Below are 287054 nucleotides of genomic sequence, written 5' to 3' on the forward strand. Positions count from 1 at the left end.
TATCTCCTAAACGGTTAGAGATACAGGCTTCGGACAGGTACCAAATTAAAGCCCTTTCAAAACCCTACATTTTGGACTACATGGACGACCCTCTACTCCCAGTAGAAGCGGAGATATCGACGGATGAAGGATGGATATCGACGGAGAAAGGTTGGAAAATTTAACCTTCGATATCTCCTAAACGGTTAGAGATACAGGCTTCGGACAGGTACCAAATTAAAGCCCTTTCAAAACCCTACATTTTGCACTACATGGACGACTCTCTACTCCCAGTAGAAGCGGAGATATCGACGGAGAAAGGTTGGAAAACTTTAACCTTCGATATCTCCTAAACGGTTAGAGATACAGGCTTCGGACAGGTGCCAAATTGAAGCCCTTTCAAACCCTACATTTTGCACTACATGGACGACTCTCTACTCCCAGTAGAAGCGGAGATATCGACGGAGAAAGGTTGGAAAACTTTAACCTTCGATATCTCCTAAACGGTTAGAGATACAGGCTTCGGACAGGTACCAAATTAAAGCCCTTTCAAAACCCTACATTTTGCACTACATGGACGACTCTCTACTCCCAGTAGAAGCGGAGATATCGACGGATGAAGACTGGATATCGACGGAGAAAGGTTGGAAAACTTTAACCTTCGATATCTCCTAAACGGTTAGAGATACAGGCTTCGGACAGGTGCCAAATTAAAGCCCTTTCAAACCCCTACATTTTGCACTACATGGACGACTCTCTACTCCCAGTAGAAGCGGAGATATCGACGGAGAAAGGTTGGAAAACTTTAACCTTCGATATCTCCTAAACGGTTAGAGATACAGGCTTCGGACAGGTACCAAATTAAAGCCCTTTCAAAACCCTACATTTTGCACTACATGACGACTCTCTACTCCCAGTAGAAGCGGAGATATCGACGGATGAAGCTGGATATCGACGGAGAAAGGTTGGAAAATTTAACCTTCGATATCTCCTAAACGGTTAGAGATACAGGCTTCGGACAGGTACCAAATTAAAGCCCTTTCAAAACCCTACATTTTGGACTACATGGACGACTCTCTACTCCCAGTAGAAGCGGAGATATCGACGGAGAAAGGTTGGGAAAAACTTTAACCTTCTATATCTCCTAAACGGTTAGAGATACAGGCTTCGGACAGGTACCAAATTAAAGCCCTTTCAAAACCCTACATTTTGGACTACATGGACGACCTCTACTCCCAGTAGAAGCGGAGATATCGACGGATGAAGGAAGGATATCGACGGAGAAAGGTTGGAAAACTTTAACCTTCGATATCTCCTAAACGGTTAGAGATACAGGCTTCGGACAGGTACCAAATTAAAGCCCTTTCAAAACCCTACATTTTGCACTACATGGACGACTCTCTACTCCCAGTAGAAGCGGAGATATCGACGGAGAAAGGTTGGAAAACTTTAACCTTCGATATCTCCTAAACGGTTAGAGATACAGGCTTCGGACAGGTACCAAATTAAAGCCCTTTCAAAACCCTACATTTTGGACTACATGGACGACTCTCTACTCCCAGTAGAAGCGGAGATATCGACGGATGAAGACTGGATATCGACGGAGAAAGGTTGGAAAACTTTAACCTTCGATATCTCCTAAACGGTTAGAGATACAGGCTTCGGACAGGTACCAAATTAAAGCCCTTTCAAAACCCTACATTTGGACTACATGGACGACCCTCTACTCCCAGTAGAAGCGGAGATATCGACGGATGAAGAATGGATATCGACGGAGAAAGGTTGGAAAACTTTAACCTTCGATATCTCCTAAACGGTTAGAGATACAGGCTTCGGACAGGTACCAAATTAAAGCCCTTTCAAAACCCTACATTTTGCACTACATGGACGACTCTCTACTCCCAGTAGAAGCGGAGATATCGACGGAGAAAGGTTGGAAAACCTTAACCTTCGATATCTCCTAAACGGTTAGAGATACAGGCTTCGGACAGGTACCAAATTAAAGCCCTTTCAAAACCCTACATTTTGGACTACATGGACGACTCTCTACTCCTAGTAGAAGCGGAGATATCGACGGATGAAGACTGGATATCGACGGAGAAAGGTTGGAAAACTTTAACCTTCGATATCTCCTAAACGGTTAGAGATACAGGCTTCGGACAGGTACCAAATTAAAGCCCTTTCAAAACCCTACATTTTGGACTACATGGACGACTCTCTACTCCCAGTAGAAGCGGAGATATCGACGGAGAAAGGTTGGAAAACTTTAACCTTCGATATCTCCTAAACGGTTAGAGATACAGGCTTCGGACAGGTACCAAATTAAAGCCCTTTCAAAACCCTACATTTTGGACTACATGGACGACCCTCTACTCCCAGTAGAAGCGGAGATATCGACGGATGAAGGATGGATATCGACGGAGAAAGGTTGGAAAATTTTAACCTTCGATATCTCCTAAACGGTTAGAGATACAGGCTTCGGACAGGTACCAAATTAAAGCCCTTTCAAAACCCTACATTTTGCACTACATGGACGACTCTCTACTCCCAGTAGAAGCGGAGATATCGACGGAGAAAGGTTGGAAAACTTTAACCTTCGATATCTCCTAAACGGTTAGAGATACAGGCTTCGGACAGGTGCCAAATTGAAGCCCTTTCAAAGCCCTACATTTTGCACTACATGGACGACTCTCTACTCCCAGTAGAAGCGGAGATATCGACGGAGAAAGGTTGGAAAACTTTAACCTTCGATATCTCCTAAACGGTTAGAGATACAGGCTTCGGACAGGTACCAAATTAAAGCCCTTTCAAAACCCTACATTTTGCACTACATGGACGACTCTCTACTCCCAGTAGAAGCGGAGATATCGACGGATAAAGACTGGATATCGACGAAGAAAGGTTGGAAAACTTTAACCTTCGATATCTGCTAAACGGTTAGAGATACAGGCTTCGGACAGGTACCAAATTAAAGCCCTTTCAAAACCCTACATTTTGGACTACATGGACGACTCTCTACTCCCAGTAGAAGCGGAGATATCGACGGAGAAAGGTTGGAAAACTTTAACCTTCTATATCTCCTAAACAGTTAGAGATACAGGCTTCGGACAGGTACCAAATTAAAGCCCTTTCAAAACCCTACATTTTTGACTACATGGACGACCCTCTACTCCCAGTAGAAGCGGAGATATCGACGGATGAAGGATGGATATCGACGGAGAAAGGTTGGAAAACTTTAACCTTCGATATCTCCAAAACGGTTAGAGATACAGGCTTCGGATAGGTACCAAATTAAAGCCCTTTCAAAACCCTACATTTTGCACTACATGGACGACTCTCTACTCCCAGTAGAAGCGGAGATATCGACGGATGAAGACTGGATATCGACGGAGAAAGGTTGGAAAACTGTAACCTTCGATATCTCCTAAACGGTTAAAGATACAGGCTTCGGACAGGTACCAAATCAAAGCCCTTTCAAAACCCTACATTTTGCACTACATGGACGACTCTCTACTCCCAGTAGAAGCGGAGATATCGACGGAGAAAGTTTGGAAAATTTTAACCTTCGATATCTCCTAAACGGTTAGAGATACAGGCTTCGGACAGGTACCAAATTAAAGCCCTTTCAAAACCCTACATTTTGGACTACATGGACGACTTTTTACTCCCAGTAGAAGCGGAGATATCGACGGATGAAGACTGGATATCGACGGAGAAAGGTTGGAAAACTTTAACCTTCGATATCTCCTAAACGGTTTGAGATACAGGCTTCGGACAGGTACCAAATGAAAGCCCTTTCAAAACCCTACATTTTGGACTACATGGACGACTCTCTACTCCCAGTAGAAGCGGAGATATCGACGGATGAAGACTGGATATCGACGGAGAAAGGTTGGAAAACTTTAACCTTCGATATCTCCTAAACGGTTAGAGATACAGGCTTCTGCCAGGTACCAAATTAAAGCTCTTTCAAAACCCTACATTTTGCACTACATAGACGACTCTCTACTCCCAGTAGAAGCGGAGATATCGACGGAGAAAGGTTGGAAAACTTTAACCTTCGATATCTCCTAAACGGTTAGAGATACAGGCTTCGGACAGGTACCAAATTAAAGCCCTTTCAAAACCCTACATTTTGGACTACATGGACGACTCTCTACTCCCAGTAGAAGCGGAGATATCGACGGATGAAGACTGGATATCGACGGAGAAAGGTTGGAAAACTTTAACCTTCGATATCTCCTAAACGGTTAGAGATACAGGCTTCGGACAGGTACCAAATTAAAGCCCTTTGAAAACCCTACATTTTGCACTACATGGACGACTCTCTACTCCCAGTAGAAGCGGAGATATCGACGGAGAAAGGTTGGAAAACTTTAACCTTCGGTATCTCCTAAACGGTTAGAGATACAGGCTTCGGACAGGTACCAAATTAAAGCCCTTTCAAAACCCTACATTTTGGACTATATGGACGACTCTCTACTCCCAGTAGAAGCGGAGATATCGACGAATGAAGACTGGATATCGACGGAGAAAGGTTGGAAAACTTTAACCTTCGATATCTCCTAAACGGTTAGAGATACAGGCTTCGGACAGGTACCAAATTAAAGCCCTTTCAAAACCCTACATTTTGCACTACATGGACGACTCTCTACTCCCAGTAGAAGCGGAGATATCGACGGAGGAAGGCTGGATATCGACGGAGAATGGCTGGAAAACTTTAACCTTCGATATCTCCTAAACGGTTAGAGATACAGGCCTGGCTCTGGTACCAAAATAAAGTCCTCTCAAAGCCCTACATTTTCCACTACATGGACGACTCTCTACTCCCAGTAGAAGCGGAGATATCGGCGGAGGAATGCTGGATATCGACGGAGAAAGGTTGGAAAACTTTAATCTTCGATATCTCATAAACGGTTAGAGATGCAGGCCTCGGTCTAGTACCAAAATAAAGTCCTCTCAAAGCCCTACATTTTCTACATTTACACAATAGATGTTCCCTGGGAGGCATGCCCCCCGGGGTAAATACAGTATATTTTCAGGCATAGGCCTGACGCCAATTTTATATAATTTATTGTCGGGGGACAATCTCCCCCCCCCCGACAGTGGGCAATAGATATAATATATAAGATATGTTATACAGTCAGGGGACATTCTGCCCCCCCTGACAATGTGCAGCAAAAAACGCATATTACATATATGTATTCTTTAAATAATAGAAGAATTGCCCAGGTTAGTAGGCCTGGGCAATGTGCTTCATCATCCATGTGCCATATTTACACAATTACTAAAATATAGTTCCCCCTCTGTGGCGTCGACCTACCAACCAATCTGTTCATAACGCGACATCCACACTCGAATTTCCACGCGACACGCACACCGACGGCTCACCAAGCCGGAGGAGGGACCTGGAGACGCATCAGCACTGGTAAGAGCGTGTGTATAGTGCACGGCTTCCATTTACATAATAAAAAATACTAAAAATTATAAAACAAAAAAAAATTAACTCATATTCACTAATTCTCTCTGAGCCTGCGCCGTGTCATTTGCCTTAAAATATTTCAGCCGCGGGGACGGGGACGGAGGACATCCGTCCCCCCCCCCCGCGGCAGTCCACATTCCTGACAGCACGACAACAAAATAAATAATTAAAATAAAATAAGATATAGAATAAAAATGTAGTCCGTCATCTAAAAATATATCAGCCGCGGGCGCGACGGCGGAGCATATCCGCCGCCGCCCCCGCGGCAGTCAACATTCCAGAGGACGGACAAATAAATAAATACATGGATACAAATAAATAAATAAATAAATAAATAAATATAAATAAATAGATAGATAAATAGATAAAAATTAATAACTTATTTTTTGTTACAGGAACACCTCTCCGGCCGGTGGCCCTACGCGACATTCATACTCACGAACAATTATATCTCCGCCGCCTCGTCGGCTCGCGGGCCGGCCACACGGCGGCTAATCGCGCGCGGCGGCGAGACATCGGGTATGCCGCCATCAGCTCGGCGTGGAGGAGCCCTATACTGGCGGACGCCAGAGACGTGCTCCACGTCTAGATGTCCCTAGACCAGCGTATGGTGTCCGACACGATGAGCCTGCGCATCATGGACGCATACGTACTGCCGATACGCAGCAGTCTCAGCACTGGCTCATTGCGCGGATCTCAGGAGCCGAGCGCACCGACGACGAAGGCCGTCACGACGACACGGTACCCGAGTCGACCGAGCGCCTCCGCCAAGGGAGCGTACTTGGCGAGTTTACGCTCCCTAGCTTCCTCGAGCGCTATTGGCCGATTCTCGAATGGCACCGTGACATCGCATATGACGACACTCTTCGACGGCTCGTGCCTGATCACGAGATCAGGTCGTAGCTCGCCGAGTTCCCCATTGATGCCTTCGACCCGCCGGTTCACGGTCACGTTCCCTGGCAGACGGCAAGCCCTGCTGAGTCGGAGCAGGATCGAATCGTGACGCCACTGGATCGCAGCGGAGTGGGGTCCGCAATGACAGACCACATGAGGAAGGGTCTCGGACTCCGCCCCGCATCGCCGGCAACGTCTATCACCCTCTCCCCACCGACGTGCGCCGTTCAACGGCAACACGTCGAGACGAGCACGGTGGATAAAACGCCAATCAGCGAAGCGGGTGAAGCTGCCGCCCCGCATAAAGTGATTGCTCACCCGATGACGAGACGACACCTCGAACACCTTCCCCTGGTCTGGTTTCCGCGACAAGGTGGTATCATACCACTCCGCCACCGCAGCACGCAGGCGTCCGATCACCTGGGCACGAGCCCCAGGTGGGATCTTGGTGATCCTGCCCCGCAGACCGCGACATTGAAGGACGAGCTCGCGGCGCTCCTCGCTCCACAGCCACCGGATGGCGCAGCGATCCGACTGATGACGCGCGGCGTTCCGCGCTCTCGACCACAGGGAGCGCTCCCCTCCCCCCCTCAGTCCCCCCTCGAGTGACCCCGAGAGAAAGGCGGCGATCTGGTCGCAACCAGGGGGGTGGCCGATGCGGCGTGCAACCACTCCCCGCAGAGACGCCCAAGCCAGGTCCCTGACCGCGCGGACGTCCGCCGTCAGAAGACGAAAGACGTGCGCGACCGAGAGGACGTCGGCGAGGTCAGCTAGAGGAAGTAGCCCACATCCCCCCTTGCGAGGGGGCATGTAGACCACTTCGGCGCTCGCTCTCTGCGGGAGGTTGAGCCACATCTTACAGGACCTGCGGATCTGCAGGTCGAGCTCCTTGAGGGGGCCCTTCTCCACTGCGGCTCCCCGCAGCAAAATGTCGAGCCGCGGCAACAAAAAAGTCGCCACGGTCTCAGTCTTCTGCCACGGGGCGAGGAGGGAACGGTCGACCGACGCCAAGTCATCACGTAGCACCCTAATGGCAGCATGCGGAGTCTGGTTGACCCCGAAGCCCGTCGGTATGCCGAGCGGAGGGCGGGACTTCAGACGGATAGACGGCAGTTTCTCTGTGTGTGTGTGCCGACTACATTCTTACATAGAAACGTACGGCAATTGAAAATGTTTAAGCATATACCCTGAGATTCTATCTGTTGCGTATGACATGTGTGTGTGTGTGTGTGAGTGCGTATATGCACACGTACGTCACGCACACTTTCAATGCAACACATGCACACAGACACAACTACGCAAAAAAACGCCTGCCGGAGTATAAATAAATACTAACGTAACGCTGAAATATTTTGGAAAAATAATTTTGGGTACACACAAAATATTATCTTATTATCATATATTTATATATCGATATAAATCGTATATAATCTTCATGATATTAATCATATACAATCTCAATTCTTATTTTTTTGTGCATGTTAACATGTTAATTCATGTTACAAATGCATAACAATGCGCGAGACCGTGCTTGTCAAGTACGCTATTATGGTTGTAGCACGGACATAAACCGCCTGAAAGTGGATGTAGCACGGACAGCCACCAGATGCAGGTTTTACCGTCGAGATCTAAAAGTGGATGTAGCATCGTAGTTCCCCTCTCAAAATGGATGCAGATAGCGCCCATTCCCAGTGCGAAAAATCGGTGTCGCCGAAAACGCCGTGTTGGCCGCTGGCTCTCAGTTTCCTCTCTACTATTCGACACATGCCCATTTCTACCAACCTTGATTAACTTAACCGGTTAGTTATTCCAACGGAATTGACCAATCGCATTTGTCGTTAATTAGAATGATTAAATGCGATTGGTTCATTCCGATGGAATAACCAGTCGGTTAAATCAACCAAGGTTGGTAGAAATGGGCAACAGCACGATTGGACACAAAGGCTGCGTTCCGATATTCACTGCCAGCACTGAAATTCTATAGTATACGTGACACAAACTATGTATTTTCAGTACTCGTAGTAAATATTGGAACGCAGCCATAGTAAATGATTCGTTAGATCTAGTAATTCACCAGATAATACTTTTTGCGTCGGTTGATTGTGTGCAATCGTGCTGTGTCGAATTGGGTGCTTCCTGTAACTTTGCACAATTTCAACTGAAATAACTGGTTTGTTCTTCATGTTCTATTTCTTCTCACAGCGACTTCAGTTGGGATCCTACAAGGTTATTACAATAGTTAGTTGACCTGCAGCTTGGTAAAAGTGGCCCTTAGGATGTTTTTCAACAAGAGGAGCGAATGAGATCCGTTATTTTTTAAAGAAGTTGCTAAACTGATGCACATAAAGCCCGTTCACACAAGGACATAAAGCACATAAAAAACGCAAGTCGTAGAAATCCATCAATCATAGTCGAATGTTAAGAGAATATTCGACTGTGATTGGTGAATTCCTACAACTTGTGATTTTCCGTTCTGTGTCTTGCGACTAATGTAGACGATTATTTTTATCTGAAAATTTACGAAAGGCACAGATGATTATTCAGCACTAGCACAGTACCAAATCGCTAACTTGGTCGCTTTCAATTATGACACTTTATAACAAAATGGCTACTTCCACTAAAACTGCACATCACTTAGTGGTGTCTTCTCCTAAGATCTGTGACTACGAAGTGAGCACTGCAGATTAAATCGTATTATTCTATATTTTTAATATATCCGGACGATAAACAATTATATCGAATATCATATATACACGACACACGCATTTTGTCGACGTCGCCATTTTGTTGTAACATGTTATGGCTAGAAAGCCGACCGGACACGGTTCTTTTAACAAAATTAGAAAAAATAACACTTCTCCCGGAATTCTCCGCTCACTGAAAGTGCTTGAAAATTAATGTAATGATCCTGGAAATAAAAAAGCCAGATTTTATGCGGTTCACAAATTTAGTAAAATCTAAACTTGTTAGAATTGAATTTGATAGTATTCGTCGAAATACGTAAGGTGGCACCACCGTCGATTTTCCTTCCACCGGAAATGTAAAAAAAATTGCTTTATTTTCAAAATTACTCTACTTTTCAGTGGACGGAGAATTTCGAGAGTGGCATCATTTTCTTTGTCTCGACGAGTATTACCGAATGCAATGGTAAAAGTTCACAAATAGCATCTAGTTTAGATTTCACCAAATTTTATGGGATTTACAAATTTAACAAATTTAGTACTATGGATTACAGTAGAGGTAAAAGGTTGATTGAAGACCAATCATTATTAACGACGAGCTTATGCTTTTTTTCTTTAATATAGCACATAAGATAGATGAAATATAAAGTGAAACAATCTGCGGTAATATCGTTTTAGCGGGCGATGCGCGAGGCTCAGTTATTGAACATAAACAGTTTATTTCAGACAAATTTTTGATAATTTATTTTTAATAAGAAACGAAGGGAATATTTTTCTCGTGGAACACATAAACGCTCACGTCAAATCATGAATTGCATTTTTATATATGCGTGGAATGATTCTTTATGTATGCTTTTACACTTTTTAAATCTTCAACATAGGTTGCATCGACAGATACGATTCTAATTGTCACTACACTAACATTAGAAATATAGTATAAGGGATTTGTGTATATTGACGAAAAACGTAAGAAGTATATGTTTATTACAGTCGCACGTATAATCGACGAGATATTAGGTCATATTAGTTTCCTCTATGACAGTCTCGGTTGGTTTTCAGAATACGCGATTTATATCTGTAAAAAATGACTCGCGAATATCTATAAATCACGACAAGTATACACAAGTGAAAGCAACGTATTATGGTGTTGCCAAAAGATACTGTAATTGTATACTCGTAATATTTGAATGTGCAGTTTGATGTTGTAAATAAACCACAATGGTGGAATGGACTAAGAAATTAATTTATCGAAGGATCTATTGGCGTGCACAGCAATTATCACAATTATCTCTTCTGGAACTTTCGGATTGCGTGACTTAATTAAATCTTACGAATATGCGATAAATAATTAAAAAACTAGTATAAAAAATAAGTACCTGTAGGACAGAATAGGAATAAAAAAGATACGCACAATGTTGCTCCCGAGAAAATCATCAGTTTACATCTAAAGCTTGTGAAAAATAGCAGCTTAATAATATTAAAATAAAAAAGAAAGTAAAAGACAAATGCTACCTCTCACATACACACATACACACACAGCCTCGTGAGTTCTTGATTTTTACGACAAAAAGACACATTGTAGACTTCACCATTGGTAGTTACCTGAACACTGGATCTTTATATTACGTGTATAATTGGACCTGTGGCAACTAAAGCCGAGTGAACCAATGGAATAATGTAATTTTCTCATTTCGTGAGATATAAATCATAGGATATGTGAGCGGTAGACTGAAAAAAGTGATTTCGTATAACTAATAAGGAAACCCGCGACTGTGTCTCACTACGATTCTGATGCGCTTCGTTCACGTCGCATTCTAGCTCGAAAGCGACGCGTAACTTTTATAAGTCGTGCGCGTTTAGAAGAAGAAACGTCTTCGGTAAAAGTTTCAAAAGTACTTTTTGAAACCTTTTCATCAAAGTAAATTAAAATAAACCAAAGTAAATCAAGACGAAGATTATTCTACGCTGAATTCAACTTGCGCTTTCATGAAACAAGCACTTGTCTTCCATTTGGACTTAGATCACAATCTAGACGCATGAAAATCGGAAAGTGACACTCTCTGCTGAGCGGGTTTCCTGGTAAGGATAAAATACTAAAATTACTAAGTCTACATTCAAGCCACAAACACGTTGGACGAGTACAATCGCGTTCGTAATCACATAAGTGCGAAATTTCGATTAAAAAGAAAAAACAAAAGAAAAAGAAAAAGAAAGGAACAACCGATCCTTCCCTTCAGTTCGATGCGAACGCAAGAACATAACAAATCACCGATAAAAATATTTCAAATTAATCGACGCCGGTGGCGTACACTCGCTTGCGAAATGGCTCGAACTTGACTTTTCTTTCCGATGAAGTTGGGAGTATCGGATGTGTGTTATTCATGAGCTTGCGTGGCATTTCTTCACAATAGGAGCCAAGGCGATATATGATACATCCGATGTTGAAAAGCGAAAGATTCAGGAGAAACAACTTCGTTATATTCTTATCCATCGGATACGAATACGACGAAGGGCTAATTTTGGCACTGCGTATACCGACTCTCAAAAGTTTGAAAATTGTTTTCTTTTAGGAATTCCGTCTTCGGTCGTTCAACTCCGCCGGAAAAGAGAAATGCGTTCGAAGCGTTTCGCAAACGAGCGTACGCAATCTCGGAGAAACGATAGCTACACATACGTATACGTGTTACCGTACTTATTAGCATGTCACTGATTCAAATCGAGATTAGGTTGCGCACTTTCTTCTTTCGTGTTTATTACAGATATATTATGACAAGCGCATTAAAGGTAGCATATCCATTTATAATGCATGTAATACAAACTATCAATCCCAAATACGTCACGATGTCTATCTAAATGACTAATGGCTCGTGCACATACAATATATTATATATAATTGCTGTTAATGTCTACTGAAGTATCAAAGCGTGACGCCGTTATTCTCTGCATTCTCGTACTTCCGCCGGTATCGTTATCATATATCCGGGGTACGGAGCATGTCTCTCGGAGCGCTACGCCTACTTAGTAGAATGTATTCGAACTTCTTTTTCTCTTTTTTTTTTTTTCAAATTTTTCTTTACGCAATGTCGTTTGCTCGTGCCGTTTCCTCGCGATGATCCGATCGCGCAGAGAGAATTATACAAAAATGAGAGGAAATACGAATCGCCAGGGTTATCTTCACCGAATATAAAATCACAATCGCGCACGCGCGCGCGCGCCATCAACTTCTGTATTTTCGTACTGGCAAACGCACTTGTGCTCTTCTAACGAGTCTGTGTCCTTGTCGAAGCATAATATTCATAGAACTTGCGTTTTCGTGAATAAAGTGTAAGATGCGAAAGCATGTGTTCTCTCTTTGTATGGGTGGAAGACGCGAATCGAAGATAAGCGTTTTCAACGACAGGACTCTGTCCCGAGCGGATCCGGAGAGTAACGTGTGAACGTATATGAAAAATCCCAAGATCAACGTCGCGAAGCTTTTCTTCGTTTGCGTCACTACTGCCTCGTGTAATTTGTAATCCCATGCTTGTTACTTTTTTTTTTGGTTTTTTCTTTCTTTAGCCCCAAGTACGTTTATAAGGAAATGCAATAACGATGAAGGTAAAAGACACTAAAGGCGCAAAAGCCTTATCTTCTCTTCGACACTGGAGATGCAGAAGCATTATACGATAATCGTTCATTCCTCCTTCTCAGCTTTCTCAACGTCTTGCTTCTCTTCGCCTTCCGTGGGGATGCCGCCCTCGAATTTCGGGCCCGGTGTTTCGTCGCCCTCCAGGACGATCTCCTCTGGGTCAGGCGCGCGCGGCAAAAAGTCCTCGTCCGGATACATTGCCTTAAAGATACTCTTGGCCTGGAATAGGCAAAAGGACATACATAATAGGATTGTACAAAAGTTACCAAAGCAGTGATGTTTCATCCTAATCATGCAAGTTACGTCTGTTTATATAGATCACAAAAGGAAAAAAATTAGGAAATTATTTAATAATAATTAAATAAAATATTGAAATACACCTGAAATAAATTTTTCTACATGAGATTTTCGAAAATAATTAGCTGATTTTTTAAATAAAATTTTAGGGAACGATTAACTAATTTTTTTTATAACTAAATTATTTAAATAAAAATTTAATTCAAAATAAAATTTTATAGGAGTAATCATTTACAGTTAATTCCTCAAAGTAAAATTTCCAGAAATTGGTTAAATGTTTCAGTAAGATTTTAGGAAATAATTTGTTAATTCTGTTTAACAAATGATCATCACGTTGGCACACCTGGTTCACCGCAAAGTCGAAATCAAGTTCCAGATCCGGTCCAGAGCATAGGTGTATGTTATTGGGCGCCGAGTCGCTTAACTTAATGTCGCTCGCGGGTAAATTCAAGTACAGAGACCACAGCACTTGCGGTATCGGGTACTCCGTTTCTTCCTTCTCCTGATTATCACCATCCTGGTGCAATTAGTCGAGAGAATTCGATTTAGAGATACGCGCTTTCGGTCATAATTCAATCTGGAGGAGGTTTCGTTACCTGAAGATGCCGTTTATCGGGAGATACCGTTTGAGTATGGGAGTCAGAAGAACTACGTGCGGCATTGGGATCAAGCGGCTCAGCTCTCAGGAACTTGTCCACAACATACGCTAGATCTTCCTTCGCGTTCTTGGTACGTTTGCATGTCATGTGAACCATAACTGAAGAACAGGACAGTGGGGGACATTCGAATCAACCGACTTTTACGCGTACAGGATATTTCTTAATTAACGCCCACAAGTCACACAGTGTTACGTAACAATTTTTTCTGCGATGCTCAATGAAACAATGATTATTAGATAAAATCTAGTCAATTAGTGCAGTCTCTTAAATGAGTGTACGTGTGTACGCGTGAACATGCATTTTTGTTCTAAGAATTATTGCTTCATGAAGTATCGCAGAAAGGAGATGTGTCGAGATTTCTCGACTTGATCCTTTCCGCCTTTAACCTTCATCTGATTTGACCTTTTCGATCTTTGATAAAAGAAATGCAATGTTATATAGTCCATTGTGTAAGAAAAAAACATCCCGTACATTTTCACGAGTGTTATACGTACACAATCCTTGGGGACAAGCATTGGTGGATGGTCCCAATTCAATAATAGTAACTGGTTCTTGGCCTGCTTCTTCCGGCGGATAATACAAAAGTGTTAGACTCTCCTTCTCGCCTTGCATAATCGATCTGTGAGAACGAGAGAGTCCTTATGATAACGCTGTGCACGATACAGACATCAAGACCATGTCACGTGAGCCGTGCGAAACGCAAGCAATACCTGTCAGTGATGAAAATCCCGCGTGAGATTTGGTTCTCCCCTTCGGAGGCTACGATTTCCGGCGGCAAGTGCCCTTGCCCTACGACTAAATGCTCCAAGGCCAATCTCTGCTTGCCAGTGATGATAGCTTTGCACTTCTCCCCGTTGACTACCACGCCGTCCAGCTGTCTTTTCAGGCAATAAACCCCGCCGAAAACCGCACATAATCTAGCAAGGGAGAAAGAGAGAAGAAAGCGAGAGGTGAAGACCGATTATTTCGAGGAAACTGCAGGATTTCCATGCGTTCCCGTATTCGGGGCGTACCGGCAAAAGCATTGAGGCAGTTCACCGCTTCCGTACATAGGCCATAAGAAGGGCGTATTACCGTAGCGTCCAAGGCTATTCAGAAAGTGCTTCGTGCGATTAACACCGTCCCTGCACGTCGTTTTGTCTGTTGCCATCGCGATGGCTTGCACAACGTAATGTTGCACTATAGGCGTCAGATTTTTCGTGTTGAGATACTCTATGAACGTTTTATCACGGAAACCTGAAACCGGTCGGGTCGTCTTTAACTCCTACTGTAAAATCGAGCTGAGAGAAGGTCGAAAATGCCACGATATGGCGTCACGTACCATCGAACTCTGGACTGTCAGCACCTTGCTCCATGCAAGATGTCAGAAGCTGCATCAGCATTCTCTTCTCGACCACGCTGACGGTCTTGTTAGCGAATACATCGGCTCGAGAACAAGGGACCTGCGTGAGTTTACCGTCCATGAACGTAGCGACCCTGGAGACCGCGCGGAATTCGGCGTAACGCGCAATATTGCTAGAGATCAATAGTTCCACTAATTCGCCACGAGCGAACAATAGCTGCAACAGAAACCATACGTCAAGGATGCACACGTAGCGAGTGCAATAAGTGACGGTGAGGTGTTTACAAGGACAGCGATAGCTCACTTTAGGTGCCAGATCGATATTAAATCTTCTATATTCCTTTTTTATACGGTCTATGCTCCATTGTTTCACATTCTCTTTCTTATCAGCCTTGTCCTGATCAGTCTTTTCCGCACCGTCGATGGCACCGCTATCCCCAGAACTTTCGGTCTGGGTATCTTTCGAGGAAACCACAGGTAAATCCGCATCGCTGTATACAGGGGGGAAAACAATGAGAATATACAGGGTAATTTTTCAGATTGTCAGACAGTCAACACACATCTCAATCCTTACTTGGAAATGTACCAAGTTTCTCCGATGTTCTCGACAGTGGAATATTGATCACTAGCTTTCAAGAATTTTTCACCGTCCTCTAAATCAACATTCGTATTTCTAGTGTTGTTCTTAGCCGTTTTCAGGTCTTCTATCCATTTTTGCAATCCATCAAAATTAAATGTAGCCCAAAGACCTCCGTAATATTCATTGCTAAATGCAAATAAGCAGAGATTATATGAAGCAACCCATGAATCTCTAATCTTCTTACAAAATATCTAACAATTTTAATTGTAATCACACTGAAATATATCATATGTGCAAGGAGATTTGTGATTAATGGCATATTGATTAGTATATATTGATGCAGTATTATATCATATAATTCTGACATCTTTTATTATTTAACAAAATACCATATGGACCCATAGACTGTACCTGCACGATGACCTAAAGTCAGTTTACTACATACATCATCTAAGTTTGCACAACCAGTATAAAACTGATTTGACAAGTTCTGCCGTCGTAATCACTGTTGTTACATATTGTATATACAGTTATACAGTTCACAAATGAATGGTGATACAAATGATAATAATTATACAACATGTAACACCGAAAGTCATTGGGAACGGACCGAGAGCGATCAAGTCAGTTTTAGCATGCCCAAATCACAGGAGCAACTAAACCGACTTTTCAGACTACCGTGTAGGAAATGGTCTACAATAATGTCAGTTACATATGGGATTGCAGCTGATTAATGGCATGTCAGTGCAGGAAGTAGGAGAAAGTCGCGCCGGCCGGGCACCTGGGTATTACCTGTCCAGGTGCAGAACTTTCTTGCCGATCCTGCTTGCCGCCGCGGCGACGATGGACTCGGTCATACCTGTCGGGAATCATCATAGCAAGCAATGTCGGGTTACTGGCGAGAATTCGCCGCGGCCGAACACAACGCGCGGCATCGTTTTGATAAAAATCAATACCTGTGCCTACGACGACCACATCGTACTCGGTCGGCAGATCGTCCTCCATGGTTGTCTCCTCCCCCAGCTGTCTCCTCCTTGGTCTCGGCGAAACGATTTCACAACGAAGTAGCGCGCTCGTGTTAGACTTACAATTACACACCAGTCGTGCGACGTCGCGGTCAATTCCGGCCCATCAATTCATCTTCCTCGGCGGTCGGATATCAGTGTCGAAATTCGCGTAAAAGTCGGGCCCCACCCCGAGCACAAGCTTTCACTCCGACTCTCGTGCGCACGGGCCTTCACCCCTTTTTGTTCCAAGTTTGACAGAACAGAGTAATACACCATGCAGAGCCCGATCGCTCGCTCGGGCGGCCTGCGTGGCGCCATCTAGCGGTGTCGCTAGAAGGGAAAATCTGCGTCGCTTTTACCCGTTATAACGTTAAACTCGTCACTTTTATTAGTTCCGAGGTCTCCACTACGAGTTGTCATCTGTTCTATTTTTCTTATCAGCCTTTATCTTTGTTTATGGGCTGTTGCGAGTCTCGTTTATTGAGACAGGCTGATGAACGGATGTGTGATGTTGAGCAGCGTAGTTTTAACGGCAGATGGAGATTGTAATTGTCTTACAACAAATGAGGAGGCGGAAAAATTAAATGGGATAATGGAGCAAGATAATACATGAAGAGAGGAAAGATAAAAACATAGATAAGAGATAAAAACAAGAAATCAACAAATTTGAATTTGATGTTTGCAAGTAAAGATATAATAAGAGAAGCAATAGGATCCGTAACTGAAGAATTAATTGAAAGATTCACAAGGATAGATCAAATTCAATCGAAGATGAAAGAATGAATGCAGAGGAATTTCAACGACTAACAGGAATACAGAAATATAAAGAAATATATACTAACCTAAGAGAAACAATCAGAGAAGTGATAGAAAAAATGAAGATGAAGTGTAGAGACCAAGTAGAACAGGGAAGGAGAAAACAGAGAAATATAGAAAAAAAAAACAGAAATAGAAAGAATAGAATTTATAAAAACTTATATGAATATTTATATAAATATACAATGGCAGCCAGAGAAATATATTCTAAAATCAAGAAGAAAAAGAATAAGATAATAATATTCTTACGGGTACCAATACGTAAAGGTATAAGAAGTAATAAGATAGAAGACCAATTAGTAAAAATAAAAACAAAAGAAGAAGCAGTTAGTAAACTTAAAATATCATATGTAAATCGGAGAGAAAAAATCCAGAGAAAGAATATAGAAAAAGATCAATGGAACAGGATGTAAAGAAAAAGAAGAAATACTTTGAAAATTTCTTTGATAAAGAGACAAAACAATCATAGCAAGGGGAAAATAACAATATAGTACAATAATAAACAAGAGAGGTAAGAGCTGAACATTATGACCTTAATAAATTATTGGAACAAAAGAGATTTATAAATACAATGAAGTGTGATTGTAGAACTGAAAAAGAAAACATTAATCATCTGATATATAATCATAGGAAATACAAAGAAGAGAGAATTTATTTTTAGAAAAATTGAAAAAGATAGGACAGAAAGAATTGACAGAAAGAGTTTGACATTGATGGAGTGATTCAGATCAGCAATTGGGATACTTTACATATAATGTTTCAGTTCTTAAAAAGACATTCAATAGAAAGAGGAAAAAGAAATACTAATTTTATAGAAAACCAGAAGAAGGAACAAGTGTGTCAAATAGTTGCAAATATCAATAGGCTAAAAACACTGACTAACCAAAAAGTATGTATTTTATATATATAGATATAGATTAGCCATTGATAAACAGTCATATTATCTAGAAACATTAAATATTATATTGCATCAATTTTACTGTTATCTAGATAGATAATATTTTTTTATAAGCAATTTGCAGCGATGACTACTGCAGATAACAACAATCAAGAGATTGAAACTCATATAACGAGAATTAAAAATTTTTATTCCATTTCTCAGTAGAAAAACTATTAGCAAATTACCTGAATGCTATGATAGAAATAACAGAAATTCTTAACTTTGTATGTAAGGTTCATTCTCAATTCCTAGATCAACCGAAAATATTACAAATGATTCTTAGAAAAGGAAAGGACTGAAATGAAAATATCTTTATGCTTAATTAATCAACTTTCTAAAATGCATTTAAAGAAATTAAATAGTAATTACATAATAAAAATAAATAGGTAAAGTAATTAAATAGTAAAGAATATTTTCAACAAGTAGATAGACATAAAGAAACAATATATAAAAAAGATAAGATAAATTTAAGCAGAAATAAACTTTGTTTACAGTTTTAGTAAGTTTGGAAAAGTTCAAAGTCATAAATTTTTAATTATGGGAGATAGAAGTATGATTTTAACATTATTTTTGTGACAAAGAGAAGTAATATAGACTTTGTCTATGATTCTGCAATGTATATAAAATAGATAAGTAGAAGAGATAAGATAGGATATAACAATCATATTAAAGAAAGCCAGTACTGATTGTCAAAGCTATTCTGCAAATAGTGTACAAAGTGAAGACATTGGCAAAGGAACATTTATCATGGATACGACAAAAGCTTGCTATCTTCAGAGTTCCACAATTCGGGAAAAAAGCAAGAATACGAATAAAGAAAAATCTTTTGTAGAATTGTACAGAGCTCATGATTCAGAAAAGTCCAGAAAAGAAGCTCAAGAAGAAATTATACGAATAATGAGAGATTATGGATATAATGTTGTAAAACCTGAAAAATTTGCACAAAAATATAATCTCTCGGCGCCTTACCACTTATTCTTCACTACAGTCGAAGAATCAAAGGAGACTCACAATCAACCATTCTCTGTAACATTTCCTGAGATTCTCGATAAAAGTCTTGGGGAGATAGTCAATAGCCTTCACCTGACTTTCATAGTAGACGTCGAATGGCTGTGTTTACAATATGCGTTGGCTGGTCAACGTACTGACATGACCATTCTATACCACAATAGGAGAGATGACACAGATTTAAGCGACAACATTAGCATTATGCCGGTGTATGAAGCGGAGCTGGTGTTTAATTCCGAAACCCACCATACTAAGATCATGATTTTGCAGTACAAAGACGACGGGATCAGGGTGGTCGTCTCCACCGCTAATTTATATTCTAACGACTGGGAGAATAGGACACAAGGGTCTGTACAAAATCAAGCATTATTCAATTGAATTTCTTACAAGTTTCCTTTGTTAGTTTTAATCTTTATTGCTAATTGCCCAGTTTTGCTGTTGAATATCGGAAGATACTTTTTGTCGTTTATGGCTAATTTAATTCTATCCTCCAATAATAGATTGTGGATTTCGCCTCATTTACCTCGACTGCCGGAATTGGCGAGTTCCAGTGACGGTGAGTCACCAACGAATTTCAAACAGGACTTCAAGCGATATCTGAGCAGATACTGGAATCCTGCTTTAAAGCAATGGATGGATGTAGTGAGTAAGGCGGACTTCTCTGCCGTAAACGTGTGTTTCGTTGCATCCGTTCCTGGGAATTATACACATTTCAATGCAGATTATTGGGGACACCGAAAATTAGCACGGGTCCTGTTTCAACATACGACACTACCGCCAGATGCGCCACAGTGGTCTATAATCGCTCAGAGTTCCAGCATTGGCAACCTCGGTCCGAACTACGAGAGCTGGTTATCGAAGGAGATAGTTTTGTCTATGTCACAGGAAACCATGCAGATGACAAATAGATATCCGAAATTTCAGTATATTTATCCGTCGGTGGAGAATTATGAGCGGAGCTTTGATTTTCGAAATTCAATCTCGTGCTTTTATTATACCGCGGAAAGACATTCCAAACAGCAATGGATAGAACCGTTCTTACAGTGAGCTTTGTTTGGTTCTTATACAAATAATGAAAAAGTTGCTTTTTTAATAGTAACATTATTTTTCTTTTTTATGACTGGATAGTTGCTTGCTACTTGTTGACAAAAAGTAACCATTACCGTGACATATTTCGAAAAATAACTTGGTACCGTAATTGTTACTCAGGAAGTGTCAGGTCGTTACAATTCCTGTCATTCTATTTTCCGTTCATTCTATTTCATGTCCAAGTTTTAAAAACTCATTTTTTGAGGGCCGCCACTCTATATAGATTTTATATATGTAAAATGTGTGAAAATAAAATATGTGATTATATTCATTACCGTTATTCAGAAAATAGATATAATTGCATTAGAATGAAAAATAATGCTGGTACCAGGTCATTGATGAAGAAATATAACTTCTAATGGTTTTACAAGTAACTTGTTACTTTCCAACCTTGTGCTTTTGGGAACGGCATGTTGTTTCTATAGAATTTTATGATTATATGTAGTCAATGGAAGGCGACCAGAACAGGACGAGACCGAGCGATGCCTCATATTAAGTCCTACATGAGGATTTCGCCAGACTTGAAAAGAATATCTTGGTTCATGCTGACCAGCGCGAATCTCAGCAAAAGCGCATGGGGAGTCAAGCGAAGCACCTATTCTATAACAAATTATGAGGCCGGTGTTGTGTTTCTACCAAAGTTCATTGTAAGTACCATTATCGACACGCTTGGCAATAATGGATAATTTATTAATGGAGATTCTACGATAGATGTCATAAATCATATTCGATTATTCTCGTAATAATCATCTGTGATTGGTCATTTCTTACGGCTTACGATTAATATCGTATAATAATCGTCTAAAATGGTTATTTATTGAAACCTAATGAGCATATTACTGTCAAGTTTGTTATCATTAATATTATTATTCTTAATGTTATTCCAACCACGATTGTATTTGTATATTCAGACTGGGGCAACAACATTTCCAATCACATACGAGGAAGATTCAGTTGAGCCAATATTTCCGATTCCATATGATCTTCCATTGTGCCCATATGACTCGAGCGATAGTCCTCTATTTATACGACCTCGTTTTCGCGAGTAAGAAGTGATTTTTCAGCTGACGCTACCAGTGTCTTTTCTTACAAACGATGAAGTATTTTTGTATGATGAATAAGAATTAGTGGATTCATAAAAAATTAGTAAATAAATTTACATTATATATGTATTGTATATATTTCAAAATATATTGTATTATGTATTAAATTAATTGTATTAAATTATGTATTAAATTAATTATTGTATTATATATTATACTACACGTATTATACATTTTGCTGTTTTTTACAGCATTTAAACACATATAACAATAAACGTCCCTAACAGCATTGATGTCCAGAGGACGTCCATAGTACGTCTTGAGGACATCCTGGAAATGTTTCTTCATCCTCAAGACGTCCTTAAGACGTCCCCAGGGGAACGTGTGCTGCCTGGGGTTAATATTTGCATTCCATATTGCAATCTTTTGCTTGAGAAAATTATAGCTCACAGAAATAAGAGTAATCCCAGCAAACACAATATTATATGTACACATGTGTTATATAACAGTTATATTGTTGAGTAGGAAATTACAACTAACATGCACGTTACATGTAATATTGTGTTTGCTGGGAATATATACAACAACATTGCAAGTTGCTTATATATCTTGGATATTTTTTTTATATTCTCTATCTCAAGGCCTGTTAGGTTTCTTTGACATTACAAAACTTTGTTTAGAGCTAAAAAGTATTATCTATTACAATTACTTATTGAGTATTAATTATTTATTAAATGTTATTAAATGTTAGTATCATCTTGTCCGTGTCCGAGTACAATCGGACACGGTAATACTAACACTTAATAAATTGATTAAAGATTGCGACATTTTATGTTTTCGTCGAGGAAAAATATGACAATTTTGAATTAACAAGCTCTATACGGCGAAATATTTTATTTCCTTTACTTAAAATAATAAATTGTGCTTTAGAAAGTTCTATATAACATGTGATGTTTCTTGTTCATTTCAATATCGTGTTGAATTTGTTCCGAATTTCATAAGATCATATAATTCGCTACGCGAAAACGAAACGACCGCCAGTACGCCAGTTCGACGGCTTATCTAGCGCCATCTTACAACACCCTGGAAAACTTGTCTTTGTTTTGATTTGTACGAGATTCGTTTATTATTTCGTTCCAAAGTCTACGCTACGAGTCATCCGTTCTATTGTTTACATCAGTCTTTACTTTTATTTATTGGCTGTTATATTGAACACTGTACTATCGTATAAAATAATTAAAGACAAAATTGCATATTGTATCATTCATTGTGTTATTATCAGCTAACAAAAATGTTTTGCTTGTAAACAATTCACACAACTGCTGCAACAAGTATTTTATTTTTATCAATGAGCACTTTAGGTAGCAATTTTATATCATGAATATTATATGTTGAACTTTTGCGTTTTATAATACTTCTGAAAGATAAATATAAAGATTATTATTTGATATTACAGCAGACAAATGTCCCTCTATGAAAAAAAATTACAGGAAAAATCTGATTCACTTTACTAAAATGTCATCTTATTATTGTAAGTATCTGCTTGTTAACTTCCATTATAGCATCTGATTAATACAATCTGGATTTATGGTCTTTATTGTTTTTTTAGTGATGGAAGTGTTGGCAAATCAACTGGATAACATGATAGAAATATCAGAAGTTTTTAATTTTACATGTAATAATCATTCTCCATTGTTAGATCAATTGAAAGCATTGAAAATGATTCTTAAAAAAGAGAGGGACAAAAAAGATATAATCATATATAGATAACAAATAATCAACTTTCTAAAGCACAACCTTTATTTTAATTAAAGAAAATTATAATAAAGAACATTAAGCAAAAAACATTGGTAAGAAGAAATAGATGGATATAAAAAATCTACAGTACAAAAAAGACAAGATAAGCTTAAGCAAAATGATGCAAGAACTTTATTTAGAGTTTTAAATAATGAAGGAATATAAGAATTTTAAAATTATTGAAGTTAGTAAAGAGAATTGGAACTTTTAAGTTATGAAAGATAAGTGTAATGAATATAACATTTTTACGGATAACAAAGAAAAGATAGATTTTGCCTGCAGGTAGTCTTATAATGAAAACAATGAAATATGATATATATATATATAAAAGAGATAAGTGCAAGAGATAAGATAGGATATAATAATCACACTAAAGAAAGCCTGTAGATCAGTTGTGGACAGTTGTGTCAAAGCGGTAGACAAAGTGAAAGTTTCAAGGATTCAAAGGAACATCCATCATAGACATGGCAGAAGCTTGCTCTTCTCAGAACAATTCCAGAAACAGGAAGCAAAGCAAAAGTACCAGCAGAAAGAACTTCTACATGAAAACATATCGAACGTATAATTCCAAACCTAGAAACTTCAGAAAAAAACCTAGAGAGAAAATTATCCAGGAAATGAGAGATTTTGGGTATAATATTGTGGAACCAGGAAAATTTGCAGAAAAATACGCTCTGTCGTTACCTTATCATATATTTTTCACAAGAATTGATGAATCGCGTAAAACTTACAATCAACAATTCTCCATAACATTTCCTGAGATTCTGGACATTAGTTTTGGGGAGATAGTCAACAGTCTTCATTTGACTTATAAATTAGATGTTGAATGGCTGTGTTTGCAATATCTGTTGGCTGGCCAAAGTACTAACATGACGATTCTGTATGGCGAAAGAAGAGATGAAGAAGAATTAGATGACAATATCACTGCGATACATATGAAGATGCCATTTGAATTCGGATGCCATCATTCCAAGATTATGATTTTGCAGTACAAGGACAATGGGATCAGAGTGGTTGTCTCTACAGCTAATTTGTTCTTTGAGGACTGGCAGAATAGTACACAAGGGTCTGTTTCAAGTCGGCTATTATTCGGGCGAATTTTTCTCAAGTTTACTTCGTTAATCTTAAATAGAATTACTAATTATATCCAGTTTCGTAAATCTCTTGAATATCAGAAGATTCTTTGTCGTTTACAACCAATTTATGCTTATTTTTCCTCAATCATAGAATATGGATTTCGCCTCATTTACCTCGACTATCGAAGGCTGCGAAACACAACGGAGAGTCACTGACAAATTTTAAAAAAGACCTGCAACGATATCTAAGCAGCTATCGGAATCCTGCTTTAAAGCGATGGAGGAAGCTAGTGAAGAAGACGGACTTTTCCGCCATAAATGTGTGTCTCATTGCGTCCATACCGGGGCATTTCGAACATACCGTAGATTTATGGGGATACAAAAAATTGGCAAATGTTCTGTCTCAACATGTCACGCTGCCGCCGGATGCGCTGAAGTGGTCTATAATTGCACAAAGTTCTGCTGTAGGCAGTTTCGGTCCGAAATACGGGAGTTGGTTATCAAAAGAGATAGTTTGGTCCATGACGCGGGAAACCGAGCGGGATTTAAACAACTATCCGAAATTCCAGTTTATTTATCCATCGGTGAAGAATTATGAGCAGAGCTTCGATTATCAAAATGGCACCTCTTGCTTTTCCTATAGCAGAGAAGTACATTCCAAACAGCAGTGGATCAAATCATACTTATAGTAAGCTTAATTTGTTTCTTTCAACAAGTATTAAAAAAGATAGTCTTAAAAAGTAACTCGTTACTCCGAACACACAGTGCACAATATAATTTTACATATCTTGAAAAACTTATCATTTTTGTTTTCCAAGATGTAACAATTTATTACAATTTTCGTTATCAGGTCCTGAGAACTTTTATTTTTTTATGATTCTCAGTTTACATATGTAAATTTCATATGTGTAAAATAATTCTAAACACACACAATTGTATTTGTTATTGTTATCCAAAAAATTTACCAGTAACATAAATCATAATGAAGAAACGTAATATTAACAAACAAAATATTACTGAGAAAGTACTTCATAGAGGTAACTATGTTATGAATAACTTGTTACTTATCAACTATGTTTCTTAATTTTGCATTTTGAAAGCGACACATGATTTCTATAGATAAAATTTTATGATTATATCCAGCCAGTGGAAGGCGGCAAGAACGGAACGCGACCAAGCGATGCCTCATATTAAATCCTACACTAGGATTTCATCTGACTTGAAAAGAATTGCATGGTTTGTACTGACCAGTGCGAATCTCAGCAAAGGTGCGTGGGGAGTCCAACGGGAAGATGATTATTACATCACGAATTACGAGGTCGGCATTGCGTTTCTACCAAAGTTTATCGTAAGTGTCATCATTGTTACTTGATTGTAAATTTGACAATAGATGAATAACTTATTAAATATGCTTCGTATCTTTATACTCATTAAAATGTAGAAGATATAACATGCATATTAATGTCAATCTTACTATCAATAATATTTATAATATTATATCAAACATGTTTCTATTCAGACTAGGATAACAACATTTCCAATCACGGATGAGGATCTGACCAACTCGATATTTCCGATTCCATATGATCTTCCACTGTGCCCATACGACTCGAGTGATAGTCCTCTTATCACACGAGAGTTTCTTAACGAGTAAGACTGTGATGCCTTTCCTCTAAAGCCACCAGTGCTTTCCTTCATATAAATGGTAGAGTATTTTTATGTGAAAAAAGAGCTCACCGCAAAGAAATTGCGAATGAATTCATACTTATTTTTGTGCAATATATTTTGTACTTATATATATATTTGTATTATGTATATTATTTTATTTTTTATATTGTTTTATACATTGGGGAACAATAAACGTTTATACTTATATTGCAAATGTGAATCTCGTCCTTGAGAGAATTGTGCCCAGCAGAAATGAGTAATATGTTGAACAACATAAATGTTGAAAAAAGAAAGAAACGTATATATACATGTAGTACGCACACGCATACAAACGGGAAAGGGCAAAGAAGCGAGTAAAGTAAATTTGCGCGAAAATTTTTGAATAACACAATTTTCTTTTGTTTACCACGATATCACGTTGAATTCATTTCGAATTATTCCGAATTTGACAGCTTGTATCGCGTAGAAACGTCAACTTGGGTGGCTTATCTGGCGTCATTTGGCGGTGTTGTAGAAAGATCAGTTTCGGTTAGACACGTTATATGTTTAAGCTCGTTATTTTTATTAGTTTCGACTTCTCGGCTACAAATTATCATGTGCTCTACATTTCCATCAAAATCTTTTATCACTAAATTAGAATTCTAACATATTGTTTTGTTTTGTTCTGAAAGCGTGAGTATGCGGAGCGTGGACATAAAATTGATAATCGTATCAGCTGCTGCGAGGGGAAGCACAACTATATAAAAATATCAAAAATAAAATTATATTATTTGTAACAGAAAAGAAGGAACATCTCCCCCGACACTACCATATCGGCGATGACCATCAATCGCCGCTAGGGTTGCCAGATGGCCAGGAATGTCCCGGAAATTTTAAGCTTCTTCCGTGTCTAGGAATTTAAGTTTTCTGTCCTGGAAAATCAGAATTTCAACAAAATAATCAAAACATTCATGTTTCTAATTGGTACCAGAGAGAAACCTGAGAACGGTCACCGCGATTTAAAGGGTCGAAGTTTTCCATCTAAGAAAATTGATGTCAACTAAACTATTCACGTGATAAAAAATACAATCGCACTGTTCATGTCCAAACTTCTGTCTGCTGATATCTAATTCACGCATTTATTTGTTGCGGTTCACAGCGGCATCTCTTAGCCGTCTTACCCCTCTATCCCTTCAATTGAACTAAAATTCTCTAACAAGCTATTTTTCAACCGTCGCCTAAAAAATGTCCCGTAGTCATTTCGCATCTGGCAACCCTAGTCGCCGCACGGTCGAAGGCCGCCGCAAACCCCTTCACACTGAACCCCTTCACCAGAAATTTGTACCGCGGCATCCAGGTCGTAGCGGCCGAATCTTGGCGCCGTCTCACCGACGGAGAGACGGAGTTCCCCCTGCCGTTTATTAAAGGGTTAAGATAACGAATCACATGCTTTTGATTTCGCGGAAATCAGGGGAATCCCGATTGTACTCCGATTATCACTGAACAGTAGCAATCCACAGATATATAGCTCGTTCGCTCGTCGAGCAGAGCGGAGCAGAGTTTTCTCGGGGCAGATCTCCAGAACAGCAGCAGCGAGAGTAGCAGCAGCACAAGTACCGAGCAATCCGAGGAAGAGCACCAGGAGACCGCCAGCAGGGGACTTAACACCGGGAAGCTGTCGTGAGTATCGAACTACGCTGAACGTGGCCAGCCAGTGAATTTTTCCAACACCGATCGTACCATATACCGGGAAAAATCTACGGGTCCTGGCGGTACACGCACAAGCGGCAAGCCATCTCACGACAGAATTCTCCGTGGCACTTAATCTCTGCGACCATTCACGCGCCGAAATCTTAGAAATCGCGCCTCTTGATCAATTCTGCCTCGTCTATTCGGCATTCGGTGAGTCGGTAGCAGTCAGCCACCGTTTCGGCGAAATTTCTAAGTGTTCGTCCATTTGTCTGACAAGAGAAACCTCCAGACTGTTACTTCACCGGTCAGATTAGATTATATATTAAATCGTTCTACTGATCATCCTTAATAACGTGACACTACTCGCTACTTCCGGAAAAAGCTAGTATAGGCTATAGAGTGCTTCAAAGGAGGTTGGAGATGATTTCGTAAAATTACGGACAACTATGGGGTTGAATGTTGCTTTAATTCTTTCTTCTTTGTTTCTTCTTTCATTTTGATAATATACTAATCAATGCGTGTCGAATGATATCCCATTCAACCCCAAAGTTGTCCGTAATTACGAAATCACCCCCAAACTGTGAAGCGCTCTGTAGCCTATACTAGCTTTTTCCGAAAGTAGAGAATAGTACCACATTATTAAGGATAATCAGTAGAACAATTTAATATATAATCTAACCTGATCGGTAAAGTAACAGTTGGGGGGTTACCTTTGTGAGTCAGTAGCAGTTAGTCACCGTCTCGGCGTTGTCCGTGAAGAACGTATGAGGTGCAAATTAATTGTACCTGGTATTTTTTTGTCATTTATCTTATTTATCTTATCACCGATATTATTTATCGTTACGTTCATATTATATACTGTTATTATTATCAATTATCTATCGCGACCGATTAATAGTGATCGTATTATATACCTTCCTTCTAGCGCTTAGCACAGCCGAATATCATTATTAATATTATCTACCGTTATAAACACCGATATTTGGTGGTGTTCTTACCTATCGCGATTGATTAATAGCGTTCATATTGTATACCGTCGTGTTCCTTCGGTTGGCACAGCTGATTATTGTTATTGATATTATCTACCTATATTGATATTATTAGCGCCGATATTGTTTATCGTAGGTTTCTTTTCTATCACGACCAATTATTAGCGTTTGTACATATTATATACTGTTGTGCCCCTTTTGCCGTCTGGCATAGCCGAATATTATTATTGATATTATTTATCGTGTTAACGCCGATATTATTTTCCTTGTGTTCTATTCTATCGCGTAGCGCGAACGATTACTAGCGTCGATTTTATTTATCATCGTTCTCGCGTAATTAGACATTTGTGATTCTATAATATTTACCATCATCACATATGTATATATAGCATTATATTTCTGGCGCGCGTCCTTTTCTTTTCTTTTATTATTCAGTCGTACCTGTTACTTGTTTTAACAAATAAACCGAGCCGAGAACCCCGAGACTCACCAGCTTAGAAACAATTCGAAAAGTTCGCACTATCCTCCCTCCCACTACCCCGTTTCAAAATCGCGTTCTACGCACCAAAATACGCAATTATACAAAGTTTCAGCGAAATCAGTGAGGTGGCCTGTATTCTTCATAATTACCAAAAGTAGAAATACACTAGAAAGCTATGACGCAGGAGAGACAAGATAAGCTTAAGCAAATGGATATAGAAGCTGAAGCTCTATCTAGAGCTCTGAGTAACAAAGAGCATGAGAGTTCAGAAAATATCAAGGTTAGTAAAGAGAAGATTAGAATTTTGAATTATGGCAAGTAAATATAATGAGTGTAACATTATTTTCATAGACAAGAAACAAAAGTCAGAGTCCGGCTGGTTCTGTAATAAACAAAATAAAAGAGATCAATATAGAAAGTAACAAACACTCCAAGGAAAGTCAACAGATCAGTGATGATTCTCAAAGTAGTTCCACAAACAAGAAACAAAGTCAGAGTACTGATAAAGGAATATCTCTCACGGATACGTATGAGGCACGTGATTCTGAAAAGTCCAGAAAAGAAGTCAGAGAGAAAGCTATTCGAATGATGAGACAGTCTGGATATGATGTATCTGTCCTGGAACCAGGAGAATTTGCATTAAAATATGCACTTTCAGCACCTTATCATCTATTCTATACAAGAGTAGAGAAAGCAAAGGAAACTTACAATCAAAAGTTTTCCATAACTTTCCCTGAGATTCTGGACATTAGTTTTGGGGAGATAGTCAACAGTCTTCATTTGACTTATATATTAGATGTTGAATGGCTGTGTTTGCAATATCTATTGGCTGGCCAAAGTACTAATATGACGATTCTGTATGGCGAAAGAACAGATGAAGAAGAATTAGATGACAATATTACTGCGGTACAAGTACAGATGCCGTTTGAATTTGGAAGTCATCATACTAAGATCATGATCTTGCAGTACAAAGACGATGGAATCAGGGTGGTCGTCTCCACTGCCAATTTGTATTTTGAGGACTGGCAGAATAGGATGCAAGGGTCAGTTTCAAGTTAGACGAATTTTTCTCAAGTTTTCTTCGTTAATTTTAATTCTAATTACTAATTATATCCCGTTTCGTAAAACTCTTGAATATCGGAAGATATTTTTTGTCATTTACAACCAACTTATGCATATTTTTTCTCAATCATAGGATGTGGATTTCGCCTCATTTACCTCGACTGTCGAAGGCTGCGAAACGCTGCGGAGAGTCACCGACAAATTTTAAAAAGGACCTGCAACGATACCTAAACAGCTATCAGAATCCTGCTTTAAAACGATGGAGGGATCTAGTGAGGAAGGCGGACTTTTCCGCCGTAAATGTGTGTCTCATTGCATCTACACCGGGATATTTCAGACGCACCGACGTAGATTTATGGGGATACAAAAAATTAGCGAATGTTCTGTCTCAACATGTCATGCTGCCATCGAATGCACGGAAGTGGTCTATAATTGCACAAAGTTCCGCTGTAGGCAGTTTCGGTCCAAAATATGAGGGTTGGTTGTCAAAGGAGATAATTCGGTCTATGACGCGGGAAACCAAGCGAGATTTAAAAAACTATCCGAAATTCCAGTTTATTTATCCGTCGGTGAAAAATTACGAGCAGAGCTTCGATTATCAAGATGACATTTCGTGCTTTTTATATAGCAGGGAGTTGCATTCCAAGCAGCAGTGGATCAAATCGTACTTATAGTAAGCTTCATTCGTTTCTTTTAACAATATTCAGGAAGATAGTCTTAAATACTAACTCGTTACTCCAAACACACAGTGCACAATATAATTTCATATATTTTGAAAAACAACTGATTATTTTTGTTATTCAAGATGTTACAATTTCCGTTACCAGGTTCCAAGGACTTTTATTTTTTTATGATTCTCAGTTTACATATGTAAATTTTATATGTAAAATAACTATAAACACACACGATTGTATTTGTTATTGTTATCCAAAAAACTTACCAGTAGCATAAATCATAATGAAGAAAAATAATATTAGCACAAAATATTACTGAGAAGAAAGTACCTCATAGAGGTAACTGTTATGAATAACTTGTACTTGTTACTTGGTATCAACCATGTTTCTTAATTTTGCATTTTGGAAGCGACACATGATTTCTACAGGTAGAATTTTATGATTATATTCAGCCAGTGGAAAGCGAAATCGGGATGCGACCAAGCGATGCCTCATATTAAATCCTATACTAGGATTTCACCTGACTTGAAAAGAATTGCATGGTTTGTACTAACCAGTGCGAATCTCAGCAAAAGTGCGTGGGGAGTCCAACGAGGTGACTATTACATCACGAATTACGAGGTCGGCGTTGCGTTTCTACCAAAGTTTATCGTAAGTGTCATCACTGTTACTTGATTGTAAATTTGACAACAGATGAATAACTTATTAAACATGCTTCATATCTTTATACCCATTAAAATGCAGAAGACGTAACATGCATATTAATTTCAATTTTACTATCAGTAATATTTACCATATTATATCAAACACGTTTTTATTCAGACTGGGACAAGAACATTTCCAATCACGGACGAGGATCTAACCGGCCCGATATTTCCGATTCCATACGACCTTCCACTGTGCCCATACGATTCGAGTGATAGTCCTCTTTTTACACGAGTATAATACGTCTGAATTCTGCTTTCTGATCCGAAAAAAGAGATTGAAATATATTAGTTCCTATTAAACTTCACCGCGCTAAATGCGAGACGGCAGAGGTGAATGTTTTGCATTAAAAAGGATTCGATTCATTTCAAATATGCCTCGCATTCAATTGCAATAGATAATTTTCAAATGCGAACTTTCGCATTGAAAAGTATTCACTTTTTCTCTTAATTGTTTTCGGATTCAGAGGCATAAAAGATTTTCATGTTCTATTCCCCGTCGCATTGAAAAATATTGGCCCGCGATCCAATCAGAGATTTCCGTAAAATAGAATTCACGACGAAATCTCGTGAATGCGAAACAATACTTTTAAATACGACATTTTATACAGGGGAGTAAGGTTGTGAAGTTTCCTCCGATGCCACCAGTTTTTTCTTTCATATAAATGATAAAGTATTCTTGCGCGATGAAAGATATCACAAATAAATTACAAATGGATTCATACTTATTATAGTATAAATATTTTGTACTTATATTTGTATATATTATTTTATTTTTTTATATTGTTGGGGAAAACAATAAACGTTTATATTTGTGTTGCAAATGTGAATCCTGTCCTTGTGAGAATTGTGCCTGGCAGAAATGAGAATATGTTGAACAACGTAAATGTTGAAAAAAGAAGAAAACGAGTATATATAGTACGCACACGCACACACATATATATATATATATAAAGAGGAAAAGTAAAGAAGCGAGTAAAGTAAATTTGTGCGAAAATTTTTAAGTAACACAATTTTTTTTTGTTTGTCCCGGATTGATCACGTCGAATTGATTTCGAATTGTTCCAAATTTGACAGCTTGCGTTGCGCAGAAACTTGGACAGCTTGTCTGGCGTCATCTGGCAGTGTTGTCGAGAGACAAGTTTCGGTTAGACATATTATATGTTTAGGCCCATTATGTTTATTTCGACTTCTCGGGTACGAATTATCATATGTTCTATTCCATCAAAATCTTTTATTACTGAATTAGAGTTCTAACGTGCTTGAATTTCTAAATGGGTTGTGTTTCGCAATGCCTCTTTCTCTCAATTCATGTGGGACCCAATTTCCTAGCTTTTGGATCAATCTCATTACTTTTAAACGTTTGCTAACGGTTGACTCACCGATATTTAGTGTTTCCGACAACTCTTTGGGCATCTGACATGAATCTTCTCCCAGTAATTGGTCTGTTCTTTTTAGCTGCACTACTGAACTGGTGCAATAAGTTAAAGTGAGAAAAAAATATAGTCGTCTCATTCTAACTTATTGCACTAGTTCTGCAGTGCAGTTGAAACGAACAGACCAAATGCCTCCAGTTCTCCATTTTCAAACTTTTTCGGCTGACCAGGGCGCTCTTTGTCATTCATGCCAAAATCGTTCTTTGAATCGTCTAAACCAACCTCTGCAAGTTGTTTCAAATAGAATATGCTCCCTATAAGCCTTCACTAGCAAATGATGATTTCAGCAGCAGATTTTTTTAGATGAAAGCGGAAGAATAATGCTTCCCACAAATACTTTTTTCTTAACACGTTCGCGACATTGTAATCCACTGGTGGGTCACACTGGTTAATATTAATAGACGTGCGTGTCCACCGGTGGGTCACATATTATATGAAGCATTGCACAAAATGTAACAACTTTTGATGCCTTGGCCCTAGCTTCTTTGCTACCTCTTTCTTTCTGAATTCTTCTATAACACTCAATGCATCTCTTTCATGAAAAATTCATTGAATAAGATGAAAGCAAAACCTTTTGTTATAAAACAAACGCAAAGAAGCAATATATTAAAAAATAAATTGTGCGTCCTTTAGAGTGAACCAATGGATTTATTGATTGTCGCGAACGTGTTAATGCGAAACCCGATATCTTCAATATAATAAAAAATTCTTTTCTCTGCACTTTGATCTAATGTCACACACTGATCACTAAAGCCTATTGACAGTAGTTTCATATACACCAACGGTCACTTTCGGCCATGTTGAAATAGCACGACTACTGACATCTATTAATCAACAGCGAGAATTAATTCAAGCCCTCATTCGTTCCGTAAGTGTGAATAAGCGGAACGTAGACGTAAAGTGATAGTCGCATCAACTGCTTCGAGAGGAAGCACAACTATATAAAAATATTAAAAATAAAATTATATTCATCGTGCTATTATTCAGATATATATGAAAATATTTTCTTCATAAACACTATTTTGTACAATCTGCAGCATATAATTTATTTTCTATGATAAGTGCTACAGGTACGAGGGCAGTCTGAAAAGTTCTCAACCTAACAATGAAAGAAAATTTTTTTTGCCGTGAAATATGTTTTATTTTTTAATATAATCTCCTGAAACTTCAATACATTTATTCCAACGTTTTTCCAATAATTCAATACCATCATTAAGTGTGATTTCGGAAGATTCTTTTCGCTCTGGTGTATAGTGGTAGATCCAAATTTCATCAACAGTTATGAGACGACGCTTGAAATCCATTTTACTTTGCTTAAAATGATCCAAACACGCTTGAGAAATACGCATTCGAATGCGTTTTTGGTCAACTGTTAGCAAATGCAGCACCCATCTTGCATAAAGCTTTTTCAACTGGTGCTACTACTCGAATGACTTGACAGATCAAATAAAATTTTACATGGGTTTATATCAGGGATACCATTTTCCAATACAATTATAATTTGACAGTTTCTAATGCCATGTATGCGTCAGGTCGAGAACTTTTCAGACTGCCTACGTATCAATACTCGAAAATGTTAGATTATGAGAATTAGATATTGTCAGATTTTTGGATTTTGAAATACAAAAATTATATTTAATATTGCAGTGAAGAAATGTTGCCCCTTTATGGAGAAATGTTACAGAAAAAATCCAATTCACTTTAGTAAAATCTCACATTCCCACTGTAAATCTTTCTTTGATCATTTGATCTTTTTTCGATCACAGAACTTGTTCCACATAATAAGAATGATTTCTATTTCACTTTTAGTGGAGGAATTATTGGTAAATCAATTGGATGGCATGATAGAAATACCAGAGATTCTTAGCTTTACATATAATGATCATTTTCAATTGCTGGGTCAATTAAAAGTACTGCAAATGGTTCTTAGAAAAGAAAAGGACAAAAATAGAGATAATTCTATGCTAGTAACAAGTAACCAACTATCCAAAGCATGATCCTCATTAAATAGTAAAGAAGATTCGTAAAAAAAAGTGGAGAGACATAAGAAAGCTATAACATAGAAAAGGCAAGACAAGTTTATGCAAATGGATATAGCTCAAGCTCTATTTAGAGCTCTTAGTGATGAAAAGTATGAGAGTTCAACAAATACCAAGGTTAGTAAAGACAAGAATTTGGATTTTTAGAAGAAATAAAATTTTAAATTATGACAAATAAATATAATGAATGTAACACTGTTTTCGTAGACAAGAAAGAGAAGTCAGAGTCCAGCTGGCCCTGTAATAAAAAAAATGAAAGAAGACAATATAGAGAGTAACAAACATCCCAAGGAAAATCAACAGATCAGTGATGATTCTCAAAGCAATTCCACAAGCAAGAAACAAAGTCAGAATACTGGTAAAGGAATATCCCTCATGGATATGTACGAGGCATGCGATTCTGAAAAGTCCAGAAAAGAAGTCAGACAGAAAGCTATTCAAATGATGAGACAGTCTGGATATGATGTATCTGTCGTGGAGCCAGGAGAATTTGCATTAAAATATGCACTTTCAGCACCTTATCATCTATTCTATACAAGAGTAGAGAAAGTAAAGGAAACTTACAATCAAAAGTTTTCCATAACTTTCCCTGAGATTCTTGATAGAAGTCTTGGAGAGATAGTCAATAGTCTTCATCTGACTTTTATGGTAGATGCCAGATGGTTATGCTTGCAATATCTGTTGGCTGGCCAGTGTACTGACATGATGATCCTATATGGCGAAAGAGTAGATAAAGAAAAATTAGGCGACAATATCACCACGGTACATGTGGAGATGCCATTTGAATTCGGATGCCATCATACCAAGATTATGATTTTGCAGTACAGAGATAATGGAATCAGGGTGGTTGTTTCCACTGCCAATTTGTACTCTGATGACTGGGAGAATAGGACGCAAGGGTCTGTTTCAAGCCGGCCATTAATCGGACGAATTTTTCTCAAGATTTCTTCGTTAATTTTAATACTAATTATTAATTATATCCAGTTTCGTAAACCTCTTGAATATCGGAAGATATTTTTTGTCATTTACAACCAACTTATGCATATTTTTTCTCAATCATAGGATGTGGATTTCGCCTCATTTACCTCGACTGTCGAAGGCTGCGAAACGCTGCGGAGAGTCACCAACAAATTTTAAAAAGGACCTGCAACGATACCTAGGCACATATCATAATCCTGCTTTGAAGCGATGGAGGAAGCTAGTGAGAAAGGCGGACTTTTCTGCCATAAATGTATGTCTCATTGCGTCCACACCGGGGCGTTTCAGACATACCGTAAATTTATGGGGATACAAAAAATTGGCGGATGTTCTATTCCGACATGTCACGCAGCTGCCGAATGCGCTGGAATGGTCTATAATTGCACAAAGTTCCAGCGTAGGCAATTTCGGTCCGAGATATGAGGGTTGGTTGTCAAAGGAGATAGTTCGGTCTATGGCGTGGAAAACCGTGCGGGACTTAAAGGATTATCCGAAATTCCAACTTATTTATCCATCAGTGGAGAATTATGAGCAGAGTTTCGATTATCAAAATGGGACCTCATGTTTTTTCTATAGCAGGGAGGTGCATTCCAAGCTGCAGTGGATTAAATCGTATTTATAGTAAGCTTCATTTGCTTCTTTTAATAATATTGAGGAAGATAGTCTTTAAAAGTAACTCGTTACTCATGTTACTGAAATAAACAATTCATTACCGTGACGACTATTATATTATTTCAATATGCACAGTGTAATTTTACATATCTTGAAAAATAACTCATTTTTGTTATTCGAGATGTAACAATTTGTTACAATTTCTGTTACCAAGTTTTAAAGTCTTTTATTTTATGATTCTCAGTTTACATGTGTAAATTTTATATGTGTAAGATAATTACAAGTACATAAATTCACCAGTAACAGATATCATAATGAAGAAAAGTAATACTGGCATAAAGTATAACTGGGGAAAAAAGTACCTCATAGAGGTAACTACTTATGTTATGAATAACTTATTGCTTACCAATCATGTTTCTTAATTTTGCGTTTTGGAAGCAATACATGATTTCTACAGGCAGAATTTTATGATTATATCCAGCCAGTGGAAGGCGACGAAAACGGGACGCAACCAAGCGATGCCTTATATTAAATCCTATACTAGGATTTCACCTGACTTGAAAAGAATTGCATGGTTTGTATTGACCAGTGCGAATCTCAACAAAGGTGCGTGGGGAGTCCAACGAAGTAACTATTACATCGCGAATTACGAGGTCGGCGTTGCGTTTCTACCAAAGTTTATCGTAAGTGTCATCACTGTTACTTGATTGTAAATTTGACAACAGGTAAATAACTTATTAAACATGCTCCATATCATTACTCATTAAAATGCAGATGTAACAAGCATATTAATGTCTGTAATCTTACTATTAATAATATTTATACAATGTCAAATACGTTTCTATTTATATCCAGACTGGGAGAACAACGTTTCCAATCACAGACGAGGATCTGACTGGCCCAACATTTCCGATTCCATATGATCTTCCATTGTGCCCATACGAGTGATAGTCTTCTTATCACATAAGAGTTTCTCAACGAGTAGCCTGTGATATTTCCTATGATGCCACCAGTGCTTTCCTTCATATGAATGACAAAGTATTTTTGTGCGATGAAAGAACTCAAAGAAATTGCGAATTAATTCATACTTATTTTTTTTTACTTATTTTTTTTACTTATTTTTTATTTTTTTTTCATACTTATTTTTCTTTTTCATAACTTTTAATCTGTTGAATAGCGACACTTTTTTCTCTCAATGATGCGTTCTATGCATCAAAATATACAATTGTACAGAGTTTCAGCGGAATTGGTGTGGAGGCCCGTATTCTGGATAATTACCTAACTTTCTTTCGTTTGTCCCGATATCACGTCGAATTCATTCTGAATTGTCCCTAATTTGACAGCTTGTGTCGCGCAGAAACCAACTTGGGCGACTTGTCTAGCGTCATCCGGCGGTTTAGAGATCAGTTTTGGTTAGATATGTTATATGTTTAAGCTTGCTACTTTTATTGGTTCCGCCTTCTCGACTACGAATTGTCATGTGTGCTTTATAGTTTTCGCAAAAATTTTTTATTACTGAATTAGAATTCTAATGTATTTTTGTTTGTTCTGTAAGCGTGAGTAAGCAGAACGTAGACGTAAAATTGATAATCGCATCAGCTACTATGAGAAAAAGCACAACTATATAAAAATATTAGAAATAAAATTATATCATTTATTGTGCTATTATTCAGATACATAAAAAAGTTTTCTTCGTAAATAAACATTATTTTATATTATCTGCTGCATATAATTTATTTTCTACGATAAGTACTACAGGTCAATCAGTGCTACAGATCAATACTGTTAGAATGTTAGATTATAAGAATTAGATATTGTTAAATTTCTGGATTTTGAAATACTAAAAATTATATTTAATTTCAATGCAATGAAGAAATGTTGCCCCCTTATGAAGAAATGTTACAGAAAAAATCCAATTTACTTTAGTAAAATTTCATATCCTTACTATAAATCATTCTTTGATTATTTGATTATTTTTTCGATTACAAAACCTGTTTCACATAATGAGAACTCATGATTTCTATTTCACGTTTAGTGGAAGAATTATTGGTAAATCAGTTGGATGGTATGATGGAAGTACTAGAAATTCTTAGCTTTAGATGTAACTATTGTTCTCAATTGCTGGATCAATTGAACGTACTATGAATGATTTAAAAAAAAAAAAATTTTAATCTTTTTAACAATGCCCAACAATATACAGGATATTCCATTTTAATGTCCCACCCCAAATAACTTTTCAATATTGAAGTTTCAAGGAAAATGATCTGAATAAAAGTTGTAGGGATTTAAGTGAGGTTCCTTATAATGACCTTGACTTTGACCTTGACCTCTATTTTCAAGGTCATTTGAAGGTCAACTTGCGTTTTTTAAATGGGAATCCCTTTTTTATTACACTGTTTTTTCTACTAGTTAATTTGAACAACTTTTGTCTAAAATATTTTTTTAATTGTTTAATATTTTTTGAGATATTTGAGTAAAACTTGATAACTTTTTCAATATTTAACTTACGATATCTCGCTAACTATTTGTCGGAAAAAAAGTGGTACTAGACTTTCTTGCTTTATTTAGTCTCAAGAATATATTGTTACAATAGCGCCTTGACTTTTGTTAACTTACTAATTTTTAGAAATTTCATTAAATATTGAAAAAGTTATCAAGTTTTCCTCAAATATTAAAAAATATTAGATAAATAAAAAAATGTTTTAGACAAAAGTTGTTCAAATTAACTAGTAGAAAAAAATAGTATAATAAAAAATAAGGATTCCCATTTAAAAAACACAAGTTGATTTTCAAATGACCTTGAAAATAGAGGTCAAAGTCAAGGTCATTATAAGATAGCTCACTTAAATCCCTACAACTTTTATTCAGATCATTTTCCTTGAAACTTCAATACTGAGGAATTATTTGAGGTGGGACATTAAAATGGGACACCCTATATAAAGAGAGAATAAGTTGGGTTAGGTTAGGATTTCTTTGAGAAGTGGGTGTGGAAGAGGGGCGGAGCCCCTTCATTGCTTATATATATTATTTTACACATTGACGCATTGCGCATTCTACGCAGTTAATATATATCATCAACATGACAGGTTTTCTGACACCGTGTATGTCATTTGCCAAATTTTTATAACTTTTCATCCGTTTGAGAACGACACATCTTTCTTTCAAAATCGCGTTCTACGCACCAAAATACATAATTGTACAGTGTCAATGAAATTGGTAAAGGCATTCGTATTCTTCATAATTACCAAAAGTAGAGATACATAAAAAAGCTATGACACAGGAGAGACAAGATGAACTTAAGCAAATGGATATAGAAGCTGAAGCTCTATCTAGAGCTCTGAGTAATACAGAGCATGAGAGTTCAGAAAATATCAAGGTTGGTAAAGAGAAGATTGGAATTTTGAATTATGGCAAGTAAATATAATGAGTGTAACATTATTTTCATAGACAAGAAACAGAAGTCAGAGTCCGGCTGGTTCTGTAATAAACAAAATAAAAGAGATCAATATAGAAAGTAACAAACACTCCAAGGAAAGTCAACAGATCAGTGATGATTCTCAAAGTAGTTCCACAAGCAAGAAACAAAGTCAGAGTACTGATAAAGGAATGTCTCCCACGGATACGTATGAGGCACGTGACCCTGAAAAATTCAGAAAAGAAGTCAGAGAGAAAATTATTGAACTGATGAGACAGTCTGGATATGATGTATCTGTCGTGGAGCCAGGAGAATTTGCATTAAAATATGCACTTTCAGCACCTTATCATCTATTTTTTACAAGAGTAGAGAAAGCAAAAGAAACTTACAAACAAAAGTTTTCCATAACTTTCCCTGAGATTCTTGACAGAAGTCTTGGGCAAATAGTCAGTAGTCTTCATCTGAATTGTATGGTAGACGTTGGATGGCTGTGTTTGCAATATCTGTTGGCTGGCCAGCGTCCTAACATGGTGATTTTGTGTAGCCAAAGATTAGGTGAAGAAGAATTAGGCGACAATATCACTGTGGTACATGTGGAGATGCCATTTGAATTCGGATGCCATCATACTAAGGTCATGATCTTGCAGTACAAGGACGTTGGAATCAGGGTGGTTGTTTCCACTGCCAATTTGTATGCTAGTGACTGGAAGAATAGGACACAAGGGTCTGTTTCAAGTCGACCATTATTCGAACGAACTTTTCTTCAGTTTTCTTCGTTAATCTTAAATCTAATTACTAATTATATCCAGTTTTGTAAATCTCTATCAGAAAATATTTTTTGTCGTTTATAACCAACTTATGCTTATTTTTTTTCAATCTTAGGATATGGATTTCGCCTCATTTACCTCGACTGTCGGAGGCTGCGAAGTGGAGCAGCGGAGAGTCACCGACAAATTTTAAAAAGGACCTGCAACGATACCTAAACAGCTATCAGAATCCTGCTTTAAAACGATGGAGGGATCTAGTGAGGAAGGCGGACTTTTCCGCCGTAAATGTGTGTTTCATTGCGTCCACCCCGGGGCATTTTAGACGTATCGACGTAAATTTATGGGGATACAAAAAATTGGCGAATGTTCTGTCCCAACATGTTATGCTGCCACCGGATGCGCCGAAGTGGTCTATAATTGCACAAAGTTCCGCTGTAGGCAGTTTCGGTCCAAAATATGAGGGTTGGTTGTCAAAGGAGATAGTTCGGTCTATGACGCGGGAAACCGAGCGGGATTTAAAGGATTATCCGGAATTCCAGTTTATTTATCCGTCGGTGAAAAATTACGAGCAGAGCTTCGATTATCAAGATGGCAGCTCGTGCTTTCTCTATATGAAGGAGGTGCATTCCAAGCAGCAGTGGATCAAATCGTATTTATAGTAAGCTTCATTTGTTTTTTTTTTTTAACAATATTGAGGAAGATAGTCTTCAAAAAAATAACTCGTTACTCCAACACACCGTGCACAATATAATTTTACATACCTTGAAAAACAACTTATCATTTTTGTTATTCAAGATGTGACAATTTGTCACAATTTCTGTTACCGGTTCCGTAGGTTCTGAAGACTTTTATTTCTTTATGATTCTCAGTTTACATGTGTAAATTTCATATGTGTAAAGTAATTATAAACACACGATTGTATTTGTTATTATTATCCAAAAATTTATCAGTAACATAAATCATAATGAAGAAAGATAATATTAGCACAAAATATTACTGAGAAGAAAGTACCTCATAGAGATAACTATGTTATGAATAATTTGTTACTTATCAACTATGTTTCTTAATTTTGTGTTTTGGAAGCGACACATGATTTCTATAGATAAAATTTTATGATTATATCTAGCCAATGGAAGGCGGCAAAAACGGGACGCGACCAAGCGATGCCTCATATTAAATCCTACACTAGGATTTCACCTGACTTGAAGAGAATTGCATGGTTTGTACTAACCAGTGCGAATCTCAGCAAAGGTGCGTGGGGAGTCCAACGTGGTGACTATTACATCACGAATTACGAGGTCGGTGTTGCGTTTCTACCAAAGTTTATCGTAAGTGTCATCACTGTTACTTGATTGTAAATTTGACAACAGATGAATAACTTATTAAACATGCTTCATATCTTTATACCCATTAAAATGCAGAAGACGTAACATGCATATTAATGTCAATCTTACTATCAATAATATTTATAATATTATATCATACACGTTTCTATTCAGACTGGGACAACAACATTTCCAATCACGGACGAGGATCTGACCGCTCCGATATTTCCGATTCCATACGATTTTCCACTATGCCCATACGATTCGAATGATAGCCCTTTTACCACACACGAGTAAGGCTGTGATGCTTTTCTTTCGATGCCACCAGTGCTTTCTTTTATATGAATGACACTATTTTTGTGCGATGAATGAGCTCATAAGAAAATTGTGAATAAATTTATACTTATTTTTGTACAATATATTTTGTACTTATGTATATTCGTATTATATATATTATTTTCTTGTATTGTTAGAGAACAATAAACGTTTATATTAGTGTTATAAATGTAAATCTCGTCCTTGAGTGCCTGGCAGAAATGAGTAATATGTTGAACAATGTAAATGTTGAAAAAAAAAAACAAATATATATAATACGCGCTCTCACTCATACATAAAGAGGAAGGGTAATGAAATGAATAAGGGTAAATTTGCGTGGAAATTCTTAAATAACAATTTTCTTTTGTTTGTGCCGATATCACATTCAATTCATTTCAAATTATTCCAAATTTGACAGTATTGGTTTGTTCTTTTTAGCTGCACTACTGAACTGGTGCAATAAGTTAAAGTGAGAAAAAATATAGTTGTCTCATTCTAACTTATTGCACCAGTTCAGTAGTGCAGCTAAAAAGAACAGACCACTTGTGTCGCGCAAAAACGTCAACTTGGGCGACTTGTCTAGCGTCATCTGGCGGTGTTGTAGAAAGACCAGTTTCGATTAGACACGTTATACATTTATACCTGTATTCATAGTCAGGCCTTATATTTGAGGTTACTTTATATCCATCTTTAGATGCTACACGGATTATTTTATTGGCTACAGACCATCTGAAGATAAAGTTAAGGACGTCTTAAATATAAGGCCTGACTATGAATACGGGTGTTAGACTCGTTATTTTTATTGATTCCGATTTCTCCGCTATGCGAATTATCATGTGCTCTATCGTTTCCATCAAAATCTTTTATCACTAAATTAGAGTTCTAACATTTTCGTTTGTTCAGTAAGCGTGAGTAAGCGGAGGCATAAAATTGATAATTGCATCAGTTGCTATGAAGGAAAGCACAACTTATAAAAATATTAAAAACAAAATTATATTATTGTGCTATATTATTTAGATACATAAAAGACTTTATAAATTTTATAAACTCTTTATAAACAGACAGTATTTTGTACAATCTGCATATAATTTATTGTCTACGATGAGTGCTATAGGTAATAATACTCAAGAATGTTAGATTATGAGAATTAGATATTGTCAGATTTTTGGATTTTGAAATACTAAAAGTTATATTTAATGTTACAGAGAAGAAATGCTGCCCTTTTTTGGAGAAATGTTACAGAAAAAATCCAATTCACTTTAGTGAAATGTCACATCCTCACTGTAAATCTTTCTTTGATCATTTGATATTTTTTTTGATCACAGAACTTGTTTTACATAATGAGAACTCATGATTTCTATTTCACTTGCAGTGGAAAAATTATTGGTAAATCAACTGGATGGCATGATAGAAATACCAGAGATTCTTAGCTTTACATGTAATGATCGTTCTCAATTGCTGGATCAATTGAAAGTACTGCAAATGGTTCTTAGAAAAGAAAGGAACAAAAATGAAGGTAATTCTATATCAGTAACAAATAATCAACTGACCAAAGCACAATCTTCATTAAATAGTAAAGATGTACAAGAAAAAGTAGAGAGACATAAGAAAGCTACGACACAGAAGAGGCAAGATAAGCTTAAGCAAATGGATATAGAAGCTGAAGCTCTATCTAGAGCTCTTAGTAATGCAGAGTATGAGAGTTCAGAAAATATCAAGGTTAGTAAAGAGAAAGTTGGAATTTTAGATTATGGCAAGTAAATATAATAAGTATAACATTATCTTCATAGACAAGAAAGAGAACTCAAAGTTCAGCTGGTTCTGCAACGAAGAAAATGAAGGAGGTCAATATAGAAAGTAACAAACACTCCAAGGAAAGTCAGCAGATCAGTGATGATTCTCAAAGCAGTTCAACAAGCAAGAAACAAAGTCAAAGTACTGGTAAAGGGACATCCCTCATGGACATGTATGAGCAGTGTGATTCTGAAAAGTCCAGAAAAGAAGTCAGAGAGAAAGCTATTCGAATGATGAGACAGTCTGGATATGATGTATCTGTCGTGGAACCAGGAGAATTTGCATTAAAATATGCACTTTCAGCACCTTATCATCTATTTTTTACAAGAGTAGAGAAAGCAAAAGAAACTTACAATCAAAAGTTTTCCATAACTTTCCCTGAGATTCTTGACAGAAGTCTTGGGGAGATAGTCAATAGTCTTCATCTGAATTTTATGGTAGATGTTGGATGGCTGTGCTTGCAATACCTGTTGGCTGGCCAGCGTACTGATATGATGATTTTGTACGGCGATAGAGTAGATCAGGAAAGTTTAGGTTGCAATATCACTATGATACACGTAGATATGCCGAGTGCGTTTGGATGCCATCATACTAAGATCATGATCTTACAGTACAAAGACGACGGAATCAGGATAGTCGTCTCCACTGCCAATTTGTACTCTGATGACTGGGAGAATAGGACACAAGGGTTTGTTCTAATCAGTCATTAAAATGGATATCTCTTAACACTTTGATGACTGCTATCATGTATGGGTGATTCTATCAGTTATTACTTAAACATTTGTTGATAACAACGATTTATAATTGCAATATAGATGGCATATAAAGATAAATTTATATAGTTATGTACAAAGGGGATGTTCGCCTCTTTAAATATAATCTAAGCGAATTCTAAGAATTTACAAGATTGTCGTGAGACAAATATTTTCCCGCAATATGTATAGTCGTCAAAATGTTAATTTCTATATACTATTTTTCTATATACTATTTCTATATATTATTTTTAATTGCAACTTCTCTAAGGATCCGTTGAATACTCATAGAAATTTCTTGTAATACAATTATAGTGAAACGTATTTTTATCGTATTTCAATCAGATTGTGGATTTCGCCGCATTTGCCTCTACTACCAGAATCCGCAAATTCCAACGATGGAGAGTCACCGACGAATTTCAAGAAGGACTTTGAGCGATATCTGAGCAAATATAGGCATCCAGCTTTAACGCAGTGGATATGGATAGTGAGGAAGGCCGACTTTTCTGCTGTGAACGTGTACTTTGTCGCATCTGTACCTGGAACTCATAAAAATGTTGATGTTGATTTCTGGGGACACCGAAAATTAGCACAGATCCTGTCTCAACACGCGACACTGCCGCCGGACGCGCCGCAGTGGTCTATAATTGCGCAGAGTTCCAGCATTGGCAGTCTCGGCCCAAACTACGAAAGCTGGTTATCGAGGGAAATAGTTTCGTCTATGTCACGGGAAACCACGCAGGGTTTAAAGAGCCACCCGAAGTTCCAGTTTGTTTATCCGTCGATAGAGAATTACAAGCGGAGCTTTGATTTTCAGACTTTGAGCTCCTGCTTGCCCTATAGCTTGAAGGTGCATTCCAAACAACAGTGGATAGAATCGTATTTATAGTAAGTTTCGTTTACTTCTTATAACGTGGTTGGGAAAATTACTTTCTAAAAATAACTCGTTACCTGCTTTATCAGTCAAAAAAGAATGATATAATTTTCATTACATTTATTATATAGTTTTGATGAGTTATATGTAAATTATATTAAATTATACGTATATTATATAAAAATACTAAATTATATAATTTTGATATTATATAATTTCGATAATCATATAAATTTGGAAATAATTCGTTATTGTTACACATTTTGAGAAAAAATTTGATGTCACTTTTGCTACTTAAGAAGTAACGAGTCGTTAAAATTTCCATAATTTTGTTCAAGTGTGAGAAACTTTCCTTTTTACGATTTCCATTTTATGTAGATTTTACACACGACGAATAACGGCAAAGATATGCGATTATATTCGTTACTGTTATCTCTTAACTACCGTTATCTTTTTTTTTCACCGTCTCGGTATAAGAAATACGAGCATTGTGTTAATGTTATTTCGTTGTAAAGAAAAATAACGTCGTTACTGGACAAAAAGTAAACTGCGTAACGTGTTACTTCCCAACCCCGATTGTCAATTTTGTTTTTCCTCTCTATTGAAGGTTGACATGTTATTTCTACAAGTAGAATTTCATTTTATCTATCTTCAGCCAGTGGAAGGCGACGCGAACAGGACGGAACCGGGCGATACCTCATATTAAGTCCTACACGAGGATCTCGCCCGACTTGAAGAGTATACCTTGGTTCGTGCTGACCAGCGCGAATCTCAGCAAAGCCGCGTGGGGAGCCCAGCGAAGCAACTATTATATAATGAATTACGAGGCCGGCGTTGTGTTCCTACCAAAGTTCATTGTGAGTGTCGTTACCGCCGGCACGCTTGGCAGCCGACGAATAGCTTTATTGACCGTTTAAATATCGCTGCTCATGCAAACGTAGCGAGCGTATGAGTGTCAGCCTTGCTATCATTGTTGTTGTTATCCTTATTGTTATTGTGATTTCAAACACGTTTGTACTTTGTATTCAGACCGGGACAACGACGTTTACAATCGAGGACGAGGAGGATCCGGCCGTTCCGATATTTCGGATTCCATACGATCTGCCATTGTGTCGATACGACTCGGCCGACAGTCCTTTCGTCAACGAGTTCTTCAGCACTCACAGCTAGGCTCGCTATACTTTCAACCGATGCAACTGGCGCTTTTTGAGTTTCCTCTGTATGGCGGAGTGTTTGTGCATGACAAAAGATCTCGTGGAAAATTGGCGAATAAATCCATATTCATTTTATATTTGTCTATGCGTGTCGCTTTGTCCTTTCATAATATTAGCGAGCAAACGCGTCGGTATTTGCATTGCAAATCGCATCGTTATCTTTGAGAGAGATTTATGTTCGACAGAAATGAATGTTGCGTTCAACAACAACGCGAATTACCCGGCTCTTGGATATTCCTATCTTATTCATGTCAGTCGTAAAAAAGGGAAAGAGAGAAAAAAGCGTGAGAAGAGAACAGACGAAGGGAAGAACACACGAAGAAGCGGAAATTCTCAGCGGGAATTCTCACATGGCACGTGACTTTTTTTTTCACCGTCTCGATATCGCGGCGAATTCGTGCCGCCCACTGCTTCGGACGCGTTTTCCATAAAACATCAGCAGGAAAGCGCTTCCTCGACGCGGGGGCCGAAATGAAATGTCGTCTCGCCTTGTAGCGCGTGTGTGTCAGTGCCGGCTGCTCCGTGCATGCTCAGACTTTAAACGGATGTTAATCGAATCGTCGTGCTTTCGTATGTACCAGCGCGACAATTAAGCGTGCTGCGCACTTTTGATCGTCAAGACGCGCGCGATCGTGATCGTCGATCGCCGGATCTTTCGCGTCAGATTCGCTCGCGTATCCGGTCGCAACCCGGAAAAATCTGCACCAAGCACTCGGGACCTGCAGAACCTCAATGAGCGCATCGCGACTCTGAGCGACTCTTGTGAGAATGAAAGTATAATAAGGAACAAACATTTCACGTATCCGGCCACGTGCGCATATAATATGTAACCTTCGCTTATCTTCGCATCTAATTTCAGCGTGCGCATTTTTATCTCTCGCCGCGTTAACCTGTTTACCTTGAGGCAATCAGCGCAAACACTACTTCCGTCGGCAAACATATCTCGAGCGGTTCCGAAAAGTCGCGCTTTTCCATCGACGATAACATCACCTGGAGACAATCTCCTCGCGATCTGCTTATTCCGCTGATAAAACTTTCACTGGCTAATTTCGGTTAATTTAATCTGACGATTTCTACGCGACCAGACATTCCCCCCTCTCTCTCTCTCTCTCTCTCTCTCTCTTAGATTTCTAATTTTTCAATTCATTTCTATTTGGATTTTCTTCTAAAATTCTACCTTAAATCGTTTCGGTTTTTATTCGAATCTTTCTCTCAGTTTTTATTTGTATCTGTTTCAGATTCTACTTGTGAATTTATATTTTAATTTTTATTTAAATATTTTTGATTCTATCTAGGTCCATACGTTAATTTTTATTTAAGTTCCACGAAATTCTATTACCTTGTTTTACAAATGACATACAAGCGACTCTTGTTTGTTACCGTTAATATCTTCTATTATATATATATCATTACTTCACCGGCAATAAAAGACGTGCGTGTGTCAGCTTGTGATTACAATTTATATTTTCCTTTTTCATTTCAATCTTTCCTGCTATTCCGTACGCAGCAACTCCGCGTCTCCTCGGCCCGATCCTTTCTGCTTGAAATTTGCTAAACACGTGCGAGTGAGTCAAAGTCGTTCTGAATCTCCCACCAAAAGTCCAATTTGCTAGCCGAGTCGGATGTTCTCGGCGCAGATGCGGCTTTTTGGGAGGGATTTCCCGGCATCGGGGACGGTGGCCGGCGAGAACGTCGATCATCAGTACGCGAGATGTCACCGAGAGGGTAGGATATCCCGCCACCAGTATTCTGGTGTCCTTTACTGCCCGTCGTACAGCCGCGTTTCTCTGTTTTTCTTCTCTTTCGAAAAATCTCACCGGAAGATCCGTCGACTCGCCGCGCGAAATTTCCACAACGCGAAAGTTGTCGGAAGCTTCGCATCCCTTTCGTCCTTTCACCCCCTTTTTCGAAGTGTCGATCGGCGAAAAATCATCGGAAGTGACTATGCGTGTGTATATGTGCCTGTGCTAGAAAAAGAAAGAAAGAGAGAGAAAGAGAGAAAGAGGAGGAGGAGGAGAGACTAGTTCTTCGTGCGTGATCACATTCGTTGCGTAGCAAATTTTCGGGTGGAATAATACGCGCTGAGCTAAAAACGTGTTTCGCCTGATAATGCGGCATGCATAAACGCGAAAAAAGCAGGTTCTCGTCGTGGCCTGTCGTCTGTCGCGTTGCCCGGATTTTTGTCGGATTCCGCTCGTCACGGGGAGGAGAAGAGCAGAACTGCTTTTCTCCTTGCTTCTCCCACCTTATGAGGGATGAAACGAGGCTTTTGTGCCCGCGCGCTCCACTCTTTGTAATTTTTTTCTTTGATTGTTGTTTTTTTTCAACTAATTCGCTACGGGAAATCCACGTAAGATGACGTCAGGATTTGTAAAACGACCAGTCGAGTCAATACGCGAACGCTACGATAAGCTGTGATATGTTGCTTGGCTTTTTTATTTTCTCTCGAGATTACTAACGGATAATGAGCGATCAGACACTTTGATTAGTCCTTAATATTGATTTCATTTTGCTACAACACTGTGGTAGTCGCTGATTGTCGGCCGTCAGCAGTAAAATTAACATTGACGCGCAAAAAGTTTTTCGTATGTGTTCATATAAATAGTTACAAACTTGAAATACGTATAAATGGTTGCAAGCACGACTGTGTCGATTTATGCCGATAATTGCAGAAGCTCGCGAAAAAAACAGTTTAATATGTGGCATTATATTTGTCCTTTATGTGGAGCAAATTAAAGTTAAATAAGAACCAAATATTAAATAAAGAAGTAATTTAATTCAAATAAATTCTCAAAACGCATCGAAATTAAATTTAAATGTAACTCCGATATTAACTTTGCCCAGGCGCATGTATAAATTATATTAATATTTAATATGCATCTAACCAAAACCGAGTCTAGATTTGATTCGCAACAAATAAGATTTTAATCGACACTTAACTTGGTTTTTATTTGAGTTTAGCTCGGTCCGTATAAAGTACAAGTATGACGCCATATTCAGGACATATTTAACCATTCTTCTAAATTATCATTAATATTGATGAGACAAGCTCTCTTCATTAAATTCCACGAGTCACATTCAAACGTAAGAATATTGATATGTCGAATATAAATGGCATATTAATAAAATTACTCATATCCAAAGGAAAATATTAACATACATATTGCACATTAAATTTAATTAAATAATTTAAATAATTAAATATTAATAATTTAATTAAATAATTTAAATAATTAAAAATTACGTAAATATTTAAAGGCCGCGATAAATTATATTTTCCCAAGGTCCCATCTTTCGCCATCATCTTTTCCCAAATGGGAATTCCAATTTTACGCACATTCCTTATAAATATAGCAATAATATTCCCTAATAGTTAATTCGCAAAAGTAGCAAAAATAGCCGGGAGTATCGCGAGAAATGTTTCCGGCGGACGCGTCATTAGCATTGAATGCTAAGAGAACGCAAACTCCGTACCCGCCCGAAAACGCATTTCCGAGCTTAAAGTCCCTTTCCCCACAAGTGCCCGCGATCGAATTGACAGAGTTGGGACGTGCATTTTTGCCATCAAGGACCGTCTCGAGGGATGAGCGCTTAAACGTCGATGTCGCCGCGGCCCGTCCATGGTCCCCCGGAATGCCACGAGCAGCACAGGGTGGTCTGCGTTTTTATTGACGGGAAGAGAGAAACGCCAACGAACGCCATCACCCCCTTCTGCCCCTTGTCAGGCGAATCGATAAACCGCTGCTGCGAGATCTCGCGGTGGCGGAGGCGCCGGCGCCGGTGTCGGCGGCGAAGACGACTTTTCGAAGTTTCGAGCTCCGAGACGGGGAAGCCGGCCGGTGCTCGCGGAGCGACGGCCGATCGGCGATCAGGATGGTAGTGACGTGCTGGGTCGTCGTCGGGGTGCTCGTGGCCGTTGTGCTGCTCTACGGCCTCGTCGAGCTGCACTATTTCCTGCGCATGTTCCTCACCGTCTTCCTGGCGCGCTATTGCAAGAAGAGGGTGCACATCCTCGACGAGACTGTGGTTTACGGTGCGTGAGTTCCACAGAAACGCATGTTCCGGCGCCGAGGCCGGTATCGACGTGCGGCAGGGCTTTGTCACAGTATCCGGGGAAACATGCGAAGAATGCCGCGCTCGGTCGGACGTTCACATCATCCGCGGACGTTCACTTTATACCCGCGTTATTCGAGAAATCAATTCGAAGCAATTCGCTCGCGTCCACGCGACTTTGCGCGACTCGATTCTTGTGTTCTGCGCGAACGGCGAGAAGAAGTGACCAAGTAGAACAGAAAATTATAATGACATCAAAATGACGAGAAAATGATCGAGTCATCGAGTGAAAAAATGAGTTTTCTTCATCATTTTCACGTCGTTTTGGCGTCCATGATTTTCTCTTCTGTCCAGGGAAGTCTCGAAATTCGAAAACTGGGACAATCGACCGGAAAAATATTCCGAAATATATTTTCCTCAAGTTTTCCGGTCGTTCCGCGACGAATTCGGAATATTAATGTTTAGCTACTCGAGTATCTTTTTGCTGTGCTCAAATGAGTATATTAATAAATCTAATTGTGCGATGTAATATTTGAAGTTGAGAGAAGATTATTCCTCGAGAGAATATCCAAGCGGTATCCGAATTTGCGACTTTTCGACGAAATCGTCCCACTGTTTAAATTTCTTTTTTATGCTTGCTCGCTAGATACTCTTTCTTCATGGGCGCTCAGTAACTCTCGTTTGCACAATGATTCAATAAAAATTACGAAGCCATACAACAAGGGGAGAAAAACTGTCTCTCCGCTCGGGGTCGATAATTTTTATCATGATTGTATAACTAATCGAGGAGTCTCGGTTACACCGCGCGAATCATTACGCATGGGTTTTGTCGTGGCGATCTAATCCAGGAATCCTTACAATTCGTTTGCGTATTGTGCGAACCTTGACCTGCTCATGTGTGGAATCAGCTGGCCGGCGGGATGCTCGTCTCGCAAATCCGAGCGAGTATCGATTGCACGCTGTGATGAATGCGTAGACGCCGCGAAGTTGCACAGAAAGTGTTCGCTTCGCGATTTACGTGGATTTCCTGGCTGATACTCTCGTTAATTGACACACTGCTGACCGCACACTTATATTTGCAATATTTAACTCGGAATTGAAACATATGTAACTAATGAATATCATCAAAGATCAGATTATCCTGTTAACGGTTAAATATGTTTTAAATATATTTTATATTTGCCCTTTATATGGACCAGATTAAACTCAAATAAAAACTAAATATTAAATTAAAAAGTAATTTAATTTAAATATGTTCTTAATGTGCATCCAAATTGAATTTAAATATGATTCTGATATTATTTTTGTCCAGGCGCAAAATATAAATCATATTAATATTTAATATACATCTAACCAAAATTGAGTCCAGAATTGATTTTGTGTTTAGAAGAAAAAAGATTTAATTAATACTTAATTTGTTTTTTTATTTGAATTTAATCTGGTCCATATAAAGAATAAATATGATGCTATATTTAAAACATATTCAACTATTTTTCGTTATATATAACTATATAAAATTATATGTCATTATATATAATTTGTTTATCGGGCTGTAATGTTTCTAGTGTGATATTTATTAATAATTATTATTATCCTTTGTCACACAAAAAATGCTATACAAAATTTCGATAACTAAGAAACGATATCCTGCAAGCACAAAAAATACAGACTGCATCTCTTATGTAAATATAACTTGTAAATATTAATTATTTGTAAAATATCGTTGGTTCTAAATATATAAGTTTATATGTTTGCAAATTTAGATCATAAAATAAATTTAATATAAGCATTACATTAAATTCAAAATATATTCAAAATATATAATCTGAATCTTAAAATTAATATTTCAATATTATTAAATATTACATTAAAAGAAAAGTATTAAATTATAAAATGAGAAAATTAGATTTGCTTCTTCTATAAAGTATAAGCTTTATAATATTTTTAATATGTTTATATAAAATATAATATAAATTGAATATATTTATATAAAAATTTAATATATTTACGTAAAAGAAAATAAAAGAAAATTCTTCTTTTGAATATATATAATAATGAATTTTTATAAAATTTGTAATAAGTATATTTTAAGACTATTTTTAATAGAATATTTCTTGATTGACCGAAGATAACAATTGCGTAAGAGAAGGAAAATAAATTCATTAATCGTTTCTTTTTTATATATAAAATATTTTACATTTTGTAAAATATTTTTGTAAAATATTTTAAATTTAATAATTTTTATAAAATATTTAAAATTTTTCATATATTTTTAAGCTTCTAAATTTAGTAGGCTCAACAATGATTTTTGAAATTTTCCTGAACGGAGTAAACACGTTTGGTATAAACAAGCCGTAGAACCTTTATATTAGATAAATTTTAACAATTGACAGCTCGAAGTGTCAGTTTTGAAATTTGTTGTTATTTCCGTCACACATTGAGAAATATTCTAATTAATTTTTCATTGTGTAAAAATATTTGCAATTCTGTACAACCAATACAACGTAAACTTTGGCATCCCTTTGACAAGTCGAGTAGAAAGAAATAATAAATTCGGTAAACTAAGAATCCGAAAATAATCATTTTTAGAAAGTGTCATTTTTTTCCTGCCATCGATTCATGCGTTAGGACTTTTTGATTTCCTGTCGTCAATTTTTCGCGTTTGTTGATTTTATTTTACATTAATCGGAACAGGAATTGCACATAACTCGCTAGTGAGTGTAGCATTATAGACCGATTAATTGTTCGTGATTATACGGAAGCATAATTATTAGATTGTGATTTCGAGTTATCTGCTTCGGGTCACGCATCCTTAATTCTTTTAACTCTACTCAAACATACTTAACATTGTCAACGTGATACGTGTCGTAATATATCATCGTTTATAGTGTCTAACACAAGAAAAGATCAATCGAATTAAGTTGAACGAATTCATTTCAAGGCTGTGAAAGCGAATTAACTGTTGCGATACCTTCAGCAAAATTTTTGCATTCTTTTGATTTCTTGTATGTGTGTTTTTACAAAACCAGTTCAGAAGTTAGATTAACACAAGAATGACTTAACGCATTACTTGTCATATATTTATTGCCTATTTTATTTAACTCTTCATCAGAAAGAGAATTACTCTTGTTATATAATTAGATGGTAGTTTTAATAAGAACTATGGTAGTCAAAGCGTCATAGCTGATCTGAAACATTATTCTTGTTTTAATGATTAATTAATAATCATGAGACACGAATGTGGTTGTTAAAAGACGATTTACTAATTCTTGATTTGGTTGGGTCCGGATTGATGTTACCTTCACGTCGTGAAGGTGTTGCTTTTGTGAACATTCCCGCTCACTTCTTCAAGGAACGGAACAATCTGAACCTTGAAATTTTAAGTGATTCTCGAGTGCGGTATTCATATAACCTAATCTTATATTTAAGATATCTATTTTAAAACGCTGTGAGACTCGATTCATCGACTTATATAGAATCATAGGATAAAATTAAGACGTTCTTATATCTAAGATTTGACTTAAATATAAGAGATCTAATCTTAAATATAAAATCTATTCTATAAATATTATGCGATATATATACAAAATGTCATATTATGTATCTGCTGCAAACTATATCTATATATAGTAGATATCTATATATCTACTATAGTAGATACTATCTATATATAATAATATATCTATATATATTATATATATACTATAAAAATATCATATTTTATACCGGGTGAGTCAGTTAAAGAGTTACATATTTATATTTTAGTAACGAAGCATTTTAGAGAAAAATGTGTCAGACAAAAGTTGTATGGTTTCAAGGGGGACATAAAACAACTATATCAGTTTGTTTACAGATGGTGCCACTTTCGAAATATTTACTGATCATTACTTTTCTTAAATCGAAACCCCAATATTTTATTATATCATTTTTTTTCTACCAATTAATTTGGACGACTTTTGTCTGAAACATTTTTTTATTTACTCAATATTTTCTGAGATATTTAAGGAAAACTTAGTAACTTTTCCAATATTTAGCTTACAATATGTCGCTAACTGTTTGTCGGAAGAAAAAGTGGTACTAGACCGTTTTACTCTACTTGGTCTCAAGAATATATTAATAAGAAGAAAATATTAATCTAGCATGAATAAAAATGTGAATATATTTTTGATGTGCATGAATGCAAGACATATGCGTATTCATCATGATTTGATAAAACGGATAGTTTCGCGTTTTGCTATGTCTTACACTCTGATACTCTGATATTTTACACCTTATTATCTCTTTTGTGTTTTTATCTATATAAGAGCTGATTTTTTGTTAGTTCTCTAGAAGTCATCTGTAGGTCAAGACATAACACATAAGAGAATAAAAAGACATAACACATAAGAGAATAAACCAATTAGTTTTCTTCATTTCCCTCCTTAGGACAGAAATGAAGAACTCTGATTGGTTGATTCTCTTATGCGTTGTGTATTATGCATTATGCAGAAGTCTGTATTCTGGCCCATAAACTTTTTATTGCAGAAACGAAAAAGCTTGTTATAGGAAATTTCTATTCATTCGATTTTTCTCAGCTGTTTCAATTTAATCTTGAAGCAATCAATGTTCAGATGAATGTTTCCGGTCGTGGTAATAAAGTTACAGTTTCTCGTTATTGAGTTTTTGTCTGATCTCATTATTTAGTTGCACGAATTGTGATTTTATATTTTTTCTTGTACACGTATATGTATATACACACATGCACTGTATACACACACACACACAAATATACGAAAAAATATCCTACTACTAAGAAGAGCAACTATATTCAGTTTACTTTCCTACTTTTAAATAATGGTTATCGTCAACACAGAATATTCCTGGTAATATTTCTTGGTAACTGTCTTGAAACATATTCATTGCAAATGCTAGGAAAGTTCATTATTTAAAAGAGAAGAGATTTATTCTCTTTCTTCCCGAGAATATTATAAAATTTATACTCTATGTACAGAAGCAAACTGAATTTTTGTTTTAATTTAATATTTTCTTTTTAATTTAATATCTCAGATTGATGCGCTAAGTTTACAAAATTCAGGATGCATTTTGGATAAATTTGTTTATGGTGAACATATGCGACAGATTTGCGGATATATAAATTGAGATACTTGAAATAGGTAACATTTACTTGAATGCAGTATGTATTTTTTGTGTGTAAATTAAAATTGCGCTAATGAAAGATTTTGTATCTTGTATCTTTTTGTAACATAAGGCACTTCGTGTTTACAATGTTTTTCCTATTACTTTTTCCACAGCACTCTGTACCACTACTGACGTGGACGCTCTTCTTTATCACATGAACAACGCGAGATATTTGCGCGAGCTCGATTTTGCGAGAGCAGACTTCTACGAGAGAACAGACCTGTACCGAGAGGTTTGTTCTCAAGGATCAGGTGTAGTGCAAGGAGCTGCTACTATACGCTACAGACGATTTATCAAGCCATTAACGATCTTCAAAATAACGTCCAAGGTAAACACTAAAAGGCCAACTGGACTGTCGTCTAGTTGACCTTTTCGTTATTTTTCGCGCCGGGGGCGAGTCCTTAGAGACAAATTTACGTTCATACATGACCTTCTAAGAAGTTTGATATCCGACAGTTTGATATCTTGGGAATGAATCAGAATCGAAGATTGTGAACAAAAATATAAGATGTAAAGTTAAATATGTTGCAGACTGTTATCTCCAAAACTGAGTAAAATATAAAATTTTTGTTTTCTATCAACCGATAAATATCAAATATGATGATATCGATGATAAGAAAAAATGATAAGAGAAAAAAATTCTAATACAAAATCATCGATGTTACGCGATAATTCTTGAGATCGTAATTTGTTGATGTTACTTGTCGTGTGGATTTCGCGCGCTTATTCTCGATCATTTTCAAATGTAACTTGTCTGATCGATTCACCTGATGCTTGAGTTTCACTGCTTATTCCTTTTCTTATATACCACGGTATTAACTATACGTATGTATATTTCGACTTGTTATCTGCTATTGACTTTTCCCGATCAGTTAATGTCGATTTTCTCAGTACAGTTAGCCTGTGAAAATTAGCATCAATTAGAATTGACTAGTGATTAGCGATCAGCTGATGATCAACTGAAATTGAGTTTTGTTGACACAATGAATTTAGTAAAGCACAATTATATAAATCAAAGTTCTCAGATATTTAAGCACTAGCAATTAATAGACAAATAAGAACCTCTCAAGAATATTGATAGAATATAAAATAATAAGAATGCATAATAATAAAAATTCTTTATATCGAAGTATTAATAGAGCATGAATAAAAATGTGAATATATTTTTTAAGTACATAAATGCAGGATATATCATGCATGTTCATCATGACTTGATAAAACAGATAATTTGTGTTTCGCTATACGTCTTAGAGATACAGATCATATATTTTACGCTTTGTTATCTTTTTCTCTATGTTCTTTCTATCTTTTTTTTTACATAACTATATAGAACTGATCTTTTGTCATCGAGACACAAGATCGGTTAGACGTTCCTGAAGAAAAAAATTATTCATTACTAACATCCTCAAGCCGTTGTTATTAACATAAATTTATTCTTAGTGATTTATACAAAGCGTATTCAACTTTTGCTTCAATGAGAATCTTGATAATCGAGTTACCTCAATCTTAAAATTACTCGAGGGGATTAATTTATTACCCACTCTTCACACTTTTTACATCCTGTACAATAGAATCATGCGATTTTGTTATTAAGTCGAGAAAGTTGGAAATGTATTCGTCGCATATAGCTCAAAAATATTTTATAGGTATCAGGAACTTCCGACCCTAATTGAGAATCTTGATTAAATTACTTAATTGAGTTACTTCAAACTTGGAGTTATTTATGAGAATAAATTTTTTATTTTTCCTTCAAACTTTTAAATCCTCTGAGGAAAATGATATTATGCGACTTTATTATTAAATCGAGACAGTTAAAAATACACTCGTGTCGGATAGAGCTTGGAGATATTTTCTTATTAGGAATTTTTGACTCTTACAAAATCTCAGAGAATAATATAAAGTTTTGTTACATATAGTTTTGGAACGTTCTGTATATAAGAGGAACGTACATACATTGACAGTACATACATTTAAGGCAGTATTGCAATCTTGAGATATAATATTTTTTTTATCCATTCCAGATTATTTATTGGGACGAGAGAAGTTTTTTCATGGAGCATCGATTTATTACGCCCAGCGACGGCTTCGTACGTGCTATCGCGATTTGTAGACAAAGACTCCTTGACTGCAGCGCTGATACAGTTATCGGTGCCCTATTGAACCGCAGAGTGAAGCAGAATGGAAATGTCGAGACGGGTGCAACGCAGGTAGGAATAAAAATGCTAATGTCTTCTAGAATGTGGCCGTTTCCATCCTTATATATGCGTCTACGTCGCGATCCGGTCACGTAAGATACATTGTGTACTTGGTTGAACACACATTTTTTATTTATTTTTACGACGGGATTATTGCTACGACTTGGTCGCTACTCGGGACATTCATCTTACAAATAGTAGACATTTTTTTTCTTAGTGGTCTCGTTTTTCAGGTATCTTCCGTGCGACCGGAGATGCCGCCGGAAGTGAGCAGGTGGATGGAAAGTAATGAGATATCCTCGGCGATGTTGAGGCAAACACCTATCACGATGACGTCAGCGACGACGGTGATGATGACAACGACGACGACGACGACGGCGGCGGCGGCGGCGGCGACGACGGCAACGACGACGGCGACGACGACGACGACGACGACGACGACGACGACGACGATGACGACAGTGCCGATGACCTCGTATTGCTGACAAAAGGATATCGCGACGTTCAGCAATGGCGTTGTAATGCCGATATACGCGACTACGACTGTGTAATCCGCGAAAAATAGTTAAATATGTTTTATAAATATAGCATCATATTTATCCTTTATATGGACCAAGTTAAACTCAAATGAAAACCAAGTTAAGTGTTAGTTGAAATCTTATTTGCTCCAAATATAAAATCAAATTTGGACTCAGTTTTGGTTAGATGCATATTAGATATTAACATGGACAAAGTTCAATCTAATAGCATGATCATATTTGAATTTAATTTGGATGTATATTAAGAATATTTTTGAATCAAATTACTTTTTAATTTAATTTAATTTAATTTAGTTTAGTTTAATATTTGGTTTTTATTCGAGTTTAGCTTGGCCCATATAAAGGATATATGAACTGTATTAGAACATATTTGTTTTTTTGCGGCAATATGCGTTGAGATATGATATTCATGGCTTACGTCTGTAACTTCTGAGCGATGAGCAATGTTCAAATTCTGATGTAAGATCGATTGATCTCATCCAGTTGTCTTTGCGGGGAGATTCGGATAACTTTGGCGATAAAGGAATGACAAACATTTCCGAATTTTAAATACTAAAAATATTAGAAAACAAAAGTCAAATTTAAGAAATAATCTTTTTGAAGATTTAAAAAAAATTTGTTTCAAGAAATAATTTAAAGAGATAATCATGGTAATTTAAATATCAAAAACTTTTTAAATAGTAATTACGTTTACGTATAAAATTAAGTTAAAAATGCTGTTTAATTTTTTTGTTTTATTTATAAAAAAAATGTTACTTAAGAGAGAAAAAACAGCGATAGAGATACGTATGTTTATTTGTAACTTTCATATTTTCTATTGTACATTTAGTAACTCATATCTCGAAAATTAAAAGTTATTACACTTTTAGGTGCTTTTGTATTGAGCATTACTGTAAAAAATCAACAAAGGAATTCCTTTTGTGTTTAAAGGAGAAAATCGCCAAAGTTTTCGAAATCACACAGTCTTTGCAGTTAGGGCTGCTTGTTACGCGCATAGGTATGAAAATTTATATGCGTACGCAGAAATCTCCCGCCGAAATTAAATCAAAATCAAACATTAAATTCAGCTAGAACGGCCTGAAGTCTTTGAGAAACGCAGGAGAAGAACTGATATAATTGCGAAGCAATTGTGTGTTTCTTATTTTTTTAATTAAAAAGGATAAATTATTCTACGGTTAAGCTATATTTGCAAGAAAGGAACTGTTTTTCTTACAGGAATATTATCTTAAAATTGTTTTTATCATAATATAAAATATGTCTCTGTTTTTTTTGATTATGTAACATTTCATTTACATCGTACGATGTAAATTGGTAATGGAATATTCGGAAAAAAATGTTGTAATTTCGATTATAAATGTTGGCGAGTTGCAGAGACCGAGGATTGAAATTAACTGAGTACGTAACTGAGTATATGTAACACAAATATTTTTGCATTAAATAACGACGAAAAGGCTACCGCCAAGTTAGGAGAGCGGAATAGATTTATCTATGTGCCATTATTCGCACATTAGTTGGTTATTCAACTGAATATATTTATATGTTATTATATATATGTGTATATATATACACAAGAAGTAATTTACAAAGTAAATAATATATCCTTGTAGTTTTTCTATTGTTAATTCTAGATAAAAGTTAGGTTTTACGGCATTCCTCGCGACCGAAGAAATTAATTTGTCTGAGTCATACCGGGGGGCGCGTGTAGGAAATATACGAAGAGAGCTATTTACTTTGTGAACATCGCATAACAAAGATATACGAAAGATACATTTAATGCGCTATTAGTTATAGATAACTTGTTAGGTGTGCCCCACACATGCGCGCGTTTTCAAATTTTTGTACATATAGTGTCGCGTCGATAAGCAATTCTCTCTCACGACGGAGAAATAAGGAGCATTAATTTATTTATCAAGCAACAGAGAAGATGCGTGCCTGCACTTATATAGTGTATAATAGGTGCCTTCTCACTGAAAGAAACACAGATACATGTATATAGGATGATTCAGAACAACTTGCTGCCTTTGAAGTGACATGTTCTTGGACGAATCCTAAGACGATTTTTCCTCTTGCGAAATGTTATGTGAAACTTAGTTTTTGGATTATAAAAATAAGTAGTTTACTTATTACACGAGTGAGATACAGGAGGCAGGTAGGGCCGGCACGACTTATCGTCAGACGCAGGCGCTTACGTTGAACGCCTAATGCGATGAATTTATCGATGCAAGTAATAACATTAAATTAACTATACAAATTTATATAAAATTTTATAGCATTAAATTAATTATAATTAAATTAAAGCGAAGTATTTTAACATTTAAGAATAAAATACGCGAGCGTTCCAAAACTGGAAAATAAATTTTGAAAATACAAACGAGGAAAACGGAAAATAAAAACGAGGAAGAGTGTTAGTCACAGTTTGAAAAGCACAAGATATTTTTGCTTTTAAAAAAACCGACGAATTTGTATTCCTTTGTAAAGATGATTTATCTTGAGAATGACAGCTTTTACCATTTGTTAGCGCGAGTTCGTTTTTATAATATTAAAAAGTTTTATTTTTAATTTTACGTTTGGTTCGATCGTGAGTCGTGGACTTTCCTTCTTCCTCGTGGTAAGCAAAATTAACAAGAATAAAGTTTAACACTTCGTCACAGTCTAATGGAAGTAATACAAATATGTGCAATATCATTATGCGCATCGAGAAGTTCATCGCATTAAGTGTTTAATGTAAGCGCCTGCGTCTGACGGTGATTATGCCGTTCCTACTTACTTCTTGTATCCCGTAATAAGTAAACTACTTACTTTTATAACTCAAAAACTGAACTTTGGATAACATTTGCGAAATCGTCTTTGAATTCGTTCAAGAAGATGTAATTTCAAAGGCAGCAAGCTGTTTTGAATCACCTTGTGTATACTATATGTATGTATATATGTATGTATTAGACTCTAAACACACGTGTTGAAAAAAAATTGAACAATCAAATTAAATTGTGTCAATCAATTGTAAATCAATTTTCATTTCCGCCTACCTGATTTTTTTCTGATAAATATTTGGAGCAATTGACCTACCTCCAATGATCTTCATCTTGTTGTTGTATCGCCCAGGCTATGTTTTTGAGTAACATACGAAAGGTTTTAGCTGTCGTTTATTGTTTATTGAAAAGTTATTGGCAAGAGACTTAAATCAAGTGCACGTAATTCTCGACAAAATTAAAAAAATAGATATATCAAAACTATATTCACTAACAAGCTATAGGATTAATAAAAATGACGAAATAGATTATTATTTAATCATTTATTGACATAATCTATTGATATAATCAGTTATTAAACACATTTATGTGTACTTGAGGCTCCTTTCTCGCGCATACTCACGTGTATCATTCATAAACTCGCTCAAAGAATCTATATAGTGTCAAAGATATATACGTACAATTTATGAAATTCCTTTTGTCGATAACTTTTTAAGAAACGATGAGCCACAACTGAGACTTTTCGCATGATATTCAAGGACATAATCTTAACAACATGTATCAAGGTGAAGAAGCTCATTGGAGGTGAGTTAATTAATACAAAAAAATTTATCCTTTTTCGTTTTAAAGAGTCATTGTATTCTAATGTCTTCGTTTACGTTTCCGCTTACGTACAACGATCGTGCGCCATGAGTGTCAGAGATGTGTACACACATGTGTGTAACATCAAAACGGAGTTAATGACCTTCCTCAGCAAATTTGCAGGATCGTATACGCCTACAGATTTATATAAAACGCTTCGTATCTGTAAACTTTCGGTTTCAACATTTGAACGACAACAAATTGAATCTGTAACATATAGTAACTGAAATATTCTGATGACTCAAGAGAACGTTCACAGAACCGGTTCTCGTCATATCAGTGACCGTGATATAGCTGTGCATCGCGGAGTACCGTAGACGTTCAGTCTTCTGCTGACCGTAGCAAGACGTGCGTCGAGTCGTGCTGCTCCGCGAATATCGAGAGACAGCAAAAGGCCAGCGAAAAGAGAGGAAGAGAAAGAACCGCACAGACGACGACGATGGTGTGTTTCTTTTGCGTGGCGGCGATCGCCATTCTCTACGTCTTATTTGACGTGAATTATTTCTTGAGAATCTTCTCCACTATTATATGGGGTAGACTCTTTGACAAGAGGAAGAAACTTTTCGACACGACCACGATTTATGGTAAATTTCTCTTATCACAGAATATATATATATATATATATATATATACGTATATATATTTAGTTTCGAACAAATTTGTCTTTCGATTAATTGAAATATAATATTTGTTAAATATACGTATATGTTAAACATTACGTAAATTATAATTGATAGAATTAAAGTAACGAAATAGTGACATAAAAAATTGATTATTATCAATAACGATATGATAGATATGACCTTACCTTTGAGTGCTTTCGACTCTCAGAATTCTTTTAGTTAATCTCTATTAGTTTTTTATTCAATTTATTCAATTTAATTCAATTTTATTCAAGTTTATTCTTAATTTAAATATAATACATGTTAAATATATATCAAATTAAATAACATTATTTAGATTGTTGTTAATTTATTTATACGTAGATTCTAAATATGCCAAATTAATACAAATATATACGTTATATATAAAAAAAATATATATGTAAATCTTGACATTATTTTTAGTTTATTGCCATGGACACAAACGATAATTGATTCATAATAGTAATGACGCTACAGCAGCGCCATTTGAAATTTTTTGTAACACTCCGGGAACACCTTTTGGACTTTAAACGGCCGTGTTCAGCGGAAAAATTTGCTTACTAAGTTTATGGAAAAAGTGCTTAATAAGCGCATTTCAACAGGAAATGCAAAAGTGCATTTCCTGTTGAATGGCTAATGTTGAGTTATAAAATTAGCGATTATTAATTTAGAGATTGAGATTTAGATCTTGCTGAAAAATTGTGGATAATATTGCTATGGCCATTCGCCAGCGCGAAATGCCAAAATCTATCACGTGCTATTTTGTTCGTGCGCTGCAAACCGTGCTGAAATACTCGCCGTGATTCCATACTCAATGGGTCGGTAGATAACTGTATAGTGACGCGATCAGCGCATCATGGTTTTTAACATGATATATATTAGACATCAGGATGGCACAATCCTGAAACAATTCGTGAAAACATGTAATGCAACTCATCGTCATCGTAAGTAAACCGGTACGCTCGTTATTAACTGTATGACTGTTTAAACGTATACAAGTTTATTTTTATCTAAAGTGTTCAATTTTGCAAACAAATTTTGCTACTAATGTCATATATGTGTACACTTAACAGCGACAATTTTTTTATTGGACAGTGTAAAAAATAAATAATTGCAGATTTTTCAGGCAAAATAAAACCATTATATTTTTAAGTCGTTTGTGTAATTTTATGGAGTAATACATTTATGGATGGATTACATTTTATGGAGTAATGTGAAGAGAAGCAGAAGATTATAGATCAAAATGATATGTATTATATCATAAAATTATATAGCAATATAAAAATATAATATTGCTTCATTTTATTTGAAAAATTCGAAATTATTTACTACTACGAAAAATACGAAATTGCCCACGAAAAGTAGTTAAATATGTTTTAAATAGAGTTCATATATTTGTCCTTTATATGAATGAAGTTAAACTCAAATAAAAATCAAATATTGAATCAAAAAGTAATTTAATTCAAATATGATCCTATTATTGGATTAACTTTGTCTAGACGTATATATAAGGTGCACGATTTATCTGAAGACATTGAAATATCTCGAGAACTATGCATTGGATAAAAAAAGTGGTTAATGAAAGTTGTTAGTCTCGAAGGGGGACATCCAATGATACCAAACTCGACCTCCCACCCCATCCCCTGGGGGTGGGGGTTGGGAGCAACTTTGAAATCTTAAATGGAAACCCCCATTTTTTATTGCAGATACGGATTCTACGCCACAAAATACGTAAATTTTGTCCGAAACTTTTTTTTGATTCGTAATAGATGGCGCTGTAATCGCAAAAAATTATATTTTCCGCTATTCTCCAGAAATGATCATTGGATTGAGAAATAAAAAATACCTGTTCAATATTTTTAAAGAACATAATAAAAGTTATTCCCCCCCATCCTCTCGGGGTAGGGTGGGTGGTAACGTTCAAATCTCAAATGGGAACCCGAATCGAAGAGGAAACTGCTCGACGCGCCACTGTGGGTGTATGGCGAACTACGGCTTATTATAAAAGGCAGTGCAATGCGGTCCCAATGCGGTCCCCAAATGTGGGTCCCCACAAGGGGGGGGGTCCTCACAAGTAATACTACCTAACTGTCACTCACCGATTCCAATGAAATTTGGCATGCACGTAGAACATTGAAAAATACTGAACCTGTGTTTTTTTATATCGGCTGACAACGTATTTTAAGGATGGAAATCATCCCTTGATCCCTGAACATGAAAGCACTATTTCAACCCTTTGTACATACTACATGTGATTTCCGTCAAATTTGTCTTCCATTGAACTAGTCAGTAAGGAGTTTTTAAGGTCGCTGCTTACGAATCTGGAGATTACAAAATTCAAGATGACGGACCCAATATGGCGGACCGAAATTATGAAAAGATGGCTGATTCAAACCAACTTTGGTATCTGGAGGTTTTTGGGGCCTCTAATTACGAATTTGAAGTTGGAAGTTAAAATATAATTCATTTGTCGCACTTTATTATTATTATTATTATTATTATTGTAATGTGTTTTACTTGTAAGATTTTTAAGAAGGTTTATTGTAAACTTTCAAGGATATTAATTATATAAATTTTCTGGACGTTAAGATTAATGTTTTGAACATTAATAGATATTTTGCTGTTCAAGTCTAGAATTTAAATAAATAATATGAATGAATATAAATAAATACATAAATAAGTAGAATATAAATAAATGAATAAATAGAAGGCATAAGAGGTCAAGATATCTATATCGATATCTTATCAAAATATGTCAGAATATCATTACATATTCCGCTCGGATACTGACGGATAATAATCTTTTGGAAGACCAACTTCCTAATATGAAAAAAACTGACGCGACAGGTCAATTTTGAATACGATTCATTGTTAAATTCAGCAAATGTAATTGTCTGAGGCAATATCCTCCTTCACTGATACAATTTCGATCTGTCATATTGCGTCATATTCCGCCATCTTGAATTTTATAATTTTATCTCCAGAATCGTAATTGGAGGCCCGAAAAACCTCCAGATACCAAAGTTGGTTTGAATCAGCCATCTTTTTATAATTTCGGTCCGCCATATTGGGTCTGCCATCTTGAATTTTGTAATTTTATCTCCAGATTCGTAATCAGCGACCTTAAAAACTCCTTACTGACTAGTTCAATGGAAGACAAATTTGACGGAAATCACATGTAATATGTACAAAGGGTTGAAATAGTGCTTTCATGTTCAGGGATCAAGGGATGATTTCCATCCTTAAAATACGTTGTCAGCCGATACAAAAAAACACAGGTTCAATATTTTTCAATGTTCTACGTGCATGCTAAATTTCATTGGAATCGGTGAGTGACAGTTGGGTAATGTTACTTGTCAGTCGCACATTAGAACATTTATTTTATCCTCAGTTTCTACAAATTACTCGTAATTAGCACGATAGTTTTATGTGATGTGTTAACATTGAAGATAATATTTTAAAATTAAACTCGAATTTCGTGAATTTCCATTCCATTGTCATTGCTCGACACCTCGTGAATTTTTGTCTGAATGAAGTAAAAGCATTAAATAAAAGCGAAGTGAGAAAAAGAAATATGACAATTATATTTGGGTTATTAACAATTGAGGTAATTGTTATAAAATAAATAACATAACAATAAATTGATAACGAGCTTGTAAATAAAACAATAAGCTGATTACACGAAATAAAATACGAAACAAACGTGCGAGATAAGAAAAAGAAATACGAAGTGCGATACAATTACGATTCGATTTCCAACAGTTGAAATAATTATGACAAAATAAATAACCCAATAATAAATTTATAATAATCCTAACAAGCCGGTAAATAAAAGAAGCAGTAATCTGGCCACATGAAGCAAAATGTGAGATAAAAGCGGCGGAAAAACGGCGGGATTCGAGCTTGGCTGACAATTTGGAAGAAATCAATATCCGGATTCTTTTTGTTTCAGGCATTTGTTTCACTCAGGACGTCGACCTGGTTCTGAGGCACATGAACAATGCGAGGTACTTGCGCGAGTTGGATTTCGCGCGCTTTTACTTTTACGATAGGTCAGGAATCTATAACAGCATCGTGAAGAAAGGAGGTAGTGCTGTACAGGGTGCATCTACCATAAGATACCGCCGAGCGATTCCTATCTTCACGCCGTACAAGATCACCACGAAGGTGTGCGATCGATACTTTTATGTTGCCTTGGCTCGCTCGATTTGCAACTGAATTTCGCGTTATCATCGTATGAGAGAGTTCAACTGACCTAACGAGGAAACCAACGACTAAAGGCCGTCTTGAATTTAAATGAACTTCAAATATCCTGGGTCGGAAAAAAGTCATATTCTTTTGAAGTTTATTAAAAACGCGGACGAAATATCTTCTTGAAAAAGAAATCGCCTTCATTTTCTCGTCAGCGATGGGCAGGACGAAGTATTTTAACATGTTAAATGCCGATACTCATAGGTTACTAACATTATGGTATCACCGAGTTTCATTAAACTATATGTAAAGTATAATATATAAAGAAAATAACATTTGTAAAATCAGTTTTGCGGACCAACGGAGAGCCGATAGACTTGGATAAAAGACATGTGTACTTTGAAAGCTGAAAACACGTCGAGAAAAATCAAAGAGATATCTAGGATAAAGTATCTATTAGTATAAGGATAAAATATCTAATAAAATGAAAAAAATGTTTGAATATAATTGCGTACTAGGTAAAATATATTCACAAAATCATTCACAAAGTGACAAGGTCACAAGGTCAGTTAATGTTAAATACACACATAGAAAAAAATTGAAATGTATGCATAATATTTCTGTTCTTTACATAAATTTAAATGTTCCATGTTTTCATCTTGGACTCGATTATTCCACTCATATGTCCACGTTTGTGGCTTCAATGTTTTCATTTCAAACTGCAAATCATAATATTACAGTGGTATTATTAATATGAGATCGATCATAGCACTAAACGCAATGGCTAATTACAATAATTGACAAATTGTGAACACTTTAATAACTTTCAGTGAATGTGAAAACAAATGCCGCTGAAACTGCAAGAGCATCAAAGGTGTATTTGGATATCTATCATTTCTTATCTTGCCGTAAAAAGAAAATTTGCTGCTAACGTTCTGCAGAATTCTTATTGGCTTAACTAAATTTTTAGGAATTGAATGTTTGAGAGAGCCTCAATTAATATGTAAAATACTGTTAATATGTATGCTTGAATTTGGTAAAAAAAAAAAAAATGACGTTTATTCTGTTCACGAAGAGTTTCAAAACTCTTTCTTGAAAACAATATTGGGTAGCGTTGGTAGTTTCAAAAATACGATTTTTTAAATATCTGAAAGCGCTATTACAAAATATCTTTTTAACATCATGAAACAAAATGTCGAAAACATTTTTTTCTTTCTATATTCCATATTTCTTCCTATATTTCTTATTGCTTTCGAGGCATCTATCGATCAAAAGTGATTGAAAACATCAAAGCCGACTGCTTTTTCAAGGAGATGACGATTACTGATGCAAATACGTTTTTATTGTAGCTCACGTCATAAAATATTAATTTATTATTGGAATTGGATAGTAGGCAACTTTTTCATACAAAGTCAGTTAAAGTTATAAAGACACATAAGTGTGTCTTTATAACTTTAACTGACCTCGAATGACTTTATGTGATATATTACTAAACCTGTTACGCAATTATATTCAGATATTTTTTCATCCTAGATACATTTTTATTTTTTATAACATGCAATTATCATCTTTCCAGCTCATTTATTGGGAGGACAAACACTTCTACGTGGAGCAACAGTTTATCAGTCTCAGCGACAACTTTATCCGTGCCGTTGTATTAAGCAGACAGACTGTAACCGGATTAAAAATCCCGGTGCAGGATATAGTAGCTGACATCGAACCGGAAGTACAGCGACCCGCACCCACTAAGGAGCTTCAGCTATGGCTGGATTCCATGGAAGAGTCATCTCAGCATTTGAAAAAGCAGAGATAAGAAGATATGATCTGTGTTCCGTTGCATATTACTCGATATATTACATTGTTATCTATCGATGCAATTATTTATGTGCGTTATTATACCCGCGATGTAATTATTCAAGGAAGTTACGTTCTGGGTGCGCCTTACGGCTAATTATCTGCTGGGTCTCTCTCGCTGAAATGTCGTGGCACGTAACAAATTGATAAACTGGGTCGACCCACGCGATTACGATTACAATTTTCTTCACCTTCACGACTTTCGCACAAGAGTGTATCATGAATCATTTGATTTCGTGCAAATGTAATACAGAGTTTTGTTCTTGAGTTCAACGGCGCTCTCTCCTCCTCTCTCTCTCTCTCTCTCTCTCTCTCTTTCTGATTGTCTGGCTCTCGTAACCCTTACAGAAATTTATTTATGAGTAATTTTATTACTCATATGAGCAATAAAATTAGTTATTATCACTGGCCAATTTATTACAGCCAGTAATAAATTTCTATTAGGGAAATCAATACCGGATCGTGTGAATTTTTTTTAATAAAAGCCAATCACCTCAGAGCAAGATTAATTTGATTTATTCCGAGTTCCGATGTAACTAGTACGATCAATTTAACGGCGGTTTTTACGCCAAAAGAACTGGCCAATTTATTTCAGCCAGTAATCAATTTCTGCAAGAGTTGTCTATCTAATTATGTGATCCCTTGGAAATAAAATTTGTATGTTCCGGACGCGACGAAGAGACTTTAGCTCTCCGCGTCATTTCTCAGCAATCCGCAGTCCTGTCCTCGCCACGAGGAAATCCTGCGGTCGAAGGGCCGTAGGATTCCCTTCGAGGCCGGTTTCCTCCGTCAGAGAGACTATGGACTCGAGCAGCAGCCAGAGCACTCCGAGTGACTTCACATCGAGGAGGCTATGGTGCAACCGTCAGATGGCGATCCTGGTACCGGCTCTCGCATGAACGGAGAACGGTTGTTCCCGCGAGCCGGTGCCTCGCAGTCGATCCGTGAAAGCTGCTGCGAGCCAAAGCGAAGCGAGTCGACCTTTAACTTGGTTTTCCATGAATTCTCGTGAGCTACCCGTCGACCAAGAGCTCGTGACAGCTCACCGCAGGTTGTAAGGCGGATGACCTTCTTCGTTCTATCTGTGAGTGATCAGAGTGTGATCGCGATTATACATACTTCGTTTACGGCGCCGCGCTGTTCTCGGATAATCGACCGCTCGTTTTTCGCACCGCGATTTTCGACTGTCACTTGTCCGACGCGAAACAAGCAATCCTCTCCCAATTAGCGTGTCCGCGAGTGTGACATGAGTTTGGAATTCGCCTTCTCGAACGATAAGATCATCCCGCGTTGTCGCTGAAACGCAAACGACAAAGTCGACAGCGATTGATGTCAAACGATTCGCGAATACAGCAGGAGAAGCGCGCGCCGCGCTTCTTTTTTTGCTTACTACAAGCATAACCTGAATCGTGCCGGGTAGTATCGTTTGAGAACGCATGAACGATATCTGCACGATAAACGACGACAACGACGACGACGTGATAATGCATGCGCGGATAAAATTACGCGATTGTATTACGAGAAATCCTGCGCTCGTAAATTATTGTTTCCTGCAATCGCTCGCTTCTTCGATCGCGTGATTTTCCTTCGATAAACGCCGAAGATTAAAAACTTTGACCTGATGTCATTCACACATATTCTCTGAGATTGATATTTTCAATTTGCAATATCTACCCCCTTCTCTCTTAATTATCGTTTTTGTTCTGATTAATTTGGTTACCTCCTACTCTATTTTTATTTTACTTAACTCTTGGATCTCGATGGCTTTTAGTTTTTTTATTTAGTCTTGGCTCAATTCTTAATTTAATTCAGTTGAATTTTTTTAACTCAATTTTTTCTCTCTCTTTTTGTACGTTCTCCGGTGTAAGTTATTGTCAATCGCTTGCGTCACTGAAAATTTGTCAGACGTAGTTTTAAATTTCTTTTTTAGAGAATTCGCCTTAGGACTGAAATAAACAATTTCTAATTTGCAACCTCTCTTTCTCTTTCTCTTTCGTAAGTTATTTTTTACAACGCACTGAATTCATTGTGTACCTGGAAAGGGGCGCTTTATTCCAGGATTAAATACATAAAACTGCCTGTCTGTCATTCTCGAATATCGCGTGCGAAGGTCGAGAGCGGAATCCATCGCGTCGAATCGCTCGCGGTCGCGTCGGAAAATCATCACGTTAGCGCCCGCATTAATACCGTCGCGTATCTCATGGCCTCATCAGCCTCAACGAGATGATTTAGGCCTCGGCGAAGGAGATTAATACGTTGCCAGCGAATCGTCGCGATCTCGCGATTGCGACCGTCAGCGGGTTTACCGGCGCGCGAGTCCCATTATAACATTCGATTGCACGCGTAATTACGTAAATCAGGCGATCTGCCGAATCGACGCGCGTGCAAGCGTGGGGGGCCGTTCCATTATTTCGTAACAATGGGAAGAAAGTTTCACGGTCCCGCGAGATCGTCTCACGTAAATTTCGGCGACAATCTAGACGCCGGCGTCGACGTTAACGTCGTCGTCGTCGATTCGCCGCGCGAAATCTCGGCCATCTTTTCTGCTTCTCTTTCTTCTCTGCCGCGCAGAGGTAGAAAATGCGCCATCGGGCCGATACAGTTCGCGATTATGGCGAATGCCAGGAAATCGATCGTGCGAACAGCCCGTTCGTCGATTTCTCTTCCCATGCGTCTCGCGACGGAACAATGAATCGACGCTTTCCTCCGCGAAGATCCCGTCGTACCCTCCTCGTGCATTACTTTCACCCCGTGCGATTCGTGGGAAATTATGCGCATATCATCGCATGGTCGTGTGAGTTCCGACGCATTTTTTCCTACGACCGGCCTCGCTGCTCCTCGAGTCATCAGCGTCCGGAATTCTTGAAAATTAGGCACGAAGGCGCGAGTGAGAAATTGCGGCTGCCGTGCAATCGGAAGCGCCTCATTCCAACCCTTAAGCGCGTCTACGCGATATGTGCGATTATTTCCTGCTCTGTAATTATTATGTTTTTTATTTTTCTATTTTCCTTGAATATATTTTAGTCACGTTTCCATAATCGTTAATTATTATAGATGATACAAGAGTTTGTTATTGATCGACGAAGTTTCAGGAAAATATTAAGTGCTTCGGTTAATTTTGAGGGTCGACGATGAGTGGATTGTTTATTGTTTATTATTTAAATTATTTCTCAATCACAGTATTTTCCACCGCTAGCTGCAACCTTTCCCCATCTTCTTGGCAATAAGTGGACTCCACGGTAGAAAAGAGACTTATCTTTAGAAGTAATCCGTTCACTGTCAACCCTCAAAATTAACTGAAACATCTAACGATCAGAGAGAGTGGCGCTCGCGAGGTAAAAGATAAAATTGTATATGAAGAAGCAACAATATGGGAGATGTCGCTGCTATTTTCTTGACTAATCCGAGTGATCGCGTGTGATAGAAAAATTCATCTAAAAGATGACTCTGGGCTCAGTAAATGTTATGGCCGCTTTACCTGCCTGCGTACGCAACATAAATGAAGAAATTGGGAGAACGTCGTTCCCAGGCAAGCTTTAACAAACGCGAGATACTCCGGTGGGACGACGGGAGAATATCAATGACGAATTTACCGGGCGAAAAAAGAAAGCTCTCTCTTTCTCTCTTAATGCGGCGATTAAGAAACCGATCACGTATATGTGCGAGGGATCAAGAGGGTTTCGACCGCCTGGATTTGCGCCTATCTAGGCCCTTGTTCGACGAAGGGCGTGCGTGTCTCGGCATGTGGTTTTAAGATTAACGATCGCTTCACCGTGCGCGATATTTCGCGATGGTTCTTGTATAATCGTCATCTCCTGCTCATATCGACACCTGATCATACCAGCAGATTCCAAATCACCGTGACGAGAACCGTATGCTTTCTTTCATCGTTGAGATTGCGCTGAAGATCCAAATGTGTTCTTTTCATTCAAACATTACATTCATTAGGTCTAGTAGTTAATTCTTTCTGATGAAATTTACATAGCTTGGAGCAAAATTTGAAATTGAAATATTTTCCCGCTCTTTTGCGGTTTTAAAGTGTTAACATTTAACTTTTCGAAATGACATATAGTTTGGCGTTTGATGCACATAACTTCAAGTAATCAGTGTTTGCGATGGCTATCAACAAAGAGCATATTCGATGCATTTCGCATTTCATTTAGACAAAAATGTTTCTAAAGTAGCCAAAATGAGTTGTGTTGTTTATGGTGAAAATACTGTAACCGATCGCACGTGCCGAAACTAGTTTGAATGTGTTCGAAATGGTGATTTTAATCTTCAGGACCAATCACTCCCCGCTCAGCCAAAAAAATTTGAAGACTAAGAGTTGCAAAATCTACTAAATGAAAATACGGCATAAACACAACAAGAACTTGCGAAAAAGCTGGGAGCAAGTCAAAGAGCTATTTGCGATCGTTTACATCGTATGGGAAAGATACAGAAAGAAGGGAAGTGGACTCCACACAAGCTAACTATTGACAATCAAAATCGCCGATTGGCTATACCTTGCGTTACCTTGTTCGCCAGACAACAAAAAATATTTTGTGCATAAAATCGCAACTGGTGACGAAAAATGGATTATGTATGAAAATCGTAAACGCAAAAATCATGAGTAGACTCTGGTCAACCGACAATGTCGACGGCAAAATCCAAACGTTTCGGAAAAAAAGTTCTTCTCTGTATATAGTGAGATCAGAAGGATGTGCTGTACTATGAGTTCTTGGAGCCGAGTAAAACTATTAAAATAGAGATTTACCAAGAATGATTGATACGTTTGAGCACTAGCGAATCCTGACGTCGATAATAAGGGAATGGCGGGGGGGGGGGGGTAATAAAATTGTAAATACAATAATGCTGTAACTTTGAGGTTTTTCATAATCAATATATATATATATAGTATATATATGATATATATAATATTTTATAATCATTAATATAATAGACTCTCAGCAAACAACAGCGGACATTGTATATCAGAAATCGGACAGTTTGGATGCAGTGAATCCTAGACATAAGAATTTGATTCACCTATTATTTTAACTAAATTTTTTAAATGGATCTAGTAAGACTGATTTTTTTAATTTGGAAGGGGGGGGATTTAACCCCAAAATTCCCCCTTAGAATCCGCCAGTGCGTTTGAGCAATGCAATTGAGGAAAAAAGGCCATTTATTGGATAAAGCAACCGTAAAAGTCATTTTGTTGCATGACAATGCTAAATCGCAAACAGCAAAAGCCACAAAGGAAACCATCTGACACTTGAATTGGAAAGTTCTTCCACACGTGTATTTTCCAGACACGGCTCCATCAGATTTTCACTTGTTTCGGTCAATGCAATACGCACTGTCTGATACACATTTTTCGACAATTGACAACGTATGAAATTTCATTGGCGACTTTATGGCCTCAAAGCCACTAAGTTTCTATCGTGATGGGATTCGACAACTGTCCAATAAATAGCGTGAGGTCATCGATAACAACGGAGAATTGTTCTATTGATTTTTAAATAAAGATTCAAGATTATCGAAAATCGGAAAGAATTAACTACTGGGCCTTAGATTATTTTATAGATAATTTTATGGATTAGATATCTCAGAATAGATTTTATAGATAATTAGAAATTCTAAGTAAATTCGATGAATTAATCAAATTCTATCAAATTCAATCAAATTAATAATCAAATTCTAATCACGGCAGCTGGAATTTCAATCGATTAATGCTCAACACGAATGTATTTTTACGCCAAGAAAAACTTTTGTTCCGATGAGAAAATATACATTTTTCACATGTTTCTCTCTTCATAGTTAAACTATCATATAATATTAATATGTTAAACGCATTAGATGATGTACCTTTAAACGGCAAGAAACGTGGGAAAAGAGCTTCCAACCGAAGTAACGCGCTCAGATTTTAAATTCGATGACAACCTGAAGATTTTATTCTCACGAATTTCCGATCGCCGATTTTTTATTCCTTCCTCGATACATCCCTCTTTTTAGTTTTTTCCAAGATTCTCGATTATAATCACATGGAGGATATTTTTGCGTCGTGAAGGAAACACGCTTCAGTATTCTTTTTCTCGACCAAGTCACGTGGGAAGTAAAGCGCATAGGACGTCGGTGTTAACGCGATCGGGTGATTCGCGATAAAAAATAATAAGGAGAAGAGAGGAGTACGATGCGGAGAACAGAGCCGCGTTAACTTTTACATTTAGGCACCGTCCGCCGCGCGGCGGTTTCACGCGGCGACGGACGGTGCGACGAGCGGGGAGATCATAGATGATCGTAAATTGCCCGCAATTGGCAGGAAGTCGAGGCTGGGGGACCGTTTGTACGTCCCTTCGCACTCTCCTCGACGTACGTTATTTTCACGCAGTCTTTCATTTAGTTCGCCGAAATTGATCTCGGCTGCTGATTAATTCCTTCGTGCAACGTCCAACCCCGCGTCCGCGTCGTGCGCATTTTCGACCGTTTTCGAGGTAGTGGAAGATCGCGTGGAAAAATTATATCCGCGAGGTGCACGATGTGTGCAGCGACTGTGTCGCCAGAATAGAACGGAGAGACACTTAAAAGAAAAATATCGGAATTTCCATAATAATGTGACACAGCCAGTCGAGATAAAAATAAGAGCGCACCCGGAGGTGCGTGTAAATATACTTGGTGCTGAATCACCGCGATGACGCGAGTCTCCTCCGTCCTCTGATTGCTCTATTATATACTATAAATGTTATCGTGTTCTTAGAGGTTAATCCCGAGACGAAGGAGCTTGTATAATCGTGCGACGTAGATAAAATCAGCGAGCGTTTTTCTTTTCCGCTGGAGGAAAAATATCCGCCTAACGTGGCGGGATATTCCTTACATTGGATGCAAAAATATGTCAAAGATACAAAATATTTATTTGGTTTATTATATTCAAAGTATAAATTTTGTACCAATAACACATATTTACTTAAATCAAAATTATTTAATTTAATTTAATTTTATTTTATTTAAATAAAATAAGCGAGTGCTTTTTTTAAGCTATGGTTTTATCCAAGAAAAAGAAAATGTATCTTCTTTTCTGAAAGAGAAATGTAAATATATATTATTTAAAAATTTTATTTAAAAATACCTATTATATACTTTTTTTTTAATATAAGAATATATTGATACAGCATTGGGCATTGATCGATTAAAATTGATTAGAATGACCAAATTAAAGTTCTAAAACAATGAAAATTAACACGGAGTAGATCATGATTACATATAATAATTATTTCAACTGATTACTTTCACTTAATCATACACTTTCTAATAATTAATTTCATCGATTAAATTATTCATTATCGTACGTATATGTGACGATTGATTAATTTTGATGATTGATTCGTCGGTTGTTTAGCCAACTAAATTAAAATTCTTATCGATCAGTATTCAATCACGTATTATTATAAGTGGAGATATTATTAGTAATAAATTCACTGAGTAAATGTTTTTTTTTTATTTTTCAGTACAATTGAATGCTTTCAGTATGAGTATTCAGCTTTCTTTCTCCTCTCTTCTCGAATTTGACCGGCCAGCTGACATTTTCCGTCAGGCTCGCGTTCGTTTCGGTTTCATTCTTTTTCACCGACTTTCCCATCAACTCGCGCTTTTTCTTTTCCTCTCTCCCTCCCGTTCTGCTCATTTAATCGGTTCGATCCCCGCGAAGCGGTCTTATTAAACGGTCAGCCAGTGTTCGCAACAAGTGACTCGAATATTACGACAGTGGGTGGAGTTCTGCGTGAGAGCGTGCGCGTAACTGACGCTTGATAAGGCGAATCAATATTATTCAATTCTGATAACAGCTCTCTCGTTGCGTCAAGTAGAAGCAGGGAACACATTAACCGCGTGACGAGCTGATAACAGATTTTCCGTCGGCTCTTGAATGCTTGTTGCGAAGCAGCTCTCTCTCTTTCTCTCTTTCTCTCTCTCTCTCTCTCTCTCGCTGAAAAATACCGATATCGGGGAGTTATTTGTGTAAATTGCAGCGTCCGTGCGCGCGCGTTTATGCGACTGTTTTATTTACGTTGCTATTAATAAGAGCGATGTCGTTAGCGCGTGTTCGCATTGTTGTTACCGGCGCGCTGCATTCCGCAAACCGCAAATTTAACGCTTCTGCCTTCGGCGGCGCGAACGACCGCAGGGGAAAGAGTCTCATTTTTCTCGCCTCGTTCTCGCCTTCGTTAAATCGCTCGTGTCGCTAATTATGCTAATTGGCAGGCGTCGCGAGCGATCCGGCGATTTGATTTAACGATCGATGGAGCGAAAGTTTCCAGTAGAGAAGACGCGAAGCCGTAATCGACGGTGGTAGTGCGGTCTATGGGAAAAAATAGCGGGCAGCGTTTTCTATTCAGCATCATCGTGTTCTCGTTTGACGTAAATATCGTGATTTGTATAACTCGCCCTGAAAAACAGAATCACAACTAGACGGGAGATTTTTTGCACCACTCAGTAGAAACAACCGCGAGCTTCTTTCCTCGTTTACGTCATCTCGCAGAATGAAGCGTCCAAGATGCGTTAACACGATCGAGTAATTCATAATGGCCACAAAAGAAAGGAAACCTTCTTACCAGAGATGAAAATAGGAAAGAAAAAAAAAACGTATCGGGGAAACAGAATTGAAGAGAGATTGGCGGTCGAAAAGTTGTAAAGATAAAACTTTGGGACAAAAAACTTCATACTAATCTTAGCTGAATGATTTTAGCCTTGAAAAACTACTTTTTTACTTTATAAGTAATCCGTTACAATTACCGTCACCATTATATTACATAGTTATCATTACCGTTACTCATTTTGAAAAGTAATTACCGTTACCGTTATCGTTGCTCATGGAGCAACGAGTCGTTACGATTTCCGTTATTCTTCTCGCCGAGTTTCAAAGAAACTTTCACGATTCGCTGCAGCTCCATTCTGTGTGAAATAATAATAATCGCGCATATTAATAACAATTACATAAATTACACAGCTATCGCATAGAAAATAATCACAAAGATCTCACATAACGATTACCGTTACCGTTACCGTTACTCAAAAATTGCAATCACGTTATCGTTCGCGCTGCTATGAAAAAAATAACGTTGTTACTAAATCGTTAGCGAAAAAAGCAACTACCAAGTAATTACATTTATCTATGCGATTGAATAATATGAATCCAATTATTCGTTTAATTGAATATATCAACCAAGAGTTTTTACTAAAAAAAAAAAAAGTTTCAGAACAAGCGGAATCTTCTAAATTTTAGAGGATTTTATTCTCGTATATGGCCGCAAGAGGATTCCTTTAAGATTAAGAGGAAAATATTATAAACACATTATTCTTAAAGTTAGAGGGATTATATGTTATACGTATAATGCAAGTCTTATTGATTTTAATATAAATTTTCTCTTATACGCAGAGTATTTAATCTTTTTCTTAAGAGAATTATTATTCTTACTGGTTATGCTAGTTAATTTGAAAAAATTATTATAATGTATAGCGAATAGTAATATATATATATATATATATATATATACACGAGTCATGACCCATGAACATATGGATATTTTTTCGTTCGTGTTTGGAGATAGAGCATGACTGAACGAAAAAAACCGACATTAAAATCAACATATTCTTCATATAAGAGGAAAATTAATTGATATAAGAGGAATCCTCTTGAAATAGGAGGAAAACAGTTAGAATAATGCCTAATAAATTTTAGATGAATGGTTCCCTTTAATCGCTTTACCGAAAGAAGAATCCTTTTCCTGTAAAAAGCTTCGCTTAGTATATGAGACTGTAGGAAAAAAACACTTTACAAATAGAATTCCTTTTTTTGGGTGTTAATGCAGTTTCCTCTTGAAGGGGAAAGTCAGTTGCAAACTCTGCGGATCTATTCTGCAGCTTTCAACGACAATGTCGTCGTTGTCGTCGCATGTTGTTGCGTCGCACAGCCGTTCCAGCGTGTGTCACATTCGCACGGCGGTAACGTAACGATAACGATACCGTGCCGTGAAAAGTCACGGAATAGGTTCGCTGGGTTCCAGCGATCGTTCGAGTCTCTGCGGCGCACACCGTCGCTGCTCACACGCACCACTCGCGCGGCGACCTTGACGATATCTTCCCCGTCACGACTGCGTCCAAGGGCTGCCTGCACGGCAAAAGTGACGTACGACCGATCGGCTTCGACCCGGTGGGTGTCACCCTCCTCCACCTCCTCCGGTCCACCGCCCGTCGTCGTCGCGATCGAGATTGTAGGTGAGCGGCTTCGGTTGTTGCGGCTGTCCCGTTAGGGGACCTAGAAGGCCCAGAAGGGGCCGCGCGCGGCCAGGCAGTCGCGCGCGCCGGCTCGATCCCGGATATACCGGAACGGATCCTCGGCCGACGAGTCGATCGTCCGGTCGATCGGCCTGATCGGCAGTCAGTGAGCCGGCACGATCCTCCGGATCCTCCTCGTTGACGTTCCGTCCCAGCGGAATCCACGCTTAGCGCACGCCTAGCGTCTCTTCGTCTTCGTCCTCTCCCGTCTCCATTTCTCCTTCTCCTCCTCGCTCTCCTCTCTGTCTCTCTCTCTCTCTCTCTCTCCCTCTCTCTCTCTCTCTCTGTAATAGCGCGTCTTCCCCTTCTTCCTTTCCTCGAGCGATCTATCCTCTTCAAAGTGCTCCTCGAACGGTAGACGTAGTATTTCCTGGTGATCCGTGATGCACACCACGAGCAGCAGCAGGCTCTCGCGCTGATGCGCACGGTGGGTTATCGCCGTTGTCGCAGTGACAATTACGCGGACCACTCGTGACGAGGGAGAGGAATTTTTTTCGGGAGACTCTCTCTCTCTCTCTCTCTCTCTCTCTCTCGGGGCGCGCTCGACGGAGGGCGAAAGTTTCCGCGCTACGTCGGTGTGAGAGCAACGCAGCCGCGAGCGATCGCTGGGATCGAATAAGCTCCGGGATCGCTTGAAGTCGTGCGTCGTTGTACTTTACGTAGATTCGGAGAGTGGTGTTTCCCCTGTTTTTTTTCTCTCCCTCGCGCCCGGTTCTCCCGGTCGGGTCGCGCCGCGGAGACCACCGCCGAGGCCTGTCGCGTCCGCGCGGAAAAAGGATCACGTCGTTGTCACGTCTCTCCCTACATTTTCCAGGGAACATCGCCAGCCTTGTCGGAGTGAGAGTTTCATGAAGGATCGGGTCATGGGCCGCACTGGATACACGTGCATCAGGCACGTCTTCTGCTCCCTCAACGTTCTCATCTGGGTGCGTACGAGTACTCGAACTGCCGCGTACTTGCGCGATTACGCGCGTTCGACTTAAATACGATTCGTATCGTTAGACTCGGACAATGTCTCTCTTGCCTACATCGCCCTTCTCCCCCTCCTCTCCTTGGACCTTGGCTGTTTCTTTTTCTCTTAGAGCTCGACGTTGAATAAGAATTAAGCGGATTAGAGACGCGTGCGATTTGCGCGATCCGATCCGTAAGAAATCGCGATGACAACCAGACATAATGTCCGGATTCACTTCTGAGCCGCTCTTTTGATGCAGATGGCTACTACCACACATAATTAACGCGATGTATGTTTAGTCGGAGCGGTCGAAATGACAGGTTGTTGAAAAGATACGTTAAACGTTTGCTCATCTCTTTCAGATGATTTTTGTTGAAACGAAATACGTTAAAAGTTTATATATTTATTTCCTTCAAATGATCTTTATTGCATAAAACACGTTATCTCTTGGTTATCTCTTGGATCAAAATAATTAATAAAGTACATTACTTCTTAGATTAAAAAATGCGTTAAGTGTTCATTTACTAATTTCTCGCAGACTTATTCGAAACAATGAAAGATATAAGATGCACTGTTATAATAGAATTTTGGGGGATTCCCCTGAGAAATTATAAATTATAAGCTGGTAAATGAACAATTAACGTATTTTAATCCAAGAAATAACTTGTATCTTGTTAATGACTTTTTTACATAAAATACGTTACTTATCTGAGATTAATGAATACAAGTATTCATTCAGCGATTTTTCTCGGACTTATTCGAGACGTAAGATACATCGTTGCAAAAGTTTGAAACTAATTTTCCTGAGGAATCATAAATCTGTTATTTTGGTGCCTTCTGCTCACACACAACAAGCGTCTCGTCCGCGCGCATGCACGCCTCGGAAAAGAAGTGCGCTCAGGTAGGCCCGTCTCGACGGGCCTGAACGACAGGGACTCGTTTCGTCAGCGCTCGAATTCGGATAAACACGATGCGTTACACGTGTGACGTGCGCGAATGCGTGGCCTCAATCACTCGAGTATGACAGAAATGAGACAATAGGCGACGACGAACAGTAACGACGGTCGACCCACGCAGGGCCGCCGTTTAAATCGACGCGCTTTTGTAATTCGCGCCGCATTCCGCGTCGCCCCTCACCCCGGCGATTGCTATCCTCCCACTCTGCCGTGCGGACTTTATTGTCCCACTTGAAATCCGTTCGTTCGTCCGTCCGTCCGTCCGACCACGTCCGTTCACGATGCTGCGCGTCATCGTCGTCGTCGTCGTCATCGTCGTTGTCGTCGTTGTCGATGAGACGTCTTAAATAGGACGTTGAACCGTGTTCTATGAGCTATGAACTTACGGTACCTAAGGCAACGATAAAACGTCATTCCACTTCGCTTCGTGTTATACATGCGCCGTGTCACCGGCAGCACACGTGCGCGTCCTTCGTGTATTTTTCGATCTTCTTTCCTTCTTCCGCGCGTGCGCAGTATGCGTCCTCGTATGTTTGTCGTAGATCATTTATGTTTAATTGCCGCTCATTATATATGTACACTTGATGAGCAACGCGTATCTTCTGGAAACGCTCGTAGGTGAACCATATGGCGTACGGTTGTTAGGTAAAAATGTGTTTTGATATCGGCGATAAAATTACGGGCGTCCGAATGACGAGAGTGTTCGAACGCTCTCTACTTAGAAGCGGTGACTTAAAAAAAGAAAAAAAGATATATGTATCAATTTTCTATATACACAATAATTTAAAAATTAAGAAGAAGAACAGAAAAGAAAGTTTGGTTCAGAAGAAACAGAGAATTTGTCTTTTATAAACCTATTTTGTTTTAAGAATCAGCGTAATTCTGTTTCCTTTCAACAAAAACTTTTATTTTCCTTTAATCAAAATTCTCTTGACTTGTTTTTTTATCAAATAAATTTAGTCAATCTCTTTTTTTCAGTGTATATTTGTATTTTTTCTTTTTATGTTACTGCTGTTAAATAGCGAGCGTTCGAACGATACATACACACATACGAAAACAGAATTTCGGGTACTTAGAACCGAATTTGGTTTATAAGAAACAGAAATTCTGTCTCCTTTAATCAAAACCTTTCCCTTGTCGTATATCTCTATAACTTTTAAGACTCATATTGTAATTACAGGGAAAAGCAAATGTGTGTCGAGACACAATTAGAGCAAAATAGAAGGACATACACGTGCCGATGGCGAAGATATTCGGCGACTGTCGCGACACCATGCGACGGCGCGTTGTATAAAGTTTCTTTTGCCGTGGCAAAAAAAAGCCGTGTACCGTTCGTTTGCGTACGCATCATCGGCGATAATTAGAAAGTACGGACGTGCTTTTGTGCAATTAGCTATCGGGGTCGCGTAACAGTGCATTAATTTCCTAATTACGCTGCGGTATGCGTGCAGGTTGCAACTTAGAAATTACTGCTGTTGTTCCATCGCGCGATATTTCGCGACGAGATGTTAAGCACCCGCACATACCTGCATGCATGTATAGAAATATGTGCGTACGTTCGTTCACATGTCACGATAACGAGAGATATGTCGCAACTGCGACCGTTGGATGGATTTGTAATTTGTCGGGTCTATCTTGGATGAGTTAGACGGATAAAACCAACATTCACTTGGCCGCTCGAGTCCGACTCCTTGTCAGACAGATTACAATATGCATTGACCGGATGCTGTTAAAGAATGTTGAGCCTGGGAAAATCTCCGTAACCACGATAAGGGTCCCGGAGGTCGTTGAAGAAAGATTATATTATCGACTATTTTTAATCACCCGATATAAATACCTAAATGTTTAAAATATAATAAATATATATTCTTTACATACTATATATATATATATATATTATTTAATTATTATACAGAGTAGGCTATGTAAAGTTTAATAATAACAAGACTACTAGAGAATTTTAAAAGAATTTCTCTTGACATTATAAATGACGATATTTTTTATATTTTGACTATATCACAGAATATATATGTATACAGTATATATATACTGTATATATGTGTCCGGGATCTTTTGGAAACGAAAAATTATGAAGATTAATCAGATCAAACTGAGAAGGAGGGTCAAGTACCATTTTGCAAAAATCATAATTATATAAATAAAATAATAATTATTAAGTTATTAATTATTGAAAATGACGACATCTAGAAGCTCTTTTAATTGATAACTTGAAAATTTGCGTATTTATTTGCAAAATGGTAAAAGACATTTTTGTGCAGAATAATCAATATAATCTACTAATCTACAATTATATGATGGCTATTGTGCGTAGCAGCAGGTTCAAGATTCAGGGTTCAAAATTTAACATACTCATATCTATTGGTTAATATCTGACTCATATCTAACTTAATAACTGCATTTTTTAATTAATTGCGATTTTTGCAAAATAGTACTTGACTTTTCTTTCCAGTTTGATCTGATTAATCTTTACAATTTTTCGTTTCCAGGAGATCCTGGACATTCTGTATATTTTATAAAATTAATATTTATATATATTTTATCCTGAAAAGTAACGCGAAGGAAGTTGGACTAATAGTGACATGTTATCATGTCATTATCATTAAAGTTTACTCATTTAATATTTTAAAGTTATTCTCGCTTTATTTGATAAGGGGGATAAATGAGGGTAAGTATTGACACACGAGTTTAAAAGCCTCTTCCACGTGAAACTCGAGACCGGAATGATTAAAATTGATCACGTAGTTCTCGAAGCAGTAAACTAAGCTTCACGCTGATTTGTATATTATATTATTATTTATTTTATATATATCAGGTATATAATAAATATTAATCTTATAATTTACAGTTGTCTCTATATGTTTTATCTATATGCATATAAATCAATGGAGTATGTTAGGCTTTTCTCTGAAACTATACGTTTCTTCAGTAACCGTTTATGCTGATTTGACACAAAATTTAAAGACAGAAGGTTGTTAAAAAGCAAACTTTTCCGTGTATACTAAATTCCACAGGACTGATGATCTTTATACTCTTACCTGGTAGGTGCAGCGGGTTGCCTACTGGTTTGCTTAGCAATTCTATACTCCTTGCGACGTGGGCCCCGAGTTTCTCTCTTTCTCTCTCTCTCTCTCTCTCTCTCTCTCTCTCTCTCTCTCTCTCTTTCTCTCTCCCTTTCTCTTCCTCTTTCTCTATTTGCGAATAACTTAGTAGGTGAACGACAAGCCAATTCTCCGTTATACATGTATCCGCGAGCGACCGAATTGACGTTCAACGCACTTCATTGACCTTCATGGAACTGCTTCGCGTGATTTCGTTCTCGAGATACTTCGAATTGGGTTATTATTATACGAGCAAATTTGTATCGGCAAATAAAAGTTTTCCAACGAATTTTTTTCTCTCCCTCTCTTTCGTTTTGAGTTGCAAACGAGTCTCGTATAAAGAACGCACGGCGAAGTAGCCGTCCGATTTTCCTTTCACGTTAATGATTAGGAAAGTCGTGCGATACTTTCTAACTTATAATTTACTGATCACACAACCGATCTCTCTTTCTCTCTCTCTCTCTCTCTCTCTCTCTCTCTCTCTCTCTCTCTCTCTCTTTCTCTCGTTTTCATAAGTGTTTTTTCTATGCGCCGAAAGGTTCGCATTATCAAGCCAAGTGAACAAAGCAACGTAATAATAATGCGACATTGACCCAGTGAACTCGCGTGACGAGACGGCACGCGATAAGGATCTCCCCGATGTTCTTAATTGCAATCATCGTACGTTAGAACAGACAAATGATTAACGATGGAGAATGAGATGTTTCCGACGAACTAATTTGGATGTAGCAGGAAAAGAGACGAAACCGAACGAGAAAAAGTGACTATAATCGCATAATGACAGGCAGGAAAACTATTTTCGTAGTCAGTCATTATAGTGCCATTTTCATGGTCAGCCATTACGTACATATATTACTACTGTCACTTTTTTATTAGAATCATGGGAATGTAATATAGTCGGTGCTGGAAACGAAAATTTCAGCGACATAATATTTACATAAATAAATCAAGTCTGTTTTACATTATCATATAACGAGAGAAACTAGAGCTATTCTATGGAAATAATTTGCTATACAAATATTTTTTTATATACCATATGTGCTACGATAAGAAAAAATTATTTCATAAAGGAATATCTTTGTTATTACAATATTGATGATAAGAACTTCACATGTACCGTCATTTTTTGTCAGGACAACGAGGAGACATATCTCCGAAAATCTTCGCAGGATCAGCGATTTTCTCTCCGAATGTAACGAATAAGTCAAATCACACGGTAAAAAAAGAAATTATAAGCAGGGTTGAGAAAGTTACTTTGTAAAAGTATCTAGTTACAGTTACAGTTTCTTTCACTGAAAAAGTAACTAGTTACAGTTACAAGTTACTGACCTTCAAAAATAATATTACAGTTATAGTTATTTAGTTATTTAGAACGTGACGAGTCGTTACTTTCCAGTTATTTTTTTACAATAATTGTGCTATTATATTAAATTTCGTAATTGTGTAAGTTCTCTCAATTTTATTATATATAAAAGTAGTTTCTTGATTATTATATATTCCTATAAAATTATATTGTATATAATTTTTGCAAATTAGATTCATTAATTTAAATAAGCAATTTATATTTATTCTTTAAGACTATTAATAACAACTGGGAAGAGAAATGCCCACTTGTTCTCGTTTCCAAGTTTTTGCTATAACTCAAATATGTCTGCATATGCTGGCCATGGCATTTTACAATTCTTCTCCGAAGATTGAGATGTTTTATGTATTGCTTGAATTTTTTACATAACTGAAACCACGCAGCGCACTTTACGCTGAACGCAGGTTATGTTAACAAATAAGGATTGGCGACACGCAACGGAAATATCCAATAGGCGTACAATTTTTTTGAAAGAAATACAGGTTGCGTTTGGAGAGGAGACTATCAGCGCGATTGCGTCATTTTATCCTTGTTTTCCATCTAATGAACGATAAAGATAGATGACGCAATGGCGCGTTTTCCAAATGCAGCCAGAACAACTGTATGCTTATTGAATATCAAGCATCGCAAGTCGCGTTATCGTGCTAGTCTGTCAGAAATTTAAATTTGAAATATATAAAGTAACTACTAAATTAACTATTAAATTAATTACTAGTTATCAAATAAATGTAACTAAGTTAAGTTACAGTTATAGATGAAAAAACGGAATGAAGTTAAGTTATAGTTACCAAAAAAAGAGAATTACTGTAACTGTAACTTCGTTACAAGTAACGAGTTCCTACCCAATCCTAATTACAAGCAATTATGAGCAGAGAGAGAAAGAAATTATAAATCGCTAAAAATTATAATCCCCGGCTACGCGAGACGGAGAATTTTCCTCTTCCGCCGGTGCGGCGGACGCATTCAGCCGGACAAGTGCGCGCGAGAGTACAGCGAGAGCACGTGTTTCCCGCTGCCGACTGATACGTGCAATTTGTTTTACAGTTATGCGCTTGCGGAATTTTGGGTGCGGGCCTTTGGCTGCGACTGGCTTATTCCGGATATGCGACCTTGGTGCCGCAGTACAGCTTCGCGTCGGCTGACTCGCTGCTGCTCGCCGCGGGATGCGTCACATTCGTCATCGCCTTCTTCGGATGCTGCGGCGCGTGGTTCCAGTCGAGATGCATGCTAATCACGGTTGGTACAGCGTGACCCATTGTAAAAACGCGCCCGACGCTGGCTGGAGGCCGGCGCCGCGCGTGCGGCGCATGCAAACTGCGTCACGTTGATTATTCCGCGATCGCCTTGATTATTCTTTATTATTATTAGCGGCTCGCACGCTAAGACCTGCCGCGCGCTAATCGGGCCTCCGACGTCCTTGCAGTATTTCAGCCTGGTGATACTCATGTTCCTCGCTGAGTTTATGCTGGGCACCCTGGCGTTCGTGTTCAGGGAACACCTTGCGCGCAGCCTGAAGGAGGAACTGCTGTACGGCATCGAGAAGCATTACAATATCACCAGGGAACCGGGAACACTGCCTGCTGTGTGGGACCACATACACACGGAGGTTCGCATCACAGCCCTAATCAACAAAGCCCTAATCAGCAATAAACAAATGTTAGCGGGCGCCGGCAGATTGGCGACCGCTCCGATCAGATCGCTTTGCTGCACGGAAAGGAGTCCGCTCACGAGAAGCGATATCCCTGTCGCTGCGATCGTGAACATTCGTTCGAAGATACAGCTGTGTCAAAACTAGGTCGAAATAACCGAGAGCTATTGACTGAGTAGAAACCTTCCAGGAGAATCTTTTCGTTCCTGCAACCGAGCTTCTGTCTGCTTTCCAGCAAGTAGAAAATTCAGTTGCACTGACGAAGTTCAAGCTTCTCAAGCTACCAAGTCAGCAAGCTGCTGACGCGAATTTGTATGCGGGAAAAGATCTCACAGTTTGTGCGACTGAATGCGAATCAGACGAAAATTCGGAGATGCGCGAGGAATGATGTCTCTGCTTTGTCTCGCTGCGACTGAAGATACTCGTCTGAACATACAGCTTTGTTAAAGCTTGGGATGACTGGGAGTGATTGATTGATGCCCTTTTTACCAACTGTGGTTAACTCAACCAGCTGGTTATTTCATTCGAATTGACCAATCGCATTTTCTCACTTCTGATTAACGACAGATGTGACTGGTCGATAACCAGCCGGTTAAGTTAATCAAAGTTGGTAGGAACAGGCATGAGTAGAATCCTCTGCAGGATCTTTCCATTCCCACAGTCGAGTTTTCGTCTGGTGCTCGAGTAACAGGAAATTCAGCTGTACTGACGGAGCGTAGCAGATCGTGTTGCGCTTCTGTTGACAAGTTACCGACTCAACGAAACGAACGTACGTGACGAAATCTCAGTTTATGTATTTGAACTGTTGTTGTGCGATTAAATGGGGATTTGTTGAGTAGAGAGCAGACGAAAAAGCTCGGTGATGAGAAAAACGTTATCTTTGTTACCGCAATCGGAAATATTCATCTGAGCATACAGATGCATTAATATTCACACGGGATTACTGAGAGAGCAGTTGGTTAGGTAGAAATCTCCCAAGCAGAACGGAAAATCATGATAACATCAAAATGACGAGAAAATGACCGAGTAATGATGGAAAAATGAGTTTTCCTCATCATTCTGACGTCATTTTGATGTCATCATGATTTCTTGTTCTGCCTGGGCTCTTGCAGGAACCCAGACAGAACAAAAGATCTTGATGACATCGTAATGACGTCAAAATGATGAGGAAAACTCTTTTTCTCATCATGATTCGGTCATTTTCTTGTCATTTTGATGTCATCATGATTTTTTGTTCCACTTGGGAATCTTCGAAATTCTAAAGTTTGGAAATCTTCAAAGTTGTCGAATGTTTAACAGCCCTATAATGTGTATGTATTTCTTGAAATGGGTAAATTATGTTTCGTAATACAATAAGCCTGTTCGACAACTTCGGAGATTTCGGAATTTCGGAGAGAATTCGAGCGTTTGACGTTAACTTCGAATCTTCGAATTTTCTCGAAGCTTCGAATCTTCAAAGTCATCCTGATTGTCACACTCTCAGACGTCCCCTGCGCTTTCAGTTTCACTGCTGCGGCGTGCGCGACTACACGGACTGGTTCCAAATCGAAGCGTGGCCCGAGGAGGACCGCGTGCCAGACTCGTGCTGCATGCAAAGAGAACGCTACTGCGGCCGGCTGGATCCGGAGGGTCGTAACAAGGAGCTCTGGTACAAGGAGGGCTGTGCCTCCGCCATCCAGACGTGGCTGGTCACCAGACTCCACGTGGTGGGCACGGTCGGCCTGGTCGTCGCGTTCCTCCAGCTGTTCGGCCAGGTGGCCAGCATGATACTCTTCTGCACGGTCAGACACAAGAGGTCCTCGCACACGTACAAGAGCTACGACACCACCAACACCTAGAATCTCGATCCGGTCTTGGACGAGACCACCGTCTGAGATCGGAGAACATACCCTTCTCGACTCCCGTCGCGTGTCCCGCGCGGGAACGACATGACGAGACCTTTTCGGGACTGTCTTCGCGCGATAGGCCCTCCTCCTTCCCCGCGGGTAGGAGGACCACGACGTCGCGGTTCCTTTCGCTTGCGATCCCGCGTTAAAATTCGCACGTATTATAAACGGTAAGGGGCGACGCGATAAGAGGGACGGAAATTCGTTAGGAGAAATCGTTCACGGACCAGCGAACATTGCCCTACGAACGTATCTACGCACGAAGGGCGGTAGGGTGGGTGAGCAGGGGCGGGGGGAGGAGGAGGTGAGTCTTTTACATAGGTAAATAAAAAACAACATAGTGAGCTGCAGTTGACCAAAACATTTCCGCCGTGTACCAAAAGTATGATAGATATTTAATCGACGGTTCTACAAGCTATCTTCTTCATAGTTTAGGTCTTTTGGCAACATACACACCCACACACGCACACACATGTACATATACATATATGTACGTATTTGTTTTTCGGTGATTTTTAATTTCCGACGATTAATTACCGCGACTTCTAATGATCGTTTGACTCTGCCGTTAACAATTATCGCCATTCTTAATTGCAACGCTTACAAATGTAAGCGACGCGATGATCCATGGGTCCCCATAACCAGTATTTATTAGATAATCGAGTAGGTAGAGAATCTGACAGCAGAAAAGTTAATTTATACATGAAAATAATTTATGTAATCGACGAGAATATTATAAGATCGACCGTTAAATTGAGATGTCCTTTTCTAACGGGACAAGTGTTCATTCTATTTTCGTTGTAACGAGGTTGTCTCTAATCGCTATGTGCTCGATACTCATTCGCGAGAAGCAATCAATTTCCGATATTTGCAACAGCTTGCTTAATCACACATCATGTAATATCGACTTTCAAAGTTTATATAATTAAGAGCAGTTAGGCGGTGAGTATGCATGTGATTATGTGATTTTAGTCGAATACTCAATAGAGATCATAGATTATTGAAATATCTTCAATATCGTAAGCATGAATAATTCGTTACAACTTTGTCTCTATGATATAAATGTAGGTACGTATAAATGTATAAGCTGACTAAATTAAAGTAAACTGTTATTCTTTCATATATTATCTGATGTCGATGGAACAATTGATTGGATATGATAATTATAATGATGTTAAAGACTGTATACACTCCGCAGAATTGAAATGTTAAGGCGACAGTGATGTATTATGTATTGAATATATTATTATTATTATATTACAAATAATATATTTATACGATAAAAAACTGGTCGTGTTTTTCTACAATACATCATCTCTCTTTGACTTACGTGTAAAAATAAAGTCACAAGTCTATTGGCATTGCAAGATATCGATACTATACGAAGGTAGAAACTTCCGGATTGTACATTTTTGTAGAAATGTGTATAAAAAATTGTGCAAATAATTAAACAAAAATAATGTCGTCTACATTATTGGTTATAAAAAATATCGATCTCTGACAAACAATTATCTCTTAAGGACATAATAAATAATTGATTAACTTTTAGGTTTTTTATAACAATCAATTTATTGTCTAATAAATTATTATTAGCAATTATTGCACAAATTATTGATTATAAAAGATATTGATCTCTAACAAACAATTACATCTTAGAGAAACATGCTAAATAGAAACATAATATGTAAATAACCGATTAATTTTCAAATTAATCATAACAATTTAATGTTCAATAAATTATTATCAACAATATTTAACATATTACAGATCTGTAATATTTACAGACTTGCTATTGTGAGAGAAAGTTGTACCTTCTGAGAAGTAAAGGTCTTCTTAGGCCGCCATATTGTGCTTACTATAACTTATTCAGTGTTCAGTAAAATTCTGGATTTCGTTGTTATATGCTATCAAATCTGACAAAGATCTGAAAGTGCGAATCAATTATTCAGTGAACGGCTGTAATATTGGATTAAATCGTGTACTGCGATTTGAATTTGTCAGTACAAGTGCTTGCGTCCCGTAGTGAATATTTTGAAGCAACACTTTGAAGTAAAATCGAAAGATCGAAAGATCGAAAAATCGATCTGTTGAATCCAATAAAACGCGGTGAACGAATTATCTGGCGATGGTATATAGCGTAAATATTCGCCAAGTATATGGCTTGAGCTTCAGCTAAATAAGATTTGAATTTTGAATAAGCGGTTTTTACTGCTACATAGAGAAAAATATCATTTTATGCTTCATTAATTCTTAAATAAAAGTTAAGCATGAAAAAAAGAAAAAAAATTATCAAGTAAACAGAATAAGACGTGATTAATGACATCTCTGATAATGACGTTATTAATACGAAATTTGACATTGTTAATACTTTATCATATTTGCTGATAATCTTTTCTTATTGAATTGTATATGAAAGACAGAGAGAGACACGAATACCTCTTGAATTCTCACAAACGGATCGCTTTTCGAACACCATGTTGTGTTCCAGCATTATTATGATATATATTTAAAATGTACAACTTTTATTTTTATTGATTTTAAAATCTTTTCTACAATCTGTCACCGTCTTTGTTGAAAAATCAAGGTTGTGATATTATTTAGCAATACTTGGTATTAGTCAACGACATCTTTTATCTTCAAGCAATACGATTCAACAACGGATTAGCTAAGCTTTTAATCTTCCGATAGCATATAACGTAGCAGGTAATTTTTTATATTTAAATAATAGAATTATTAAATTAGAGAGAGAGGGACTTTTACTTTCCGGCAGTATCAATGACGGATCAAACAAACTTTCTCATTTTTTAATAGTACGATCGAACAGAGCGAATCGGATAGACTTTCGTCTTTGTTTAATAACGATAAATAAAAGTCTTCTTAATCTACATTCTTCCTCTTTACATCTCTGCAAGTTACTTACTAGGATATAAAAGATGTTTTTGGCGTTGGCAGTTCTCAAGAAGATATTAGGTCAGGAAATATTTGACCAACCATTTGTTTAAATGTCGTACTTATTAGGGATTTGAACTGTACACAAATAAAAATAATGTTATATCTCGATATATCAAGAGTTATGAAGTGAGATAAGGTCTGATTGTGAACTACGAAAATAAATGACTCTTACTATATGTATTATAAGTCTTATTATAAGTCTTACTATATATATTATAAGTTTTACAATAGACCCGACTGGCTCTAGAGGTAGCGATATAATATTCCAGATAGTTAAAATTATTCGTTTTATCTCTTTTATACAGCTGTTTACTAATTTATGAATAATATCTGTATTTCCATCGCTAACGTCCCTTTCCGTAACTTTATGATTAGTTTCGTTTGTAGGATTGGCTATAGGATCTGTCGTCTGTAAAAAAATATCGAGTCAAAAATGAGTTTTCATTCATACAAGGATTTAAAAGAGATAAAAAGAAAAGAAAACATATTTGCTTCACTTGCTGAATAGATTTATTTCAAATGCAAAGTTTCAACAATGTGACTCACGATTAAAAATAATTCTGCCAGAGCGGTTATTGTTTCTCATAGAATTTACTGATAAAAATTAATAAAAATACAAGAAGAGTAATAGCTGCGTATAGTCGCGTTCGCATGCACACACACACTCGGGACGTTATCAACAGTCTATTGTCAGCGAAATAACTGTCACCGTTTTGTGACATTAATAATTCGCGTTGTGCGAATTCGCGAAAATGAGGAATGCACTCACCTCGACGTTCCGTCTACTTCGAGCACGCGCTGACACGGTGCTCACGAAGAGCAAAAGCAGCAACAGATGCGCGCGCATCTGGAATCGATTGTTTCGAGAATCGATCTCGATCCTCTCACTGAATCAAAAAAATCCCGCACACCAATATTGTCAGCTGCCGGTGAAAGTCGGATTCGGTCGAATAGTCGACTGAGAAACAGAAACTAGTGGCCGACGTCGACGTTGACGACGAATGGCTACTACGACGCAGGGTTACAATGTATATTTTTTACGGTATCAAGCGATATTTATTTGTTCCCTCTATCGGTGTTCGGGAGTGGGCGAAAGAAAAATATTTCTGCATATCGCCGCTTGCGCATATTTTCGTGCGACGTAAAGAAACGCGCAATTTTGCCTGACCTCGGTGTATGTATGAGCTGTCCTGTATCGCTGATGAGTCAATGGTAATGTGGACACATGTGTTACCGTGTGTGATAGATATACGACGACGGTTTCGAAACATTATCAGGTCTAATGATTATGTATGTATTACCTCAGTTCTGACAACGCTTGATAATTTCTTCCCTCCACATGGTTTTATGAGCAAACACGCAAGGGTAAAATTCGAAAGACGGCCACCTATTTCATAGTCTTACGATATAATTACAAGCGATTTTATAAAATTGTCCTCGCAAGTTTTTCGTCGGTGATCATTCGTTTTGTGTCGCGAGTGATTTTGTCGAGAGCGTGAATAATTTCGTGCGGGGAAAATATATGTGGATTTATGCATGGAGCAAATATGGTGGTGAAAATTGCAGCAAGATTCTTACAATTGTGAGTCATATAGGAATATGACCGGAATTATTGTATATTGTACACGCGATATTGTAATTACTAGAATATTTTGTTGCTTTGTATTTTGTTATTTGCTATTTTTTTAGTAATTAACACAATATCTGTATAGTCTAGCTTTACGAAAAATTTTGTAAAGAATGAGTTAAAATATAATTAAAACATAACCCTTTCCTGCGATATCTTCTCCGTGTGCACGAGATTTATCTCGCAATCATTCAGAGAACTATTCTTTTATTAGAACTAAACTAAAATAGTTGTCTCAATATACGTACTACTGTGATCAAAAAATAAGGTGAATTTTTCATTTAAACTTCGCGGGTACTATAAAATCATGAAATTATTTTTTTGTGGGTTGGTAGCACTGTCTTTGACATCTATGCAGAGTTTCATGTCAATATATTCAATTGCTGCAGAGCTATACGTGTTTTTGTAAACATACAAAAGTGAGTTTTTCGATTTTTACTATGTCTGATTTTGTTGAGCAAAGAATTTGCATTAAATTTTGTTTGCGGAATGAATATTCTGCCGCGGAAACGTTGAGGATGTTGCAGAAGGCCTTTGGTGATAAGGCTATGTCGCAAAAAAATGTTTACAAGTGGTACAAAGACTTCAAAGAAAGCCGAGAACGAGTTCAAAACGAACAGCGCCCCGGACGACCATCAACATCTACCGATGAAAGCCACGTCAAGGAAATCAAACTGTTAACAAGGAATATTATTTGAGTGTTATGCGTCGTTTGCGTGAAGCTATTCGCCTCAAGAGGCCAGAATTATGGGCAGACAATTCTTGGTTTTTGCACCACGATAATGCACCGTCCCACACTGCATTGGTTCTCCGAGAACATTTCGCCAAAAATTCGACCCATATCGCTCCACAACCACCATATTCGCCTGATTTAGCACCGTGCGACTTCTGGCTGTTCAACAAACTCAAAAGACCGCTCCGGGGACACCGTTTCGACTCGATTGAGGAGATAAAAGCCTAATCGAAGAAAGTATTGAAGGCCATCCCGGAAAAAGACTTCTCTGACTGTTTCGAAGATTGGAAAAAACGTTGGCATAAGTGCATTGTGCCGGACGGGGAGTACTTTGAAGGCGATGAAATTGATTTGGAAGAATAAATAAAGATTTTTCATTTTATAAACAAATTCACCTTACTTTTTGATCACAGTAGTACGCTAGTATGCAATATATTTTATATGATATTTTCAACACAAATATGAGGAGATACATCTTTTCATTTCACAATAATGATGAGGACCATTGCAATTGGATATCTGTAGTAAGACATCCGATATTGATATATTGTGACATCGATAATAGAAATTATTTAACTTGTGAAACAATTGCCTCGTTTGCTTCAGCGACCACATTCTGAAAAATATAAAAAAATATCGCTGAAGAATATTTAATACAACATTTAATGTCAAAGAGTCTATTTATAATTTACGTAAAGAGTTTTCCAATCCTAGTTTTCTGAAGAAGAAGCAGTATCCATTTTGTAATGGAGAATTTTTTAAGGAAACTCTTCACCTATGATATCAAAATGGTTTTATGAGTATAAAAAGGCATTATCATTATAAATTACATTAGACAGTATATAATATTAATACAATATACCTTTAGGACGAGGAAATTTATTTGATATTATCTTCAAAATTGCTTCTTTTATAAAGTTAATAATCTTCTTTATTATATTATCTGTTCCAGCTATTTTGAAAATAATTGCATAAATAATAGAATATAAATTGCATAAATGGTATTATGAATCATATAAATGATATGAATAAAGCAATCTATTGAGTGAGTGCAAAAATTATAATAGAAAAAATTTGTGACAAAAAAGTGTATGCATATTCTAAATAATTTTATTAAAAACGATTTATTCTCATTCTACCAAGTAATCGTCATTGTTTTTTATTATCTGTAGTTTTGCTATTAAATACAGTCAGATCTTTTGGAACTCATCAAAACTTTGCACTCATCTAATATCTTCTATATAGCATATATTATTTTTTACGTGGAGTAGTAGGTGGAGGATTTGGTGGAGGTTGTATATTTTGAATTATTACGATACAACAGTTGCTTTTTTCGTCAAAAAAGCTCTCAGAACTACAATCAGAATCCGAATTAGGATAGAAGCGACATCGTTTGTTTCGTTCTTCGTTTTCATTACTTAAATTCTTATCGGCATCGCTAGACGTAATAAACTGAACGAGAAAAAAATGTATTTAATTAATGCCCTGTGTTCAATTAAGCATCTTTCATTAAATAAGTACAAATTGAAATTGTGATATATGTAAGCTCTCGTCTATTGCTTATACTCCCGTTTTCTACATCAGACTCTGCTACTGTATTTATAAAACTTCTTTTGTTAATAATTTTTTAGTGAACAATGAGTGATAATTTTTTGATTATTATCCAGGAGAGTCATTTCTATAATATATATAAAAGACAAAGTTATTAGAAGTGCCTCTCTCAAACGAGAGTTCAATCCTTTTAAAAACTACAAAAATTAAATAAATTAAAATATTTTTCGAGAAAACTTAGGAAAGATCTAAAAAAATTTTGTATTTATAAAAGTAAAAAATGCAATAACTTTTTGAAAATATTTTATATTGAAAATACTTTGTATTTTAAAAGTATTTTATATCAAAAATTATGTTGAGAATTTAACGTTAACAAGTAACACTCTGATTATTTTCTAAACCTAAAGATTAAAAATAACATGTAATATTAATAGAAAAATAAGATTTTTTAAAAACAGCTTTTTTATCATTCTAGAAGAACATTAGATTATTATGAAAATATTTTATTACTTTATATGCATGTAATTTATTTAAACTGAAAATGAACGAGTTAAAAATATTTCAAGTTTTAAAAAAAGTATAATTTTTATAGAAGATTGTATATATTTCCAGAAGAAAATATTCAGAAGAAAATTTTTAGTAGAGTATGTCATATTAATAATGTAGTGAGAAAAAAACACATAATGAAGTCAGAAATATCAAAATTGTTATAGTATGTTACGATGATAAAATATTTTGTTTGTACTTACGTCTCGGGCCCTTTTATCAATATTATCGTCGTCGTCCGTTTCTTTTAAGTGTTCCAAATCAAAATTTGAAGTTTGCTAGTAACGCGGTGAGGGAATTATTCATAGTAAAGCCGAAATTATCGAAACTATTAAGATGTATCAGTATTCGGCGTATACATACCATATCTTGGATTGTTCTTCCGAAAACACTCGCACCAGAGATTAGCAATAAAAATATGATACGTAGCTCCATGATTATATGTCAAATAAAAAAGAGAAATATTCTACGCGATAGAATTTTCGTCGCTTTACTTGGCGACTCTATTAAAAATAAGTTCAATTCGTCGACAAAACTACGCGAAACAAAAACGTTTGACAAATTGTCGTTAGTTAGAATTGTTCTCGTTGTGACTGGAAATTCCTCATTGATATTTTTGCAACTGGGAATTCCTTATAAGGGGACACCATATCTTATCATATTCTGGAAATTGTGCTGAAGGTTGAAGTCACCATTTTTAAGTGTTTAAATAAAGCCTTCAACTGATATTACTTTGTACTACTTCGTATACTTGCTGCTTGTTATAAGCGATATGGTGTTCCGGATGTTTGAAGTAACATTGTTCTAAATGACACACGATAGTTTTTTTTTATTTACTTTATACATATTCTCTGATCGATGTATACGCCTGTATGTGAATCGATGATTAGTCGACAGAATCGTCAACAGCAATTTCTAGCTATGTAATTTGTCATTCGACAACAACAAAAAGATTATTAATCCCATAAAAAAATAGAACTAATTAATACTTGACTATGATAGCAATTTTAAATAATAAATTGCAACGGGAGAATACTTCAAAGAATTTTCTTATATACTTTTTTAATACGTAATAACCTACTTCATTTTCTATGTTGGCAACTCTGTTGGTTCAATTAATCATTGATTAATTTAATTGCTGAAAACCATCCTCAGACTTGTTATTGAAGACCGACGAGTCGTGCTCCTAGGTGATTTAATGTTTCCGTTATTCCTCGAGACGTCTGCTTGGCGGCATGGACAGGGAACTGGAAAAAGACGCGCAATTATTCCTATTTCTTCTTTGCAGCCAGATTAAGCTAAAGAAAATGAATTTCTCAAGGGAATATTTAAAAATTTTACCGACAAGATAAAGTCTAACCCTCTTCTGCAAATTTACGTCGTATTGCACAAAATCACACTCTTACATAATGAAATTAGAGCATTGCTTAATGTGCCATGAAAATGATCAAAATTTCAAAATTGACACCTCGAGTTGTCAGGATGAAGATTTGCCTGACGTAAAAGTTTTTATACGTATCGAAAGTACGTCAAGAGGCAACTGGTACATACTGAAAGTGTAATCGCGCTCGACTCAGGAATATCAAAGAATATTGTTGTACTTTTACAACTGAATTTAGAGGCTTAAAAATACATATGGAGAACTTGCGGTATGATTTCTGCACATGCCTGATTATGATTTCCGCTAAATATAGGAAAATAAAATGGCATCTGCACGAGAATATTTATTTTGAGATCGTTCATGTGAAATAATTTATATGAAATTGTTTAAGTGTATAATATCTATATATACTAATATACTAATATACTAATATATTAATATACTAATATAATAATATCTATATATACGAGAAATTTTTGGACGATCGTCATCGATATTTTTGGAATTCGTTAAACTTAAGGGGGTGTTTTGGCACTCCCTTAAGTTTTCATTAATATTTGCGTTATATTGACGACGTATCATTTATCTCATAGTACACTTACGTCCACCACTGTGTTCAAGAAATTGCTCAGACTCTCGTAAGCATTGACGATCGCTCTGCTGAATCCGGCGAACTTGTCGCCCATATTACCGTATTTCTCCTCCTCTTTGATTCGGTCGACAATCGGCGTGGGATTCAAGAAGCTATTCAACGCTTGTCGGATGTTGTCGGGCTTCGGCCTCTCAAAAATCGCTTGCTCGTTATCATTTTCTAACCGAACCGTCTCTCGCTGCACGGGTTGGAACAAAACGATGGGCGTAGTAGTCCGGACCGATGTTAAAGATCTGAGACTTACACTGGGCTTGTCGGGCAAAGTGACTATCGGTATGACATTGTTCGAAGCTTCGCGGGGTAGTTCCTGCGTAAAAAACAGAAGATAAGTACGTGTGTTAGTGCACACAATTCTCTCGTCATGAGTTATTCGAGGGGAATGTTCAACTGCGGCTAAAAAAGTAACGAATATGGAAGGAAAAGGCAAAGGAATACGATACAACGATAATGAAGTTAACGTTAATTACGTCGCTTAGTTTGCGCGAGGAACGTCTCCATCGTGTCGAATGATGTTTGACATAAATATTTGGAAAATGTGGGATGTAAAATGTTATTAAATCTGGAAATATATATCGACGCATCGTGATGAAAGCCGACACTTTTCTTCTTGCTCCTTAGAATCCAAATTTTTTATTTTATTGTCTGTTTCAGTGAAATAATGTCAGTGGATACAGTACGTTTTATCTTTGTTACGTTAACTCTGCTCGACAATGAGACATTCTAAATTTGTTGTTTTATAATAATAATAACAATTTATATTAATATAATAATGATATAATATAATAATAATAATTATTATTATTATTATATATAATAATAATACAACCTAATAATATAACATAATAATAACAAGCTGTTAGGACGATATGTCAAATTTATTACAAAATCGTAATTAGGATAATTTCGCTGGATATAATAATTACCACCACTTGACCGACTATTCCTATAAAACGGTAATTTTAACTTTGCCTGCTGATAATCGGTGACATCGGCGGATATTGCGAAGATATGTAATTAGAGGTTTGAAGCCGCAAACGCGAATCTTATTTTATTATTATTTATTTCAGAATTATTTCTTTCTAGCTTATTTAGCCGCCGATAAAGTAAAGCGGGAATTCTAAGAGAGATCCTTTTTTGCATTTTCACGTACTTTTCTTCAGTTTAATTTTATCAGGTGTTAAACGTCTTACCTTTCCCTGCTCCGTTGTTGAAGACAAGACGTTGTTTGTGTCATTTTCTCCGTTATCGAAGCCGAGTCTCGTGGATTCCTCCGCAGGGCGAGCATTCGATAAATCTAACCGGCAGCTTAACGATAAAATAATTAAAATCCTCAACATTCTTCCTTTTGGCATTCTCAATGTAAAAAAAATATATTAACTTGAAAACGAAAGGATTTCTCAGTCGCACTTTTGTTCATAGAAATCCGTTACATCCGTTCACAGACAGCCAAATTATTAATTAACGGCAAATACTTGTACGGCCGAAGTTCGTCGCTATCGAACGGCGCACAGCCGACTAACGGATTTCGCTCTCGACGTGTGACGAACTTACCTTACATCTTACGACATTGTGTTACTTTCTCTTTCTGTGCTTCTCCATATTGCAAGCATAAGTATCGCATTGAATTGGATATCGATTGGTATTATCGAGGCGGAATTAAAATCATTAGAAATTTTTTCCATCACCCATTATAAAAATGGTACTTCTTTTTATTGAGCATAAAATACAGTATGCACATAGTATGCAACATAAGTATATAGTATAAAATATAGTTGCGTTTAATTATAATAAGTTTTAAAAAGCAACCTGTCATAAATATGCATTTATTGAAATCAATTGAGATCAATATTGAAATCATGTCGAGTTTCACATCAGCAGGTTCTTGGAAGGAAATGGTATATATATTATCGGTGTGGATGATACAGTCAATTACTGAGGCAACAAACGTAACATTTAACGACATCACCTTAAGCAAAATTTTCGAAGGCAGGTCTGGTACGCAGAATATTGCATCCTAGTTGGCACGAGAGATAGCTGTTGCGAGGTGAAAAAAACATAACACTTTACGTAGATCGACCTCTTTCATCTGCGAGAAAAAAAAAGCATTTCAATATTGCAGAATCAGAGCTCTCTATTTCTCAACTAAACATTCGTACGTTACGCAACATTCAAAGCCTCGCTTTCATTGGATAATATATTCGTACTATTAGAATTGAGCGTTTAGCAAGCTCTTGTTCTGATCGGAATATCTTTTTAATCCAAGAAGATACACCAGTCAGATTAGCAAGAGCTTAATGACTATTTGTAATGTTGAATATACTTATTACACCTATTTACAAACTTTGTATATAGGGTGTTTGGTATAATGCGTACTAGTGCGCAACTAGCATCTACTACTCATCAGACAGAAGAGAAGAGTTTTCTACCTTTCTGCAAACTCTGATAATTATTGAGATGTTACTAAGATGTTAATTAAGGAGATAGTCAATATACGTCATCGTATTATTAATTCGCCAAAAACCTTTAATTAATATTTTAATAACAATTTTGGTTTTTTTACAAAGTGACAAAAAACTTTCTTCTTCTGTGTAGTTTCATGAGTTTTATCTGTACATGAGAAAATATACGATGTAAGATATTCTGTATAAAAAATCGGGATTCACCTCCAACAAGAAATGAACAATGCCGTCGCAAGCGCGAATGAATGATTTAATAAATTGCAACATTTTGTTGATATTGCTGCTACATTTCCCATGTCCGAAAATTTTCCAATTATTTGAAAACTGATTCTGTTGGTCATAACCGCTCTTACCGGCTACCATCACCCCGTTACCATGTCCTACCAAATTTCCATCGTGGTTGGTAGTCGCGTTCATACTTTTTGTACCGTTACTATTTCCGTGTCTGGTACTTCCCCTTTTTCGTGATCGTCAACATCTTCGCTTCCCTTAGAACTGCCTGTCTGACTTATAATTTCTCCTTTTACATCTCTGCCTCTTTCACGGAAAAAAGCCACCATCACTTGATGATCTGATACCCCAACCGCCATCCTGCATTATAGCATCGCTACCGTTGAGTGATAATCTACGTTCCAACCCGAAACCTGCTGCAATTCGTGTTTGATATAATCCGGTAACGTTTATTTTGTGATAGAGACAATAATTAATACAATTACCACCCATATTAAAACCCATCCCTTCAATTTCTTTCGATGTATCATTCAGTCTAAATGGCTTGAAAATATCGGAGCTTCGTTTTACTTTAACAACTTTCTTAAACCCTGCGCCACCCGTGCCTGCAGAAACAGAGACGCTATCCGTGAATGAGACGCCCTGTGCAAAAGAGAAGAGCGAATAGTTAACACTTTGCCGGCCGCTTACTTCTCGCATCGCCTTTACGCTGCCGCCGGCGAATTTCGCGCGGGTTTTACTACTCGCCGACGGTGGTATTAAAGAATGTCAAGAAAAGACAATCGGGATAGTTAAAACAGAAGTATAGTGGAAACATTGTTGCCGCGCTGAATCGAAGTCACGCGTACGTGACAGCTGCCGGCAAAGTGTTGAGACTCGCTATTTTCGCCGTATTATCAATTGTGAAGAAATAATCAATAGTTCACAATTTTTACGGCGTGCGTATGTGTAAGGTAAGGAAATATGCAAATTAATAAAAAAGGGCGAAGAGAAGACTAAACATGTGTGTGTGTGTGTGTATGTGGGTAGAGTTCTCTTTTATTCATTTTTTTAGAAATCACAGAATCATCGAAAATTTCGATAGTTATCGTCAGTCGCGTTACAAGCTATCCGTGAGACAGAATATCGATGGTTCTCAGGTATGCAGTAATTGTTCTGGGTCATATTATCGTTATCTATTGTGCTCGTTAATGTCTTCCGTGATACTATTTTTACTCTTAACGACTCGCTGTGAGAGCAGGGTAACACGTGCTTGCCATTTATAACAATAAACGTTCCAACGACGGACATGTTTGCGGCCATATATGATCGACTACTAGACAACAATCGAATGTTTCCTCCCTTCTTGGCAGTGCAATAAAATCTCCTTTGAAATCTCCTCTTGTAACATTCGTACCACGTACATATCGTACAGAATGAATAATGACGACAGCATCTCGAAGTCGGAAGTTTGGAGGGTGCGCGCACAATCTACATATTTGAGTTGTTAAAATATATTCAAGACCTTCGGGGCTACATTAAGAGAATCCAGTTTTTAAATAATATTCGAAACGTATTGCACATGTATGTGTGTGTGTGTGTGTGTGAGACTTTTATTCTACGGTTTCAAACGATTCGACGCCAGCCAGACAGGCCATCGATTATAGATAAATAATACGCGGCATGTGTAAAAAAAAAGAAATACATATACGCATTATAAAAAAATACTGGATGTCACAGAGGGGTTTTTTACATAAGGCTTTATTTCTTATATATAAAACGTGTTCTCCTTGAGCGCGACTGGGACAAAGAAATACTGTTGCACGTGAAACCAGCGGTAATCTAGTCACGTATGAGGAATCGTAAGATCAGACATCGTGCATGTCCGGCATTCGTGGGCTGCGTACAAATATCCGCCGAAAGCGGTTAGACAAGGAACGAACACGTTCGTCAAGTACACCTCAGGGTTTATAAAAAAAGAAAAGTAAAAAAGAAAAAAAATACACGGATGGATCCATCTTCCATCGGGAGCATTGCCCTGCGCCTTCGACGGGAAGTCTCGACGTTTTAGCCGACGTTGTTCAACAGTTGGTTAACGGCCGCCAAGGTGGAAATTGGAATCTGTCGGGAAGAGATTTATTAGCAATCATCTATCGTCGACGAGGGACTCGTTAACAATTATCTAGATCAGGATTTCCAAACTTTTCTTGTATTTCGTGCCCCTAAAAAATTATTAATGAACCCTCACACTCCCTAGAAAAAAAAATTATTCGTATGTTTTATGGTAAAAATTAGTTGTTAGGGTTTTAAGGTAAGAAGTTAATTTATATAATAATTTATTATTACATAGTATTGTTTTATAGAAATGAACTATCATTTTAATATTATAAAATTATTATCCATAGTGTCAAGCTTTGCATATGTGATACGTAATGAATATATACGTACAGATACATAAAAAATATATAATTTTAGTAACATTTTTTTTAATTTGATAGTAAAAATGCTGGATTGTCTCAAAATTCATGTTAATCATTATTAATTACAATCACTTTTCCTCGCACCCCCAAGAATGTTTTTTCGCACCCTCAGAGGGTGCGAACACCTTCCCCCGGTTGGGAACCCCTGGTCTAGATTTTTAGCGATATTCGTCGGGCGTACAGCTGGCGGAGCTACGAGTAATCGAATTCTCATACGACGCAGATTTCTCTGCGTTGGGACTCACGTTAAAGATGTCGTCGAATAGCGAGCCGCTGTAGCTTTTGCCCGCAACAACTGCAACGCCGCCGTCTGCGACCGTATTAGCGACGGCCAGGTCGCCGCTTACGTTGGAAGCGCTTTGAATCTCCGTCGCTATCGGGGCAACGTAGACCGTTTTCCTGGGTACGTTCCAAAATCTCTTTCTAAAGTACCAGCGGGGGTACACGATTCTTGAAACGGGAACTGTATTATTGTCTGAAAAAAACAGGCTGTTCACTAAACGCCTAAAAATTATACGTTTAGATTGAATACATTATCATACGTTTCGATTGAAATTAGTTCCTCAGAATGTAATTCCTCTTTCATTCAAAACTCTCGTTTTGTAAAAATTTGCTTGAAGTAATGGCGAAGATTTCGTCGCTTGGGATCGCAAGGGCGAATGTTTCACTTCAATTATGAACGAATATTTAACTTATATAAAGGAACGCTTCGATCGATTAGATCGATTAATGTTTTCTTCCATTACGAATGAAAATATTTACTCGACGATTGAAGAATTCAGCCTGCACATGGGCGAGAAGTATCTCGAACTTTAAGTGACTCGGCTGAGTGACTTTGCTTTTTGAATGCAATTCCGCAACCGAAGAAATTTAGTAAGTTTTCTTTATATTTCTTGAAATAAAATTCCATTCAAACCAATTGAAAACGTTCAAGACGGAAATACTACCGACTGGAATCACACAAGCGCGAATATTTTGTTTAAATTTGACGTTAAACTTGAATTGTTAATCGATACGAGTGAATGTTTTCAGTTGATTAAAATAAATCTACTGCAGTGATAATAGACTACATTCAAAATTCGCACCTTTCTAAAAAATTTTATCGGATGATTCAGAGTGGAGAATTTACCTTATTTGAGAGAAGAGTCACTCAAGTTTGAGTGATTTTTATTTTACGAATGGAATTTCATACTAAAAAATTAAAGAGCCTCTAAATTGACTCTCTGAATATCCTAGAACGAGATCTCGCTCAAAACAGGTGGAAACCGTCTCGAGAAGAAAATATTGCCACTCGAAATCACAAGAGAGTGACCGTTTAATTTCTTCAGAACTGGATTCCCTTCATCTGCGCGAGTTTCATCCGCACGAATGCTTCAGTTGTTTGTCAAAGTGAGTCAATTTCAATGCATAACGATGGAATTCATTAGATTCTTCGCTTTCGAATGCAAATGTTCACTCGATGACTCAGAATTCGCCGCTCGAGTTCGAAACAGCCAGTCTGTTCTTCTTACGCCGAATTTCACCCCGGAGGGAGAACTTTGCAGAGTAAGGGAGGATTCAGACTCGAGGAAAAAAGCAGAAAGCAGAAAGGCAGGCACCGATCAAAACTCGTGCTGATGATCTGTTTCTCTTTCGAAAGAGATAGAAGAGAGAGACAGATTACCAGCGCAAGTTCTGATTAGTTCCGCTTTTCTCTGTTTCCTGCCTTTTTCCCTGAGTGTGAAACCTCCCTTAGGGCGGATTCACACCTTGGCAGAAAAGCAGAAAGCAGAACAGCAGAAACCAAGAGAGTGCCAGAGAGAAAAACTCTCGCAAGAGAGAGATAGATTATCAGCGCGACTTCTGACTGGGTGCTGCCTTTCTACTTTCTGCTTTTCTGCCAAGATGTGAATCCTCCCTCAAGGTGCATTCACACCTGGGCAGAAAAGCAGAAAGCAGAACAGCAGAAGCCAAGAGAGTGACAGAGAGAAGAACTGTCGCAAGAGAGAAACAGATAGCGCCATTTGTGACTGGCTGCTGCCTTTCTGCTTTCTGCTTCTCTGCCGAGGTGTGAAACCTCCCTCAGACAATCGCTCACCGACACTTGCTGCCGCATTGGCGTTGACCTGAGTCGCAACGGGAACAATGAGCGGGGCTGCGGGAATCGGGACTGCGGGGACCAGGACGTTTTTCTCGACGGTTTTCGTGGCGGTGACAGCCGGCACGACCGCGCCCGCGGAAATCGAGCCAACCACGTCGAGCTGCGCCACAGGAGGTACGATCGCGGCGTACTTTACGGCACGCCGTACCTGTCACGGTGTCATACAATTACTCTCGTCACTTGTGTCGTCGAATATTCGCAATCGCGTTAATCACCGCCAATCGGCAATGCTCACCTCGTTGTTCTTCGGCTCGGCTTTAATGTCCGCTGCGGCTGCGTTGGCTGGCAGCGCGGCAGCTTCGACCGCCACTTTCTGCATTCATGACAGATTTTCGTTTTAAACACCCTGTACTGCCTCGCACAAGTGCGTTTGTTACGGCGACGGTATTATGCGATTAACGCCAAGTGTTAGTGCCAAGAGAATCCGACTCGTGAAGTTCGTGCAAAGTTCGTACGCTTTTATTGGCAATTACATAACATGTACGTATAACTGATTAACGAAAGCTTAATGGGACTACGACCGTTGTCGGCGCAACGCCATTTTCCCCAAACGACGACTAGACTACGGAAAATGCGCGCTCGGCGGACTCGACTTTTGCTCGCTCGGCTAGCAAGAGTTACACCCAAAAAAAAGTAATTTCAGAACAAGCAGAATCATCTAATTTTTAGAAGATTTTATTCTTATGTATGGTTTCAAGAGGATTCCTCTAAGATTAAGAGGAAAATATTATAAACATTATTCTTAAAGTTAGAGAGATTATATGTTATATGTATAATGTAAATCTCATTGATTTTAATATAAATTTTCTCTTATACGCCAATTATTTAATCTTTTTTAAGAGGATTATTATTTATTCTTACTGGTTATACCAGTTAATTTGAAAAAATTATTATAATGTATAACGAAAAGTAATATATATATATATATATGTACCTCTGGCTCCGGTTCTACAATAAGTAGGCATGAATAAAATTAAATCTTTATAATAAATAAATTTCCAATCAGTTTTGTTGTGAACTTCATAGCTACAAAGATGTTCGTCATAACCAATTGTATGAAACATAGTTAAAAAAAGAATACATTATTCAACTTCTTGCAATAGATTATAAACTGTATTTGACCAAATATGTCTAAGTTATTTTCATTATATGTTACAGCAACACACATACCTTCTTTAGAAAGCGTTCCAAATATTCTGAGCCATGAGCATATGGTTATTTATTCGTTCATATCTGGAAATAGAGTATGACTGAACAAAAGAAGTCGACATTCGAGTCAACATATTCCTCTTCATATAGGAGGAATATTAATTGGTATAAGAGGAAATCCTCTTGAAATAAGAGGAAAACAGTTAGAATAATATCTAATAAATTTTAGATGAGTGCTTCACGATTAATCGCTTGATCGAAAGAGGAAGCCTTTTCCTGTAAAAGGCTTCTCTTAGAATATGAGACTATAAGAAAAATCACTTTACAAATAGAATACTATTTTTTGGGTGTATAGTTTTTGGCTGTACTCGAGAGGTAGAGAGAATCAAAGTATCGCGGCCGCCGTTCATAAGAGACGGCTCGCCGACGCGGAGCTACATTTCATTGAACGGAACCTCTTTCTCCTTCCTCGATCTCGACGGAATGATCTGAATGTTCGTGCGGCCCCTCGTCGCCTTCGCTTCACTGGACGCGCTTGCGGCCGCATCGGTCTTCTCCGTCGTCGTCGCGCCAGCTGCTTGCGGACTGTCGCCAAAACCGGTGTAGGACACGTCGCTCGGGGCTGCAAATGGGATATCGCCGTTCTTGCCGACACCTCCGCCGAGGAACACGCCGGTCCCGAGGCCGCCGCCCGGTGTTGCACCTGCGTACATGCCACCGGCAATCGGATTCACCGACCGTCCGCTGCCGTCCAATCTGCCTCCGAGACCGGCCGCGGCTTCCGGCCTGCCGTTGCCGAGGCCGGCGCGAGCGTACAGTCCGCCACCTGAAATTGTTGTTATTGTTATTTATTAATTCTTAAACACTAAGGATGGGTGAAAATTCATCCAGTATTTTTTAACTGTTGCCACTAGATAGCAGCACATCACATGGCGGTGTCCTGTTAGGATTTATAATGTTCATAAATATCTTACAGCGTCTATGCTCAAATAAAAGTTTTTTTTACAACGAAAGATTCTTTTCCTTTCAAAGATTGTATAATTTAAAAATATTTTACACATCGCTACACATTTTTACCAAATATTTATAGTTCATGTACATTCAAAAAAATTAAGAAAATTATAGGTGAAAATTCACCTTGTCAGAAATTAATAACAACATTTGAAATTTTTCTTGCAAGAGAGTGTTTTAAATATAATACTTTGAGAGACTCAATGATGTTGGAGCATCCATTAGTAAGCGTGCTCAAGCGACCATTTGTTGTATATTTTACACAAAATATTTCGTGAAAGGAGACGCAAAATTGGCGACTGTTATCCTTGTAATATTTCTATAAAATTGTATTTCACGATACTGTCTCGCCGCTTGGGTTCCTATTATTAGGTATCATTACTTCAGAAAATCGCGGCACTTTTAAAATTCGATACATTTTCTCGAGGCAATGCAGGCCCATTATTCCGCCCTCGAAGCGAAGATGTCAAGGTAGTGTCAACAGTTTCCGAGATGCCAGCTATTGAAAAAGTTTGCACGTAATACTCCAATTTTTCACGTATATACACCATACATAATACATTCAATAAATTTATTATCAAAGTAAACTCAGGTAAGAGCTGGCCATGAAATAATATTCACACAATGTTATTATTTTTATAGTGCATGCACATAAAGTACTGTATAATAAATATATCAATTATCTCTGAAAACGTCGACAAAAAGTCATTGAGAAATTACAGCCTACGGCCATCTTTCTCGTATGTGACGCCATCTTACCCGAGTTTAACCTATTATTGTTGTTATTTCCTTTTCGTATCTGCTACTACTAACCGACAGTGCCTTCCTCCCCGCTTACTTGGCCGCCTAGTCCAGCTCCTGCGTGTGCGCCCCACGGGGTGCCCACGCTTGCGTGAAGTCCTCCGCCCGTTCCAGCACCCCTGAGGAGACCGCCGAGACCAGCTTCAGCATGGTATCCGGCGAAGTTCACTCGGATGCCTTTGTCAGTGAATTGCAGGAACGGCTGTGGAGAAACAACCATCGAAGAAGGTTGAGTCATGACCGGAAATACTCGGCGGAATTGGCAAGATAGTGATTGCACACGTTGTGTCGCGTAAATAGTAACTTCTCGCGAGATTCTACGAGACACGTCAATATTCTCTCTCTCTCTCTCTCTCTCTCTCTCTCTCTGCTACACGTTCCGTCTGTAAATCGTGCGCGACAATGCAATTTCCATCATGTTCCGGTCTACTCTCCGCCGCAAGACACAAGTATTTTTCTCTCTCAAGCTCGTCGCGTGTGAGTTTCATCAATCGCTAACGTTTGAGTGCTTCGGCTAATTTCGAAACTAGTCACTGTAACGTTGCATGATACAACAATTTCCCGTGGATATTTTTGCGCCGGGCATTGCACAAATGGAGCAAATCGAGCCGAAAGAGACGAAACGCGGATGCCCAGCTTACAATTAGATTACGACGACATCGATATTGAAATTTGCGAAGCGGTCATTAGCCGCGATTATATTTACTTTTAGCTTTGAGCATCAGTTCAAGAATGTCCAGGTATGTTAATAATGTGACAACTGAATAACGAGCGTGATAACCGTAAGCGAACGGCATAGTTCTCAATACGCTGCGCATTGCAATGTCATCAAATGGAAACTTCGTGTCACCGCGACAGGTTGAAGATTTATGATAAACGTTACAGTTGCATACACGGATGTTTTTTTTCTTCTGGCATTTTATTATCTATTTTGTTCTAAAACTATAATTTTGTCGTGTTTTTTAAGTAGTAGTGGTTTTAAGTAGTAAAAGAAGAGACTGTTAGTCAAGTTTATTCAGTTAAACGACATAGCAAAGAACCTCCAAAAAATGCCTGTTTTTCAGACCCCGATTTTTAAATTAAATTTTATGCGAAATGATAGCTCATGATAAGACAGTAATCACAAAAAAGTTTTACATTGAGCATATTCACGATTGGTTTCAGAGATATAGAAGGTCAAAGTGATCACAACCTACTAAGGAAATGTGTACAACATAACAGTTCCAATAAAAGTAAATGATTGTTTCACTATGTGTGTCCGCCATGTTACACCTGCCATCTTGAATTTTTAAAATCTGACATCAGATTCATAATCAACAAGTCAAAGAACCCACAGGTACCGAATTTTGCAAAATTTCGTGCGATAAAGCATTATTAGTGTCATACTTTCTTAGTAAGTAGTGACCACTTTGACCCTCTACATCTTTGAAACCAATCGTATGCTCAACGTAAAACTTTACTGTAATTAATGTTTCATCATGAACTATCTTTTGGCATAAAATTCGATTCCAAAATCGAGGACCGAAAAACGGGCGAAAAATCGATCTTTCTTGCGGAGGTTCTTTTTTAAAGCAGACTTTTGTTACCTCGTTACGGTTGTTACAAAATTATCAATGACGGTGAGTGTACGGACTATTATATATTAATTAATATATTATATATTAATATGTTAATATATTAATATATTAATACAACTATACAATTAATTCAACTATAAAAAACATGATAGGACTTAAAAATGTTGTATAATATATTAATATACTAATATATATATTATATATTAATTATTATATATTCTGTTTGTACAACATTTTTAAGTCTCATCATGTTTTTTATAGTTGAGCAGAACTAAATTATCAATAAGGTTCATTTTGTCAAGGAGAGAGGAAGACAATAAATTTTCTAAAAGCACACACGACAGAGTCTTTCAACTTTTCAATAAAATTTTCAAGTAATTTTTTTTTTATTTTAATATTGTTCTTATAAAACATGGCAAGACATTTTAAAGGCATAAAAAAGTATAGTAAATTTTGTAACAGTTCAGTTCTTAAAATATAAATGGCACGTACGAAATGAAAGGATAATAAATTAAGGGAAAATGTTGATGAGTTCCTGAGTTACAAATGTCTGCAGTAATTTATACTAAAAAATTCTCCCCATCCGCCATTTACTGTCGTCTCTTAGTTTGCCTCATTTTCAACTTCGCAAAGAGGGAACAAAGATTTTGTGACAACACAACGGTACGCTGTAGCCGTCCGACATTGATGATAAATTCAATTTCATGCTACATCGTAACGCTTCCGCGATCCTTTCTCCCGCCGGCACATTAAGAAGCCACCTTGGATGGTTATCTAACCGGCATAAGCTGCAACTTTTCCTCGCGTATTTTTCCTCTCGGACCAATTAGAATCAGTCCACGCCTTTCTGGATCACGCATTATATATTCTCGCGCGGCGTAATCTTTCTCTTCGCATTCCCACTTCTTAACTACATTTAATAGCCGCTCACGATGACGCCCGAGTGACGTTATTTACGCGGAATATAACTATGCTCGCGATTATAATAATGGCCCGTCATCAAACAGGCTCATTAAATCGCGATGCAATGTAGAATACTCGCTTCAGACGAGATGCGGTATAAACAAAATCGCAAGGACATCACCGTCTCTTTCATAAATATACTGAATAACGTATCGAAAGCACCTGTTATCAAATTTTCATATTCGGCATCGATATATTGGCTAGGTCTTTGCGATTTCAGCAGCCTCCGCCGCATGCTGTTTCATAATATATCTCATTTTTATCTGCTAGCGTACGCAGGCTTCACGTAATTGACCGCTAGGGATACGAGCGACGAACGAAACGTCCGGCGAGAGGCGATTTCTCGTCTCGTCTTGTACGCAACCGTGTGCAAAACACGTAATAGTATATTGCGCGGTTTATCTCATACGACGTTACGGGATCTCGGCGATGTTAATACGCGGTAGATAGTGAAAATTTACCTTTGGTGTCTGCATCGTTCATGTTCCTACACAAACAATAGTACCTATTGTGTTAGCCAATAAGTAACCCCGCATTTTTCATAAAATAAAATGATTCTATTAGAGGTGCCGGAAAGAGTCTTTTCGTCTTTCCGTGCTCTTCACTTTATTGGTCAAACGCTGCCATTTTCTGAGAATAAGCTCGATCTTAATGAAAGTTGATATACACAATAAAGAAATGTCGTTAACTAACCTGGAATTTAAATCAATTCTGGATTAAAGTTAAGAACCACGGAAATTGAAGGCTTTGAAATAGGAAAAGACTTTCCGGTATCTTCGATATATTTCTACGTCATTGTGAAGTTTTGCGGAAACCCACACGTTGCATCATAAATTTGAAATGACATACAAACACAGAGATTTCGTTGTGCCCGAAGAATCCGAGATTATTTATAACGAAACCTATAGTGTATTAAAATTACGTTACAACACAAATTACGTGCGATACATCTGTAACACACACACATACACACACACACACACAAATAAGTAAATAATAAAAGTCACACACAAATAAGATGCATTTTTATAAAAAAAAATGTTTCGTCTCTTCCTCCCTTTCAATGTTTTATGTTTTACGGATAAATGTAGTCGCGATTCTCCGTCAGAAGAACTTGAAGGAATTTGCGGCAAGAAGAACGCGTGAATGGGCAGAGATGTTGAACTTACCAGGCCGGACCTCTCCTGGGACGTCGCGTCATCGTTTTGCGGCATCCCGTTAGCGAGCGCTACGCAAATGATAAACAGATAGTGAGCTACCACGCCAAACGACATCTTCGCGTTTACTGACGGGGAACTGAGGCTGTAGGTAGGCAGGTAGGCAGTGGTTTCTCAGCTTGACCGTTGGGCATCTCTTACTCACCTGCTGATGGAAGGGGTAAGGCTCGACGAGATCCGTATCGTTCGTTCGCCAAACGGCCCAGGAGGACGCTTGGACTGCGATGTGGAAACGGACCAGTTGAACAGAGTCCAACCGCGTCGTACCGTGGAAATTTCAGATGACTAATATTTCAATGAATTTTTTTTTTCCGCCACGAATGAACGATTGATGCGACTAATGCGTGCAGCTCGGCGAAGAAAAACTCCGGTCGATATCCGGTGTGCCGCTTCTCGACGTTTCCCGGAGCAGGCGATTAGCGCGACGACAATTTCACATGACAAATAATCATTCGACGTAAGAATCGCGTTCCCCCGCGATCCACGGCAGCCGTTCGCCGTTATTTGTGTGATCGAGAGAGTGTGACGAGAAGAGAAGGGAAGCGCAATATGTCGGCGAAATGTGCGTTGTATGTTGTAGTGATAAAGAATACTTGGCCGAAGTCGCAATCGGCGAAATTCGACGTATGTGGAATCCGACGAAACGCCGCTCGAACGACACGTCGAAGCGACGGTTACGTGACTTGAGAAAGACTGATGGCAGACTACCAGGCAGAATTATATAAAGTACTGTACAATGGTGCCGTGACATAATCAGATCAGCTTATTGGTGCACCATAATTGATCGGCCGCCAATCGGCTGCCGATCCGGGTATATCGTGTATGTTAATTCGTGTTTCTTGTCGATCTCTTTTTAGACGACGACGACGACGACGACGATCTCACGGGAGTCATGCATATTTCTCACATGTGACATTCGATTAAACAAATTTTCTTCTCGCGTGTGATTCTACGAAGTATTTTACAACGATTTGCGACAGTCGATCACCGCGTGAGTCGTTACAGCTAAATTTATACGCTGTTATTGTAACAGCCGACTCACGTCTCTGCGTGCTGCGCTTCCGTCGTCGATTTGAAATTCATATAAAAAATATTATCTAAGTATTATCTAAGTAATAATATTATCTAAGTAAATTAAAAAATATTATCTAAGTATGAAATGACCGCGCGACGACGAGCGACGCGTACGGCGCGAATTTTAGCACGTGTGGCGCACGAGTTTCTTGCATTATAATGCGAAAATCGAGCAAAAAGGTCAAGGTTCGACTTGTGCTGGCCAGTACAGGGCGTTTCAGACTTAATAGGCCGGTCAATCATTAACTTCTGCCATTAATCATCCATGATCGGTTAATGAGCAATCTTGGACGGGAATACGTGTCGCAAGTTTTTAGTTTTCCAGATTTTAAGTATCTCTACAATCTTGCTTCAAATTAAATATCAAATCAGCGGGCTGATTACTTTGTTGCGTATTTTGTTATTTATTAATGTGTATCCGATTTGTCTACTGCCGAGAACACCAACTTCGAAGAGACAGCAATTTCTAAACTCATGATCTTTTTTCATCTTTACGGTGTGTAGAATACGCTCTTCAAGATCGGTTATTTATTTCTGTAGGCGCTTGTAGGCATGCTGAACGGGGCAATGCTTGAATCGAGTGTAGAACACATTTTCACAGGTTTCTCGCATCTTTCATTTCTACGTACATTTTCACATATTATTTTCCATTGTTCATGAAATTACTGAAGCTGACTGCGCTTCGGAGGTTTTATTAAAAATAACCGCAAATGACCGCAAATGGGCGAAAACATACTCGGTTTCGAACAACTTGCCAGGAAGCAGTCTGCGTTAATAGCGTCATAGTGAAGTCGCACCTTGACCTGTTCGAAGCTATCTTTGCATGATGACCGCTGACGAAACATGTCTTCTCCTTCGTGACGTTAGCGAGTGAATTTTCAATCGCATTACCGCCTATACACTAAACGCGCATTATGCTAATGTCGTTTCAATTTATTTTCGTTCATTCCGCGATGGCTCTAAGATTCTCACAACACTTATCAAGAATCTCAGTAGTGCTTTTGCGCCGTTTTTCTCTCTCATTTTTTATTTTCATTTACATATCGTCATTCGATCGTTAAATGGGGCGAGCAGGTTTTATGTACCTGATGTAAATCATCGATACTTAGAAATAAATATTATTTTGCCGCGCAGTTTCCTTGAACTTCAACCAATCAATTTCCGTCATTTTCTTATTAATTAAACATATGAAACTCCTTCTCTTCTCTCAATTAACTTCTCTTAACTAAATATAAAACACTATGTGAGACCGATGCGTATTTTATAAAACAAAATTTAACAGTATTTATTTAAAAATACAAAGGAATGTTTCAAATAAAAAGATTGAGCAGTAACTTTGCGTCGGAAATTTGTTCGTCTCTTATAACTTCATGCAGAAATAACAAATATATGTACGTAGTGTTATTATTTTTCAGTGAAGATTACAATATTACGATTATTATTTATTATCTGGGCTATTGTTTTAGATGGCATTTCAAGAACATCAAGATGTTATCTTATATTAAATATTTTAAAGATATATCCGCGATTAAGCAATTTTCTGATGAAATATAAACGATATAAAAATTCCAATTTAACTTATCAGAATTTATTCTAAGTTATTAAAACTTGTGGTTGAAACTTAAACATAGAATTCTAATATTTTAATCGGAATTTCTTAGTCTTTCATATTTCATCAGAAAACTAGCTCGTAATACATTTTTGCGCCAGATATAAAAATAATCATATTTAAATATAAAAACATCTGTGTATCTATAGCTTTATTATGTTATAATGTGAGAACATTAAAATGGTATTCACACGAACTGATTTGATATTTAAGATGCCATCAACTTTATTTTAAAATGTTATGCAATCAATAAAATGGATACCTCCGCTGTATTTGAAAGTAAACTTATAAAAATTCCAAATTGTCTAGACTATCAATATCGTCTTAGAAGGTTCAAAACACATTTCCGAAGTCTTTTGTAGACATGCGTGCGTGTTGTATGAATATGTATTGTCTTCGGTGGCTTTCAACCTTCGTTTGTGGCTTTTGTAGCTTTACTACAAGCTACAAGCTTTTGTAGCTAGTAAATATGCGGTTCTTTTTCCCACTCAATTATACAGAGTATATAAAAAGTACTAGGATGGTGAAATATCTCTAAAACTAAGCATTTTAGAAAAAAACGTTTCAGACGAAAGTTATATGATTTTAAGGGAGACATAAAACAACTATATCATTTTGTTTATAAATGGCATCACTTTCGAGATATTCACTGATCATTACTTTTCTTAAATATTAGTTTCTTAAATATTAATAGAAACTCCAATTTTTTATTATATCATCATTTTCTACTAATTAATTTGTACAACTTTTGTCTGAAACATTTTTTTCTAAAATGCTTAGTTTTCAATTTCGCCGTCCCGGTACTTTTTATACACTCTGTGTATGTTCTTGTTGAGAAGGATTTTAATTCAATTAGTAGTTTTGGGATTTTATTTCTCCAAATGGTTTGAAGCTGTTTTTAACCAATCCGAGAATTCTTTCGACCAGCTGTAAATTATTTCAGCGATTATAAAAAATTATAAACTGTACTTATAAATTTCAGCATCTCTCTCTCTCTCTCTCTCTCTCTCTCTCGCTATCACAATTGAATTTCAGATTACGGCTTCGCCATATAAAATTATAAAGTCTTCTTTGAATATATTTAAGATGATAGATGAGAAAAAGATTTTTTATAGATACTTTTATTACAAAAAGAAGAGTGCTAAAAATAAGGTCAAAATTTGTCTGTAACTGAGATGTATGAAGTCGGTTTACTTAAGTATTTTGTAGCTTCCTGTGCTCAAGTATGAAGCTTAAAATTATCCAAGATATGAAGAACTTTGTAAAATTGCAGTTTTCCTACACGAGAGTCTCGTTTGGCAGCAAATATTTTCTAATGGATAAATGATAACTGTGTACAATAAAAATCTTTTTATTTTTGAAAAAAAGAGAGTGGAAGAGAGAGAGAGAGAGAGAGAGAGAGAGAGAGAGAGAGAGAGAGAGAGAGAGTGAGAGAGTGAGGGTGGAGAAGGGAGGGGACAGGATGTTCTGTAACCGAAATTCTACATATTCATGGTTCTTCTTTGTATTTTGCGGACTTATGCTGTGTTCTCTACTTTTTCGCTGTAGCATCTCGCATACACATTTTTCTTCTCTTATTGTGAAGATGTAGTGAAATGATAGAGTAAATGTAGATATAAATATGTTGAATAAATATAATGTTCCATGCAATGAGAATAATGATATATGTAATCTTACGTTAGCTGTGCCCTGAGTAAAAGTAATCGGAACGAAACCATATAACTGTTAAACTAAAAGAAAACTGCGTCTGATTGACAAATTACCGATACTAACTATAACCTTGACACACTTGCCTGGTTCTTGCGCACATATAATTAAGATAATTTGGTGTTTTAGTTACGTAAAATTCCGAGATAGCATTTATAAACTAAGTATTTACGAAGACGATATTTCCCAACTTTTTGTTTGTTTATACAATTTATAGATGAATCAGAAGGATATTATTTATAAACATGAAATCAATATATAAGACGTTATTAGAGATAAATAGTCAGAAGAAAATATTGTCCTAGAGGACTATATGTGATTATGTTCAGATGACGCATTTTGCGTATGACTAATTTCCAATTAATAAACAGAATAAATGGCTAATAAATAATTTTCAATGAATAAATGAATAAATAAGTTGAAAATAAATTTTCAATGAATAAATAAATAAAAATAAAAGAGCAAACCTGAAAGTATATATTAGGTGTATAATTCTGTTTGATGTTTATTTATACAAAAACGAATAATTACCTAATCTTTAAAGTATTCCCTCTTACTTTCTACACTTTTCCATTTTTCAGGCAACTGTCGAATACCACTGCGGAAGAAAGATGGTTGCTTCGAGTCGATAAACGATATTTTTTTCAACATTCTCAACAGATGTGAAGCGTGAATCAGCCATGTGATGTTGCAAGGATGTAAAGAGATGAATAATCCGAAGGGGCAAAGTCTGGAGAATACGCTGCGTGAGGGAGAATTTCCCAGCTCAAGGCGGAAATGGTTTCCAATGTTATTTTTGCTGTGTGTGACCGCGTGTTGTTCTGCAAAATCACTTTCCTTTTTGCATTGCCAGTAGAAGGCCTTTTTTTCAAATGCGTCACTCATTCGAATTAGTTGGTGCTGATAACGCGCAGCAGTGACAGTTCGACTGAATTTGAGCAATTCATGTAAATAAACGTAAATAAACGCTTTTCCGATTCTACGTTCACGATATTTTCACTCGTCGATCATTTAACATAGCATTGTGGATTTTTTCGATGATTTCCTCAAGTGGTTGTGGCGGTTTTTGAGCGACCTGAACGTTCATCGTCAAAAATGGACGAACAATCATGTTGAAATGCAACAGCCCATTTCTTCACGAAAACGATGGTGAAGAGTTTTCCAAAGTAGAATCCAGCTCGTTTTTATTTCCGTTGGCGTTAAATCAAAATATTTTATCACTGAACGATATTCGACTTTATCCATTTTTTGAGAAATACCAAAACTTGTTTGCTTTATTCGATCACAACAAATGAATTACTGAATGCATCTGTCTGAAACGTTACGGTAGGCCGGAAGGATCAAACTTGAGAAAAATCATAACTATTTGATACTTCTGTCATCATTTTTGTCTTCAGGCGAGAATTTTTCGAACTACTTTCGAATCTTCAAAGCACTCCGTTTGCCTCGAACTTGAATTTAAAATTTGGATCTGAATGTCTAAGTGTTTCTGCGAATTCCTTTGCTGGTCAAAACTCGAGGATGGGAGGAATTTTGCGAAAAGAAGGATCTCAAGAGAGATATTAGATTACATTTTCTATTTCAAGAACTCATCTGTACGTTCAGAGTTTTTATATAATTCTGATATAACAAGTGATTTTTGTGGAGAATATTATACTTTGAGCTTGATTATTAATCTCTGACGTGCTTCGCACGGTGGGAGTGATCTTTTGAATGATCTTTGAGGAAATTATAGTGTTAGCCATATCCCTGAGGCATTAAGAATAGAGTAGGACATGCATGTCGTCGATATCATTCACGTGTTTGCTACAAAAATTTCCATACTTCCTTTCGATGCAGTTACTCATACTTATTTACATTTGTAGATTAGCTTGTGGTCTTAGCACTTCGTATACTGATACATAATGATTGGCAAACCTGCATATTTCACAAGCGAAAAGGAGTTTCGGTATTTGTATGGCATTAATATTGCCGCGTGTAAGGAAATGGGCGAAACTTCCAAAAGCGGCCTACTCCGATTTTAACCAAACTTAGTGAAAAGCTATGTTATAAGTTAAAATGGAAGATTATAAAAGGATTTTTGGCGACGCAAACGAGAAGTTTGGTTGAAATAGGAGCATGACTGCTTTTGGAATAACAGCCAGGAAATGTTTTAATCAGAGATCGGACCGGAACAAAATATCGGGTTAATTACAATAACGATCTAATAAGATTTAACAGTGGTTTCGATTTCTTGCTTGTAAATCGATATTACTTAAAGTACGATATTTTTATTTCGTGGTTGTGTTTTTTTTAAATATTTCTTTATAAATTTCTTTAAACATTTTTCTGAGGTTGTTTAAAAATTCTGTAAAACAATTGGTAGTGCCAAGAAATAGTTAATAAATTTCGTGTAATTCATGATAGATAGATTTTTTTAACACTGTTGTATTAAATATCACGAAGTAAAAGAACTAGATAAAAATTTCTAGAAATTAGCAGTTACAAGAGTCAAGCAGTAAATAGTTTTTTTTTATTGTACCATATCTATTCATTTATATGTATGTTATTTATACGGCGTATATGACTCTAATGAGGAGAATAATCAAAAGACTGTAACACAACTTTATTTCAATATTGTTCTAAGCGGTTTGCTCAGGCGTGATTCGACAAGTTTCGATACAAGTCAACGTGGCATTACATTCGCTTCGTTCAATGTTTATAAGAATTCCCGCGTCATATCTAATAATCCAATTACACATTAATGGTTACTATAGCTGCTGGTATTTATTTCCCCTCTTCCAGGTATTTTCGGCTATCATCTATAATTTTATTTTTGCTGCTTCCAATCAGCTTTTATTGCAATTATCTGATATTTGTTTACGTTATTATCTCAGCTATTGTATGCTTCGTATTGGGATAATAACAGTGGTAATTGACGGTATGTTTCCAAAGCAAACATAAATTCTGAAAATGTTGTGTTTCAGAGTGCGGTAAATGAAACAAAACGTTCGGCTAATCATCGAATATCGTGTTAGTTTGGTGTTGAATTTGTTCTATTTATCAAGAACACGATCACGTTATTTTTGCTTCTTGCGTACTTTGCATCTTTTCATTTATTAGTAGTCTGTTTTCGGACAACAAGAACAAGATGATTTTATGACGATACAGCAATCACATTACGGTTTTTTCTATCATTTATTATACATGCATAAATTCTAGTGAGCTGTTTAGCCAGAGGTATTAAGTAGTTGAAGGAAAACAGTTGTTTTTGCCTCATCTTCTTCTATTGAATTCTTGATACAATCGATTTCATTTGTTTCTCGTCAACAAAACAAGCAATGATTACACAATTTCGATTAAGCGAACTTTGTCGTATTATACGACAATGTATAAGAGAAGAGGAGAAAAAGTTTGCCGAGTTCAACCAGTTTGCAGAAATTCCCAGACATCTATCTAATTCTGTCGAAAAATTTAGCCGACTAAATTGAACAATGATTGATATGAAGATCAAATTACTTTGTGTTTTGGTCAATCAGTTTCGGCCAATTCTGGAACTAGTTTTCATCTCTTAGTTACCGCTTGAAATGTTTGAATAGTAATACAGCTCAAAAATGAAATATAGTTTGTATTTCAATTTATTACGAGAGAAGGACGATTGATCGGTGTTCGAAACAAAAAAGTCAACAATAATTTGTCGTGGGTAGAAATATATTTGTTTTTTAATGTAGTCTGTTTCTACCTTGATACTCTTTGACCAACACTTTTCAAGGATTATTATACCACTTCGCTAAAGTGATTTTTCGAGCTTTTCGAAATAAACAAGTATCAATGACTTCGTTGTTGCTCGAAAATTTCTTTCCGCTGGATTTTTTCAGATTCGAGAATAAGTGAAAATCGCAGAGAAATTATATAGAGAAATAAAGGAATTATAAAGGGATAATTATCAATAGCAGAAGATCACCATCAACATGAGGAGGGTGTTGGTTGACGTCAGATTAGTTCCTACCATATTTTGATTATTCCCTCTAAAATGATCGGCACACAAAAACTCGGACTATAACAATTAATCAATACATATAGAAGATCACTTGATTGACTCTTGTAAAATTGGGTTTATATAGAGATTTGTATCATTTTAACATTTCATTTGTATCATTGTAACATTTTTTTTCTTCACGGTAATAACCAATCAATTTTAAATTACAATATATTAGAATTTTTATGTTAGAATATTTACTAAACACACGTTTAGAGTTTGTTATTGTTAAAACTTTTTTATTTTTGCCTTCGACAATTTAAAGTTTCACGACTATGATTATCACGATTCTGACTATTTTCTTGAAATAAATAAATGCATAAAATCTTTTCCGTTGTTTTTTCTACTTAGAAATTGTCATTCGATTTTTAAACAGTGCAAACTGTATATATATTTATATATACAGTTACTGTACATATATTGATATATTTTACATTTATTTAATGATGGTGATTTATTTGATGATGTCCAACGGACTACATAAAAACGGTGAGAATTTGTCATAAAAGATAAACATTACATCTAGTATTATTCCACATATATTTATACATATATTTATTATTATTTATTTACACATATATATATTTGTGTAATAATATTATAATATATATTCCATATATATTATAATATTATTACACAAATTTTATCTTCCCGCTTCTCGGCGCAATTTTGTTCTCTAATGGCGGACCGTTGTCTTCTCGTTCCGGCTTATTTTTCATCTTGGCGACTTTGTTGTAAAGATCCACGTCGTCGCTCGAGTACTTGGATGTTTTCTCTTTCTTCTCTTTGGGAGCCACCTTGTTCTCAATCTTGATGTTGGTGTTGGGAGGTCGTGTGTTAAAGAAACTGCCGAAACCAGCGGTCAGGCCGTGCCAGGAGAAGGTCGTATCCTCGTTGACGTCTTCGTGAACCTCATAGGTATTCTGCGGTCGGTTACCTAGCAGTCCAGCATCACCAATCAGTAATCAATAAGCAATAAATTTATATTATTTGTCTAGATAAGTAGTAATAATTTCGGAAAGATAAATCAGGTCGCACAATCATGACCGGTCCTAATGTTAGTTTCTGTAGGTAAAAAAGTGACAGTTATGAAAGTTAAATGGTAAAAAAATATAATGGTCCTACCTATATAATGGGGCAACACTATGACATCTTATCACGAGACATTCTAAAATTCCGAAGTCGTCTCGTGAAGTTGTCAGAAAGACGTCCATACGATGTTTTTAAGATATTCTAATCTTAGATTATATCCATTTTTATTCCTAAATTTCGGATGTCTCGTCTTCAGACGTTCTAAGATATTTTAGAGACATCTTGTTCGAGACTATTTCTGTGTGCACATATTTATATAAATTATTTGGACTGTTCAAATATTATAATAGAAGGAATACATGTTTTTTGTATTGTCACTTATTGTACTGCAATTAGTGAAGAATTATTAGACTATGCATTGGCTCATCCGCTTTGTCTAGATTAGAGTTCGGTGTCGACACTTTTCGCCGATTTTAATATTTGTAGGTGCAGAAAAAACGAGGAAAATTGACTGATGCTAAAAATATAGTTGTAATTAGAGATACGTGCAGTTGAGCATTATAGTTATCGTATACAAGGTGTTATAAAAGTCCCGAAAGAGCAGAATAACTCGAAAAATATGAGTCCTAGAAAAAATGCAAAGTACTGGGTTTTTATGATTTTTTCCTAGTTATCCGACGATGACCTTGGATTTGACCTTGACAATGACCTTGAAGATCATTTCAAGGTCAGTTTAATTTTTTTAAATAGGACTCCACACTTTTGACCCCAGAAATGAAAAGAGCGGAAAATTCTACGTTCGGATATGACCTTGAACACTGCCAAACTTGACCTCTGAAGGTCACATAAAGGTCTAAGCTTGTTTTAGGCTGAAAACGCAAATATCTTCGAAAATGCACCTGCTGGGCAGCAATGTTACGCATAAGAATAAGAATGTAAAGGTTAACGAGGGATATTCAGCCGTGACTTTGCCCTTATTCTCAAGGTCATGAGTTAAGATTATTATTAAGGTCAAACCGGACTTTTTTAGGACTGAAAATCCATACTTTTAACCTAAAAGTGTCAAGATTGAAAAATTTTACTTCGGATATGACGTTTTTAACCTTGACCTTGTTCTCAAAATTATGCGTTTTACGTTACTTCACTGATCGTGAAGTCTACTAAAAGTAAAGCGTCTCAGAACTCGACCACTGAAGGCAAGGTGTCTCAAACCCGACCACTGAAGGCAAGGTGTCTCAAACCCGACCACTTAAGGCAAGGTGTCTCAAACCCGACCACTGAAGGCAAGTTGTTTCAAACTCGACCACTGAAGGCAAGGTGTCTCAAACCCGACCACTAAAGGCAAGGTTCAGTTAGTCCCGGCCACCGAAGGCAAAGCATTTTGTAACTCGGCCTAGGCCTCCCTTGGCTTCCCATATTTTTGGCGGTTTTTATTACTCCCAGTTTCTACAAATTGTCTGATGGTGCGAGATACAGTCGATATTGAAATATCTTCACCCTCATTACAAAAGTTCTCATTGAACAGCAATCTCACTTCACTGTATGACCTTTGTCTATCCCCCCATCCTCTCATCATCAATAGCGAAACTCTCTCATGCTCTGTAAGAGAAGCCATTTGGAATTGAAAACAAAAAATTTGCAAAAATTTGGTATAAAAAATTCGGTTTCTTTACCTTTAAATAAAAATAATAAGTAATGTACCATTGATCGCTAATAATAATATGATAATAATTCAAAACGGACTAGAATGACATCAAAACTTATTAAATCGATGAAAACTCAAAAACAATCTATTATCTGTTTGACATTGATAGAATCGAGACAAATAAAAACCTTGAAGCATACACTTTATCGATGGCGAATAAATTTTCGGATACCGATCCTGGGATTTTTGAGCTCGCTAAAACCGAATCCGACGTCGGATTTTGCAAATTCAAGATGGCCGATCCAAAATGGCGCCCGATATTGAGAAATTACCAACAATCGGAGTGTGACCTCGTACGTAACGTAAAATCTCACTCTTCACATTATGGGGGGAGGAGGTAAAAGTATATATTTCCAGCCTAAAAAAATTAATTGACCTTGATATGACTGACACATAACCTTAAGAACAAGGTCAAGGTTTCAAACGTCATATCCGAACATAAAATTTTTCAATCTTGACACTTTTAGGTTAAAAGTATCGATTTTCAGTCATAAAAAAGTCCGGTTTGACCTTAATAATAATCTTAACTCATGACCTTGAGAATAAGGGCAAAGTCACGGCTGAATGTCTCTCATTGACCTCTACATTTTGATTCTTATGCGTAACATTGGTCCTCAGCAAGTGCATTTTCGAAGATATTCGCGTTTTCAGCCTAAAACAAGCTTAGACCTTTATGTGACCTTCAGAGGTCAAATTTGGCAGTATTCAAGGTCACATTCGAACGTAGAATTTTCCGCTCTTTTCATTTTTGGGGTCGAAAGTGTGAGGTCCCATTTAAAAAAATTAAACTGACCTTGAAATGACCTTCAAGGTCATTGTCAAGGTCAAATCCAAGGTCACCGTCAGATAGCCAGGAAAAAATCATAAAAACCCAGTACTTCGCATTTTTTCTAGGACTCATATTTTTCGAGTTATTCTGCTCTTCCGGGACTTTTATAACACGCTGTATATGTAATTACACGAGGGACACCGAGACTTATTTTACTTTTAAATTATAAAAATAAGAGCAACGAAAAGTGAACAAAATTTGCAAGATATTTTGTCCCTTGTATCGAAACATCTTCGAATGAAATGCAAAGTATCTCCTTCTTGTTGACTTTAAGTTCATACTTTTATACTCACAAGAAAAGATAGGGAACTTAGAAATTCAAAAAAATTACGAAACTTTGTGTGGAAGTAAAGTAATTCATCTGTAATGCAAAACTATTTTTTGTTCATGCGGAATTCCAGTCTGAGGAGATGAAACCACCTTCGAAAAAAGAATCATTTTTACTTTTAGCGTATATCTTTTAAACTATGAGGCATATGCAAAAATAATTTATATAAAAGTTGTAGTGTATTTCATACTCTTTATAACTGTATATTAAGATTTTGCACAATTGGAGAAGGAGGGGGTATCCAAAATTTTCAATATTGCAAAATTTGAATACACAGTTGCAAATAGTACGAAATACACTACAACTTTCATAAATTAAATTTTACATATGCTTCGTATTTTCAAAGATATACAATAAAAATGAAAAAGATTTTTTCTTCGAGAGATGGTTTCACTCCCTCAGACTGGAATTCCGCACGAACAAAAAATAATTTAGTATTACGGATGAACTACTTTACTTCCATGCAAAGTTTCAGAATTTTTTGAATTCCCGCGTTCTCCAACCTTCCTTGTCAGTTAGTAGTTTTCGGTTATCTCTTTTATACTTGGATTTTATGTCATAACGATGCACCAGCAGGAAAACATAATATGATATTCAATAAAACATATTTGTTGAGTGACTAATTGTTTCCTCATTATGTAATTATCAAGAAGGCTGTAAGGTAAACACTACACTTCACAAACGTTAAACACCATACAAACAATCGTAAAAATCTCATGTTAGATAAACATTAATACGATCACACTACTTATTTCAAATTTCTTGCACACGCTGATCTTGTACAAGGATGTACCCACTCTTCCCATATTTAGCGAAAAACGTACTATGCATATTCAAAAATCTTTCAGCATATTTTTATTGTTTATTGTTGCATATCTTTAACTTTCTAAAATCAGTTGTACAGCAACATTTTTCTTGCGGAAAGAGTGAGTTTCTGCCAGTAGAGTTTTAAAAAATAATACTTCTCTTTAGAGGGATCAAAATACAAATTAATCTATCAAAATAATTACAATAATATCGATAAAATTAAGTTTGTTCTATAAGCAGGTAGGTAGATATTGTATATATAATTGCTCCACTACATGACAAAAAGTATTTCTCATTGTGTAAGAGAAAAGAAAAAACATACCAAGCGAGGTAAAGTAGAGACCAAGAATTGAAATCCGGGCGACTGCTCTACCAACTGAGCTACCCAAACACATTTTATACCTTTTGATATATAGTTTCGCTTTCTTTCTACTCTTTTAGTCATTGAAAAATTATTTAAAGTATTAAATAAATTAAGTTACCTTTTGAGAAATGAATAATAATATTTACTGGAACCAATCTTGGAGACAATTTGCAGAAGGAATAAAAAGTGGTACCAAATATATCGGGCATATGAAATAATGCAGGGGCCGGGAATCGAACCCGAGAGACTTTTCTTCGCTCGCCGGATAAATACTCTACCAACTGAGCTAACACAGCACCATATTCACTGTATTTTCCTCTACTTCTTATATCTAGATTTTATATCAAAACGATGCACCGATGTAAAAAGCATAATATGATATTCAATAAAACATATTTGTTGCGTAACTAATCTTTTTCCATTATGTAACTGCCAAGGAGGCTCCAAGGTGAACACTGCACTCCACAAATGTTAAACGCAAATATAAACAATCGTAAAAATATTATGTTAAGTAAATGTTAATATGATTACGCTACTCATTTCATATTTCTTGCACATGCTGATCTCATACAAAGATGTATTACTTTCCCCAGATTTAGCGAAAAACGTAACCACGCATATTAAAAAATCTTTCAGCATATTTTTATCTGTCTCATATCTTTAATTTTCTAAAATCAGTTGTACAGCAACGTTTTTCTTGCGGGAAAAGTTAGTTTCTGCCAGTAGAGTTTTCAAAAATATGACCTCTTTTTAGAGGGATCAAAATACAAATTAATATATCAAAATAACTATAATAATATCGCTAAAATTACGTTTGTTCTATAGGCAGGTAGACAATTGTATATATAGTTGCCTCACTACACGATAAAAAGTATTTGATTGTGCAAGAGGAAAGAAAAATATATCGGGCGAAGTAGAATAGAGATCAAGAATTGAAATCCGGGCGACTGTTGTGCCAACTGAGCTACTCAATCACACTTTTCTTCGATATATAATTTCGCTTCCTCTCTTCTTTAGCCATCAAGAAATTATTTAAAGTATTAAATGAATCAAGTTTGCGGTTATAATTACTGAATCAATTTTTTAGATAATTTGCGGAAGAGACGAAACCAATACATATTATATCGGGCATATAAGTTAAGGTGGGGCAGGAATCCAACCCGAGACCTTTCGCTTGCAGGCCGACGGCTTTATTAACTAATAAGGAAATGTTGGGAATCCAAAATATTCTGAAACTTTGTGTGGAAGTAAAGTAGTTCATCCGTAATGCAAAACTGTTATTGGTTCGTGCAGAATTCCAGTTTGAGGGGATAAAACTACCTTTCGAAGAAAAAATCATTTTCATTTTTTGCGCATACCTTTAATATACGAGGCATGTGCAAAAATGGTTTATATGAAAGTTGTGGCGTACATTCATACTCTTCGCAACTGTGTATTCAGATTTTGCAAAATTGAAACATTTTTGAAATACCCTTCGCTTTCTTCCAATTTTCCGAGTTTCCTATGTTATTTTATCACAATCTAGAAGAATCAACTTAAATAAGAAGAAAAAAGGGAATCCCCCCCAAGATAAAGGAAAAAACATAGATGATTCTATTAAACAAAAAATGCGGAGTTTCTTTTTATGTAGTATCTTTGCAGTTGCGAGAAAAGCAAGAATACGAAGGGAAATAAATTTTATCAGGCTGTCCAGTTTCTTTGCCCTCGGTCACATTTTTCTGTCTCGAACGAGACCAGATCCATTTCATTTGCATGACACATATCCTACGTAAGATCTCTGACCTTTTCGTTGAAAAAAAACAAATGATAAAAATGAATATAACCGCTATAATTACCAAGAATATTCTGAACGTGAGAGCCATGTCCGCCGTGTAAGCCATGATGACCTTTGCGATGTCTGTGGCCGCCACCTAATCCTAAAGGGTCCAGAAGTCCGCTATAGTGCCCACTGAGAAGTCCATGGTGCCCGACCAGAAAATCGCTCAACGCGTCCAATCCCAGTGGATCTTTGTGGTGCCTGACTACTCTGTTCACCTGTTGTTGAGTAAATCGTTGATTCAATATCTCCTCCTTCCGCTTCCACTTCTGCTCCTTCCTAGCCACCAATCGATCTCTTCGCTCTTGGCGATTCTTTTGGATGATCTCCGCGTTTTGTTGCCTCTGCTCCGCTGTAGACTTCACGAGGCTGCCGACAGCTTCTAGCGTCGCGACAGGGATCTATAAATAATTGTCACGATTGTAGAAGATGACAAAGCACACCTCGCGGCAAATTTCTACAATTATATGCGCATACGTGACCTTAAAAACAGAGTCGATCGTCTGCGTGTTCTCCGGCGAGAAGACCTGAGCGACGGTGGCAGTTTGCTTAATTGCCGTGATCGGAATCTGTAAAGTAAACAGTTCTCCGTATATCGTTTTGTCTGTCGCGATTCATATTTTTGTTGTGTCTATGTTTCGAACGTTTTTTAACTCACATCGAAAAAGATCCGAATTGGGACTGAAATGCTCGGTCTCATAAAGAATAACGAAAACAATTCTCGACTATGTAAAAATGAAATGGTCCAAATATAATACATCATATTAGGAGGTTGAATTAGTTCTGGTCCCTAGCAATAGATGGCTTTAGTAACAAGTTAATGGTTAGTACGAATGTTGAAATCTGGCAACACACAAGATTGAAAGATTTAACATTTCTCTATGACATATGACAGTTTGCGCGCTATTGTTACTGATAGTTTCATTGTTTATATACGTCTAAAATGGATCGTACAAAATTGTATTTTCGACATTCATTACTTTTTTGTTTGATTCGAAAAAATCGACAACTGAAACTCATGAAATGCTTGTTACAACTTATGGTGGACCAAACTCCATCGTATTCCAACCGTAAATTTTGGTTTCAACGATTCAAAAGTGGTGATTTCGATTTGAGTGACAAAAAACGTACTGGTCAAGCAAAAAAGTTCGGAGATTCTGAATTGCAATCATTATTGAATAAAAACACCGCGAACGGAAAAACAATTGGTTGAACAACTTAACGTCGATAAATCAACAATTTCTAAACGCCTACGTGAAAAATTTAAAAGGAAGGCAAATGGGTTCCACATGAATTGAGTGAAAGTGTCATTGTAAATCATTTAAATTTCGCCATGTCTTTGCTTGCCAGACAGAAAAAGAGTTTTTTCTGGCGAATTGTAACTGGAGATAAAAAGTGGATTTTTTTGGTAGTCCAAAGCGGAAAAATCATGGGTTGATCCAGGATAACATCGACGACATCAACATCGACATCAAAACGGAACATTCACTGTCACAAAGCAATGTTCTGTATTTGATGGGATATGGAAGGTGTGGTGTACTATGAGCTTCTAAAATCCAATGAAACAGTTATGGAGGAGTGATATCAACAACAATTGAACAAATAGACTGATGAATTGATGCAAAAAAAGTCAGCGATAGCTAGCAATAGACTCAAAGTGATTCTTTTACACGATAATGCTCGTTCACATGTTGCTTCAATCGTTAAACAAACATCATTAGAGCTCGAATGGGAAATCTTTTCCGCACCCAGTATACTCTCCAGACGTAGCACCATCTGATCTTACCATCTATTCTGATCGATGCAATACACATTTCAAAAATTACGAAGATGTTCAAAAATGGATGTCTGATTAGATTGCTTCAAAAGACAGATCGTTCTATCGCGGAATCGCTATGTTGCCACAAAGATGGGAAAAAGTCACAGCTAACGACGGAAAATATTTCGATTGATGTAAATTTAACCATTTCTTTAAAATAAAAATAAGAAGTTGACCAGAATTAATTCTCCTCCGAACCCTATACAAACATGTAATTACATAACTATGTATATATAAGAATTCTGTTATATATATAAGAAATATATAAGAAATCTGTTAGTAAACTTTTCGTATATTTTTAAGCTTCTACGTTTCAGCTGTAAAGATATAATAATGTTCTTTGAAATTTTCTTGAGCGGGGTAAACACACATTCGGTAGATACAAGTTACGAAACTTTTCTTTTTAGGTAAACTTTTGCGTTAACTGACAGTTTGAAATATTTTTATTTTTTAATTTTTAATTTTTTATCATATTGTCATGCACATATTGAGTAATGCTCCAATTCTTTTTTGCACTTTTATTACGTGGAAACATTCTGTACAACCAATACGACATAAATTTTGCTGAAGAAAATCAATATTCTGTTACTTAAATTTTTAATCGTGGCATTTCCTAAAGTTATTTGTATAATTGATAAAAATATTTTACGCGTTTATATTGCGTACGGATCTTATAGGCTTTCCAAACGTTTTTAACTGACTGGACATCAGAGAGGCTTTTACATAATATTTTTGTTGATTCTTCTCTTCTAATGCTAGCGCAAGAAATATCGATCTATCGAATAGAGAACAAGAAATCCGATTCAAAATACTCACGTTAAAAATGTTGTCTATTACTTGACCGCTCGGCGGTGAAATCTGGCGTCGCACTCTGCTCTTGGAAACATCCTAAAATGCATAAAAAGTAACTAAGACGCTAATATTCTCTTTCTTCCTTTCGCAGTTTCTCACACAAAGTCACGAATAATAAAGCGAATAATTAAGCATTCACAGAAAAATATCACTCTACCGTTAAAAAAAAAACGATTATTTTATCTTCAACAAAGAATATATCTATTGCGAATTTTGAAAAACCTCATTATTATTTACTCAAAGGAAAAGCACTTATTCTTAAGAATATCATAAAATTACAATATTATATTCTCAAGAATATTCTAAAATTTATATTTCTCAAGAATATTATAAAATTATAGCCTATACAGGAAAGAAAGCACATGGAATTTTTGTTTTAATTTAATATTTCTGATTGAAGCACTAAATTTATTTAGGACTCTGAATATATTCATGAGCAAAGCTGCTGCTTACGATAAATTTATGATAAATTGCGAGTATATGAACTTATGAAATAAGTTGACTTGAAGCAAGTAACATTTACTTGAATGGACCGTACATTTTTCTGTACGCGTGAATTGCGCAGAAATTTCTCCCCCGAGATAGATACGATAAACACGACCCACGCCGCAACCTGTCATCGGGCGTTTCATAGAAACGCACAGAGACCCACATAGGTCCATATGTGCATCTGTGAATCGTGCGTCAGCGTGTCCGATACCTGGTCATTACCGTAGCTTTCACTTCTCACGGATTGAAAATATCGAATAATCTTCGTCAATTATCGGAAAGGTGAATACGCGTTGTCGCTACCGTTGCGTAATTTCTCAGAACGCGAGGTTGGAATTTCTGCTGAATTTATGCAAGCATTTTTCCCGGTAAAGGTTTGAACACGATCCTTGTGGCTTTTGTCTTTGAAATCGCACAGCGATATTTAGACCGGGATGTAAATGAGAATTTAGAACGACTCGTGCGACCTCGATATGGGAACATTCAGGACTTGACTTTGAACTGAATCGACAATCTATTCGAAGCAATTGACAATGCACGGAGATTCGACCGTTTGGGCAGCATGGACTTAATCGGTGAGAGAAAAGTTACGACATTTTTTCTTCGATGAGCTTTAGAACTATTGAATGTCTGACGTGTCTTGATGTGATGTGTTACGAAACTTATGGAAGGAGAAGTGTTTTGCAATCCTTCTTTCGCTGATCAGATTGAGGAGAACTCGAATGAAAACGATAATTAACGGTAAAAATATATTTGTTTCTTTCACAATATATCATTTATTTTAGCTCTTGTTCTAACTAATTTCCGCGCAGGTATATAATTAGCGACTCGTAAGTATAACAACTTGATGCACAGAGAAATATATTATTCTGCTACGGAGAAAAGCTATCACTTAGTTCACTTTCTTTTTTTTAATGGTTATCTTCATTCGGGAAAACAAACGGTGTTTTTTTTATAACAGTTTTAAGGCAGATTCGTCTTAAGTTTTAGGGAAGTTAATTATCGTGTATCCAAAAGAAGAATTTATTTTCTCTCTAAGAATATTACAAAACTTATATCCTTCCTTTTGCAGTTTCTCACATGAAGTCATGAATAATAACTAGGCATTTACAGAAAAATATAATTTTACTGTTAAAAAAAACGATTATTTTATCTCCAACAAAGAATATATCCATTGCAAGTTTTGAGAAGCTCATTATCATTTACTCAAAGAAAGAATTTATTCTTAAGAATATTATAAAATTACAATATTATATTTTCAAGAATATTATAAAATTTATATCCTATGCAGAAAAGAGAAGATATATCGAATTTTTATTTTAATTTAATAGAAAAATTGAATTTAATCGAAACCAAGAACGAACCAAATGTTTGCAATTAATTTATTAAATATTCTAAATTAAAATGCTGAACTCACTGAATTCAAAATATATTTTAGCTGAATTTTATGCTTGTGATAAAGCGATGTGACAGATTTGCGGATATATAAATTTATGAAATACTTGAATTACTTGAATTATTATTAAAACATTTGAATATACGCTTGAAAAACAAGCGACACTTCATTGCATCCCCGAAATTCAAACTGTTCCAGTCGTTTAGTCCGAAAATTCCGAACACTCATATTTGTGGATCCTTCTTAAATTGCGATATTACCCGTCAATTTACATGCAACTTACGCCGTACGTGTCGCCGAGCAGGAGGAAGCTCAGAAGTCCGTAACACCAAAACATCCTCTCGACACTTTCCAGAGCGGACTATGATCCTGCGAGTTTCAACACAAGTTGACGTACGATTGGACCGCGAATCCGCCTTGCCGATCTATAAGGGCTGCGGCGAGATCCCACGCCGGGTGTCGACCAATCCGGCTGAAGGATCCGCGTAATCCTTGCGCCAGTCTGCCCGGATGAAGACGGTGCTTTCTACTTATCGCAATCGGGCCACGCGCGCTCCCCGGCTCCTCTTTCACCGGCCGATCGTTCCGCGTATTTTTCTTTATCTCCCGTTTATAAAACTTGGACGGCGTGGGTCGAGAGCCGGCACGCTTGCATAACTTGATATATCGTAGAGAGCGATGAACGCCCAGCTATGATATAACCGTAGCAAAAGCGGGGCCTTTCATGCCGAATTTCGGCACAACCGGCATCATCTTTCCCTCTCCGACTCAGCTGGGACTTCGTGAATCGGCCGTTTTCCGCCAGAATCGCGAGGGGCGAGAGACGCCTGTTTGAAAGTGGCAGGTCACGTGAACGACTTTATGGTCATTGCTGGCTTTTTTTTCGATTTCGCGCGACCGACTTTCGATTTTTGACGACCCATTTCCGTTCAGACAGAAATGCAGCGGACAGACGTATTTTTTTATGTTTATTATTTCTATGTATATATTACTTCCATTTAATCATAATTATTTACATCGGAACGTGTGTAATGAAACAAAATGGTTAACTTCTTTACATATGTTCACTTTTATCATCCGCACAAATTTGATTTATGCCTAAATATTTTCGTACTGATTACACTGATATAGATTATTGCACATTTCACGCGTGTCGATAACTGCTTCTGTTTTCATTTTTTTTTTCAACAATCTACATGTCATACACACACATACACACGCGCTATTGACATTTTAATTTAAGATACCGAAGATTTGGTACTCATTGGTTATTTATCAAATGATCGAATCTGTGATTATTTTCCAGTACCTCTGGCTATTTCCATGAAAAATTTATAGAAAATAAGAATTTATAGAAAAAATCTCGGCTTTTACAATAGAAAAATGTATGCCGTTCAAAACTTGTAAAATGTCTCTCTCTCTCTCTTTTCCTAAAACTTTTTTTTATACACAATTTTGAACCTTCCAGTTCTTATTTTACAAATTTAATGGAAAAGTACGGGAGAAGAATTAACAACGTTGGAACACTCGGAATTATATACCTTATGTACAACTTTCCTCAAAAGTGCCGTAACAAAAATATTAAATAAATCAGCTTTATATCTTTTTACAAACAGTTATATTATTACAGATTTGTATTTTGTTTTATTGTTTATTGCAAACCTAGAAAAAGAGGTCGAAACTTTTTAATTGTTTTAATAGCCCTACGATTCTTTAACTTCTACGATTTTTTTATGGTACTTTAATGTTCTATAATTTTTGTACGTTTGTGACACGTCACTCAGGTGATATCATTAATCTCTTTCGCTTTTAACACGCCTGGTTGCAAAGATTCGCCGTCACTATATTAACACATACGGGCACACACACAGCTATAGTTTTTGGCTAAATTATGGAACTGTTTATCGCTGATGTGCGTGTCTCGTTATATTGTATGCAACTTATAGCTTTCTTGCCCGGATTTACTTCCTCGAATATTCATTTCTTTGTACACTGCTCGTCACCTTTAAAAGGCGTTCGGGTTATCCTGCAGGAAACTGCCTACCTGATTCCCAAGGTCCTTTTGAAATTCTCTCACGTTTATCTCCGATTGCTGAAAGAGCGTGCGATTTATCGTGATTGCAAAAGATTTGCATACGTTGGACGACAAATAAAGAAATGTACAAGGAAGAAGAGGAAGACCATTGTCGAGTGTAACAAAAGACTTACATTCAAAGCGTCCTGCCATTCGAGATTGAAGAGCCTCACTAGACCACGCAAATTTCTTCGAATTATATTCTGCACGCCGTTTACCGTAAATTTGAAAGGTCTCGCAGTAGTAGTTGTTGTTGTTCCTGCTGCTGTCGTTGCCGTTGTTGTCACGTTTACGTTGGCCAGATTGCTGGACATGTTGTTCTGATCCTCCAGCGGTGTGGTGGATTTAGCATTAATCATCGTCAATGAATTACTTCTACTCGGCAGTTGCGTAGTTGTGTCCGGCTCGAAGTTCTCGCCGACGATGTTGTTAATTTGTTGAATCGCCGACCGCGTGTCGTTGTACGTCTGAAACAGAGCGAAACGTCAGTCGAGCGCAGCAAGTTCCTCGACTTGAGACTTGACAAAGTCACAAATTTGCTGTTGCACTTAGCGAGCACAGTAGCGAGATTGCTCGATGCGAAATTTGAGAGAAGTCCTGAATTTTTCCGCAGATAATTATGAATTTTCGTATTACGAATTCAGGTGAAAAACCTAAAGAACAAATGCGAAATATAGCAATATTTTAGCATCATCCGTTTGTCTCGCTATGTGTTTGCATGCTTTTGCGATAATATATCGTAACTGCGCCTGTACAGTCGCATTCACGACATTGAATGTGCACAGCATATAACATACTTTGCGGGGACGGAATTATAAACTGACCATAAAATGAAATTAGGTAATAAATTACAAAAATAAATATACACAGGATGTAATTTGCGCTTATTATTTATACAGCTCTATTTCTCATGAAAATTTGTGGCAATTTTTCCTCAGCAAGAATACCACAGAAGATCATTATTTTTAGTGATTTTTTAATTTTCAACATAACATATCTTTGAGATTAAGTCTTAGGTTAAAATTTTACCGAAGTAAAGTCCACCAGAAATTGACCAAAGAAAATAGTTTTCTTATCCATTCTGAAAATCGACTAAAGTTTAGTTAGTGCAAAGTTCCGCTTTTTCGATTGCTTGTATCTCGAGAACTATCGGATACCTCGACAGTTCTGCTGAGTTCTGCTGAGAAAAATGTGACAAATTTTCACAAAAAAGATATCGCTACATTTATGGGGCAAAATTCGATATATGTTGCTCATACTTCGAAGGCTAGTCTCGCCAAGGTCCAGAAAAATCCTGGTCGCTGCCTGCTGACTTGTCTTACGACTCTCTTCGTTTCCTCAGAAATATTCGACTCCGCGATGATGTTGTTTTCGATGATGTTCCTCGACTCGACGTCACTTTCGTCGGAGTCTTCGGATAATATCTTACTCAATATGTTCATTTTCTTCATGATTTCCTCGTCTTTCTTCCGAATCTCCTTATCACGCTGATCCAGTTGCGAAATGCCTATGTCGGATTGTCGCTCCTCAGCAGGAACTTTGTCGGACTGCATCGACCGAAATTGGTAACGCATCGGATCGTTGACTTCGTAGGAACCATGAAGCGGTATTTCAGCTCCGCTGTAAAGCGGAGGACTCATCAAGCAAAGGAGCAGCCATTTGGCTGCAAAGGAATTGATTGGCAATAGGTGCATCTGTAAAAAGAAGTACATGTGTGGGAATAATGATACGTGTCATCGGAGTTGTGAATAACGGATTAATAAGATAAATATCAAAATATAAGAACTTATATACGTTTGGAAAAAAATGTGGGGAACCGGGGGAAAAATAGAGACGAGTGTAGAAATGTTGAAAAAACGCAAATATTTTGTGTAAAAATGTAAGCATTACTGTAAATAGTTTTACACAGGGTATATAAAAAGTACCGGGACGGCGAAGTATCTCGAAAACTAAGCATTTGAGGAAAAAGTGTTTCAGACAAAGATTGTATGGTTTCATAAGGAACATAGAACGATTGTATCATTTTGTTTACAGATGGCGCCACTTTCGAGATATTCACTGATCATTACTTTCCTTAAATGGAAACTCTAGTTTTTTATGTATCATCTTTTTCTACCAATTAATTTGAACAACTTTTGTCTGGAACGTTGTCTTTTTCTAAAATGCTCAGTTCTCGAAATATTTCGCCGTCCCGGTACTTTTTATACATTCCGTATATCGCAAAATGTAAATGTGTCGTAAAAGTGTAACTCTGTACTGTACTGGGGCAGGGGTCCATGTTTTACGCTTTAGTGCCGCATAACGAGAAGTAATATGGCGTGTATTATGTAAACGGTGTTATAACAGAATAAAACGGATAAAGCAGTTGTAAAAGTACATTTCACGAGAGACCGAAGAAACATCACGCAGTGAGAGTCGAGTGATGACGGTGATGCACGAAAAAGAATTGACAGTTATTATGTAAGCACGAGGATATCTTCATTTCAGCGAAATGAGGAAAGCTGTGTCGGAGGAACAAAACCACAACGGCGGAATTGCCGGCCGTGTAGTTCCGGAAATTAAATTCTTGAGGCGGTTATAATTGATTTCTCTCACTAGTCAATTAGATGCACCGTAATGGAAATTTACTTGTCTAAAAAGTTCCTGTACAGGGTGTTCCATAATTCGCGTTATTTACATAGCGCGACTTTTTGTGAAAATTTTTGACAGTTCTTTCTTAATATCGAGGCAGGTGATTATTTATTTTCGTTTGAAATTTCAAGTCTACTTAAAATCGATCGAGGCAAATAATTTTATTATCTATTTGTAGCTTGAGCTCTCATAGTTGAGCGAAAAACAATAGCTTGTATCTGGGAAATTAACGATACCTTGATATTTTTGTTAAGAAAAACTAACGAAATAAAAAGAAAAAAATAATACTATACAGATAGTTGGAGCAAATTGCAGAATACTCTGTATATTATATAAGAATATTGGTAAGTAATCAAGTTTCAAAAAGGGATATATTTTTAAATCTAAAATAAAGTTTTCATTTTTCATCATCATTGATACGGTGAATTTCTATATCCAATACACTGAGAAGATATTTTTATATTAATCAAGATTGGATAATAATTAGTTAATCAGTTAATCAGTTAAGAATTAAGTCAAAAAGATGTTCCAATTGTTGATAACTTTTAATTTATCTCTGTTCATCTTAGAAGAGTTAACTTTTAATTTAAAATAGCTATTTCGGAATGTATTAATATTAACTTGTTCTTTTTTATATAAGTCGAAATAATTCATCAATATTAAAATCAATTAGGCTTGTGGACTGCTTATAAAATGTAGAATAAGAAGAATAAATAATAACGTCAGTAAAATTTTCTTTTCCTCTCTTTAAACAATAATCAGAATTCTTTTATACAGGATTTTAGACACAAAACAGTGTTGGTGTTCTCTTGTAAAAATCTTGTAATTATTTTATTTAAATTTAACACGTGATTAAAGAATTACTTATACGAAAAACATATAAATATATTTCGTATAATTGGTCTGGATTGTCAACTTTTAATTTTATGATGAGTCAGTTTAACTCCAACTTAATTCTTAATCAAGTTCTGGTTTTAAGCAATTTTTAACTGAACAAATCTAATTTCACAGATCCTTAATTAAGGTTAACTTAGTAATTAAGAAAAATATATTAACTCTTATCCAAGGATATATGATATTAATATATAATTACTCAGCTCAAGTGGAAACTAATAAGAATAAGATGCCTGTAAGTGCTTGCTTACTTATGAGCGACCTTAATAATAAATCTCTTGCATATTTTACTTATTATTGAGCAGAATAATTCGCGTGTGGAGACAGTGGTCGGTGCGAGTGAATTTTTCACGAAGGACAAACATTGTATACCCGAGCCCGAGGCTATCGAGCTCGTTGACTTACATCGACTTACTTCGAAGAGTTTCAAGTCCACACACGCATGCGAAAGTGTTTCTTCTTTTCTAGCGCGCGCACATTGCTTCGCACATTGCCCAACCACCCGACCTCCTCGAGCGTTCCTCGACGCACAGGTACACACATGCACGCTCTCACATGCATACACACGCGATTTTATATTCTCAGTAGCTCCCTCGACCTCCTGCGAGGAACGAAGCGATATTGGTTCAGCGATGCCTTGCACTGAAATATCGCAACTCGAGAGTCCTCTTCGCCGCAGAGTCGGCGTGTCTGCCACGGTTCGCTGCGATAAAACCGCGGTAGTCTTCTCAATCGCGTGTTCACGCACGGTTGTTCGGAAAATTGCCTTCCTTCGAGCCGATATGGCGATCGTATTGGAACACTAATAACGGCCGCCAGTGACCGCTAGCCTTCGTTGTTGGTCAAGTATGACTACCGACCGAAGCCGGCGAGTCACTGCTACCAGAGTCCATTCGAGATTTCGTCGATCCATTTCAGCATTCTTGCTGTACGTGACACGAACATGCAACACGTGCACCGAATTAATGCCTGGCCTGATTGCGCGTGCCACCGGACGGAGAAGCTCGACGAGTGTCTGATGTTGCAACTCGCGTGAAAATTCGGACCACCCGCATCGCGGCCGCTTCGTCGCCGTTCGCAGCCGTTTGAATAATGACGACGTGCGAAAGCTGTTCGAGGTATTCGCCAAGTACCACAGCCTCGGTCTAGTTGAGAAAGATATCCTGGAGGATCGTTTACGTAAATGAGCGATATCTTCATTGCAGGCCAATCGTCATTGATCATGAAGCTAATCGAGAAGCGTCGACATTGAAAAGCAGCTCCCCAAAGAGGATTTATATCTTATTGTATAAAATTATATGCAATTATACACAAGTTATGTATAATTATATAAACTATGTACAATTATATATGAGATACGTGTATATAAACTTTGTTTCTATATGACCATATAAGGAATAATGTGTAATTATATACGCTATACGTAAAAAAAAAAATTGCTGCTGAGTGAAGAGAAGAAAGATAAACATAAGAAAGACAAACATAAAAATTTATTTCAATTTACTATTTGTATAACGGCATTTTTGTTTCGCATAGACATGTTATAGCCACATAGAGGAAAGTTGCCTATATTGGTTTTCAATTTTCTTTTTCACAAATTGCAAATATTTAATAAAAATGGGATAAAGCTAATCGAAAGTGATCTTTGATCTATTTGTAATATTCTACAATTTTTTGAGATTTTTTGCATATCTGCAGATGTCTTTTTCAAAACGGCTACAAGTGGTACAATTTTTGAGAACTATTGACAAAGATTTGACAATTAATTTAAATTATATCACGGAGTTTCCCAAACTGTATCGTGTTTTTTTATTGTACTGGTGTAATTAATTTAAAAAGTTAAACATGTAAAGGGATAAAAATAAAATACAGACAACTTAAATACATACGTATTCAATTAAAATTATAATTTCTATAAAAAATTAAAGGGAATATTTTTTTAATTAGAAAAATAAAAATTAAAACAATAAAACTAAAATATTTTTGCTTTCAGAAACTTAACTAAGAGATTAATTAAAATCACAGCTTGTATGAAAAATTAAGAAAGAAAAAGTAAGAAAGAATACTTTTGAATTATAAAAACAAAAACAAATTGCTTATTAAAATATTTATTAAAATTATATTTATTTTTATATGAAATTTATTTTATGTGAAAGTTGATTTTTTATATTCATAAAATTATTCTTTGACCACGTAACTAAAAATTGCAGAATTTATCTATTACATCCTCGAAATTAAAATTACAGGAATAAAGTAAAATATTTTTGTTTTTAAGGAATTGATTAAGAAATAAACAAAAATCTGTTTTTTAATTAAAACAGGAAATAGATATAGGTAAGGCAAAAGAAAAAAAATAAACTGCTTTCAATAAACTTTAGGAACAATAATTATAGATATAATTTTCCTTGGAAATTCTTAAATTGTATCGATACAATATAGACAAGCAATAAGTGGTACGACTTAAGTTATATTTTTCAAATTATGGCAGTAAAGTATACACAGAGTAAGATTATGTCCAAACTATTTCGTAAATATGTAAATTTTAATGTAGTATGACAAGCAGCTAAATTTTTTTACACTTTTATTGATACATTTTTTGAAATTTTCGAAATGCCTTGTGTGTAAAAGTGGATAAAACATTTCTAAAACTAAACAAATTTTTACTTGCTTTTACTAACAAGACGCTTCCGCATAAACACTCACTTTCCTCTATTAATTTTATGGCGATAGATGAACCTCGCATAATATGCAGATGGCGCTAGGCCTCCGGATTCTACGGCGTATAAATGCGACACAACAGCGGCAACTATATACACTGCACGTAAAAAAAAAGATGCTGCTGAGATGAGTGAAAAGTAGGAAGATGAATATAAAAAACACAAGGACAATAATCTAGTTCAATTTACTATTTGTACAATAGCTATTGTTATACATTTTTGTTCCGTGTGCATATAACTACATATAGTTATGTACGGCCACGTATAAAGGCAAACTTCGTATACAATTGTGTACAATTTACGGTTGTCTTACACGTGATACTTCTTATCACACGATATCGCGCGAGTGTGAACTGCGGTTACACAGTGCCGCGGCACTTTTGCGAAGATTGCATGTGCGCCGGACAGCGCGCGCCATAACAGCGCAACTGAACTCGTGACGAACGAACGAGACTTTCTACGAGATTTTCGCGAAGTACATCGCACGAGGATTTCCGCCGATTGTGCAAATTCAAGCGCCGGACTCGCGATGATAACGCGCTCACTTTGCTCCGCGCGACCGCGCTTCGACGCTTTTCCTCGGCCGTTGGAAATTGTCGCGACTAACGGTCATTGGGAATCGCCGTCCAGCCCGGAGACCGGCAGCCGCGATACTTAACCGTCCTTGTCTTCGAAAAACCGCTGGGGTCCACGTGGACTGCGATACATAACAACTTCCATCTTTCACTTTCACTCTGCGTAATCACACACGTAATCGGGATTGGTTCCATTATACGCGTACCGGCTGTGATAACGATGACGCGCTTCCGCTAACCATCGTCGCTTCTGCAATCAATTATCCCGCCTGTCTGTTCCCGAGAACTTCCGGGATGGATAAACTTCGGATTAGATTTTCAACGTGATGTATTTCTACAAACGATGACATATACAGATCCGTTCTTCGATATTTCGATCCTGTTTTTCCTTTTTGTGTGCTTCCGTAATCATTTATCTTCGTTTGCTATCGGCAGTTTCCGGCAAATATATTTCACTCCTCCGCCGGAGATTTAGATTTAGATTTTCAACGTTTTATCGATGGATAGACAAGTTTGTTTTCTAATACTTTGAACTCGTTTTCCTTTTTTACTTTTTTTCCTTGTCTTCGCTTCCGCGAGAAATTATTCCGCGTCTATTTGATTGAAAATTTTCAATAAATAAATTTAATTTTTTGCGTTTAGATTTTTTACAATTGTAAAGATGTTACTCCTGTTTCTCTTCACTTTGTTTCTCTTTCAAAATCCAAGTTGATCAAAAGATAGTGCATTAATCAAAACTGATGATATATTGTTCTATTATCGTGCAGCGTTACATTAATATCCCGTAGGAAATTGGGATTTTTTTTATGCACAGTATGCTCCAATTAGCGGCCGCTAATTATTTCACCGTGAAAGGTGCGAGTAAAACAAGCACGCACGCACGCACTCGTTCGCGCCAAAATGTTACGCGTACATTGATCTGCGAGCCGTTTCTCTGTTGCGAAAATTCGTGATTTTATATGTGCAATAACTGCACTGCAATAGCAGCAAGTGGAGTTTCGCACGAAATGTTTAGTTTACGCATATAGCATACAGCAAGGGAGTATTGCCAAAGCTGTAATAAACGTCAAACGTCGGTTGTTATCGCTATTCTCAGCGGGACAGTCGTGTCCGTTAAACGCGAATGCGTCGCGCCTTCGGTTGCGCCATAAGTTGCCATGGAAAAAAATTTGGCAAGTCTGAAAATATTCAAACTGGCTTCCATGTGACTGTACGCGACTCATCTTTTCATACGTGTAGCTTATACAGCTGCTTTACGTAACGCACACGTCTTTGTGCGCATGCCGCTGCTTATATGTCTGGCGCAAATTTTAACCGATTATATAACAAAATATAGCGAAGTTAAATTTATGCAACTGCTTGCCTCGGTAATATATTTCGACTTATCTCTATTTATCTCAACAACACTGTGAATTCCCTTTCTTTAAATCATTTTTAAATTATAATATTACGCAAATTTATATATATTATTTAAAAAATATTATTCTATTACTACATTACTCTCTATTACTATATTATTCTATTACTACATTACTACATTTTTAAATTGTTATCTTTTGAAGGGGGATGCCGTAAAGTGCTCGACGGATTTAATTAAGCTAAATTTCAAGTTACGGATCTGTGAAATTAATTTAATCAGCCTAAAAATTACTTGAACGAAAATTAAATGAAAAGTTAAGTTAAAGTAAGAATAATTAAGTGAAAAATTAAGTTAAATTAACTTGTTACAATCACGAGTTAATTGCACAAATCGATATTCATGTGTGTTTACACAGATAACATTTCTCGCATGTTAAATTTATACATACAAGACAGTTAAAAGAGATCCTTCACGAGGAAATATCAACTGTTTTGTGCTTGGAATTCTACGAAAAAGAAAAAGAGAAAAGGAGAAACATTTTACCGAGATTATTTTTCATCTTTCTTATTCCTCGCGCAACGATTTCAATATCAAAGGATTATTTCTGCTAATGCAGAAAGACCGTTAAGTGTTTACGCATTTTGAAGTAACTACTTTTAGTTGAGAGTTAACTTCTCTGAAATCAACTGAGTTCGGCTAAAATTTCTCAACGCGATTTAACTTTTTAACTTAACTCTTAACCTTGGCAAATGGTGCCCGCTAGCCGAGGCTGTACGTTAAAGACCTCTGCGCAGTGTCGACCTTGACCACTCACAGGCTGAGGTTCAATCGAGTTAAATGGACAATGGAGTCATCGATAGACTTGCATCACACATAATGAAGAATACCGAGTATGATGATACGTAACACTGTAAGAAAGAGGTTTCCAAGTTGATTAGATGTACACAAAAGTTTGTCTTTTTTCGGAGCGCACCAATGTAAATATTATAAATTGAAATATTTTCCCGCCGTTTTGTGTTTTTATAAGGTTGGCATTGAACTTTTTACAATGTCATTCATATTATAATTCACTGGACATAACTTTAAAAATAACAATTAGTACAATAAGCGATGAAAAATGTTGTATTCAATATAAATTCCAGCGAGCGAAAAATTCTACTAAAGCATGCGAATCCATTTGCTCTGTTCTTGGGGAAAATATTACGTCCCACATTATATGCAGATATTAATTTCGTCGCTTTAAAGACAGTGATGGTTGCAAAACAATATTATCGATAAAAAAGATTTTTTGTCGAAAATTATTATTGGCAATAAAAAATAAATTATATATGATAATCCTAAATGTAAACATTCGTGGGTGGACAGCTTTCTATATCAATCAGGCAGAATCAAATATTCACAGCAAAAACGTCCTTTTATGTATCTGCTGGGATGGTTATATGCACCAATAAATCATAATATGAATAGCGTTTTAGAAAATTCAATACCAACCTTACAAAAACACAAAACGATGAGAAAATATCTCAATTTAAAATAATTATGTTAGAGGGCTGAGAAAAGACTAAAACTTTCGGATATACCTAATACTAATCTTCCACAAACATTATTACGCTGCGATTATTGGTCGCAAAGTGGATTTAATAGACGCGTTGTTTTGGGAAATCTTCAAGTCCGCGGCTCAGCCCGAAGGACTCGTCGAGGATTTGAAAGCTTCGGATTTTAGTACTTACGTCGTCCCGAAGGAACCTCTCGAAGGTGCAGGCTCGTCGACGTCGATCGTTAGTTAACTAGTCGTTCTTGTCTCCTGCATGCAATCTATTTGCGAGAAAATGCGAAATACGAGGAAAAAAGCATGACACGCACAATCCACGCGAACGTGACAGCCACTTACGTACCATGTGGCGCAGGTACGTTAGGTATTAGATCGAGTTTATTTCCTTCTTTTCTCCATTCACAGTTTCCGCGATTCGGCGACTTTCAAACGCGGGAGTTTCCGTTTTGAAATCGATATTAATAGGAAAAGAACAGAGAAATATCTTGGACTCTGGTGGTCTCGTGCGCAAGCGCGAACCTGCTCCTAAGCGCGTAAAGACGGTCGCGCCGGAAATACGATATCGCGCGGGTATTTTCACGGAAATGTTTGTCGGGAAAAATATCCTTCAAGTTTTTCCGGACGATAGCGTAATAGCTACTAAAGACGGTCTAAAGACTAAATATAAAGTCAAAACATTTGGTTATATTTGGTTATATATATATATATATATATGACCAGGGTTGGAAAAGTTACTTTGTAAAAGTATCTAGTTACAGTTACAGTTTTTTTCCCTGAAGAAGTAACTAGTTACAATAAGTGACTTTACTGACTTTGATAACTGAAGTTACTGACCTTCAAAAATAACATGTTACAGTTATAGTTACTTAGAAAGTAACGAATCGTTACTTTTTAGTTATTCTTTTATAATAATTGTGCTATTATTATAAATCTCGTAATTGTGTAAATTTTTTCAATTTTATATAAAAGTAGTTTGTTAATTATTATATTCCTCACATTGTACATAATTTTTATAAATTGGATTCATTAATTTAAATAGGCAATTTATATTTAGTTTTTAAGACTATTAATAATAATTATATAAGAACAATTATATAAGAAGAATTATACAATAAGAAAGTGAATGAATTTGACGAGGATAATAAATACTAAAAATAATAAAAATAATTTTAACATCAAGAATTAGATTTTTTCATTAAAAAATATATTGATATTTTATAAATAAAGACTTACATTCATATGTTTTCTTAAATTTGCAGTTAAAGTTCTACTTGCATAAATAATTTTTTTGTTGGCGCAAATTTTTTAGAGAAATGCCAACTGTTTTCGTCTCCAAATTTTTGCTGTAACTCGAATATTTCTGCATATGATGGCCATGGCATTTTACAATTTTTCTCCGAAGATTGAGATGTTTTATCCATTAATTGAAATTTTTATATAACTGAAACTACGCAGCGTACTTCACACTGAACGCAGGTTATGTTAATAAATAAGGGCCGACGACGCGCGACAGAAAGTCCAATAGGCAGAAGGTATAACTTTTTTTAAAAGATACAGGTTGCGTTCATCATTTTATCCTTGTTTTACATCTAATGAATGATAAAGATAGATGATAATAGCGCGTTTTCTAAATGCTGCCAGAATAACTATCGCTTATTGGATATCAAGTATCGCACGTCGCGTTATCGTGCTAGTCTGACAGAAACTTAAGTTTGAAATGTATAAAGTAACTATTAAACTAGTTACTAGTTGTCAAACAAATGTAACTAAGTTAAGTTACAGTTATAGATAAAAAAACAGAACGAAGTTAAGTTATAGTTACCGAAAAGAAGTTACTGTAACTGTAACTTCGTTACAAGTAACAAGTTACTTCCCAACCCTTAAATATGATATTGTACTTTTTACCGTAATGTGACGTTTATCAAAATTTTGGTTATTTAAAAAATACACATTTACACCGTGTGTTCGAATGGCCATTATCAATATCCAAAAAGTATCTTTCGCTTACATAGAAGTCGCACGATGATCTCGTTAGCTATTAAAGTTCACCGCGAGGGAAATTTGAAGTTTCAGCTCAAACTAGTGCTAAACTAAAGCTTCACTCGAAGTGAGATGCGTACGTTGGAGACGGTCTCTCTCTCTCTCTCTCTCTCTCTCTCTCTCTCTCTTCTTACTTGCGCGTCGGAGGAGAACTGTTAACAGATATCGCTTTACTTTCCACGTTATCGTTACCTCGCACATGCACACACCAGAGACTATCCAACTACACGCACATACACATACTTGCGTGCGTACACGTCGCGTTCCGTAGATGTCGGATCACATGGGCGAACGCAGCGGATGAAGTTGCGGGGACAAATGCATCTTGCCGGACGGCGGAATCGAAACTAACGAGATGAGTTCTCTCTTCCACCTCCAGCCACCGTGGATCGGCCACGACGAAGGTCGTCAGCATTTTTACGAAAGACCTTACGTGCCTTCGTCACGGTGTAAACGGAACAAATTGATGAAATTCTGCGACGCGACGCGACTCGCCTCGCCCTGCCTCGCCTCGTTGCTCCTCGCCACACCGACTCGACTGGATCGAAATTTCGTGCGTCTTGTCGATGTAGACCGCGACAAGAACTTTCGATCTCTCGGCTGTCCGATAATTGGCCAATCGTCGAGATTGCGAATGAGCAGTTGCGGGCTTAGATAAGGCCTAGGAAATGCCAAATTCGTTGCTCGTGGAAACGCTTCTCGGCTTGTTGATATTCAGCTGTGTCCCGCGCTCTTGCGTCACGTAACGTCGCGCGCATACATGTAAACAGTCTATTTGATTTTTCTTCTTGCGGATAATTAACAATGGAGTTTACTTGAATCGCATAGGTTATATAAATGCATCGCGCTTGTTTGCGCAGCCTCGGCGACCCCCCGCCGCTTTTTTCCACCTAGATCCTTCTCACCGCGCGTGTCGCAATGTTTCTTTTTCTCGGACTTTGCACGTCACGATTTATCTCTGTGTCGTGTCGCCTGCTTGCTCCTCATTGACTCGCTTGTCAAAAGGTAAACAGCGCGAGGCGTCGTTCGTTGGGCTTGGGAATCGTGCAAATAGCACACGGCTTTTCCCAGCTGCTTCCACACGCGTGCGCGTACGAGGAATACGTAAGGACTCGGACACACGGAAAAGCCTCAGCAGGAAACACAGTTGAGCAATGAGGAAATTGGCTAATCAAAATTGGTTATTCTTCTTACAGCCAAGAAGTATTTAACTGCGTTTGCTTACTGCTTACGTCTTACCCAGGGTTGGTAAAAAAAATATGTTTAAATTAAAAAAAACAAAATATGTTTTTCTTTGCTTAAAACTGCTTTTATGTTTTAAACACATTTTAAACATATATGCACTTGATGCGGTTTTTGATGCGGTTTGGAATGTAGTTTGTGGTTTAATAAGAAAACTTTTTTTAAATCATTTCATTTGAGTAAACTATGGAATACATATGCATATACAAAATTAGAATTATTAAGTAAATAGATATAATATATATACATGTAGATGCAATAATTATTTTTTTAATAATTGTGCAATAATTGTACATTTATATGTACGATTGTAATGTGCAAGAATATAAAAAAATAGATATTTTGCGAAAAGATCAATTTACGTCACCAATAATTTTACATCCAAAATTTATATTGAACATAAAAAAACATGTATTTAAAAGAAGTGCTTAAAAAAAACGAATATTTAAGATGATCGAATGTTTGGAACATATTTAAAATTTTTGTTTTAAATAAAAAGTTTAAAATATACCAACTCTGGTCTTACCTCTTAAGTTTTTCTGTATATCCGGGCATCCCTAAGGGTCTTATAACTCAGAATGCTCGTTGCGCATGCGTTTCCATCCTGTCTGTGATGTTATCAGTTATCCAGCAATTCGTTTCAATTTCAAATTCGTTTCATATTATTCATTTCAGCAGAGCAGGAAGACGCTCGAAAGGTGTGACAGTTAATAAATATATTTGGGTCACATGAATGTTTCAACTTGTTTTTGCGCTCTCTACTTGGAAGTTCTTGTTTCTTCGTCGCAGCCATCTTGATCAATGACGTCGAAAGCAAGAAAACGCGCGCTCAGGATTCTTACGCAAAATACGTCGACACAAATAGCTGTATACGTGAAGTGACGCCGACTCTCGATCAAACAGATTTGTGAAACAGTCCGGAAACTTTCCCTTCATTCTGACAATCGATAAACGACCGTGAAATTAATGTGACAGAATCATGGAAAAAGATTGGCTGAAAAGATAGATTGCACGTCATGTCGATTTTGCAGTTGTTAGGTCTAGTAGTTAATTCTTTCCGATAAAGTTTAAGTGACTCAGAGCAAAATTAAAAATTGAAATATTATCCCGCTTTTTTGTAGTTTTAAAGTGTTGACATTTGACTTTTCGAAATGACATATGATTTGGCGTTTGATATATATAACCTCAAATAATTAGTAGTGTTCACGATGGCTATCAACAAAGAACATATTCGATACGCGATGCATTTCGCATTTCATTTAAACAAAAACGTTTCTGAAGCAGTCAAAATGATTTGTGCTGTCTATGGTGAAAATGTTGTGACCAATCGCACGTGCCGAAAGTGGTTTGAATATTTTCGAAGTGGTGGTTTTGATCTTCACGACCAACCACGCCGCAGTTAGCCAAAAAATTTGAGGATAAGGAGTTGCAAAATCTACTGAATGAAAATACAAACACAACAAAAACTTGCGAGAAAACTGGGAGTAAGCCAGAAAGCTACTTGCGATCGTTTACATCGTATAAGAAAAATACAGAAAGAAGGGAAATGGGTTTCACACGAGCTAACCATTGACGACAAAAATGGCCGATTGACCACATGCGTTACCTCGCTCGCCAGACGACAAAAGAAAAGAATTTTTGCACAAAATCGTAACTACAGACGAAAAATAGATTATGTATGAAAATCCTAAACGCAAAAAGTCATAGGTAAACTCCGGTCAACCGACAACGTCGACAGCAAAATCCAAACGTTTCGGAAAAAAAATTCCCTATATATGATGGGACCAGAAGGATGAGCTGTATTATGAGCTCTCAGAACCGGGTAAAACCATTAAAGTAGAGATTTACCAGAAGCGATTGACACGTTTGAGCAATGCAATTGAGAAAAAAAGCCATTTACTGGATAAAGCAGCCGTAAAAGTCATTCTGTTGCGTGACAATGCTAAACCGCAGAAGCCACAAAGGAAACCATCCGACACTTGGCCTGGAAAGTTCTCCCACACGCGGATTTTTCAGACTTGGCAGATTTTCACTTGTTTTGGTCGATGCAACACGCATTGCCTGATACATTTTTCGACAGTTGACGACGTACGAAATTTCATCGATGACTTTATAGCCTCAAAGTTTTTATCATGATGGGATTCGGCAACTGCCGAATAAATGGCGTAAGGTCATCGATAGCAACGGAGAATATTTCATTGATTAATCTTGTTCTATTGATTTTTAAATAAAGATTGAAAATTGTCGAAAATCGAGAAGAATTAACTACTAGACCTAATATCTGTTGACTGTTTGAGCGAAAGAAAAGTTCCCAGTTGGTGCGAGAAAGACCTGTCATTCCTCCATAAAATTTTCATGACAAATTTGGCTACGAAGAGGGAAACAGGGAGTCCTCGATGACTGTTTAAAAAGAAGAAGGTGCTGACTCGAGATGTTATCCGTTTAATTTGCAAAAAAAGTTAGTTCTTCAAAGTTGAACAATCTCGACCTCTGTTTTATTTCACAAACGCGATGAGTCTTTTTCATCAAGTAACATCTTACAAATCTGCTTGATTGATTGCGAATTCCATTTCACAGGTTATCTCGTTACTTCGACGTATTTCGCCAGAATGCGCGTGTGTATTTTCACGCTTCTGACTTTGCCAATCGAGAATTCTACGGCTAGAGACTAGGATCCTTCGGGAAATTGTGTCCTTTTGTTGCTTAATGGGGCAACATGATGTTCGCAGGCGGGAAGGTTCCGTTGCATAAGGGGTCAAGATCGAATTCTCGACGCCGCCAGCGATGGAACACCCTGACCGCTTGATCTTGTATGATAATCGCACGGCCATCTAGGCCACGTATGCGATGATAATCAGCGTTATCTAGTGCACACCACTTCTGCGGAGCTCTCCTGCGAACTTCCAAGCGCGTGTTATCAAGCAGCACGGGACAAAAAAGTATTCGTATTCTTGCGAAATTGGAATCTTGTGTGTCTGCGTGTTTAGCAACAGTTATTTCTTTTACTGATGCAAATGAGTAGACTGGTACCGTGACGACACATGTCGGTAGATCTCCTAATGGTTATTTACAGTTTCGTTATGTCTGCGATTAAATCGATTTCGTAACGCATAAACTAGTTTGATCGTCGCTCTTTCTTCATCTCGTCACCTAGTTTTTCAGCTTCTCCTTACATATTACGTATATTTTTCTCTGTACACTCTATATTTAATTTTTATATACATACCTACGCGTATGTGTGTGAACATATATATATATATATATAAATATAATATTTACTTTCTGTACAAAACACAAAGTATATATACCACATATACACACACATGCGAGTCTGAAAACGTCTCACGACTGTCGAGTCTCACGCAAGAAGAGGAGAAACGAACGAGAATGAGTAGCAATCGTTCAAGGCACAAGGAACAAACCGGAGACATGGCGTCATAAATAACAATCTATAAGTGACAACAAAGCTACCGCCGCGAAGCGATGACGTAAACACATCTCCTCTAAATTGAATCTAGGGCTTCCTACGCGATCGCTATATGGAATAGAATTCACGAGCTGGATTGTCGTCGGTTTTTGGTTGGCGTAGAGTCTGCGGGGACGCAGGCTCTCCCTCCTCTTTCTTCCTCTTTCGACGAAGAGGGACGATTATTGAGCAAATTCTCGTGGGCTAGCAGGTGCGTGAGGATTTAGTGCGGGTTGTCCGACGGCAAGCCCTTGATAGCGAAGGAGCCGCGGAAGAAGGGCTTGAAGATCTCCAGGAGAGTCTGCGTTCGACGCGCCGAGTTCTGAAAAGTGCGAACGGGTCAGTCGCTGGGAGTCGACGCGATCTGCGGCGGTCGACGCCGCCGTGCCGTTTCCACCTCGGGGACGAATAAATTAATAATCTTTTCCCCGCACCTATTTATCTGGCACACGTGCGCGGTGAAGGGCGACATATCCGCGAGCGCGCGTTTATCGAGTCGCGGTCGAGCTGGGAAATAATCGAGCACTCGGCAACGGAAAAAGGCCGATTAACGATCGATTGATGAAACTCGTACTCACCATGATCACGCTGTTGAGGACCTTGCTGATGTTAGTGACCAGGGTGAAACTGGTACCGAAAGCCGCCGACGGCAACTCCAAGGACACCCTAGTCCTGTCGAACACGGGCGTGTCCTCTGTGGTGGTACCGATGGCATTCTGCGCAGAAATTCACACGACAGTCAGCTTTATTCGCCGTTCTCGTTTTCTAGTTGAATTATGCATTTCGTCAGTCGCAGCCAACCGGTGTGGGAAAATCGCCCGGCACTTTGAAGCCTGCGCATGTTACTGTCTAGGGATATATTTGTATATTTTCATTGTCGCTCTTTCTGACTCGTGGCGCCGTGGAATACGAAAGAGAAAGGACAACGGCCGTCTGATGCGCGCCGCTGACAAGATCCTGTGATGACGCGCCGATGAAGTTATTCGTTAGCTAGGATTTTACAGATTTACAGATGCGTAACACGTGAGATTAAAAGTACAAGGTAGTTTACGCACACATGTATATATATTTATAACATATACACACAAGGACATGCTTCTCCACAGAAGATGCGAAAGATCCTGTACGAGTGGTGCCAGCTTCGAGGAGCTAAGGATCGTGCGTCCTTAATTTTCGCCCCGGACGGCTTTCATCCCCGATCGTCCTTACGACTTAAGCCGAGGAGGACTTCCGATTACACGCAGGTAACAAGGACACGGGACAAGGATACACATCGGGCTTCGTGATGCTCCGCAATGAGCTCGTCACAGACAGATAGACAGAAATACAATCGTGAATTTATTTGACACAACAGCGACATCACCATTAGTCAATCATTATTCTTACGCGCCGCAGAGAATAATTGGATGCGCTATTTACACAATTTATACACAGCGATACTCGCTTCTCGCTCAGGGGCCCGGAGAGCTGCTACTGCGAAATTATTTACAACTTCCACGCCGGCGAACCGAGGGTTCACCCCTTCCGCCCGTCCGCCCTTCTGCGACTCAATGTTAGACGCAGCGCAGCTCACTGTTTAACCGGAAGCGTCGGCTCGTCGGGAAAGCGTTCCCCGCATGAATTTTCTCTCTTTTCTTCGTTTACTCGGGCTCTCTAAGGACACTCTCTTCTCTCTCTTTCTCGCCCTCCCTCGCTCCCTCTCAGGCGGGGGTTTCCGGCGAAAGAAGGAGCAAAAATGGAGGCTAAGAGAAAAAGAGAGGGAGAGATACGGGGGAAGCAGATCCTGCCAATTATCGGCCGTGCTGGAAACAAAAACCCACATTCCACATATTACATGGAACAATCACGAGTCCTTTCTTATCCCGGAAGTCCGTTCACTGTCCGTTCGATATTCGCCGGTGGATGCGTGTCGGTCGTCGTACGTTCGTTACTAGTCGCTTTGCTTCGAGGCGGGGAGGAGAGTTGCTCTCTCGTCTCAAGCGTTGCTGCTAGCTGCGGCTCCAAGAGATTCCGCCCGCTTCCCGCGCGTTTTGCCCGTCTTCCCATCGTTTCATCCCGCCCGTCGTTTGCCTTCGCTGTTCTTTAAGCCGTTTAAGAGGCCGTTTGCGGTGCAGGGTAATCGTACTGTTCGTGCACAATTGCTCATTTTAATGGCGGGTACAAGTAAATGACCTGCGGAAAGTCTCGTCGCGCGAAGACGTTTTCCGCGAGGGGGATGATAATAAGGGCGAGGCTCTCACGCAGCGGCGTTAATTAGTGACTCAGCTGGCGGTTTAGCGAAGCGTGTCAAGGCGGCCGGGTGAGCTACAAGCTCTCGTAATCTCTTACGCTTTTTATAGCCATCGGCGACAGTGCACGGCGCGGAGAAAGGCGCCGGAGTGGAGATGTGTCAGATAAGAATCGACGGCACACAAAAACAAGTTCCAACGGCCGTTGCATAAAGGGGCAGCGGCGTTTTGCGAGAGGTCGATACAGCTTTGTTATGTACACCGCGCGTTATTATGGCGTCAGAAAGCTCCGGTGAATTCGTAGTATTAGAGAGGAGAGGGAGGGGGACATATTACAACATATTATCGTGCAAATTAATCATCGACAAGTGGCTTTTCTTTACGGATGCATCCGGTAGCGAGACCTCTTGCAAGCAACGTCATGACGTCCTCACCGTCGTCCATGTTGGTTACGTGACATACGTTACGTTTATTAACCCTTTGCACTCGGAATGCCAGCACAGCTGGCATGAACATTTCTCCCGGTAACTCGGAATGCCAGCTGTGCTGGCACGAAGAAGATTTAATGGTAGAGAGCAATAAAATAATAAAATGTGGCGACAATATTAAAGGAAGTAAAGGTCTTTTTTGTAGCTTTTCTGGGAATTTAGAAACTATAATTATCGATTTGGTGGAAGGAAATGTATGGAAATATATTCCTCGAGTGCAGAGGGTTGAGATTTGTTAGATAACGTCAGATCCGTGTTTCGCGGTGAGTGAAATACATATATATATATATGTGTATATATATATTTGCACATAGACACAAACATTCTGCTTCTTACGGAAACGCACGTATCAGAATTCCACAGCGGAGAGTGACAGAGACAGCTTGCGTTACGTGTCAGACATAGAACGGGCGACATCAAAGTGCGGGACTTCAAAGTGCGTAAAAGTAAAAGGTTCACACACAGAAAGAGACAGAAAAGAGAACTTATTGCGATCCTACCCCTCCTAGGTTGGCGAAACCTCCGATATTGATCCCAGCACCGGCACTGGCACCAGCGGTGCTCCCGCTGGAAGCGCCGCCTGTGCCGCCGCTTGTACCGCCGCTGCTTTGGCTCAAAGATGACAGGGTGTTGATGCCTGCGGTCAAGAGGTTGCCTATGATGGCCGATCCGGCGGTACCAGCTCCGGCTCCGGCTCCGGCTCCGGCTCCGGCTCCGGCTCCGTGGTCACCTGTGGTACCTCCTGCATTTCATGAGTAGAACTATTAACTTATCCGTTCGAGCACTGAAGAGGAACCTAATTTATCCGTGATCTTCGGAGCAAATGTTTGTAAAAGAAGAAGAAAAAGAAAATGTTCGCAAAGAAAGAGAACGTTGCATTGGCAGAAGAAGAGAAAAGAAGAAAAAGGAAGAGATGGAAGATAAAGAAGAAATGGGAGAAAAAGAAAGAAGGAAGATAAAGAAGAAGAGGGAAGAAGAAAGAAAGGAACGAGAAGAAATGGAGAAAAGGACAAGAGGAGAAGGTGAAAAAGCAGGAAGAGAAGAAGGAAGAGAAAGGTTAGAAATTGGAAAAAGTTTTTCTCGTAGGATGAACCGCACGTCGGAATTTTTCTGCCGCTTTGAACTCTACGCGTCGCGCCGAGAATCTTCATAGAAAGGATCACGGAAGAAGCGATCTAGAGAAACTACTCGTAACATCATGAATTCATACCAGAGCTGCCACCTCCGGAGAGACCTCCGGAGAGTGAACTCAACGGCGCAATCTTCGAGATCAGCGAGTTCGACAGACCGTTTGCCTTTCCTGAGAACAGTACGGTCGCGCTGTTGATGAGCGGGCCGATGCTACCCGTCGCAGCGCGTATCTGCTGGGATATTAGGTTGTTGATGAACTGCTTAGTGGCGGATTGATGAGAGTCGATCCCGAAAACGGCGTTCTTCGCACGGTTGGAGTCGTCGAGCACTGTGAGCGCTTTTGTTTTCGAGTCCAAGAAGGAATCTATTTTCTGGGGGACGTATTTTCCTGTTAGAGCAACTGTTAAAAGACGCACTACGTGTCTATTAGCTATGCTACGTGGTATTTAACGCCGCATATCAGTGCAAGCGGCTGCTGTCTGAGAGAAATGCGTCCCGTTACGTTCCAAGTGCGCGTCTATTATATACGCCTATTATATACGCAAGGGGACAGCACAGACTGATCATTCTTCAATCGAGCTTACGTCAAACACGAAGGTGATGATGCCATTCGTCACACCGAGCTTCACGCCGATCTTCCTCTTTTCTCTGCCATTCTCCTCACCGTCGGCCGCGTCATCTTCAGCCTCGAAGACGTAGACCTAAGCAGAATTGTAAAGGAAGAGGTTTCTTCAGCTTCGTGAAACGGCGATATTTTTTGACGATTTTATTTTAATGCTCTGCGCTTTATTTACTGAAACAGCTCGACATCGATTGAATTCGTATTGACGCTTCGTGACGTCTGTTTTTTAATCAGGCGTCGCTAGATTCGTTATTTCATCCTTTGTATTGGTCTTTGGTTTGTTTGAGTCGACGTTCAGAGAGAGAGCAAGAGCATATGTTACATTATGTGTCCCCGAGACGTATGCGACAATTAGTTTCGTGACTGGCGGAACGTCTGGCAGACGTGATTCTAAAGCAAGCGGCTGAAGGGCTGACGAACTTGAAGAACGTAAACATCGGCGGCATAAAGAGCACCGCACAAACACCGACCCGATTATGCCATCTTTTTTTCGTATTTTTATTTTATTCCGTATTTTTACTTTATTTCTCTCGTATTTATTTTCTTTACGTATATATAAATCTTGGAAAATACAAATGAATATATTATATAAATATAGATCTCATATAAACACTGTTTTATTTAACGGGAAACATAACCACGCATATAAAAAAGCAATCCTTCCGCAAACTTTTTGTATATATTTGAAAAAAATCCTAAATTAAATTGCAAAGATACAGCAACGCTCTTTCTGAAATTTCTTTGACTGGAAAACAAAAATACGTTCGGCATGTGCAACTTGCGAAATTTCGTGCCAGGCAAATATTCGAATTCTGACTGACAGCTCGACATGTCAATTTTCAAATCTTCCGAATCGTCTTTTGTCACACATCGAGCAACATTCCGTCGCGTTTTCGCGCGTTCAAATATTTTCACTTCTTCCCTTGACCGTGTTCAGCAGAAGAAGCTGCTTATTAAATGCTTAGTGATTATTATCTATGATTGGTGTGTTCTCTCGGATCCTTGACAGATCCAGGGGAGCGAATCAATCAGAAGTGATAGTCACTAAACGCTTGGCAAGCAGCTTCTTCTGCTGAACGTGACCATTGTGTAAAAGCGTGTTTCTAATTCTACGCAAGTAATAAACTTCGGAGGCACGTAGGACTGAACGGGAACGAGAGAGAAAATTCGGAAAAAGATTCTCGAAAAAGAATATACGACATCCTATGGAAAAAGGGTGGCTATCAATTTCTTCGCAAGCGTAGGTCATTTCTGCTCGTTGCGAGCGTTTTTGCAATGTTCGTCAGAAAATCAAGTTTGAAAACTACTCGGCTGAATAATCACGCTCCGTGCCATTTGCATAATTGTTCGACGCCACAATTTCACATATAATTACGAGCATTATGAAACTCGCGCTTTCATCGAGGCCGAACATGACCTCCAGCCTCCGCTCATGTGTATGTGTGTGTGTGTGTGTGTGTGTGTGTTGTGTATGATTAGAGACGATGCGGAGGATCACATCGCGATTACACTGACGCGTCAAGACGAGAACGACCACAGACTTTTATATACAAGGTGTTCTAAAAAGATATGTCAACAATTTAAGAAGATATTCCTCACACCTAAAGGATGAAAAAATGTTATATGGACGTAGGTGCGGAAATATTTGTTTCAGGAGTTATGTTGAAAATACTGTTAGCTGTATTACTTACACAAGGAAAAATTTAGGATTAATTAATTTATTTATTGCAGACGACAATCGTTTAATTAGGCTTATTTACATTTGGTTTTAATGTGACCTTGAGTTAGTTAAAATAAATATTAAATTTTTGAACGTATCCGTGAATCAATGCGTCGACGTGTCACTGCTTGTATTCAGGCGAATGGCGAACATTTTCAATATTTATTGTAACTAACTCAAGGTCACATTAAAACCAAATGTAAATAAGCCTAATTAAATGATTGTCGTCTACAATAATTAATCCTAAATTTTTCCTTGTGTAAGTAATACAGCTAACAGTATTTTCAACATAACTCCTGAAATAAGCATTTTCGCACCTATAACATTTTTTCATCCTTCAGGTGTGAGGAATATCTCCTTAAATTTTTGACATATCTTTTTAGAACCCCCTGCATAAGCTAGACCGAGAACTTCCATTGGTTTTCGTATACAAAAGTGACCTTTAAGACCCGTAAAACATAAAATCGTGCACACATGCGCATTGCAAGATCCCGTTGGCATCCCATATAGCACAAAAGTTGCAGCAATATTGCTACAACTTTTGTGCTGTATGGGATTCTATATATTGAACGAACATTAAATGTGAACATTGAATGTGTCATTGAATGTGACATTGCAAAAGGAAATATTAAATATTAAATAGACATTAACATTTTCTGGAGTAAAAGTGCTTATACGGTTACAATCTTTCCGGGATTTTGAATAAAAATATTGAATAAATATTAACATTTTTTGGAGTAAAAATGCCTGCACGTTAATGAATATTTTTAGGGGACGTGTTAAAGAGACCAGTTATCGGTCTAGTATAATCGGTATAATATAATAATAGAAGTTTGTGCACTAGAAAATATAGTATTAAAATTGCGCGCATGCGCATTGCAAGGTCTGGAAAGGAACGTAACTGCACCGTACAGGCATTTTTACACGAGAAAATGTTAATATTTATCCAAAATTTAATATTTCTTCTTACTTCTTAATGTCACATTCAACGACACATTCAGTGCTCACATAAATATGAAATATTGGACAAATATTAACATTTTCTGGAAATGCCTGTACGGTGCAGTTACATTCCTTTCGGGACCTTGCAATGCGCACATGCGCATGATTCTATGTTTTATATAAGGGACGCTTTTATACATGAAAACCAATGGAAGTTCTCAGTTTAGCTTATATGTAGAAATCTGTGGTCTACTGTATAATATAGAAGTTTGTGAGAACGACATTTTCGCTACCGACTGTCGGCCACGCCGAGACACGCGTGGCCCACGTGCGTCGCGCGCAGAAATTTCGTTACACGCGTGCACATCCGTCTCTACGTGTCTGAGTTTGTAAGTCGAGGCGGTGTTTGTAAGTCGGGGCCACTTTCACTCTTCACTCGTTCAGCAGCACCCGACAGCGTGCTTCTCTCTTTTTCGTACACTCTTTCTCTTCGTTTTCCCTCTCCCTCCCCTGTTCTCGGTCCTCTTTCGCTCTTTCTCGCTTCATCCCATGCGGTCTCCGCGCTTTTAGCTAACGCGCCATTCGGAATGAGATACATCTTCCTCGTGAGACGTAACTGATCTTTACGACGACTCGACGTGTCGACTCTTCCTCGTTCGCGGTTCGAGAGAAGGAGGAAGAGAAGAAAAAGGAGGAAAGTCTCGACGTGAGATGTAAATTGTAAAATTCGATGCTGCCTTCTTAGCGCGCGAGCTGGAAGAGCGAAGCGGAGGAAGCCACGAGGAAGAGCATGGGACAGGGAGGGGGGGGGGAGACAGAGAGAGAGAGAGAGAGGCTTTCCCCCGTGCGTATCAATCTGCAGGATTATTCAAATATTTGCATGAACGGGCCGGTTTCTGCGGCCAGCTGCGAGCTCGCGCGAACCGTCTCTCCGACGTCTAATGCTCGTCTCTGCCAATGAGAAATCTGAAATTTAATGCGAGTTCGACAGAAGTCTCCGCCCGGGTGGAGTTGAAACGCGCAATCATCGGCGTGCGTTTCTTGTGCCGAATTCGGCGAAATTTGCGAAAAAATTGGCGAAAATTTCGCCGCGAAAATATCGTCGTCGGTTGCTGATCGGCCGCTCAACGAAGTCGAAAGTGAACGTATCGGCACGTTTATTTCGTGTGTCACACACTCGAGAGGGAAAGGAAGGACAAACACGCGTGTGACGTCGCGCAACGCGAGATTCCGTCCCAGTCAGGCTGGGAAATTCGCTCTTTTCGCGGCGTTTTTCGAAAGAGCGCACACGCATGATGAAGAGCACCTCGGATGAGGAGGATGAGGACGAGGAGGAGGAGAAGGAACTTCTTGTCCGCGCGGCAGCAGGCACTTCTCAGGCACTTTAAATGACCTCATTAAAGCCGGACGCTTGATCACCGTTCTCCGGAAGCAAAAGCACAATTTCATTCTCTTACTTTCTAAGGCGACGCGAGGTGATTCACCTTGTCTTTTGATAACTCTCTTGACGCGCGACTGGAGAAGAGCCCGAGGACGCGCTCTCGGTCGCTCTCGGCGGATACGCGCGCGAGCCCCGACGTCGCGGAGGGCAAGGCGAAACAGACAGGATATATCGAACGACTTACTTCGTTCACCGGGTCGAGCTCCTTCAGCGTCCCCTCCTCCGTTTCTCTCTTGACGATGGGGCTGCAATCGGCAATGGCGACGGCCAGGAACAATCCGCAGAGCACGCAGAAAATTCGCATCGTGTCCTCTTCGACTGTCGATCTGCGCTTCAACAATGGCCAGGCATGAGTAAAAACGGGCGTTTCTCTCTCTCAAGGTGACACAATTCCCAGCGCGACCGCGGCTCAAGTCAATTGAAAGTAAATTGTTAATGTCGAGAGTGAAAGGATGCTCGCGTAAGCTCGGTGCATTTCAAAAGCGACCTGCTGCCCGATCGTTTTGAGCCTGTCTTCACGGTTAATTGTTGCCCAGTCCCGAATGCCGTGTAATCGACAGAGAAAGAGAGAGAGAGGGAGAGAGAGAGAGAGAGAGAGAGAGAGAGAGAGAGAGAGACAGCTGCGAGCGAATCATGTGTTACGGCTGACAATGCTGAAGAATCCGCCGAAATGACATGGAAACGTTAGTAACGCAAGACCGAGTCAGCTGACTGTCAAAACGGTTGACGTAAAGAGGTCGCCCGTAGATCGTGTGAGACGGTTAACGCGCCGGATTATTACGTGGTTAAGATTAAGATACAGACAGAAAGCGAAAGCAAACAAGAAAGAAAAGGAGAGCGAGAAAGAGAGAGACACGTGACACACGTAATGCGAAAATGGGAGAGGTGAGCGAAAGACGCGAACGTGAAAATGGAAGAAAAACGGAAGAAGGAAGAAACGGAGGAAGAAAAAGAAGAAAAAAGAAGCTACAAGTAGCAGAGCAGCGCATTCACTCGGCAGACAGTCGTTCGTCGGGCAGCGTCGAGTCGCCGAAACGACAACTTTCCTCCCGGAGCGGAAATCCCGAAAGAAACACAGAAATCCCGGCGGATTTGACACGTGGTTAAAGTTAACATGGAGTGCAAACGCTTTAGAAGGAATGTGTGGACTTACGAATGCCGGTGCGGCGAGTGCGTGCGTGCGTGCGTATGCGCGTTCGTGCGTGCATGCGTGCGTGCGTGCGTGCGAGCGAACGAGCGAGCGAGCGAGCGAGCGAGCGAGCGAGCGGAGAAGTGTGTGAGCAGTTGTGTACCTGGCGAAGTGCGAGGCTCGTTTGAGGACCACGGTGAAGGAGGTCCCGATATCTTACGGAGCCGAAGGGGAACGCGAAGGCGAGCATGTGTGCCCCTTCGAGAATCGAGAATCGAGCATACCGCGCGAGTACCACGCGACAGCCTCGCTTCCCGCAGGTGGGGCGTCCTCCGGCTCACTCTATTCGCGAGACCCGCTCCTCGGCCTCCTCGGTGTCATCCGAAGACAACACGTTCCGCCACGAGAACACCCTTCTTCTGCGCTCGCCTCGCCCCCAGCGTCGAGGTGCTTCGGCTGTTAAATTCGGCGCGATTGCCGGAAGAGCAGGCTCGGCGTGTCTTAAAAACTTCTTGTTTGAAACTTTAGTTTCAAACTTGGTTTGAAGCTTTAGTCGAAACTTTAGTTTCAAACATGTCTTACGTCAGACATTCGATAATTCTAAACATGTGTTTTTTTCTTTTTCAAAACATGTTTTTTGTATTTAATATAATTTTTGGACGTGGAGTTGTGTCGATGATATAAATCTGATGCTTTCACCAAGTTTCTATTTTTTCATATTCTTGCACGTTACGGTATTACACACTACTGCGCAATCATTAAAAAATAATTGTTACATTTGCATGTGTGTATATCATATCTGTTTACTTAATAATTCAAATTTTGTTTATATATATTTCATAGTTTATTTAAATGGGATGATTTAGAAATCCTTTTTCGATACAATTCGGGATGCAGTCGACGGTTAAAAAAAATAAATTATTTTTTATGAATTCTCAGAAATAAAAACTTTTTTATTAAACCTGCTCAAAACATGTTTTTTACGCTTTTTTAAAAGATATTTAAACATAAAAGCAGTTTGTAACAGAAAAATATGTTTTGCTTTATTTATTTTAAACATGTTTTTCGTCAACCCTGAAGAAGAGCTCGGCAGTTGGCAAAAGAGCGCGCTTCAAAGATCGGACAGCGGAATCGTCGAAAAAGGGCAAACGAGATTGAGAATAATTCGACCAAATCAAGTCGGACACGAAAGTGGATACATGTTATTTTTAGATACTTTTTTCGGAGAGTACTCGACATACAGTAGAAATACCTGTTCAGAGAAATAGGCAGTACAGATCGGCTGATTGAAGCCTTTGCGGCACTTTTTTCTCGACGAGGAAATGGAAAAGTACCGCAACATTTAATGAGTCAACTGTACGTAAATTTGGCAGCGACTTTTACCCGTCGATATATAAAGGTTCTTGTAATCGTATAATTATGCTGTACATGGAACTAATATTTATCACACAGAATGTAACGGTGAATATGCATTGTTTCCGAAAAATGCAAATTTTAAAGAAATCGAAAACTGGGGCAATTTCCCGAAAAATCATAACACTGAAATTCAAATATTAGAATAACATTTCGAGATTTGAATTTCTCGACTATCATGGCTTTTTAGAAAATCGTGCCACTTTGTATATTTTGATACTTTTTTTCGGGAGAATAAATATATATCCACCAATAAAATAAACATATAAAGTATAAATACAAAAAATTTACCAGAATTTAACCAAAAAGCAACGTGTCCAATAAAAAGTAATTTTAAAATCTGTAGGAGACATATAGAAATTTGTTGTTATTTGTTATTAATGTAATCAAAAATTTACATCGTAATGATCGATTCAACACGGTATAATTGTCCTACAAATGTAATTAAAACATTGTGAAGCTTTTATCATCGATTGCCGCACGTTGCGACAATCATGAAAATGATTGGACGTCCCATGAGCGAACTTAGCTGCTGCGAATTTATAGAAAATTAATCGAAGACGAGTCTTTTCATTGGACCCTCGCGTTTCAACTTGCATCGAGTTCGTTTCGTGCCTGTTCAAAGGCGTTTGATCCTGCAGGATCATCGCGCCCCAAGCCGTCTCACAGGCGACTCCTTCCCGGGCATAAAAGGCGACGGATTGGCGATTAGCCGCGAATTTGACTGCTCGCAGGCATAAAATGTCTGACACCTAGGTTTGTGCTGCCGTTATTGTTGCTCCCACTGTTATTATTGCTGTTGTTGCTCGGTTAAGCTCGGTTAATCTCGATGGTCACGCATCTCGCTCAAGCGATGGTACGGCCTGACGCTCAATTGTGATAGCGACCGCTTCCGAGATGAGAAAAGGAGATAAGTGGCGGACATTAGCAAATGCGGGAGCTGCTACATGGCTCACTTTCAATCACGCTTGTTACACTCGCCGTCTTTCATCAAAAACCGCAGATAGCCGGCAGAGAGCGTGGCCGAAGCTGCGCGAAACGCTCGCTCGCTCCAATGGTACGTGATCCTGTGAGGTGAATGCAGCTTCTCGGAAAAGCCTCGAAGGCTCAAAAGGTTTAAAAGCTGGACTCTGGAAAAAATATCGCACGCAATGCGATCCGAGAGCCTCTGATCTCTGAGCTGTGTGCGGTCCGCTCGTTCGACCGCATTGGCCAATTCGCGAGAGTTCGCATATGTAATATGCATATTAGAGCCGCGATTGCGTAATTTTGAAGCTCGACGAGCCGCGCTCTCGCTTTCTCGACTCATTTTTCCTGCGTGCTACCCCGCACAAAAGGGGAATTATTAGGCTTGCGCTTGCGTAAGCGCACAGTTTCTCCAAATTGGACCATTCCCGTTTCCCTTATTATAGTATATACGTCGGGCCAAAAGTCGGGTTTTTTTTTTGGCTTTTGCGAAGCGATTGGACGCGGATCATCGTCGCTGGCGAATCGGCTCCGCTCGAGTGTTTCGCAGTTCTTCTGAACCGCTCGATCGGTTGCGTCACATACAGCTCGGCGAGACCCATCGCCCGGGCGCTGGATCTAGGACGGATCTTATGATAACGCGTCACTGGAAGTTAGCAAACTGGAATGACCACTTGAGGGAGCGCGCTTCCTGCGCGTCGATTATAACATTACGTTAATTATGCCTGCTTCCGCCGCTGCCGCCGCTGCTAATTATCGTTGTTGCGCAAACACGGCATTTGCATTTCGCGCGCAATTATAGCGCCTCACTCTCCGTTCTCCACGATTCCGTAAAGCGACGAATCAGAAGGAACTCTCCTTTCACCTTGACCATAATCCTTAAGGTATCGTCTTTTCGACCTTAAACACCTCGACGTTGAAACAACCCGCGTCACTCGCGCGTATTTTCTCTTCCTTAATTGCTCGCTCCAGTGAGGTAGTGCACGCTCCAGGTAGGCCGTGTAAACTCTCATCGCGCATGAATTATGCTCATATTCACGCGCCGGAGGATACGTACTGTGCATTCAAGTAAACGTTACTTGTCTCAGGTATCTGGCGAATTTTTATATCCGCGAGTCTGCCGCGAGTTATTCGTAATCATCGGATTTACTTGAAATACACTTCGAATTCTAATAAATTTAATATTTCAGTCAAGAATATCAAATTAAGACATAAATTCGATTCGCTTCCTATGTAGAGTATAAATTTTATATTCTAAAAAAGAGAATAAATTCTCTATAGAGTATAAATTTTATATTCTAAGAAAGAGAATAAATTCTTCTCTTTTGAATGCATGAAAATTATTTGTTTTTTTTAATTTATACTGAGTATATATTTTATTATTGTCAAGAAAATATCCTAGGAAAAGATTGAGGATAAACACTCAAAGGAAGGAGAGTAAATCGAGCAATTGCTATCTAATATTTGTTATAATTAATATTTATAAAAATATTATCCTTTTTAATCTTTTTGGTAAATATATAGAAAAGGATATACCTCACCGATTTTTTTCATTTTGAAATATGTTATAAAGGATGAAATTCTGAGTGACTTTTCCTCATACAATTATATGGGGATCGCTTATAGTTTCTGAGATATTTGACTTTAAAGTTTTATAATTGTACGTTGAAGTATATTTGAAGTAGAGGTAAATATATAGAAAGGGGTACACCTCACCGGTTTTTTCATTTTGAAATATGTTATAAAGGATGAAATTCTGAGTAACTTTCTGATACAACTATATGGAGTCGCTTATCATTTCCGAGATATCTGATTTTAAAGTTTTGGAATTTTGATTATCCTGGAATTAAATTCCAGATATCATAAGCTGACGTTATTTACAGTACAATCCAAACAGTTATACTCAAACATAGTACCCAGACAGCACACGGATGTCCACTGGACGTCCGTTATATGTCCATTTTTTTTACAAAAGACGTCCATAGGACGTACGTTTGTCACAATTTCGGACATCGAACGTCCTACAGGTTCGATGTCCAATAAGGACATCCTTGTTACGTCCAATTTATGTCCACGGACGTAAATCGGACATACAGACATAAATTGGACGTGAAACGTACATCCAATGGATGTCCGGTGCTATCTGGGTATATACATAGAAATATAGGAAACAATACATATAAGCGGGAGAAGGGCTCCGCCCCTCCCCCGCACCCCCTCCTAAAAAAAATCCTAACCTAACCCAACTTATTGCATCTTTATATATTGTTGGGCGATGTTGACAAGATCTTAAAAGCTACAACACTTAATTATATGCAGATATTATGATAAGTTAAGTTGAGCCAGGTGATAGATCTTAAGAGAACTTTTTTCAACAATGTCCAAAAATATATAAAGATACAATAAGTTAAGTTAGGTTAGGATTTGTTTGGTGGGCGGGGTGCGGAGGAGGGGCGGAGGAGGGGCGGAGCCGCTCTCCCGCTTATATATTGTTTCCTATATTTAAAGTGAATGAAAACTGCTTGCTTACTTGAAATATACTTCAACGTACAATTATAAAACTTTAAAGTCAAATATCTCAAAAACTATAAACGACCCCCATATAATTGTATTAGGAAAAGTCATTCAGAATTTCATCATTTATAACATATTTCAAAATGAAAAAAATCGGTGGGATGTATCCTTTTCTATATATTTACCATCTTTTTATATTCTTGTATAATTTTTAATTCGTTGACTGAAAACTGCAATTTTGCCGTTTTACGATCTTATTTGCTCCAACTTTGGCAACAAAATTAAACTTTCATCATGGAGCAATGGATTAACTTAATTTGTAAATATTAGTAAGTGCCATAGTGGAAGTTGGTACTCCTCCTATACGTGTGGTACTTATACAGGGTGTCTCATTATATTGGCAAATAAGTTTGAAGAAGTAGGCGCTTTGAAATGTATTTTGTGCCTCGCAATACCGCAACACTCGTAACAAAGTGGCTATGAACTATTCTACGCACAAGTTCTACATTGATAGTTACAACTTTTTTTTTCAGGGCAATTGCTCAATAGCGAAACCGTTCACGGTCGCTTAATATCGCCGTTTATATGCATCACGTAGTAATGAAATCAGGGCTTCCGAAACGGTTTTCGATAATGTAACACTACTATTCAGCGCTGAACGCGTCACAACATTGCGTTAACTTCGAGGCGTGGAATCGATACACATTACGGTCTTAATTTTGTGCCTAAACAAACAAAACAACGAGAGAACGAAAACGTAAGAGAACTCATTGATCGAAGTGAGAAAAAGCGAAAAATAAATTACCTGAACTTGAGTGCAGGCGTTGCTATGATGTAAATTATTCTAAGCTGTTAATATTCGTAACATTTCTAACAATAAATTATAAAACCACGTTTCGATCACGAGTCTGGGTCACCTTTAGTTGTAACAATTGACGATGTTAATTTTTTCAGAAATACTGACATACATGTGTATATTTAGGTGCGTTCAATTATTTTTTTTAATTCGAATATTGTCGGCAAAGATATAACAAGCAAATAAACGTTTGCGGAAGAAACAAATCACTTTCTCTTAATTTTCATAGATCGACTCTTGAAGAGATTAAGCGACATAATTAATATTTATCATACGTTAATTTGTGTTATCGTGACATGTTTATCAATCTTCATTATTTGTGATTATTATTATTTGTTTTATTATTTGTAATACTTTATTAATGATTATAAAATTATATAGGAATCTTTTGGAAAAGAAAAATTGTAAAGATTAATTAGATTAAACTGAGAAAAAAGTCAGGTATCATTTTTCAAAAACCACAACATTAAGTTATTAATGATTGGAAATCCAGAGGCTTTTTAATTAATAACTTGAGAATTTGCTTATTTTTGCAAAATGGTAAAGAACTTTTTTGATCAGAATGACCTAACCTACAATTATATGACGGCCATTGTGCCTAATGATAGATATGAGTATACTGAACTTTGAACCCTGAATCTTGAACCTGTCGTTAGGTATAATATCTGTCATATAATTATAAATTAGGTCATTCTGAACAAAAAAGTCTTACTATTGTATTTTCAAGTTATTGATTAAAAGAACTTTTAGATGTGCTCATTTTTAATCATTAATAACTTATTGCGATTTTTGCAAAATAGTACTTGACCTTTTTTCTCAGTTTGGTCTGATTAATCTTCATATTTTTTCGTTTCCAAAAGATCCCGTATGTATTACCTATTACATTATATATTACTTCATTGTTCGTAATTTGAACCAATCCACATTAATGGCAGTTTAGCTCTGCTATTGAAGTTGTAGCCTAAATCGATTCGAGGAACGAAGAAGAAAAAATACGTGAAAACGCATTTTGCAAATCAGCGTATCAGAAAACGAGAGAAAAAGGAAGAGCGTAAAGAAACGGAATGAAATGAAGGAAAAAGGAAGAAATGGTTTGCAGGTTCGAGCGGGAGATCGGCTGCTCCAGAAACGGGCCTTAGCCGTGCAAGTAGTAGAGATGTCGTATGGTCAGCCTATGAGAGCGCGCTCGTGAAGTGGCGCCGCGCAGCGTTTGTACAAACAGACGCAGGCGGCATCTCAACCGCAAAGGAACGCCGCGTGACTTTCCAATGAAAGAGAGAGTAACGCGCGCACGTCGACTATCTTCCTACGGGAGGAGAGTAAAAAGAGGAGCGAAGTCTCGCGCACACTCCCGGGCACAGGTGCAAGTTTACGTAAAGCGGCGTGACTTATCGCTCGAGATGTGACTTGAAATATAAAATTACACGGGTCAACGCCTTTCCGCGGGCACGATCGGCACTGGACAAAAATAAATAATTACGTAATCCCCTTTCGATTTTACCTGCGGACCCTGCTGTTGACGCATACGATACAGTCCCGCGCAGAATTCCGATGAGGATAATTGTCGAGAAGCGGGAGAGAAGAAAATAACAACTTCCTCGCGCACGTAACGGTACCATCGGTATAAGCCGGGTGCTTATACCGGGTGTTTCTATATTTGAGTACCCAAGGTCGTGGCTGTTACCCGAATATCTGCATACAAACAGATTGTTTTGATGGAATCGTGTGCTTCTCTTTAGGTGAGTATATTCTCCTCGACAATCGACGTATCGAGAAACATTAAAGTGAAGTCAACGAAAAGTTTTAATACTCATTATATTCATTATTATAAAATTAAACGTTTTTAATTGAATATTTGCTTTTTTGTTGACTTTGTCTTGATCTCTTTAAACGACTGGACGAGTGAATAAAAAAGATAATCGACCGAATATTAAATATTTTAGTACTTGAACATTCAACCAACCACTAATACGTGTAACTCCTTTTCAATCCAGTTTCTTTTCCAACTTTTGCTCTAATCTTCTTTCCATACGTAACCAATGCGTACACATATCAAATGTGAAGGATGCGATTGCATCAGAATTGGTTACATCTAAAATGTTGTAACAAACATTCCAAGTCATGTATGAAGAAATTTGCATCGTGCGAGCCATCACGCGCATTTAATAATATAAGATTTATTTATGGATATCTTGAGAGCGCGCGCAACGTAATGTTGTGACACACGTTTATCAACATCACATACGTGTCGATACGCACGACCTCATAGGGCAGGGTCCTGTGTCTGTGTCTCTAATCGACAGAAGAACGTAAGGCAAAAATTCAATTGAAACGGCTTAAAAATTACTTGCCCGGTATATGCAATCTTGAAGACACGTCAAACGCGCGCGAATATTGATTTGCCCGTGTTGCTCCTTCCGATACTTCTGTCGAGATTTCTCCTGATTAGTGATAAATCCACGACGTTTCGCACAATAAACGATGCGTACAGACGACTCGGTGAAATTTGACGTTCTTGATTAGCCAGGCTTCGCTCGATTATTCTTCTCGGCTGACCGAGAAGTTTGCCGTCGACAATCGCATAGGTTAGGTTCCGGCCATTTTGCTCATTTCATCAGATGTGTTCTCATTGGTTTGAATTACCAGCGACTTTTCGCTCGATTCTTCGAATATAGAAATGCTGTTGTATCGACAGAATTGGTCAATAGCTTCGCGATAAATAATAAGTATAACAATAATAACAAGAATAATGATCATGCAGCGATAAACTTTATGAAGACAAAATCTCTTAGATGCAATAGCAAATTATTGAAACTAACATTATTTTAACAACTAATATGATAGTTAACAACTAATAATTAATAATTAACAACTGGTACATTAAAACCAACAGGAACAGCATTAATTCTAGCGATATCGCCGTTGGATCAATATGGACTCCCATTATGACGCTGTTGACCAACTTTATTGACAACGCAGCTTTTTTCACCGGGACTACTGTATTTCACTCACCTTCGTGTAGCAGAAAGGCCCCTCCTCGCAGCGGCCTAGCCGAGCTCTCGATCACGTCGACCTCAAAGCCGCGCAGGACACGTATCCGGCTAAACTCACATAATAGTTCACCGTCGCGGTTCACCGACACGCGACACTCGAAAGACCGTAACCTTTGCCGCGAACGTCCTCTCGATCATCGAAAGCGAGACGCGCGGAGGGACCGCGGCGGATTTCGCCAGTCATCGAAGGAGGCACTGCCGAAACGGATCGCGAAAGGCCGGCAAGTGGTTGCCTCGCGGCGCCGCCGATAGATAGAAACTTTGATAGCGCGGCCGGAATAACGGCGAGGAGCAGCCACGCGTTCGCCGCTCGTTCGGCCAGTCGCGAAGGAAAGTCGCGACGGGGAAATTACCGGCGCGAAGCAACACGTAGCACCATGGCGGCACGAGCCGGTGAGCAGTGCCGAAGAAATTGGTCCTGCAATTTCAGCCTCGCGTGACACGCGTGGAACAGCCTTGTTTTATGCGTCACCTTGACGGATCGATGATAGGATCGATGGATCTGATTAGCGGCACGCTAGCCGGAACAAGCGGCAGTTGCTTTTGCGATTCTTCTGGGAAATGATATGTAAGAAAATTCGGAAGTCTTCGGCCTGAAGTAAAAAAAAAAATGGTAAAATGAGACAACCATTTTCATTTCTTCGTACAATCGCTCTTTATTTCGATACATTTTTTAGAACGACGAATTAATTGTTCTGTGTTGCGGAAATTTTCGCCTCTTTCTTTATCATTGGTAAATTTTTTCCATTCAAGTCGAGCTTCAATTTTGGAGGTAAAAGATTACTACTTTTTTTATATTCTTGGGCAATTTTTGGACTTCATTACGTAGATTTATCCATTATAGCTGCACTTTCTATATTATATCTTGTAATCAATAAAATCTTTTAACAAATTAGGAAAACCCACTATTGATTGAGATTTTCATAATTTGCACCTTGGTCCGCTTTTAGTCGTTTTATAATTTTCTATATTCTTCTCTTTTCCCCACCGAGACCTAAAGGCATACCTACTTCATTTTAAACGCAGATGATGCGGAGGCTCCTACTTTCCACCACGCGCTGCCAGTTTTTTCATATCTGCACATTTTACTCAACTATTTCCTGGTCTCCATGTTTCTCCGCTAATTTTCTAGGATACTATTATTTTCTTTTGGGTCAGACGTAAAACTAATTTTCATGTATCGTCTTGTTCTTTGCGTACTGACACCTTTGAGTACCACATGGGGAGAAATGTAATTTCGGACATGTTGGAATAAATCTTGATTTAATATTACTATTGACATGAAGTTACTGTAATAACAATATAATATGTTAGTTTTAAAAATGTCGCTATGGTGAATTAAGAAAATTTATTCCATACTGATACATCATATTTCTCTGCAATCAAAATATTTAACAGTACTAATTTAATATAATAATTGTATGTTATATTCTCAGTAAACTAATAGTATTGAATTGTGTAATAAAAAATCGATTTCGAATTCTTTGGGTAAAACTAAATGTTTATATTTTTATGGCGTTATCATTTTTATGACATAATGCGTATCGTTTTAATCTACTACTGGCCAAAATACATTTTACCTGGAAAACTTGAAATTCTTTTTGGGAAACAACCCAGTAATGATAATAATTATAATAATAAAATTAATAATAATATCACTCACTCGGCGGTGAGTTTCTCAGAAAATTATAGACATGCGAGGTCCAAAGAATGCGGCCGAACGGAAGCAAGAGGATCTTGCGGTTCAAACAGGACACATGGAAGAAAGTAAAAATATTGCGTAATATTCCTGAAAAAGAAAAAGCGAATACGCATCTTACTCTGGGATGTTCCAATGCGATATTAATGCGGAGTGATATAACGAACGGATTTCGTAACAGAGGATGCATAAATTTTCGCATGTGGCGCAATATTTTTCATACGAGACGTTCAAAACAGATCGAAATTGTCAGTCGATAACTCAGTTTGCAATCATCATCTGTGAGCGATATAATCCCAAAGAATTCGCCGAGCAATGACGCTTTTACCACGTCGTGCGATTCACATTTTGTCCGAAACTCGAAGAGATCCTTTTCTTTCCACACGCGAGGCAAAAAAGAAATCTACGCTTCGGCAAGAGTTCATCCGGATAATGTCAAAGTCCTCTTCCCAATATACGGTTTTACGTAAGTGGTGCACCACGTGTTTGGTCGGTTCGTGCGTGCGTGCGTGAGTGCGTGTGGTCAATGTGCGCGATGACACGCCGGCCGTTGTTCAATCCCGGCCGTGTAACCCGAATAAATATCGTCCTTTACTTTCTCCGAGCGACTGTGCGCCTACACGAAACTTCCTCTATCGTCGTTGCGAGCCGTATCGGGCGTGCGCTAAGAAATTTATCGTAATGGGCATGACATGTCTTGCAGCGTTCATAAGAATGGGAGTAAAAGTCGATTACGTAGGTTGCGCGATGAATATTTTATCCTTGAGAGCGACCCCTCCTTCGACCGCGAGCGTTAGATAAAGGAAACATTTCCCGTTTAACTCGGTCTCTGCCTTTTATTGTATTTATAACGCTGTATTCATAACGATGCGAGAGAGACAATACAAGCTCCTGGATTATTTACGTATCACTAGGTAAAAGTAAAGTAGGCTTGTGACATTCTAAAGCTTAGTCATCCTTGAGAAAGTGATACTGATGAGATGAGAGAAAGAGAGAAATGGAGGGGGGGGAGAAAGTAAAATTATTGCGGTACGTTATTACAGATGTTTTTTCATTTTGGTATAATTATTTCGTATTGTAAACCTTTTTTCTTCTCTCCTCTCTCTTTTTTGCCTTCTCTTGTAGATTGTAACCATTGCACATGTAAATAATTAAATAATATCTATCGTGTGTCCATTAAGTAATATGATATAAATTATATTATTGAAATTATATTATTAATTATATTGCTATTATTATTATTATATTATTGTATTATTTATATGTGTGTGTATCCATTAAAGGGAAAAAGATTCTCATAAATTAATAAATGTATTATTTCTCGAGTCATAATTTCTCAATTATAATGAGCACCTCGTGAAAATCTACACACGACACATTTCGCTCCGGAAGTCCATTTCACAGCTCCACTCGAACACGTGAGCATTCAGCGAGATGAGAGATTGCGCGACGACGGGACATCAATCTCGATTATATTTTACGCGACGTAAGAAAAGGTGCAATAGGCGGCCGAGAGAGATAATAACCGAAGCGTGCAATATAGATAATGACAGGTCTGATCGAATCTATATCGTCGTGCCGCTGTACTGCCCCAGCGTGCTTACGTAATTGACAATAGACATGTATTGCCCACTGTTTTGCAACTGGGTGATAATTTCAACGAATCTCCCGACGTAGCTTCCGTGTTTTATTGCCCCGCCCCGAATATTAAAAATAATACAAATGCGAGTGGGACGAGCCGTCGTAGAACGGTAGCTTCTGCGATATTCTGAAATTGAAGCAAAAGTTTTCGCACAGAAACAAGATTCTCCCAGAAGTGTGAATTCCGAATGTGCGAATGTCCTGAAATTGACGATTTCACTGTATTGTCAATTGAGAATTTTATTCTTGAGAATTTTATTTCACAAAATGATGAGTTTTCTGCCTGGAACAAAACTAGAAATAATGGGTACTTTTTTTTTTAGTAAATAAACTCGATATATTGTTACGACGGGGTCAAGTAGGTAATGTTGTTATGAGAAACGAGGTCTATGTTGCATCCGTGAATATTCTGAGAAACTTCCACGCGAGTTTCCGCAAAATCCATCGATTTGAGGATACGATGACCCCACACACTCGCGTAATGACTCCTGTCTACGTTGCAATACGGAAAGCACAAGCGCAAAAAGCGGAAAGATTAATATCATATAATAACGCATTATTACGTCACACAAATTACAGCTGTCGCGCAAAATGGGGCGCTGCTTGGCCCGCGATTGTCTCGCGGACACGGATACTTAGCTAACGACGCGAGATTTTTGTGGAACGCCGATTCGTTGCCGTCACGTGCGCTTTCACGCGTTCGATTTACGCGCCTTCGTCGCGTATTTGTCTCGCACAAATTTCCAAATCATACCGTTACTTCGTTTATTTGTCGTCTAATTCGTCTCAACGAGACTTTAGCAGAACGGTCGAATAAAAACAATGTTCTTTTGCCGTGTATTTTTGTCTTAAACAAAGCACGATAACATTCTTGTGTCCGAAATCTTAACTTAAAGAGCTACTCTGTTTCGATGACGAACCGCGGTATAACTTTAGGAGATTACGATCTAGTTTTGAGAATTCTTTTTTCTCAAAAACTGATTTTCTTAAACAAGATAATGAACAAATACTTGAATCAAAATATTTTCCTTCGTTTTCTACAACGTTTTCCCATTTTTCTGGCAAGAGATGGATTCTGCGGCGATAAAAAGATTCTTCTTTGGAGTTGATATAATTTGCAACCAATTTTCGCATTAATATTGCGCCTCAAAATGGATGTTGCTGGTTGGCCTGGATCAACCCATGATCTTTTGTGTTTGGGATCGAAATAGATCCATTTTTCATTCCCAGTAACAATTCGATACGAAAAACTCTTAATTTTTTGTTTGGCGATCAACGAAATGCAAATGTTTAACCGGTTCGCAATGGCATTTTCCGATAATTGATGAGGAACCCATTTTCTCTCTTTGTGAATCTTTCCTATAATCGTGTAAATGTTAAGTAACTATTGTACGATCAACATTTAATGTTCTGGCAAGTTTCGAAGTGGATCGTGCTTGATTTTCGTCCAATAATGTTTGCAAATTTGCATTTTCAAGCTTTTTTCGTCGTCTCGAGCGAACTTTGTCGTTCACATTGAAATTACCACTTTTGAATCAATATTCACATGTCTTATTTAACGGAGCAACATTACCATAAGTTTCTATCAAAATTCTATGACCTTCAGCCGCCGTTTACTTCTTCTTGATTAATAAACAAAAGCAACGCATGTCGAAAATGCTTTTTGGGAAGCTTCATTTTTAAGATGATATTAACACGATTTTTGCTGCGTCTATTGTTAGTAAATGATTAAATATCGTGAATTAATATTAAAGCATTAAGAAATAATAGCTGTGATTGGACAATCTTCAGCAAAACTGACATTAGTGCTATCTCTTGTAAAATTCTCAAAATTGAATTGTATTCTTAATAGTAAGCTATTACTAATAACTTAATTTTTAAACACAAATAATACAATGTCATATAATATAATACATAATATATAATAATGTCTAACTAATATTTTCATTTGTTATTACTTTGTATTATACGTATATTGTATCAATCCCATTTTATTAATACAGTTATATGTGTTTTTTTATTCGCTATTATTATCTTATTTGTTATCGATAAACTTTATTACCTTATTTATAATAATATTATTTATAACAATTTTTTACATATTAATAAATTAAAAGATTTAATTACTTATTTTAGTTTAATTTATCTCATTTAGAAATTTATAATAATCTTTCCCTTCTTCATATAAACCTTTATTATAATTTATGTAGAATTAACCTAATTTAATTTGTATTCGTTGTGATTTAGATACTTATAAAATATCCGTTTAATTTATTTACTTTAGAAATTTATGATATATTCATCTATCATTAGTAGTCATGCAATAAAATTACCATCTTCGTGTCTTTACATGCGCACGTTTGTTTCCCGCAAACACTAAGATTGCGTGTGCACGTTTGAAACTTGACACACAAGACAATATTGTGCGTTACTCGGGACAAAAACACCGCATATAAAACAGTCTTGAAATTGCAAGCTAGCCATTATGCTAAGCCCTGCCGTGTGGTCAGCGATGTCGCAAAGTGCATCGAACGATCCTCCGATAATTGTCGAGGAGCCGTCAGTCGCCATGACATACAGCGACAGTTGACACTGCGAAGTCAATTTCGCGTGACGAAATTGTCATTACGCGCCGAGACCGCGTTCGTAGACCCATCTGCAGCCCCGGAATGTCTTAGGTCGGTCGACCGGACGACGAGGTGCATCCACTCGAGAGCGCGTCCGTTCCAGTTTGCCTTTCGCAAGCTTACCTGTCCGTAAAACCCGATGAATCGTTTCGCGAACGACGTGACAAGATTTCCCGCGACAATGTCCCGCTCTCGCTCACGCAGCGAGCTAACCTAACCTAACCGTCGCGGTTGGCGCTCCGATCGCGTTAATTTGCCTGAGTGATAAGTTGAGACGAGACGCGTCGCTTCGTTCTAGTCGCTTGTGAGATTCAATGCGTGATCTTTTCTCTCCCCACTTTGACTAACGTCGAACACGCATCGCTTCTTGCAAGCAGATGCCTTTGATTTTTCTGATCCTTCTGATTTTTCTCACGCGAACTTGGAATTGTAGACCACGGCGATCCACTCGAGATCCTCTTGAGAAAGACACGCGGATCGACCGATCGAGTTCGATCGTTGTATCTTAATAGGAGGTCGCGATCTTTGTAGTCTATTTATTCTAGGTTAATAATTATGGAGTATCTCGCGTATTGTAAACGACGCAAAATTTATTGATTGAGGACAGAGATATGGGTCGCGCGACTCATGTTTATTTTTTGTATTATTATTAATTAAAATGCTCTTTACAGGAGAAGGTGATATTATAGTTTCCCATTTACAGTACAATATGTGTATAATAATTTTGTTAATAATCAATATTTTAAATTCAACGATTACATGTGTCAACACTTTGTTGGATTAGTCGCAGACTCAAAATAATGTTTATTACTTAGGACTTTATTTATGAGAATGTGCTGACATATCATATAATGAGTCGAAGAGGAACAAAGATGGTAATGTGATCCCTCGCTAAAATAGATTTAGTGAATTGATTTTGTTAAAAAAAAAAGAGAGAGAGACAGTGTTTCGTTGCAAATTTATATGTTTATTCAAAATAAGCTCGTGGAACAGTTTCTACAAAATCCCCCGCTTAATGGCGAAGGTATTAAGAAGGGCCATTATATCTACGAGCGCCATAATACTACTTTCTCCTCTATTAGTCGAAATTGATGTTTGTTGATTGATGTAGAATTTATAAAGTACCTTACACTCGTGTATAATTTACTTATTTGTACAGTTTATAAAATAGTTTATCCATCGCTATCGTTTGTCTACGTTATGCAAATTCATTTCCCAAATATGAGGTGTGATTTAGTTAATAACAATAAAGCACTCTCTCGCCGAAACAGCGTGAATTCGATTAAACATTAAGGTGTGTGGGTATTGAAAATAAATGAATAAATATCAAATAATAGTTAATAAACAAGTGTGATAAATAATAAATCATTAATTAGTAACTTACCGATGATCGACTAATAATTTTTTAATAATAGAGCGATAATGAGTAAATAATTAATTAATTGTTACGCTTTAATATTCTATAGAATTTGTGCCAAAGGTGACTAGCAGAGTGCAGGCTACTGGACGTTTGGCCTTACTAAATGAAATTATTAATATCGACATAATTTTTTATCGCTGATTAAGAGCAATTTGCATCAGAAATGTCACGTTAATAAATTATCAATTGCAACGAATAAGATACCTAATGCAGTAAAAAGCATTGCGTTATACTTGGCATCTTCCATCTTCTATGATGTCACGTGAACTATAATGTGCGTCTCGATATTCCTCTTAATTGCGCGTTGCAACGTATAATTACTTTTGCGTTCATTCAGAGTCATCGCACATGCCATGTGCGATGCACATTGATATGTGTTTCAGTTACTATAAATTATTCAACGATATGTCTGCCAGTGCAAAAGCGACATCAGATCTTTTTATCGACAGTCCGTTAGACAGTCAATAAACCTAATAACACTTCGTTGTTAATCGATCCCCGACATCGGCGATGAAAGCAATCTCGTTATGGTATGGTCACTTTTTTTGGCGCGACAGTCTGGTGATGCAAGATTAATATCAACCTGAGAGAAAGATGAACGAGAATTCTCTTTGTCGCGCGATATTTACGACTGAATAGTCGCCGTTGCGAAAAGAAAAACCGCAATGAGAGCTCTCTACAAATCTGGAAAAATTAAATCAGTCACGTGAAATGAAGTCTAGAACTAGCGAACGGAAGAGAGAAACATTTAGTCTTCGACTTCGTCTGGAGGAACGAGAGTTGGCGTAGAAAAATTCGTTCTTACACATTTTTAATGTATCAATCTCGTTTTAGTTGTGCCACAATTTGCACGGCAAGCCGCACGGTTTATTCTCATTCAATCGCTCCATTTGGGTAATCGGTAGAACACGACTGCCGGCCAGACATTGCGTAAGTATGAATGATAGGGGGTACCCGTGCACCATTGCTGAGACTGTCTGCACTAGTCGTTAAGGCAATACGAGGGTCAACTAACGACCTCGTCTATGAAAAGTTTCACTTTCTTTCGTGGTAGAAAGCGATTGGCCTTCGAAGATATTCTGCCATCTTCGGTCGATTGCTTGGCTCGGCGCGCTTCTCAGGATCCCTTAACTCTTGTTTTTCTTGCAAAATCATGAAGTATTACTTATCAATTACTTTATTCACAATACGCGCATGCGCGTGTGACAATAGTAATAAGAATAATAGTGAAATCTCAATATAATATTCAAATCAAAGTATAATATTCAAAATATATGTAATAAGAATAGTTCTTCTCTCTTTCATTCTCCCTGTCTCTCTTTATCACTCTTACTTTTTGCGCGTATATGTGACAAATTTTAATGGATAGTGTAATCGAAAACTGAATTCGGGAAATTGAATTATTTTTCTTTGTCATTAACGTGCTCTTTCGAGATGAGAAAGAGGGTATTTATATTTTGAATGTGTAATCTGGAGAATTTATCTTGTTGTACGATTCTCATGAATAAACATGGTTTTATGCATGGCAAAGAGTGCAATATCTATAAGACGGGATATTCGCACATTTTTCTAAATTTGCGCGTATGTTAAATATTTTATAAGCGGTGAATTGAACATGTTGGGCTCTTAACATATACTTGTGATTTCGTGGAATTTGGACTCATAATTTTGTGATTGTGTGACTCTAGGGAAGAGAACTGCGTTTTAAGTAAAAATTATTTTTTTTTAGCATAGAATACATCTTCCTTTGTATAAGATGTTCTCTGAAATTTTAAAGACATCCACATCCCTATTCTGTATCAAGATAATTACATAAAACGAACCTCGTAATTTCGTCACGTTATTTGATTTATTTTTAATTTAGCATTTAATTGTCTCCAATTTATCTTGCTAATCTCTCCCTTCCTTTCCAATGATGTTTTTGCCGTTCATAAACATTACTCCATTTCTTATGATCGTAACCGTTTTGTCGGCGATCGTAAAGCTTCATCGAGAGATAATTGCGTGACTTTCACAGTTTGCCGGACATATCGTCAAGCATATTATTACGTGTGCGATATACATACATACATCATGTGTGTGTATACCAGTTCTGTAAACATGAAACCGGAATTTGCCCACAGATGGCCCTAGCTGTCAATATAGTTACCGTCAAACCGCGTCATTGGCGCCATTTCCATTTTTTGACATCTGACAAAGATTCTCAACTCACAACAATACAAGTTTCATACAACAGCATAGTTTGTAATAGCGTTGAACATGTCGAATTTTGTGCCTGGAAGCTACGATTTGCGGACAGCATTAATTTTCTGTTACCATTTGAAGAAAACTGCTGCAGAATCGCATCGAATTCTTGTCGAAGCTTACGGGGAGCATTTTCTTGGTAAATCACAGTGCTTTGAGTGGTTTAAAAAATTCAGACGTGACGATTTTGTCGTGAGAAACGAAGAACGTGGAAGACCACCGAAAAAGTTTGAAGACAGCGAATTGTAAGCATTGTTGGCTGAGGATGATGCTCAAACGCAATAACAACTCGCGGATCAATTAAATGTGACACGAGAAGCCGTCTCCATACGTTTGAAAGCCATGGGAAAGATCCAGAAGATGGGAAAATGGGTTCCATATGAACTGAATGAAAGACAGCAGGAAAACCGAAAAACCACTTGCGAAATGCTGCTCGCCAGGTACAAAAGAAAGTCATTTCTCCATCGAATTGTGACTGGCGATGAAAAGTGGATATATTTTGAGAATCCTAAGCGTAAAAATCATGGATGGTTCCAAGCGAACCATCGACATGGACTGCAAGGCCAAATCGCTATGGATGGAAGACAATGTTCTGTGTTTGGTGGGATCAGAAGGGTGTGGATCAGAAGGATCTATTATGAGCTGCTAAAACTTGGCGAAACCGTTCATACTAAACGCTACCGACAACTAATGATCGATTTGAATCAAGCATTGCGTGAAAAACAACCACAATATCAAAAAAGGCAACACAAAGTGATTTTGCTTCATGATAATGCACCATCACGCACAGCAAAACTGATCAAGGAAACGATTGAGGTGTTTAGTTGGGAAATACTTTCGCATGCGGCTTACTCACCAGACTTGGCTTCATCCGATTACTACTTATTTGCATCGATGGGACACGCACTTGCTGAGCAGCGCTTCACTTCTTACGAAAATGTACGAAAATGGCTCGATGACTGGTTTGCCTCAAAAGAGCAACAGTTTTTTTGGCGTGGCATCCACAAATTGTCAGACAGATAAGAAATATGTATAACTAGCGATGGGCAATACTTCGAATAAAATATTTTTTATCATTTTCATACAATAAACGTGTATTTTCTACAAAAATTCCGGTTTCATATTTACATACCTGGTACTCCATAAATATTATACGCTATACAAGCAATCGTAAAAACGTCATATTATATATAATAACCACGCTACTCTTTTCACATTTCTTGCTATATATACAATGGTCTACCTGCTTATAGAACAATATATTTTTGAGACCAAGTAGAATAAAGAAGTCTAGTACCATTTTCTCTTTTGCTAAATAGTTAGCGAGATATCGTAAGTTAAATCTTGAAATCTTGAAACGTTATCAAGTTTTCCTTAAATATCTCAAAAAATATTAGAAAAATAAAAAAATGTTTCAGACAGAAGCTGTTCAAATTAATTGGTAGGAAAAGATGATATAATAAACAATTGGAGTTTCCATTTAAGAAAGGTAATGATCAGTGAATATCTCGAAAGTGGCGTCATCTGTAAACAAAATGATATAATGTTTTTATGTCCCCTTTGAAACCACACAATTCTTGCCTGAAACATTTTTCTCTAATTTTTCTCTAATTTTTCTCTGTTGCGTTTACAAAAAAATCGGGTGACCCGGGTAATTTAGGGGGACACCCTGTATATACATATATATATATATGTATGTATATATATATGCATGTAATACGAGAAGCGCCTTGGCATTGCCGGAAGAAAATAATCTTCCTTGTAATCGTGAAACGATCTATAGGTCAAATACGGTGAAACGTGCTTTCACTCGAATCCGCGATCGAGCTCGGTCCAGTGCGACGCGATTCTCCGGAATGTCGGTTGATGCAACACGCAGCGTTCGAATAACTCGCGCGCGCGTTCCCCGCAGGTTTTTCTAGACGCATTAATTGCGATCGCTTAATCCGAGCCGAGACGCTTAAGAAACCACGAGCGTGCCGATGGTGACGTATTTGTCTATCCCTATCCGCTTGCGCGTCACCTTGCCGGTTCGAGGCTCTCGAAGGGAGCTGTCTCTCTCGCGTCGTCATTAACATAGTTATCTCCTACTTACTCCGTCAACAGGATAACGAATTTTCGAGAATTGGATCGGGGACACGAGAGGTATCCAGGAAACAGCTACGATTAATGAGACATCGTCGCTTCCTGCCGTCGTAACGGCTCGTCGCGACTTTCCGATTTATTCGTCTAATTCGATTTCGTGTCAATTTCTCGTCCGTCGTCTTATTATGAACCAAACGACGGCGACGAGTGTATCAAAGTGAAATCGTCGGCCGGCCCGGACGGAGAGCACAAACGACACATCGATTAATAGATTCCGCAACTATCGAGTGACGTAAGAATCGCGGATCGAGGCGCGAGGTGTTACGAAAGTCGCGTTCGAAATGTTTCGGGTTCAAAATCCTGATCGACAGTTCTCTCCCGTGCAATGGAATCTTCCTCGGGGTGCTGAATGGGGGACGTTTTATTACCTTGAAGGACTTTCACCGTGGACATTCGCAGAAGTCAAGTGTCGATTTCTTACACGAGGAAATTAAGCCTGCGATTACGCAACGTCACCCCGTGTACGTGCTCGTATATGTCTCAACTGTTGAATCTATAACCTACTGTGCTATAAATTCATGAGCGATTGAAGCAGAAGTACGTCTCAAGCGCTCATGAGAGCTGTTAAATCCTATGAGATGTAAAACAAGATGGTGTTGGAGGACACACCGAGATGTGTGTGGGAATGTGAAACGTTGATCTATGCTGATTGCGTTAAACCGTCTTGATTTACACCAGTGTCAAAGAACTTCCGACCTGTTAATCGAGCATTCGATTTAAAATCGCATGTCACAAGTGGTAAACACACGGCTAAAAACAGAATACAGGAGAACGAAGAACGGAGAGCGATTCTGAGACGGCCGTGATCCAACGATGACCGATGAATTTCATTGAGGGATGTGTTTGCTATGTTACAGATGCTATACCTGCTATGCAAATCGTCCGTTTCAACAGATCTTTCGCACGGAGAACGAGTGGATTTGCGACACCGATGGGCTATCGAGAAATCGACTTGGGTCGATTCGAGTCAAGTCGAGAGTAAAGATCGTTAGCTTCGTGGGGTTCAGCGAATGCGGAAATTGTTACTGTTTGATAATCGCCCGTCGCTCAATCGTGTGTCAAATCATCGAACAAAGCAAAAAAGCCGTAATAAATTCTGGAACATCATGATTACAAGCGCACCGCCGAACTATAGCGACGGTTGCACGCTGACATTTTAGAAGTTGATACAATTAAATATCAGACGTCTGTTAGATCCGTGGAGAGCTTTGCTTCAAAATTCAGCCGTCGATGAAAAAATAAAAACCAAATTGCCATGTCACTAAATGGCGCTTCAGTCATTTCCGAGCAAATTTTATAAATAAAACAAAACCTTTTTATAAATCAGAAAAAAAGTACTATACAATTGAAACTCTGAATACTCAAACTTTCCAACACGGTCAACTTTGCCTACTTAGCTATATAATTAATTTACTAATTTATTTTCACGATGATGTTACGTAGTCACTAATTCGAATGCTTACTTTATCGTAAACTATAAATCAGTAAAAAAATTAAGATACATTCATAAATTATAAAATTAATATTATATAAAATTATATAAAATTATATTACTATATATAAAAAATATTAATACACGTTAAAATTAATATTTCAGAATTAATACATGTTACAAAATAAATATCGAGACGTTTATATCAAATGACTAAAGATAGTCTTAACAATATATCATTTTTCTTCAATTTTCCTTTTTATAGTTACGGAATTTACCTATGATAGTCTTCAACAGGATTTTGTCAGTGCTTTAGAACGCTCTAGAGACAGAGAGCGGTATATCATATTCGAAATCACTCGTCGAGATTGCTCGATAATGCGATTGCAATTTGCAATCGGGTGTTGCACGATTTTTTCTTCCGGAAATGACTGTGTACTGTATGTGGAAAAACGCATGTGGAAAGTTTGCGATGACGTGATTACTGTCCTTGCCTGGTTCGATTATTCCTTATGCTCTCGTTAATAAGAAGTACCTTCATGTGATCTTGATTCTAATGAGTTCGTTGTTGTGAAATAATTGCCGGGATATGTCGACAGTGAATTTCATATTTGTAATGTTAATGGTTACGCGAGAATGAAGCCTTTTCAATGATATCGCAATCATGCAGCTGAAAGGTAATTCTAAGCATGATTACGCCCAAATGATACTTAAAATAAATAAATTGTCCGCAGAGCGTTTGAATTTCTTATAAACTTTTGGACTTTGATCAAGCGTTCAAGAGAGAGAAAGAGAGAAAGAGGCTTTCGAAATTTAATAAAATTTCTGGTATGAAATAATGTTCGGGAAAAATTGGGCGGTGAAAATGTTTGAACATCGTAAAATTTCTCAAATTTAACAGAACTCTCACACGTTCTCTTGGAATTATTAGAATTTCTAATATGAAATGATATTGAAAGCAAAACGTTCCTTTATCCGTTGTTACACATCGAATGATCTTTTTCGACGTCGGCAAAGCGAGTCGCTTACTTTGGAAAAGAAGTAAGTCTCATTTCAGAAAGAAGACGATTAGGTTTTCGATTGTTACGCTTACAAATCAGTTTGAAAAGTCAAGTAACGGTGAAGAAATAGATTTGCACCGCTTTCAAATAAATGGCTCAGGTAAAAAGAAAATTGCTGGCTGTACGTCGAAATCAATTCAAAATTTCTTTATTTTTTGTCGAGTTTGTCTCCTCGTGAATGTTATGTAAGGTGAACTTGTGGACTCGGGTGAAGTGTATGTTGGCGGTGCGTAGTAAGGAGGTCTCATGGGTGGACCATACGTGGGGTGCGCGGGCTGCGGTTCCTTGGACTCCGAGGAACTGGCTGACTTATTAGCGCTGGAGCTGGACGATGTCCCGGATAGATTTGCGCTGGAGGTGGACGAGGTGGCCGACAGCTTTAAGAAAGCACCGAGGATTTCTTTGATGGCCCCGGAGATCAGGTCTCCTGAATTTGGAGTTTGCTGCAAAATTCACCGAGGAATCGTAAACTGCACCGATCGTTATGCGCTATAATCCACGTGAAATTCCAAATCACTTACAGGTCTGTAATGTGGATGATACGAATCGTAAGTCGTTTGCGCATAGTATGTGTCCTTCTTGTGATCGCCTTTGGAAGCGCTGCTGGAACCAGCGCTGGTGCCGGCGAGCACTCCCGACACGACGGCGCTAACCAGAGATTTTACGTCGGAATCGCCCGCCGACTTGGCGAGTTCCTGAAACGCAATTTGTTATCTACTGTAGAATTAATTATATATATTCGACCATTCTATCATTTCGGCTTCTCATTTACAAAGATCGTCTGCATTTGATGGATGAATCAGACAGAGACAGTTAATTTGATGATTTTGAAATTTCTAAAGGTCGATAAACTAACAAAAGTCAGGACGTTATTGTAACAATATATTCTTGAGGCCAAGCAGAATAAAAAAGTCTAGTACCATTTTCTCTTCCGACAAATAATTAGCGAGATATTGTAAGTTAAATATTGAAAAAGTTATCAAGTTTTTCTTAAATATCTCAAAAAATATTAGGCAAATAAAAAAATGTTTCAAACAAAAGTTGTTAAAATTAATTAGTAGAAAAAGATGATATAATGAAAAAATTGGGGTTTTTATGTAGAAAAAGTAATAATCAGTGAATATCTCGAAAGTGACGCCATCTGTAAACAAAATGATATAGTTGTTTTATGTCCCCTTTGAAACCATACAACTTTTGTTTGAAACGTTTCTTAATATATTTTATATTTTTAGGGATTTTTGCCTGGCTTATTTAAAATGGGATACACTCTGTATATATAGTTTAAGAAATAAAATTGAATTTCTACTTTAGTGTATAATACAATTATACGTTTTTAAACATTTATGTACAATTATTGTATTAAACTATTGTATACGATTATACACGATTGTACTATATTTATTTATTTATATGAAATTGCGATATAAAATAATTATGTCGACAATTAAATAATTTTATGCATGAAACTTTTTGTTACTGTCTGCATGTTATTATTTTCCCTAATTTCTTAAACATTTTATGTATATCTTTATAATGCAGAAAAAACTTCCTGTACGAATAAATAAAGAGGTGAAAAACTAGTAAATAAATAAACAAAAATATAAAAAACAAAGGTATTGTCTTATTGAAAAAATTGTCAATACATTGGATTTTTCATAGAGTTTTTTCTTCCGTAAAAAGAAAGATACGAATAACTTATGACACTTTGTGTGACTTTGATACGTACTTTGCTTAGTTTGGCTGTGATGCCGGCAACAAGAGTTGAGAATACCGACTGTCCGTTTTCTCCGGGCTGAAACGACCGACGAGAAACAAATAATGGTGTGAAAATTACATAAACATAAGTATACATCAAGTTATCTACGAGTATAAATTACCTCACTCAATGGAGCGGACAACGATGTTAATAGAGACGCTGATCCCTCTTTACCACCAGGCTGAAAATCATATTTGTTCTAACTGCACGAATTCGCGTGACTCGTGCACGAGTTTTTCCTTTTTATACTATCATGATATTAGGACTTTCGGTTAATTTTGCGGGTTGATGATAACTAGAATGTTTATTACTAATTACTTATCATTTAAATTATTTTAATCTCGAAATATTTCCCATCGCTTGCTACAACCTTTTGCAGCAATAAGTAGAATCCATACAGTAGATAGGAAAAAAGATTTCTTATTTTTAGAAGCAATCTATTCATCATCGAGCTCCAAAATTAACCGGAAAGCACTTAGCATAAAGGTTTACAAATGAAAATTCTTACGCCACTGCTGGTACGACTTAGCGGGCCGATCAAAGGGCCTACGAGGGGGCCGATCAATGGTGCTATGAGTTGAATCAGGGGTCCCAAAATGGCACCGGAATCGCTCCCTTCTCCGTCTCTGCCCTAGAACGAATGTCGGAATTTAGTAGACTTGATATATGGAGAGAATTTCGTAGGAAAATTACGACGGAATTTTGTGACCGAAAAACACATCGACATTCCGTCGAATTTATTATTCTGCTATTTCATATATGTATTATATTATTTATATTTTTTATATCTTTATATTTATTATTTATCTATTTTACATCTATATTTATTACACTTTTTTCTTTTCAGGGAAGGGGAGCTAAAATCTATTATTAAAATATTTACTATATTCCTTAGCGAGATAAACTTTACTAACAAGGTAAGGTAGAGAACGCGGAAATTCAAAAACTTCTGAAACTTTGGAGGTCGCCGATGGGATTTTGCACATCATTGGCCCTGAAAAGGGCCGATTGATTGATTATTGAACTCGATCTATGATATCAAGTGCTGATAATCTGGTGCCCATTTTGTGCAATGCACATTTGCACCCTCTGGCGAAAACTGGCTTGAACGTCCCTCAATGATGTGCAAAATCCCATCGGCGACCTCTACATGGTGCACATCGGGTCATGCTAATGCCGAGGGTACTGCATATGATGAGATAAAAGATTTTTTCCAAATATTGGCGAAAAAAAGTGCATGATCAACTATGCGAAAATTCGAGTGAATTCCTTGCAGCATTCCAAGAACTTTTTGTCTTCTGCAATTTCCCCCCAAACCCCAACGTTCTCGAGTAAAAAATTCAGAAAGTTTGAAAATTTCAATTTTGGAGGCTGAATAAGTGAAATTAGTTTGCGTTATAAAAGAAAAATGCTTCAGACAAAAGTTTCATTTTTTTTGTACGTAGAATCGATTGCCGATATGAAAAATAGGGGTTCCCATTTAAGAAAAAAAAGTTGACCTTGAATGACCTTGAACCCTTCACCCGAGGTCAAAATTGTTGATGGCATCGAATGTCCCCCTTAGAACTGAACAACATTTGTCTGACATTTTTTTCTGGAAAATATCATCCTCGAATTTTATTCAGCCGGCTGGATTAAAATGGGACACCCTGTATATACAATGTTCTACCTGCTTATAGAATAAACTTAATTTTATCGATATTATTGTAGTTATTCTGATAGATTAATTTGTATTTTGATCTTTCTAAAGGGATAATATTTTCGAAAACTTTACTGGCGGAAACTGACTTTTTTCCGCAAAAGACGTTGCTTTACATTGATTTTAGACATTGATTTTACATTGATTTTACTGGAAAATGTGCGATAGATAAAAATAAGTTGAAAGATTTTTGAATATGCGTGGTTACGTATCTCGCTAAATATGGGAAGAATAGCACCTTGTATAAGATCAGCGTGTGCAAGAAATGTGAAATTAATAGTGTGATCGTATTCGATAAGCGAAAAGTTCCGCGTTCGTTTCCCGGCCCAACTTTACTCATATACCCGAGATATATATATACTGCTTAATTGCCGGCACAATTTATTATTTAATTATTTATATATAATTTATATTAATTTATATTAATTTATTATATAATTTGTAATAAAACGATGACAATTAAAGTTCTTAAAGTTCTTAAAAATTTTTGCGGCACACTTTAAATTCTTTCACGGTATACCAATATGCTGTACACACCGGTTGAAAATCATTGCTCTAAGGAGATATTATTTTTGAAAACTCTACTGGCAAAAACTGACTATTTTCTGCAAGAAACGTTGTTATACAACTGATTTTAGAAACTGAAAGATATGTGACAGATAAAAATATGTTAAAGGATTTTTGAATATGCGTGATTACATTTTTCGCTGAATATTGAAAATTGAAAAATTTTTGAAACCCCCTCTGTTCTCTTTTAATTTCAAAAAATTTGAATACACAGTTGCAAAGAGTATGAAATACACTACAACTTTCACACAAACCATTTTTGCATATGCCTTAAATATTTTATGTAAATATTTTATGTAATTCTATGTAAATATTTTAAAAGATATACGGTAAAAATGAAAATACTTTTTTTGTCGGAAGGTGGTTTTACTCCCTCAGACTGGAATTCCGCACAAACAAAAAATATAATAGTTTTGCATTACGGATGAATTACTTTATTACCACACAAAGTTTCAGAATTTTTTGAATTTTTGCATCTCCTACCTCTCCTTGCAAGTTTATTTTTGCACTATTAGAAGAGAAGAAAAAATTAAAAAAAATGTATATATAAAAATAGTCATTACGCACGGCTTTTTTATTTAATATTTACTGGATAGATTAATTTTCCCACACACACATGGTGAGGATATTTTACTAGAAAATATCATTACTAAAGAAAACGCGAAAAGAAAGTTAAAAAAAGTTTATTTGAAAAAAACTATATTATGGAATTTGTCTTTATCTGATAGGTCTATCTGTAGTAGATTTAATAGATTTGATAGAATTGGTAGATTTGCGCTAGGAATCGTTATTCGGTAAGCTCACCTCGCTGAGTCTTTGAGAGAGCGGCACCAAAACGCCTGGAATATCAATCGCATCCTCATCTTCCGGCTGAAAAAACAAATATCCCAGCGTCAAACTAAAACTTCAATCGAGTTAAGCCAATTGTTAATTAGAAAGTGCTACAAATAATCTCCAGAGCTACATCGAGCACCAAATATTCAAATCTTACGTCAGAAAGTCCTTCGAGCAGAGGAATAAGGCTCTGAAGCAGATCCGCTATGTCGACGTCGGCCTCTGGCTGAAATTCCCAATAATATTATTGTATTTATCGTATAAACAAGTTTCCCTTTCATAATTGTGAGAGAGATAAAGACTATAATTGCATCGCTCGCATATTTTACAAGTCTAAAGACGTCGATTTGCAAATCTGTTTGTTTCGGTTTATTACGTCACTAAGCTCCTCGAGAATCGGCACTGCTAACGGCAGTAACTCCAACAAGGCCTGTAAAGATCCACCTTCCTCTTCCTCGTCGTCGTCGTCGTCGTCGTCGTCGTCCTGCGAAGAGAACAGCTGAACGTTATGCACCCTCATGACGATCATTGCGCAAAGTGCGCAATGCTGTTACGAACGATAAACCAAACAATTTGAGCCACTTACGTCCGTTTGCTGTGCGAAGGTCTCGTTGCGTCTCTCCTGATTGGGCAGCATCTGAAACGAATAATTACATTTTGATCAGCGGCGCTCTCTCTCGAGAGTGACTTAGTCGAGAGTGTGCAGAAGCTGTCATAATTCATCGGTTACAGCTGCCTCGCTTTTTATTGTCGCCCTCTCGTCGGCAATCTCTCGACTTCTAGCGAGCGAGCGAGCGAGTGAGCGAGAGAGAGAGAGAGAGAGAGAGAGAGAGTGTGAGAGAGAGAGAGGAGGGGCAAAGGATCCACCGCGCTGATCCTTACTTGAGCAACGGATCATCGGCGCGGCGGTTTCATGCATATTTAATGCGTAGAAACGTCGCGACTTGGAAATGTCGCGGCAATGGCGACCGTTCACGAATTTCCAAATTTCACTTTCTCGGAGATGTCACCGAGACGAGCGCGAATTCTTTCGTCGAGACGGTTTTTGCATAATCGGCCGACTGTTGTGGCCTGTCAGCAAGCACGCGTCGACATGAAATATGACATCCTAATGAGAGTATGCATTCGTTGTCAGTCTTAGACGCGGATGCAAATGCAAAGCGGATAAACTTTCGAAGCGGCTTGTCACGTTCGAGCGTGGTTATAGATTGCAGCTTTTTCTCTACTGGTGATTTCGTCAGAATTATTACGATAATTGCAACCTCTTATAGATCATTGCGCGTACGCCGATCGTTTGAGCGTATCCATTGAGTATAGCCGCGTATTTCTCTCCCGAAATTTCGTAGACTTATTGTTCATTTCAGAGCACTTCTTTAATCGCGATTGCGCTTCTTCGGGTTTGTGTCATTTAACTTAACTTTTTAAAATTTATGTTACTAGTAAATTTCGGTACGAATTGTTCAATTGTTTAAATACTGAAAAGTGCGGCCGTTTTCATTGTGTTTCATTTTAAAGTATATCTTAAGTTACGAGAATATATTTTAATTTTCCAAGCGTTTAAATCCGTTGCAATACTAATAAATTTTAATACAAATTACTCAATCGCTTCCACATCAAGGGATTCGAATTAATTAAGCTTCCCCTGTTTTATGTAAAACTCTATCTAGTTAACGCCGCAATAAATTCACTTTTGACGTGTTTGTTTCGTTAAATTTTAATTTACTAAAAGTTTTATGGATATATTGAAAATGGCGGACACTAAAATGTAATCATCATCATGAAAGTTGACTCCAAAAATATACATTTTCTTATATATAAAATCTTCTTATATATAAGTAGTTTTACACATATAAATAAAATTAATAAAGTTTATCCTAACTGAATAAAATAATTTAGATTTAAATAAATATGTTACTAGTACCAATTCAGACTCAGATCACCAATAAATATTTCTTATAATTTTTTATTTCTTATCTTTTGTTTATTTTTTCTTTCAGCGTAGTGTAGTTAGTAAAGCCGTTGCCTAGCAAGCGAAAAGTCTCGGGTTCGGTACCCGGCCCAACATTACTCATATTCCCGATGAGCTTAAAAATATGCGACAGTCAAAAGCATATTAAAAGATTTTTGGATATACGTAGTTACATGACGTTTTTATGATTGCTCGTACGGTGTTTAATATTTGTGGAATGTAATGTTTAGCTCAAAACTCCTTGGCAATTACATTACATAATGAGAAAGACATTAGTTACGTAACAAATATGTATTATTGAATATCATATTATTTTCCTGCAGGTGCATCGTTTTGACATAAAATCCAATTATAAGAGGGAGAAGGAGATACAATAAAACACGGCGTTTTAGTAGTTCAGTTGGTAGAGCCATCGCCCGGCAAGCAAAAGGTCCCCGAAGGGTTCGATTCCCACCCAGCGTTTATACTTATATGTCCGGTATGTATATATATACTGCCTTCGTCTCTCCTGCAAATTGTCTCAAAAGTTGATTCAACTAATACAAAACGAAACTTCCATTCCCAGAGTAGTATATGTGTCTTCTATTTAATATAATTTCTAGATGACTAAAGAAGGAGAGAAAAGAAGCGAAATTATATACACCGATGGGTGTAGAGTTGTGTTTGGGTAAATTAGTTGGCAAAGCAGTCGCCTGGATATAATTCTTGATCTCTACTTTACCTCGCCTGATATATTTTTCTTTTCCTCTTACAGAATCAAATACTTTTCATGGTGTAGTCGAGTAATTATATATATAATCGTCTACTTGTTTATAGGACAAACTTAATTTTATCAATATTATTGAGTAGTCATTTTGACAGATTAAATTGTTTTTTATTTCACCTAAAACAGTGTTATTTTTGAAAACTCTGCAGACGGAAATTTACTTTTTTTCGCACAAACATTGCTGTATAACTGATTTTAGAAGTTAAAAGATATGCGACAATCAAAAATATGCTAGAAGATTTTTAAATATGTGTGGTTACGTTTCTCGCTGAATATTGGAAGAATAACACACCTTTGTATGAGATCAGCATGTGCAAGAAATATGAAAAGAGTAGCGTGATTATATTAACGCTTATCTAACATGATGTTTCTACGATTGTTTTTGTATGATGTTTAATGTTTGTAAAGTGTAGTGATTACCTTAGAGTCTCTTTGGTAGTTACATAATAGGAAAAAATTAGTTACACAATGTGTAAACAAATATGTCTTATTGAATATCATATTGTTTTCCTGTAAGTGCATCGTTTTGACATAAAATCTAACAATAAGTATAAGAGAATGAAAGAGATAAGACGAAACGAGGCTTGTTGTAGCTCAGATTGTAGAGACACCGCCCGGCAAGCGAAAGGTCCCGGGTTCGATTCCCGGTCTAGAGCTCTACTCATATGCGCCCGTTATATATGTACTGCTTTCGTCTCTTCTGCAAATTGTCTCAGAAGTTGATTTAGCCAATATATATGAAATTTGTTTAGGAATATTACTTTGTATAATTTCTTGATGCCTAAAGAAAGAGAGAGAGAAAGCAAAATTATATATCGAAGGGTATATAGAGTGTGTTTGGGTAGCTCAGTTGGCAGAGCAGTCGCCCGGATTCAATTCTTGATCTCTACTCTACCTCGCCTAATATATTTTTGTTCTTCTTACAGATTAATTTGTATTTTAATCCGCCTGAAGCAGTGTTACTTTTGAAAACTCGGCAGACGGAAATTTACTTTTTTTAGCAACAAGCATTGCTGTACAACTGATTTTAGAAGTTTAAGGATATGCGACAATCAAAAGTATGCTAAAAGATTTTTAAATATGTGTGGTTACATTTTTCGCTGAATATAGAAAGAATAACACCTTGTGTGAGATCAGCATGTGCAAGAAATATGAAGAGAGTAGCGTGATTATATTAACGCTTATCTAACATGACGTTTCTACGATTGTTTTTGTACGATGTTCAATATTTGTGAAGTGTAGTGATTACCTTAGAGTCTGTTTGTTAGTTGCATAATAGGAAAATTTAGTTATACAAGAAATATGTTTTCTTGAATATCATATTGTTTTCCTATAAGTGCATCGTTTTGACATAATATCTAAGGATAAGAGAATGAAAGAAATACAATGAAACAAGGCTTGTGGTATCTCATTTGGTAGAGACATCGTCCGGCGAGCGAAATGTCCCGGGGTTCAATTTTCGGTGCCAGCTTTTACTCTCATATACTCGATATATACGAGGGTGGTCCGATAAGATACTTAGCCTACAAAAGAAAAACGAAAATTTTGGAAAAGTGGCGATTTATTTCTCAACATAGTCTCCTTTTAACTCGATACACTTGACCCAGCGATGCTTCAACTTCTTTAACCCGTCTGAAAAATATGTTTTCTCGAGGTCTACAAAGTAGACCTCCGTGGCGGCGATGACCTCCTCATTCGACTCAAATTTCTGCCCGGCGAGTGACTTTTTTAAGTTTGGAAACAAAAAGAAGTCGCACGGGGCCAAATCTGGAGAATACGGTGGATGGGGCAGCAGTTCGTAGCCCAATTCGACCAATTTGACCGTGGCGAGGGCGGAGGTGTGAGCCGGTGCGTTGTCATGGTGGAAGAGCACTTTTTTCTTCGCCAAATGGGGCCGTTTTTTCTGCAATTCGGCGTCGAATCGGCATAGTACAGCCCTGTGACCGTTTTGCCCTTCTCCAGGTAGTCGATGTAGATCATACCTTGTGAATCCCAGAAAACGGTGGCCATCACCTTTCCGGCCGATAGGACAGTCTTCGCCTTCTTCGGAGCACGTTCGCCGGGTGAAGTCCACTGTTTCGACTGTTCCTTGGTCTCTGGTGTGTACCAGTGGATCCATGTTTCGTCGACGGTCACGAAACGACGCAGAAACTCCTTCTTTGCGCTTAAACATTAAGCTTAAACAGCGTCAAACACTGCTCTGAAGTGGTCTCACGGTTGCGCTTGTTGTCCGGAGTGAGCAAACGCGGCACCCATCGCGCCGACAGCTTTCTCATGCCCAAAATTTCATGCAGGATATGACCCACGCGGTCTTTTGAGATGCCTACTGTCTCAGCTATCTCGCGCACCTTCAATCGGCGATCTGCCAATACGAGATCGTGGATTTTTGTCATGTTATCCTCCGTGGTAGCCGTTTCCGGGGCACCTGGGCGTGGCTCATCAAAAACCGACGTGCGACCACGTTGAAACTCGTTAAACCAATTTTTGACGGTCGCCATCGAAGGAGAAGAGTCACCGTACACAGTATCCAAGCGTTCTTTGATTTCGCTGCGCGATTTCCCTTCCAAAAACAAGAATCGAATCACCGGCCGATATTGCTCTTTTTCCATTTTTCTAAAATCCGCGGACACGCCGGCTTCCGCACGCGGTCAAAACAAAACTACGAGTCCAATTCGGCTGAAATTTCGACAGTAGCCGTCTACGAGAATGTACTACACGATAGTAAATTTCTCTTGCGATAGTGGCGCCATCGGGCGGTGAGGCTAAGTACTTATCGGACCGCCCTCGTATATGTATTGCTTTCGTCTCTTCTGCAAATTATCTCAGAAGTTGATTTAGCCAATACATCTATGATTGGAATATTACTTTATATAATTTCTTGATACCTAAAGAAAGAGAGAGAGGAAGCGAAATTATATATCGAAAGTGTGTGGGGTGTATTTGGGTAGCTCAGTTGGCAGAGCAGTCGGATTCAATTCTGTATTTTTTCTCTCCTCTTATGCAATCAAATATTTTTTATCGTATATTGGGGCAATTATATATACAATCGTCTACCTGCTATATAGGTATAGAACAAACGTAATTTTAGCGATATTATTATAGTTATTTTGATAGATTAATTTGTATTTTGATCCCTCTAAAGAGAGGTATTATTTTTGAAAACTCTGCTGGCAGAAACTCACTTTTTCCGCAAGAAACGTTGCTATATATCTGATTTTAGAAATTTAAAGATATGCGGTAGATAAAAACATGTTGAAAGATTATTTAATATATGTGGTTACGTTTTTCGTTGAATATGAGAAGAGTAACACACCTTTGGATGAGATTAGCGTATGCAAGAAATATGAAATGAGTAGCGTGATCGTATTAACGTTTATGTAACATGACGTTTTTACGGTTGTTTGAATAGTGTTTAATATTTGCGGAGTATAATGTTTACTTTAGAGCCTCTCTGGCAATTGCATAATGAGAAAAAAATTAGTCACTCAACAAATATGTTTTATTGAATATGATATTATGTTTTCCTGCTAGTGCATTTTTATGACATAAATTCTAAGTATAACAGAGAGAAGGATATATATCGAAACATGGTGCTTTAATAGTTTATAAGGAAAGGCATGTAATTCGGAAATTCAAAAACTTCTGAACTTCGGAACTTTATGTGAAAGTAAAGTAGTTTATCCGTAATGCAAGATTATTTTTTGTTCGTGAGGAATTCGAGTTTGAGGGATGAAACCACTCTTTGAAGGAAAAAAAATCCTCTTCATTTTTTACGTTTATCTTTTAAAATGCGACGCATATACAAAAATAGTTTGTATGAAAATATAGTGTATTTCATTTTCTTTGCAACTGTGTTTCAGAATTTGCAAAATTGAAAAATTTTTGAAACCTCTTCAGCTCTCCTCCAATTTTGCAAAATCTGAATATACAGTTGCAAAGGATATGAAATATATTATAACTTTCGTATAAACCATTTTTGCAAATGCCTCGTATTTTGAAAGATATACGCTAAAAATGAAAATGATTTTTTTTCAAAGGGTGTTTCACCCCTTCAGACTGAAATTCCGCACGAACGAAAAATAGTTTTGCATTACGGATAAACTACTTTACTTCCATTACAAAGTTTCAGATGTTTTTGAATTTTCGTGTTTCCTACCTTTTTTTATTAATATAAATGTATTATTGTAAATACATTGTTTATAAATTAGCTAAATAGTTGGAATTTGAATAACGGAAATGTAATGATCAATTAAAACAAATTAATGTAAACTACTCGATATCGTCGCGAAACAGGTGAAGATTTACGGGTCGATTGAGAAGAAACATCGAAAATATCTCAGGCTCCAAAAAATTAAACATATTATTTAAGTAATAACATGTATTTTTTTCATTAAAGTATTATGAGTTTATTATTCGTTATTTGTCATTCATTTTAGGTGATTAATATTTTAGGTTGCTGTAAAATTTCAGTAGCGTTCGTAGCCTTCATGGAGGATGAGAGGAAATATCGAACAATAAAACGAAAGAGAATCACCCCCATAGCTCTTGCTAGCATTCTTTTCGTGCAAAACAAAACAAACTTGGGCGCTAAAAGTCAAGCTTTACATTGAACATTTACGAGCATTGAAAGTTTACGAGCTACTTACATCTTCAAACGTCACTTGTATCTTCTGCTGGTTAGTTCCTTTCAAGATCGAAAGGACCGGCGCTGTGACACTGACCTCAGTTGTGTTCTTTGGCAGTTTCTTCAGGATACCCAACATCCTCAACAGATCGCCGAGTATAAGCGGCTGTCGCTTGCTCGACTGCTGCTGTTTCGCGCCTTTCTTCTTCTCGCCTTTCCTCTGTTTTCGCACATTTTGCGAATTACTCTCTTCCTCTTCTTCTTCTTCTTCTCCTTCTTTTTTCTCTTCTTCCTCTTCCTTCTCCTCCTCCTCCCTTTCCTCTTCTTTTTCTTCTTCATCCTCCTTTACTCTCTCGTTCTTCCTCATCTTCTTCCTGTCCGTAGTGAAATCATCGAGAATGACATTGATCTGACCGGACTCGTTCGTGAGCGTGTAATTCTTATTGAAATACGACGGGAACTCATTCGGAGGATCTCTACCGCGGGTCGCGAAGTAATTTTTCTGCTGGGTCTTCGAGGTCGTCGTAGCCGAAGGCAGTTGTCTGGTGATCGTTATCACCGCCTGAAACGGAAAGGTCAAGAGAGATTCATCTGTCTGCGACCGATTGCGCGGTGATACTTGCGCGAACTCGTTGTTCGTCAAGGGTTTCATGCGAACGTTCAAGGGTCTTTTCTTGGTTGAAAGCCTCGTGGGCTCTTTGAACTCGGAATCGTTTCTGCCGACGTTTCCGTTCTGATATGGAAAGACGTCGGTCGCCCTCGGGGGCAATGGGAGGTACATGGCGGAAGGTGGCCGCGCCAATATTTCGGGACTCGTGAAAATCAAGGGCTCATTCTGTTGAAAGGGATCCCCGACATTGAAATTTGCGTATTGTTCAAAGTATAACTGCTGGTCAGTGATCGGCCCGTTGACGCTTGACGTGGGGATGCTGAAAGGATCCTGCAACATGGCCGCTGTGAACTTCATCTTCCCCACGGGCAACGGATACGCGACTACTTTGTCGTCCGCGCTTTGCACGGGTGGCTCTTTGAGTCTTCGCGCAGGATAATTGATGCCTGGCTTCTTCTCGCTTGATGGAGTTTTCCTCGTCATCTCCTTCGACTTGAAACCCGAACTGTTTGCGAGGGACACTCGTTTGTCGGGCTGCGACCCGATCGACGAGATATCCTTCAAGGTTGACGTGAGGTTGACCTTGGGCGTCACCAAGGTCATCACATATTTGGACCAGGCTAGTAGGTCCTGCTTCGAAGCAATCTTCAGTGGCAACTGGATCTCCAGGATCTTCGGAGACGAGGAAAAACCCTGCTCATTCTCGTTAGTCGCTCGTTTCCGTGACATTAAGGGCGCCGAACACGCGAGGTTGGATACTACCAAGATCAGGATGCAGTTCGAACGGGATAGTATCAGCGACAATACGAGAAACATCTTGAACACCGATATTTCTTGCCGTTGGGGAGTATTTCAAATCTCAGGTGTAACGCGCAGCGACAGCACCATAATTCATAATGGAAAATAGCACCACATTTCCTGGTCGACTCTCACTCTTTGATCAATTCCTTCAACACGTTTGTCCGACTGAACAAGAATCTCCGATGCAAAATAATACGGCTAAATATCAAGTTATAACGTTTCCTATCAAAATATTAGGAGTGAAATTTAGTTTTGAGAGTTTTGCAAGAGATGCCACAAATGTCAGTTTTGTTGAAGACATTCCAATCACACCTATTGCTTTTTAATGCTTTAATGTTAATCCATAATATTCAGTTATTTACTAACTAACTAACAATAGACGCAGAAGAAATTGTATTAATGCCATCTTAAAAATGAAACTTCCTAAAGAGCATTTCGACATACGCTGCTTTTGTTTTTTAATCAGAAGAAAATGGCGGCTAAAGATCATAGAATTCTGATAGAAATTTGTGGTGATGTGTTCCATCAATTAAGACATGTGAATGTTAGTTTAGGCTCAAAAGTGGTGATTTTAATTTTAACGATAAAGATCTCTCGGGACAACCAAGAAAGCTTGAAAATGCAGATTTGCAAGCATTATTGGACGAAAATTCACACAATCCGCTTCAGAACTTGCCAGAGCACAAAATGTTGATCGTACAATAGTTACTAAACGTTTACGATATGAGAAAGATTCATAAAGAAGGAAAATGGATTCCACAATTCAATTATCAGAAAATGCCATTGCAAACCGGTTGAACATTTGCATTTCGTCGATCGCCAAACAAAAAATGAAGAGTTGTTTGTATCGAATTATTATCAGGGATGAGAAATGGATCTATTTCGATAATCTTAAATGAAAATAATCATGGGTTGGCCCAGGCCAACCAGCAACATCCATTTCGAGGTGCAATATTCACGGTTCAAAGGTATTGCTGTGTATTCGGTGGAATCAAGGTGGAAAAAGGTGTTGTGTACGTACTATGAACTGTTAAATCCGAATGAAACTATCACTGCTGATCGTTATCGACAACGATTAAACAAATTGAAGCGAATATTGGACCAAAAACAATCACCAATCGCGAGTAAACGACGCAAAGTAATCTTTCTTCACAACAATGTTCGATTTCATGTTGTATTATCAGTGAAGAAAACGCTATTAGAGCTGGAATGGGAAGTCTTATCGTACTCCGCATGTTCTTCAGACATTGTTCCATCCGATTATCACTTCGAGGAGTGAAAATTTGTTGAAAATTGGATCAATTCCAAAGAAGAATCTTTTTATCGTCGCAGAATCCATCTCTTGCCAGAAAGATGGGAAAAGATTGGAAAAAACGCAGGAAAATATTTGGATTAAGGTATTCGTTCATTATCTTGTTTAAGTAAATCAGTTATTGAGAAAAAAATCTTCAAAACTAAATCGCACTCCTAGTAAATAAATGAAGACCTGTAAGAGTCGAATGTAGGAAAGAGTGTTTGCCTGAAAAAGAAATAAACGAATCTAAAACACCCCGAACTAATTCCCAATAACAATTATAATCAAACACACACAAGTATCTCGATTCTATTTGGAGCCTTGTGAGTCGTCAACATTCACATGTTGATTAAGAACCGAGAAGTAGCACCGAATATAATAATCGATATTAATCATCGTGAGAGATCAATCTCACGTTTCGGGTTCTTCGTTACTTTTTCTTTCGCACAAACACCCTCTTACGTTCGACTCTTACGGGCTCCTATCACTTTATCCTTCCGTTTGACAAATTTTGCTGATCAATTCTTCTCATTCGCAACGCACTTCAAGATCTTGACGTCACACTTCACTCACAGTCGCGCACGTAAAAAATGCAGGCGGACGGATTACTCTTGGCTGACAACGATTCGTGTGCCGAATCGATGATTTAACCGGGCGTTTGCAGAGCTCACCGAGCAGAACCGGACGAGCGCGATGAACTCGGACGGAAGAGCTCGTGGGACACGATTGTACTTGAGGAACTGGACGGTTGAATAGGAAAATGGTTGCTTTATAGCCCGGTCTAATCAGAGGTCTGATTTTCCCCCCTGGTCGCGGAAGCGTGCATTCTTTCCATGCGGGATATCGGGATATCGGGCTCCGTTAATCACAGTGCATCGGATCGGAGGCGGTCGCGTTCACTTCCGTCGTTGCGTCTCCAGCGACGAGGTCTTCCTCCCCGCGGCATTCGGATCATTACACGCACGTCGGGCAAGTATGTAATGTGAAACGCGCGCACATGACGACAGCGACGAGAGCGACTTTCGTAAGGGCGACGCGAGTACCTAGTCCTGCAAGCACGCGTCGCGACTTCGTAATATCGTAAATGGCGAAATTACTTTTCCCGAGATCGCGAGTAGACATTACGACTCGTGGAAGACGCGGAGCGCCGTAATCGCGCGCTGCGCTTCGATTTAACGCGCAATTAGGCGATTACGCGTAAACCATTGTCCACGCTCGGTGCGGAACTCGTTCGAGGAGACGAGTTCGTCGTTTGCGGATCTTCTCCTTCCGGATGGAACAATCTCCTCGCTCGCTGAGTTTTCCTGTCGCAAGAATGCGAAAATGACAAAAACCACATCAGGTGTATAATAATCTCCAGACGTGGCATGAGTAATTTAATGTAAACAAACGAACAGCTTAAAGTAGCAGGAGAAAATCTCTTGGATTCAGCATAATTAGAAAAAAGCCATTAAAAGATATCATAACAAAAAAATTCATGTATTCTAATTCTTGTGTAACTAATGCAGTATTTATTAAAAAACGGAGGGAGAATCGATTAAAATTGTCAAATGATTGATTCATTATTTTTTTTTCCAAGTGAAAAATGATTCTTCTGAGGAAACATTTTTCAACACACGTTTGTGGATCTTTTCTTTTACTACGAAAGTAGAAAAATTGCTATAATCGCGCATAAAAATTTCCAAATGTGATACGAGTGACATTATTACAACAAAATTTGTTAAAAATTCTCCCTTGAGGATTAAAAAATTTACTAGAGAGAGAAAGAAACAGAAAAGATTAAATCAAGCAATATTTATTGAAAACAGGGAGAAAGAGAGAGATAAATCTATTAACATCGCCAAGTGATTGGTTATTGATTCAAAGAAAAGATAATATTTTAGATAATAGAAAATGTTTTTATTCGTTCCGTCGTTTGTGGATCTTCTTCTGAGCGAAGCAATCTCATCAACTGCTGAACTCTTCCATTTCGCGTCGCTGGACTTTCTCTCTCTCGCTTTATAGACGAATTAACATCGAGGCGATGATCTCTAAACTCTAAAATTTTCTTTCCAGCTCTCGTGACACACTGGCGCACAATGGGCCAGGAGACTCAGTTTCGTGGCCAGAAGTCGGCAAACCCATTAAAATGTACAAAAACAAATTGCAATTATGCTTATATATGGTTTTCTAGGTTGTTGATTCCAATTTTAAAGTTAAAATTTCAAAATTCCAAATGGCGAATCCAATATAGCGAAAGATTATTTAAAAAAAATTATTGAATATACTCTAAACGGAGCGTATAGGAGTTTTTGAGGATGCTAATTACGAATCTGTATTAAATATTGCAAAATCCAAAAAAAGTTAATCCAATACGGCGGACGATTATTTCGACTTTGCTGAAGTAAAAATTTTTAAATTCAACGTGGGAGATTCATTTTATTCATATTATTATTATCATTATTATTAATTTGTAAAATTGTCTATAAACAATATAAACAATAATAAATGTATGTGAAGACTACATCTACGAGGGTAGTCCGATAAGTACTTAGCCTACAAAAGAAAAACGAAAATTTTGGAAAAGTGGCGATTTATTTCTCAACATAGTCTCCTTTTAGCTCGATACACTTCACCCAGCGATGCTCCAACTTCTTTAACCCGTCTGAAAAACACGTTTTCTCGAGGTCTGCAAAGTAGGTCTCCGTGGCAGCGATGACCTCCTCATTCGACTCAAATTTCTGCCCGGCGAGTGACTTTTTCAAGTTTGGAAACAAAAAGAAGTCGCACGGGGCCAAATCTTGAGAATACGGTGGATGGGGCAGCAGTTCGTAGCCCAATTCGACCAATTTGACCGTGGCGAGGGCGGAGGTGTGAGCCGGTGCGTTGTCATGGTGGAAGAGCACTTTTTTCTTCGCCAAATGGGGCCGTTTTTTCTGCAATTCGGCGTCGAATCGGCCCAATAATTCGGCATAGTACAGCCCTGTGACCGTTTTGCCCTTCTCCAGGTAGTCGATGTAGATCACACCTTGTGAATCCCAGAAAATGGTGGCCATCACCTTTCCGGCCGATAGGACAGTCTTCGCCTTCTTCGGAGCACGTTCGCCGGGTGAAGTCCACTGTTTCGACTGTTCCTTGGTCTCTGGTGTGTACCAGTGGATCCATGTTTCGTCGACGGTCACGAAACGACGCAGAAACTCCTTCTTTGCGCTTAAACATTGCGCTTAAACAGCGTCAAACACTGCTCTGAAGTGGTCTCACGGTTGCGCTTGTTGTCCGGAGTGAGCAAACGCGGCACTCATCGCGCCGACAGCTTTCTCATGCCCAAAATTTCATGCAGGATATGACCCACGCGGTCTTTTGAGATGCCTACTATCTCAGCTAACTCGCGCACTTTCAGTCGACGGTCATCCAATACCATTTTGTGGATTTTCTTCACCATTTCTGGCGTGGTCGCCTCATTTGGTCGACCACTGCGATGTTCGTCTTGGCAGCTCGTACGGCCTCGTTTAAACTCCGCCACCCAATATTTTACTGTTGTAAACGAAGAAGCAAACTCCCCTAGAGTACAATCTAGCTCCGCTTTGATATTGGTTGGACTGAGGCCTTTCAAATGAAAATATTGTATCACATAACGATGACCAATTTTTTTCATGTTTACAAATTCACTGAGAGCGTTCACTATTGATGGCTGCCAAACAAATACTAAACAACGTAGCACCGTCAAACTTCAAACTTAAGCTTTATAAGGTTGGTATTTTCTACCATAGTCATTCTTTTCAAATAACAACCGCTATCTATACGTCAGGTCAGGTACTCCTGGGACTACCCTCGTAGTTTTATCAGACGAAACAAAGTCAATGTACCATGAAGAACTTCATGTATTGATAAAATTAACTTTATTTGTTCAATTTAAAAATATAAATGTACTGCTATAACATCTGATAAGATCAGATTCATAGCAAAGGGTGTATGAAAGTCATAGAACGTTTAAATTTGCAAACATGGTTTTTTACATTCACGTCCTTCCACAAGCAATACCAATTAACATAAAGAAACAATATTTCAGCATTTAGTGTAGGAAAGTGTATATAAATATATAGTATCACATATGTTTGATTTCATGTAAGTTCAAGAAATTTGGAAAGCAGTTTGGCCAACCACAGTGGACTTCTGGCCCACTGTGTGGCGGCAAAAAATCATCTGCCCATGAACGTGATCGTGATCTTGAAATGTCAGACCGGCAATATAAACGTGGTCCGGTAATGAGCGGTAACATCCTGTTTCTCACAGGTACAAAGCAAGGACGCGTTCACACCCGTTCACGCTAATGATAGTTCTTACAATTGCGCAGGCCGAAGGCGGTCGATGTAGCTGCGAGCATGCAAAGCGGAAAGTTAATGGAGGCGTCTGTCTGAGAAAATACCGTTCCACGAACTTCTTTGAATGACTTTGTCCAGGAGCTTCAGGGACATTCTGCAACAGGCGTTTCTCTCTCTCTCTCTCTCTCTCTCTCTCTTGTTAGATCATAGTTTACTGACCATATCCAAGATGATTCGTTACACCGTAACAATCCTCTCTGCGGATTTGTTATGGACATGTCCGATTCAAGGACGTATTACGCGATGGAATCTCTTCCAACGAACACCGCGGAGCAATATATATAATCGAAGTATGAGTAATAATCTAAAATTATTATTACGCAAACTACAATATTGTTACATAACAACATAACGTTATTACCTAATGATAAAGTTCCACAATCGAAATAACAAAATAAAATAAAATATCGGAGAGAAGAGTTTCGACGACAAGAATTTTGACGCGATGAAATGACCGAGGTTGCAGAATATAAAACAAAGCAACTTACGGGTGACAAAATACGTGACAAAGCAGTGTATAAAATGGAAAAATGTCGACGTAAGAAAATTATCAAAGTGATAAAATAACCGACGTAATGCATGAAATGTACAAGATGAAAGAACGTCATATCATGACATATGATGAAATAATCGAAGCGATAAAATAAAATACAAGAATTTCAAAACAATGTACATGAAATATAATTAACGAAACGCGTAAAATAAATAAAAAAAAAAATATCTCGCAAAATAACATAACCAAGATGTGAGATATTTCAATTATTCAGCAAGTAACGGACGACGTCGAAATGACAAGAGAGAAGAGCCGAGGAGAGATGAACGCCTCCGCGTTATTTGAGTTAGAAAAGTCGTTTGCGAAACCGCGCTCGCACGTAATATGGCACGGAGGGCGAAACACACGAGGCGGATGTAAAATTTCGTCAGCTTCAGTTTCGGCGATAGGACCGTCCGAGTGACCGGTTGCGTTGGGCGATCTTTCACTTTTTCGGCGAGAAAGGGTTCGCGCGAAACGTTGCCGGGATTCGCCGTCGCCATAATTGGACTCGATGCGGAAGAGCTGTTGCGTAAGGCAATCTGGAATAAATAATTGTTTGGGAGAACGTTAAATGTTACAGGAAACGAGGCGTGGTTACGCGATGTCGCAGGTTGCTCGGTAAGTGGCGTTAAAATAAAATGCCCTCGCATTTTCAGGCGAGCGGCCGGCGCGACACATAACCCGCTGTCGTTCTGAAAAAAAGAAGATAAGAAATTATAGCGTGTAATAAAAATTTATGTCGTTAGCGAGGAACTTCCTAGCGATATTCGAGTAACTGTACGTGACTGACGGCGGGACATGGTGAGCGATTTCGCGATGCTCAATCGAGCGCGCGATTAAATCGGCGGGGAGAAAGAATGACACACACATACACACACACGAGGCAGGTGGACTTTCCATTGTGCAAATGCACGGTCAGTGCATGCTGGACTGCCGAACCACTTGCGCGATTTACAACATCGTGTTGTCCGCAACGTTTCCCTCTACTTCTGTTTCAGGTAAAACCATCTGGCAAAAAACACGTACGCACGCACACACACACACACATGCGCGCGCGTGCGAGGTGAGATCTTCTTCTTAGGGAAAGAAACGAACAAAGCGACAGGGGGCTTCTTCTCCCGCAGAAGTACAGCTCCGCTAGAGCGATTTCTCTACCGAAATCTCACATTGCGACACATCGGGAACCATAAATATCGGCCATAAATGGAAGTAAAATATGAATATATATAACCGCAACTTTTATCCGGTAAATTAGATCATTTTTCTCTGAGAAAAATACGAGGAGGTCGAGATTTTGTCGACGTTCAAAAGCAGGTATAGACGAGAGATTCATGTTCCTTCCTGCTTATTACATTTCGTCGTCACAGTCGCATATTAAGCGTGAACTATTGGAACTAAGCTGAAAAATCGGAGCTAAATCGCCGTTTAGAAAGGAAGTCGGACAAATCAGCAACGTGAGGTAAAGAAGAAAAAACTGGTTTGCCCGGAGTTCACGAGTACTTGTCGCCATTACCCGCCAGCCGTCGCTGTGTCGACTTTTCATCCGCGATCAATCGCCGCGAGAGCAAACGCAAACCGGTCTCCTCTACATGAGTAATCAGACTGTCCTTAACTTCTGACCGATCAATGTATGTCGGTCGGTAGACAGGACTCTATCAGTATCTCGCATTATATCATCGCTGAAAAATAAGCCTCGTCTCGTAAAAGTCTCGTCGCAAACCGTGGCAAGTGTCGAGTACATGTCGTGTTAACGATTGAATTAATCGTGAACAGGAATTAATCGCGACGGCTGATAACGCCGCTTGGATGGTCGGCGGCCCTTCGAACGATCTTAAGAACGCATCGTTTGCACGATCGCGTTTGAGCATCGCCGAGATAAAAATCGCGAAATTTGCCGGGCACTGGTCGAAGCCGCAGAGACAATATTGCACGGTGCAGACAAAGGTGTCTCCGTCTGGCGAACGTTCACGAAAGCCTTTACGTTAATGGAAGGTCTCGCCTGTACGGTTGTGTCTTACTCAAGTGTAGCCGTCGGTAAAATCGTCGATCCGAGACGTTATTAAGCCGCGACTCGCAAGAACGCTTGCCCGTCGTCGTACGACGAAATAACAATATTATTTCCACGTCAAAGCATTATGAAACGGAAGCTACTGTTGAATATCGGCGTTCGCGATATCCGTCGCAGTCGTACACGCACACGCAAATAAATAATCTAGCAGAATCGATATATTATCTCGTGCTTCACTGGCTGTCGCCATCAATAAAATCGGCAACACGTAACGACGAATTCACCTTGCGTTCTCACAGAATCTCCGACTCGTTCGGTCATTAAATCGCATTCCGGCTTTCTCATTAGCCGAATTTCACCGTATAAGTCGGAAATATAAACTGCTAATTAATACGGCGGGGAGACGTGTGCGAATTAAAATTTACCAGTAGCGTGACATCTCAATCGACTTTCTCTCGTGGTAAAATTCTACTCTTCTTCGTCCGACGAGAAGATCCTTCGCGTAATTAGACGATCCTTGACCGCGTAACTATGCGTATGAAAATGTTACGGGTAAACAACGTCGCAGCAGACGTCGCGTTTAAAATAATATACACGCACCCGTCACTTGCGCTTTTGTGATGTAAATCTTTGTGATGTACATCAACGTTGATTAACGTTTCCCTCGATGAGACCAGAAGATAATAACTCTCAATCTCGCAAGTACGCAACTTATTCTTGACATTCTTTAAAATGGCACAAACGTCTTTCGTATTTATTTTTAACGTAAATGCATTTCTCTCAATGTGAAAAATAATTTTAGCGAAAATTAAAAAAAAAAAATATATATATGTACATAACTTCAAAAAAATATAAATGTGTTTTAGGTGTAAATATGCAGAATGTTATTGTTATTTATATGTTGTTTGTTAAAAGGTTAAAAACAAGTTCAATTAAAACAAGAAGGATCAAAACAAATTCCATAGTAACGTATAGTGTTATTTATTTCTCTCTCTCTCTCTCTCTCTCTCTCTCTCTCTCTCTCTCTCTCTCTCTCTCATACAAACACACACACACAGAACATCATGAATAAAACTAGAAATGTTTCTATTTTCAAAGGTCGAGATTGACGATCCTTAAGATAAAAGGATATTTATGGTTGCATCCATATTGCTGTTTACAAATTGATTAAATTCTTCAGAACTTTTTTCTGTCTGATCATTCTAAATAAAATAAAAAAATTACGAATATCATTACAGTGGACGCCCGGTGTAATCCCTTCTTCTTCTCTCTCTTTCTCTCTCTCTCTCTCTCTCTCTCTCTCTCTCTCTCTCTTGCTCCTCTGTCTTTCTTGCTCCCTTTATGTGCTAAAACTGCTATTACGCCAACGGAGAGCAATAAATCGACCGATTTGAATTCCGTCCTATTACAAACGTGTGCACACAACCACCGACGGCATTTCTTATTCGTTTCAGCAACAGAACAGAGACCCTTGCACAAGTGTGCAAGGAAAAACGCGAAGCTTTCTCGATGTCCGACCTTTGGCGAACGTAATGTGATCAGAACGAGGAGATCAATCGAAAGGCAAAAGACCCCGAAAGAACATCCGCTCGGGAAGGAAATCTTTGCCTCGGTTTGCCTCGGTCTGCCAATCATTGCAACGATCACATTTTCACTTTTACTTCGGACGAGAAAAAAACGGCGAACTGACGACGACCGACGTCATACTGTGTCGCGTATAATGCATGAAACTCGCGTCTTAAACCCGCAATCGAGCAACACGGAAAATGGCCGGTCGCGAGCAAGACACACGATACAACAAACACGCACACACACACACGCGCGCTCACGTACACATACATATGGGTGCCCGCGATTGGAACGGACTCGCTTTCATGCAAATCCAGTAACAGCAAGGTTAACAACATTCGCGCTGCAAGCTGCTCTTTCCAACTTCGGAGGACGATAATTGCTCGTCGCGGATTAAAGTTCCAATTCAATATCCAGACGTGCTATTTCGGATCTACAAGGAAATATGACAGTGCAGAATCGCCGAGAGCGACGACACGACTATGCGAAAACGGACGCGATCGAAGGGTGCAGATGAAGCTTCTTGTACACGACGAACCCCTGAATGTGATACTTCGGCTGGAGTTTCTTCTCGTCGTGAGAAGTCATTTAGTACGTTTGAATGCATTGCGTTATCATTCAGGCAATAATATTCTTCCTGCATGGAGAACATCATAGCTATTTTGCTAGTAAATTTCTTTCGTCTTTCTCTTCCATGTTTTCCAACGGTGCAGAGATAAACCGCCAGTAGAGCTTTCGTTTTGTTGACGTTGAAAATTTCTCCAAGACGCGGAGCAAATCTTTTTAACAACGCGTCTCAGTTTCTGAAATAATGTTTTTCGCCGTTTTAAACAGGATTGGGTAAGTTAATTTTTTTTAATGAATTAATTTTAGAGTTAATGACTCATAAATTAACTGAGTTTACGTTAGAGGTTACTTGAGCAACTAATTCGATTAACGGTCAAGTTAAAAAATTAAACTAACTTATTAAAGTTAAAGGTTAATTACGCCAAGCTATATGTCTTTTACATAATTAACTTTTTAATTGTACATTTTAAATTTAGGTGAAATAATAAAAAGGTAGTATTTTACAAAAGAGATGATATATTTTTCTTTTATTTTTATAATATACGTTATTTAAAAAGTACGATAGTTATAAAAGATAGATTTACTAATACCGTTTAATTAATTCCTTGATAGCTATTGTGGACTATTTTCATACGGCGTTAATATCGATGAAGTGTTTTAACTTGTAGTTAGTTTAACTCGTAGTAGATAAAAAACAAACACTCTGTTTTGCTAAGGAACATATATGTTCCTTATGAACATGATAACTTCACTAAGGGCCGGTTTTTCAATAATGGTTTAAACTTAGATCGAAGTTTAAACTCTGTTCAAAAACATTAGACTGTTTTTCAATGGATAGGTCAGAATAAAATGTAGTTTAAAATATAGTTTAACTAAACTGTGAATGATGACCGTTTAAACGTCGTTTAATGGATTAATAAACATCGTTACACACACACACACATATACACAATACAGTGTCTCTATTATTATATTTACGTAAAATCATTGTTAAATATTTGTAAAAGTATAAAATATTTGTTGCGATATATAATGAAGAATATTATGAAGAGAGTAATAAAGATGAGGATATGCAAATTTTTATTTTAGGATATGCAAAACACATCAACATGAAAAAAAATCGTGTTGTAAGGCGAAGACAAATCATCTCGAAATTTGGGATGAAAAAGAATTTCTTCAAAGGTTTCGCTTATCCGAAGCTACAGTTTATGTGTTAATAGAAAAAATTCGAGATGCTGTTCAATCACCAACTGAAAGGTATTAATATATGTCATATAAATTAAATAACATAATAGAATATTTTTCAATTATATTAATTTTAACTAATTAACTAGTTGCAAAATATGATGTTTACTAATAATGAATATTATACGAATAGTATACAATTTACTTATGTTGTATTTTTTTTTTTTTTTTCCAGAAATTGCACTCAGTATATATGAAATGGTATTACTAACATTAAGATTTTATGCTAGTGATAGACATTAAAATTTTATGAAGTAAATCTTTTTTGATAAGCGTAGGTGATTTTGTTGATGTTTATAAAAGTACAGCAAGTAAAAAGTAATTAAAGTTTCAAGGGCAATTACTCTTAGACCTGCATATGTAAAATTCCCGAATACAGAAGAAGACATTCAAAGACTTCATGAAAAGTTTTATAATATTGCAAGATTTCCATGTTGTGTAGGTGCCTTAGACTGCATTCATATTAGAATTAAATCTCCACGTATATAAAAGTGACCCGTACGGCGATGACTTTTCGTTACCAACTTAAGAGTAACAAAGGTTTATCCAAACTGTCTTCAGCGTATGCTTGAAAAACATACAAGATGTAAAACTAGGTTTATGAATCAAGGAAATATCAGATAATCTTTAGTTTAAACCACGATTGAAAAACCGGCCCTAAGGAACACAGTAAATTGTTCAACAATGAATTTTAGTTCCTAAATTACAGACAGATAGATCGAGTGGAAGAAGGCAGAACGTGTCAATGTGCATCTCACAGTCGCAACCAATTAAATTCCAGCTCAGTAGACTCAATTATTACGCGACGTGATTCAAAGCAGCAAGAAACACCTTCGTGAGAAAAACCGTTGTTATTAAATTACACGCTACGCATGAAACTGCTAGTGATAGAGATGTTTTTACGAGATTACAGCGACGCAGATTTTCACGAACGAGCACAGGACGCCGGGAGGAGCGCCGATCGCGTTCCCAAGGATTGCTGCTGCGGGGCATGTTCGAGGAGGACTCGGCCGAAAAGGACTCGTCCGTTCACCTTTGTCGCCGAGTCCCGTTTGGCTTCGTCAAGCTCGGATCGGCTACTGTTACAATCTCCGGTTCGCGAAGAACAAAATCGCGCCACGTCATACTTTCACCGTGCGACGAGGGGATCCGCTACCGTCCCGGCAATTGGAAAGATCATAAAAGCATTTACGGGAACGCGTGCGTGTCGTCTCGCGTGCGCGCGAGAAGTATCGGAAGGTGAAATGCGAATGCGAATGCGAATGCGCCTTTCGACCGTCAATTAAGACGCAAGGTGATCGGGAAGAAATTGATCGATTCGGACGAGAGCTTCGGTCGAGAAACAAAGCCGCGCTCGCTTCTCTCCGGTCTCACGGCGAAACGTCGTTTCATTCTTGTCTCCCCGCCGCTGCCATCTTGATTCGCGACGTCGGACGAGTGATTCTTGCAGAACACCCGCGGAACGGTTGAAACCGAAAGATACGAAAGATACGTTCGCAAAGTGATGCAATTGGCCGGGCAGATCTACGGAATAACCCGAGCGCTGCCCTTTTGCCTTAACAATCAGTAAGTGACCGTAAAATTAGCGTGGCGGAATCATGAGGAGAGGTAAATTAAAAAGCCGCGTCGGGTGTCACGATGATTATACGGTTATTTGTCGTTTGTTCAGGCAAAAGGAAAGCGCCCGAGCTGTTCTATGGATCTGCTTAATCGATTGCAAGTGTCATTTTGTGGTCGTGCCTTTTTGTCCCGACGAACACGTCGAAACGGAATATCGCAAGAGATTTTAGCGCACGTGTTCTCGCTTCTGTCGTCATCGGTCGAGAGATTTAGGTGGAACCAGAGGACCTTAAGGTCCGGAGCGCTAAAAAATAAGATAAATTTAGGGACTTTTTTCTAAGAAACTATAACTCCGATTAAATTGAAGTTTTAGGGGGAGTTTTATACATATTTAATGAAGAAATATAAATTTTTACAAAGCATTTCATTTAGACTAGGTTGAGTTATGCGCTGTTTTTCACGAGGCTTGCTGTCACGATTTGCGTTCGACATTCTAGTGCCCGTTTGAGTAATCTGAAGCACAAATATAATGCACATTTTTTAAAATATGAATAGCTCTTTACCGTAAACTTCAATCCGGATAAAAATATACGATTTCTTAAAAAACAAACTTGGTTTAAAAAGAAGTTCGATTTTTCATCGATTCTTTGACACATTTTTATTAAAAAAATAGTTTATTATTACATTTTTATTGGCTTCGTAGATTCAGTCCAAAGATATAACTGTTGTATTAAATTATCTAAAAGCTGAAGCCGATTCGATTATAAGTTTTTGAGTTCTGATGTCAATCGACTTGTAAAACATAATTTCGAGAAGAAAAGCATTTAAAGTTTCGGTTACTATTTTTTCATACTTCATAGTATGTTTCTGGCTAATCTGCTATTCCTGGTCTATAGAATAACCTTTCTGATTCTTCGTAAAAATCGTGTAATTTCTCTACATTGCTTTGGCTGGTCATACGAGCTTTCGTTGTAGCATCAGCATTCTTGATTTCCGCATGTGTGAGTCGCCGTTTATCCGTGTAATCAGCAAACAACTTACATTGCTGACCAATAATTATTCCCATCGTCTCCATAACTTTTAGAATGGTAATGTAACCCTTATTAAATACTCCTGCAGTCAAATATGCACAAGATTCGAGAAAGAACTGAGTTCGAACGACCATTAGAGATTACAATCTTGCTGAGGATATACACACGTAAGGCCACTATATATGTAGAAGATCCTGTTTCTTTGTTTGTTTGTTTCTTTGCTCTGTTCCTTCGACAACAAAAAATTCTTGCTTGCTCTGACTCGTACCTGACAGCATCGAACGGTCGAACGTTAAATCTCTTATAACCTCGTTAATATTTCGAATTTCGAAAAATTGCTACACTAACATATTCTTAAGATGTACTATAAAAATATGTAAAAAAATTTTTTTCAATTTTCTGAAAGTTCTAGACCATAAGATTTCCTTAACCCTTTGAGGCACCCTTTGAGGCACCCCTTTGAGAGTATTTTTCAGAAAATCCGAATCACATGAAAATTTATATACGGGTGTTTCTGGGGTCGCTAATGACGAATCCGTTATCAGATTTTCGAAATTCAAGATGGCGGATCTAAGATGGCAAAAATGAAAAATCGCGATAATCTGGAATCCGCCATCTTGGAGAATGAATTTTAGAATGTAGACCTCAAGTTCGTAATCAGCGACCTCAAAAACTAACCAGAATACAATTTTAGTTAATTTAATAAAAATTTTATGACCCGCCATCTTGAATCCGCCATCTTAGAAAATTAATTTTGGAATTTGGACCTCAGATTCGTAATCAGCGATTCAAAGAACCCTCACATCTTGATTTTGAGCAGAAAATTCACTCATAGTTCGCGTAAAATGATTTTTTCTGCAGAAATGTGTATTTTTCATACTTTGTTTATTTATAATAAATGGACAACTTATGCAAAACACTTTTCAACCTTTCATGTATGTTCCCATATCATATAAGAAGCTAAAAAACGCAAAAGACAAGAATCCCTCAAATATGAAATATTTCATGAAAATGTGAGAATAAATAGGTGGTAGGTATATACTTACCACTATACCTCAAAGGGTTAAGGTGGACCGATAGAGAGGACGTTTCGTAAAAACATCAGCGAGTAATCACTGATCTCCCGATCGTGGCCGATGGAGGCGAGATTCCGCCGCGAAATCTGCAGCGTACGAATTCGCTGCACCGAATTACCGCGATCTTCCGCCTTCACGGCGATTTGCATGTCGCCTCGCATGCGATGACATAACGGAAGCAGCGAGATTGACGGAAGCCGGCCGCGCCGCCGTATTAATTAACGCTCTCAGCGAAATTTTACTGCAGATTGCAGCGCGGAGATCTCGCAGTCGCAACTAATAGCCGAGCCACCAGTTGCGAGTATCGCGGCATCTCGGAGTGAAGAATGTGCCGATAGTGTTTCAAAGAAGTGCGCGCCCATTGGCCCATCGCGGATTTGGCAAGCGCGCAGCGACATGAACGAATGAGCCGAGGCGACGAGGAAGAAATCAAGAAACAGAAGCAACAGGGGTGACTCAACGATTTGCAAGCGATTTTGCAAAGATATCGAAAGAGAGCCTTGGCCTCTCCGGAGGCACTTCGGAACAGTGACGAGAAACTGGTGCGTCGTTCGTTTTCCCGACTCACGATCACCTCCGCAGATATCACCGGCCGAGGCAGTCCCTCGCACCGCGGATGGTTGCGTAGATGCATTTAGATCGAGATAGCGAGACAACACCGGCGAGCACCGGCTAATTATATTTTCATAATCGGGATCTTTCATGCGAAATCGGAAGATTGCTCTTTTTGCACTTGCTCTTTGTTTGCTCGCACTGCCGGCCGCTTGCCCGCCGATCGGAACAGTCGGTGGAGGAAAAGTTGCGACATCCTTGCCTCTCGATGAACTGCAGAGCGCTCATCGAGTGTCCGAGGAACGTAAAAGAATCTATCTGCTGCGAATGAGCAAAAGAGAAAATCTCCTATTGGATACACGCGAGAGAGTACTGCAGCTTCTTTTACATGGATTATTCTCAGCTTTATGTTTCGATAAATTCTTTTCCATTTTTAGTCTCAGTGTCTCTCAATAGCGCAAGAATAAACTGGGGTTTCCACTGAGAGACATGGTAAAATTTTAACGGCAAACTTCAGCCCCTGTTATACAAATAATAATAATGAGATAATAATAGTAACAATTGTATCAATGAAATAAATATTTTTTTTCCAGAGTCACAATTCGTCCTTTTAGGACAATAAGTAATTGTTATAAATAATACCGCACATAACATTTTACAATATTAGCGCAATGTTAACATGTAGAGCAGCTTTCATTGATGCTGCTCTTTCATTAAGCTCTACTTGTAATAGTTAGAAGTAGAATGTTGTATGCGGTAATAAAATAGATATCGCGTTAACGATTAATAGGATAGCAGTGAGAGATTAATAACGGCAAATGAAAATAATAAACGATCTCTCAGCGATGCTCGCGAGACTTTTAACATATTTGCGAATGTACTTTACTGAATTCATCGGATCTACTAATTTTAGTGGATGGATTAACCAGATTTATACTATATCCTAATATCTTTTAATTTCTACCAGACAATATATCTACGATGGAGTAATATTTTTATGTGGAGAATATTATAAGTTCGTCATAAATATTTCTCCCACTCCCCAAGTTTTCCCTATTTTCCACCAGCACGAGAATAGGCTGGCGGTAAAATTTATTTCCCTAAGAAGCAATACATTTTTCAACAGCACATTCCAATTCGTAAAGTGTAAATAACACACATAAGGCGGAAGAATAGCGAATCGAGACGGGATGTCAATGTGTTACTCGATAATAAAACTTTATAGCAACTTTCACTACAAAACCCTTTCCGTGAGATACTTTTTGTGCGTATGTGTGTGTGTGTTGCGAAATTTATTGAAAAAACGAGGTTGCAACGTTACGTACTACACTGATCGATCTTTGGAATATGAAGCTGCAATTGGAACGAGCGTCGCATGCGAGTTCTTTTTGCGTTCTGCATAATTGGCGTAATTGGTCGGAAATAGTTTTGCGGTGAATCCTCCGCGCATCGCCGATGAAAAGAGAATCGCGTGGAATCTCCGCGGAGATTCTCGATTTATCACAAATGAAAAGTAAGTAAATCTTCTTTTGTTATAACGGAAAAATGCTTGCTTTGTCAGCAAGTTAGAACACAGCCTCCGCTGTTGTCCTAACTTGCCGACAAGTAACGAGCAGAAACGTCAGAAGGGAAAGAGAATCAATTCGTCAACGCACTCTCGTAATCGCTCGAGAAAGGAGAAATTAGCGCGTTGTGAAGCGCTTAATAAATTGAGGAACCAGCGAAGATGCTACACAATATATGTGTATATGTTATGCTAATGATAAGTTGATTCCTGTGCGAAGGTTCGGTAAAAATGAAGAATGAAACGTCCTTTCCTTCGGAGACGGAGATAGTTTGAATTTTGATCGTTGAATAAAACATCTCCGAGATATGCAGATGCGTTGTGTGATTTTTCGCACATGTTGAACGAGCAGCGGCGAAACCACGTCGAAAATATGGAACAGGATGAATCTTTACGACGTGTCTCGGCTCATGCTTAACTTAAAAATATGGTAATATCTTAAATAACACTGTTAAAATCGTTATATCACGAAACGTGCTTTTCACTTCTATCTTTCATTTGTAGAATGCAACCTCCGCATAATTAGGCCTCGATCTCGGTGAAAACGACGAAGAAACCTCGTCTCAATTCCCAATGAGATGTGGTATTTTTGCAATCTATGTAATTATATGCATTACATATGCTTATACATGTTATATAATGTCTCAATATGCACACCACGAAAAAAGGATAATAAATTTAAAAGATTACCAAATAAATGTGTTAGTTTTGTACTGTAAGTATATCTAATACTTAATATTTTAAATAACTATTTTACTATCCAACATTGATCTTTATATTTATTAATATTTATTGATAGTACTTAATAATATCTGATATTTATACCAATTATTACAATTATACGTTATATTTGTACAATTTATAACAATATCTGCTAGGTGGATCTATTAGGTTGATGCAAAAATAATGCGATTTTTATCATTTTAAGTTTGGCGCCGATTTTTCTAATTACCGTTATCTTTTCCAGAATTCTATCTTGTAGGAATGAACAAACTTGTTTCCCGTTGGGAGAAATGTGTGTGCCGGTCGATGGTCTTTATTTTGATTAATAAATCTAATTTTTAACTGATACATGCCTCTATATTCGATTCGTAAAAACCGCAATTATTTTTGCGCTAATCTAATATCATAGACTGATATTCTTTACAAGGAGAATATTATCATCAGCCCTGAATTTTTAAGTGAATTTTTAAGGAATATGTGCAAACCAATGGTGTTTAGTTTGATTAATAAATATAATTTTTAACCGATATGTACGTCTTTATATTCGATATATAAAAACCGCAATTATTTTTGCACCAACCTAATGTTATAGACTGATATTCTTTATAAGGAGAATATTATCATCAGCCCTGAATTTTTAAGTGTGAAAACGAGAGAGAGGGAGAAAGAAAAAGAGAAAGAGAGAGAGAGAGAGAGAGAGAGAGAGAGAGAGAGAGAGAGAGAGAGAGAGAGAGAGAGAGAGAAAGAGAGAGAGAGAGAGAGACTGTTTGCCGCTAAGAGACTCAGTTAAAAGAACCGACACGTCGTATTAGCATCCATCATGACCCACACGAGAAATGCATTATACGTTCGCTTTTGTGCAATTATCTACAGAGACATCGTTCGATGCAAATTAGCGGAAATTTACATCTAATGACTTGTTTCGTCAGAAAAAATAAGGTTTCATTTTTTGCGACGCGAGTAAAAACGATGATTAGAGACGTATGGATGGACATCATAAATAGCAATCACGAAGGTATCTTTGTAATTATTAGCGACAGCTTCGGACAATATTACCAGCTAAGCTAAGCAGTTACCAGTTTGTTAACAGAGATATATATATTACCCGTGTGGATTTCAATAAACAATATTGCCGCAATTCTTATTATCGGATAGCTGTTTGATATCCTCGGCCGTTGAATCGAACGTTCTCTCATAATCATTCATCCTTCGATCGCTCGAGGTTTCACTCGAGATGCCTCAAGGATTACGTACTATGACACGCATTATCTACAATAAATCACGTGCGCGTGGTTTGATCAACGATTCAATGTGTAATTGTTGATTCCATTGATATGAAGTCCCAGCACTTCCTGTCTGAAAGAAGGATACGTTTCTAATTGCGATGTAAACGATTTGGTAAAAAAGGGTGGAAAAAACGCAACGGAGAACCCGGTAAGAAAAACAGTGGAAATGAGATAAGAGGAAGATAAAAAGGATTCGATTGAAAATATCCTGTTTGTTGTACGAGATGCTAAAGTGCGAGCCGACAGGATCCGCAGGTGTACACACGACCGCCATTTTTGCACGCCATTATTACGATCATTGTTCATTACTACGCGATTCATATTATTACGTGTCACCGATGCAGATTTGACCTCGAGGTCGCTCGCGCGGAGGAGGAGGAAGCGGAAGGGCTCGCGGGGAAAATTCCGAGGTACATTCCCACAGAAAGGGTTTTCGTGAAAGTCCTCGACACCCAAAATTCGTACCTTGTCATCACGCGAGTGACACGAGCGCATCAGTCGGACTTCGTCGGCGAAGTGTCCGTGGCCAAGTGGACGGGTCGAAATTTATGGATGGTGGTCAATCCCTTCTTCAGGATCTCGTCGCGTCGCGACGGAAAGAGAGGACGAGAGGCCGCGGACATAAGTGTAGCGTGGAGAGGTGGTGTCGAGCCCCTCCTTCTAATAAAAGCCGCTCACTAAGCGCCGCTACACAGACAGTAACAGAAAGCTCCGAAGAGAACGTAGGGGCCGCCGAGAGCTCCTTCAGGGCACTGCGACGACACATACACACACACACACACGTACACGTACACGTATATACATATATATATATATAACTTATTATTTTTCCTCCACGAAAACTTCACCATCGGTTTGATCTGAGCGACGAGAAGAGCAACGAGTGCGACGGATATAATACCTGTGTGTGGTGAGTTCTCCCGAGTACGTCCTGCTACTTTGTAACTCGTCCGTCGCATTTTGTGAATCGCGCCCTGGCTTCTCCTCAGTGTCTCGTGGTTCAATCCGACGACCACGTGGCCGGATAGTGACAAGTGGAACGGACGTTCGCGAGTTTCGCGTGTTCGCGAGCACCGAGAGGACCGGAGAGAGGCGATTTTCCGCATGAACAATTGCTTCTCGACGATCGATCTCGGCCGATTTGACTGAGAGTTTCGGCAATTTCATCTGCGCGCGCCACGCGCTGCGCCGACAGGAAGTCGGCGAAGTGAAAATCTTCTCGAAGCGAGTCTTACCAGAATGACAAGTTTCAGGTGGAAATCGGAACTTGCAATGACCGTCGTGCGAGCTTAATTCACGTACGTGCCTAGAGGAAAGTCCTCTCTCGCGGAGGAAACATCTTCGGGAAAATCTTGATCTTCGCGTTTGACTTTCCTGTCAACTGTTTTTTATTATCTCGATATTTCTTCATGTTGTTCAAACGACCGACGTCAATGTCTCATTTCTGCAGTCTGAATTCGAATTATTCGCATTGAATTGTTTCTTCAAGCAAATCTCTCTCCCAGAACGACAAATTTTTGCTCGCCTGTCAAGGAGATGTAAAACATTTTTGGTAAAAATGTAATATGTTTTACGTTTTTCTTTCTTTTTCACAAAAAAAAATGTAAAATTCTTTTCAAAATTTTCGCTTTTTTGCACATATTTTTCATTTTTGCAGAATGTAATATATTTCGTTTTCCAAAGGAAATGCAAAATTCGCGTCACATTTCTCACAAAAATGTAATAACACATTTCATGTTACATTCTACGTTTTTAAAATATTTACATATTTCACATTTTTCCGAGGAATCAAAAATATTCTTCGGCCGCAGTTGCGAGGTAAAAATCGTGATAATCGCGCGACGATTTCCGGCGAGTTGAAATCGGAAATCGAGTAACGAGGAGATCGATCGACAAGCGACCTCGGAGATACGATGTTGCAATATCGTCCCTGGACAGGAGGACGATGTGCACTGAATCTCTATCACCCTAAGGTCTATTATCGCCATACGCGGTCATCGGCATGCCGAATGCACGCGTAGCGGCTCGCGCACGTGGCATATATATCGGCGAACTTTTTTTTATCACACGCACATCGACGGCATTAATCGGCCAAGAAAGCGGTCACTTTGTTGGCGGCCAATTAAAAGCGCCAAAGAGACGCTCATCATCGAATTTTCCAATCGCTCTTCATCAGCACCGACCACCTGCAAAGTTCGCGCCAAAATTCGTCCGATGCTAGCTCATGCCGAGGACAATGCAGAGCGGATTTCAGCGCGGGGAAAATTCATCCCGTCGGCACGGCTGAACAATCGAAGCGCCACGCGGATGTTTCCGTTAAAATCGCGATTAATTGCGAAGCGTGCGTTATCGCGCCTGCCTTTCCTCCCGCGCTTGAAACATTCTCCACTTTCATTCCGTCGAAAGTGATAGTCTCGAACGGATCCATGCTCGAGAAAGGAGAGTCATTGGGCTTCTCCCTCTCTCTCATTCTCTCCGTCTCTCTCTCTCTCTCTCTCTCTCTCTCTCTCTCTCTTTCTCTCTCTCTCTCTCTCGCTTCGGGCTCCCTCTCTCTTTATCTCTCGCGGGCGCCTCTCCGCGGTCGGCCACCTCTTCATCTCCCGGCGATCGTCTCGCGAGACGATTTCCGGCTCGCACGGCCGACCTGTAGACTGCAGCTTCGTGTGTCAAGGTGCACGCGAGAGAGGCGCCGAACAATACCTGGTGAGCAGCGTCTGGGGACAAATGGGGATCACGGCCGTGAAAAGTCTCTCACTCTCATTTAGTCCCTCATTAGAGAGGCGACGCATTGTCCGGGCATATATTTATTTTCATCAGCTTTTCCCTCTCTTTCTCTCTCTCTCTCTCTCTCTCTCTCTCTCTCTCTCTCTCTCTCTCTCTCTCTCTCTCTCTCTCTTTCTCTTTTTCTCTCTCTCGAGAAGGCTATTCTCCCGGACACAATCCAGGGAACGTTCGTAATGGTTCTCGCGGCATCGCAGCCGCCGCTCAACGCGGTTTCGATGCGAATTCACGAGGAATGTCCACAGGAAGCGACTGCGTTCGACGCGAGAACTCGTTTGCGAGAGCGGCCTAAATTATCGCGCGCATTGTGATGAAAATTCGCGACACCTGGGTACGCGCGAATGCACGTTACACGCAAAGTCCGGCTTGGGAAAGTGACTTTCGAGGAGCGACGTTTTAGCGCTGCCGTTACTCGTTATCATCATCGTTACTATTCGAGAATCGTCGAAACTCCGTCGCTTTTTGGCCGGGTCTTAAACGTCCCTTTTTTCAAGCTTCGCTTCCGCGCACTCCACGCATACGCGTGTAATCTACGGAAAGTTACGATGAAAGTAACGATTGCGTTTTGCCGCAGTTGGCGTTTACCGACGCAAGGAAGAAGTGTATCTTCCACATCTTACGTTTTCCTCAGAGAAATCTGAAATCTAAAACACTTATATTCACAGTATATCTTACCTTTCCTCCAGACACGCGCGATACTTCGCGATTACCGGCGAGCGTTATAATTTGAATAATTTAATTTTAGTCGGCCGATGAAGTTAGAAATGAAACTCGGGGGGAGGGAGAAGCGAGCAGGTTATGCGCCGCGTCGTCGCGCGCTGAAAGAAAGTGCCTGGTGACGGTAACGGTTACAAGTGACGCGTTACTCACTCCCTCCCCCCCTTCCCTCCTGCGGAAGATACACGCGTTCCAAATGTCTACGTAAATATGTAAATGCGCTGTTGTTGTTTTCGCAGAGTCTCGTCCCACTCCCGAGCAAGATGAGGTGCGTTATCCCGGCGCTCGCGGCCGCGCTTTGTCTCGCATTGGTGAGCTCACATCCGCTTCCGGAAGACGGGCTTCGATCGGAGGTAAGCATACACACGCGAGAGGCGCGCATCATCCTCGCGTGCCTTTCTCTTTTAACGCCGCCGTCTCGCGCCGCGTTCTCGCAGACGTCCGATCCGGACGTCCGGAGGAATCAACCTAGTCCGCGCTCCTCCGGCTCCTTCGACTCTACCTGGCCGTTCGCTCCGCTTAGTCGCCTAACACGAATTCTGCACGAACGCCACGCTGCACATTAACCGGCCAAGGCCGAGCTTTTCGCGGCCGCTCCTTCGGGCGCCGAAAATGGCGGCCTGGCCGTCTCATCATCCGCGATCAATCGGCGGCGCGCCGATTAGGCGCCGCTCGGTTTTCGCGGGAAAATTACGCAATGACGATTACGGTGACTTTCACCGTGTCACTGGGTCGTGATATCGGCATTTTTCACCGGCTGAAATCCTATCCACGTTTCTCGCCGGGGAGAGAAAGTCCGATTTGCATTGCGAGAATCGCCGAGGATTCCTCGATAGGCGCGCGGTGCCATGCTCTGAGACACGTGGGAATTACGAGCGGTTATTAATCATCGCGCCGTTATTTTAGATAGATACACACAGACATGGCCGACTGCTCGGCGCGGGGTGATCGCCTCTCGATCGCGAAAGTCGAGTCGCGGCGCGCGAGCCGGCCGATCGGAAAGCATTCGCTCTACCGAATCGATCGATTCGGTGGCCGCGGATGAGGTGTTTCACTTTCGACTTGATTCTATCTACCTGTCGAAGTCTACCTGTTCGTCTTTCTCCTTCTTTTTCTCACTCACAAACGCGGCATAGAGCCAATTCAACAGTCGCGATCGGGCCTTTACGGTAGCACCGCGTTTGCGGTTTATGGCACCGTAAATAAGCGTCTGTTTATCCAACAATGTGATACTTGGAAACGTCGCCGGCTAATCTCAAGTCTCTCTTCGCCTATCGCGTCGGGCAGTATATTTTATTGCTGCAATTTTATTGTTACGCTCTTTAGCCGACACCCTTTAGCGCGGACTGATACAGCGGTTTGCTGCTGATGGGCGAAGTTTTACGCGGAGGTTTTTCATTGAACGAAGCTCGTCCAATTCGTATGAATCAGGCTGATGTGAGAGAAAAGTACGAATTGTTACATAGTTATGTATTGGGAGTGTACGAGTAGAGTCAAATATTCGCGATGATGCCGCTAATTCCAAGTTTCGAAGCGCTGAATTGTTCGAGCTTTTAAGCTCGCTTCAACCTCGAACGTCGAATTACACTCGTATATTAAAATTTCGAGGCTTCGAGTGTATTAAAAATAACATTACCTCTCTAAAATTTACGATATTGCCGTTTTTATCACTTTCTTCTTCTCATCATTTTTCTTATCAGTTTCAGAGCTTGCATATTTCGAATCTTCGAGTAGAGCACGAATATTCGAAATTTTAAAGCGCTGCCCCAACAGAAATTTATTATTGGCTGTAATAAGTTTGCCAGTGATAATAAGTAATTTTATCACTACGAGTAACTTTATTACTTACAAGAGTAATAAGATTACTTATTATCACTGGCCAATTTATTACAGCCGGTAGTAAATTTCTGTAAGGGTGAATTGTTCGAACTTTTAAACTCGCTTCAATCTCGAACGTCGAATTATACTCGTATATTAAAATCTCGAGGCTTCGAGTGTATTAAAAATAACACTATCTCTCTCAAATTTACGATATTGTGGTTCTCATTAGTTTCTACTTCCCTATTAGAGAAATATTACTGACAATGATAAATTGGCCAGTAATGATCATCATCATTAAAGCTCAGTGGTTTTATTGCTTGTACGAGTAATTTAGTAAAATTACGCCGATGGTTTACCACTGGTCAATTTATCACTGTCAGTAACACTTTTCTGCTAAGGCCGTGTATAAACAATATCTTATCTCAGGATACTATTTGTTTATTTATTTATTTTTATTTGCTTACTGCCGAGAATCATCTTTTTGGTTGCAATACATTAAATATAAATACAATCCCTCAACAGGAATTTATTATTGGCTGTAATAAATTGATAAAATAACTAATTGTATTATTATATATAATAAATTAGCCAATGACAATAAGTAATTTTATTACTCATACGAGTAATAAATCAATTCACCTTTACAGAAATTTGTAACTGGCTGTAATAAATTGGCCAGTGATAAATAATTTTATTATTCATATAAGCAATAAAATTATTCGTTTGAATAATAAAATTACTCGTGTAAGTAATAAAATTATTCGTGTAAGTAATAAAATTTACTTATTATCACTGGTCAATTTATTACAGCCAGTAATACATTTCTGTAAGGGTAAAGAAAAGAAGTAAAGAGAAGTAACCAAGAAGAAAATGCAGAAGGTGGAGCAAAGAAGGAAGAAAAGAGATAAGAAAAAGAGATCTAGGCGAGTTACTTAACCTATTACCTGATCGACGATGAAAAAATAAAAGTATCGGCTGCTGCGTTGCCGTCGATCGCGGCGTAAAATGACTTTGAACGTGGTTCGTGGCCAATATCAGAAGACATTTTATCAACAAAAGAGAGACCTCAAAGCAACGGTCTTTGCTTGACTCCCACGACTCTCGCGTTTATTTGGAAACATTCTACTCGCCTTGGAGTGACTTTTCGTGAAAAAGTGCCGGAGCGGGGGCGCAACGTATGGAAAGACCGCCACGTCATTGCGTGACTTGGCCGGCCGCCGTGGCCGCTCGGAAGCTCGCTCTTTCTACGGCCGTAGTCTGAGCTTGGCATTTTTACCGTGTCCCGCTTATAATTACAGCTGCTCACATAACCGAGTTGCTACAGTTCGCGACCGTGTAGCATAATATGAGCGCGAGCGCGCAGCGGAAGAGCGCGGCCGGACGCGCAGAGGACGCCATGACAGTTACATGACAGCGCCGCATGAAGGGAGTTGTTATTCGTACGGAAAGAGCGTTTCGCGCATAATGCCGGGCTGCGTGCGCCCACGTCGAGAGGCCGATGTTTAGGTAATGTCGGCCGTAAAATAAACGGTGTAACCGTCAAAGTATATGGTCCGACGAAAAGCCGGCTCGTCCGACCGGCTCTCGTCTTCGCTCCGACACTTTCACTGGCCGCGAGCACACCGTCCGAACAGTTACCGGACACTTTCTTCGGCCGACAGGCGCCCAATGGAAAGCTGATGCGTACGCGTATCGTAACGTTACGATGTAATCCGCGGAACACGGTGTATAAACAAACAGAGCCGCGCCGGTTAAGCTGCGCGCCGATATCTCGCGCAGAAGATGGACGTAGAACGCGAATTGAAAATGCTGGCTTTATGAGATACGCGAGATCGGAAATAAAATTGCAGAGGCCTAGACGTATCTCGACAAGGTCAAAGAGAGCGCGCGATGAGAGAAATTATCCGTCGAAACGCGAGAGGCGGTCGGGCACGACGAGATATTGAATGATTGTGAGTCGGAAATGTTGCGATATAAGTGATTCATTCATTCGTCTATTTCTGTGATCTCCATTGGGAGGGACAATTTATTCATTGCATATTTGAAATCTCTATCGTTCATCGGAACGTTTATGATTGTTGAATGTCTCATCGCGTCGGATAATTTATTTATATTTGTGATAGATCCATCTTCATCTTTCGTCAAGGTTTCTCACAGGCTTTTGCGATTATATTGTTGATGAGTATTCACGAACGATGGCTGCGGATTCGTTGAAATTGGCTGAAATGCAGAAAGACGGCATCCAGTAAGAAGTCGTGCTGATAATCTGTCTCTCTCTCTCTCTCTCTCTCTCTCTCTCTCTTTCTCGCAAGAAAGAAACAGATTCCTGCAAGACAGAGCAGACTATCAGCGCGATTTCTTACCGGATGCTACCATTCTGCTTTCTGCTTTTCTGCTAAGGTGTAAATCCACCCTAAGGAAGTGACATTGAGAAAGTGAAACCCAACAGACGCGCGATATGCAGCCGACTTATTTATGGTTTGGAGAATAATCCGTTGAGCATCAAGCGATGAGAATCAGTATTGGCTAGCGATTGATTGAAATTTTGATTCACAAAATGATGAAAGTCGACGTCGAGTAAATTGTAATTACACACAATGAGTGCTTCGCTCGGTAACTTTTATCTGATTGATCACACGCTGATTAATAGTTCATCTGTCGATTAACTTACTCATAATTACATACACAGGATGTTTAAAAATAGGGTTCAGGGATTTAAAAGCAGATAGTATTCATAAAATGGAGGAAGAAAATCATATAAACATGGGCCAAAAAATTAATATTGTCAGAGTTATGAGAATTATTAGGTTGTAAAGAAAGTGATTGCCGATTTCACATATAGATGTCGTATTTTTTAGTAACAAGCTTCACTCTAAACCGCAAAATTATTTTAGAAATTGATAACTGACATCTTAAACATTATTTAGAAATAAAAAGTGCGCGAATCGAGTCATTGTTTTGAAGATGAAAATTCCAGAGGAGCATTTTCGCCATATTTTACTTTATTATTTCCGTAAAAGAAAAAACGCATATGAAAAGTTATATGATATATTGTGTGGGGAGGCTGCTTTAAAAGAACGACAGTGTCGAAATTGGTTTGCAAGGTTTCGTTCTGGAGATTTTAAGGTGGAAAATGCATCAGATTCAAAAAGATTCAAAAAGACCAACCAAAATTGATGAAGACAAACTAAAGGCATTGATCGAAGCAAGTCGTCGTTCCACCGCTCGAGAAATCGCAGAGGCATTAAATACGTCATATACAAATGTTGCAATCCATTTAAAAAAATGTGGCTTCATTCAAATACTCGATATTTGGGTGCCACTTGGATTGAAAGAAATTCGTCTCACACACAACATATGGACATCTGCGATTCACTGAAACGTGAGGAAAGCGATCCATTTTGGAAACGCATGATAACCAGCGATAAGAAGTGGATCATCTACCAATCAATAATGTTCAACGAAAACGATCATAGTCGAGGCAAAGTGAACTAGCTCAATCGATGTCGAAAGCAGATATTTATTAAAAAAGGCTATTCTGTCAGTGGTAGGATTGGAAAGGTGTAGTGCTCCATACCATGACAACGCAAAATCATACACAAGTTTAATGACTCGTCAAAAATTATTGGAGGCTTAGTTGAGATGTATTGCCACATCCACCATATTCACCTGATCTTGCACCATCAAATTACCATTTGTTCCGGTCTCTGCAGAATTATTTGAATGGTGTAAACATTGATTCAAATGAAGATACGAAAAATCACTTGGTTCAATTTTTGGCCAATAGGCACAAGACCTCCTATGAATTATGAAGCTGGTTGAAAGATGGTTAAAAGTGTTGGAACAAAATAGTCAATACATAACTGAATAAAGTTTTCACTTTCTGTGAAAAAATCATCTTTCACTTCTTCAAAAAGATCGGCAATCACTTTCTTTACAACCCAATATTTATTTTCATTGAAGTAAGTGACTTACTCGCTTCTGATGTACGGCCATATGTGAAATGCATTCTTGATTAGAATAATACGATGTCATTCTTACCGTATTGTGAAAACTGTGATAACTTTCTGCAACGAGGATATGAGACTAACAATTGCTTAGTGAAGAATGCACATAAATGGGAAGAAAATGTTTGTTTACATCGAGCAAGAGTAAAGGAACTTTTGTGAACGTTTCAATTAGTGAACAAGTAACCTCGTAAAAATAAATTAAGAAATTAATGATATACCTATCGAACTCGAAAAGCTTGAGTGAACCGTTTATTGCGTTATATTTTCTAATTTATAGAGAGATTTCGATATTTATTTGTAATATTTTCTCAGAAATAAGTGTAGTATCATTTAGTAACAAGACAGTTTAGTTCGTTTCTTCTTGATACTTTAGTTAGGAAAGAAAAAAAGAATAAGTGCACAAATCTAATCATTAGACGTCAGTAAATAATTGCCTGAACCGTAGCTATCGGCAACACGATTATAATTATGATTATTCCAGCGTTTTTACTATGATTTTTAATTCTTTTTGAAATTTGATGCGAGTAACTGATAATATATTAGAAGTGTAATTTAATCTAGAGGATCTTTTCAGGGATTCCTTTAAAGCTTTAATACTCTCTTCACCGATAAATGACGTAGACAAATCACATCAGAGAATACAAAAGCGCCAAAAGCGAGTAAGTCGCTTGCTTTAATTAAAGTAAATAATTGTTCATAACTCCGACAATATTAACTTTTCGACCTATGTTTATCAGGACTTTTTTCCTCCATTTTGTGATCACTATCTGCTTTCAAAGTCCTGAAATTTTTTTAAGCACCCTGTACAGCAAATAATTGCTTGAACTGTAGCTATCGGTAACACGATTGTAATTATGATATTCCAGCGTTTTTACTGTGATTTTTAATTCTTTTTAAAATTTGATGCGAGTAATTATTTATTTATCGATTTCTAACGCCGGTGAGAAAATCAATCGAGCGCCGAGAGCGTTGATTAATCATCGCTATGCCAGTTGACCTTTCCTGTCGGCTCTTTCTCTCAATATTACGACTATACGTTGGAGCATTTGTAGAAACCGAATCGCCACGCGAAATAATCCGGCCGAAAGTTGGAAGAGAGCGCCCAGGGGACGAGTGTCGCAGAGATAGCGCTCGCGCGAACGAGGGAAAGTGAACCATAGCACACGAGAGTTGAGCAATGTCCGAATCGGACGGCCGCTCAGCGGCCAATCGCACGGTTCGATTAGTTCGACCGAGACTTTATTCGAAATTAATGGCGAGACCAAGTTGCCGTGTCGCGCGTTAAATCTCGCCGATTCCGCCGAAATAAAACATGCCGGAGTCTTTCTTCCGCGACCTTCACGAGCGGAAATGGACACGTGTGTCATTCGCGCGGAATCATCATGGGTGTTTCATAATTGGTTTAATATATTCAAAGTATAGCCAAAGTTTCGCCTTTCGAATTTCAAGCAGGCGTTCATGAGAATATTACTCATAAGAATATTACTCACATGACATTAGCACCTGCGTCATTATCCCGGAACAATCGAGGTCAGGGTTGACAATCAACCTTTAAAAGCTATCAAAGAAAATCACGTTGAATCACGTGAGAAATTCTCCACTCCAGTACAGCTCTTTTATTTTAGAAATCAAAAAAGTCAAACTGATGCAATTAAATGTTTTGTTATGATTGAATATTAGATGAAAAGCAGAGAAGTTATTGTTCGCAGCCCGACGTTACAAATGTTTTTCAGTAAGACCGAAACAAAATTCGCATGAGGTAAAATTTCGCTCGCAGCAGCCTTCAAGGGTTAACGCCGAATCTCGCGTTATCTCTTGTGATTAAATACGAAGCCGACCGATCGCGACCGTGACGTTTCCTATCGAGCTTCTCTGTTTCTCGATTTCATTTAACTGCCAAAAGACATTGTTGAAGCGTCTTACGGTCAAACAGCTAATGGGACACCCGGCGGAACTGGCTGTTGGCTGCAGTAAGTGGCGCTAAGTTGATTTCTTATCTACTCTAACGTAAAGATCGTTGCAAAACACAATTACCATCTAGCATGAAGATCGTTGCACAGCACAATTACCTTCATACACCTCTCGGCGCGAACTCTGCGGCGAACTTTATCGCGCTTTTCCTATTCGTGCGAGAAGAGAATTATGCGTTTCGGTTCTTCCTGATTTGTCATAGAGACTATTACGCTTTGCGATACTTTAACGCCGCACTTTTAATAACTAAGTGGCGCGATGCACAATTGATTACGTCGAAGAAGCGGGAGAGAAAGGCAGGACGGTGCGATCGAGTATTATTTGACACTTTTCGAAATTGTAGAGGAGTATGAGATTCTTCAGCATATTATCTCGATTTTTATATGTTGAAAAACTTCTTTACGAAGATCACTAATAAGAGCCGACGCAGATTAACGGCCAAGGTTAATTAATTATTGTTGCGGGATAACAAGGTCGGCGGATATTGTGTAATTAATTAATTGCGACCGTCAATTCACCTTGGTTCCTATTAGTCGTTTCTCACTGATTGAGTATCTGGAGAAACCTGATACAAATTCTCACAATTTAGAGTGAATGTCTCAATTAGTGAGCAGGTAACCTCGTAAAAATAAATTATGAAATTAATAATATACCTATCGAGCCTGAGTGACCCGCTTGATGCGTTATATTTTTCTATTTCACAGAGAGATTTCGATATTTATTCGTAACATTTTCTCAGAGATGAGTGCAGTATCATTTAATGAAAGGGCAGTTTAGTTCGTTTCTTCGTTGACAACTTAATTTGGGATGAAAAAAAGAATAACTGCACAGATCTAACAATTAAACGTCAGCAGATAATTGCTTGAACTATAAACATCTGCAACACGGTTATAATTGTGATATTCCAGCGTTTTTACTATGATTTTTAATTTTTTTTTTAATTTTATATAACCGATAATATATATTGTTAGAAGTGTGATTTAGTTTTGTGGGCTTTTTCTCAAAAACTAATTTACTTAAGTAAGATAATGAACGAATATCTCGATCAAAATATTTTCCTTCGTTTTCTATATTCCCATCTTTCTGAAAAGAGATAGATTCCGCGACGATAAGAAGATTCTTCTTTGGAGTTGATCCAATTTTCAATAAATTTTCGCACTTCGAAATGATAATCGGATGGAGTCTAGAGAATATGCAGAGTACGTTAAGACTTCCCATTCTTCTCAGCTCTAATAGCGTTTGTTTCACTGATAATGTAACATGAGATGGAGCATTGTCGTAAAGAAGAATTACTTTGCATCGTTTACTCGCGATTGGTGATCGTTTTTATTCAATATTCGCTTTAATTTGTACAATTGTTGTCGATAATGATCAGCGGTGACAGCTTCATTCGGATTTAACAGTCATAGTACACACCTTCTTGATCCCACCAAATACACAATAATACTTTTTAACTAAAATAATACTTTTAGGTGAATATTGCACCTCGAAATGAATATTGCTGGTTGGCTTGGATCAACCCATAATTTTTTTGTTTGGGATTATCGAAATAGATCCATTTTTCATCCCCACTAACATATTCGATATTCGAAAAAACTCTTCATTTTTTGTCTGGCGATCAACAAAATACAGATGTTTAACCGGTTCGCAATGATATTTTCCGATAATTGCTGTGAAACTCATTTTCCTTGATATTCATGTTTAAAAATCCCTCAGTTAACCAGCAGTAAAGAAATTTTCGAGTAATTTGGAAATATCGGGATTGATATAAAATAATGTTATCGGAATACGGGGTCGGTTCGATGTCGAAGAGTGATTATTAATTAATGCCCTGTGTGCACGTTAAAAATCCTCGAAGACGAGAAAGTTTCTCGATATGTGTAATATGTTTATGACTTGTCGACACCTTCGACTTCCCGGAGAAATGATTATACATAACTGCGCGAATATGTGAATAATAATTAACATTCTGTATGGCTCTCACCAGCTTGAATATTTTTCGTGTTTAAATATTTGCATAATTACGAAGAGGTATGCAGCTACTACGTAACTACTACCGCTCAAAAGTACTGCTCGCTGCAGCAGAATGTTGATATTCGTTGGACATTCAAATTTCACCGAACAAAGTCTCGTCTTGCGCTTTTAAAATCCACGAAATCCTCGAATTCACCGGTGAAAAAGTTTGAGCAACGTTTTCCACTCACGATCAGTAAAGAAACAGCACCTTTGTCGTGAAAACTCAAGTAGGAATTAACTAATTGACTTTGTTTATAAGAGCTAGTAGTCAACTATTATAGGCTAGATTAAATGTTCTAGTTATTATCTTCTATCTTAAAATAGTATAATCTAGATACTACGTCGCTATTAACACTTTAGAGAATTGTGGGCTAGTGAATTAAAATTGAAAGTTTTATTATGTAAAAATTTAAAAACTGCAAGAGTGAGTGTTATTATTGGCTGACAATCAATTATGATTCTTCATCTCATAATTGTAATTTCCTAATTTTTTAATCTGCAATTTAATTTGTCTAATCGTTAGTAAATTTATTTACATAACACTTATTAGGAGAAATAAATTGGCTAACAATTGATTACGATTTTTTAAAAAATGTAATTTCTTAACCTTCAATTTCTTAATATTTCAACTCGCTGTTTTCCAATTTTTTTTATCTAGTCATCGACTATCTTATTTGTACAACGCTCACTGGAAGAAGTGAGTGTTACATCATTTTGTCGAGAAGTTAATGAAGTTACGAGGAAAGTTAAACTACGACTTTTCTCATAAATATACTTTTCCAATTTCCAGTTTCTTTTATCCAGAGCCATCAACTATCTTATTCATACAATATTTATTAGAAGAGGTGGACGTCATCATCTAGCGATTGATTATGATTCTTTTCAGAAATGTAATGTTTTAATTTTCTATTCCTTATTGAACTCGTAATTTCTCAATTTCTTTTCTCTCTATCAGCTATTTTATTTATATAACGCTCACTGGGAAAAGCGAGCGCTGCATTATTAACCAGTAGCGAAGTTTGGACACAAATCAGCTACCTACGTAGCTCGGCGAACACGGTCTTTCGGAATTTCTACTCGGATAGGCATTGTCGTACGGCGGGGCCAATAGGAAACTTTCTTTCAGGCCCTCGATCGGCTGGTGATGGCCGAAGCCGACAGTGAGGCGGCCCTGAGGAGCAAACGGACAATCGGCATCCTACGACAGATCTTCCCGGAGGTCTCGCAGGTGAGCAGACACGTTGTCGGTACGACAACGAACAAAAGAAAAAAAAACAGAAAAATGAAAGAAACGTGACAGAGAAATCCTGCAGAAGACCAGGACTAGACCGACACATGAGTGCGCGCGCGCTTGCCGAGCGGCCTTTCATGAATACAAGGCTGCGCAGAAATGAGCGTTCGCTCGTTTATCGGCTCTCTTGAGTCGACTTACGAGCACTCGCAGCCATCAAGGATCAATGCGACATCCTTGAGAACGCATCCCCGGTTGACCCTCACTCGATGCACCTCTGACACTCACTCGCTTCGTGACCAGGACGTCACCTTCGCGTCGTGATCTTCGAGCGGATCCGCGTGGCAAAGCGCCCCACTGCTGAATACGCGGCCTTTTAACTCGACATTCTTACCGAGAAAGTAACGTATGCGATTTGTGAGTCGACCGCTAATCTGGCTTACGGCTTACCCCCTGTTTGCTCGCTCGCTCGCGTTGCGTATTCGAATCGCATTTTATTTTCGGACCGGGACGAGTTTTCGTTCTTTCGTGGAAAAGAGAGCACGGAAATGATCGCGCGCACGTTTTACCGGTACCATTCTCACGGTTTTGCGGCAAACAGAGCATCGCGAATTTGCGCGTAAGGTCGGAAATTGCATAAGGGCGGATTCGCACCTTGGCAGAAAAACAGAAAACAGAAAGGCAGCATCCGGTCGAAAGCTGCGCTGATAGTGTCTGCTTCTCTCTTGCGAGAGATTTTCTCCCCGTCTTCACTCTCTTGGCTTCTGCCTTCTATTCTTTTGCCAAAGTGCGAATCCGCCCTAACGCCGTCACGTGGTATGCAGAAAAACTACACCGTTTGCGTCATAGAAACGAAATTCAAAATTAAAGTTGTATAAAACGCAAACAAGGGCCGGCGCTTTTCGGCTCCTGTTCTTTTGTTCGTTTGATATAATTTGCTTCATTTGCGGGCACACCTGTCAAATAATCTTTTCAATTTCTATAAATAGAAGCTGAAGGCACGTTAGGACAAGAAAAATGAATACGGAAGAAATTTTTAAATCGCGATTTCTCGCCGAAAATGTATCACCAAAATTATACGTTCCTGATCCGTTTTATTATATTACACTTGACATTGATTTAAAGAAAAGAATCCAGTGTTACGCGCATATTTTCCAAATTTTCTAATTCCTTTATTTATTTAATTATTCACAATTATTATAATATTTCCGTGATTCTCACTAGTATGGTAATTGATTTCTTTATTCGCTAATCGCGCAAATGGGCAAGCGAGTCGGCCAATCGCAGTCGAGAATTTCAACGCGACGATCTTACGTTCTCGATAACTCTCGAATGTAATCGATCAATGCACTTATTGCACTAACTAGGGAGATGTAGTGCGAAGTGATAGACAGAGATTTAAAAATCACGTAACACGACTGTTAGAAGCGCAACGGCGCATGCGAGTCGTTCCCAAACTATATAGGGTGTCCGAAAAAATATGAAACGTATCCACACGGGTCTGTCTCCACATGTTCGATAATCCGTGAGAACATGTAGCAAAGAGTGCGTTCACCGTCTCAACAACCATGAACATGTCTATTTGTATAAAAGTATCGGAAACGCAGAACCCGTTGGCACCAGCTGCAACCTAGTAAACTGCGATATATCGCACAGCTGTCGATCCCAGTCGAAAAGTAGACTTGTTTCGTGGGAAAGATTGTGTATATCGCCGGCGATTAGCAAAGATTGGCGCGAAGAACGGATGGAAAGCCAAATGATGAAGTTGGAATATGGCCTCTCTCGATATAACGTTCAAGTGACACTTCTGTCCATGTGTCTTAACGTATTCCATTATACAGTATGTTTAAAGAAGAGTTCAAGATTTTGAGAGTAGATAATACTCACAAAATGGGGGAAAAGAATTCTAATAAACATAGATCGAAAAATTAATATTGTCGGAGTTGTAAACAATTAGTTCTTTTAATTGAAACGAGTGACCTACTCGCTTCTGGTGCTTTTATATTCTTTGATGTAATTTGTCTATGATATTTATCGATGAGGAGAATACTTCCCCGCGCTTTAAAAGATTCCCTAAAAAAAGTCTCTTCGCTCTTGCTCGCAATGTAAACAAACATCGAATGTAAACATTTATACGCATGCTTCATCAAGCAATTGTTAATTACATATCCTCGTGAACGGTGAACAATTGCAGAGAGCTATTATAAAGTTTTCACAGTAAGGTAAAAATAACATTATATTACTCCAATTAAAAAATGGCAGCAATGCATTTCATGGCACTAGAAGCGAGCAAGTCATTTGCTTTAATTAAAATAAATAATTGTTCATGATTTTAACAACATTAATTTTTTAACTCATACGACATATTACGACTCTTTTCCTGCGTGCTGTGAGTACTATCTACCCTTAAAGTTCTGAGCCTTTTTTCTAAACACCCTGTATATCTCATGAAAGTCTCATAGTCCTGAGGAAATCGTAATCTGTCTGTATGACAAATGTCTGTAGACATTTTATAGCAGCCAGGATGAGATCAGCATCGGCTAAAGTCGATGGTTTCTCGATAACGTCATGTAAATATTGTCAATAGCCTTAAAACTTGTTCACGCCTTCTTTTCACCCCGTGGGATTAGACGAGAAGTTAGTCGCTAGCTTTAGACTTGTCGTGTACTTTTCGAACACCCTATATCGCTCGGGAGCATCTCACATGCGCCGTCGCGCTTCCGATGTCTACGCCTATGACTGTACACGTAGCTTGAAAAAAGCCCTCGTCTACCAGCTTGTATTTCTCTCTAATGAGTGGAAAATGTTTAGTACGCGTGACTGTAATTGCACAGAATATAATTGAAATAATTGCGCTAAGAAAAGCGTGTTCGCAACGAGTAATCGCGGTAATAGCGTGACTTATTCCTGCTACTGTCTTTTCATTAAGACGATAAACGAACACGGTTGGCGCCTGGAGTCGTTCTAATCGGATCAACCGTCCGCGCCTCGACTTTGTGCCTCAATTTCACTGCTCGTGTTCTTCTGTGCTCCACGCCTCGTGTAACAACCGAATCGCACAACGACAAAGCATACAGGACGGCGATGCGTCCGGCGTTGTTCTCGCCGTTGAGCACCGCGATGTATCCCGACCAAGGCCTCGTGAAATCCTTTCTTTCTGCCCTCTCTCCTCAGAGCCTCGGTACTTGACTTCGGCCCGCTCAGCTGGACGACCTTTTTTGCAAATTCCGTCCGCAATTTCGTTGACCGAGCCGAGGGGGAGGGAGGTTTCGTTAGAGTGCCTCGTTTCCAATAGGAATTGCGCCACACGCTGAGACGCGCAATCGTTGGCTGGCAGCAGGGACATGCCACTCGCAAAAAGCGGGCATTCTCGGGAAAGTCTCGTTCTTACGCTTGAAATTCCAGCCGGTTGCGCCCATTGCCCATTGCCCATTGAATCGCCCGGGAAACGACTTCCCAATTTAACTAATAACCCGCTGCCTGACATCTTTCTTTTCTTCACTTCTCTCGTTAGCAAGCGACGCTTGCGCCGGCCGGCGGCCTCTCCACGCATGCGCTTGCATGTCATAATGGCGACTGGCCCTTAGCAACAATGATGCTTACAAAAGAGCGCGGCTCTGAGGCGATTCCGCGAGCCGGAATGTCGAAATTTCCCGGCGAGATTTTCCCAACAATTACGCGACGCGACGCGACGCGACGCGGTCGCACTGATAACGGAAGCACCCCGGATCCTGCCTGTAGAATTCGCGCGGGGAAGGTGCACGCTCCACCGAGCGGCCCCGATGCGTTGCGTAAAAGCGGTGAAAACAATTCTCCTCGTGAGTCGTACGTAAAGAAAGTAAGACGACCGGCTAGATGGTGCGAGACGAGAGTAAACCAAACGGCGACCCACGACCGTCGACATTTGAACCCTCGAGAGACGGCGACCGCTCGCATTCGCATTCGCTATTTACGAACATCCAGAAACGGACGGGAGGAGAAACTGCGGGGAAAAAAAAAGTAAGACAAGAAATCCCTGCAGAAGACCGAGACAGGTCGCACGAGACTGCCATCATTCATAGATCGACAGATCGACGTTCACTGCCGTCGGATCGATATCATAGTCATCTTGATCACACCTCGATCACGGCCAATTAAGCGAAACAAACATCTCGCAGTCCTCCCACAGTAAAAAAAGAAAGAACGAAGCAGGATCGAGCTGCGCTGAAGGAGAGAGCGAGAGAGAGAGAGAGAGAAAGAGAGAGAGAGAGAGAGAGAGAGGGAGCTGTTCAGCTAAGGCCTGTTATTTTCTAGAGAATAGAAGAGAAGGTGAACATGATTGTCGCGGAAATCATTCGCGCCCTTGGTCCAGTCGTCCTCCGTAATATCCTCGGCGGCGGCGGCGGCCGGATGAGCACCACAACGAGCAAGTCGCCCTTCGATGACGACGACGACGACTTCAACGACGATGAGGACAATAGTGATGCGAGCATGTCGTCCGACTCGAACCACCCTAGAGTGTCGCTCACTTTGCCGACGTTTCCGCCGGACGAGGAAGACGTGACTGAAGGATCGACGAACACCTCCTCGAGTAGCGGCGTAACCTCCACGACAATGACGTCACTGGAGAGCAGAGGCGGCGTAGACGACGCCATGACAACGACGGCGGCGTCTACGACGACCGACGCCGCGACGACGATGATACCACCGGAGGCCGACAACGAAGTCACCACTACATTGTGACCACTCGTGGTCAACAGCTCGGTAAAATTTTCGAGCAAGGTCATGGATCATGAGGACTCACCAGCCGGGAGGGATCACCGCGCATTCAGGACTGCCGCGGCCACGGTGTCCGCTCGTGCATTTTGTGTGCTAACCGCTCGTTGGGTGCTGCTCGTGAGAGCAGCGAGGATTGTCGTCGAATGGAAGGTCGACGAACTCGATCGGCTCGACCGGGCGGACCGATCGAAGGGTTTGGTGAACGCTAAATCACCGCGCAACTAGGACTGCCGCGGCCATATGCGCACGTTTTCGTAAATATTTCTCTCAATCCTCGTCTCATCGCTAACTTCTCTCTGTCTGTCTCTTCTTCTGTTCTTCTCTCTGTCTCTTTCTCTCTCTTACTGTTTCTCGTTTTTTCCTCTTCGTATCTCTTCCTATTTATTCAACAATCAGTCGTGTCGGTCGATTATCGTTTACGTTGTTATCGATATTATTGACTCATTTGCTCTAGGATCTCAGCCATTATCGCTCGTGAAAAGAATAATTTAATATGCTGTATCAGCGGAATCTCGGTAGATTCGAATTTAATCGAGGAGAATACTCGTTTCGCTGTCATTGCAGAGAATCGTTTAGATTCATCAGCTGAAGTTAAAGAGCATGAAGAATTAAGAAAATGGCTGTCATTCCCGCACTGAGAGGAAAGATATTTGAAGAATTAAAAGTACACCCAAAAGAAAGTAATTTCAGAACAAACGGAATCATTTAAATTTTAGAAGATTTTATTTTTATATATGACCTCAAGAGGATTCCTTTAAAATTAAGAGGAAAATATTATAAACGCATTATTCTTAAAGTTAGAGGAATTATATGCTATATGTATGTATAATGTAAATCTTATTGATTTTAATACAAATTCCCTCTTATATACAGATTATTTAATCTTTTCTTAAGAGGATTATTATTTATTTTTACTGTACTTTATTCTTACTTACTGGTTATATTGGTTAATTTGAAAAAAATATTATAATATATATAGCGAAAAGTCACGTTGGAAAATTTTATATCACCGTCGGCATCTTCTTCATCTTGATACTTCAGGTTTATCCTTCTTTGTGATTTTTATTCGCAAAACTCAAGCTTTTCGCTACTCTTCGCTCAAGAACTCTACTCTGTCTACTCGACTTTTACTCTGTTTCTTCTTCTCTCTTCTTCGTCCATCTCACTTTGAAAGTACTTTCGGGAGGAGACTTCATTCCTTCATTCATGTCTCACGTCCTTCAATTTTTACGACGCCGAGACAGTTTCAATCACCAGCAAGTGGACGGGCTTTGAAACTAATCTCGGTCCGAATCTTTCGTCAAACAAGTGGAATCACCTCGAACCTCCGCCGCCATCTTCGTTTTTCGCGTACCAACCACGTCATCGGCTTCTGCACTGAACGTTAACAAGTCAATCCAGCGTGCGGTCTTCGAGAACGAGCTGCTTGTCACCTTCAAGATCACACGATCGCGATCATACGACCAACAATCGACACTAGATCGATTATTTCTCATGAGACGCATCCTTAGCGATCCGATAACTAATTCTGCCACGTGATATAACACGCACAGAGTGTTTGTCGTAACAATCTCACGCAGCGTGTGCGCCATTGTTAATAATCAGTAATTTCGCTTGAGATTTTGCACATAGGATTATGCTATGCACCATACACAGAACACACATACACACGTACGCGGAAGAAACAAGTCCGTTAGTGTAACTGAATTTTCCGGCGCCCGGTCGTACACGAAGAAAAAAAAGATCGACTGAATCAACGCGACGGCGCGCAACGAATCGAGCGCGTTTCTGTGTCGAAGGGGATCGAATTTTTGACCCCCGGAACTGCGAAGTTTGCATTTCGTAGACCAGCCGGAAATTCTGCGTGCCCTCCGAGGGCAAGCGCCTTCGGCTCGCTCATCCCCCTTCGTCGCGTTAATCGAGCCAACGTTTTTATCTTCGCGCAGAGTCGGAAAGATCCCCGTCGGAGACTTTCACTCACGTCAGTCTGTGTCCTGGTGTCGAGTTTTAACACGGCTGAATGTTCAGACGACCAATGTTCCCGTTCAGTTACACAATAACGGAGATTTCTTTTTCTGTGCGTCGTTATTTATATAATTCGCATGCGTCACACTGTGTACAGATCATAAGGCCATCTCTCACTCAAGAGCATAATCCACATCGCAATCGGATAATCTGTGTAATTAATCTATGTGATAATCGCTAATTTGCGGAAACAAAAAAATAAACAAACAATGTCGTTACTCGCATGAAGACACATATTGCTCGTTGCCCCTGTTGCCCCTTGCAACGCGAATTGAAAAATCTCGATCCCGAAGGTGAGCGAAATTTTTTGCCAACTCGTTAGAACTCACGCTTGCGACGGCATGAATAATTTATAACAAGACGACGTTCTTATGCGTGTCGACGCAAACGTAAACTAGCGAAGTTCAAAGATATGCGGACGACCTCATTAGCCGCGCCACGTGATCGAGATTTTTATTCGATTTTTTACTCGTCACCGCTCGACGCAAGTCCAAGTGGTGGAGACGATTCGATCGATCGGTAATAGATCGGTTTTGCAGCGCGAGTGCAATCTCGCGGTCACCCGGCAAACCGATAAGTCTTTATGAAAGGCACAAAAAGGCGGACACACAAACGAGTAACAAAGTCGCGGGATGTCCGAGCCGTTGTCCTTCTCGCCGGCCGATTCTCGATTACCCAGAGTCACGCGTCTTCTTGCAGGATGTGAACCCGGAGTCCGAGAATCGAGTGAACGAGATCGGAGCGGAATCGCAGAACAACGAGGTGCGAGTGCAGTTCGCGGACGAAGTGCCGAGCGACAACTCGCCGCAGGAGCTGGCGCCATTGGACGAGGTCGAGGCGCAGGAGGACGACGAGAATAGGAACAAAAGATTCCTTTTCGGTTTCGGCGGCGGTGCCGGCGGCAGCGCTGGGTCGGGCAATTTCCTCTTCGACATTATCAGGGTGAGTCGCGTGTCGACCCTGTAGAGGTCATTTGACGAGGAAGAAGGGGAAACCCGTTCTTCCTTTGTCGTTCTTTATAGCGGTGCTGTGCAGGAGGAGGTACAACTCGTGGGAAACCGCGAGAAGACTCGTCCTTGCGTCGATAACGAAGAAGAAAATTCCGTTTGTGCGATTGAATTCTCTTTCGTCCAAGAGAGCCAGATGAAAACTCGATTGCAGAAAGAAAGATCGCGAAAGGAAGTTTCTGTATATTCATCTGGAAAAACGATGATTATATAAAGGGTATTTAAAGAAAAAGGATTCGGGACTTTTAGGGTAGGTAACACTCACAAAATGGAGGAAAAAGGTATAGATGTTTGTTCACATTCTGAGAGCGTAAGAGCGAAAGAATGTTCTTAGGGATTCCTTACTTTTTTTTACCGATAAATTATATCAGAGAATACAAAAGTATCAGGAGCGAGTAAGTCACAAGTTTTAATTGAAATAAATAATTATTCGTTACTCCGACAATATTATTTTTTCTACTCATGTTTATTAGGGCTTTTTTTCCTCCATTTTGTGAATATTATCTGCCCCCAAAGTCTTGAACACTCTTTTTTAAACACCCTGTACAATTGTGAAAAATTCAGCTATGATTATATATGAATTATGTGTGATTATATATGACCTATATATGGATTTTATTTCTATAAAAACATACGTGTAATTATGCATGTCCACATGGAAGAAAATGCTGTTGAATGGAAAAAATAGCGTTGTTCGTTAAGCATCAACCTCACGAGTTGCCATAAACAAGATACGCATTTGCTTCAATTGTATTTTTTTTATACGGCAACATTTTTCTCATTGTAGACATGTATGATTATACATGACCATATAAAGGTAAAACTCATATGTAAACATTTCTTCTCGGGCAGAGGCAGTAGTTATTTCAAGTAAGTTTCAAGATAATATTCAGTAGCACACCGAGGAGGTCGATCAAAATTTAATAATACTTATCGGAGAAAATTATTTTCCTATGAGTTTATTTCGCTATACAAGTAATACATATTAATTTGGAATGCAGTTAAGACGAATTATACACGCGACATCGCACAGAAATGAAAATATTATTTTTCATTTTTGCAATTAGTGCTTCATTTATGCGCGTCTCTCAGCTAGTAAATGAAAGATCACTTTTTTTTAATTGTACGAGCAACTAATTAAATTAAATTAAATAATATTTCAATTTACACGTAGTTGCTGATTCCAATGAATTCCTCATTTTATAACGCAACTACCTATTATAAATTACAGAACGAGTAAATTTTGAATTACAATGGAACGTTGTTCACGTTATTTTGAACACGTGCGAAGAAAATTGAAGAAATCTTGTCATCATCTCTCAGTTATAATTTCCTTTCTTGAAAATAGCAATGTCACGTGTGCCCCTATAAAATGGCACGTGTAAAAATATTTTTAATCTTAAAGTGTGAACTAACTTTCGAAGTTGCCTCTCTGAATCACCGTTAAACCGTGTTACTTCTAATACAGACCAATCTGTGATCGTTTTATAAACGAAATGTTCAAGCGCGATGACAGAGATGACTCTTCGCCATTGAGTTTTCGTTTAGTCTCCGTGTCAGTTGCACGAGCTGAGATTTGTTTTCCGTATAGATCGGCGCCCCGATGCGCGGCGCATGCGCGCGCACGCGCGCGCACACGTGCATCGCAATAAATCGCGATAGAACACTTGCTATTCCAGTAACGGGCGAGACCGCAAGGGCGCCGTCGCGTCGCTGTAGACGGCAGTGAAAGTGAGCAACCAAATTGCCTTTAGCCGCGCTATCCTATCTGGTTACTATTCCAAGGTTCCTGACCTAGGTACGACCCGGCCTCGCTAGAATTATTACCACAGTCGGGATTCGATTTGATGTCCTTGATCAAAGTCTGCGCGTGAAGATCCTCGATATGCTAGCGACGCCAGTGAAATATCGCGAGATACGCGGAATGTCGTAGCGATAATAGACGATTTGAGCGTGCAATGCATGACAGTTTCGTTGCGATTACAACAACCGAGATAAATAACTAATGATTCAGTCAGTCTAACGACACGCAATATCAGCTGCAAGCGGATCGTTTATTGGCGACAGAAGAGATCGGGGCTGGCAGTCACATTCTTTACCGATTAAAAAAGAAAGATATATGCGGCGTTTGGTAACATCGCGTGTACACTTAATGTAACCTACATTCTTCAAGGCAAAGGAAAAAAATACTAGCTTTATGTTGTTCGTACACAAAATTGTTGTTTATTTGGAAGCAAAATCACGCGATTATAACGACTTACTTCATAAATAGAATTGGTTGTCACGTATCTTTCACACAGAGAAAACAAGACGAATAGTTTCTCAGATGTTTTATCAAAGCCGGGGGTATTTTTATCGAGTAAAGTTCCCAAAGCAAAACACGTTGTATCTATCATTTAATCGTAAAACTGCATAAACTTTCATAAACGTTTCGCGATCACTTTTTGAAGTAACTTCACAGTGAAATCTTGCTCAGCTGCATCTTTTTCACGGCTATTCAAGTGAATAGTCAACAACTGTGCGCGACGCTTCCAACATGATACGAGCAACCTTCACCGTGGAGCAGGGTTTCCCAACCTTTTTTGTATTTTGCACCCCTAAAAATTTATTAATGAACCTTCGCGCTCCCTACAAAAAAATATTATTCGTATTTTATGGTAAAAATTAGTTGTTAGGGTTTTAAGGTAAGACGTTAAAAATCAAAAAAGATATTCAATTCTTAATAATATAAAATATATAATTTTATAATAATAAAAAATATATAATTTTAATAACATTTTTTTTAATTTGATGGTAAAATTGCCGGATTATTCCAGAATTCATTTTAATCATTATTAATTCTAATCACTTTTCCTCGCATCTTCAAGAATGTTTTTCCGCACCCTCGGTTGGGAACCCCTGCCGTAGAAGAATACACGCTCCTTTGCCAATCAAGCGAGATATCAACTTTCTGATGATATACCCGTGTGACCTCTGACCCCGTTCTTTCCTAGCACCGGTTTCCACGTTGACGCGATTTCGTTCCCCTTGCTGGTCCGGAGACGTCGCCGTTCTCCGGACGGAACGGAATTTCCAATCATTGCTGCAGATCGCGTTTTCCAAAACAAAGCAGCCGAAGGGGCTGCAATTAACAACAACGGCGCGCTAACGATGCTGTCCGTCGACTGCTGCTTTTTTCCCCGCCGCGTTTCTTTCCGATTTTTCTTTTCTCTCTTCTTTTTCCCCCTCCCGCTCGCGACTACGTCGTCTATCGCGGCGGAACGAGTTTCGCCGTCGCGACAGATGCAATCGTCCGGGATTTCGCCGCGCGAAAATCGCATTACCGTTTCCATCGGCTCTCCGTCGTTATTCACTTTCCCGGCAAAAAGCGACGCGATTACGAGCGATATTCCAGACCGGCCGGTCGGTCGGCTGGCCGGCGGATTGAGAAAACGAGAAACTTGCCTACGTGACCGATGCTCCATTTGTTCTTTTCGCGGTTGTTCAATCTAATAAGTAAGCCTCGAAATTCTTGTGCATCGGACGCGTTGCTAAATCGCCGTTGCGCAACGGACAGTCAAAAGACGTTCCGCATAGTATCGCGTAGGATTGGAAAAATTCAACGACGTTCATTTCAATTGAGGTTGTGCTAGAGCTTAATTGGTGACTGAATATACGTGGTGAATGAGAGTAATTCGAGGCACGAGTGCCTCTTTCACCTTGTTCCATTGGCTTCTGGCTGATTTCTATCGGCCGAGCCCGATTTTCCAACGAGTTTTTGTCACTACTTTATACGTAACTGAAACACAGAGTTGGGTAATTAGTTAATCGATTGAGAATTAAGCCGAAAGCTAAAAAGTTAACAACTTTTGACCTTACCCAGTTCATTTTTTAGAAGAGTTAACTTTTGATTTAAAGTGGTAAATAAAAAAAGATATAAAAGATAATGTTGATAAAATTTTTCTTTTCTCTAAGAATCGGTGTTCTTTGCAAAGCAGTCGATATTTTTTGGCAAAAGACCTCTCAATCATGCCGCGTAAATTTTATATTACCAAACATGTAATTTTACGATTGAAAAGTTATTTATGTAAGAGACATGTAAACATTAATTTGCACAATTAATTTTGACAAGTTTATTTAATTTTAATCTAACTTTTGATGGAGTTTCTTTTCGATTAAGAAACGTTTTATTCAATTAAGTTGATTTCACGGGTCTTTGATTCTTAAAATTCAACTTAGCTAAAGAAACATATTAAGTGTTACCCAACTTTGCGCTTTTAAACGTAACTCAATAAAACGATAGTGTCATACTGCCAATCACCGGTGATGGCATTCAACGTGTCAATGATCGACGATGTCGACGAATAAAATGAATAAAGTCTATCGTAACATTGACAGAAGAAAAATATATGAATAGAGCAACACAATATCGCTACGAACGGCGTAATAAAAAAAAATAATCACTCCTTGAGAATATCTCACAATTAAATTTCCAGCGGTGTATCGACGTTACTGTAAAGTTCATTCGACACGTCAACGGTCGGTAATGACACGATGACGAATAGAATTAACAAAATTGACCATAATATTAATAAAAAATATATATGCAAAAATAACGCTGGAGTTGCTATTAACGACATAATATAAAAAACAAATCATTCATTTGAGAGTATTCGATAGTTAAATTTCCAGTGATGTCACCTCAGAGGGCGCTCAACTCGTTAATGGCTGACAAAATGCTGATGACAACGTTTAAAATTAACAAAATTGATTGTAACAACAATAAAAAAAGAAAGGAAACCATAAATAGCAACAGAACTGCGCTATTAGCGGCATAGTAAAAACTCGTTCTTCGAGGATGTTCGCTATGAGAATTCCCCGACGACACCTGCAACGCCGCGCTCAATATGCATCAACGTAGACGGTCCTCGAGCGCCTAATAACCTATTAGATCTGTTTACCGAGCGAAGTCCGCACGAGGAGAGAACTTATGAAACACCGGCGCAAGATACCGCGAAAACACTCGATATCTCGCGTGGGCTGGCCTTTCCCCGCGCTAAAGGCCATCACACACAAACGAACTTAAGCAGTAAGACGTAAGCAGTGAGCAAATCGACCAATCACAATCGAAATTTAAGGACGCCATTTGAAAACTTACGAGAATAATTAATTGTGATTGGTCAGTTTCTTTACTGCTTACGTTCATTTGTGTGTGATGGCCTTTACTTTACTTCGCCCGTGTGACAAGGGATGACAGAGTATAGAGTACGAGTAGCCACACGCGCGGCGAACGCGTCGACTGAGATCGGGCTTTCCTGATTTTTCACGACGGGAAAGCTAACCGAGTGTGTCGAAGCGTCGCTGAGCGATCCAGCGACCCTCGGTTCCTCTCGAGCGCCCAGTAGCTCGTTTACTGATGACTGACATCGGGGCTCTTAACGTACCACTTTCCAGCGACATTTGCAGGACTTCCAGGATAGGGCGCGCAGGCTGCGCCGACAGGAGCATCGCGGCGGGTATGGTTGCGAGAGTATCTCGTGCGAAAGAGCGCGAAAGAGAGGCCCGCGTGATTCTTCCAGATGGCGGTGGGTGCCGATAGAGAGAGAGCGTCAAGTAAACGAACATTCTCGTGTTTGTTCTCGTTTAGCAAGCGGCCGACGGGGCGGCAAGAGCGGCAGGCACGGTGTACCGTGTCGTGGCCGGTACACAGAGCCTCGGGCTCGGGCTAAGCGCCTCGCGCGATGTGGGCCCGGCGCAGCCGGCCGCCCCTGCTGCTGCTAATCCCACTGGCGGCACCCCGACGTCCGGCGCACCCTCGACAGCCGCCCCTCCAGGAGCCGGCACTCCACCACCGGTACGCCAAATCCTTCCGACACGCCTAAGTGTCCGCCGACGGAGATACGGCGACTGCGCTTTTTCTTCTTCTACGGCGATCGATCAGCTTCTTCGATAAACCAGGCGATCAGGTTCACATGTCTGCGCTGCCTGTCGCACGACGGCTTCGACGCTTCTTTCCGGCCGCGCTTTGGAACGTAGCCGAGATGGTGGTCAGCGGGGGGACTCGTGTCTCTGGAAAATTCCTGGGAATTGAGTTTTTCCGCTGCATACACGCGCTACGCTACGCATCGAATCGCACGCGGGAAGAATGTCGAAATTGTTTTGAAATTCAGGGCATGCGACCCGTGGTATCGTATACGCTGAGGGAAGCAAACGGAAGATATTTATTCGCGACGGATACTGATGACGCGTTTGCTCAAACCCGGATTCTTTTAGTTAGGTAAAGCAAATGATTGTTCTTCCGTGGAAGAAGCTACGATTCAGAAGAAAATCGTATGTTTTGTTATTTGACGTAAAATTTCTTTCTCGTTTCTTCAGTGTCAGAATGGTATGGAAATTGGTACAAGTAAGTGTGTTATTAGAACGAATAAATATTTCTCCAGATGTTTTCCCTCTCAGCATATCCGTGAACCAGACTTGAAAGGTGTCGTCCGACCAATGGCAAAGCGCTCGATCCCACCTCGATCAATCGTTCATACCGACTTATTGGACCGTGACTAACGGAAACTTGCATGGAGAGGAAATTATAGCTTTTTTCTTCCCTCTTCTATAAAATTATTTTTTACTTTACCATGCATTCTGATAATATGAGAATAAATATCCAGTATAATTGATCTTGCTAAGCAAATGTTGCATGGTAATAAGCTTAAGTTGTTAAGTTATAAATAGCATGTACATTACAGCAGGATAAAAAATTAAGACAGAATATTGACATTGCTTCTGGCTATAGAAAATAGAATATAGTAATTTTTGTAATTTAATTTTGTAATTTAAACTTTAGTAATTTTTTTAATTTAGTAACTTATAGTAATTTTTATTTTTATAGTTATAAAATATAATTATATTTATTTTTATAGTTATATTATAACATTATAAAATTTAATTTTTATAGTTATAGAATATAATTTTCACAATATTCTTAGTGTGGTTTATGTGCTTTATAATTTTGGTAATTTATAATCTTCATAATTTTTGATTCTTATAACATTTAATTTTTGATAATTTATAACATTTTCGTTGCAAAATTCTCTCTGTCTAACTGCTACAACTGAGCCGACTTTAAGCGCGGTTCCATTGGTCTCTCTTCTGGTTCAGCTTCTAGAAAGGGATGTGAAACCCAAGGAACTGCGGTTCGAGTGTGTCTACGTTGACAAAATTGAATATGAGTGAATAGGAAACGGTATGGTCTTGTTTTACATAGCTGTATATAATTAGCGTGGAAGAAGATATGTGTCGCAAGCAAACTATAAGGAAAAACAATGATTAATCGTGTTCGCGCGACTGCTTCTCATACACCTAGATAACCTCCAATGCTCCGTTCGGTATGTCGACAATTGGCAGCGCATTGATCGGGTGATGATCGCTTTGTCATTTCTCAGGGGACATCGTTGTGAAAGGATATCATGGTTCAATCGAGCATATAGATTTGCTGATACTCGTCCAAATTTGGCGTTTGCAAATGCGTGGATAAATCGGAACGGTATATCCTGTTTGAGACAAGATATACAAAGATGTTTGAAGCTTTCACTTTTTTGTTTTGTAATTTTTATCTCTAACATGAATCTTCCCGTAAAGGGATGATCTCTTTTGTAAACTCGATTTCGCAACAGCGTTGTATTTTGTACAACGAGTTAGTTAATGCAAACATAAAAAATCAGTGAGAGAATCCATATGTAAAATAAATGAAATTATTATAATTTCTTTCATAATGATACATATATGAAACATATTTTGTGGAACCAATTTGGATGCATGTAATCAAATCTTATGTGAGATACTGTGTGTCGTAAATATTTCTTTAGAGGATGGCGGTTGTTTGGTGTGACACTTTAACACAGTGGCTTGCGCTGAACAATCTACTCTAAAGATTGAAGAAAATAATGATCAGAATAAGCGTATAACGCGTTATCGTTGCCCAAGGGGATACGTAACGCACATATGTCATGTTCAGATTAAATGTTTTCTTCGATTGTGATGTGAACCGTCGACGGTTGGTACTGCACGTGTTTAATACCAACCGGGTTTATCGAACTCGCTCGATAGCTGTGTTTCTCTCTTTCTCTTTCTCTCTCTCTCTCTCTCTCTCTCTCTCTCTCTCTCTCTGTCTCTCTCTCTCTATTCTTCGACTTCTTGGTATCTCCATATCTATTCCACTCTACTAAAACGCACTGTACATGCCTGCTCTCTTACAGCTCTTTTACTCTCATAATTTCTTCGTTTTGTCCTCAGCATGTAGTTTGCCTCCTTCAGTCGCACGAAAACTCGAAATTCACCTCGATCGTCGGAGTTTCACACGACTCCCCTAAAGATCGAAGTGATCCGTCTTGATTCTCCCTAACGGGTAATGTTTCATTACTGATACGCCTGTCTCTGCAATATCTCGCGAGTAACCGCATCACTGTACGCTAAAGTAGCACAGTCGGAACCTTCGTAGTCTGTCCGTCATCGTCCCGATCTCTCACCTATTACTCGACAACGAATGAGCCACTATTTCCTCTCTTCCTGCACGACTTTACTTGGCAAAAGACCTCGCTCGTATCGCACCTCACTCTGCATGTCCGTACCTTGCTCCTTTATTTCTGTTTTCTTTTTTTATTTCACCCGGCACCCTTGACTCACCTGGGACTCGTTTTGAAATCTTCCGCTTACTTTCTGCCACTGTGACTTAATCCCTCTCGACGACTTACTCCGAACGGGTTACCGACGTTTTCTTCCTGTGTCTGGCATCTTTCTCTTCTTCCTCCCGCCTTCTTTCTCCCTCCTTCGTACGGAGCCTCTGCCGATCTTGTCTGTCTCTGCGCATGAATTGCATATCAAGATCTCTAATATCTGTGTTGTACATGCATATATATGTATATGTCTGAGAAGTAATACCGGCGACACACAGTAAGGAGTTCTAATCCGTCGTTTCCTCTATGTAAGAAAGTGTCTTCCTCATCCGCTGCAACTTCTTTTGCATCAGCGCACTTTGCATACGTCTAATGTAACGAGGTCTTGGCATGTAATTTGTACAAATTATCCCTAACCCCTAGTTAGCTGTTATTTGAGATAAATCCCTCTGCAGTCCTGGAGTTGAAGTAGAACTCGAATAGCTTATACAAAAGTAGATTTTGACCCGTGAAAAATGTGAAAAATTATCGACAATTTCTATATTTTTCTCTTTAGCGACACGTCACTCGCGCGAATGATATTTTCCAAAATTTCCCGAAATCTTTCCGTCTCGCGAAGAAACAACTTGCAACAAGTTTCACAGAAACGGTGAACATTTCCAGTCGCTGTTGCGTTTTCCGATTGGACAAATGCGCCCAATCGAGTACTTCGACTCTGGAATATTTTTACCGGCTACATTGGTCCACTCGTTCCACATCCCATCTCGTTCCACCCGGCCAACGGTCCCGACGCAACGCTGACAATCACTGACCAAGAAAGACTTTTTGATATGGCGTACTGACCGGTTGATGTACTGGCAGGCCGATTCACTCGGGATCTGAAATTTGATTTCAGCGCCGATTCTCTCGTTGCCGCGATCTTCGTACTCTGCACCGTATATCGTAGCGGCCATAGTTTTATCATGTTTCCATTATACTTGACTTTGTTTCACACGCACCCGGAAGTAAACGCACGCAGATTAGTCGGCAGACGGATCGGCTTGCGAGAAGCGACCTGATCGTTCGACTCAACGACGGCCGATCGGATCGTTCGCTTGCCGATTTGTCCACCAAGCGGAGACTTGCATCTCGTAGCATTTTAAATCTCTGGTAATTGGTCCGCACACGTATACACGTACACACACACACACGCGCGATGCGCAAACTCGACGCGTCTGTAACTGGTGGATTCGCGCGGAACACGTCAACGTGAGGTGTCCCGGCTGATGCAGGCTTGCGTCGTGAGTCACCAGCTGCAGTCACGTACCGTCGGGTGTCCGTCGATGGCGTATGGTTTACTTTGTTATCACCATTTTGGGCTGCGGCGAATTCACCGTTCGCTGGCGCATACGCAGGGTGTCCATATCGAAGATCCATCAAACCGCTCGTGTGTGTTTTCCCGCATTATCTCGCACGTGTGTGTTCCTTCACAATAGGCCTGTTCGCTTTAGCCGCACTGGGTCCCTTTCAACACTGGATCGCACACTGTCTTTGCCCGAGGGCGAAAGATGCTACCTAGTTCAGCCAAAGAGAACAGACCTATATCCACCTGCTGCGTTCAGCGAACACAACGTTGAAACGAGCGCGACTCGTGGTGAATGAATGTGACTGGTAGATCTACGAGCATACGCCAATCACAGGTCATTTTCACTTGAGCGGCTAGACAACCGTTTGTCCTTTGAACGCAGCCGGCGCCTCGATTCTTGGCCAGACGAGCGCGCATGGACCGTATGGACGCCCTGCAGGCGAGCCTCAATAATATCACGAGCCGAAGGAGCGCACGTAAAGGATCGTAGCAGCAAGATCGATGGATCGATGTAACGTATGTAGCCGCAAGTAGGAATAAGGACATGTAAGAGAGAGCACCGTAGTGTCGGGAGCGCTGGAGCTGGACGTGGAGCTGCAATACACACCGCAAATATGTTATCCTCAAACAGACATACGATTGTAATTACAATTCCCGTAAATATATATATATATATATATGTATATGTGCTACATAGACATCTGTATATTTGTCGCGCCTTCGTCCCGGGCGTGAAAGTCCACGGGCTTTCAGCCGGAGGTGCCCCGATTGCCCTCTGCACGTCGACTAACGCAAACGGTCTGCGATCTTTTCAGCTGGTGGCCGGAAGCGGAAGTAATCAAAACCAATCCGCCGGTGCCACCGCCGGCAGGACGGACGGCACGCAGGAGGCCGTGCCTGGCCCCATCACCAGGTTCTTCGTCATCGCCAACCGAGGGATCTCGAATCTCGTCCAAGATCTCATACTCGTGAGTATAAACTTTCACTACGCGATCTCCTCCGAGACCGCTCCTTCGCACTTCTCTATGCTGCGAGCCTCGCGCGGCTCTTTTCCTCGTATGAATTTCTCTCGATTTTACCGTACTCATTTTTCCAAGTAACGTAATGAATATTCCCGATATGGGATACAAAATGCCATGCCGAGGTTAACGCGTTTTGCGTGTCCCCCAAACGGTTCGTTCAACTTTCGTGCGTTGATTCGACACGGGAGAACGAATATCGGCTTGTTCGGTAAATTCGTAGAGATCTTTTGCGAAAAATGCGAAAGCGATATTTTTACAGTTAGTCGCAACTTTATTCGATAACGTGTCGACTGTTTTTCTCTTCTCGATCGCAGCAAGGCATCGAGAAAACGAACAGGATTAAGTCGTGCCTAATTGTGCAGAAATATCTGTTTTGAATTTATTCGTAGAAATTCGTACGAACTTGTTGAATAATTTAATATTATGCCATAAATAGCACACACACATATTTATAGAACAAGTTTCTTCGGTAAAATTCACATCAATAATGTGTCAAATTAACACATATCTGTTCTTGTTTTTTATTAGTATTTACGTTTCAAAATTACGATGTTTTTCTTATTTTTGTATACTTGTATCTAGAATGTATATTATATTTTTTAATATTCAGAAATGTCGAATACCCGTTCAACATAAGATAGACAACACAATAGACAAAATATGAAAACTCTGATATGTCAAGAGTTTAATATAAAAATTTTAAGAAAGATCGGTTTTAACACAAATACGTAATATTTTTTAGAGTATAGACTTCAGTTCCTGAGATACAAATCGCATATACGAAACGAAAGGACATTAAAATGAAAGTAGCATGTCGACATGTTTCTCCGTTCGACAATTCTACCGTAACTTTACCGTAACTAAAATACTCCTTTCTGTATGCTATGATTCTTTTTATCGCGCGGTCGTGGACAGGAAAGTCGTCCGTTATTTTTCGTGCGAGTTTCGGAACACATCCGTTTTGTCCAATGAGAAGATTCTCCCATCGGAAAACAAAGTCTGCCATTGGACAAGACGAATGCGTCCGAAAAGTCACGCAGAAGAGCTCTTTTGCCACGGGCAAAATTTGGCACGGGGGGAAAGGCACGACGAAAATGACTATTGGTCTGTTCTTTTTAGCTGCACTACTGAACTGGTGCAATAAGTTAAGGTGAAAAAAACTATAGTTGTCTCATTCTAACTTATTGCACTAGTTCCGCAGTGCAGCTAAAAAGAACAGATCATATAGCATCTCACATGATGCAACGCGCGGGTTACCGAACGTGCGAAAGTAACGAGAGGAAAATCGATCGAGAGGAAGCTCAGCCGGTTGAACCTTTCGTCGAGGAGAGCGAATTGCTTGAAATACGATCGACGTCTGTTCGTAATAAAGGACTTCATCGGCGCTCGCCGAGTGTTATTACGGTCCAATATAGTTACCGCTTATGATTACACGATCATGCGAGCACGTAATAACCGATGTCGAAAGGTGTCCTAGCCGATCTACTTCGCACAAGCTCGCAGCCCGTGCCGGACGTCAATTATCAAGATTTCGAGATGTTAACGATGCCGGTTCGCGTGTAAATCGAGAGTAAGTCGCGCCTAGTGACAAAATATTGCGGCAATCACGCTGAGGCCGACTATTAATAGAACGCTGAACTGTGACCTCGCCGGATATTTCCGCGGAGAGATAACAGGTGGAACACACGTACGAGGTTAATAAAAATTCAAAGCTGCGCAATCGCATGAGAGCGCGCGCGCGCTTGCGACTGCGCTTTCTATCGCGTGTTAATTATTCGTGTTCCCGTTTTTATTATATCCGCAGGATATCGCGAACGGTGTTGTATTTCGACATGGGACGGGGGAAAAGTTTCGATCGCCGGCGGTGTTTACGACTTGTCACGGTGATTTACGATAACACTCGCGGGTACGCGCGCGACAGACTCGGCGATATACAATACATTTGTTTCTTGTGCGAAATTGCCGAATTAAAATTCGAACGGACTTTGCGGCTATTGTCGTGGAGTCGGCGATTCTCGGCTCGCGAGGGCAGCGGACTCAAGTTCTCCTCGCGACAAGTTCCTCATTCTTCTCGTAAAACTCGCGGAGAGACGTGATTTCGATTGCGAATTACGATTCTCGAGCGAGCGAGCCGCCTGGACGATTGCGTCTATGGACGATTGCACTTGAGGACACGCGATAATTGCGCGGCTATTGTCCGCGATTCGTTCCTTCGGCAGATCCGTGAGGTGAAATTCGCGTCGTGATTTCTTGCGCGAAATTGCCAAATTAATTAAAACGGACTCTCGTCGGGTCGTAAAGTCAACGACTCTCGCCTCGCGAACGCGACGACTCGGCTTCTCTTCGTAATTGCTCGTGCTTTTAATAAATGTGTGTAATTTCAGCGTCGGATTCATTTCGTACCGCGAGAGAGATTTGTGAAAAGGCGCCACCACATGCGAATGTTAGAGAGTTAGGTGCGCTTGTTGGTATCTCTTTGTCGTTATATTTTTATGAAACAATGTGTGCGAAGGATGGCGGAAAGTCATTGATCAAAACAGCGTTTCGTAAAATTATGACGATACAAAATAAAAAACCGTCCTTTATTAACTTTGCCTGCAAAATTTTAAATTACTTGTCACACAATTCAATATCACAGACTGAATCCGAGTACGTTCCTTTATCTTCACTCGAAGTTTTTGTAAATTTCCAATGAAACTCGACAAAATAATGTGCAAAACTGGGGGCAGAAGCAATTTTACTTTTCTCTTGTACGATTCTGTTCCTCAATTCACCAAATAGCGTGCGTGATGCTTAAAAGGCTAAAGAATAGTTGAACTTTTTTTCTGTTGACAGAATGTAATAGAGTTCAATTGTTGAGAAATACATGCGGGTTAAATTAGAAGCCAAGAAAGGTGATAAAATTGCGAGTAATTCTTCTTGCGGTTCGCAAGATATTCGCAATTAAAGCGAATGTCCCAAGTAGTGACCAAGTAACCTTCTCGTAAAAATTAATAAATTAAATGTATTAAGTACAAAGTTTATTTTGTCGCTAGGAAGCGTGAACATTTGGGATTTTAAATGTATCGTATCTCATGGAAAAGTTTTAACTTGTTTATTATAATTTCTCAGAAACGACCGAAGTAGCGTGCAGATTTAACAAATCGACGTATGATTTCAAATTATATCAACTTTCAAGATATCGTCGAGTAGCTATCAAACTATTACCGTTAGCTTGTAACTGACTTTTCAGCATTCATTATGATTTTTAATTTTATTTGAAACTTGTAACCCATATAAACATATAGAATAATATATAAGATATATGAATGAATAATAAGAGATAATATCTAAAATACATAAAGAAAGAATAAGGGAAACACGTTTATAGCACAAATATGGGCCCGTATTAGCTGATACATTGAGGAAAACGGTGTCATCATAAAAAAAATCATCATAAAAGCAGGCCACTGACGTTAATTGGGACAATCTATCATCCTGCATGGCTGTTATCGACACATAGCCGATAACTTTTTAAGATTAAACACTCTCGAGTATTTCTCAGAAATTAAAGTCTGATTAGATTTCTTAGAGATCCATTATTGAATATTTTCCTTGAATATCCGAGAGAGCCTTAACATAATTATCAGCAGAATTTTGTTTCTTTTTCGTCAATGCCCTTTTTCTAGCGTGAAATTAGACTTTATCGTCTCGCGCGACTCTTATCGGTGTATTAAATATTTTTAAATATTTTTAAAAAGTTCACCGTATTGAATGTTCTCTTAATAATAGAATATATCTGAGAATTTTAGTATAATCACCAATGGAGTTTCTTAATTTGTCAAGAACTGATTGTTTTTTCATTGTCATGCTATAAAATTAGAGAGGCGCTGCACCGTTATATCGTTCGCACTGGCTGGACGGTAACGATACGGTATAAGCAATAGATTGTTACCAAGGTCAAGATGAGGCTTAAGATTGCGTTATACCGTACTATATCTCGTACCTGTTTCGAACGACGCGAATGGCAGATAGACAGGGCAACATCTCTCTCTCTCTCTCTCTCTCTCTCTCTCTCTCTCTCTCTCTCTCTCTCTCCCCCCCCCCCCCTCTTTCTCTTTCTCTCTCTCTCTCTCTCTCTCTCGTCCTCTATCGGACTTCAGGGCATTGGATAAACTTTAATGAGGGAGTTTCACGGTGGCCGGTCATGTTCGACGGTGCCGAAAGTCGAGCAGACGTAACGCACCGCCTTGCGTCGCGTCGCGTCGCGCGTCGTCGTTTCAGATACAAACCGGACAATTACGCAAGCGCGCCGTCGGTATCGATGGAAAGCAAAAATGTAAGCGACTTTCTCTATGAAATAGCGCCGTCCATTTGCCGGCTGACTTACGCAAGCGGCCGCTCCTGGCACGCAAAATTGCCAGGGGCAACAACTGGCCACGGCGGCATCCGCGTCGTCGAAATCGCGCGCTCGCGTTACGCAGCTCTTTCTGCGCTCTTTCTGACGCGAAGTTTCCCCGAAAAAATAATAGCATCCCAGACAACGTGGGCCTTGCTCGACGATTTCCGTTTCCGACCTCTGTCTGCTGTGACGCTTGGAATTCTATTTACTCGCGGGCAAAACGTCACGCACCTTGAAGAGGATGAGAACGGACTGATTTGTTATTCGGCTGACTTTCGCGCACCTCGCCGAACGGATCGCTTTCACTTTCGCATTTTAATCAATTTTAAACTCGCAGAGCGTGAAATCAGCGGGCCATAGTTGATTGGGCATCGCGTGGAAGAACGTTTATTTTCGCGCTGTCCGAGAGTGGTTTCAAGCTTTGATTGGAATCATGCTGTGATCGAGATGGATTAAGTTTCAACGAAACCGTAACGTTTACCGGGCTAAGACTCGTTGGTCTTTCTAGTCATTCGTACCGTGTTTGGATTTATATTTACATGGAGAGAGGACTTTGTGGTAAAAGTTACTGCGGAATTTGTTATCGTCTATAATGGAATTTATTATCGAGTGGAATTTATTATCGTTTATTATCGTTTCGGCTCGAATGTCTCATGTCGACATTCGATTTTAATTTATTACTCTTCTGTCTCATGTGTACTTCATTTACATTTCAGGAACTGAAATATATACTATTAAAACGTTTAATATTTTCCTCTCTTGGCTTTGCTTCGTTCTGCAAGACAAAGATTGTGTAACTTAATCAGAATGACTAATCATGACTTCCATTTTTTTGTAAGAGGAAAATTTTCTAGTAAGAACGATTGTAGAATTTATAATTGTGGAACGTATTAATGTCCTGCTTTAATTTATCATCCTTTCAGCTCGTATGGGCTACTTATATCACAGAAACTAAGATCTATACTATTAAAAAATTTTTATTATCGATCAGTTTTATTATGGTCCTTAGCAAGGTGAAAATCGCGCTCAAGGAAAATTTATTGCAATTCTTATCTTTCGCACGAAATAATTTTACGGTGAAACTTATCATAAATATATGTAAAACTTGCAATCGTGAAACTTTGCAACATTCTGCTTTAATTTATTATCCTTCCGTTTTATGTGCTACTTATCTTTCAGGAATTGTATTGTTGAAATATTTACCGCATTTCTTAACAGGATCAACTCTATTGACAGTCTATTCCTGCATTATCAGAAAACACAAAATTAAAAAGAATTTACTTAATGTCATTTTATAATTATGGTATCATACGACACCTTGACACATGATATATTATGTCACTTTACAAATTTTATAACAATTAGAAAATTACATTTGATACGTTGTTAAAGATTGAGAGCAGTGCTAAGCATTAATCGTTTAAAATTTCAGGATAAAATATTCGACAGATCAATAATCAAAATCAAGCAGTCGTCATGCATGTAATTATGAATAATTTAATCGATTGATGAAATTAATTAATTATTAATCAGCGCGAGACTAATTGAATTAAAATAATCACTTGAAGCAATCATTGCATGTAATCACGACTCACTCGATGTTGTCAATTTTAATCGCTTCAGATGTCAGCAAAAGTATCAACGCCAGGGATTAGTGCCCTCGACAGTACCTTCGACAAAAAATTAAAAATTAAAAATTAAAAATTTTTTTCCTCGGAGAAGAAGTCCTCCACAAGTCTCCACGCGTTTTAATCTGGTTAAAATGAAGGCTTCGTTGAAGCTCGGCGTGACTTAATGCGCTCCTCTCTCTCTTTCTCTCTCTCTTTCTGTTTCTCCTTTTCCTCTTTTTTCAATGACTCGTGTTAGCCGACAGCAACCGAACAATCGACAATGCTAACAGTGTCCGGAACAATCCGAAGCGTCGTTGGGACGCAGGAGCCGGAACTAAATCAACACATGTGCTATACGCGATCACGCAAGAAAACCGTCGTCTAGTGCGGCAGCCGGCTGCGATTCTTTAACCCTTTCACTGTTAGTGGGAAGTATACTTCCCACCTTTTCTTGATTCAATTTTGCGTTGTAAATCATATCATTTTGAAGAACTAATCGGGGATTTGAGTTTTCCAGGCAACTGAATAGTTGTTCAACATACTCCAATAGGTTTTTATACCCAATTATTCATTTGTGATTATTGTGATAACAAATCAAAGTTGAAAAAAATGCTTTTTATAGGGAAAAATCGATTCCTCGGAGAGTATTGAATGTAGAGGTCTGAAATTTTCACCAAATATTTTTCTGATGTTGTACAAAAACATATATTTTACTCAGTATTTTTTTGCAAGTTAGACTTTCTTTTATAAACAAATATTTCCATAAAAACGGCCGAAATTTGATTTTTTGCACTTTTTAGCTCTATTTTCCTAGTTTTTCATTTTGTATCTCCATCTTATCCATACTATCAATATTATTTTACTCAAAAGATTTATAATCAGCCCTGGTAGCAGACTGACGTCAAATGTACTAATGACGTCATTAGTACGTCATTTGACGTCAGTCTGCTACCTGGGAGCGATTCGAAAAATTCATATATTATCAATAATAACCGAAATTTGTATCAATTTCGTACATTATGGTCGCTATATTGAATCCGCCATTTTGAATGTTGCAAATCTGACTTCAGATTCGTAATCAGTGACCCGAAAAACACATACACCATCAATAATAATTGGAATTTTCATTAATTTTGTACATTATGATCGCCATATTGAGTTCGCCATTTTGAATTTTGCAAATCTGATTTTAGATTCGTAATCTGCGATCCAAAAAATGTAGGACTACCAAATATTTTAATAATTTTCTCAAGGGAAGTTAATTCAGCAGTGAAAGGGTTAAAGCAATAATTTTCCCAGTCGCAACGCTCGCGAAATCGCCAGCGAACAACCGAGCGTTTCGCGGATCATCCGGCGTCGCGACATAACGGCGACGTTGACTTTTACACTCGGCCGCACGCGACTTCCGCACGCGCTCGAGGATCTCGCAGCCACTTAACGATGATCGCATTTTTGTAACGCAACGGCCAACGAGAATACGTAAGCCCTCGGGACTAAACAGCGTGAATACCGGCTCGTGCGTGCATTGTATTGCGTCGGCTGGAAATCGGGCTCCATAACTGCATTACGCGAGGAATCGTGGAGGAAACCGCAGCTCGCGATGCAAATTGGGATTTTGCGCTAGTTAATGGACAGTGCAACGGCAGGAAGAAGCTTTCGGCGCGGATGCGGACCCCCGGCGAAAGGAAACGTCGAGATCCCGCGGATCATTCGTGAGCGGGAAGGGGAGGAGGGGGGCTACGGTATCTTTTACTCTTCACGCGCCACGTCTCGCGTCGGCCGTAATCCATTTCATCATGCGCAATTTGCGGCGCGTTCATCGCGCTCGCTCATCGGCCTGTTGCGCGCCGGCGAAGAACGTACGTCGGTTCGAAAGCGTCTTACGCTCCGTGAGCTCCGCGAAATTCCTTCATCCGGGGGTTAAAGAATCTCTTCGCGGCTGAGAGGAAGGATGCGAGTCGGCGGAAAGAGTTTTATGTTATCCGCGTGAAACGCGTAGAATACGTAACACCCGTGATTCTTCTGCGTTTGGCAGCTCGAGTGCATTGCACTCTCACCGCGGTCTTGATAAAAAAGGTTCGACCGCATGCTTTTACTGCAATATTGGACGTTTCGGACATTTCCAAATGAGCCGCGAATAGTCGCGCGTATCTCGGAGTGATGCAATTTCCATATTTCTTCTGTGACATGTAAAAACGAAGAGGAGAGTCTTTTTCTCTCCTTTATACAAATTCTTTCCAATGTTATATCTTCCTGGACAGGAACGCAGGACTAGACTGTCAATAATGTGGAAAGGAAGCAAGGATGGTAAATGAAAGAGCAGAATGTATCGCTTTCTTAGAAAATTTTATGGCGATTTCCATTGTAAAATTCCCTTCTGTGTGGATAATAAAAATTACGAGAATAATTCTCATTCAGTTATGATGATAAATTAAAGAGCAGAATGTGTCACTTTGTTACAAAATTTTATGGTGATTTCTATTGTAAAATTCTCTTCTGTGTGGATAACAAAAATTACGAGAATAATTCTCATTCAGTTGCGATGATAAATTAAAGAGCAGAATGTGCCGCTTTGTTATAAATTTCTATGACGATTTCCATTGTAAAATTTTCTTCTGCATGGATAACAAAAATTACGAGAATAATTCTCATTTAGTTGCAATCCTCATCTCGCTAAAGAACATAATACATTTTTCCAAGAAACATGTAGTGAATCTTTAAGTAGCAAATTTCAGTTCTTGAAATACAAATAACACATAAAAAAGGGAAGGTAATACGACAAAGGCCGAATGTCGGTATGTTTCTCTTGGCTACAAAGGCTTACTAGGTGGAATTCTCTCCGTGCAGAAAGTAGAAAAATTACGAAAATAATCCCATTGCGCAGCCGCGATCTTTATCTTTTTGAGGAACATGAAATGAATGAATTTTTTAACAGCTGTGCCAATCCCCAAGATATAGGTTTTCCTCGGTGAAAAACTTCCACTTTTACCGCAAAATTCTGTCCGTGTGAAGAAAAAAAAAGTAAAATTCGCGGCGATTCTAACGTGAGTGGGAAGTGAAATTAACCGACTGGTCTGCTTTCCAATTTGTAGCGCCTGGCGGCTACGAGCGAACGCATCGTCAACTTCAAGGCGCGACTCATCACCTCCATCATCTAGGACCTTGCTGGAGGACTGAGATGAGGAAACAGAAGAAGAGGCCTCGCCGGCTTTGGTACCATAGCGTCATGAGCATCATCGCCGGACCGATCGCCTCTGCCAGTAGGAACACGGGTACGACGTTGGCAACATGACCGTTCACGTGCACGGTGTTGCCCCCTTGTCCCCGGGATCCGCAACTCGATTCCCTCGTTGATGGCCATCGAGCTCTCTGCGAAAGCACCAGGCAGTTTGTCATCGAACGCACGCATCCCCCTAACGATCGACATTACTTGATTCTGTCCGACTTTGTTCACTTTGTTCTCGGGGTGTAGTTTCCTTCATTCTTTCTTCTCTCTTACATATGATCCCCCCCCTCTCTCTCTCTCTCTCTCTCTCTCTCTCTCTCTCTCTCTCTCTCTCTCTCTCTCTCTCTCTCTCTCTCTCTCTCTCGTTTTACCTCTTTCTCCCTCTGCGACCCTGTTATATACTTTTACCCTTTTAGCCGATAAGAATAAGGATAACGATAGAGATGGATATTTCCGTAGGTGGTCGTCGTTTTAAGACGACCGACATTCAGCCGTAATGGCGCGACGAAAGCACGCTGAGAGAGGCGGTGAAACTGTCCAATCGTTTTACAATTTGTGATACGACACGCTCTCCGTTGACACTTCCAACGAAATGATTCATGCGCCGACGACTACGGGACGGTCTCCCCGCGTGCTGGGAGATCGTCCTCCGACGTGACGAGAATAGTTCAATTCGCACTCAGAGTACAGATAAGGCAGAGTCTATTTTTTTACGCCGAAGGTACGGTACGATTTCTCCCGACGTGACATTCCGATCGGACGAGATATCGTAAACTTGTACATATATCTCCCCCCTTCTCCTTCTGGAATGCAACAACGTCAGGCATTCCACCGTTCTTCCATCCGTTTGTACCGTTCCTTCTCGTCTATGTATCCCATGTCTCTCTCTCTCTCTCTCTCTCTCTCTCTCTCTCTCTCTCTCTCTCTCTCTCTCTCTCTCTCTCTCTCTCTCTCTCTCTCTCTCTCTCTCTCTCTCTCTCTCTCTCTCTATTCCTCTCCTTATCTCTCTCTCTCTCTCTCTCTTTCTTCTTCTTCTTCTTCTTCTTCTTCTCTCGTTCCTGCTTAAAATTTCGCAATAACGTCAAAAAGCCGTGAGAAATTTAGACAATTATCAATCCCGCCGCGAGCGCGGCCAACAAGCAAATCAAAAGCACTCTTCCTCGATGCGCATCTCAGTTGATTGCGTTTTGTTAGAAGTCCGTCAACACCGATAAGCCAGGTCTCCGCCCTTCTTGGACTTTCTCATCACGGGGAATGTCCAATAAGCGGCGCGGCCCGAAGAGACGTAAAGTAACAACACGAAGACGCGACGTTTCGTCGTCGTTTACCCGAGCGCATAATTTCTCTATGTAAAACGTCCCTGTTGTTTTGTAGTGTAAATAAATATTATTGTAATAAAAAGTGGTAGTACAGAGTGTGTCTTTTGGAATCTCCAGCCGGAAGTATGCGTCGGAAGACGAGCGGAAGAAAATGTGTTGCAGCCAGCGATTACTTGCATTCGTGAGACGAAACGCTCATAATTTATTCGAATTTGCCGCACTACGGTACAAAAATATAATTAGAAAAATATTCGATGGTCCGGATATCAAGCAAGGTGACAGATTCACACTCAGCCACGGCTAGCTGAACTTGTGCGAACAGATTTCGCGTGGTGGAAAATTTTGCGGTCAGCTCGCTAACGGAAATCTAGCAGGATCTGCTTACAGAACACGATATGGTTGATCGCCTACAGAAGCCGAACGGGATTTGTCGTTCACCGTAACCGTTTGATCACATTTAAATGGATTACACCGCAGATCCCGTTCAATTTCTGCCGCCGATCTGCTGTCAAGGTTATGTCAGCGGACTCCGTCGACAGAATATGAGTTTAAAACCCGACCTACAATGTGCTCCCTGCTTCCTGTTTCTTATGCTTTATCCTTTGAAAGAAGAAAAACAGAAAGCAGAGAACACATATTGTAGATAAGGCTTGAAGCTCGTAATCCTCCACCACTTGGTTGACAATGGCGGAGACGAGAAGATACACGCTAAGAATTCATGAAGAATACGCTGAAATGAGATATATCCATAAAATGACGCTTGCGATCAATCGAGCAGATCTGTAAAACAGTCCAAGCGCACTTTCTTTTTCGTTCGAACAACCAATAAATAAACATAAAATCAACGTGACATGCAACCTGCCTTTTTTAACCTCTTTTCTCACAATTTTCTCACGGTAATTTTCCGCTTAATTATTGTTGGTGTTTAAGCAAAAGGAAAGTGTTTGCAAATTTGTTCGATTGATTGTAATCGTCATTTTGCGTTATCCTTTTATTTCAACGTATGTTGCAAGAATCTTTGTAAAGAGTTTCTCCTCGCTTCTGATGTCATAAATCAGAATGGTCGCAGTGAGGAATCAGGAGTCTCGATGCGAACACAGATGGCTAAGATGACTATCCGCTGTGTCATTCTGATCAAACGCGCTGCCCATCTGCCGGCTGACATTTTGCACAACCGGTAGTTTCCGATGTAGCTCTGACTTCAGCTTTGAGCTCTGTGACGTTGAAATTTCGGTACAGCTCGCGAGTGCGGACATCTGCAGGAAGGTTTTACAACCGTAAATAATCGCGTATAGGTTGATAAAATCAAGTAACGAGACAGTATTATTGATTATCATTGTCCAAATACCACTAAACATCCCACAATGATCCTGAACGTATCTAAAATTCCTGGAAACTGTCCCGAGACTTCCTGAGGACGTCCAAGATGATCCCAGGATATATTGTGCTATCTGGCTGGCTGCCGCTGGTTCTGCAAAACCCTATTGTGCGATACACGCGCGTTATTACAAAATCATTATCTTTACCATTTGTTTTGAGGCCGTATACATTATTGACATTCGACGAAGTATTAAAATATGAGCCACCTCCCAGGAAACATCGGATAACAGTATATACTACGTTATTACAAAGTGACGTAACGTTACGTCGTTGTTATGATTTCTCGCTTAGTAAAGCAATTCCTACGTACAATCTCTGTTGCGTTGCACTCACATTGTTGAGCACAAGGGAGATTATAACGTTGAGGAAATATTATTGTTACCTGATGTTTATCGGGTTCGTTATATCGAACACATTTGCCTGATATATTTTTCAGATCGAACATATTCGTCCATCTACGCGGAAACAGCTTGAAAATGTGGTCGTTTCTCTCGTTTAGCGAAGTTCTACCAGTCTCGTATCTCAAAATGAATCGAGATTTGTTCCCCTCTATTCTAAGTCAATCGTTTCACGTGATCGTTTCATGTAAACATTATTTACACACGCATCACTCACGCATCACCTGCGCATTTGCACACGTAGAATGAAGATACCAAGATACACACTTATATACCCTAACAGTTTAACAAAATATATTCCCGAATTTCTAAGACGCAATTCCTACCAACGCAATTCCGTAACAATAGAAACATCGTAGACCCAGATTGCGCGTGGACTTAATTAAATCCCACATCGTTGCTTGTCCACAGTGCGAAGCTTGTCGCAGAGGACACATCAGCGATTACCATAGTACCTTATAGCTCTGACCAGCCTGATCCGTCAAATGTGTCGGGATTCATTAACATTTTCCATACAACTGTACGTGTAGTGTAGCTGTGACCATTTTTACGAACATTGCACGCTTATGTCATCGCGATCGTCGATCTTGGATTTCGCTTCTTCGTTTCCCTCGTCTACGTGTGTCGGAACGGTGCCTCGTTCGTGTTCCAAATGTTCGCAAGAGTCCCAACGCCACAGCTATGACGGCGAAGTCAAAGGCGGAGTTTCCTCCTCCTCCTTCTCCGGTATACCCACGTAAATGGGGTCGCCCAAACGGACTGTTCTGCTGGGTCCTCTGAGTCCAAGGTGAATACCCATAATCGGACTATTGCCAACATGAGGTCGCAGCTCGGGGTCAGTTATCTGCCTGTAACTGTTCGTGACAAAAGTTTCGTTATCAGTTTCGTTATCAGTTTCATTATAAATAATGCGATGTAAATAACATGAAGCGTTCCTAAAGCTTTACGAGTTCCAGAATGATAAATAGCAAGCAAGAGTTAAATGCTTGAAAATTACGACTCGTCGGTAATGCAAGTTGCAAATATGCTACATTTTGAAATTGAAATATTCTTGGCCATCTTGGTTATTTGTAAAGCCCGTATCAGACTACGGATTGGGCTTGAGTACTGGATTGAAATTTAACCAGTCAGGGCTAAGTTTACTATATTTGAGATTATTTTCTTTTTTCCAATTGGTCAAATTTCAATCCAATCTCAATTCTAATCCATAGTCTGATATGGGCTTGACCCATTTGCATCACAGCTCTAGAAACGTAATTAACTTTAGAAGTCGGAGATATTCAACTGACAATTGGCTTGTATCACGTGTGCGCATATCATTGGCGAAAAGTGAACGTCGTTGTGAACATATTATTCCGCGGTTGCTAATAAGTGAACATCGTAGGTCGCGGAATATTCAGCGGCTAATGATACATAATGATTATTATGTGCGGATTATTCCGCTTGCGGATGCAAATGGGTTAAGACTTGCTGCGCACGAATAATAATGTTCGGCTCTTATACGCCTGATTTTACGTTGTGAAACTTGTTCGACTTGTTCGTCTTACGCGAGGTAGTACAACTTTTTTCCGCGCAAGGAAGTCAGAAACATTACACCTTCTGTTGCTGTCGAGCGACAATAACACATTTTCAACGCACCTCTTCAAGGTCTTTAAAGGCTCCACCTTAGAATTCTTCGTGCCGGTTTCCGGATCCACCGTGGTGAAGATGCACCTCGTGCACGGCTTGACATTTCTGAATATCACGTCCCCGATCTTCACCCAGTCCCATTTATCTTCCTCGTAAGCGGTGGCACCCTTGACCACGAAATTCATGCGAAATTGCTGCGGCGTGACTGGTTCTTCCAGTCGACTATTAAGATCCGTTATCGAGGCCTCGGTGATCAGGGTATAACTCGTCGCGTCCGAATAGGCTCCCTGCCGGAGAATTTATTCTCTCGTTCGAAATATCACGGTGGAACAGCTTCTTCGACGCACCGTTAGCGGAGAAGTACTCACGGTATCAATCGCCTCGGTCAAAGGGAAACCCTTGTTTATCTGTCTCACGTCCCTCGACGACCAGTTTAGCGTATAATAGACCAGCCTAAGACCGACGTCCTCCTGAAGAAGGAAGCGTGACAACCATCGAGCAGGTTCTTCGCCGCAATCGCATGCCGGCACTGCTTGGCCCCATACAGCAGCACGGAAGCCCTTGCCACGCAGCTGAGCAAGGTCCACCGACACCGACATCATCCCTGGTGCGCGGAGTGTTAGTATAGAACCGGAGATATTAGGTGACACCTAGAACAGGGATAAAAAGAAACATCGTGGAAATAATGAACTGCGAAATTTCGAGGCGAGACGACACACATCGATCAGCGCTTCTCCTTTTCCTTTTCTTATTTCTTATTTATTTCGTACCATTTGTTTAGATATATTATATTGTTCTATTGTAAAATTTTTAGACCATTTTGTAGTATTTTATACTATATTTTTTTATCCACTTTCCAATTTTCCACGTCCCAATTTTAACCTTAATTTTGATTTCTGCATTTATTTCAATTTCTCTTACTTATTTTTCTCTGATATTAATCAAGTAGAAGATAATTTCGATCACAGCAGGATATCTCCGATTTCTTTGAGGTAAATACGACCACAAAGGACTAAATCTTACACTCTCTCACCTGGACCATTTTCGGCAGTTGTCTGGCGGTGATAAATCGTCCGTCAAGATCGATCACCATCAGTGTGCGATCTCTCATCCAACCGGACTTTAGGCCTAACAGCGTGCATTCCATTGACGTGAGACGGACTGCACCGAGCGATTTGACCGGGAAGACGCACAAGTCGCTCAGTTCCCCGACCTTACGCCACTTCGACGGTGGCTGATGCTTTTGTCTTCTGGTCCACCACCACCAGATGAAGAAAACCGCCGTGCCGGCGCCAACTGCAGCAGCGGTGACATATGCCAGTCGTGTTCTGTCTACAAGCACAGAATAACACAGACTTTAACGGATATACAGGGTGTCCGGAATTTTTTGGGAACGAAAAATTGTTGAAGATTAATCAGATCAAATTGAGAAGGAAAGTTAAGTACCATTTTGCAAAAGCCGCAATTGTTATTAAGTTATCAATGATTGAAAATGACCACACATCCAGAAGCTCTTTTAATTGATAATTTGAAAATTTGTGTTATTTGCAAAATGGTGCAAATGGACTTTTTTGTTCAGAATGACCTATTCTACCATCACATGACGGCTATTGTGCCTAGCGATAGGTATGAGTATATTGAACTTTAAACTCTGAATCTTTGAAATTGAATTTGTCGCTAGACAAATACACTGCTCAAAAGAATTATAGCATAGATAATTTATTGCCGGAAATTGGCCAACTTTGGCTAGCGATTACTTCGCGAAAAATTATGTAGACTAATGATTTTTTTTTCAAAATTAAGCTTGAAGTTTCTACTTTAAGAATGTATCTCCATTTTTTGCATGCGATGCACTCCTACCCCTGTAACTTCTGACATCTGAGGGCATGTTTGGTATACTGAAAATTGCAAAGTTTGACGGAATGCACGGACGTGAACAATTTTTTTTGGGGACGCCGTTTGCATCGTCATAAAGTTAAAATCTTCCCCTTCAATTTGAAGAAAACAAGAAGTCGCTACAATTTTTTTTCGCAAAGTTACAGCCCTTCAGAATCATACGGAACCGTGGGAAATACCGAGAGAGTTTGTCTGCCGATGCTAGGAATATTGGCTGTGGTCAAAACACGAGCCAGGAGCTGAAAAATATGCGCGCGTGCTTGCGTGCGTATGTCAAACACTTTTGCCGTTGCTCCAGTATGATTTCCAGTCACTTAATCCGCCGGCCGGTACTTGGCCCGAAGGTAAAAAACAATGATATTTTTGAAAGGCAGTAACTTTGTGAAAAAAAATTGTAGCGACTCCATTTTTTTTCAAATTGAAGGGGAAGGAACTTTATGACGATGAAAACGGCGTCCCCGAACAAAAATTGTCGATGCATTCCGTCAAACTTTGAAATTTTTAGTATACCAAACATGCCCTCAGATCAGGGGTTACAGGAGTACGGGTGCATCTCACGCAAAAAATGGAGATACATTCTTAAAGTAGAGACTTCAAGTTTCATTTTGAAAAAAAATCATCAGTCTACAATAATTTTTCGCAAAATAATCGCCAGTCAAAGTTGGCCAATTTCCGGCAATAAATTATCTATATCATAATTCTTTTGAGCAGTGTATCAGCTAATGTACAAGTTAATGTATGCACTTGTATTTATTATATCAGACTGTGGCTATGCGAGCAAGGAAGTCGCCATTCATCGAATGTTTATATGTAAAAATGACAAAACAAAAATCATTTTTGGTATATTCTGTCAATCTTTATTATTATATTCTGTACAATATTTTTCATACTGGACCAGTAGCAAGCTCGATCTGACGTACAATGAAAAAACAGTATAACTTTTCGTTTTGCAAAAGTATTCTTTTTGTTGAAAACGTATTCCGAATCTTGTTTAAAATTGTTCACGATGCTGCATTACATGTGTTACATAACAAATGCTTTCATTCTCAACTATTCTTTATTTATTTTTGACATGTTTAACGTTTATCTGAATATTACAGTTTCCATCGCGGATTCCTTAATCGTTTATGATTAAGAATTGAGCGATATGAAATCGCGCGCGATTCGAAATCTGCGATAGAAAATTGTGTTGTGTATTACACATTGCGATTTTTAAAAAATATTGCATCACGGTATACAATTTTATAAATCGCACATTCCTCGTCACGATAACTGATGAAATGCTGACCTGTGTACAATCAGCGGAAAAAGGCAACATTTTTACATCTCGATGAATTTCAGAGCGTTCGATCTCCGATAAAAATTCGTTTCTTTTTTCTTTAATTCCCAGAAAACAAATGTTCTAAAATGAGACACAAGACATGCTTTAAACCACATCAAAGTTTTAATTCGAGTGTTTCAATATTTCTTCCACCGACTGTACCTACAATGAGCAACAACGCGTAGTGACAATCGCATCGCACATTCGACGAGCGTAATCGACCAGTCGAACCGTACGGAGACTCATTTCTTTGGCGCTATAAGAATTGCGCCTGCACGACGTATGTATAACCGGTTCCACAAATCCCGGAAATGTTCGATGAAGTGGACACCAAACGAGGTCAACCGATCGTTTATCGACGATGCGATCGTAGTTTTAATCTCTCAAACGGCGCGTTCAATCCATCGAAATATCGTTGAAAGACAATATGAGCAAATTCGATATGTATTTTAATTGTGATACATCAAGTGAATTTATTTATTTATTTATCACTTTATTTATTTATCATTTATTTATTTATTAAACACAGTATCTCATAATAAGCGACGGATCGGTGTCGGCGGATAGTCAATGCTAAAAAAAATGTATCGCGCTGTTACATCAAGAGCAGAACAGAAACACATGTGATACGCATTTATCGTTTTTATTGCTTTGTTTGTTGCTCTTCTTTTTCGACGAGTAATGCGCAACATCGAGCGTTACGTAACAATGTAATTAAAATGAAACGTAGCGCGATAAGTCGATCTAAAGTTCGTAAACAGTTTATTTTCAAACACAAAGGTCTCACGCAGAACCTCGAATCAGTTGGAAGTCGGAAATTTGTTGAAGACGAATTCATTTTCCTTCCTTTTAAGTGAAATCGCTGTTTATCTATTCTTTGTGCTGCTCGCTCATCGTAATATTTATATGCGCTTTATCCTTTCAGATAACGCCGTACGTAGTAAAGGACGATACATATAATGAGATAATTTTACTTTAAGATTTGAACTGATAAGTCCTCTCTTTAAAAAAGCCGGCTTTTCATTACCAAGGAATTCAACTTCTGCCCGAAAGACGGCAGAAGGTAATAGATTCAAGTGACATTTGCTTCATTTGAAAATAATGTTTTATATTTTAATGAGAAATTTTGGACTTGGGAAAACCTAGATTATCCCCCCCCCCTCGCAAAGCTAATATAAATCTACATAGCGTAATTGCACAAACGTGCTTTAACATGGCGCGCGTCTTGCGCGCTGCAAAGTCAAAGTAGAGGAAAACAGCTTCGGTCAGGAGAAACCCGTTAACTTGGATGTTAAATGGTTCGCTAATTAACTCTCCGCATGCAAATCACATAGATCTACGGTTTCTTACGCAGTCGCACCACACTTGCAACGATACCATCTACGTAAACACGTTAGAGTGACGCAGACTCTACACTCACAATATGATCACTGAGCGTAAATCCATACATCCATATTCAATTCTTTAAGCGAGTCTCAAAAACGTACGAAACGTTACAAGGAAATATTAAGCGGCATTTATAAACAGAAAAGTCGTAAGGTCGTAAGAAAAAATTGACCAATCACAGTGGACTATTTTTCGACTGCAAGGAGAATAATCGACTGCAATTGGTCAGTTTTCTCACGACTTTATAACTTTTATTGTAGATCTCATTTTACTCTTTTATCACGTGACGAATGTCGTAACGAACAACGAAGATCTCCTACAGATCGAGCTTTACTTTTGCAACGGACATTACCTCGATAATCCTTGATCCTTCAATTATCTTTCACCGGCGGTAATTTTCAATAGCGACTAGTAGCAACAGTATTGATGATTAAAAACTGCTGAGTAATAATAGTCGGCTCGCTCTCTGGACGCAAGTGGAACCACGTCGTTATGCGACGTTTGTATGTAAAAATTGGCTGACGTCTGTTTTGACACATTGCCTGCAGTGTGTGTCGTATTTACGTACACCACGCTGAACTTTTCATTCAGGCTCCTCGTTTCGTTGCATTTAATTCAATTTGGTCGGATGTTTATTAAATGTTCATTAAGTGTTTGTTGAATGTCTTTTATTAAGTGCTATTTAAGTTAAGCTTCATGCAATAATTTCAGGTTAATTCAATCTTTTCTATTAAGTGCGTCATCATCTGTATTATCATTTAAATAAAATAAAATAAGTATTTTAAAAAATACCATAAATTATATATTATTATAAATATTAATCATAACAGTTATATCATAAATTTCGTAAAATCACGTATTAAATATTTATTTAATATTTTTATTAAATATAACGTGTTATTATACAATATAAAGTAAAATATAAACATTATAAATACTTTATAAAATATGAACCATGAATTATCAATTATAACAGTTGTATCACAAATTTCATAAAATCATGTATTAACCGTTTATTTAATATTTTTATTATATGCAACATGTTATTATAAAATAAAATAAAATGAATATTATTATATAAAATGTGACGTCACAAATTTCAATCAGTTATATTAGATTATTTAATGTAGTTATCATATAGAGTACGTGCGACCTATATCGTGAAAGGAAAGTTCTTGAAAATCGACCCAACAGGTCAATTCTGTAATAACTTTAAACGATCGCTTTAAACGGTCGTCTGAATTATCAATGTCATCGTTGTATATCTTTCCTATTATATAGTCTGCGCAATGGTGACATATCTCAACGACGGTATCTCTCTCATTTCAAGTTACATAACAGGTTCATGACAAAGATCGTGTTAATATAATCCGAGCCGAGCTGTTCTTCAGTTCTCAGAAAAAGAAGAGAATTGAAAGAAATTTCGGGCAAGGAAAGAACACGAAACGCATGAAAAGGCAGACAATAGAGCTGCTTCCGAGAAAGCCGGAATGACTCACTGGAGCCCTTCGAATTACATTTTTCTGGAAGGGGAGTACCCCATGGCGAGCTTTGAGGGGACTACGCACCCTTCGCCGAATCAATACCGCTGGAAATAAAGGCATTAGTCGAGCATAAAGGGGATGTAGGTGCCTCTTGGAATACAACTCGCGTGATCATTTCTCGATAAAAATAAGTTTTGCGAACATGCGAGCGAGCGATCGATCGAAACGATTCGAATGAAGTCAACACTGCAGATCGAAAACAGTTCCTGACAGAAAGATGTAACTAGAGTAGAAAAAGATCTGAAACGGTACTGATGGAATAAACCCTAAACACCAAAGAGATAAAATAGAATAAATCGAATATCGGAAGGAGGTGTCGAAAACCTGTCTGGTGTTGTGACAATTGTTTGACAATCGTAAGCTGACGAATTACTGGCGACGCGACGTCCATCACGAGCGAAATATCGCGGGTCTGTTGGAGATCGCTGGCGTTTGTTGAATCGCGAGACCGGCAGGCCGATCGCGGGTGGGATCAAATTGGGAGAAAACACACGCACACATTGTTCGCAGGAAATGTACCGTGCGAAATGCCGGATTCCTCGCGGTCATTCCGCAGAGTTACAATGCTTTTCCGCTCTTACGCCTTCTCGTCGCGACATGTGTGAGCCACATACACACACACACACACACCAGCTCTATGGCTTTCATTCAGGATAATCGTCGAACGGGCATGACATCCGCTCGCTCGTGTGTTTATGATACTTGTTATGGTCTTATTTTCCTCACCTTACGGTCACATCATCATTCACGTCACGTGCTCGCCCCCGCGAAATGACACCTAATCCTACCAATTGGCTGAAACCGGCCAGTTTGTCATGGACTTGGAGCATTCCTTAATAGCCCCCTGGCTCTCCACTTTTCACCGTTGGCCGCGATATGTGTGGCGGGGATACCGGAGGAATGCAACATCATTATCCGCAGACGTCAAGCAAATAACGCCACAAGCCACCGAACCCCTGATTATTGCGTTTCGTCATTTTCTCGCCGTTCTCGTGCGTTCACCCGTTCTCAATCTCGAGTCATTCAACCGTTGGTTGCCCCCCTTCCCCTGTCCCGGTCTCAATAAGAAAATCGATAGCAACCGGCGACAACATTCCACGTTAGGGAACCTCCTGGTCCAAGCGGGAGCGAGTGTGTAATTACGGTGTGATAAAATTACATGCATGATTTGTGTGTGTATATTCACCCATGATCAATCCCAAGGTCGACTGCAAAGCTGAGTGGACGCGCGACGAAACGGGACGCCTCCGGCGAGCAGGGCCTCAGGGAAACGCAGCTTTCAGCGAGTTCTCGACTCTTCCTCAGGAACGCCTAAGGAGCGGACCAGGTGCCGTCGAGCAGGCTTGCGTCTTCTCTCGCAGTTTCCGCGACACTGGCTCGCTGGACTTCACGTGCACGCCGCGAACATCTCCTTTCTCCGGAGGAAGACACCGTTATCCATCCACGTTACGTTCTGCTACTTACTTCCACTACCGTAGTAGTAAAACGCCGCTGATGTAGCCGAGCCGTCACTGCCGCCTCCGCCGCCGCCGCGTCGACACATGCGAGGAGGAAACATCGATGTGACGCGCGAAAGCTCCGTCTGGAATTAGCACGCAGCTTTCTACCAGTCATGGGAGTCGCGGCACATGCGTGCTCCATTGGAGCACGTGTACGCCGGTCTCCTGGCGTTATCAAGGGTCTGCATGAGAAGTCGGATCCCACACGTCTGCACTTGCAGCAGTATAAACATACTCAGATAATTCTCAGATAAGAACTCAGATAACTGTTGCTATATATGTGTGATTTATTTTTTTTGTCATCACTTTTGAGCAATCTGTTGCGTCGGCGTCGGCGTTACTCGCGAGAAATAGTTAATCGCAAGAAAACTCGTTTTACTTTACTTGTGATCCTCATATAACATTATAATTTTTGTGGAAATTCTGTAAGGATTTGCGCGGTCCATTCTTGTCTCCTTTCTTGTTTCTCCATTCTTGTTCTCCCGTGAATAAACAAATAAATAAGTAAATAAGAAGTAGACTATTAATTAGAAAATAATTAAACAGAGGTAAATTGACAACCAAGCGCCTGGTTAATTATTTTTAATGCTTCTTCCATATTTAATATTTTAATTATGTAATTTTATATTCTATTGATTACTTTTCTAATAGAAATCTCTCTAAGAGACTTTCCTTCAGTTTAAGGATTATAAATTTTTAAAGGCATTCCAAATAACAAATTTTAATGTGTAACTTAAATCGATGCGAAAATAAAAAAAAGTTTTATCTTATATCTCTGAAGTATCGACATATGTGCGCTTATTGAAATTTATGATTATAGAATAAGTTGCGCTTTTTATGTGATGATAATAAAGTGATGAATCTTCGACCAGGTAATTCTTAAAACTTTGGACAAAACTTTTTATCAAGTTTTATCGAACGTTTCTTCGTAATTTACGATAAATAAAATTTTCTAACTGCATCTTGAAATGAATTTGAAATTTAATAAGAAAAATTATCCTCTGATAATTACACACAAAAATAAAATCTGTGAGCTATTGGCTGTGTTCGAAAATATGTCGGAAAATATTCAGTCTTCTGCTTCCGACTGTACATATAAAAAGGTTGATAATGAGCATGTCGTAAAATAGAACATATTGCAACTCCTTGAGTTATTCAATACAAGTAGGTTATGATTTCCGGGAAATGCAATCATTTCCCGGAAATCATATTGCTTTTTGTGAAGTGAAAATATCCGGATATGAATCGAGAATATGAAGAATTACGCAAACACTTTTTCTTCTCTCGCATTTTTCCTTTCATATTTCTTTTTCAAATAAATTGCTTATTGTTAGCTTTAACGTAATCTCGCGCCATAAAGTCAAATAGAGGACTTAAACTTAATATCACATAGAGTGGAAACTCTCAAATAGTTTTAGTGTACCATCCTTTGGCTATAATTTAATTATACTCCGGCTATGTTCTCTATTATCAGAGAGGAACGTGAGAGCAGCTAACACGGTGTTTTCGACGACACCGACTTTACGCACTGGGAAAGGGCGCCATCTGTATCAATTTTGAGAGGGGAACTACGATGCTACATCCACTTTCGGCGGTAAAACCTGTATGAGGTGGCAGTCCGCGCTACATTCATTTTTAGACGGTTTATGTCCGTGCCACAACCATAATAGCATACTTGACAAGCACGATCTCGCACATTATTACGAGTTTATAACATGAATTAACATGTTAACCTGTGCAAAAAAAAAGAATTGACATTGCATATGATTAATTTCATGAAAATCATACGAAGTGTCCGGTAATTAGCTGCCAACTCGAAGTGTGAGGGTAGATTGGGTTAAGACAAACATAAAAGTCCCATAGCATTTTGCGAGATTCGCAATAATTATCGAGTTATTAATGACAGAAATCTGAGGAGTAAAAGCACGTCGACATAGATGATTCGAAAAGCGTTGCAGCTGTTCGAGGCAGCGATCATCAATCTTTTCCCTAGCGTGAACTAATAAAAAGTGAAAAACTTCTGTGAATCAGTGAAGAATGAAAAATTTTATATGAATTTGTGAAAATCGAAATATTTCACACGACAATTGAGTCGTTCAACATGGCAGTTGCGCGTTCTGGATAATTCAATGAATATCAAAGAAATCAAAATGATCAAAATAATAATGTCTGTGTAATCCGAAGGATATTACGTGACACGCAAAATCCGTTTGATATAATATCCAAAGGAAATGTTTCAAAATATATATGTACAGGTAATATAAACCTTATGCACCGACGAGATATACTACAAAGTCTGATGGCCTTACAGGATTTAGAGTACCAGAGAAATTTCCCTGGTGAAGCACCCGGGCGAAAGAGACCGTCTCGCATTTAGGACAGTAAAATTTAATGGAAACTAATACTTTTCAATCCTTTTCTTCGGATCAAAAAGATTCAGAATTCAGACATATTCGAAATGTCAATACTTTTTAATACGTTTCAAGTCGACATTTTATACAGGAAAGCAGGACGAAGGGAATGGGATGGGGGCAACGATACATCATGCGTCTCCAGACGTGTCAAATCGTTTATTATAGAGGAGACTTTGATACGGCAACATGTATTCGAATATTTAATCGTCCCATGGACCACTTATATATGATAAAAAAAAATTAACGCGTATAAATGAACGATTCGTATCAATTTTTCCTTTTCTTATAGAGCAATGAAAGAGTAAATCAGTATCAAAAATCGAATACCGATAAATACCATAAATCAGTGTCAGAAAATTGCACACGTGCAATGACAATTTTCAGGTATTTACCCTTCTAAACTTATTCAACAAATTAACTCGGATAAACGAACGATTCGTATCAATTATTTTTGACTTATAAAACAATGAGAAAATAAATCAGTACTAAAAATCGAAGACCGTTCAATATCTAATTTTTTCATCAAATTAACAATTTCTATCAGCAGATAAATGAACAATTTCTATCAATATTTTTTTCTTTTATAGAGAAATCGAAGACTAAATCAGTATCGAAAACCGGATATTGATCAATACTATAAACGAGCGTTAGAAAATTGTCTAAGTGCAATGACAAGTTGTTTTCATTTTGCAGGTTACTTACCCCACTAATTTACTCAACAAATTAAGTCGGATAAAAGAACGATTCGTATCAATTTTTATTCTCTTATAAAGAAATTAGAGAATCAGTCAGTACCGAAAATTGAAGACCGATCAATATGTAATTTAATTATTATCAAATTAACGCGAATAAATGAACGATTTGTATGAATTTTTTTTCTTATAGAGAAATGAAAAAGTAAATCAGTATCGAAAATCGAATATCGATCAATACCAGAAATCAATGTCAGAAGATTGTCCAAGTGCAATGACAATTTGTTCTCATTTTTCAGGTACTTACCCCTCTAATCTTATTCAACAAATTAACTCGGATAAATGAACGATTCGTATCAATTTTTTTGTCTTTTAAATAAATGAGAAAATATATCAGTATCGAAAACCGAAGACTGATCAATACCATAAATCAATATCAAGAAAATTGTCCAAGTGCAATGACAAGTTGTTTTCATCTTGCAGGTACTTACCCCACTAATTTACTCAATAAATTAAGTCGGATAAAAGAACGATTCGTATCAATTTTTATTCTCTTATAAAGAAATTAGAGAATCAGTCAGTACCGAAAATTGAAGACTGATCAATATTTAATTTATTCATCAAATTAACGCGGATGAATGAACGATTCGTATGAATTTGTTTTTCGTATAGAGAAATGAAAGAGTAAATTAGTTCCGAAAATCGAATATCGATCAATACCGTAAATCAGAGTCAGAAAATTGTCCAAGTGCAATGATAATTTGTTCTTATTTTTCAGGTATTTATCCCTCTAATTTACTCAACAAATTAACTCAAATAAACGAATGATTCGTATCAATTTTTCTTGTCTTATAAAGAAATGAGAGAATAAATCAGTACCGAAAATTGAAGACCGATCAATACTTAATTTAATCATCAAATTAACGCGGATAAATGAACGATTCGTATGAATTTTTTTTCTTATAGAGAAATGAAAGAGTAAATCAGTACCGAACATCGAATATCGATTAACATTATAAATCAGTGTCAAAAAATTGTCCAAGTGCAATGACAATTTGTTCTTATTTTTCAGGTACTTACCCCTTTAACCTTATTCAATAAATTAACTTGGATAAACGAACGATTCGTATCAATTTTTTTGTCTTATAAAGAAATGAGAAAATAAATCAGTACCGAAAACCGAAGACTGATCAATACCACAAATCAATGTCACGAAAATTGTCCAAGTGCAATGACAAGTTGTTTCCATCTTGCAGGTACTACTTACCCCACTAATTTACTCAACAAATTAAGTCGGATAGAAGACGATTCGTATCAATTTTTATTCTCTTATAAAGAAATTAGAGAATCAGTCTGTACCGAAAATTGAAGACCGATCAATATTTTATTTATTCATCAAATTAACGCGGATAAATGAACGATTCGTTTGAATTTTTTTTTTCTTATAGAAAAATGAAAGAGTAAATCAGTACCGAAAAGCGAATATCGATCAACACCGTAAATCAGTGTTAGAAAATTGTCCAAGTACAATGACAATTTATTCTCATTTTTCAGGTATTTATCCCTCTAATTTACTGAACAAATTAACTCGAATAAACAAATGATTCGTATCAATTTGTCTTGTCTTATAAAGAAATGAGAAAATAAATCAGTACTGAAAATTGGAGACCGATCAATATTTAATTTATTCATCAAATTAACGCGGATAAATGAACGACTCGTATTAATTTTCTGCTTTCTTATAGAGAAATGAAAGAGTAAATCAGTACCTAAAATCGAATATCGATCAATACCAGAATTCAGTGTCAGAAGATTGTCCAAGTGCAATGACAATTCGTTCTCATTTTTCAGGTACTTACCCCTCTAATTTATTCAACAAATTAACTCTGATATATAAACGGACGATTCGTATTAATTTTTTCTTCTCTTATAGAGAAATGAGAAAGTAAATCAGTACCGGAAATCGAATATCGATTAATATCGTGAATCAAAATTTATATTGCTGTTTAATTCCATCGTCGCAAAAGATTTGACGTTTTCTCTATCCTAGTTCTAACTTGTAGAAAATTTGGTACTCATCTCTATTTGGCAAAAGTACGTCGGACTTTCTGTACTAACTAATATAAAAAATGTTTTTTCATTCTTATTCTTCCTACGTCTAATATTTTAATTCCGAATCTGTCGAAATGAACCGGTTTGCAGAAATCCTGGCAAGACGTTTCTCTCTCTTTCTCGCTCTCCTCTCTCTTCGTCTCTGAATCGCCGCTAACGATCGAAAACCGCAAGCGGAAAGTAACGATAATTTATTCATCCAACTAAAACGTTCTCCGTGTTATTTTTTAAGCGTTGGATAAATACCGATCCGGCGTTTTGTCAAATATCTAACAAAAGTATCTCCGTTTTTTCTTGCCGACATTCAAATCGATAGTTTTCTACAAGTTAGGATTTGATAAAAAAAAGTCTTTCCCGAGTCGAAATATTAATTCTACATTGATCCTGCAAATTGCATCCAATTTGAAAAATCAATGCAGAATATCTAGATGCGCAATAGTGAACAACCTTTGGCCTACCTGAACGTTACATCTGGCTACTCTCGCAGTCTCGCCCATGATGAGTCTTCAACAGCGACGTATTCCGCAGTTATTTAATACTCGTTTATCTCGATAATGTATATGTACTTAATCCTTGTATTCTTAATTTAAATGAGCAATTTTTGTTGATATTGATTATATATTCGCTTAGCAGCGCAAGAAAGAGAACAAAGATAAAAACGTAAATGGAACTGTCTTTGTTAGAACTGCGCGTGAGATAAATATACAAGGATTAAATAATCATATAAGAATTAGAGGAAATGGGAGATGAAAAACACTTTTTATTCTCATCATTCTTAAAGTTCTTTTTTCCTTTTTTCTTCTCTTTTTTTTCTTTTCTTTTTTCTAATGAGAATGATGAGAATTGTAGCTCTCAAAAGAGCTGAAGCTGCAAAGGCAAAGACAACGGTTATGTCTAATAATGCTGTTTCACTAACAGAGATTTTAATTCAGATTCGGTACAATAAGAAAGATAAACAAGAATGAGAAACGGACATTCTAGCAGATTCTAAACGAAAACAGCAATCTGAGCATTATTAGACGAATAAAAATCAACACTTGTAAAATTTATATCAGATTCTAAGATCATTGTTCATAGTTTTTTAAATTATGTGCAACTTTTTATTGAGAGCATAATTAAAAATTTGTATTCATAAACCTTAGCTTGCCTCAGCAATCTTGCTTGAATAGACATTCATATTTTATGAGAAAAGAAAAGTAGAACTCATGTTACGTGAAATTAGGTTAACGAATAATCAAATCTCAAGCTATTTTATCATTTTTCAGATGATAAACTATGAATTCTGATCTAATTTCGACTCGGGTATGTCCTCACTTCGAGTAAGGTCCGTTAAAATCAGAAAAATCCTGCGTAATAATAATGACTCGAGATACCTCGAATACCATGCATGATGTATCGCTGTCCACGTCTCTCGGCGCGCTCCAAGTCCTCTCTCCATCCTGACTTCTCGATCCGACATCCTCCTTCTGGTTACTCCGTCGCAGCATCCCCGGATACTCCATCGTACCACTGGCGACGACACTGACTCTAGCTCTAACACTCGCGCAAGTAAGATTCGGACAAAGAAACGCGTATTAACCGCGATACGACTACCGACACTCGTACTCTGCGTCGCGGTATGCGCGTCGTTCGTCGGCCCGAGGCGCAATGTCCTTTCCGCAATCACGGAGTCATATAAGCGTACGAAACTAAACAATCGGGAAGGCACGGTTACCCCCCATCTTGCCGATCAATGTTGATGCCTGCGTCGTCCGTTAGCTGAAAATGAAAATAACTCGTGTTTTCAAAGCATGCCTGTGAAAGACTCGCTTCAAACTTCACAATACTTATTTACGTCTGTTCCAAGAATCATATTATGCCGAATTCAACTGTCTCTATTAAGATTTGTTCAAACTGTCTCTATTACTTGTTTAATACATATATGACAGCATTTTTATTATAATAAAATGTACTTGTAAATTCTCTCTATATATATATGTGGTGTAATATTTTATTTAAGTTTATATAGTATTATATAATAAATGATAAACCTTCACTATAGAATATACATATCGAATGCATATATATTCTACATATTTTGATATTTTTTTATTCAAAGATTTTATTCTTATTATAATTGACGAAATGTCAATGATATATAATTTGATTTTAAAAAACTATATCGAACTAAAACTTGATTAATATATACATGACAGCATTTTTATTATAATAAAATGTTCTTGTAAATTCTTTTTATACATATACGGTATAATGTTTTATTTAAGTTTATATAGTATTATAATAAAATAGTTGCGCTTGTACTTGGCGCCTTTTTTTTACCTTTTTGTTTAAAAAGGTAAGTTTTATATAATATTAAATATACGTACGTTTCACGTATAACGTGATTGACTTGGAGTACTCCGTGCCCACGGTGTTATTCATAGCAACGCATTCATACTTTCCGAAACAGTTTCGTTATCGTTGCGCAGCTTTTCTGTATACAAAAGTATACAAAAGCTGCGCAACGATAACGAAAGTTAACTCCAATAACGTTAACTCCAATAACGAGTTAAAGAATCGCGCTGCTGATCTGTTACATTGGATTCTTCAAAGAAAGATCAATGATGTGATCGCAGATCTCGTGTATGTCATGTCAATAGAGACAGTTGAATTCGGCATAATATGATTCTTGGAACAGACGTAAATAAGTATTGTGAAGTTTGAAGCGAGTCTTTCACAGGCATGCTTTGAAAACACGAGTTATTTTCATTTTCAGCTAACGGACGACGCAGGCATCAACATTGATCGGCAAGATGGGGGGTAACCGTGCCTTCCCGATTGTTTAGTTTCGTACGCTTATATGACTCCGTGATTGCGGAAAGGACATTGCGCCTCGGGCCGACGAACGACGCGCATACCGCGACGCAGAGTACGAGTGTCGGTAGTCGTATCGCGGTTAATACGCGTTTCTTTGTCCGAATCTTACTTGCGCGAGTGTTAGAGCTAGAGTCAGTGTCGTCGCCAGTGGTACGATGGAGTATCCGGGGATGCTGCGACGGAGTAACCAGAAGGAGGATGTCGGATCGAGAAGTCAGGATGGAGAGAGGACTTGGAGCGCGCCGAGAGACGTGGACAGCGATACATCATGCATGGTATTCGAGGTATCTCGAGTCATTATTATTAAGCAGGATTTTTCTGATTTTAACGGACCTTACTCGAAGTGAGGACATACCCGAGTCGAAATTAGATCAGAATTCATAGTTTATCATCTGAAAAATGATAAAATAGCTTGAGATTTGATTATTCGTTAACCTAATTTCACGTAACATGAGTTCTACTTTTCTTTTCTCATAAAATATGAATGTCTATTCAAGCAAGATTGCTGAGGCAAGCTAAGGTTTATGAATACAAATTTTTAATTATGCTCTCAATAAAAAGTTGCACATAATTTAAAAAACTATGAACAATGATCTTAGAATCTGATATAAATTTTACAAGTGTTGATTTTTATTCGTCTAATAATGCTCAGATTGCTGTTTTCGTTTAGAATCTGCTAGAATGTCCGTTTCTCATTCTTGTTTATCTTTCTTATTGTACCGAATCTGAATTAAAATCTCTGTTAGTGAAACAGCATTATTAGACATAACCGTTGTCTTTGCCTTTGCAGCTTCAGCTCTTTTGAGAGCTACAATTCTCATCATTCTCATTAGAAAAAAGAAAAGAAAAAAAAGAGAAGAAAAAAGGAAAAAAGAACTTTAAGAATGATGAGAATAAAAAGTGTTTTTCATCTCCCATTTCCTCTAATTCTTATATGATTATTTAATCCTTGTATATTTATCTCACGCGCAGTTCTAACAAAGACAGTTCCATTTACGTTTTTATCTTTGTTCTCTTTCTTGCGCTGCTAAGCGAATATATAATCAATATCAACAAAAATTGCTGATTTAAATTAAGAATACAAGGATTAAGTACATATACATTATCGAGATAAACGAGTATTAAATAACTGCGGAATACGTCGCTGTTGAAGACTCATCATGGGCGAGACTGCGAGAGTAGCCAGATGTAACGTTCAGGTAGGCCAAAGCTTGTTCACTATTGCGCATCTAGATATTCTGCATTGATTTTTCAAATTGGATGCAATTTGCAGGATCAATGTAGAATTAATATTTCGACTCGGGAAAGACTTTTTTTTATCAAATCCTAACTTGTAGAAAACTATCGATTTGAATGTCGGCAAGAAAAAACGGAGATACTTTTGTTAGATATTTGACAAAACGCCGGATCGGTATTTATCCAACGCTTAAAAAATAACACGGAGAACGTTTTAGTTGGATGAATAAATTATCGTTACTTTCCGCTTGCGGTTTTCGATCGTTAGCGGCGATTCAGAGACGAAGAGAGAGGAGAGCGAGAAAGAGAGAGAAACGTCTTGCCAGGATTTCTGCAAACCGGTTCATTTCGACAGATTCGGAATTAAAATATTAGACGTAGGAAGAATAAGAATGAAAAAACATTTTTTATATTAGTTAGTACAGAAAGTCCGACGTACTTTTGCCAAATAGAGATGAGTACCAAATTTTCTACAAGTTAGAACTAGGATAGAGAAAACGTCAAATCTTTTGCGACGATGGAATTAAACAGCAATATAAATTTTGATTCACGATATTAATCGATATTCGATTTCCGGTACTGATTTACTTTCTCATTTCTCTATAAGAGAAGAAAAAATTAATACGAATCGTCCGTTTATATATCAGAGTTAATTTGTTGAATAAATTAGAGGGGTAAGTACCTGAAAAATGAGAACGAATTGTCATTGCACTTGGACAATCTTCTGACACTGAATTCTGGTATTGATCGATATTCGATTTTAGGTACTGATTTACTCTTTCATTTCTCTATAAGAAAGCAGAAAATTAATACGAGTCGTTCATTTATCCGCGTTAATTTGATGAATAAATTAAATATTGATCGGTCTCCAATTTTCAGTACTGATTTATTTTCTCATTTCTTTATAAGACAAGACAAATTGATACGAATCATTTGTTTATTCGAGTTAATTTGTTCAGTAAATTAGAGGGATAAATACCTGAAAAATGAGAATAAATTGTCATTGTACTTGGACAATTTTCTAACACTGATTTACGGTGTTGATCGATATTCGCTTTTCGGTACTGATTTACTCTTTCATTTTTCTATAAGAAAAAAAAAATTCAAACGAATCGTTCATTTATCCGCGTTAATTTGATGAATAAATAAAATATTGATCGGTCTTCAATTTTCGGTACAGATTCTCTAATTTCTTTATAAAAGAATAAAAATTGATACGAATCGTTCTTCTATCCGACTTAATTTGTTGAGTAAATTAGTGGGGTAAGTAGTACCTGCAAGATGAAAACAACTTGTCATTGCACTTGGACAATTTTCGTGACATTGATTTGTGGTATTGATCAGTCTTCGGTTTTCGGTACTGATTTATTTTCTCATTTCTTTATAAGACAAAAAAATTGATACGAATCGTTCGTTTATCCAAGTTAGTTTGTTGAATAAGGTTAGAGGGGTAAGTACCTGAAAAATGAGAACAAATTGTCATTGCACTTGGACAATTTTTTGACACTGATTTATAGTGTTAATCGATATTCGATGTTCGGTACTGATTTACTCTTTCATTTCTCTATAAGAAAAAAAATTCATACGAATCGTTCATTTATCCGCGTTAATTTGATGATTAAATTAAGTATTGATCGGTCTTCAATTTTCGGTACTGATTTATTCTCTCATTTCTTTATAAGACAAGAAAAATTGATACGAATCATTCGTTTATTTGAGTTAATTTGTTGAGTAAACTAGAGGGATAAATACCTGAAAAATAAGAACAAATTATCATTGCACTTGGACAATTTTCTGACTCTGATTTACGGTATTGATCGATATTCGATTTTCGGAACTAATTTACTCTTTCATTTCTCTATACGAAAAACAAATTCATACGAATCGTTCATTCATCCGCGTTAATTTGATGAATAAATTAAATATTGATCAGTCTTCAATTTTCGGTACTGACTGATTCTCTAATTTCTTTATAAGAGAATAAAAATTGATACGAATCGTTCTTTTATCCGACTTAATTTATTGAGTAAATTAGTGGGGTAAGTACCTGCAAGATGAAAACAACTTGTCATTGCACTTGGACAATTTTCTTGATATTGATTTATGGTATTGATCAGTCTTCGGTTTTCGATACTGATATATTTTCTCATTTATTTAAAAGACAAAAAAATTGATACGAATCGTTCATTTATCCGAGTTAATTTGTTGAATAAGATTAGAGGGGTAAGTACCTGAAAAATGAGAACAAATTGTCATTGCACTTGGACAATCTTCTGACATTGATTTCTGGTATTGATCGATATTCGATTTTCGATACTGATTTACTTTTTCATTTCTCTATAAGAAAAAAAATTCATACAAATCGTTCATTTATTCGCGTTAATTTGATAATAATTAAATTACATATTGATCGGTCTTCAATTTTCGGTACTGACTGATTCTCTAATTTCTTTATAAGAGAATAAAAATTGATACGAATCGTTCTTTTATCCGACTTAATTTATTAAGTAAATTAGTGGGGTAAGTATCTGCAAGATGAAAACAACTTGTCATTGCACTTGGACAATTTTCTTGATATTGATTTATGGTATTGATCAGTCTTCGGTTTTCGATACTGATATATTTTCTCATTTATTTAAAAGACAAAAAAATTGATACGAATCGTTCATTTATCCGAGTTAATTTGTTGAATAAGATTAGAGGGGTAAGTACCTGAAAAATGAGAACAAATTGTCATTGCACTTGGACAATCTTCTGACATTGATTTCTGGTATTGATCGATATTCGATTTCGATACTGATTTACTCTTTCATTTCTCTATAAGAAAAAAAATTCATACAAATCGTTCACTTATTCGCGTTAATTTGATAATAATTAAATTAAATATTGATCGGTCTTCAATTTTCGGTACTGACTGATTCTCTAACTTCTTTATAAGAGAATAAAAATTGATACGAATCGTTCTTTTATCCGACTTAATTTGTTGAGTAAATTAGTGGGGTAAGTAACCTGCAAAATGAAAACAACTTGTCATTGCACTTAGACAATTTTCTAACGCTCGTTTATAGTATTGATCAATATCCGGTTTTCGATACTGATTTAGTCTTCGATTTCTCTATAAAAGAAAAAAATATTGATAGAAATTGTTCATTTATCTGCTGATAGAAATTGTTAATTTGATGAAAAAATTAGATATTGAACGGTCTTCGATTTTTAGTACTGATTTATTTTCTCATTGTTTTATAAGTCAAAAATAATTGATACGAATCGTTCGTTTATCCGAGTTAATTTGTTGAATAAGTTTAGAAGGGTAAATACCTGAAAATTGTCATTGCACGTGTGCAATTTTCTGACACTGATTTATGGTATTTATCGGTATTCGATTTTTGATACTGATTTACTCTTTCATTGCTCTATAAGAAAAGGAAAAATTGATACGAATCGTTCATTTATACGCGTTAATTTTTTTTTATCATATATAAGTGGTCCATGGGACGATTAAATATTCGAATACATGTTGCCGTATCAAAGTCTCCTCTATAATAAACGATTTGACACGTCTGGAGACGCATGATGTATCGTTGCCCCCATCCCATTCCCTTTGTCCTGCTTTCCTGTATAAAATGTCGACTTGAAACGTATTAAAAAGTATTGACATTTCGAATATGTCTGAATTCTGAATCTTTTTGATCCGAAGAAAAGGATTGAAAAGTATTAGTTTCCATTAAATTTTACTGTCCTAAATGCGAGACGGTCTCTTTCGCCCGGGTGCTTCACCAGGGAAATTTCTCTGGTACTCTAAATCCTGTAAGGCCATCAGACTTTGTAGTATATCTCGTCGGTGCATAAGGTTTATATTACCTGTACATATATATTTTGAAACATTTCCTTTGGATATTATATCAAACGGATTTTGCGTGTCACGTAATATCCTTCGGATTACACAGACATTATTATTTTGATCATTTTGATTTCTTTGATATTCATTGAATTATCCAGAACGCGCAACTGCCATGTTGAACGACTCAATTGTCGTGTGAAATATTTCGATTTTCACAAATTCATATAAAATTTTTCATTCTTCACTGATTCACAGAAGTCTTTCACTTTTTATTAGTTCACGCTAGGGAAAAGATTGATGATCGCTGCCTCGGACAGCTGCAACGCTTTTCGAATCATCTATGTCGACGTGCTTTTACTCCTCAGATTTCTGTCATTAATAACTCGATAATTATTGCGAATCTCGCAAAATGGTATGGGACTTTTATGTTTGTCTTAACCCAATCTACCCTCACACTTCGAGTTGGCAGCTAATTACCGGACACTTCGTATGATTTTCATGAAATTAATCATATGCAATGTCAATTCTTTTTTTTTTGCACAGGTTAACATGTTAATTCATGTTATAAACGCATAACAATGTGCGAGACCAATGTGCTTGTCAAGTATGCTATTATGGTTGTGGCACGGACATAAACCGGCTAAAAATGGATGTAGCGTGAACTGCCACTATACAGGTTTTACCGCCGAAACCTGAAAGTGGATGTAGCATCGTAGTTCCCCTCTCAAAATAGATGCAGATGACGTCCTTTCCCAGTGCGTAAAGTCCGGTCGTTGAAAACACCGTGTTGGCCGCTCTCACGTTCCTTTCTGCTAATATCTATTGCCAATATTGAAAATCTATAGTGTTAATCTATAGTATATAATTTCGAATTGTGTACAATATCTCGTGTTATGAGATCTCCAGTACTGATAGCGGATATCAGAATGCAGCTCAGTAGCAACCGTGAGCTTTATATAGGATATTAAAATGAGTCTCACTAATTTTTATTTACTGACTAGCCTGAGAACGATGAGATGAATGGAAAATAGGCACTATATCATTTAGAATATATATAGTATGTGTATTATCTGTGTGTATTTATCATTTTCTTATCAAGAAAATAGAGCTTCATATTTTATTTTATTAAAATTACAAATATTTGTTATTTATATTTATTTTATATTTTGTTTATTTTGTTTGTACTGTTTGTTTAGCATTTTCAAATTTTTCAGACTATGCTTACATTATAAATTTTATTTATATTTACACATATAAATCAAATACAAATCAGTATGATTTGTATATGAATGAGTAAATTTTAAATGAAACGGAGTTCTACATCCTTTCCACTTTCTAATTTTTTAAATTAAATTAGACTGCATTTTCTTTCTTTAGAATAAAATAGATATGTAATATTGAAGAGAACAGCACTTTAATGTAAATAATCATGTGATCTGACTCTTAACATATGTAACTTTTGATATGTTATTATTTATTTGTCAAATACAACCTAATATCATCGACGAGATAACATTAAATGTTCCGAAGAACTCGTAGAGAATTGGTAAAACGTATACCATTATTGATCATTTTTAATCATTTGATATAAATATTTAGACATTCAATATATGTAATGAAATATGTTTTACAATTTAACAATTATTTCGATGATTCATTGTTATGTAAATAGATCTACAATTGGGTATATTAAATATTTTTATATGAAATTACAATGCACTATAATTATCATCTATGCTGATTTGATACAAATTTACCGACAG

At 38.4% G+C, this 287054-nt stretch overlaps 18 protein-coding genes and 2 long non-coding RNA genes across 41 annotated transcripts; 9 read left to right on the forward strand and 11 right to left on the reverse strand.

The window, feature by feature from the left end:
• Nucleotides 1-10003: 10003 nt before the first annotated feature.
• Nucleotides 10004-16970, reverse strand: Rep (Rab escort protein). The gene is made up of 11 exons (XM_011156634.3): nucleotides 16499-16970; nucleotides 16335-16401; nucleotides 15537-15728; nucleotides 15267-15453; nucleotides 14942-15179; nucleotides 14634-14856; nucleotides 14331-14537; nucleotides 14115-14239; nucleotides 13558-13718; nucleotides 13305-13478; nucleotides 10004-12883 (listed from the first exon to the last, which is right to left on the reverse strand). Exons 1-11 carry the CDS (start codon nucleotides 16545-16547, stop codon nucleotides 12710-12712), a joined length of 1797 nt encoding a protein of 598 aa, XP_011154936.1. The 5' UTR covers nucleotides 16548-16970; the 3' UTR covers nucleotides 10004-12709.
• A 1815-nt stretch (nucleotides 16971-18785) lies between these two features.
• Nucleotides 18786-21552, forward strand: LOC105192468 (probable tyrosyl-DNA phosphodiesterase). 2 transcript variants are annotated; one of them, XM_025304057.1, is made up of 5 exons: nucleotides 18786-19660; nucleotides 19814-19959; nucleotides 20035-20356; nucleotides 20848-21049; nucleotides 21314-21496. In XM_025304057.1, the coding sequence occupies exons 1-5, from the start codon at nucleotides 19053-19055 to the stop codon at nucleotides 21449-21451; spliced, it is 1416 nt and encodes a 471-aa protein (XP_025159842.1). In that variant the 5' UTR covers nucleotides 18786-19052; the 3' UTR covers nucleotides 21452-21496. The 2 variants fall into 2 exon arrangements, with proteins under 2 accessions (XP_025159842.1, XP_025159841.1); XM_025304056.1 differs by having other exon boundaries at nucleotides 18788-19660; nucleotides 19814-20356; nucleotides 21314-21552.
• A 2012-nt stretch (nucleotides 21553-23564) lies between these two features.
• On the forward strand, nucleotides 23565-26200 carry LOC105192467 (probable tyrosyl-DNA phosphodiesterase). Its single transcript, XM_011156631.3, has 4 exons — nucleotides 23565-24308; nucleotides 24470-25006; nucleotides 25462-25666; nucleotides 25838-26200. The coding sequence occupies exons 1-4, from the start codon at nucleotides 23707-23709 to the stop codon at nucleotides 25970-25972; spliced, it is 1479 nt and encodes a 492-aa protein (XP_011154933.2). The 5' UTR covers nucleotides 23565-23706; the 3' UTR covers nucleotides 25973-26200.
• Nucleotides 26201-28346: 2146 nt separating this feature from the next.
• LOC105192463 (probable tyrosyl-DNA phosphodiesterase) lies at nucleotides 28347-32249 on the forward strand. Its single transcript, XM_011156627.3, has 5 exons — nucleotides 28347-29407; nucleotides 29479-30170; nucleotides 30323-30862; nucleotides 31316-31514; nucleotides 31686-32249. The coding sequence occupies exons 1-5, from the start codon at nucleotides 29303-29305 to the stop codon at nucleotides 31806-31808; spliced, it is 1659 nt and encodes a 552-aa protein (XP_011154929.2). The 5' UTR covers nucleotides 28347-29302; the 3' UTR covers nucleotides 31809-32249.
• A 2803-nt stretch (nucleotides 32250-35052) lies between these two features.
• Nucleotides 35053-37642, forward strand: LOC105192465 (probable tyrosyl-DNA phosphodiesterase). The gene is made up of 5 exons (XM_011156628.3): nucleotides 35053-35159; nucleotides 35250-35941; nucleotides 36105-36641; nucleotides 37114-37315; nucleotides 37488-37642. The coding sequence occupies exons 1-5, from the start codon at nucleotides 35085-35087 to the stop codon at nucleotides 37578-37580; spliced, it is 1599 nt and encodes a 532-aa protein (XP_011154930.2). The 5' UTR covers nucleotides 35053-35084; the 3' UTR covers nucleotides 37581-37642.
• Nucleotides 37643-39599: 1957 nt separating this feature from the next.
• On the forward strand, nucleotides 39600-47163 carry gkt (tyrosyl-DNA phosphodiesterase glaikit). 3 transcript variants are annotated; one of them, XM_011156626.3, is made up of 7 exons: nucleotides 43245-43568; nucleotides 43660-43737; nucleotides 43827-44173; nucleotides 44245-44936; nucleotides 45346-45888; nucleotides 46530-46731; nucleotides 46904-47163. In XM_011156626.3, exons 1-7 carry the CDS (start codon nucleotides 43556-43558, stop codon nucleotides 47042-47044), a joined length of 2016 nt encoding a protein of 671 aa, XP_011154928.2. In that variant the 5' UTR covers nucleotides 43245-43555; the 3' UTR covers nucleotides 47045-47163. The 3 variants fall into 3 exon arrangements, with proteins under 3 accessions (XP_025159839.1, XP_025159838.1, XP_011154928.2); XM_025304054.1 differs by lacking the exons at nucleotides 43245-43568; nucleotides 43660-43737; nucleotides 43827-44173; ... (2 more) ...; nucleotides 46530-46731; nucleotides 46904-47163 and adding exons at nucleotides 39600-40008; nucleotides 40080-40771; nucleotides 40930-41472; nucleotides 41941-42142; nucleotides 42314-42640; XM_025304053.1 differs by lacking the exons at nucleotides 43245-43568; nucleotides 43660-43737; nucleotides 43827-44173 and adding an exon at nucleotides 39613-40008.
• A 1606-nt stretch (nucleotides 47164-48769) lies between these two features.
• LOC105192476 (protein THEM6) lies at nucleotides 48770-59223 on the forward strand. Its single transcript, XM_011156640.3, has 5 exons — nucleotides 48770-48813; nucleotides 50658-51121; nucleotides 56433-56647; nucleotides 58341-58526; nucleotides 58748-59223. Exons 2-5 carry the CDS (start codon nucleotides 50962-50964, stop codon nucleotides 58997-58999), a joined length of 813 nt encoding a protein of 270 aa, XP_011154942.2. The 5' UTR covers nucleotides 48770-48813; nucleotides 50658-50961; the 3' UTR covers nucleotides 59000-59223.
• Nucleotides 59224-62969: 3746 nt separating this feature from the next.
• On the forward strand, nucleotides 62970-69626 carry LOC105192461 (protein THEM6). Its single transcript, XM_011156625.3, has 3 exons — nucleotides 62970-63248; nucleotides 67261-67475; nucleotides 69076-69626. The coding sequence occupies exons 1-3, from the start codon at nucleotides 63104-63106 to the stop codon at nucleotides 69310-69312; spliced, it is 597 nt and encodes a 198-aa protein (XP_011154927.1). The 5' UTR covers nucleotides 62970-63103; the 3' UTR covers nucleotides 69313-69626.
• Nucleotides 69627-70277: 651 nt separating this feature from the next.
• Tsp5D (Tetraspanin 5D) lies at nucleotides 70278-90363 on the forward strand. Of its 3 annotated transcripts, none has more exons than XM_011156624.3 (5): nucleotides 70278-70437; nucleotides 80479-80590; nucleotides 87099-87290; nucleotides 87478-87660; nucleotides 89205-90363. In XM_011156624.3, exons 2-5 carry the CDS (start codon nucleotides 80513-80515, stop codon nucleotides 89538-89540), a joined length of 789 nt encoding a protein of 262 aa, XP_011154926.1. In that variant the 5' UTR covers nucleotides 70278-70437; nucleotides 80479-80512; the 3' UTR covers nucleotides 89541-90363. The 3 variants fall into 3 exon arrangements, with proteins under 3 accessions (XP_011154926.1, XP_025159854.1, XP_011154925.1); XM_011156623.3 differs by lacking the exon at nucleotides 70278-70437 and adding an exon at nucleotides 79943-80091; XM_025304069.1 differs by lacking the exon at nucleotides 80479-80590.
• Nucleotides 76816-79775, reverse strand: LOC112589704 (uncharacterized). 3 transcript variants are annotated; one of them, XR_003113715.1, is made up of 3 exons: nucleotides 79096-79164; nucleotides 78180-78281; nucleotides 76816-77775 (listed from the first exon to the last, which is right to left on the reverse strand). It is a non-coding gene; the product is annotated as an uncharacterized LOC112589704 (long non-coding RNA). The 3 variants fall into 3 exon arrangements; XR_003113714.1 differs by lacking the exon at nucleotides 79096-79164 and adding an exon at nucleotides 79166-79775 and having other exon boundaries at nucleotides 77411-77775; XR_003113713.1 differs by lacking the exon at nucleotides 79096-79164 and having other exon boundaries at nucleotides 78180-78539.
• A 4360-nt stretch (nucleotides 90364-94723) lies between the features above and the next one.
• On the reverse strand, nucleotides 94724-95852 carry LOC112589699 (uncharacterized). The gene is made up of 3 exons (XR_003113710.1): nucleotides 95763-95852; nucleotides 95593-95675; nucleotides 94724-95516 (listed from the first exon to the last, which is right to left on the reverse strand). It is a non-coding gene; the product is annotated as an uncharacterized LOC112589699 (long non-coding RNA).
• A 199-nt stretch (nucleotides 95853-96051) lies between these two features.
• On the reverse strand, nucleotides 96052-97591 carry LOC105192475 (uncharacterized). The gene is made up of 3 exons (XM_025304058.1): nucleotides 97361-97591; nucleotides 97201-97275; nucleotides 96052-96352 (listed from the first exon to the last, which is right to left on the reverse strand). The coding sequence occupies exons 1-3, from the start codon at nucleotides 97430-97432 to the stop codon at nucleotides 96152-96154; spliced, it is 348 nt and encodes a 115-aa protein (XP_025159843.1). The 5' UTR covers nucleotides 97433-97591; the 3' UTR covers nucleotides 96052-96151.
• Nucleotides 97592-97790: 199 nt separating this feature from the next.
• LOC105192458 (uncharacterized) lies at nucleotides 97791-100530 on the reverse strand. The gene is made up of 3 exons (XM_011156621.3): nucleotides 100221-100530; nucleotides 98981-99337; nucleotides 97791-98244 (listed from the first exon to the last, which is right to left on the reverse strand). The coding sequence occupies exons 1-3, from the start codon at nucleotides 100380-100382 to the stop codon at nucleotides 98158-98160; spliced, it is 606 nt and encodes a 201-aa protein (XP_011154923.1). The 5' UTR covers nucleotides 100383-100530; the 3' UTR covers nucleotides 97791-98157.
• A 2366-nt stretch (nucleotides 100531-102896) lies between these two features.
• LOC105192472 (uncharacterized transmembrane protein DDB_G0289901) lies at nucleotides 102897-113747 on the reverse strand. 2 transcript variants are annotated; one of them, XM_025304036.1, is made up of 8 exons: nucleotides 113183-113747; nucleotides 112990-113048; nucleotides 109293-109482; nucleotides 107924-108294; nucleotides 106555-106632; nucleotides 106257-106467; nucleotides 104425-104654; nucleotides 102897-103820 (listed from the first exon to the last, which is right to left on the reverse strand). In XM_025304036.1, the coding sequence occupies exons 2-8, from the start codon at nucleotides 113032-113034 to the stop codon at nucleotides 103767-103769; spliced, it is 1179 nt and encodes a 392-aa protein (XP_025159821.1). In that variant the 5' UTR covers nucleotides 113035-113048; nucleotides 113183-113747; the 3' UTR covers nucleotides 102897-103766. The 2 variants fall into 2 exon arrangements, with proteins under 2 accessions (XP_025159821.1, XP_019701234.2); XM_019845675.2 differs by lacking the exon at nucleotides 113183-113747 and having other exon boundaries at nucleotides 112990-113144.
• Nucleotides 113748-121955: 8208 nt separating this feature from the next.
• Nucleotides 121956-133558, reverse strand: LOC105192471 (uncharacterized). Its single transcript, XM_011156636.3, has 5 exons — nucleotides 133166-133558; nucleotides 130962-131033; nucleotides 128809-128895; nucleotides 128346-128727; nucleotides 121956-122382 (listed from the first exon to the last, which is right to left on the reverse strand). The coding sequence occupies exons 1-5, from the start codon at nucleotides 133217-133219 to the stop codon at nucleotides 122078-122080; spliced, it is 900 nt and encodes a 299-aa protein (XP_011154938.1). The 5' UTR covers nucleotides 133220-133558; the 3' UTR covers nucleotides 121956-122077.
• Nucleotides 133559-134496: 938 nt separating this feature from the next.
• Nucleotides 134497-147247, reverse strand: LOC105192456 (hypothetical protein). 8 transcript variants are annotated; one of them, XM_011156617.3, is made up of 7 exons: nucleotides 146969-147247; nucleotides 146694-146877; nucleotides 144864-144948; nucleotides 143875-144041; nucleotides 136216-136650; nucleotides 135091-135423; nucleotides 134497-134974 (listed from the first exon to the last, which is right to left on the reverse strand). In XM_011156617.3, exons 5-7 carry the CDS (start codon nucleotides 136648-136650, stop codon nucleotides 134888-134890), a joined length of 855 nt encoding a protein of 284 aa, XP_011154919.1. In that variant the 5' UTR covers nucleotides 143875-144041; nucleotides 144864-144948; nucleotides 146694-146877; nucleotides 146969-147247; the 3' UTR covers nucleotides 134497-134887. The 8 variants fall into 8 exon arrangements, with proteins under 8 accessions (XP_011154919.1, XP_025159831.1, XP_011154922.1 ...); XM_025304046.1 differs by lacking the exon at nucleotides 146694-146877; XM_011156616.3 differs by lacking the exon at nucleotides 143875-144041 and having other exon boundaries at nucleotides 134498-134974.
• A 4036-nt stretch (nucleotides 147248-151283) lies between these two features.
• On the reverse strand, nucleotides 151284-170430 carry LOC105192455 (spore wall protein 1). Of its 3 annotated transcripts, XM_011156613.3 has the most exons (8): nucleotides 169896-170429; nucleotides 161298-161693; nucleotides 160190-160331; nucleotides 155865-155981; nucleotides 155360-155651; nucleotides 154650-154891; nucleotides 152012-152149; nucleotides 151284-151755 (listed from the first exon to the last, which is right to left on the reverse strand). In XM_011156613.3, the coding sequence occupies exons 3-8, from the start codon at nucleotides 160307-160309 to the stop codon at nucleotides 151657-151659; spliced, it is 1008 nt and encodes a 335-aa protein (XP_011154915.1). In that variant the 5' UTR covers nucleotides 160310-160331; nucleotides 161298-161693; nucleotides 169896-170429; the 3' UTR covers nucleotides 151284-151656. The 3 variants fall into 3 exon arrangements, with proteins under 3 accessions (XP_011154915.1, XP_025159837.1, XP_011154916.1); XM_025304052.1 differs by lacking the exon at nucleotides 161298-161693 and having other exon boundaries at nucleotides 169896-170430; XM_011156614.2 differs by lacking the exons at nucleotides 161298-161693; nucleotides 169896-170429 and adding an exon at nucleotides 161159-161297.
• A 13912-nt stretch (nucleotides 170431-184342) lies between these two features.
• Nucleotides 184343-197759, reverse strand: LOC105192470 (uncharacterized). The gene is made up of 11 exons (XM_011156635.2): nucleotides 196770-197759; nucleotides 196443-196640; nucleotides 189648-189698; nucleotides 189438-189545; nucleotides 189219-189287; nucleotides 189032-189097; nucleotides 186470-186592; nucleotides 186083-186142; nucleotides 185932-185997; nucleotides 184727-184900; nucleotides 184343-184648 (listed from the first exon to the last, which is right to left on the reverse strand). Exons 1-11 carry the CDS (start codon nucleotides 197757-197759, stop codon nucleotides 184343-184345), a joined length of 2211 nt encoding a protein of 736 aa, XP_011154937.2.
• Nucleotides 197760-217868: 20109 nt separating this feature from the next.
• Nucleotides 217869-260086, forward strand: LOC105192454 (uncharacterized). Of its 4 annotated transcripts, XM_025304039.1 has the most exons (7): nucleotides 217872-218112; nucleotides 220940-221053; nucleotides 231645-231746; nucleotides 239232-239474; nucleotides 245166-245372; nucleotides 250345-250497; nucleotides 259635-260086. In XM_025304039.1, exons 2-7 carry the CDS (start codon nucleotides 220964-220966, stop codon nucleotides 259698-259700), a joined length of 861 nt encoding a protein of 286 aa, XP_025159824.1. In that variant the 5' UTR covers nucleotides 217872-218112; nucleotides 220940-220963; the 3' UTR covers nucleotides 259701-260086. The 4 variants fall into 4 exon arrangements, with proteins under 4 accessions (XP_019701232.1, XP_025159824.1, XP_025159825.1 ...); XM_025304040.1 differs by lacking the exon at nucleotides 231645-231746; XM_019845671.2 differs by lacking the exon at nucleotides 245166-245372 and having other exon boundaries at nucleotides 217874-218112.
• A 1170-nt stretch (nucleotides 260087-261256) lies between these two features.
• LOC105192453 (Mitochondrial amidoxime reducing component) lies at nucleotides 261257-272303 on the reverse strand. Of its 2 annotated transcripts, XR_850534.3 has the most exons (6): nucleotides 271828-272303; nucleotides 265528-265826; nucleotides 264863-265144; nucleotides 264504-264781; nucleotides 262436-263719; nucleotides 261257-262343 (listed from the first exon to the last, which is right to left on the reverse strand). XR_850534.3 is itself a non-coding variant. In XM_011156611.3 (5 exons), the coding sequence occupies exons 1-5, from the start codon at nucleotides 271829-271831 to the stop codon at nucleotides 263545-263547; spliced, it is 1038 nt and encodes a 345-aa protein (XP_011154913.1). In that variant the 5' UTR covers nucleotides 271832-272303; the 3' UTR covers nucleotides 261257-263544. The 2 variants fall into 2 exon arrangements, 1 of the variants encoding a protein (XP_011154913.1); XM_011156611.3 differs by having other exon boundaries at nucleotides 261257-263719.
• Between the last annotated feature and the right edge of the window lie 14751 nt (nucleotides 272304-287054).

The sequence above is a fragment of the Harpegnathos saltator genome, unplaced genomic scaffold (genome assembly GCF_003227715.2).
Source record: "Harpegnathos saltator strain DR-91 unplaced genomic scaffold, Hsal_v8.6 scaffold587, whole genome shotgun sequence".
Taxonomy (NCBI): domain Eukaryota; kingdom Metazoa; phylum Arthropoda; class Insecta; order Hymenoptera; family Formicidae; genus Harpegnathos; species Harpegnathos saltator.

Bases quoted from the DNA above. Each gene is read 5' to 3' on its own strand.
- Rep (XM_011156634.3), bottom strand. From the start codon at position 16,547: ATGGAGGACGATCTGCCGACCGAGTACGATGTGGTCGTCGTAGGCACA. The intron at 15,454-15,536 runs GTAAGGATTGAG...CCCTGTATACAG, and splicing joins GAAACTTGGTACATTTCCAA to CGATGCGGATTTACCTGTGG. The intron at 15,180-15,266 runs GTGAGCTATCGC...TTTCTGTTGCAG, and splicing joins ATATCGATCTGGCACCTAAA to CTATTGTTCGCTCGTGGCGA.
- LOC105192468 (XM_025304056.1), top strand. From the start codon at position 19,053: ATGGATACGACAAAAGCTTGCTATCTTCAGAGTTCCACAATTCGGGAA. The intron at 19,661-19,813 runs GTCTGTACAAAA...CTCCAATAATAG, and splicing joins TGGGAGAATAGGACACAAGG to ATTGTGGATTTCGCCTCATT. The intron at 20,357-20,847 runs GTGAGCTTTGTT...GATTATATGTAG, and splicing joins TGGATAGAACCGTTCTTACA to TCAATGGAAGGCGACCAGAA.
- LOC105192467 (XM_011156631.3), top strand. From the start codon at position 23,707: ATGGCAGAAGCTTGCTCTTCTCAGAACAATTCCAGAAACAGGAAGCAA. The intron at 24,309-24,469 runs GTCTGTTTCAAG...CCTCAATCATAG, and splicing joins TGGCAGAATAGTACACAAGG to AATATGGATTTCGCCTCATT. The intron at 25,007-25,461 runs GTAAGCTTAATT...GATTATATCCAG, and splicing joins TGGATCAAATCATACTTATA to CCAGTGGAAGGCGGCAAGAA.
- LOC105192463 (XM_011156627.3), top strand. From the start codon at position 29,303: ATGACGCAGGAGAGACAAGATAAGCTTAAGCAAATGGATATAGAAGCT. The intron at 29,408-29,478 runs GTTAGTAAAGAG...TTATTTTCATAG, and splicing joins AGAGTTCAGAAAATATCAAG to ACAAGAAACAAAAGTCAGAG. The intron at 31,515-31,685 runs GTAAGTGTCATC...GTTTTTATTCAG, and splicing joins CGTTTCTACCAAAGTTTATC to ACTGGGACAAGAACATTTCC.
- LOC105192465 (XM_011156628.3), top strand. From the start codon at position 35,085: ATGCAAATGGATATAGCTCAAGCTCTATTTAGAGCTCTTAGTGATGAA. The intron at 35,942-36,104 runs GTCTGTTTCAAG...TCTCAATCATAG, and splicing joins TGGGAGAATAGGACGCAAGG to GATGTGGATTTCGCCTCATT. The intron at 36,642-37,113 runs GTAAGCTTCATT...GATTATATCCAG, and splicing joins TGGATTAAATCGTATTTATA to CCAGTGGAAGGCGACGAAAA.
- gkt (XM_011156626.3), top strand. The intron at 44,174-44,244 runs GTTAGTAAAGAG...TTATCTTCATAG, and splicing joins AGAGTTCAGAAAATATCAAG to ACAAGAAAGAGAACTCAAAG. The intron at 44,937-45,345 runs GTTTGTTCTAAT...TATTTCAATCAG, and splicing joins TGGGAGAATAGGACACAAGG to ATTGTGGATTTCGCCGCATT.
- LOC105192476 (XM_011156640.3), top strand. From the start codon at position 50,962: ATGGTAGTGACGTGCTGGGTCGTCGTCGGGGTGCTCGTGGCCGTTGTG. The intron at 56,648-58,340 runs GTAAACACTAAA...TATCCATTCCAG, and splicing joins TCTTCAAAATAACGTCCAAG to ATTATTTATTGGGACGAGAG. The intron at 58,527-58,747 runs GTAGGAATAAAA...CTCGTTTTTCAG, and splicing joins TCGAGACGGGTGCAACGCAG to GTATCTTCCGTGCGACCGGA.
- LOC105192461 (XM_011156625.3), top strand. From the start codon at position 63,104: ATGGTGTGTTTCTTTTGCGTGGCGGCGATCGCCATTCTCTACGTCTTA. The intron at 63,249-67,260 runs GTAAATTTCTCT...TTTTTGTTTCAG, and splicing joins CGACACGACCACGATTTATG to GCATTTGTTTCACTCAGGAC. The intron at 67,476-69,075 runs GTGTGCGATCGA...TCATCTTTCCAG, and splicing joins CGTACAAGATCACCACGAAG to CTCATTTATTGGGAGGACAA.
- Tsp5D (XM_011156624.3), top strand. From the start codon at position 80,513: ATGAAGGATCGGGTCATGGGCCGCACTGGATACACGTGCATCAGGCAC. The intron at 87,291-87,477 runs GTTGGTACAGCG...ACGTCCTTGCAG, and splicing joins CGAGATGCATGCTAATCACG to TATTTCAGCCTGGTGATACT. The intron at 87,661-89,204 runs GTTCGCATCACA...CTGCGCTTTCAG, and splicing joins GGGACCACATACACACGGAG to TTTCACTGCTGCGGCGTGCG.
- LOC105192475 (XM_025304058.1), bottom strand. From the start codon at position 97,432: ATGGAGCTACGTATCATATTTTTATTGCTAATCTCTGGTGCGAGTGTT. The intron at 97,276-97,360 runs GTATGTATACGC...CCGCGTTACTAG, and splicing joins GAAGAACAATCCAAGATATG to CAAACTTCAAATTTTGATTT. The intron at 96,353-97,200 runs GTAAGTACAAAC...TTTCTCGTTCAG, and splicing joins TTGATAAAAGGGCCCGAGAC to TTTATTACGTCTAGCGATGC.
- LOC105192458 (XM_011156621.3), bottom strand. From the start codon at position 100,382: ATGCCAAAAGGAAGAATGTTGAGGATTTTAATTATTTTATCGTTAAGC. The intron at 99,338-100,220 runs GTAAGACGTTTA...TTTTTTACGCAG, and splicing joins CAACAACGGAGCAGGGAAAG to GAACTACCCCGCGAAGCTTC. The intron at 98,245-98,980 runs GTAAGTGTACTA...GTCTTTTTCCAG, and splicing joins TCTTGAACACAGTGGTGGAC to TTCCCTGTCCATGCCGCCAA.
- LOC105192472 (XM_019845675.2), bottom strand. From the start codon at position 113,094: ATGTCGTTTGGCGTGGTAGCTCACTATCTGTTTATCATTTGCGTAGCG. The intron at 108,295-109,292 runs GTTAGTAGTAGC...CAACAATTTCAG, and splicing joins CGGGGAGGAAGGCACTGTCG to GTGGCGGACTGTACGCTCGC. The intron at 106,633-107,923 runs GTTCCGTTCAAT...TCATGAATGCAG, and splicing joins GATCGAGGAAGGAGAAAGAG to AAAGTGGCGGTCGAAGCTGC.
- LOC105192471 (XM_011156636.3), bottom strand. From the start codon at position 133,219: ATGTTTTGGTGTTACGGACTTCTGAGCTTCCTCCTGCTCGGCGACACG. The intron at 131,034-133,165 runs GTAAGTTGCATG...TATGCATTTTAG, and splicing joins TGCTCGGCGACACGTACGGC to GATGTTTCCAAGAGCAGAGT. The intron at 128,896-130,961 runs GTGAGTATTTTG...TTTACTTTACAG, and splicing joins TAATAGACAACATTTTTAAC to ATTCCGATCACGGCAATTAA.
- LOC105192456 (XM_011156620.3), bottom strand. From the start codon at position 136,650: ATGCACCTATTGCCAATCAATTCCTTTGCAGCCAAATGGCTGCTCCTT. The intron at 135,424-136,215 runs GTATGAGCAACA...GCTCTGTTTCAG, and splicing joins TGGCGAGACTAGCCTTCGAA to ACGTACAACGACACGCGGTC. The intron at 134,975-135,090 runs GTAAGTCTTTTG...ACGCTCTTTCAG, and splicing joins AATGGCAGGACGCTTTGAAT to CAATCGGAGATAAACGTGAG.
- LOC105192455 (XM_025304052.1), bottom strand. From the start codon at position 160,309: ATGCGAATTTTCTGCGTGCTCTGCGGATTGTTCCTGGCCGTCGCCATT. The intron at 155,652-155,864 runs GTAAGCTCGATT...TACGTCCCCCAG, and splicing joins TCATCACCTTCGTGTTTGAC to AAAATAGATTCCTTCTTGGA. The intron at 151,756-152,011 runs GTGAGTACGAGT...CGCACTTTTCAG, and splicing joins TCCTCAACAGCGTGATCATG to AACTCGGCGCGTCGAACGCA.
- LOC105192470 (XM_011156635.2), bottom strand. From the start codon at position 197,759: ATGTCACGGAAACGAGCGACTAACGAGAATGAGCAGGGTTTTTCCTCG. The intron at 189,699-196,442 runs GTAAGTAGCTCG...TATTCGTTTCAG, and splicing joins TACAAGTGACGTTTGAAGAT to ATGCTGCCCAATCAGGAGAG. The intron at 184,901-185,931 runs GTACGTATCAAA...ATTGCGTTTCAG, and splicing joins TCACAGCCAAACTAAGCAAA to GAACTCGCCAAGTCGGCGGG.
- LOC105192454 (XM_025304039.1), top strand. From the start codon at position 220,964: ATGAGGTGCGTTATCCCGGCGCTCGCGGCCGCGCTTTGTCTCGCATTG. The intron at 231,747-239,231 runs GTGAGCAGACAC...GTCTTCTTGCAG, and splicing joins TCTTCCCGGAGGTCTCGCAG to GATGTGAACCCGGAGTCCGA. The intron at 250,498-259,634 runs GTGAGTATAAAC...TCCAATTTGTAG, and splicing joins TCGTCCAAGATCTCATACTC to CGCCTGGCGGCTACGAGCGA.
- LOC105192453 (XM_011156611.3), bottom strand. The intron at 265,145-265,527 runs GTGAGAGAGTGT...TCCCTGTTCTAG, and splicing joins AACTGCCGAAAATGGTCCAG to GTGTCACCTAATATCTCCGG. The intron at 264,782-264,862 runs GTGAGTACTTCT...ATTCTCCGGCAG, and splicing joins TGACCGAGGCGATTGATACC to GGAGCCTATTCGGACGCGAC.